We start from the raw sequence: 261,833 nt of genomic DNA, 5'->3' as shown, positions 1-261,833 counted from the left end.
GTTATATATTGGTATCTAACGGTACCTCCCAATCATAACACACACTAGCTCTGGTATAATTTATTGAAAATAATTCGATTTTTTTTTTCTTTTTGCTACAGACAAAAAAACTGTAGAAACTTGAAAGTACTACTTTAAAAAACAAACAAACAAGTATCACATAAATTCACACGAAAACTTAAAACGTTCAAACTCAACAACTGTCTAACGTGAAGTGATTGGTAAACACTTTGTTTGTGAGGGTTGTCGCATGATAATTTACACGGAAAGACAGTAAACATTTTTGATTGTGCAACGGATGGGAGATTCAAGGTTAGTGGCGAGCGAAAAAACTTTTATATATAGATGGCAGCACTAAACAACAAAAAGGATAATGTGAGATGTGTAAGGTAGTGTATCAGAAATAGATACATCTCGAAAAAATATTTCCAAACTGAAACATTTAGCTCTGAACAAGCTGATGATTATCTCATTCATAAAGTTACAGTCTGAATAAAAAAAAATATTTCATTTACATTTATTTCCAACTAAACAAATATATATATATATATATATCTGCAATACAGAAAATAATCCCATTATAACTATGAAATTTAGTAAGAAAAACAAAGTTTTCGTTAATCATACTTTCTGATCTGTTCAACAAATTATTTTATTTACATCAAAAAGTAAATATATATACCAGGTATATTGATCAGAAATTTTCTAACGGCCCAGCATGGCCAGGTGGATAAAGCACTCGACTCGTAATCTGAGGGTCGCGGGTTCGAATCCACGTCTCACCAAATATATTTCCCTTTCAGCCGTGGGGACGTCATAATGTTATGGTCAATCCCACTCTTCGTTGGTAAAAGAGTAGCCCAGGATTTGGCGGTGGATGGTGATGACTAGCTGCCTTCCCTCTAGTTTTACACTGCAAAATTAGAGACGACTAGTGCAGATAGCCCTCGTGTAGCTTTGCGCGAAATTCAAAACAAACCAAACCAGTTTTCTAATACATTTGTCATCCAGAATGTACAAATGTTTTAGCCCAAAATATATACCATAATTTGTCTTTTAAATGTCACTTTTTTCAAAAATTAATTGTGTAAACTAAGTAATTATTTTCAATATGAAAAGTAAGGTACTGATTAGAATGCTTTCTTCAAAACCACTCACACGTAAAGAAAGTTCTGAAACCGTGGACTGACAATTCCTATGACATCACTGTGTTTTTTCTTATTGTAAAGACACATCAAACTATCTGCTGTGTCCACCAAGGGCAATCGAAACCATGATTTAGCATTCTCAATTCAAAGACTTACCGCTGTCCTATCGGGGAACATCACTGAAAGCATATATTCACGCCCCTCAGTGGCACAACGGTATATCTAAGGACTCGCGCCGCTAGAAACAGTTGAGCAGAGCACAGATAGCTCATTGTGTAACTTTGTGCTTAATTTTAAACAAACAAAGCATACGTTTATAGAAATGTTACAAAGTTACGAAGTGAAATCATCTTATGTATGCCTATTTCTTATTTGGTTAGCTCTTGTTGAAATTCCTTCATCTTCTGCTGTTGACTTTCTACCAAAGCTTTTAGCTCATTGAAAGTTATGACCCTGAAGTAAACAAAAATACTGATGATTTTCATTCTGCAAACACCTGAAAATCAAATAATACTATAAATATGAATAATTTCGAAAGATACATTTTCATAAATTTGATGAAATTAAGGGTTTAAACCAAAGATAATTTCCTACACTATACAATTCTAAAAAACTGAATTGTTTCATATCAGGAGTCAACATCTCTTTCCATTTCTTGTATAAAATTCGAAATAGAAAAGCTGGATATTCTTACCAACACCTAAATTACTAGAAACCATAATGTTTATGAAAATAGGTGTTACCTGTGAAACCAGATTAAAACTCACATACAAGGTTTTCAGTGATATGTACTTTGTACTTAATCAATACTTCCATTGTGAATCCAAATCCTGAACAACACCGTCTGTGGGCACCACATATAATTATATATATATAAATAGATGGATGTATATTATTTCACAGTTGAAAAGTCATACAAAAGCTTTAAAATTAAATATTATATGGACAGTGTTTGTACCAAATAGTGCCATAAAGAAATACGTTTTATTTGTTTGGAACTAAGCTCAAATCTACACAATAGGCTGTCTTGGGTTTGTCCACCACAGGTATCGAAACCTGGTTTATAGCGCTGTGCCAATGGAGGGCTAAAGAAATAAGTCTTGTAACTGATGTTGCAAAAAGAAGCTTACTAAATAAAAATAACCATACATTGAATGCAAAACGTGCACAAGAATAAAAACTTTCAAACTCAAATTTTGCTAATAGTATTACAAGACGAAGATTCCTAAAAATACGTTCAGTAAATTTAAATTCCTTTTTATTTACAATATATCTGTTTACAGATATCTATTGTACATTCCGCATCTGACAGATATGACAATGTAAGACAAATTTTGATCAACCTAAGTGATCATATGAACCAAAAAATCCTTTAGTTTTTAAGTAATTTCATATTATTTTTCGTCTTAGTTGTTGTCTTCTATTCAGCAAGATTACCCATAAAAACAACGAACCCACATTCTTACACATTTAAAATCATGTATACCTTCCCTTAGATGTCTGTCTTGCATCACCACAGTAGTACAACAAAAAGTGAAGTTGTCTTACGTGATTAGAAGTCAAAACAACAAGTTTTGAAGATGTACAGGTAAAGGCTGTAATGGTGTTATAGAGGTTAAGTCAAATAAACACCCTCTGTTGGTGAACAGTTCATTAACAAATGTAAATTTGACATAAAGCCCATTTTTATACTGAGAAGCCTACTACATCTACAGAAAGAAGATAGGTCAAAAACAATTAATCAGTCTCATTTTTAGTGATGACACGAGGTGAACGTGTGTACATTCCTTCAAAGGTACAGTGCTTTTTAAAGTTTGACTGTTTATTTGTACATCATTATTTTTGTGAAACGAACTCTTTTTTTCAGCTTAAATAATTAAAGTACAAGTTTAATTTAACTGCTCTAAAATGTGTAAAATAAAAATGCACTTGGAAAATAAATGTGTGTGTGTTTTCTTATAGCAAAGCCACATTGGGCTGTCTGCTGAGTCCACCGAGGGCAATCGAACCCCCTGATGTTAGCGTTGTAAATCCGTAGACTTATTTAAGTCTTATTTACTTATTTAAGTTGGAATAAATAGAAATATGTGTAACTTATTTCATTCATTCACCATTTGATTCCATCAAGGAACATAGGGCCGCAATCGCTTGCGGATTCTTCAACAGGTATTTAAGTGAGTAGGTTGTTAGCCCACTGCACCGAGCCGTCCCTAATTTAGCAGTGTAAGACGAGAGGGAAGGCAGCTAGTCATCACCACCCACCGCCAACTCTTGGGCTACTCTTTTACCAACGAATAGTGGGATTGACCGTCACATTATAACGCCCCCACGGCTGGGAGGGCGAGCATGTTCGGCGCGACGCGGGCGCGAACCCGCGACCCTCGAATTACGAGTCGCACGCCTTACGCGCTTGGCCATGCCGAGCCCGTAATTTATTTCAAATTCATACAATTGTGTGAATGTTAAAATTTACCTAAAAGTAAGATTTCTAATATAATTCAAAACTGAAAAACGTTTTTATGTGTACCCTATAATATAATTAGTTACAGCAATGAAGCTTTGGAGCTCACGTTTGTCAAGTTTAGAATAACTTTATTCAATTTACACCATTTATTCGAAAACTCCACAGTTTTATAAAAATAACTGTGGCCCGGCATGGCCAAGCGCGTTAAGGCGTGCGACTCATAATCCGAGGGTCGCGGGTTCGCATCCCCGTCGCGCCAAACATGCTCGCCCTTTCAGCCGTGGGGGCGTTATAATGTGACGGTCAATCCCACTATTCGTTCATAAAAGAGTAGCCCAAGAGTTGGCGGTGAGTGGTGATGACTAGCTGCCTTCCCTCTAGTCTTACACTGCTAAATTAGAGACGGCTAGCACAGATAGCCCTCGAGTAGCTTTGTACGAAATTCAAAAACAAGCAAACAAACAAGAATAACTGTTGCTTACTACTATGCACACATATCAATTCTTTACTTAAATATTAAAACTTACCTAACTTACTTAACTATGAAAGCTTGCTTACCAACTTTTTATACTCATATCTCTGTTAAATGACACCTTAGGATAATTAATGTTTATAAAGTTTTTGTTTTGTTGTTGTTGTTGTTGTTGTTGTTGTTTCTTTCGTCCACAACTACACGAGAGCTATCTGTGCTAGCCGTCCCTAATTTAACAACGTAAAACTAGAGGAAAGACAGTTAGTTATCACAGTTACGTGATCCAGAGCAAGAGAAATAGCGAACAATTTGTCAGTAAACATAGAAACTGTATAGGGGATCCTTTTAAGCAACCACCGAGACACAACAAATCATGGCAGAGTTCACAGAGTCACAAATTAGAAGTATCTGCCTTCCTGAGGTCACTCAAAGAAAAGTCACAGGTGAGGACGGTAATAAGCCATGGTGGGATGGGCTGACCGATGGAGACAACAACGTCATTCAAGGACAGACTCAATTCATCCAACTGCCCATGGATACGAAGTTAAAAGAGAAAAATGGCAGGCTGTCTAACCAAGCATAACCCACTGAGGACGAAAGACACAACCACAGATGGAATGGTGTAGTGAGGATCGAAGATTATAGGCACACTGCAAAGAAAATTGTAAACGATGGAGGTTAAGAGGGAGTTTCTATTTGTTCTGTTTACACACCATGAAGCTGTAATCAACACCATAACAAAGCAATAAGTTGCAGCACAATCATTCAGCTGTTTCCAGCCAATCGTATCATGAAGCTCTCAGCTCATATGAATGAAGCAGCTGAAGATGACTCTTGTTAGTCTCGAAAAAGTAAAAAACAACAACTTGTCATTAGACTCTTAATATTATAGATATAATTAGGAAATTGATGGCGTAAAGCAACAGATAAATTTGGTTTATATTTACTCAGGAATGTTCGTTCACAAGTTACTGAAATGCAAGTTGAAAACTTTCAGATCTAATATTTTGAAACTTTACATGAAAATCACTTTGCAATCATAGCACTCAACACTCCAACTACATACATTCACTGACAAATCATTTAAAAACTTGAGTCTTTTGTGAAACAACAACAAAAATTATTGTAATATTAAATGAAAGCTTGCCAAAGTTTGTGAAGATACAGAAATCAAATTATAATATTAAGAGGAGGTTTGTGTACCCTAGTGCACAATCTCTGGATTGGAGAAGTGTGAAAAAGCCCCCACGCATACTCGAAGCTCTATATGGCAAATGGGGTCCAGCATCTTCAAGACCAAGGTCCTAGCAGAATCGTAGATCAAAAACTCATAGTTCAGTATGAATTGAAAGAAGTCATGATATATCTTTAGCATAGAACACTGATACGCTTCCCAAGAGATAGAAGAAAAGATACTGAGGATGTTTAGTGTCCTCATGCACTTGACATAGCTACTTGATGTAAGGAATAAAAGTCAGCTTACTGTCAAAAATAAGCCACAAGAACTTTGCCTCAGTAACCATGGGAACAAAAACGTCACAGAGACGGAGCTTGGAATCAGGGTGTAAACCATATTGGTGACAAAAGTGCATGCAAATGGTTTTGCAGAAAAACAAAAGGTACAAACTGTTTGCTGAGGTCCACTTTAACAAGTGATTGAGGGCAGTATGAAACTGCCACTCGATACATCTCATGTTCAACGACCGATACGAGATGTGAAAGTTGTCGACACAGAGCCCATTGACAACAGTGCGAGGAAGTAGCATAGCGTAATGGCATTCATTTTGATACTGTAAAGTGTGACTCTCAAAACACAGCCCTGAGGGACGCCAAGTTTCCGTATGAAATAAGAGGAATGAGTCTAAAGCCACACAATCTTGGAATCATTTGTCGAATAGAAAATTGTGAAAAATGGGAAAATGACCATACAATCCATATGAATGGAGGTCCCGCAAAAAAACCACGTAGTGTCATAAACCTTCTCAAGAAAAGAGAAGAGAAGAAATAAAATCTTCTCTCTTGAAGAAGGCTTCCTTGGTAGACATTTAAAGTAAAAAAAAGTAGTCTGTGATGGAGTGCTGTCGACAGAACTCATGTTGGATGGGCGAGAGGAGGTGGGTTGATTCAAGAAACCAAACAAGACAAGTATTAACTATTTTCTCTAAAATCTTCAATAGACATATAGTCAAAACTATTGAATGATAATTAGAAGGAATCTTGAGATCCTTCCCAAGCTTGGAAAAAAGGAGGACAATAGTCTAATACCAAGCACCAGGAAAAACATTCCTCTGCCAAATCCAGTTAAAAACAACGAGAAGAGCAAGAAAAGCGGAAGATGAAAGCGGAAGATGAATAGCACAGCACCTCCTAATGAACATCATTATGAATGGCACAGCACCTCCTAATGAACATCATTATGAATGGCACAGCACCTCCTAATGAACATCATTATGTCTAATTAATGTATTCCCAGACCGATAAATGTAAGCTTGAGTTCCACCAGGGACAATTATTGTTATAGAGGCGATAGCTCTAAGCGAGAATTGATGGTCAAGAAAGCAGAAGAAGAGATAGAAGTATTAGTAAGAGAAGCAAAGTTCTCACTGAGAACTATGTTGTTAGTATTATATTGTAAACTGACCAATAGATTTGTTTTTTGTAAATGCACAGCTACTTTCACTACAAAATAAAAACTCATATTTTAACAAATGTTAAAAATTAAATTCAGTCTTTTTATATTTATGCCGTATGTACAAAGCAAAGTGAGGCTATTAGAGGAATTCTAAAACCTCGTTAAACTGATACAAAAACATCTGAGTATAATATATATCTAGTTATTTCCTTTACATAAGACCAAGTTTACGTAATACTTAGCGAGTCGACTGTAATTACAAGAATACGTGGTTTGTGCTCAACACTTTAAAATAGTGGGTGTTTTATAAAAACGAATGTCAAATTCGTTTTTTCTATGGTACATCCAATGGATGCTATTAACTAGCTGCTTTTCTTTCAACTTAACAATTTAAAATCATTGGTGATTAACTGCTCCTAGCACAGGTAGTTCTTTTGCAGCTTTGCATAAATATAAGAACAAAACCCTCTACGGGACAATATATGATATATTAGTGATACGCTTCGGATCAGGTAATTTCAGGTGTATGCCCACGACACTACTGTCTTTTATAATAAAAATAACTTTTCGGACTATACAGAATAAGCTGGGGTAAACCTATACAACAAAGCAAAAACGCGCGAACAAACATATCAGTGTATATATGGCTAAGTCAAGAGGTCAACGTCGCACTAGTTCTCCAAAGTTTTCTTTTTTAGAAAGACAAACAAAATAAAAAAGTAAGAAAAAACTATTTAACTCTTTTGTTTGGATCATTGAGTACTTATCCTCTCTAACACGCTGATATATTTAAACAGCTAACTAATCTATCATATCCTTCAAAAGTTGTGAAGTGATATCCATTTAAATTACCAGTGCTTACTTACATTTATTTCAAGCGCTAAGCCAACTATCTGAACATTTCTGGTATTACTGTGTTGAAAACTGTTTGCTACTTTTCCATTTAATTGTTATTGAATGTCTCTGATACGCGAAGTCGCCTAAAGTGTCCTTAGTTTTATTTATCACTGAAAAACTATTCTCTCACGTAGAGTCACCTCAGAGTTTTGATTAATATCTGAAAAATCAAAATTCAGTTACAATTGTAATAGGACAGAAATTGTAGAAAAAGTTCATTGTCAACCCGTTAGCACAGTGGCATGTCTATGGACTTACAACACTAGAAACTGTATTTCTATACAGGTGGTAAACAGAGTACAGGCAGTCGTTTGTGCATCTTTGTTCTTACCTATCTACAAACAAGATGTCGGTGGCGGTAAACGTGAATAGTGTTCATGTTTTTTATGAATATTTTTATGACAACAAATAAGTGGATTTACGAGAGACTTAAGTTACAAAACGATGATATAATGATATAATGACCATGATATAATGATATAATGAGTTTTCCTAACTGTTAAAAGCGTGAGAGATCTTCTATATAATAAAAATTACTCATGTATAACACAAACCATTTTTCTTTACTTTTCTATTCTTACCTTTCAGAAACATAACAAAACTAAGTGCTTTTGAAAAATCATTTGGTGCCGAAAGATGGCACTACAAGTAATAAACTAATTTATTTTAATAATAATTAAGACTGCAGTGGTTCCATTGGATACTAAAATAACATTACAAGTCTTGAAAACGTTTTGTCTAAAGAAAATGTATAATACACAAATCCAGGCAGCCTTAACCTACTTTCTCCTGGTAACATAGCGGTATGCGGACTTACACCGCTGCAAATAGAGTTCCAATATCCGTGGCAGGCATAGCACAGATAGTCCCTTGTGTAAATTTATGTGTAATTATAATCAAATCGAATCTTACCTGTTTACCAGTAATGTTCGAGCGAAAATGGTCAATGTTATGGAAAGAAAACTAAATAATAATTTCTTGAAGAGGACTGTTCAAACCTCAAACAAGTTTCAAATCAGAAACCGTGTCATTATTTCAGCTTTATTACAAATATAAATAACAGCAAACCTTGCCAATTCTCAATATTTTAAAACAAGCTGGTTTTTCCTGTTGTTCTTTATGTACTATGGAAAGAAAAATTCTAGGAAACAATAGATAAGATAAGATACCGAACTAACTATGATCATTATTAAAATATTTTATGGGAAATTAGCTTTTTATGTGTTTTTTTATTAAGTTTAAACCACATTATTTGTGAATTTCTTTATCAGCGATTTCTTCCTACAATATTAGACGGAGCATGATCAAATCTGGCAGCTGGACTTGGGAATGTGACCTTATTTATATAGCATAGCCTTCCTACCAAGCGGGTACCAACGTGGGCTAACACGCGACCGTGAGTTCACTCAGGCGTGCAGATATAAGAATATGTTTTTAGGCTCACCAAATCCGATTCTGGCGTCTGATTGTGTGGTCGTGGCCCCCTCAGAATTCAAGCGATACACCGTTTAAAACAGTGTTCATACACACTCGCTAACAGGACCAGACGTTGTTAATGTTCAGAGCGGGGGAAAAGAAAGATAGTAAAACCTCATGTAAACCTAACACGTTTTAATATTTTTAGCAATATCAAACATATCCGTTTTTCTCTAAAACTGGTTAAGAAACAAACTACTTGAAATGGTATCTAACTACTGAATCTAAGTTACCAGCTTTAAAGTGACAACTCTGAAATATACAATGTACACGTGGTCCCAAAACAAGTAATAAAAATACGATAGCCATAGTTCTTTCTTTGACTGATTCATATTTAACATATGTGAACGTCAGGGACGGTGATAAAGGGAAGAGGCTTACTGTTGCTGAAACTATCCCGAAATGTGCATTAGTCTTCCCTGTACTCCTCATACCCACCAGAACACAACATTATACGCTCTCACAAGATACGAAATATAGCCTATTATCCCCTCAATCTTATGTCCAGTTTGCTTGGAGTTCCTCACTAGGAAGAGGCTACAAACATGGATAAGGAAACTTCATGCTAAGTTTCATAAAAATTCTAAAGTATCCTAAGCTTCAATAATTACTTACAATAGATTTTCAAAAACACATCATCTGTATATATTTAATTCGTACTGTCATGTCGTTATTTGTTTTAATACGTATTGCGTTTGCATAAGTCAGAAAATGTATAAACTTTCTACTAATAGTGTTGAAGTGTGTTTGTGTGAAGATAAACAATGATCTCCAAACGCCTGTTGAATCCGATTTCTATTTTTTACATTTCTTTTTCTAGGTTCAATTAATTTACATAAAAATTAAAGGCAAAGTATTTCATGAAATTCCATGAAATATATTAAAAAATGTTTATTTTGGAAAAAAATCGTTCTTTATCTATTTATAACGGTTTATATCAGAAACAAGTCGTACATTATCTGCAAGAGACAAAGAGTACCAAAAATATTTATAATACAGAATTATATGGTACTTAAGGGTTTGGTTTGCTTTGAACTTCACGCAAAGCTACACGAGGACCTCTGTGCTAGCCGTCCCTAATTTAGCAGTGTAAGACTAGAGGGAAGGTAGCTAGCCATCACCACCCACCTCCAACTCTTGGGCTACTCTTTTATCAACGAATAGTGGGATTGACCGTCACATTACAACGACCCCACGGCTGAGAGGACAAGAATGTTTGGCGCGACGGGGATGCGAACCCGCGACCCTTGGATTACGAGTCGAGTGCTTCAACCACCTGGCCATGTCGGGTCGGCACTTAAGGGATGTATCTAAAATTACGGAAAGAAAATTTTATTACCAACGTCGTATTCGTGAATCTACTGAAATCCAGAAAAGAGTGTGTACGTGTCAGAAAACTTACTTTTGTATATATATATATAGGTCTAGCATTCTTCTACGGTAAGTGTCTGTAATCTGTTAGCGATAAATTCAAATAATAAGTGAGCAGTACCCACTTCGCTTGTTTTAAAATAATATATATATACTATTCAAAAGAAGATAAACGTACAGTGCTATAGAAAAATGTTAGGAAAAATAATATATTGTCATTCTTTCCATTTTATCCTGACACTTTTGCACAGTACTGTACGTACAAAGCTCCTTACACTATGTAGATTATAGTTGTATTTTAAATATTATCATATTTAAAATATTCATTTATGCTATCGTGTGAGTTATTGTAATTGTATTCCAAATTTCCTACAATCGTCTTCTTTTTGCCACTGCTCACACATGATGATTCAGTCACTTTAAAACGTTTTTAACAAGAACAAATCTTCTTTTCATGTGTTTCAAACTGTAACTCTTACTTTAACGTGTTAACCGTTTGGCCATTCATTCTAATTACAGTTAACTTTATGTTTTCTAACTTTTCTCTGACGAACTTTTCTTTCAGGTGACTTTAATTTTACGTTCTTCCTGTTTCGATAGCCTCTGCATCAGTAAGTTGCAAACACAACGTTTGATAGCCTCGACAGCAGTGAGTTACAAACACAAAATAAATTAATAAATAATATCTGTACTAAACAATCTTTTATATCTAAAACTGTGAATTATGATAGCAGTATTAGGTTTGGAGTTCGTTCGCTTCCTCTCACCCCTTGGTTCAAGATAATCAGCGAAAGGCATATGCATGTCCATGATATGTATTTTTATTCCGTTGCTTTGCTTGTTGTTGTTGTTTTAATTTCGCGCAAAACTACACAAAGACTATCTGCGCCATCCATCCTTAATTTAGCAGTGTAAGACCAGAGAGAAAACAACCAGTCATCACCACCCACCGCCAACTTTTGGACTTCTTTTTTACCAACGAATAATGTGATTGACCGTCACGTTATAACGCTCTCACGGCTGAAAGGGCGACGGGGATTCTAACCCGCGACCCTCAGATTACGAGTCGAACGCCTTAACATTCACCATTGTTTTGCATATGCAAATGTAATACGCGCTTTTTCTTTAGTCACACTGTTCTGATGATGACCAGATGATAGTAGTCCAAACACGTAAACTGTATGCTTTCTTTTTAATATAGTATTTTCTTTGTTTTAAAATTTTTATTCGTGTTTATAATATTTTTGATGTATGAGTTTAAATCATATTTAGCATAAAATTTGTTACAATTTTCATATATTTTGATATTTTCTTTCAAACGGCCATGATATTATAACGTCCCCACGGTTGAAAATGCGAGAACGTTTAGTGGAATGGGCATTCAAATCCGCGACCTTCAGATTGCGAGTCAAGTGCCCTGACCACCTGATCATAATTTGTCGTAACCTAATCCTAGATTTTAATACGCCCCCTAGAATGAAACTTAAATTGAAGTACTTAAAAAGTATGTAGCACAACTACTTAAAATAATAATGATTCATGTTTGTTTATAGTTCATCACAAAACTAGACAATGGGCTATCTGTGCTCTGCCCATCATGAGTAGCGAAACTCGGTTTTTAGCAAAGATTCATGACACAACTCAATATCAAGAAAAAATAATAATATTTGTGACCAGCTGGTTTGTTTTTTGAATTTCGCTCAAAGCTACTCGAGGGCTATCTGTGTCAGCCGTCCCTAATTTAGCAGTGTAAGACTAAAGGGAAGGCAACTAGTCATCACCACCCACCGCCAACTCTTGGGCTACTCTTTTACCAACGAATAGTGGGATTGACCGTCACATTATAACGCCCCCACGGCTTAAAGGGCAAGCATGTTTGGCGCGACAGGGATGCGAAACCGCGTCCCTCAGATTACGATTCGCATGCCTTAACCAGCTGGTGTATGAGTCACTGGAAGGAAGTTATGTAAATTCATGGTTAATGAAAGATGCTTGTTTTTCTTATTGAAAAGCCACACTGGGCTATCTGCTGAGTCCACTGAGGGGAAATAATAAAAGGTTTTCTTAGGACATGAAAAGTTGTCTCAGATCCCTCAAATCTTTAATATCAGAAAGAAGTATAGTTTTCACTGTTAGATTGATAAGATATAAATCATTAAATAATTATTGATGTGACTGACAGTTATAAGTAAAACGTTTTCAACTTCGAAAGATGTTTGAAGATTCACTTCTAGAACTCTCGTAAGAATATTTAGTTTGTTTTTTTATTCAATCAGTTAATTTGAAATGAATGTTTTATACCAATTTCTTCTGCTAGATTTTGGCAAAATTTAAGTTTGGTGTCGATCCAGTTTTGTAGTGCCATTGTTGGGATGAGTCCAGGTGTTTCATATGTTTCACACCTATATTTGTTTACATTTTTCAGAACTTTGCACACGCAACTACAGCCCCAAATTACGAAGCTAGGACGTTTTATTTTATTAACATATATATTTGCGAATGAAGGGCGAATAAGTTCATATTTCGACATGCTAAACACTGGACAACACTTGACCTTTTACTAAAAGGTTACATCAAATACCTAAATCAAACAACTTCGTTTATAACTTGTCATAACGTTCCCTCGCTATTAATTTTGTGGATCAATCGTTGTTTCAGATATTTATTTTTATACCTTTCCAACACCAAAACCATTATACTGAACCATTTTCACACTATTAGTTCCACACTCTGCTCTCGTATCTAATAATTATTTGACTGGCACAAGGAATAAATTTTCTTTTAAAATCCATCTGATTGGAGAGAACGAAAGCAATATATTTTTAATATTTTTCCCAAATACGTAATTTCTGTCGTTGGTGAATTATTAATATCCCCAAAAGCTGTATTTGAAGTTGTGACAAAGGTATGGAATGTAAAGTTTAGTTTGTAGAAATCTTGCCGATATATAAACAACAAATTTACAAACTGTTCATCAACTTCAACGTTCGTGATTTTAATATTGCAGACAAACCGAAGAATGCAAAATATGACATCAACCTTACGATCCAAAATCACAGACTGACCGTTCTATTGTAAGGCATTTTTTTACTTTTTTAGGCTTGTATAAGAAGCTTGGATTTTTCTAATGACTATGATTTTTACATGTGTTTGCTTCACCAAATCAAAGTTTGCTAATAATTAATCTTGTGCTAAAAAAAGGTACCATTGTTAGGACTACACAAGATTTCATTGTTGAACAATACGTTCAAGAACATTTCTCCATCACTTTATTATTGTCTCATATCTTTTATCAGTAGTTGTGTGTGCCCGTAAATATTTTTCTTATCATATCATTTCGACATGTTTTATTAGAGAAGCACTGAACATTCGTGCTTTTCAACTGGGAATCAAATGCTGCTCATTTGTTGACAGTAAGAATATTTTGTTTTAATAAAATTACTAAGAACAATAAATATCCTTTTGTGTGTTCAGCCTATAATCAAAATCTTAAAATTCCTGTAATTGTCTTATACTCACCGAATATTAATAACATAGCAGAATTGTAATCATTATGATTTTACTCTAACGAGTATATTGAATGCAAGTAAAAACCGATCTCTCACAAAAAGCTATTATTACTTTAAACTTCCCCTTTTCCTTCTTTTATCGGTCACTGATGTAAATGGTCCTAAATACCTCTCCCCTTTTAACATATATTTAAGAAATGTAACACAAGCTGGCCACTATGCTTTTGTTTGTTTGTTTGTTTGGAAATTTCGCACAAAGCTACTCGAGAGCTATCGGTGCTAGCCGTCCCTAATTTAGCAGTGTAAAACTAGAGGGAAGGCAGCTAGTCATCACCACCCACCGCCAACTCTTGGGCTACTCTTTACCAACGAATAGTGGGATTGACCGTCACATTATACACCCCCACGGCTGGGAGGGCGAGCATGTTTAGCGCGACGCGGGCGCGAACCCGCGGATTACGAGTCGCACGCCTTACGCGCTAGGCCATGCCGGGCCCCGGCCACTATGCACTAGACACTTAGTCCTTGTTTCTTTTTATTTTTTATAATTATTATTTTCTTTTTTATTCAGTATTATTTTTTTATTATTATTATTATTTTATTATTATTATTTTTTCTTCTCTTTTTGAATTATTATTCAAGTATTGAATAATAATAATTATTATTACTTTCTTTTCTGTGTGAGTGTTTGTGTTACTACAAGTAGTAGTAGCATTCTCTCAATCGAGAAAAAGGAGAACAATACAAAAAAAAATATATATATATATATGAAAATACAAAAAAAAATTAAATGAAAAAAAAAAAACTTCTTGTTCGTCCATGCATGGACTGAGCCCTGAAATGGACCTGAGTATGATGTTATACTTTTACTCTGGCCCAAAGCTTTAAAAAACAAAAAAAAAACCCTAAAGACAGATGCTATAATCGTTCGGGAGGGAGGAAGAGGTCAAATGTACCTGACCCTCCTGGGTATTTAACAACATCAATACCCAAATACCCACACAGTCAAACTTATCGGTCACTGATAATGGTTTGGTGTGCAGTTTACTGGATTGTGAGTTTTCAATTAATAAAATAATATCCTAAGAAAAAAATATTATCCAAGACTCGATTTATTATTAGTTCTTTTTTTAAGTCAAACACAAATCAGTTATTTAGAAAATTTAATTAAAATATTTGTTTGTTTTTAAATTTTCGCGCCAAACGAAACTAGGGCTATCTGCTTAAGCCTAAATTTGAAGTGAAACACTAAAGGAAAGGCAGCTAGTCAGCAGGACTCACCGCCAATTCTTGGGCTACTCTTGACCGAATAGTAGAATTTAACCACCCATCTTATTACGCAATCACAGCCACAAATTAAAAAACATGATTTATCTTTTTATTGAATGAGTTATATACATTTATATGTATTTGCGAATGAAAGAATAAAAAATTCAAATTTCGGCATGCTAACCACTATATTTGTTGGTACTAGATGGCAGCACATACAAAAACATTCCTTTTCTGTTCATTCTTTATAATATTTCCATTTCTTTAGGTATAGATAGGTTCACAATCAAAATATACTTTGAGATGACAGTCATTCTAGCTTTAAGTTATTTGAAAGCAATTCTAAATATATATATATATATGAATCCTATTTTAAATACAGAGTATACAGTTATTATGAAAATCTGTTGAGTTTTTCACATTCAGCCCTATTACACCTAGTCCTCAGTGGGTAAGTGGTGAGTTTGAGGGGCGTATACTATTAAAAGCCAGAGCTCGAGTTTGTAGATAAAGACTGGTAGATAGCCTAGTGAACAATTTTGTGCTTTGTTACGTATTAAGATCTCAAATAGCCTAAAACTGAGTTAAATTGTAATTTAGAAGTTAAATAAATGTTGATATGTATCCAATTTATGATATTTGCTAGCAAAACTGATACTCGCAATTTTCTTTCTTATTACAAATAATCATTTATATACAAAAATTTTACAAACTTATAAACAATATTCAGTCTTCTATCTGGTCCGGAACTTCCTTGACATCCTATCGAGAGTTTACGATGAGTGAGATATTTTCGAGTTGAAATAGGTACAATTCACCTAACATCGAGCGAGCTAATTCTTCGCTAATCACACGTGAGTTTTTCACAGCTGAAGTTGTATGTATCTTCGTAAAAATATTAGCATTTGAAGCTAATCCGCTGAAGTTAAAATTTTTATAATGTTCAAAATCTATAAATGTTTCTGGTTAAATATCTGTAGTTCCCAATTAATAAATGTTAATCATGGTTATAACTTTTGTGGTTTGTAGTATGCCAACTATAGCAAACCAGTAATATATACTGTCTCTTGGTACGTCGTGCTGGTTAATTTTATAAGTGTGAAGCAAGTTTTTAGAAATTTCAGTTTACACAACAATACTTACCATACACTAGCACTTACACATACACATAGTATATTGTTGATGCTCGTACTCGAGAAGCTTCTACATCTTTAGTGAATAGAAAGGAATTTAGCAATACAGTTTTTAACAGTATAAGTTATGTGCATTTCTAAATACAGAATTAATTTAAAGAAACGTCGATATTAAAATAAATATATAATAGTAAATCTGTCACAGCTTCAAGAAAATAACCTTTTCTCTTAAACTGTTCGTGTAATACTTTTCTCACTATTACAATTGATTTGCTGAAAAAATCCCACCGTTAGTAAAATCAATAAATAAAATATGACGTAATTCTGTGAACCCGAAATTAGAGCAATAAATATTTGTTTATTGTTGTTTATTCAACCAAAAGTAAAAGTCTAAAAAAATATCTGTAAATAATAATTGTTTGGTTTCGTCAGGAATACATATTTGTAGTTTATACTTTTAATTATTTGTTTTCCATAAAATAATTTGTGTATTAAATCACTTGAATCGCATATTTTTATCACATAGCTTAAATTAATTTTCAAACAATATATGTAGCTGTTTAGTGCAAGGCTACACAATAGGCAATCTATTCACAGTTTTCTGTAAGCCCGTAGACTCGCTGGAGGCAATAAATCTTATAAAATGAGCATTTCAGTCATAATGAGCCTCGATTCTTGAACTAGATTCTATATCAGTCAAATTAAACAAACAAAACAAATACAGCTTATTAAGTGTATTATGTGTTTTTAGTAAGCAATGAGATGTCAGAATAAGATGTGGGCCTGTTACAACTCTTTTTATTAAACTGTTACTAGTCCCCACAACTAAAATAAATTACAGTGTGATCAGTACTTAGAAATATAATAAAATATACTGGGATTAGTTTTCAGAGCTATACCAAAACATTCCAGGATTTATTCCTTAAAGTTATAGCAAAGTATAATGTGATTAGACCTTAAAATTATAACAAATGTATACACTGTAATTAGTCTTTAGAACGATAACAAATATGTGATTAGCCTTCAGAATAATAAAATGTACATACTGTGATTAGCCTTCATAATGATGAAAATGTACAATGTGATTAGCCTTAAGAAAGATAAAAAATCTACACTGTCATTAGCTTTCAAAACCATAAAAAATATATATTGTGATTAATATTTTAAGAATGATAAAAAATACAACTTGTGATTAGTCTTCAGAATGATAAACTGTATAATATGAAAATTCAACAGAATAATATCAAATGTAGTGTGTTAGTCTTCACAATTATAACAAAATACAAGATGTACTTACGCAAGGTACTCAAAAGTGTTATCTTTCAAAACTAAATAAAGCCAAAATTAAGAGAAACAAATATTTTTATTTCTTGTTTTTCGAGTTCATATATCATGCTGTTTTGTAATCTACAGAGTACACAATTCTCTTCGTGATTGATGGAAGCGCATGTTACACTGGCGTCACGACAGTACAAATTGCAATGCTAAGTGTCTCTTCTGTGACACCATTTTTGTGTCTACTGACTGACTGACTGACAACATTACTGTGGTTAAAACAAGTAACCCTCTAGGCGACCTTTGTGCCCTTTAGGGGAGATAATGTTCTTAGTCTTCACTGTGATTAGGATTTAGGTTTATAACAAAGTATATTGATAATGGTCACTTTGTGACCAAGCTCGAGAATTATAACGAAACACTGAGACTATAAATTAGAACAATTAAAAGTTATGAAAACTTTTAAAGGCAAATGATATGTTTCTCTTGATTTATTTGTTTGCTTTTTCTTTCTCTATATTTTTTGTCGTACGTAATTTCTAATTCCTTTTCAATTTTATTTTACTGGTGCATTAATAACGCATTTCAATATGTTTGTACAGAAGAAATTTATCAAAGATCAAATATACTTCATGATCACTAAACATGTTCGTCCTTTCAACCGTAGGGGCGTTATAATGTGCGGTCAATCCCACTATTAGTTGGTAAAAGAGTACCCCAAGAATTGGCGGTGGAGTGTTATGACTAGCTTCCTTCCCTCTACTCTTAAACTGCTAAATTAAGAACGGCTAGCGCAGATAGCCCTCGAGTAGCTTTGGGTGAAATTCAAAAACACAAAACAAACAAACAAACTATTCGTTGGTAAAAGAGTAGCCCAAGAACTGGCGGTGGGTGGTGATGACTAGTTGCCTTCCCTCTAGTCTTACACTGGTAAATTAGGGACGGGTAGCAAAGATAGCCTTCGTATAACTTAGCGCGAAATTCAAAACAAAGAACAGAGAACACTTTATGATTTGTATTACGACTTGTCTATGTACAGCAAATTCGAGGGCACTTACGACTAACAGATAAGTTTAATTTAAAACCTAAAATCAAGCAATCCCGTTGTAAACTACACAACAACAATGGGAGTTGTTTGATTATAAAAGACTCAGGGTGAGAATTTACAGGCCAGCATATTCAGTTAAAGATGAGTGACCATCTGGAAATTTCTCTCCCCTTTTAAAGGGAAGCGAGGGGTGTAGCGGATGACATCAAAGCACCGTAACCGACCTGGGGTGGATGCTGTCAAGTAATTAAACTTGCCGACCGAAATGCCTGGATTTAGGGATAGCGTGACTAACTACAATGAAAAACAGTGAACGCCAGTTAACAATATACAGAAAACTCTTTGGCCCTGTATGGGGTGGTTAGTAAAATTGTCGTGATGAGTTATACGTAATATTTGTTGTTGGCTGTTTTTTTAACTTCTCAAACTTAAACACATTACATTCATTTTAAACGTATTATTTTTACAGAGGATCACCGATAATGATGTCCTTTTTTTTCCACTTTTAACATTAACAGTACACATTTATATAAATAATAAAAATTATAACTAATAGTATAGTTTATCTGAGAGGTTAACATGATGAATACTGGAAACAGAAATAATTATTTCAGTTTAAACCTTAGTTACGTTTTAACATATTACATGAGATTCTGATTTAAACATACTGGCTTAAACTAACGTAGGTGAATCCATTCCGTTAATTTTATCTTCCGTTAATAGATAATCCTATAACTGTATTTGTTTTCATATTCAGTTGAACCCTTTTTATAACTCATACATGTATATTTTTCTTATAGTAAAGTCACATCCAGCAAGCTGCTGTGTTCACCGAGGGGAATCGAACCTCTAATCTTAGCGTTGTAAATCCGTAGACTTGCTGCTGTTCTAGAGGGAAACCTTCTAGTCATACTTTCTCCAATTTTTCAGCTCTCCCTTACTGGCTTAGCGACAAGCCTGGAAATTTATTATGCTAAAAATCAAGTTTAGATACCCGTCTTGGACACATCACAGAGAGCGCATGTGTAATTTTGAGCCTGTCCCAGTGGAGAATGGTAGGTTTACGGACTTACAATGCTAAAATTCGGAGATCGATTCTGAATCTTTAATATTTCAAAGTATTTTTTCTCGTACAGACCATTACCCCCACCCTACTACGCGTATACGTCTTCAGAGGTCGCTATAATTTAATAATTGTACCAGAAATTCTAAATGTTCTAAATTGTAGACATCGTTGTTCACAGTCTTAGTTCTAAATATCTTATACTGGAACTACAACAATAAATATGTTGACACAATGAAATGTGTTGCTAGTTTCGAGAATAAAGGTTATGTCCAGACATTACTTCCTCACCCATTAATTTTCACGATAGAGTAACGTCTAAAACTGTAACAGATATTTAGTTTTAAAGGAAAGCAAGCTTTTCCATCTGGTGTGTTTAGGGATATTAGTATCTCTCTTCGCCCCACTCGTGAAAATGATTGTCGTACCACGAATTTATTGTTTTTGCTGGGTGTAGTATAAAGCTACTGTGTACCAGTTTTAGAGAAACTTTTGTAGGTGTTTGGTGAGCTAAGACAAAGTCCAGTGCTTGTGGAGATAGTGAGAATAAAAATGAAGCAAGTCGGCATCCATTGGACGAGTTGTTAAATCAACGGTCCTTTCATCGAGACACGTGTTGGCGGGCGTCTGTAAATCCAATCCCTTGGCGAGGAAAGACCAAACAAACCAGGGATTTAGATGGGGAGGATCCCCAAGAAAATCCACTTTCACAGAACAGGACCCGAATAATCTACCTGTTCTGTGCCTATACTTGAAAAGGAAACATACAAAATTATAAAAGTAAGTAATGTAACTTCAATGTGTTTGTGGTGGTAAAAGTTGTATTGGAATGTTGTTTTGTACTGAATGTTCGTTCTTCAAGGTGGCCGTGAGGGGATTTCATTGTTTTTTGTAATATTTTGTTGAAAGAGAGACTAAACTTTTACTGATCGTTTCAATGTTGCATTATTTGTGTAATAAGTAATCGGAGTGTATTTGGGGAGTCTTAAGGTTCACCTGTTATGTTGTAATTGATTCATGTTATTTATACTTTTTTGAGCAGTTATAGGTGATTTGGCGTCGATATTCTATGACTGGTCGAATATGTACTGTGTATATTTTATTTTAATTAGCGTTTCAGAGTTGCAACGCGATTATGTTTAACTGGGCAGTTCGTTTGCTTATGGATTTATTTATGCGTCTGAAAAGTTCAGACTATGTTAGTTGTGTATCAAAGGTAATATCTAGATATTTGAACGTTGGGTTTATTTTTAATTGGCTATTTTTAAGTTGGATTTTAACTTTTTTTAACGTTCTTAAACTGTTTATTTATACTATGGCAGAAAATAACTGATGTTGTTTCACGAGGGTTGAGGGTTACTCTCCAGCTGTCGCACCATTCGAGTATGGTGTCTAGAGATTTTTGAATTCTGTCTGCAGCGATTAGTGGATTTCGTGAGGTGCTCCAGACGGTAATCTCGTCTGCATATTGTGAAAAATAAGTGTAGGGTAAGCTTAGGAAAGGAACATTGCTGGCAAACAAGATCTATAGTAGGGGTGAAAGAACAGGTCAACAAGATGTATAGTTGGGGTGAAGGAACAGGTCAACAAGATGTATAGTAGGGGTAAAAGAACAGGTCAACAAAATGTGTAGTGGGGGTGAAAGAACAGGTCAACAAGATGTATAGTAAGGGTGAAAGAACAAGTCAACAAGAGGTATAGTAGGGGTGAAAGAACAGGTCAACAAGATGTATAGTAAGGGTGGAAGAACAGGTCCCTGTAGGATACCTGCTGTGATATTGAATGTTTTAAAGAATGCGTTGTTGATTTTAACCTTAACTGTTCTGTCTGTGAGAAAGATTCACCTAAGGGTGGTTGTGTTAATTCACTTTTTTGCAGACGATATCTGAGGGCTTTGTGCCACACAGAATCGAATATTTTTGTATGTATAGGAAAATTGCTATAGTCGCTTGTTTGTTATTAAATACTCAATGTATGGATTCAGTAAGTCTTATTCAGTGGTCTACGTTTGTCTTTCCTTGCAGGAGTTTTGTATGTTTGATATGAGATTGTGGTTCTCACAAAACAAGAGTAGTCTATTAGAGATGATTTTGTCCAAGAATTTCTCAAGGCAACTGAGAAGGCTTTATTGGTCTGAAGTTGTCTGGGTTTGGGTTGTTGTTGGTGTCTTTTGGTATAACTGAAATGATTGCTTTTTTCTATGTGTAAGGATAATATCTTCAAAAGAGAGATAAGTTAATTATATTTTGATAGAGTGACTGAACTGAAGAATGTCATTTAAGTTTTTGTGTGTTTGGGGGTGGCGGAAGTGTTTACCTAGGATATTATGTGTCTAATTTTACTGTTTAGCAGTGTACAACATATATAATAACTTATTGTTGATCAAAACAAGTTCCCTTGATCGCAAGTCATCTCTTTCTTTACCATTGTTCTATTTACAGGTTTGGCTTTAAAGTTTTGAATAGATGCGCGTTTGGACATAAAACGACCTTAGTGATGAATCAGCAAGAATTCACAATAATTTTAGTATGAATAATTTATATGTAATTAACTCAAATATATTGATTGAAAGTCTAAGCATGAAACATAGCAAGGGACAAACAGTCCGAAAGTGAGATCTTTGGAAATGTATTTCCGACAATCTGTAACACTGTAAGAACAAATGGTTATCGATACCTCAAAAAATATGTATTGCAACTACCATTCATTCACACACTTTAACTCAAAACTTTCTTATAGCCATACTTAACCAATCAGGAAAATCTACTAGAGTCTTATTCGATAGTATAAGGGAAAACCTATCATTTTGGTATAGGCTCTTCCACCCCCTTAAGAAGACACCCCCACTTGTCAAGAATATTAGCAAGATTTGATTCTGATAATCTGAGAAATCGATCATATAATAAATGTTGTTACACCTTAGGGATGAAGGAGGTAAGTCTTGCCCTTAAGTAAGTAATTATAAGGTATTTTTTAATACACCAAGCCCATTGCAACAACTCCAATAACATTTTACCATGAACCAAATTATATGTATGATACCACTTTGCCCTGTTAATAGTCTATGTTCTTATTAATTATTGTTGGAAAACTACCGATAACTTTATTCATTATGATTCTATATTATTGTAATGTAATTAATAATTGTCGCTGACGGCGGGTAGGCAGGTATGAAGTTCCTATGTTTGTTTTGTTCAGACTTTTCACGCTGAGCTTCACAAAGCATAGCTGTTTGCTAGTTTTGAAACTATTGACAAAAGGGAAAATAGCTAGTTAACAGCAATTAGCGCCAAACCTTTGGACTAATCTTATCTGACCAAATACTGAGATTTGACATCCATTTAATAGCACTCCCAACTGTACTGAAACGGGTTGTGAACTCTAAATCTTAGAATTCATAGTCTGGCACACGTGCCACTTGACTACATCCCACCCTAAAGATTTGACGGTTAAAACTGACAAAGGAAGCAGATTGTGTGTGGGAGACGTTTGCTTGTAAACAGAATGTGTTGTAAAACTCAGTCCAGCCTTTATTCAAGACCCCAGGGCTCAAACAATCGTGTAGTATCACTATTTGCAATCTCCACCAATCAGCAAGCTTTCAACAAAACTTTGAAACCAATGAAAACAAACAGGAAATCCCGTCAGGAAATGATGAGCTTTCCAGATGGAAAGAAACTGCGTTTTATTGTCTTGTTTTTTTCTCTCAAAATTTTGCTAATAGTATTTTATGTTTCACGTTTCTAGAGGAAATCTAGTGCACATCATGATATGAGAAATAGGTCATGCAATAATTTCGTGGCTATGATTCGTGTTACTTCTTGACTTATCTGTACGAGTTAGTGATGGGACCAGAACGTGCGTGTTTCTTCAAGTGATTCTGTAATTCAAAACTCACGGTTAACTTTAGAGAAACGGGAATCGTCACACAGAAGATCAAGTTATCAAACACACTCGTGGCTGTTTTCCCACTTCACTAGCAGTTATGTTAGAAGGATGTTAACCATCTGATACGCCAACATGAATTATGACACTATACCGCATATATTTTCAAGAAATGATAAAATTCTTGTTAGAGCTCAAACATCTTCATAAAGATGAAGATGGAAATAATATAGTTCCCTTTCGTTATAAATATAATTTTATTAATTTTGTAAGGCCACAGTCCATTGTTCTCGAAAAAAATAACACACGTTCAAAGAATGCTATTTGAAACAATTGTTTGACTCAGCGATGTCAAAGACTACATTGGTAGCATTTATAATACTTATTATTCAAGTTTCTATATGAACATAGTCTGAATGTTACCTCTTGTGAAGACAAAAAATAAAAACATGTGAAACACTATACACTTTGAGAAGGAGTGTATCTTTGACGAACGTATTGTTTTAATGACTTTTGGCAGAGCACATAGTAACTAGTGTTGTATCTTTAAGAGGGTTGCATCTGCCTCCAGGTTTGACCTGATAAGAGACCGAAACGTTTGCTTGAACAACACCCCACTTTCTCCAGGTGGAGTTAACCCTCAAAAAGTTTAACGCTAGAATAATATTTTAGATAAGATTATACAACAAACAAGGGGATAGGATGGCTCAAAATAATAGTTTGTTTTTTTACATTAAGCACACAATCTATGTACGATTTTGATAAATCATTTGAACGAATCAATTAAAACTATTTTTAAGTGTTAGTTTTGTTTGCTTATGTGTCAGTAAGAATAAAAAATAACTTAAAATAAAGCGATTCTGACTCCATTTGTCTTTGTGTATAGGGTAATACGATGAAATGGTTCGATCTTCGTTCGCTTGTACTTTATTATGGGAGTAGAATTTAGAAAGAAAAAAACATTTTCGGTTCTGTTTTTATATGTACAATTGTAAAACAAAACTACTTGTATTTATTACGAGAACCAATAAATTAGAATAAGGTTATTTTGGAATAATTAAACATGCCATAACGTTCACATGAAACCAGTAAAACCAGTTTAAATATGGCACAGTGATGATATAAAAAAGTTGACATTTCTTCCATATTAACCTGGATATTTTCTTCTTTTAATAGTGTTTGTTGCACTACCCCCCCCCCCCGCTAGTACAGCGGTATGTCCTCGGATTTAAAACGCTAGAATAAGGGGGTCGATTCCCCTCGGTAGGCTCAGCAGATAGGCTTCTGTGGTTTTGCTATAAGAAAACACACACACTTGTTGCAGTAAAATGAAACGTTTGAAATAATAAAGTTGTTGATGTTTTTTTTTTTTTTGCAGTATTGTTTGTTTGTATTTAAGTGTAAAGCTACGCCAGGGGGCTATCTGTGCTGTGTCCACCGAGAGCACCACTCCATATTTTAAACGTTTTACACAAACAAGCTTACTTATATCTTTAATAAATTGTAAAAAATTTACAATTTACAATATCTGTTTAGTAAACAGATGTTAAGAATAATTACAGACACTGAATCCCTTGTTCCTAATCCGCGGAGTTTTTCATATTTCAGGTAATTAAATAAAAAATTAATAATAAAAATAACACATTTAAACTATTTAAATAACGTGGAACTCGAAAAGTAATACGTAGTTGATTATCAAAAGTCATTTATTACAAAGCGACCTCTATGTGTTTTGTAGCAATGACATTTATATAACACTTAGTATCACCATAACTAACTAGGGGGCCAGAGGATCTTATTCACAAATTGTTTGTTTGTTTGTTTGTTTTGAATTTCGCGCAAAGCTAGTCGAGGGCTATCTGCGCTAGCCGTCCCTAATTTAGCAGTGTAAGACTAGAGGGAAGGCAGCTAGTCATCACCACCCACCGCCAACTCTTGGGCTACTCTGTTACCAACGGATAGTGGGATTGACCGTAACATTATAACGCCCCCACGGCTGAAAGGGCGAGCATGTTTGGTGCGACCGGGATTCGAACCCGCGACACTCGGATTACGAGTCGAACGCCTTAACACGTTTGGCCATGCCGGGCCATATCCACAAATTAAAACCTCTGTTTTGCGCGTGTGTAACTAGGATAATCAACAAAAACGTAATTCAACTGAAGCTAAAATAATTAAATCTGGATGTAATAAGTTTAACGGGAAATCGGTCTTAGGGAGGAAATAAACCTGTGGAGAGCCAAAATTAGAATGTTTAAAGAAGGATTACATAGTACCAAATATTTTATTAGTATAGTTCCAGTAGGAATTTTTTTCTGGTTTCAGTGTTTAAAATGTTCAGGTAATCTAATAATATTGTGTTATCAAAATTATCTGTAATACAAATGCCTGAAGGTATTTAAATCAACTTGGACGAAAATAACTCATTTTTTATGTGTATTTATTTCTTTACTCTATTCTTTCTCTTTCTTTCTTTTACTGACGTTAATTTTAGGTCTGACGTTCCTTTGTATTTTTGTGGAAACAGAATTTAGAATAGCATAATAATTCCAGTTGTGCAAATGAGAAAAATAACATTGGAAGTTGATTTATCAGCTCAGTTCACTATTACTAAACAGCAACTGTATGTGTTGTTTTCAAAACTCACTTTTCGAGTTTCTGTACCTAACCAATAACTAAAGTTAAGTACGCCATCAATATGCGGAAAGTTATCATTCCTACACCATAAATTGTCATTTAATTATATATGAACGATTTCTAACACAAGACAAGTGAAAAAATAGTTAGTGTGTAAGAACATAGGTTTCGACCAAATACCAATTTTTACTTATATATAAATAACGAATATTCTTTCAGTAGAAACAGTTAGTACTTCTAGACAATATCCTGGCTTTTGTTAAGGTGAAACTCTCCACGAGCAAAATATATGTTTTCCAACTACAGGGTTCGCGTCGGCCAGCTTTTGGCACAAGATGATGATAGGTCTGCATTTCTGTCTCTTACATGAATAGTCATTGTGAGTTCTATCCTCAATGCCGCGGGGCTCGAGACAGGACCACGTGCTTTCGCGGCACGTATGGTGAACACATACCTCCTTCTCTGAACCAGCAATTAGGGGTCTCCATTGAGAACTTCAGGGCTAATTGCTTGGTAGATGCGCAGTCATAAAACCTGCTCACAGACCAATCGCTGGCCCCCGTTGAGCGTTAGCGAAGCTGGAACTGTAACTCCGTGGGCCAAGCTGCCATTTAGACTGTGTAGATTTCCGAAAGTGCAGTCCAAATCATATCTTTCGAACTACTTCTGCCGACAGTGGCAGTTAAAGATTCCCTTGTAAGCAAGCAGTCCTTCATTTAGCTCTGACGACTACAGTTATGGAAATAACCTGGGTATTCTGCATATGTGTTCTCGTAGCATCTCGGGTGAGTAAAACTTTAGTCGTCATTTTAGAATATATTAATATTCAGTTCACCCCTAAAGCCTGTATGGTATATTTATAAATACTTAATGTACAGCTTCACAAATCGTTTCAACCTGTTTTATTATATGAAAACTCATTTCTTAAACTGGGGAAATGTATATAAAATTTCTTTTTACCTTAAAAATATCCGTCTTGTTAAACGTAATTCGTTTTATGCAATGGTTTTCTCAATTGGAACTAAGCTTTATCGTTATTTATGAAATTTTGATAAGAGTTGATTGGGTACGATGCATTCAGTAATTCCTGTCTAGTTAAGAAACTAACACTAGATAATCTGTAGCATTAGTAGATTGTTTCGTTTAAATCTTTCGAAAAACCAAAAGACAGTTATACCGTAGCTGAAATCATTACTTTCCGAGTAACTGAAAATCAGTTACCTTGAATTAACTGAGAATTAAAAATGCCAATGGATAAAGATTTATTGGTGTATTGTTGATTTTAATTTTTAAAGTTAAGAAAAAAGGGTTATGAATTAACTTAAAGATACATTTAAATTTCTAAAAACAATAGAAAACACAATAAAAAGTGAAAGTCAATTATATTATTTGAAATACAAAATTAGATAATTGGCTATCTGTGCTTTGCCAACCCAACACCAAGATCCGGTTTTTAGCCCTACTAAGGAGCCAATGAGGGTCAAATAAGGTTTTATAGGCCTATAAAACTTAATACTGGTTTTGATTTTCAAAATAGCAAAATAAAGATTGTAATTAAGTGTTACATTTTAGTGAATACTCGTAAACAAATTAGAAAACCAAAAATTATTTGAAGGATATGTAAGAAACCACGGAAGTTTTTATATTGGAAGCTGCCTCTGACAATACTGACATCACGACTATCTTGAAAGCAAGTAAAAAAAAAAACTTGAAGTGACGATTTTCTCAAAATAAATGCTTTTTGTTGTTGGTTTTTTATCTAAATAAATAATATAGGGCTTTAAAATGACCTTACTGTTATTATATGTTCGAATTCAACTAACACAGCTTGCAATAAACAAGTTATGTATCATTTTTTTATGGCAAGCAAGCTCAAAATCAAAACTATACTTATAAAGTAAAAATATGATTTAAGTATCGGTAGACAGGAAAATTAAATCAGTTTTAACACATTCGTTTATTTAACTACTGCCCGTGTATTATGTCCTCATGAAAACTTAACAATAGAAAGGAATGAAATATTTACAATACTTACGTTTTAACAAATCCGAAACGTTTTATCATGGGGATTTATTTACACAACAAGAATTTTTATTATTATCTGATATTCATTATTAGATATCTTTAATCTTAGCTTTGTGTATAGATTCATATATATATACTGTTACCTGCATGTTATTAGTACTTAATGTCTGTTCCATTAAATGGTGTCTTGTTTATTTTGCAGAGGGTAACAGTAATTTGAAACTTACTGGCCGTTCTTGGGTTTATTAGTGCTTTATTCGGTTAAATTAGTCAATAGTTAATAAACACAAAGGTCCCTTTCTGAAAGAAAAATACGAAGACAAAACACAGAAATCAGACTAGTTCATTTTTTAGCAACCAAATCAGTTTCTCATTAATCGAGTCTTAACGAACAGTATTACTAAAATAAATCGTCCTTATTTTTGGTTGTTGTTTTTTTAACCTGAATTTTTACAAAACTTCGATATATTTTTATACAAACTGTAAACGTTACGTAAACGGAATTTTGAAATTGATGTTCTGAAGGGTTTTCAAGATAAAATTATCAGAGAAAAAAGTTGTTTGATATATATTGATGTAAAAAAAATGTCATGATATATAAAGAAATGAGCTCTCTTTCTGGGGGATCGCTAGCTCAGACGTTTCAAACCAGGATCACTCGGTTCTTAGGACTGACTTAATGATGTCGCTGCACGTGTAGTTATCCATATGCTATGTTTTTGTTTGCCAGAGGCACGAGCGAGTTGGTATCTTGATTCGGCAGGAAACACGTGTACAACGTCATCAGATAAGACAATGGTCTCTTGTCGAGATTTAATGGCGGTACTCTAAGGAGTAAACGAGGAGAGGTTTAAGTGTTTGTTTCACTTTTGCAGGACAAGCTAAACATGTGGATGGTAAAGAAAAATATACAACCCGCCACCAGGAACATAAGTGTGGAACACAAAAAACCTAAATTTTCAACAGCAATAGAATGGTTCGTTAACTGTGGAAGGAATAAAAGAGGTCGTTGAATTATTAAATGTTATCTTAAATTAAAATTACATGGTAAATTAGTCCACTTTTTACTCGCAAGCACTTCTAGGAAAAACGTACTAATTATATTATTGTATGACATGAAAATTCTCAGATTTTCTTCGATCTTATGACAGGTTTAGGAAGTTTCGTTTTATATATTGAATGTGTTTTAAAAGAAGTTGTTCCTTAATGTAATGTTGAAATATTTTTGAAAATAATAAATTGTAAGTATGAGGGCTGCGGGTTCGGATCTCCGTACCACCAAACGTGCTCGCCCTTTCTTTACTCGTTGGGAACTTATAATGTGACGGCTACTCCCACAAATCGTTGGTAAGAGTTGACGGTGGGTGGTGATGACTAGCTCTCTTTCTTCTAGTCTTTTCCTGCTGAATTAGGGATGGTTAATGCAGATAGCCCTCACGGAGCTTTGGGCGAAATTCAAACACTGATCTTCAATTGTGTTTTGTTTCATTAGTTAAAAACATTGCTAAAGTTTATTGCTATGGCTTGGTAGTGAAACTTCATTGTGAATGAAGCCTTCTTTAACTTTGAACTAACATGCTAAGGAAAAGGTCACTAGGCAACAGAATCTGTTGTCAATATTTTGGCTACTCTTAGCTGAATCTCGCTCACCCACAACTCAAAATACGAGGAACGTTTCTGTAACAAAGGAACGCGAACAGTAAATTCTCAGATCCACAGTCCGGACAGTTAAAACTAATAGGACACTTCTGGCCTAAAGTAACATATAAAAAGACAGGGTAGAATTGCATGTTTATTTTATGAAATCACATTGAAGTTAAAACAGGTCATCTTAATTAGTTATATTATGTTACTGATACGAACAAGCGTTTTAGGAAAATATATATTTGTTACCTTCGCATAGTTAGCATAATAACAGCTTTTTTTCTCGTCTTATTCTATGGGTCGCTCGACAGGTGCGGTGATCGATGACCTTATTCTCAAACCGTGTCTAATGAACCCCCCTCTCCAGCTAGCTTATCACGTGATTTCCCATACTTACGATGACATTGGACTGATCATACCTGTTTGCACTTTGCTTGTGTTCCAGCACGCAATCTGAGAGCAAAAAAGGGAAATTTATGAACGATTGTGATAATAATACGGGTACTGCAAACATCTGCATTCTTTATTCACAGAGTTGCTTTTAATGTTAAAAGATTAATTTGTAGCATAAATATAACAAGATGTGTTAGCCTATTTTAGTATGAATGATTTTCATTACGTTAGAATTGACAATTCAAGGTAGTATTTTTCCATAATTATGCCGTCAAAGAAACAAAATGTTTATGAATTTAGGTTTGATTTAGTATAGATTATTTTACATTGTTATCTTAACGTATGGATTGAGGACTAACCGAAATATTTACGATATGCTCACTTCTTGAGAAATTATTGGGTTTAAAACAACAGATTGTTTATAGCGAAGATTCGCAATTGAAACAATGTTTTCCAATCGTTATAAGTATATCCAATTAACTATGATCATACACTTAACGAACTGGTTGTAAATAAACTTGTAATTACTAGTAATTTCTAACTTTGTTGACCAAAATCTAAGCTACTAGTTTGAAACAACTACGACATTAAATTATGTTGGTGTAAGGGAAGAGTTATCTATTAACAGCTTTGAACATTTATGCACTTATACAAAAATGACATTTCGGACAAGGCACAAGACAAGTTAATGTCAACGTACATCATGAGATTTATAGCTCAACTTTCTACTTGAACATTAAAAAATGCTTAATTTGTGAGTTGTAGCTATACATCCATTATACTTAGTTATTTTAAATTGTTACCAATTTCAATATACCAAAGCTTATGATTAATATTTCTAAGTAAAGGATTTTATAATTATGAATGTATTTGGATGTTAATTTCTATATAATATTATTCACAATTAATTTATAAAAACTGCAGAAGTAAATGGTTAGTAAGTACAAATTTATGAAGCAATAAGCAAACGTATCTATTAGTCATTAAGGAAAACTGACGCCTTGATTGTAGGGTTCGTGTTATGATGGCAGTTTAAAAATGTCTATTCTGAGAATCTACAAAAAAAAATAAAGCCAGCAAAGACAGTGAAACTAAAATGCCCAAGACATAAAAAAAATCAAAAATTTCGTGTATAAAATTGGGAAAATTTCTGGCATGCATCAGTGAAATTATCTCATGGTTCAGATCAGGTTATTGGAAATCTTGCACAATGAAAACAAAAAACATTCTTTGCGACATGAATCACTTGAAGCTTGCAATGTGGTTCGCATCCTTTGTGGTCTACCTTATTAAATCGCTCAAGTTATCAGGTGTTTTTTCTCTCCATGGTAAAAATGAAAACCTTTTAACAAGGAATTTAGATTAACTCGTTTATTACCAAGAATGAGGAATAAAAACATTTCACAATAATTTGAATATTTTTTCTTATAAGATATCGTGTAAACATTATTACCAAAGAGAAAACTATTATTGCTTCCATTATAGTATAAAAGTTAAACGTATATTTATTGGAATCTAAAGAGAGGTAATCACGCGACAAGAGTAAAATATATTTACACTTGTTATAAGTTTATATTTTGAATATATGATACTACCAGTTATTCTAAACGTATTTTTATCGCTACACCTGTTGTCAACGTTCTGTGTACAGTAAGTAAAGCTTGTTCTGTCAGTCGATTACATGTTTCTTCTTTTTGTGTATTTATTAATAATTTGATTAACGTTGCTTATATTTTGAAGTAAAAACACTGGCTGGCGTTAGTGGTTTCATTTGCCACTTTAGAAAGGAATCACGACTGTCTAAATAAAATCAAAAGTATATTTCGCGGTATATTGAATACTGTTATTTCTTCAACAGTATAACTTGACTTAGGTTATTTCATTAGATGTATTCGCTTATACCTAATTTTCGGTAAAACTAAACAATACTTAACGTGGATAGTTGAATGTTAGCGGAAAATGTTACAGTAACGATTTTGTTATATGTATTGTCATTTTAAAGATTAAAGAACCTAGCAAAAGTATACGGACTGGTTTATTTTGAATTTCGCCCAAAGCTACACGAGGACTATCTGCGCTAACCGTTCCTAATTCAGCAGTGTAAGACCATAGAAAAATCAGCTAGTCATCACTGCCCATCGCCAACTCTTGGACTAGTCTTTTACTAACAAATAGTGAGATTCACGTCACATTATAACGTCCCCACGGGTGAAAGGGCGAGCATGTTTGGTGTAACGGGGATTCAAACTCGCGACCCTCAGATTATGAGTCGAGTGGCTTAACCACCTGGCCATGCCGGGCCCTATGGATTGGGAAACTAATAAAATCTTGTTCAGACAGTTATCCCACTGTCAAACCACGCTAACGACATTTAGACAAATACTAGTCTTCATCCGATTTTTTAAATACCTCAAAACCTTAAGTTAATCAATGTATTTAACACCTTTTTAATTTATACTAATAAAAGAAATGTAACTGTGAACAAAAAAGTTATTTTACAAAATATTATTTCACTTTAATTTTAGCAAAGTAGGTTTATTTTGTTGTGTGTATAAATACTACATTTCAAAGCTTGTCTAATTCGAATGTTTATTATATCTCTTAGCTTAAAATAAAGCGAACTCTTGAAATTAACGGTTCTGTAACATATTTCTTTAACATCACAGGTTGAACATATTAAAAGTGACGATCAGTTGAGTACAGTGCCATCTACAAACACGACAAAATGTGAGTTTTGTCCACCAGGTTTCAGAGTAGAACAACAGTGCACGGATATAAAGAAAACAACGTGCGTCCCCTGCCGTCCAGGAGAGACATTTTCAGCGACAGCTAACAACGAAGCAGTGTGTAAGAATTGCAGTGAATGTCCAGAACATACTTTACTGCATACAAAGTGCAACGTCACTCATGACACGGAATGCATTTGTGAGAAAGGGTTCTACTGGGACACCGAAACCAGAATGTGTCATCAGTGCGAGCTTTGCTCTCACGGATGGGGAGTAGCCAGACAGTGTTCCCCAACGAGGAATACCGTCTGCCGGAAGTGTCCACCTGGCACCTACTCTGGACTCCTGAGTGGTACCCTGGGGTGTGAGTTATGTACCACGTGCCGTGGTAACCAGGTCATGTTGCAAGAGTGCACGCCTATTCAAGACACCATCTGTATCGGTAATTTTTTCCACCGTGTTATATACAAAATAAAAGTTAAAAGAAGTCTCAGTGAGTGATATGCAAAATTCTATGATATGCATTTTAAAAATTTACCGGGAAGTCATTTTATTTACTTTTATAAACAGTTTCTTGCACGAGTAAGAATTTAAGTGCCTGATTTATTATTATTATTATATCGAAAGATAGCTACTTATAACAACTCTTTAATATATCACAACTGATTTCATTATTGTATATATCAGAGTTAAACCATGGTTTGTTGGATTGGAGTAGAAGTAAGAAACGGGCCCAAATGACAAAATACTCGATATATTGGACACCATCATCAGTTTATTTTTATCTGTAGTTTATGTTTTAAGCTGTTTTTTACTTAAAGACAAAGCAAATCAAGCAAAGTCCATAAGCGGAGTTTATGAAATACCACATGAACCAAGCAACTCTTTGAAGTAAGGAGTTATAGAAAACATGTCAATGAAGCAAATATTTTAACCATGAGTCGTAAAAATACGGAAATCAAGCAAAGCTTGTAATAAACGAAAATAATATAAAGTAACAAATTTTATTAAGTAATGTTTCTTGGTTATACATTTTGAAGTTTATCTGTTTATCACCTTCAATACGGTTCATCATTCCGTTTTGTCCAATGTTGCTAGTACAGCGGTAAGTCTACGGCTTTACAATGCTAAAATCAAGGGTTTGATTCCCCTCGGTGTTCTCAGCAGATAGCCCGATGTGGCTTTGCTATAAGAAAACACAACCCTATGTTGCGCAGTGTTCATGTTTTGCTAAACATATATCATGCTAGAAAAAAGTGAACCGGAGTTGATATCGCATGTACACAAGTTAACTTTAATGTGTATTGTTTTTCCTAATACCTGTTTCATACGTGTATTAGTTACTGTAACAGTTACGTGTTGTTCTACTGCAGAGGCTTGCTCATTTGCGCTCAAGGTCATTATTAAGTCGACTGAGGCAAACCCATTTCGCACCTGGCGGCCTCCACTTCATGACCTCTCACCAAATAATTACATTCTCTATTCAGCCAATGGTTATTCCATTTTTCGATTTTTCCATCCCCCTCCGATTCCTGTACGCTCGTGCTGAGTGTAGTTGTTTCTGGATTAGGTTAATGAATTTTATATGTGTATGGGATATAACATTACCTCGTTCTTAAAAATAAATATAGGACTGAGTGAAAATAAACATAATTGATATGAAGTGTCAAAAATTCCAGTATATTGGATACCAGAAAATATTACATAAGTTAAGTCACGTGTTTTGGGGGAAGGAGGGATATCTTCTCCGAACTGTTTCTCCCCCTCATTTATCAAAAACCTTCGAAGGGTTTAAGATTTTTAAAACGACAAGTTTGTTTTATTTCTAGTTAATTTGTAAAAACTACACAACGGGCTAACTGCTCTGCTCACCACGGGTATCGAAACAAAATGAGGTGAGAATGAACAGAAAGGTGACGATATGTTATTCGTTTTATTAAACTGATATTTTTATCAGTTCATGGGTGCGGCGCGAAAGTTGTTATAATAGAAATTATCCTAAGTAATATTTTCAAATGAAATACAAATTTTTATTTTTATAATCTTCACATTTGTCTTCTCGTTTAACTTTCTTTGTCTTATCGTTTCTGGTTGTTCACATTATGCACATGTGTTAATTACTTGGAGCTGATATAAGTTCATACCAAGCCGAGATGGCACATAGAAACCAATGTTGAACTCTGGCTACAAAAGGTGATGAGACTTATGACATGCATTTCTTGTACCGGATGTTAGTCTTATCTCAGATTAAGTCCAAGTCAACTCCTTGTACCATTGTATGGTTGGGTAGCTTAGTACGATTGGAGTAAGGTGTATTTTTTTTTTCATGACGCTGCAAAACCTCGAATTGACAACTTCCCAACCACGAATCCCGAGCACTAACAACATTGCCCAGTAATTTCTAATAGTCAGATGCCAGTAAAACTCTGTAGATATATTAGAATCGAGAAAGATTTTACGTGAAACCGTCTTCTTTCTTCTGATTAAAATATTCTGCAGTTCGCAGTTCAAGAACGTATAAAGCAGACATAATGATAGGACAAGTCAAAGCGATCCCGAATCGCCTTAAGATGCGCTTGGTAGGGGAGAAGACTCAGGCATCTGTCTGTGTACTATCATTTTGTTACTTGCACGTTAGAAAAACCAAGGAACCCTACATTTTTTACGTCTTAATGCTATAAAAATGTATTTTATGACTTTTCACGTCATCATTTCTCCCAAATTGTAGGATTGCAGGAGTTTTGCTTGTAAACTTCTGATTATTTAGCGACTGTGACACAGAATTCCAACGGGTGTTAAATTCTAGACGATCTAAAATATCAAAATAACAGAGGTGAAAGAACATTCGCAGACGACTATGAGTGTCGTTATTATAGTTTTTGTCCTACTTGAATATTTCATTGTAGTCTTAAGTCTTACCAGTAAAAGCACTATTAGTGAAATGTGTTTAAATTTTGAATGCAGTAAACTTTATAAAATATACATTACTCATTTAAAGAATTTCCATAATAGCTAATGCTGTAGTTGTTGTTTTTTGTTTGCTTTTTCTAATTTAGACTGTAAAATCAGAGGTGACATTGTTAATATATTTATGTGAGCATAACATTCGTGAATAATTTGTAAACTTTGCAGTTCAAACACATTTTCAGGCCAGAATGACACCTACAGTCATTACCTGTCCCTGCACGTAGGTAGACAATAAAGTTTCGGCACTTACGAAAAATACACATATGATTACCTGACCAAAGACCATTACTGTCTGTTTAGAATTTTACTCTTGGTTTCTAGATGAGTTGTTTAAGCAAAGTCACATTAGATTATCTGCTGACTCGAAATGACTTATGCTGTTTCAACCGGTGTTTTAACACAATTTTTCAACTACTTGTCCAAGAAGACAATAACGTATTTTCATGTTTTGCTCGATCCCATCTTATGAAACAGTTGTCTGTAGCTCAAAGATCAAAAGATGTGTGTAACATTAAACAATAAATCAAAGAAACGGGGAGAATAGAAATAATTCGACCTACGTATACAACTGATATTTAAAGATGTGCAAAGCCAGATGTTTAAAAATACCTTGTTCTTTACCTCCTAAAAATCGTTTTGAAGTGTTATTATGAAAGAAGCACACTGTAATCACCTTCAGAGTATAATGAAGCCAGCGATAAACCCTCGAGGCAACCTGGTTCTCAAAGTGTAATTATTAGAACAAAAAACAAAGACAACAAAAGAAGCATAACTGAGTTGAAATATTTTTCGGTTTTTTCTCGTCACGGCTTCAATATTTTTCAGCCATCAACGACAACAGCTGTCAGGCAAATCAGAGCGATATGATCGCAGTGTTAGCAAGTTTCTTCTAAAACCTGCGTAGAACAGCCGAACTGACTGAACAAGTTAAAAAACAAGGGGGGAGGAGGAGCAGAATTTCGCTTTCGATCGGTTGCTTTTTATTTCCGACAATATAAAACCTTGTCTCTCCATGCCCACGGTGAACACTGGCCTTTGTAATATATAAATTCACAAGGGGAAAAGACACAAAAGAAGCTTATTAATTTTTTCTGATGTTGTCATCACAGATTCTATAGCTTAGGTTTAATGGCGCGGAGAGGCCTGCAGGCCAGACCCTGTTCCGAATGATAATAGCTGTACAGTCACGAAAGAAACAACGTGAACTGAAACTGCTTTTATAAGCGCTTTCATAAAAGTTACTTAAGCCTTGGTAATGCGTGACAGAGGGTTATAGAAACATGGAATTTACACAGAAAATTTAAATTTAAATTCTATTTAAATAGAATAACTTACTACAAATGAAATAATTTAAATTTATCTCATGGCGTAACTCATGGGTGTGTTACCTATATTGGTACTTTTATTCTAAAAAAAACATACAGTTAGTCATAAACCGTTATCTGTATTAGTTGTTTGACTCTTATCGAATATTGTTTAGTACTGGATTAAAAACTAGCTTATTTGAAATAAAGATTTAATAGTTAATCTGCGTTTGGTTATTTGCCTAACAGAGAGTAGTAAGAACATTTCCCTTAAATCTAATCAGTGGTCTACAACTATGAACATAAAGAACCATTAGAGCAATTTAGCAACACCAAAGTTTATATAATGAGTAGGTTGCATTAGTTTCTACAATAGCAGAGCTGCTACTGGTTTAAAAACAAATGTGCACGTCATGTGTTCGAAATCACTTCCCTTTTTCTAACCTATGTCAATATTTTCTTCAGTAAATATATTTTTGTTCATACACCTATGTCAAAACAAGCAATTCTAATAGTCTAGCTTTCAATAGCATAGTCTTATTAAATAACATATAGCTGTTGCTTGAAATGTGTGACAGAGGTGATGCCCCATTTTAAAGTAGCGTATAAATAAAAACGAAAAACACTTATGTATTTTTATTTTCTCTATTTCATATCAAAAGATAAAGATCTTCATCAAAGAAGGCTCTTGCCAACAGATTTACCCGGCCAGGTGCCAAATAAAGTAATCAGTTACACTCAATACAACGTGATACCTGTTTACTGCACCATTTTAGTAGCAGTATTGCTGGGTGTTCTGGTGTTCTTAGTGCTTCGATGGAGACTACATCATACCAAGACCACTCACTGTAAGGAACTAGCACCTGGACACAGCCATGAAGAATCCTTAGACTCTAGCAAAAGAATGCTCCTTGCAGAGTCAGACCAGTCATTGAAATTGATCCCTGTACAGTCTTTTCCACAAACAGGTAAGTTTGTGGTTAGTGTTAGAAATGAATTTCGTAATCTACACCTTGATCTAATAGAAACCATGCAGAGTATTATTCCGAAAGCGCGTGTGAGTTTACTGTACGAAGTTCAGAGTTCACTCGTAGTGTTTTGACAATCTGAAGTCCAGGGTCAGAAGAAGTTCTAAGTGTACCAGACAGAGAGGCCAATTAAGTATTCTCGCTTTATCAAGCTAATAAATCAGTTATATTATTGAACGACTCTTCCACTGTACCAAATCCAGATTGGATCTTTGTTTCCTTTATTTTTTATCTTGGATTACAGATAGACTTTCGGATAGAATAAAGTCAGAAGTCCCAAAACAGTGGTAGTTTCATGTCCAAACCCAGCTGTTAATATAAACTAGTGATTAAGAGATTCTGTAAACACATTTTCAACAACAACAGATAAGAAATAATGACATAATGAATAAAACAAATATCGGTACATCCTCGCCACTAATCGGTATATAAGCATTGAATACAGAGCTGAACGGTTATTATTATTTCGTTTGTAACTCTACCGCAAAATGAAAACGTTTCTGCTTTTAAAACGATCATGAAAACTTTTGTTATATGTAAATAAGTATTATTTGTCTGAAATAAGATTTATAGAGGAAATAATATAGCTTTCAAAATGGATAAAAATAACAAGCAGTAATTAACATTTCATCTTTTAATCTCAATAGCAATGTTGAAAAGAAAGCTTAAGGAACTCTCGTCTGAAAAACAAATGGAGCTGGAAGCAAGCTTAAGTACGAAAAGACAAGATGGACGAGACTGGGTAGGATTAGCCAAACAATTAGGTATTTTATTTGTTCCATCTATTATAAAGTTGAAGCTTTCTTTCAGTTTGATAAAGTTAATTCGTTGTATTTTTTGTGAGAAACTATCTAGTACATCTTGAAGTTTCTGACATCAATTTATCACAGTAAATGTGCCCATAAGCCTCGTGTACCAGTTTTATATATAAAAAAAACACATTGTGATACGAGTCTTTAAAAAGTTAAGTATTTCATAGTTTTTAGTGTAGTGGATAGATATATAGTATTTATATAGTGTAAAATCATGTATACAAAGTTACCCAATGCAAGTTTTCCAACTGGTAGCGTTATTGCCGTTCATAATTGTTACAAAAAAACCCAGTTTGGTGAAGACGTAGTTACATTTTGCTTTTCACTAATTTTACCTTGATGTTTGCAGCTTCAAAAACATTATGGGTCTGTAAATGCGTTTTGCTTGGTTTTTAAGGTGCTTACAAGAGTTTTAATAATAAAACGTCATTGTTTTCATTTCTTAACAGGCCCTTCATGGCCAGGTGGTTAACAAAACTCCGTTATATGACTTTACAAGTTTCGACACTAGATGACAGATACGTATAGTATTGTGCATAAGAAGTTACTTGAATGTATCATGTCATTTCTTAAGGCCCAGCATGGCCGGGTGGTTAAGACACTCAACTCGTAATCTGAGGGTTGCGGGTTCGAATTCCCGTCACACCAAAAATGCGTACCCTTTTACCCGTGGGGACGTTATAATGTGACGGTCAATCCCACTATTCTTTGGTAAAAGAGTAGCTCAAGAATTGGCGGTGGGTTGTGATGACTAGCTACCTTCCCTCAAGTCTTACACTGCAAAATTAGTGACAGATAGCGCAGATACTTCTAGTGTAACCTTGCGCGAAAGTACAGCGGTATGTCTCCGGATTTACAACGCTAAAATCAGGGGTTCGATTCCCCTCGGTGGGCTGAGCAGATAGCCCTTTGTGGCTTTGCTATACGAAAAACACACAAAAACACACGTATTTAGTCGTTTTCGTAGAAAGAAAAACATCCTTGAATTTTAAGGAAATATTTGTTACATTGATAAATTCTTTATAAATAGTGAAGAAATCGTACTCAAAAAGAAATTGACAAATGACCTAATAGCAACAACAGAACTAAAGAGTGTGTTTCTTTTTCCTTAAGGTAAAGCCACATCGGGCTATTTTCTATCCAACGAAGGGAATCGAATCCTTGATTTTAGCGTTGTAATTCCGTAGACTTACCGCTGTTTCAGCGGGTGACAGAACTAAAGGAGTGAGATCATTAAACAATTTGTCTATTTGTGTTTGAATTTAAGCACGAAGCTACACAATGGGTTATCTGTGCTCTGCCCACCATGAATATCGACACCAGGTTTCTAGGAGTTGAAGTTCGCAGACATACCGCTGTGGCACTGAAGGGGGGACGAAAACAATTTATGGTAATCCAAAAAGAGCTAAAGAGAATAGCGTAAGAAATCTCTTCAACGGCCTTATATTATTACCACTTAATTTTGATTGTATAATTATCCTAGCTATGAGCTACATAGGCAGAAAATTCCAAGCAAATATAAAGTTTTACTACTAATAGTCAATGATGTGTCGTGTGAATATAAGTAAGCACAATTAACAAAACTATCAGATATAAGAAAAAAAACACGGTACTTTAATAGCGCCTAGATTGCAACTTACGTGTATAGATAGTATTTGTGTAGTGAGAGATATTTTATTAAAGTTTAAGCTGACCATCGTCGAAAAGGTTACGTATTTCTTAATATTAGCATTCGGTTTCTTTTTTGTGAAATGTCAGAACAGAAGTGTTACTAATACAACAAACAGAATAATTAAATGAAAGCAATCTATCTTATAAACAGATAAAACATAATGCCAACGCTGTTAGGCAGTGTTGTTTATTAACACTGTAAAATAATATAGGCTGTTAGGATCATTTAGTAATACATTGAGTCAATGGTTTTCTCTTGCATTTATTATGGTGACTATATTTATAATGGTCTGTATGTAATGATTATTTCCCTTGTCTAATTCTTCTAATATAAAATTAGATGTTACACGATTGCTACTGATACTATTTATATTGTTTTCACTTTTCACTATATATAATCACCTTTTATTCGTAACACTACGATATATTTCGTATTTATATATATATTTCAGCCTAAAGAAATATTTAAATCACTAAATATTTTATTTGATAAGCTTAATGCACTTGTAATTTTTTGTTTATGAGAATGTGTTTTAGAAGGCTCACGTAAATTAAGTAGGGTTTAAGCACTCTTTATATTTAAACTGTTCACTGCTAGAGCAAAATAAGAAAACTTTAACTTTCATATTTAACATTTTGTAAAGATATATTAATACAGATCAGGTACCGAGGCGTTGCTAAATTATTAAAAGGGCTCGGGACTTTGATGCAGGAAGTTTCGGCGTTTTAATATCGATGATAGCATTCGATTAATTTTCGTAACACCAACTAGGGATTTGGAGCACGGGCCCCGCGTGCCAGCACTTAGCAATCCTCCGTTGGCAGCGCTTAAGATGCTTGCAAAACATTTATTGCTAAGCTGATACACTAATACCATCAAAGTAAACAAAATTCTTTTGCAGGCAAATTCATTTAATTTAGCTGATACAAGCAACAATTTTTCTTGATTAATTCTAACTAATGCTAATATTTCTCAGGTTATTCCAAATCTACGATCTCTGCATTTGAAGACTTGGGAAATAACAATAACAAGAAAGGGCCTGCACACGAGTTGCTAATAGACTGGAGTAAATCTGACTATGCCACTATTGAGGTCCTCATCAGAGCCTTAATAGATCTGGGGCGTATGGATGTTGTTACTTTACTTCAACCAACATGTGAAAGAATGTATTCTCCTCTTCATCCAGATTGCATGGTGTGAATTCAACAGAATATACTGGTGTGATGTTAACAGAAGTGGAATGGTGGCAAATTATTTCACTCTTACGTCAATATCCTTGTTTTGAAAATACTCATAACCTTGAGGTGGTTGTTGTGATTAGAAATATTTATTGACTTTTCCACTTGTCATAAAACAGTCGGTTAAGTCTGAAAAGGAAACACAAAACTTGAAAGAATTATGGGAAGCCGCTAATTGCTATTTAACTACAAGCTTTGGAATATGTGAAGTGGTAACTAACAGAAAAATGTTGTAATGAATACCAGTAAAATTATTTTAAAACATTAATGAAATACATACAAAAGTTGCTAATAATTTAAAATCAAGTAACCTACTAAACTAGTTAAGTTCAATCTTTCATCTAAAAACGAGGTAGGTCAATTGTTCGTTGTAAAGTCACAGGGTAAGATCGCTGAATCTTTGACGCTAGTTCTTTGTTAGAAAATCAAGGTTTCTCTTTAAAAATGTCTCATAAGCTCAATTAAAACGTTATCAATATGTTTAGGTAATACTACAAATTACAGTAATAACTATCTTTTGTGAATAGCTATATTGTGCTCAAGAAATATTTGTGTAATAATAAATATAAATTAGATTAACACTAACACATTTTCACAACTAAGTTCCCAACATTTTACATTTCAACTGCAGAGGTAAACCAAAGTTAATATTTTTTATTTGTAATAAAGTTTAATACTTCATTTTTACCAGCAGTTTGTATAACCAGTATTACTAACGTTAGGTTTCAAATAACATTTTCATTTTTAGGGTCATTTGTGAAAATTGTCACGTGTAAGGTGTTTTATATTTGGTTTATTAGAAGAAAAATCTCAAAAAGCTAAATGTATTGGCAAAATAAAACCTGTAAATAGTGTAAATAATGTAAATTTTGGTATTCTTTTGAAATAAAAGTTTGTGTAATAAAAAAAATTCTTTTGTCTGGTGTTAAGGAATGAAATAAAAGACAGGGCAGATAAAATAACTTCAAAGCAGTTCCATTCAAAGAAACTTTTGATAGATAACAGGTTTTTGTGTTTAAGAAACATGCAAAAGCAAAAATGGACATCTTCAAATGTCAAAATATTTTTATTGAACGATTTCATAAACAGTACAGAAAGAGGCCAAACAAAATTCCAACTTTCATTTAGACACTGTCCTTTAACATCTACAGTAAAATACCAAAAGTAGGGTCATGTATCATTATTAAGTTAATATTCTTGTACAAAAGAAAACTGTTGGGGGAATATTAGTACACATTTGCTAACTGAAAAAATAAACACCAAAGTTGGTTTTGTCCAGGCCAGTATATCTGTCTAATACTCACACTGTTCAATATTATTTGACTTGCTACTTCACCTTATTAGTCTTTGGTTTTCTTTCATTCAAGTAAAACAAATTCTATTTCAACTGTATATACAATTGATTCAAATTAACAAACAGTTGCAGCTTCCTCTAGAGCCCCATTATTTTGCATTTAGTTGTCAGATTTATATTCTAAAACTAATTTGTTGGAATTTGCACATAGCTACAAATTTAGCTATCTATAATTTTGAAGTTGTAGACTAGAGAAAAGGCAGCTAATAGACACCAGCCACTGCCAAACTGTTGGGGCTACTCTTGTCAGACTGAAAGTGGGATTCGACCTTTGTTCTTATTCCCACCACCTCAAACTGTGGAATGCAATGTTCCATAATTTTATTCTTTGAGATAACAGGCCATGAACCATGGCAATTTGGCTCCACAATCTGGTATGATAACCACTAGACTACATTCAGCCCAATAAAAATAGTTTTATAAAAATATAACAGGTCAAAATGATTTAACCTGTTCACATGTTTTTCTTGGCATCTTACAAGTCAAACATTTATTTACTGAACTGTCACTTTTTGTCTAAACTGTGTTCATCAATACACAATAAATACTAACACTTGATTTTTATTATATAATGCAAAGCCATTAATTAAAGTCATCACTCAGTATTAATATTTTAAATAAGTTTTAAAATGTAGTTTCATACTGCACTCACTTTAGATAAAACAATTCAAGTTACATTTCTTTCAAACACTCACACAAACTTCATTAAAACCACACAAAATCGAACTGAAGAAAAACAGTTTATAACATAACTAAATTTACACCTCAATTAAGTAGTACACAGCTTTGCAATAAGAATATACATATATATTGCTTAATAAAGGGATATCTTGTAAAAACCAATCCCTGGTTGGTAATATAACCTAGCCTATTTTGTTTTGTGTTTTTTTACACTACCTTTTATCATTAGAATACATTAAAGCTCTTCAACAGATACAACTAAGCTCATAAAAATATACACAAAGTAACTTAAATTTGAGTTTAAGCACAAAGCTACACAATGGGCTATCTGTGCTCTGCCCACTACAGGTATCAAAACCCTGTTTCTTGCATTTTAAATCTGCAGACATGCCAATATGCCACTGGGAGGCAAGTACGTTAAGACTGCAGAGATTTGTGAATTATGTATTTTCTATAGTAAAAACGTTTTCAAGACTTGTCATGTTATTTTTGTAAGCAATGGGACCACTGCAGTCTTAATTATTAACCAATAATAAATACTTTTAGAGGTGTCAGAGGAAATTAACATGGAAATACAAAATTTTGAACAGAAGTCTAATTAAAATGTTCATGAAAGAAAAAAACAGTTTTCCAAGTTACAGATTTACTAATTATTTGTTTTCCAAGTTAATTTTAATTATACTTGCTCAATTTTCTTAATTGTTTTTATTACATAACTATGATAACTTAGTTCTTTTTATTTATTAAATTTGATTATTAAAATGATCAAAAGAATTTTATACAATAAAGGTTGTACAAGTGTCTTCTTACAGAAATAATTATCAAAAATATGGAAATATTCCAAAATAAAGATACTTGAAATGTGATACAAAAAAAATCTGCTTATAATATACACACACCAACAATTATATAACCATATTTAGTTAACATGTAAAAAAAATGAATGATTGTATATTAAGAGATGATAATAGGGAATTTGAGAGTTGCCAAATTCAGTTTTATCTATTTCTAGTTTTTATGCTTAAAAAGATTAACATTGCTTCTGATAATATTACATCTGATACAAAGATATAAATAGTACTCTATCATCACATATAGCTTCAATGAATGTGGAATAAATTTTTTTTAGAGTTATCACAATACGTATTTTATCATTTTTTATGAGAAATGACTGCAATATAAAACATTAACAGTTCTTTATCCAACATTCATCCATTCCACAAGTGAAACATGCAAGTTAATTATACAATAATAACTGAATGCTTGGCTAGAAACTATTATGTTATACAAGTGCCTCAGACTAATGACTTTTTATTTATCTTTCTGTTTCTACCTTGTCTCAAACAGGAAACTTCAGTTTTATACACAGAGAAAGGCAATATTGGAGTAAAAGAGCACACATGAAAAAAGGCTGTCTGGATAACTAAACTATTAATACTTGAGCAATCAGATAATCATCCATACCAAAATAAAATACTCAAATAGGCAAAAAGATTAATAATGTAATTAAATAACACCAAAACAGTTATGTGTAAGAAAATAAGAAGTAACTAAACAGAAACAGTTGGATATGAGATAAGATGCAACTAAGGCAGCACACTTCAGCCTCTCTTAAGTTAAGCATGAAGTAATCAGAGAATTATTTATAAAGAAATACAATATGACAAAATTATATGCAAGAAAGGTAACTAAATTGAAACAACTAGATTAACGTATGAGCAAAACAAAACGAAATAACTACAGCACCTCTCATTTAACACGAACCATGTATCGAATACATTATTCATAAGCCAAAACTTACCAGACACAAGATACCTTAAAACAGTTTTTGCATGCTTTCTCAGTTATAGTCACCTTCTAAAAATAATACAATGATTTGCCTGGATGGCAGACATTGTAGCAATGTCTTAACAGTACATCTTTTACTTAGTTTCAGTGAGGAATTCGCTTTACTTCAATGTAGTAGACGTAGCAACTTGCAGTTAAGACTGAAGAATACTTTACACACTCACTGTGTTTACAAATTTCAACATATAGCCGAGTGCTTCTCAATTGCTTTCATAGTTGTCTTTTCTTACACAGTTCACTCAGTTTTATCACTAGATATAATAGGATCCTCTTTCTTGTCATCAAGAGATAATTTTGAAGATTCTCAATGTGAACAGTCTTTTTCAATGGCCCCTGCTCCACTTCCATTGTTGCTATCATTATCTTTACTCTTGCTTGGCTGATCAAGTGTCTTCAATTTAATCACATCTTTAGGGCTAGTTTCTGATGCATATAATTCAAAACTACATTAGTTAGTTTAAACGTCATTATCACTTAATAATGAATGGATAATTTTATTGATGATGAGAAACCCACTTGAAATAAAAATGTTTCTCACAACAGTTGGTATGGATATTAACACTTACTGATAAGCAGAGAACAATATTTCAACCTTCCAAAGATGTTAACCTGAAGATGACCCAGGAAGGTTGAAAACATTGTCTGGTTATCAGTAAAAGTGTTAATACCCATACCAGCCATTTTGAGAATGAAAAACTTGATGTCATAAAAAGCCCTTCCTAATCCCCAGTATCTGGTACGTGACTCTGGAACATTAAGTGACAACTGAAAAGACAAGAGAATTTCAAGTAATTTTCCATCATGTTTCAAAGTAACTTTATTTTCCTAATCCCTTCCTCCATTTCTTTAACCCTTACAATACAAGACAGAATGGCCAAACAAATTTTGTTTGGCTATGTGGTAATATTTAATAAAACAGCTTTAGAAGAGAGGGAGAGACCAGAGATTTCTTATGTTTGCCTGACAAGAATAATAATCTCACATATGATAAATAAAATATCTGACAACCTAAAACACTAACATCATTTTTTAGAACCTGTTAAAGCTCACTGTCCAACCTTCAAGTATATATGGTTACACTCCACAAAAAGTTGCAAGTTCTACCTCAAAACCCCTTTAAATCAATTCTGAATAGGGTTGTAGGCTTTTTGTATTCTGACTGCCATATACATAACTGAGAATTGTTCATTTTTGGAACCATTTTCCATCACATATTCAAATCTATTTGTTATTCTATCAGCTAATAGTAAAGGCAGGAAGCTACAATAAACTATTAATTTATTAAGGATAATTTAAGAAAGGAATGGAAATAGAAAAAATAAAAAACATTTAGTAATTATTACTTTGTTATAATGGGCTCAAAATATGCTATTACCTCCATCAAGTAAGCAAAAAAACACCTTGTTTTATTTATTAAAAATATAGTTGGTAATTTTATTTTGTCACAAGGTGACTAAAAAGGACGTAGGTTCCTGTAATTATAAAAACAGCTGTCACAGATTACTAAAAGATACAAAGTTAGTTTTTAATTATAAACTGATTTTATTCACTTTCTTCTTTTATGAACTTATCATTAATTCGAGTGTATTCAATAAAAGCAAAAATAACATTAAATTCTTTTAACACCTCACAAAAAATTCATCAACTACAATATATCAAAGTTATGTAATATGTTGGTCACTTAGTTAAGCCACATCTACCTCAGACCATCTTTAAAACCTTTTCTTTACCCATTACTCATTGTTATTATTTTTAGCAGCATTTCTAATATCAATGATCAACACCCTTTAGTAATTTCTTTATCAAAAGTTTTAAATAAAGCATCAAAATGTAAGCCTAACTTGAAACGTTATCAAAGTAATTTAATTCATACTTCCTAGTTAGTACTTTCACTATTCTTTATCACCAGTACCCATTTAACCATTAGGGTTAAATTATCTAGTTGAAATGAACTGGTTACCCACGACATTGCATAAGACCACAATTATCAGGGACTTAAAGCAACCGGAACACTTGTACCTTGGAAATATTCAGTGCTTTCAATACAAAAACTACTTCTGCTACTCACTGTAGAAAATTAATGAAATCAGTATCCTGGGATACAAATAATCAAAGTATTTGTTTTTAAAACAAAACAAATATTTAACTATTACAACTCCATTCCTAGGGCTATATATGTTCCACTAACCTAATATTTTCATTTTTAAGTACATACAATAAAGTTGTGGCAGTTAGGTATCAGTTATTTTAATGTTTGGTAGCCTATACCACGACCAAAAATCTAATTATTAAATAGATCTTTTACTTTTTTATTAATAAACATCAATTACAAATTAGTTCTTATCCTAAGCAGAAATGAATAAAACCATATAACTCGAGCACTCTTGAAAGGTAGATTTTCTTTTTCAGGGAGAAATAGAGAATGGTCAGAAGTGCTGGGTTAATAACAAGAATTACTGTTGGAAGAAGAGTGCTGGGTTAATAACAAGAATTACTGTTGGAAGAAGAGTGCTGGGTTAATAACAAGTCTTACTGTTGGAAGAAGAGTGCTGGGTTAATAACAAGAATTACTGTTGGAAGAAGAGTGCTGGGTTAATAACAAGAATTACTGTTGGAAGAAGAGTGCTGGGTTAATAACAAGAATTACTGTTGAAAGAAGAGTGCTGAGTTAATAACAAGAATTACTGTTGGAAGAAGAGTGCTGAGTTAATAACAAGAATTACTGTTGGAAGAAGAGTGCTGAGTTAATAACAAGAATTACTGTTGGAAGAAGAGTGCTGGGTTAATAACAAGAATTACTGTTGGAAGAAGAGTGCTGGGTTAATAACAAGAATTACTGTTGGAAGAAGAGTGCTGGGTTAATAACAAGAATTACTGTTGAAAGAAGAGTGCTGGGTTAATAACAAGAATTACTGTTGGAAGAAGAGTGCTGGGTTAATAACAAGAATTACTGTTGGAAGAAGAGTGCTGGGTTAATAACAAGAATTACTGTTGGAAGAAGAGTGCTGGGTTAATAACAAGAATTACTGTTGGAAGAAGAGTGCTGGGTTAATAACAAGAATTACTGTTGGAAGAAGAGTGCTGGGTTAATAACAAGAATTACTGTTGGAAGAAGAGTGCTGGGTTAATAACAAGAATTACTGTTGGAAGAAGAGTGCTGGGTTAATAACAAGAATTACTGTTGAAAGAAGAGTGCTGGGTTAATAACAAGAATTACTGTTGGAAGAAGAGTGCTGGGTTAATAACAAGAATTACTGTTGGAAGAAGAGTGCTGGGTTAATAACAAGAATTACTGTTGGAAGAAGAGTGCTGGGTTAATAACAAGAATTACTGTTGGAAGAAGAGTGCTGGGTTAATAACAAGAATTACTGTTGAAAGAAGAGTGCTGGGTTAATAACAAGAATTACTGTTGGAAGAAGAGTGCTGGGTTAATAACAAGAATTACTGTTGGAAGAAGAGTGCTGGGTTAATAACAAGAATTACTGTTGGAAGAAGAGTGCTGGGTTAATAACAAGAATTACTGTTGGAAGAAGAGTGCTGCTGGTTAATAACAAGAATTACTGTTGGAAGAAGAGTGCTGGGTTAATAACAAGAATTACTGTTGGAAGAAGAGTGCTGGGTTAATAACAAGAATTACTGTTGGAAGAAGAGTGCTGGGTTAATAACAAGAATTACTGTTGGAAGAAGAGTGCTGGGTTAATAACAAGAATTACTGGAAGAAGAGTGCTGGAAGAAGAGTGCTGGGTTAATAACAAGAATTACTGTTGGAAGAAGAGTGCTGGGTTAATAACAAGAATTACTGTTGGAAGAAGAGTGCTGGGTTAATAACAAGAATTACTGTTGGAAGAAGAGTGCTGGGTTAATAACAAGAATTACTGTTGGAAGAAGAGTGCTGGGTTAATAACAAGAATTACTGTTGGAAGAAGAGTGCTGGGTTAATATTACTGTTGGAAGAAAGTTAATAACAAGTCTTACTGTTGGAAGAAGAGTGCTGGGTTAATAACAAGAATTACTGTTGGAAGAAGAGTGCTGGGTTAATAACAAGAATTACTGTTGGAAGAAGAGTGCTGGGTTAATAACAAGTCTTACTGTTGGAAGAAGAGTGCTGGGTTAATAACAAGAATTACTGTTGGAAGAAGAGTGCTGGGTTAATAACAAGAATTACTGTGAGTGGTTAATACTGTTGGAAGAAGAGTGCTGGGTTAATAACAAGAATTACTGTTGGAAGAAGAGTGCTGGGTTAATAACAAGAATTACTGTTGGAAGAAGAGTGCTGGGTTAATAACAAGAATTACTGTTGGAAGAAGAGTGCTGGGTTAATAACAAGAATTACTGTTGGAAGAAGAGTGCTGGGTTAATAACAAGAATTACTGTTGGAAGAAGAGTGCTGGGTTAATAACAAGAATTACTGTTGGAAGAAGAGTGCTGGGTTAATAACAAGTCTTACTGTTGGAAGAAGAGTGCTGGGTTAATAACAAGAATTACTGTTGGAAGAAGAGTGCTGGGTTAATAACAAGAATTACTGTTGGAAGAAGAGTGCTGGGTTAATAACAAGAATTACTGTTGGAAGAAGAGTGCTGGGTTAATAACAAGAATTACTGTTGGAAGAAGAGTGCTGGGTTAATAACAAGTTAATAACAATTACTGTTGGAAGAAGAGTGCTGGGTTAATAACAAGAATTACTGTTGGAAGAAGAGTGCTGGGTTAATAACAAGAATTACTGTTGGAAGACTGTTGGAAGAAGAGTGCTGGGTTAATAACAAGAATTACTGTTGGAAGAAGAGTGCTGGGTTAATAACAAGAATTACTGTTGGAAGAAGAGTGCTGGGTTAATAACAAGAATTACTGTTGGAAGAAGAGTGCTGGGTTAATAACAAGAATTACTGTTGGAAGAAGAGTGCTGGGTTAATAACAAGAATTACTGTTGGAAGAAGAGTGCTGGGTTAATAACAAGAATTACTGTTGGAAGAAGAGTGCTGGGTTAATAACAAGAATTACTGTTGGAAGAAGAGTGCTGGGTTAATAACAAGAATTACTGTTGGAAGAAGAGTGCTGGGTTAATAACAAGAATTACTGTTGGAAGAAGAGTGCTGGGTTAATAACAAGAATTACTGTTGGAAGAAGAGTGCTGGGTTAATAACAAGAATTAATTACTGTTGGAAGAAGAGTGCTGGGTTAATAACAAGAATTACTGTTGGAAGAAGAGTGCTGGGTTAATAACAAGAATTACTGTTGGAAGAAGAGTGCTGGGTTAATAACAAGAATTACTGTTGGAAGAAGAGTGCTGGGTTAATAACAAGAATTACTGTTGGAAGAAGAGTGCTGGGTTAATAACAAGAATTACTGTTGGAAGAAGAGTGCTGGGTTAATAACAAGAATTACTGTTGGAAGAAGAGTGCTGGGTTAATAACAAGAATTACTGTTGGAAGAAGAGTGCTGGGTTAATAACAAGAATTACTGTTGGAAGAAGAGTGCTGGGTTAATAACAAGAATTACTGTTGGAAGAAGAGTGCTGGGTTAATAACAAGAATTACTGTTGGAAGAAGAGTGCTGGGTTAATAACAAGTCTTACTGTTGGAAGAAGAGTGCTGGGTTAATAACAAGAATTACTGTTGGAAGAAGAGTGCTGGGTTAATAACAAGAATTACTGTTGGAAGAAGAGTGCTGGGTTAATAACAAGAATTACTGTTGGAAGAAGAGTGCTGGGTTAATAACTGTTGGAAAAAGTGCTGGGTTAATAACAAGAATTACTGTTGGAAGAAGAGTGCTGGGTTAATAACAAGAATTACTGTTGGAAGAAGAGTGCTGGGTTAATAACAAGAATTACTGTTGGAAGAAGAGTGCTGGGTTAATAACAAGAATTACTGTTGGAAGAAGAGTGCTGGGTTAATAAGAAAGTGCTGGGTTAATAACAAGAATTACTGTTGGAAGAAGAGTGCTGGGTTAATAACAAGAATTAACTGTTGGAAGAAGAGTGCTGGGTTAATAACAAGTCTTACTGTTGGAAGAAGAGTGCTGGGTTAATAACAAGAATTACTGTTGGAAGAAGAGTGCTGGGTTAATAACAAGTCTTACTGTTGGAAGAAGAGTGCTGGGTTAATAACAAGTCTTACTGTTGGAAGACGAGTGCTGGGTTAATAACAAGAATTACTGTTGGAAGAAGAGTGCTGGGTTAATAACAAGAATTACTTACTGTTGGAAGAAGAGTGCTGGGTTAATAACAAGAATTACTGTTGGAAGAAGAGTGCTGGGTTAATAACAAGAATTACTGTTGGAAGAAGAGTGCTGGGTTAATAACAAGAATTACTGTTGGAAGAAGAGTGCTGGGTTAATAACAAGAATTACTGTTGGAAGAAGAGTGCTGGGTTAATAACAAGAATTACTGTTGGAAGAAGAGTGCTGGGTTAATAACAAGAATTACTGTTGGAAGAAGAGTGCTGGGTTAATAACAAGAATTACTGTTGGAAGAAGAGTGCTGGGTTAATAACAAGAATTACTGTTGGAAGAAGAGTGCTGGGTTAATAACAAGAATTACTGTTGGAAGAAGAGTGCTGGGTTAATAACAAGAATTACTGTTGGAAGAAGAGTGCTGGGTTAATAACAAGTTAATTACTGTTGGAAGAAGAGTGCTGGGTTAATAACAAGAATTACTGTTGGAAGAAGAGTGCTGGGTTAATAACAAGAATTACTGTTGGAAGAAGAGTGCTGGGTTAATAACAAGAATTACTGTTGGAAGAAGAGTGCTGGGTTAATAACAAGAATTACTGTTGGAAGAAGAGTGCTGGGTTAATAACAAGAATTACTGTTGGAAGAAGAGTGCTGGGTTAATAACAAGAATTACTGTTGGAAGAAGAGTGCTGGGTTAATAACAAGAATTACTGTTGGAAGAAGAGTGCTGGGTTAATAACAAGAATTACTGTTGGAAGAAGAGTGCTGGGTTAATAACAAGAATTACTGTTGGAAGAAGAGTGCTGGGTTAATAACAAGAATTACTGTTGGAAGAAGAGTGCTGGGTTAATAACAAGAATTACTGTTGGAAGAAGTTAATAACAAGTGCTGGGTTAATAACAAGTTAATAACAATTACTGTTGGAAGAAGAGTGCTGGGTTAATAACAAGAATTACTGTTGGAAGAAGAGTGCTGGGTTAATAACAAGAATTACTGTTGGAAGAAGAGTGCTGGGTTAATAACAAGTCTTACTGTTGGAAGAAGAGTGCTGGGTTAATAACAAGAATTACTGTTGGAAGAAGAGTGCTGGGTTAATAATTACAAGACGAGTGCTGGGTTAATAACAAGAATTACTGTTGGAAGAAGAGTGCTGGGTTAATAACAAGAATTACTGTTGGAACTGTTGGAAGAGAGTGCTGGGTTAATAACAAGAATTACTGTTGGAAGAAGAGTGCTGGGTTAATAACAAGAATTACTGTTGGAAGAAGAGTGCTGGGTTAATAACAAGAATTACTGTTGGAAGAAGAGTGCTGGGTTAATAACAAGAATTACTGTTGGAAGAAGAGTGCTGGGTTAATAACAAGAATTACTGTTGGAAGAAGAGTGCTGGGTTAATAACAAGAATTACTGTTGGAAGAAGAGTGCTGGGTTAATAACAAGAATTACTGTTGGAAGAAGAGTGCTGGGTTAATAACAAGAATTACTGTTGGAAGAAGAGTGCTGGGTTAATAACAAGAATTACTGTTGGAAGAAGAGTGCTGGGTTAATAACAAGAATTACTGTTGGAAGAAGAGTGCTGGGTTAATAACAAGAATTACTGTTGGAAGAAGAGTGCTGGGTTAATAACAAGAATTACTGTTGGAAGAAGAGTGCTGGGTTAATAACAAGAATTACTGTTGGAAGAAGAGTGCTGGGTTAATAACAAGAATTACTGTTGGAAGAAGAGTGCTGGGTTAATAACAAGAATTACTGTTGGAAGAAGAGTGCTGGGTTAATAACAAGAATTACTGTTGGAAGAAGAGTGCTGGGTTAATAACAAGAATTACTGTTGGAAGAAGAGTGCTGGGTTAATAACAAGAATTACTGTTGGAAGAAGAGTGCTGGGTTAATAACAAGGGTTAATAAGAAGAGTGCTGGGTTAATAACAAGAATTACTGTTGGAAGAAGAGTGCTGGGTTAATAACAAGAATTACTGTTGGAAGAAGAGTGCTGGGTTAATAACAAGAATTACTGTTGGAAGAAGAGTGCTGGGTTAATAACAAGAATTACTGTTGGAAGAAGAGTGCTGGGTTAATAACAAGAATTACTGTTGGAAGAAGAGTGCTGGGTTAATAACAAGAATTACTGTTGGAAGAAGAGTGCTGGGTTAATAACAAGTTAATAACAATTACTGTTGGAAGAAGAGTGCTGGGTTAATAACAAGAATTACTGTTGGAAGAAGAGTGCTGGGTTAATAACAAGAATTACTGTTGGAAGAAGAGTGCTGGGTTAATAACAAGAATTACTGTTGGAAGAAGAGTGCTGGGTTAATAACAAGAATTACTGTTGGAAGAAGAGTGCTGGGTTAATAACAAGAATTACTGTTGGAAGAAGAGTGCTGGGTTAATAACAAGAATTACTGTTGGAAGAAGAGTGCTGGGTTAATAACAAGAATTACTGTTGGAAGAAGAGTGCTGGGTTAATAACAAGAATTACTGTTGGAAGAAGAGTGCTGGGTTAATAGAATTACTGTTGGAAGAAGAGTGCTGGGTTAATAACAATTACTGTTGGAAGAAGAAGAGTGCTGGGTTAATAACAAGAATTACTGTTGGAAGAAGAGTGCTGGGTTAATAACAAGAATTACTGTTGGAAGAAGAGTGCTGGGTTAATAACAAGTCTGGGTTAATAACAAGAATTACTGTTGGAAGAAGAGTGCTGGGTTAATAACAAGAATTACTGTTGGAAGAAGAGTGCTGGGTTAATAACAAGAATTACTGTTGGAAGAAGAGTGCTGGGTTAATAACAAGAATTACTGTTGGAAGAAGAGTGCTGGGTTAATAACAAGAATTACTGTTGGAAGAAGAGTGCTGGGTTAATAACAGAGTGCTGGGTTAATAACAAGAATTACTGTTGGAAGAAGAGTGCTGGGTTAATAACAAGAATTACTGTTGGAAGAAGAGTGCTGGGTTAATAACAAGAATTACTGTTGGAAGAAGAGTGCTGGGTTAATAACAAGAATTACTGTTGGAAGAAGAGTGCTGGGTTAATAACAAGAATTACTGTTGGAAGAAGAGTGCTGGGTTAATAACAAGAATTACTGTTGGAAGAAGAGTGCTGGGTTAATAACAAGAATTACTGTTGGAAGAAGAGTGCTGGGTTAATAACAAGAATTACTGTTGGAAGAAGAGTGCTGGGTTAATAACAAGAATTACTGTTGGAAGAAGAGTGCTGGGTTAATAACAAGAATTACTGTTGGAAGAAGAGTGCTGGGTTAATAACAAGAATTACTGTTGGAAGAAGAGTGCTGGGTTAATAACAAGAATTACTGTTGGAAGAAGAGTGCTGGGTTAATAACAAGAATTACTGTTGGAAGAAGAGTGCTGGGTTAATAACTGTTGGAAGACGAGTGCTGGGTTAATAACAAGAATTACTGTTGGAAGAAGAGTGCTGGGTTAATAACAAGAATTACTGTTGGAAGAAGAGTGCTGGGTTAATAACAAGAATTACTGTTGGAAGAAGAGTGCTGGGTTAATAACAAGAATTACTGTTGGAAGAAGAGTGCTGGGTTAATAACAAGAATTACTGTTGGAAGAAGAGTGCTGGGTTAATAACAAGAATTACTGTTGGAAGAAGAGTGCTGGGTTAATAACAAGAATTACTGTTGGAAGAAGAGTGCTGGGTTAATAACAAGAATTACTGTTGGAAGAAGAGTGCTGGGTTAATAACAAGAATTACTGTTGGAAGAAGAGTGCTGGGTTAATAACAAGAATTACTGTTGGAAGAAGAGTGCTGGGTTAATAACAAGAATTACTGTTGGAAGAAGAGTGCTGGGTTAATAACAAGAATTACTGTTGGAAGAAGAGTGCTGGGTTAATAACAAGAATTACTGTTGGAAGAAGAGTGCTGGGTTAATAACAAGAATTACTGTTGGAAGAAGAGTGCTGGGTTAATAACAAGAATTACTGTTGGAAGAAGAGTGCTGGGTTAATAACAAGAATTACTGTTGGAAGAAGAGTGCTGGGTTAATAACAAGAATTACTGTTGGAAGAAGAGTGCTGGGTTAATAACAAGAATTACTGTTGGAAGAAGAGTGCTGGGTTAATAACAAGAATTACTGTTGGAAGAAGAGTGCTGGGTTAATAACAAGAATTACTGTTGGAAGAAGAGTGCTGGGTTAATAACAAGAATTACTGTTGGAAGAAGAGTGCTGGGTTAATAACAAGTCTTACTGTTAAGAGTGCTGGGTTAATAACAAGTCTTACTGTTGGAAGAAGAGTGCTGGGTTAATAACAAGAATTACTGTTGGAAGAAGAGTGCTGGGTTAATAACAAGAATTACTGTTGGAAGAAGAGTGCTGGGTTAATAACAAGAATTACTGTTGGAAGAAGAGTGCTGGGTTAATAACAAGAATTACTGTTGGAAGAAGAGTGCTGGGTTAATAACAAGAATTACTGTTGGAAGAAGAGTGCTGGGTTAATAACAAGAATTACTGTTGGAAGAAGAGTGCTGGGTTAATAACAAGAATTACTGTTGGAAGAAGAGTGCTGGGTTAATAACAAGAATTACTGTTGGAAGAAGAGTGCTGGGTTAATAACTGTTGGAAGAAGAGTGCTGGGTTAATAACAATTACTGTTGGAAGAAGAGTGCTGGGTTAATAACAAGAATTACTGTTGGAAGAAGAGTGCTGGGTTAATAACAAGAATTACTGTTGGAAGAAGAGTGCTGGGTTAATAACAAGAATTACTGTTGGAAGAAGAGTGCTGGGTTAATAACAAGAATTACTGTTGGAAGAAGAGTGCTGGGTTAATAACAAGAATTACTGTTGGAAGAAGAGTGCTGGGTTAATAACAAGAATTACTGTTGGAAGAAGAGTGCTGGGTTAATAACAAGAATTACTGTTGGAAGAAGAGTGCTGGGTTAATAACAAGAATTACTGTTGGAAGAAGAGTGCTGGGTTAATAACAAGAATTACTGTTGGAAGAAGAGTGCTGGGTTAATAACAAGAATTACTGTTGGAAGAAGAGTGCTGGGTTAATAACAAGAATTACTGTTGGAAGAAGAGTGCTGGGTTAATAACAAGAATTACTGTTGGAAGAAGAGTGCTGGGTTAATAACAAGAATTACTGTTGGAAGAAGAGTGCTGGGTTAATAACAAGAATTACTGTTGGAAGAAGAGTGCTGGGTTAATAACAAGAATTACTGTTGGAAGAAGAGTGCTGGGTTAATAACAAGAATTACTGTTGGAAGAAGTTAATAACAAGAATTAGTGCTGGGTTAATAACAAGAATTACTGTTGGAAGAAGAGTGCTGGGTTAATAACAAGAATTACTGTTGGAAGAAGAGTGCTGGGTTAATAACAAGAATTACTGTTGGAAGAAGAGTGCTGGGTTAATATTACAAGTTAATAACAAGAATTACTGTTGGAAGAAGAGTGCTGGGTTAATAACAAAATTACTGTTGGAAGAAGAGTGCTGGGTTAATAACAAGAATTACTGTTGGAAGAAGAGTGCTGGGTTAATAACAAGAATTACTGTTGGAAGAAGAGTGCTGGGTTAATAACAAGAATTACTGTTGGAAGAAGAGTGCTGGGTTAATAACAAGAATTACTGTTGGAAGAAGAGTGCTGGGTTAATAACAAGAATTACTGTTGGAAGAAGAGTGCTGGGTTAATAACAAGTCTTACTGTTTACTGTTGGAAGAATTACTGTTGGAGTGCTGTGGTTAATAACAAGAATTACTGTTGGAAGAAGAGTGCTGGGTTAATAACAAGAATTACTGTTGGAAGAAGAGTGCTGGGTTAATAACAAGAATTACTGTTGGAAGAAGAGTGCTGGGTTAATAACAAGAATTACTGTTGGAAGAAGAGTGCTGGGTTAATAACAAGAATTACTGTTGCTGGGTTAATAACAAGAATTACTGTTGGAAGAAGAGTGCTGGGTTAATAACAAGAATTACTGTTGGAAGAAGAGTGCTGGGTTAATAACAAGAATTACTGTTGGAAGAAGAGTGCTGGGTTAATAACAAGAATTACTGTTGGAAGAAGAGTGCTGGGTTAATAACAAGAATTACTGTTGGAAGAAGAGTGCTGGGTTAATAACAAGAATTACTGTTGGAAGAAGAGTGCTGGGTTAATAACAAGAATTACTGTTGGAAGAAGAGTGCTGGGTTAATAACAAGAATTACTGTTGGAAGAAGAGTGCTGGGTTAATAACAAGAATTACTGTTGGAAGAAGAGTGCTGGGTTAATAACAAGAATTACTGTTGGAAGAAGAGTGCTGGGTTAATAACAAGAATTACTGTTGGAAGAAGAGTGCTGGGTTAATAACAAGAATTACTGTTGGAAGAAGAGTGCTGGGTTAATAACAAGAATTACTGTTGGAAGAAGAGTGCTGGGTTAATAACAAGAATTACTGTTGGAAGAAGAGTGCTGGGTTAATAACAAGAATTACTGTTGGAAGAAGAGTGCTGGGTTAATAACAAGAATTACTGTTGGAAGAAGAGTGCTGGGTTAATAACAAGAATTACTGTTGGAAGAAGAGTGCTGGGTTAATAACAAGAATTACTGTTGGAAGAAGAGTGCTGGGTTAATAACAAGAATTACTGTTGGAAGAAGAGTGCTGGGTTAATAACAAGAATTACTGTTGGAAGAAGAGTGCTGGGTTAATAACAAGAATTACTGTTGGAAGAAGAGTGCTGGGTTAATAACAAGAATTACTGTTGGAAGAAGAGTGCTGGGTTAATAACAAGAATTACTGTTGGAAGAAGAGTGCTGGGTTAATAACAAGAATTACTGTTGGAAGAAGAGTGCTGGGTTAATAACAAGAATTACTGTTGGAAGAAGAGTGCTGGGTTAATAACAAGAATTACTGTTGGAAGAAGAGTGCTGGGTTAATAACAAGAATTACTGTTGGAAGAAGAGTGCTGGGTTAATAACAAGAATTACTGTTGGAAGAAGAGTGCTGGGTTAATAACAAGAATTACTGTTGGAAGAAGAGTGCTGGGTTAATAACAAGAATTACTGTTGGAAGAAGAGTGCTGGGTTAATAACAAGAATTACTGTTGGAAGAAGAGTGCTGGGTTAATAACAAGAATTACTGTTGGAAGAAGAGTGCTGGGTTAATAACAAGTTAATTACTGGAAGAAGAGTTGGAAGAAGAGAGTGCTGGGTTAATAACAAGAATTACTGTTGGAAGAAGAGTGCTGGGTTAATAACAAGAATTACTGTTGGAAGAAGAGTGCTGGGTTAATAACAAGAATTACTGTTGGAAGAAGAGTGCTGGGTTAATAACAAGAATTACTGTTGGAAGAAGAGTGCTGGGTTAATAACAAGAATTACTGTTGGAAGAAGAGTGCTGGGTTAATAACAAGAATTACTGTTGGAAGAAGAGTGCTGGGTTAATAACAAGAATTACTGTTGGAAGAAGAGTGCTGGGTTAATAACAAGAATTACTGTTGGAAGAAGAGTGCTGGGTTAATAACAAGAATTACTGTTGGAAGAAGAGTGCTGGGTTAATAACAAGAATTACTGTTGGAAGAAGAGTGCTGGGTTAATAACAAGTCTTACTGTTGGAAGAAGAGTGCTGGGTTAATAACAAGAATTACTGTTGGAAGAAGAGTGCTGGGTTAATAACAAGAATTACTGTTGGAAGAAGAGTGCTGGGTTAATAACAAGAATTACTGTTGGAAGAAGAGTGCTGGGTTAATAACAAGAATTACTGTTGGAAGAAGAGTGCTGGGTTAATAACAAGAATTACTGTTGGAAGAAGAGTGCTGGGTTAATAACAAGAATTACTGTTGGAAGAAGAGTGCTGGGTTAATAACAAGAATTACTGTTGGAAGAAGAGTGCTGGGTTAATAACAAGAATTACTGTTGGAAGAAGAGTGCTGGGTTAATAACAAGAATTACTGTTGGAAGAAGAGTGCTGGGTTAATAACAAGTGCTGGGTTAATTACTGTTGGAAGAAGAGTGCTGGGTTAATAACAAGAATTACTGTTGGAAGAAGAGTGCTGGGTTAATAACAAGAATTACTGTTGGAAGAAGAGTGCTGGGTTAATAACAAGAATTACTGTTGGAAGAAGAGTGCTGGGTTAATAACAAGAATTACTGTTGGAAGAAGAGTGCTGGGTTAATAACAAGAATTACTGTTGGAAGAAGAGTGCTGGGTTAATAACAAGAATTACTGTTGGAAGAAGAGTGCTGGGTTAATAACAAGAATTACTGTTGGAAGAAGAGTGCTGGGTTAATAACAAGAATTACTGTTGGAAGAAGAGTGCTGGGTTAATAACAAGTTAATAACAATTACTGTTGGAAGAAGAGTGCTGGGTTAATAACAAGAATTACTGTTGGAAGAAGAGTGCTGGGTTAATAACAAAATTACTGTTGGAAGAAGAGTGCTGGGTTAATAACAAGAATTACTGTTGGAAGAAGAGTGCTGGGTTAATAACAAGAATTACTGTTGGAAGAAGAGTGCTGGGTTAATAACAAGAATTACTGTTGGAAGAAGAGTGCTGGGTTAATAACAAGAATTACTGTTGGAAGAAGAGTGCTGGGTTAATAACAAGAATTACTGTTGGAAGAAGAGTGCTGGGTTAATAACAAGAATTACTGTTGGAAGAAGAGTGCTGGGTTAATAACAAGAATTACTGTTGGAAGAAGAGTGCTGGGTTAATAACAAGAATTACTGTTGGAAGAAGAGTGCTGGGTTAATAACAAGAATTACTGTTGGAAGAAGAGTGCTGGGTTAATAACAAGAATTACTGTTGGAAGAAGAGTGCTGGGTTAATAACAAGAATTACTGTTGGAAGAAGAGTGCTGGGTTAATAACAAGTCTTACTGTTGGAAGAAGAGTGCTGGGTTAATAACAAGAATTACTGTTGGAAGAAGAGTGCTGGGTTAATAACAAGAATTACTGTTGGAAGAAGAGTGCTGGGTTAATAACAAGAATTACTGTTGGAAGAAGAGTGCTGGGTTAATAACAAAATTACTGTTGGAAGAAGAGTGCTGGGTTAATAACAAGAATTACTGTTGGAAGAAGAGTGCTGGGTTAATAACAAGAATTACTGTTGGAAGAAGAGTGCTGGGTTAATAACAAGAATTACTGTTGGAAGAAGAGTGCTGGGTTAATAACAAGAATTACTGTTGGAAGAAGAGTGCTGGGTTAATAACAAGAATTACTGTTGGAAGAAGAGTGCTGGGTTAATAACAAGAATTACTGTTGGAAGAAGAGTGCTGGGTTAATAACAAGAATTACTGTTGGAAGAAGAGTGCTGGGTTAATAACAAGAATTACTGTTGGAAGAAGAGTGCTGGGTTAATAACAATTACTGTTGGAAGAAGAGTGCTGGGTTAATAACAAGAATTACTGTTGGAAGAAGAGTGCTGGGTTAATAACAAGAATTACTGTTGGAAGAAGAGTGCTGGGTTAATAACAAGTCTTACTGTTGGAAGAAGAGTGCTGGGTTAATAACAAGAATTACTGTTGGAAGAAGAGTGCTGGGTTAATAACAAGAATTACTGTTGGAAGAAGAGTGCTGGGTTAATAACAAGATAACAAGAAGTACTGTTGGAAGAAGAGTGCTGGGTTAATAACAAGAATTACTGTTGGAAGAAGAGTGCTGGGTTAATAACAAGAATTACTGTTGGAAGAAGAGAGTGCTGGGTTAATAACAAGAATTACTGTTGGAAGAAGAGTGCTGGGTTAATAACAAGAATTACTGTTGGAAGAAGAGTGCTGGGTTAATAACAAGAATTACTGTTGGAAGAAGAGTGCTGGGTTAATAACAAGAATTACTGTTGGAAGAGTGCTGGGTTAATAACAAGAATTACTGTTGGAAGAAGAGTGCTGGGTTAATAACAAGAATTACTGTTGGAAGAAGAGTGCTGGGTTAATAACAAGAATTACTGTTGGAAGAAGAGTGCTGGGTTAATAACAAGAATTACTGTTGGAAGAAGAGTGCTGGGTTAATAACAAGAATTACTGTTGGAAGAAGAGTGCTGGGTTAATAACAAGAATTACTGTTGGAAGAAGAGTGCTGGGTTAATAACAAGAATTACTGTTGGAAGAAGAGTGCTGGGTTAATAACAAGAATTACTGTTGGAAGAAGAGTGCTGGGTTAATAACAAGAATTACTGTTGGAAGAAGAGTGCTGGGTTAATAACAAGAATTACTGTTGGAAGAAGAGTGCTGGGAGTGCTGGGTTAATAACAAGAATTACTGTTGGAAGACGAGTGCTGGGTTAATAACAAGAATTACTGTTGGAAGAAGAGTGCTGGGTTAATATTACTGTTGGAAGAAGAGTGCTGGGTTAATAACAAGAATTACTGTTGGAAGAAGAGTGCTGGGTTAATAACAAGAATTACTGTTGGAAGAAGAGTGCTGGGTTAATAACAAGAATTACTGTTGGAAGAAGAGTGCTGGGTTAATAACAAGAATTACTGTTGGAAGACGAGTGCTGGGTTAATAACAAGAATTACTGTTGGAAGAAGAGTGCTGGGTTAATAACAAGAATTACTGTTGGAAGAAGAGTGCTGGGTTAATAACAAGAATTACTGTTGGAAGAAGAGTGCTGGGTTAATAACAAGAATTACTGTTGGAAGAAGAGTGCTGGGTTAATAACAAGAATTACTGTTGGAAGAAGAGTGCTGGGTTAATAACAAGAATTACTGTTGGAAGAAGAGTGCTGGGTTAATAACAAGAATTACTGTTGGAAGAAGAGTGCTGGGTTAATAACAAGAATTACTGTTGGAAGAAGAGTGCTGGGTTAATAACAAGAATTACTGTTGGAAGAAGAGTGCTGGGTTAATAACAAGAATTACTGTTGGAAGAAGAGTGCTGGGTTAATAACAAGAATTACTGTTGGAAGAAGAGTGCTGGGTTAATAACAAGAAATTAGTGCTGTTGGAAGAAGAGTGCTGGGTTAATAACAAGAATTACTGTTGGAAGAAGAGTGCTGGGTTAATAACAAGAATTACTGTTGGAAGAAGAGTGCTGGGTTAATAACAAGAATTACTGTTGGAAGACGAGTGCTGGGTTAATAACAAGAATTACTGTTGGAAGAAGAGTGCTGGGTTAATAACAAGAATTACTGTTGGAAGAAGAGTGCTGGGTTAATAACAAGAATTACTGTTGGAAGAAGAGTGCTGGGTTAATAACAAGAATTACTGTTGGAAGAAGAGTGCTGGGTTAATAACAAGAATTACTGTTGGAAGAAGAGTGCTGGGTTAATAACAAGAATTACTGTTGGAAGAAGAGTGCTGGGTTAATAACAAGAATTACTGTTGGAAGAAGAGTGCTGGGTTAATAACAAGAATTACTGTTGGAAGAAGAGTGCTGGGTTAATAACAAGAATTACTGTTGGAAGACTGTTGGAAGAGTGCTGGGTTAATAACAAGAATTACTGTTGGAAGAAGAGTGCTGGGTTAATAACAAGAATTACTGTTGGAAGAAGAGTGCTGGGTTAATAACAAGAATTACTGTTGGAAGAAGAGTGCTGGGTTAATAACAAGAATTACTGTTGGAAGAAGAGTGCTGGGTTAATAACAAGAATTACTGTTGGAAGAAGAGTGCTGGGTTAATAACAAAATTACTGTTGGAAGAAGAGTGCTGGGTTAATAACAATTAATTACTGTTGGAAGAAGAGTGCTGGGTTAATAACAAGAATTACTGTTGGAAGAAGAGTGCTGGGTTAATAACAAGAATTACTGTTGGCTGGAGTGCTAATAACAACAAATTACTGTTGGAAGAAGAGTGCTGGGTTAATAACAAAATTACTGTTGGAAGAAGAGTGCTGGGTTAATAACAAGAATTACTGTTGGAAGAAGAGTGCTGGGTTAATAACAAGAATTACTGTTGGAAGAAGAGTGCTGGGTTAATAACAACAAATTACTGTTGGAAGAAGAGTGCTGGGTTAATAACAAGAATTACTGTTGGAAGAAGAGTGCTGGGTTAATAACAAGAATTACTGTTGGAAGAAGAGTGCTGGGTTAATAACAAGAATTACTGTTGGAAGAAGAGTGCTGGGTTAATAACAAGAATTACTGTTGGAAGAAGAGTGCTGGGTTAATAACAAGAATTACTGTTGGAAGAAGAGTGCTGGGTTAATAACAAGAATTACTGTTGGAAGAAGAGTGCTGGGTTAATAACAAGAATTACTGTTGGAAGAAGAGTGCTGGGTTAATAACAAGAATTACTGTTGGAAGAAGAGTGCTGGGTTAATAACAAAATTACTGTTGGAAGAAGAGTGCTGGGTTAATAACAAAATTACTGTTGGAAGAAGAGTGCTGGGTTAATAACAAGAATTACTGTTGGAAGAAGAGTGCTGGGTTAATAACAAGAATTACTGTTGGAAGAATTACTGTTGGAAGAAGAGTGCTGGGTTAATAACAAGAATTACTGTTGGAAGAAGAGTGCTGGGTTAATAACAAGAATTACTGTTGGAAGAAGAGTGCTGGGTTAATAACAAGAATTACTGTTGGAAGAAGAGTGCTGGGTTAATAACAAGAATTACTGTTGGAAGAAGAGTGCTGGGTTAATAACAAGAATTACTGTTGGAAGAAGAGTGCTGGGTTAATAACAAGAATTACTGTTGGAAGAAGAGTGCTGGGTTAATAACAAGAATTACTGTTGGAAGAAGAGTGCTGGGTTAATAACAAGAATTACTGTTGGAAGACGAGTGCTGGGTTAATAACAAGAATTACTGTTGGAAGAAGAGTGCTGGGTTAATAACAAGAATTACTGTTGGAAGAAGAGTGCTGGGTTAATAACAAGAATTACTGTTGGAAGAAGAGTGCTGGGTTAATAACAAGAATTACTGTTGGAAGAAGAGTGCTGGGTTAATAACAAGAATTACTGTTGGAAGAAGAGTGCTGGGTTAATAACAATTACTGTTGGAAGAAGAGTGCTGGGTTAATAACAAGAATTACTGTTGGAAGAAGAGTGCTGGGTTAATAACAAGAATTACTGTTGGAAGAAGAGTGCTGGGTTAATAACAAGAATTACTGTTGGAAGAAGAGTGCTGGGTTAATAACAAGAATTACTGGAAGAAGAGTTGGAAGAAGAGAGTGCTGGGTTAATAACAAGAATTACTGTTGGAAGAAGAGTGCTGGGTTAATAACAAGAATTACTGTTGGAAGAAGAGTGCTGGGTTAATAACAAGAATTACTGTTGGAAGAAGAGTGCTGGGTTAATAACAAGAATTACTGTTGGAAGAAGAGTGCTGGGTTAATAACAAGAATTACTGTTGGAAGACGAGTGCTGGGTTAATAACAAGAATTACTGTTGGAAGAAGAGTGCTGGGTTAATAACAAGAATTACTGTTGGAAGAAGAGTGCTGGGTTAATAACAAGAATTACTGTTGGAAGAAGAGTGCTGGGTTAATAACAAGAATTACTGTTGGAAGAAGAGTGCTGGGTTAATAACAAGAATTACTGTTGGAAGAAGAGTGCTGGGTTAATAACAAGAATTACTGTTGGAAGAAGAGTGCTGGGTTAATAACAAGAATTACTGTTGGAAGAAGAGTGCTGGGTTAATAACAAGAATTACTGTTGGAAGAAGAGTGCTGGGTTAATAACAAGAATTACTGTTGGAAGAAGAGTGCTGGGTTAATAACAAGAATTACTGTTGGAAGAAGAGTGCTGGGTTAATAACAAGAATTACTGTTGGAAGAAGAGTGCTGGGTTAATAACAAGAATTACTGTTGGAAGAAGAGTGCTGGGTTAATAACAAGAATTACTGTTGGAAGAAGAGTGCTGGGTTAATAACAAGAATTACTGTTGGAAGAAGAGTGCTGGGTTAATAACAAGAATTACTGTTGGAAGAAGAGTGCTGGGTTAATAACAAGAATTACTGTTGGAAGAAGAGTGCTGGGTTAATAACAAGAATTACTGTTGGAAGAAGAGTGCTGGGTTAATAACAAGAATTACTGTTGGAAGAAGAGTGCTGGGTTAATAACAAAAATTACTGTTGGAAGAAGAGTGCTGGGTTAATAACAAAATTACTGTTGGAAGAAGAGTGCTGGGTTAATAACAAAATTACTGTTGGAAGAAGAGTGCTGGGTTAATAACAAGAATTACTGTTGGAAGAAGAGTGCTGGGTTAATAACAAAAATTACTGTTGGAAGAAGAGTGCTGGGTTAATAACAAAAATTACTGTTGGAAGAAGAGTGCTGGGTTAATAACAAAAATTACTGTTGGAAGAAGAGTGCTGGGTTAATAACAAAATTACTGTTGGAAGAAGAGTGCTGGGTTAATAACAAAATTACTGTTGGAAGAAGAGTGCTGGGTTAATAACAAAAATTAGATGGAAGAAGAGTTCTGGGTTAATAACAAAAATTACTGTTGGAAGAAGAGTGCTGGGTTAATAACAAAATTACTGTTGGAAGAAGAGTGCTGGGTTAATAACAAAATTACTGTTGGAAGAAGAGTGCTGGGTTAATAACAAAAATTACTGTTGGAAGAAGAGTGCTGGGTTAATAACAAAATTACTGTTGGAAGAAGAGTGCTGGGTTAATAACAAGAATTACTGTTGGAAGAAGAGTGCTGGGTTAATAACAAAAATTACTGTTGGAAGAAGAGTGCTGGGTTAATAACAAAATTACTGTTGGAAGAAGAGTGCTGGGTTAATAACAAAATTACTGTTGGAAGAAGAGTGCTGGGTTAATAACAAGAATTACTGTTGGAAGAAGAGTGCTGGGTTAATAACAAGAATTACTGTTGGAAGAAGAGTGCTGGGTTAATAACAAGAATTACTGTTGGAAGAAGAGTGCTGGGTTAATAACAAGAATTACTGTTGGAAGAAGAGTGCTGGGTTAATAACAAAATTACTGTTGGAAGAAGAGTGCTGGGTAATAATTACTGTTGGAAGAAGAGTTCTGGGTTAATAACAAAATTACTGTTGGAAGAAGAGTTCTGGGTTAATAACAAAATTACTGTTGGAAGAAGAGTTCTGGGTTAATAACAAAATTACTGTTGGAAGAAGAGTTCTGGGTTAATAACAAGAATTACTGTTGGAAGAAGAGTTCTGGGTTAATAACAAAAATTACTGTTGGAAGAAGAGTTCTGGGTTAATAACAAAAATTACTGTTGGAAGAAGAGTTCTAGTATAATAACAAAATTACTGTAGGAAGAAGAGTTCTAGTATAATAACAAAATTACTGTTGGAAGAAGAGTTCTAGTATAATAACAAAATTACTGTTGGAAGAAGAGTTCTAGTATAATAACAAAAATTACTGTAGGAAGAAGAGTTCTAGTATAATAATAAAAAATTACTGTAGGAAGAAGAGTTCTAGTATAATAACAAAATTACTGTAGGAAGAAGAGTTCTAGTATAATAACAAAATTACTGTAGGAAGAAGAGTTCTAGTATAATAACAAAAATTACTGTAGGAAGAAGAGTTCTAGTATAATAACAAAATTACTGTAGGAAGAAGAGTTCTAGTATAATAACAAAATTACTGTAGGAAGAAGAGTTCTAGTATAATAACAAAATTACTGTAGGAAGAAGAGTTCTAGTATAATAACAAAATTACTGTAGGAAGAAGAGTTCTAGTATAATAACAAAATTACTGTAGGAAGAAGAGTTCTAGTATAATAACAAAATTACTGTAGGAAGAAGAGTTCTAGTATAATAACAAAATTACTGTAGGAAGAAGAGTTCTAGTATAATAACAAAATTACTGTAGGAAGAAGAGTTCTAGTATAATAACAAAATTACTGTAGGAAGAAGAGTTCTAGTATAATAACAAAATTACTGTAGGAAGAAGAGTTCTAGTATAATAACAAAAATTACTGTAGGAAGAAGAGTTCTAGTATAATAACAAAATTACTGTAGGAAGAAGAGTTCTAGTATAATAACAAAAATTACTGTAGGAAGAAGAGTTCTAGTATAATAACAAAATTACTGTAGGAAGAAGAGTTCTAGTATAATAACAAAATTACTGTAGGAAGAAGAGTTCTAGTATAATAACAAAATTACTGTAGGAAGAAGAGTTCTAGTATAATAACAAAATTACTGTAGGAAGAAGAGTTCTAGTATAATAACAAAATTACTGTAGGAAGAAGAGTTCTAGTATAATAACAAGAATTACTGTAGGAAGAAGAGTTCTAGTATAATAACAAAAATTACTGTAGGAAGAAGAGTTCTAGTATAATAACAAAAATTACTGTAGGAAGAAGAGTTCTAGTATAATAACAAGAATTACTGTAGGAAGAAGAGTTCTAGTATAATAACAAGAATTACTGTAGGAAGAAGAGTTCTAGTATAATAACAAAATTACTGTAGGAAGAAGAGTTCTAGTATAATAACAAAATTACTGTAGGAAGAAGAGTTCTAGTATAATAACAAAATTACTGTAGGAAGAAGAGTTCTAGTATAATAACAAAAATTACTGTAGGAAGAAGAGTTCTAGTATAATAACAAAATTACTGTAGGAAGAAGAGTTCTAGTATAATAACAAAAATTACTGTAGGAAGAAGAGTTCTAGTATAATAACAAGAATTACTGTAGGAAGAAGAGTTCTAGTATAATAACAAAATTACTGTAGGAAGAAGAGTTCTAGTATAATAACAAAATTACTGTAGGAAGAAGAGTTCTAGTATAATAACAAAATTACTGTAGGAAGAAGAGTTCTAGTATAATAACAAAAATTACTGTAGGAAGAAGAGTTCTAGTATAATAACAAAAATTACTGTAGGAAGAAGAGTTCTAGTATAATAACAAAAATTACTGTAGGAAGAAGAGTTCTAGTATAATAACAAAAATTACTGTAGGAAGAAGAGTTCTAGTATAATAACAAGAATTACTGTAGGAAGAAGAGTTCTAGTATAATAACAAAAATGTAGTTCTAGTATAATAACAAAATTACTGTAGGAAGAAGAGTTCTAGTATAATAACAAAATTACTGTAGGAAGAAGAGTTCTAGTATAATAACAAAATTACTGTAGGAAGAAGAGTTCTAGTATAATAACAAGAATTACTGTAGGAAGAAGAGTTCTAGTATAATAACAAGAATTACTGTAGGAAGAAGAGTTCTAGTATAATAACAAAAATTACTGTAGGAAGAAGAGTTCTAGTATAATAACAAAAATTACTGTAGGAAGAAGAGTTCTAGTATAATAACAAGAATTACTGTAGGAAGAAGAGTTCTAGTATAATAACAAAAATTACTGTAGGAAGAAGAGTTCTAGTATAATAACAAAAATTACTGTAGGAAGAAGAGTTCTAGTATAATAACAAAAATTACTGTAGGAAGAAGAGTGCTACGTTAATAACAAGACTTACTGTGTGTTGTAACCTGGTGCTTAGTAGAAGTAACATCTGAATGACGTTGCAGCTTTGCTGCCATCTCTTGTTGTTCTTTTATTTTAATTTCTGTGGCCAGTTTTTCCACTGATTCTTTTGCTTTTTGTGCCACTTCTGAATAGGTCAGCTTCCTTCTCTTATCATCAGAGCTTATCTATTATCAAGAAGATAATGATAATAAAGTGAAAATTTTCATCCTGCATTGTTTTACAACATAAAAACCCTGATTTCAGCACAGTGCTTCACTATACAACTCTATAACTCCTTTAAAATCATATAATAATTCATACAAGGAACCATGTACTTCAAATAACAACTAAAAATATCACGAGACAAATATGCACTCTTAGAAAGAAAACCAAAACTTATTATTGTAGTTACATAAAAATACTAGGCAACTAAAGTTAAGTAATGGTATTATAGTTAGAAAGCAAAACTGCTTGAACTAAAACTAACTACATATTTATGAAGATAGAGTTATAATACAAGCAAAATTAAATAATATCCTATTAAAGTTACAGATAGAATCACTACTGCAATCAGAAATATTAGCACAACCCAAGGTTTTCATCAGGTGCTGGATAAAGCAAATTCCTATTCTGGCTAATTCTAGCTCACCTTCCCAGTTTCTTTAATACTATATAAGCCCTTTCTACTAGTTTTCTTTATGTTATTCACCAAAGTCAATTTCACTGAGCCATTTTTGAATATCCATTTGCCCTATGGAAGTTATTATGAAATACATTTATTTTCTAATGCTTTTCAGCAAGTGAGAAAAATATAATGCACATCATATGACTGTTCCCACTATATGATTCAACATATAGAATTAGTTTCCACTGCTGGGAAAGCAGATGTAATGAAATATGATCATACTGTTACAAATTAAGTCAATACAACAACAGACATCAAGAAGAAAACATCCTCAAATTTACTGATAAATTCTACCTACTTCAGATGAAGCATCATTGTGGCAGCAGGAACAAAGTTTTAAAAATTGTAAATGCAATGCAAATTCAAACCTTTTCCTTTTAATGTTTCCATTTTTGTTAAATTTTTTCCCCCTCAAATGAGGTCAGAAAAGAGAGGAAATGATGTTTCTCATAGTTCTTATTCTCAAAACTTCCAGAGGAGCATACCCCCAAACATACAAGGGAATGGATGTTGATCCTTAGGTACAAGTTTTGCTTCATACCAACAGGGTTACCCTACTTTAGTAGTATCATCCACTTACTCTTAAAGATAATGAATACCCTGAATACAACCAAACCCAAGTAATAGTATCATAGTTACACAGAGAACCACTAATGCACCCAAAAACTGTGAAACCCTATTACAAAGTTACAACACAAAATAACCAAATGGCCAGATATTTTTTTTCTACACTCTCCTTCATTTGTTCATTTGATTTAAAATAAGAGACATGTCAAAATGGCATTTTATATATATCTTTTACCTTCCACTGGCAAAGAGGTCTTTTATTCAGTTGAGTTGGACAAAGAGACAAAAGATTCTTTGAAACACGTTTAAATGAAGAAAGCCAATAAAGCATTTGAAACTGAAAGATCCAACATTTGTGATAAAATTACAAACTAAAGTTTTCTGTATTCCTTTTAAAAATCAGAAACTGACATGTTCTGGTATCTAAAAAAACAATTTTTAAAGTTTTCAAAATCTCAAATTACTCTTGTACCTTTTGGACACTTATTCACATGAATATTGACCTACAAGCAAACTATTTCTTAACTGTACACAAAAGATGGCTTACAATGCAAACCAGAGGAATCCTTCTGCAGTTAAGTATCTAATTAGCTCTCTCTCTTTACACACACACACAGGAAGATATGATATTAAATCAAACTTTCTACTGCAATGAAAAAGTTTGAAATATTAGAGTTAGTTTTGTGCCACTGACAACTGATAACTTTTGAAAAAGGTCTACAAAAATATTCATACACTTAGATTGAGGATTTAAAATTTCCAATGTGTAGATATCTCTTATATGTAATAAAATTTGAAGATCAAAGGAATTTGGATCATCATGAAGTAACTTGTTGTACTGCAACTATTGCTAGCACAGTGTAAGAATCCACCAATACAAAGGTCAGTAGCAAATGTTGTTCAGACATACTGGGCAACAATATGAAACTTAGTTCTTATCATAAACAGAAATGAGTAAAACCATATAACTTGAGCACTCTTGTAAGGTAGATCTTTCTTCAGGAAGAAATAGGGAATTGTCAGAAGAAGAGTGCTAGGTTAATAACAAGACTAACTGCTGGAAGAAGAGTGCTGGGTCAATAACAAGACTAACTGCTGGAAGAAGAGTGCTGGGTCAATAACAAGAATTACTGTTGGAAGAAGAGTGCTGGGTTAATAACAAGATTGACTGCTGGAAGAAGAGTGCTGGGTCAATAACAAGAATTACTGTTGGAAGAAGAGTGCTGGGTTAATAAGAAACTGACTGCTGGAAGAAGAGTGCTGGGTCAATAACAAGAATTACTGTTGGAAGAAGAGTGCTGGGTTAATAACAAACTGACTACTGGAAGAAGAGTGCTGGGTCAATAACAAGAATTACTGTTGGAAGAAGAGTGCTGGGTTAATAACAAGATTGACTGCTGGAAGAAGAGTGCTGGGTCAATAACAAGAATTACTGTTGGAAGAAGAGTGCTGGGTTAATAACAAACTGACTGCTGGAAGAAGAGTGCTGGGTCAATAACAAGAATTACTGTTGGAAGAAGAGTGCTGGGTTAATAACAAGATTGACTGCTGGAAGAAGAGTGCTGGGTTAATAACAAGAATTACTGTTGGAAGAAGAGTGCTGGGTTAATAACAAGAATTACTGTTGGAAGAAGGGTGCTGGGTTAATAACAAACTGACTGCTGGAAGAAGAGTGCTGGGTCAATAACAAGAATTACTGTTGGAAGAAGAGTGCTAAAAGATCAACATCTAGAAACAAGGCCAACAGCATATAGGTTCCTCGAGGTAAGGTTTATAGCCATACTTCCCATTAAACCACCACACACCTCAAGCAGCTGGAGAATGAAATGAGCATTTATGCTATTCCATATGAACAGAACAGTTAAATCATTGGTCACAGCACCTATGAATTCTCATGAAATCTGACTGTTTAAATGGCTATTGTAATATCACTATCTTTGTACACAATGAATTACAGAAAGCATGTGTAGAAGAGTGGTGTGCTTTGGACGTGACATTACTATGATGAAGCCTTCAGCAATGAAAACTATGCTGTAGGGCTGTTTTCGTGCCCGATTTGGTCAACAGGCAGAATCTGACCAAATGCTATGAAATGGACTATAACGAAGTGATGAGGCTTCAAATTAATTTTACTGTACTATAATCAATCTTCTGTATAAAAATTAAACTTTTAATAATTCAGTGTTGGCTTAAAAAATTGTAGGAAATAGTTTTTGTTTTACTCTTCTTGAAAATATTGTGTAAAATGCAAAATTACAAATTATCCATTGTAAAAAAGCATTCAAATATATTCTCAGTAAAATATTGGAATTTGTTGCTGATGAATTCATATTCCCTCTGAATTTTCAATGCAACTTTATAACAATTGGAACATGATATATAACATACTTTCAGAATTGAAGTTCATGGGGGCATTAATTTTCAATGTTTTTCTCAATTTATGGAGAACTTGCTTTCTTCGTTATAGATAATTGCAAGTATCATGTTCTTTGTCACTGGAAATTTTCATTTTTACTTCTAAACGTTGTACAAGTTAAAATGTTTAAATGACTGTTGCCTCTGACTGTGTATTATGCTTCTCCCAGTTATACAATTCTTCAGATTTTAGCATTTGTTTTAACATTTTAAAATTTGTGTGGATTACAAGAAATGTGCTGAAATCAATTGAACTGTATTTGTGGCAATAAAAATGATCTTCCTTTGTTCACTTTCCATATTTTTTATTTTTGTTCCCATAATTCTGATTGTGGAATTTTCTTGACTTTATAATTTTCAATATGCATTAAGTTTGTAGAATAATATGTTTTAGTAAAAAATGTTAAGAGTTCATCTAGTCTTTTCTTTGATATTATTGTCAAGAACATATATTTGTTTATTTTGAATTTTTGTGCAAAGCTGCACAAGGGATATTTGCAATAGCCATTACTAATTTAGCAGTGTAAAATTAGAGGGAAGGCAGCTAGTCATCACCAACCACTGCCAACTCTTGAGCTACTCTTTTACCAACTAATAGTGGGATTGACCATCACAATGTAATGTCCCCACAGCTGAAAAGAAAAACATGTTTGGTGTGATGAGGATTTGAATCCACAACCCCCAGATATATTAGTCAAGCACCCTAATTACCTGGCTATGCCAGGCCAGTCAGAAACATGTATGAAACTCTTTGCAACAAATTGTATGGGATTGCTTACTAGCATGAATAAAAGTTCAAATGCCAATAAGAGTTTTGATAATAGATGTTTATACTTACATTTACGTGTATAAATGTGAATATATTTCTTCTTCTAAACATACTTTACTGCACTATATATAAGATACATACTTTAAAACACAAACACAAAATGTATAAATTGTTTTTCTCATGTTTAATGCACTCAATATAAATAAAAACAGTACAAAAGGCTTACATTTATAGTGCTCATCAAGCCCATGTTTCCATTAACAAGGAAGCTCTCATTATCCTTCTGTGAAGGTTTTGAAACAGGACGTGGCTGAACAGCCAAGTTCTTTGTGGAAACACAGGAGAGATCATCAGGTTGTGGTGAGGAACATGTAGTTGAAATCGAACTAAGAGGGCTTCCCATAAGGTTTGAGGATATTGTATGGTCATTGCTCATTACAGATACACCACTATTGCTTGTAGACATCACAGTGCCAATCTTATCTGTACTACTACTGTGAGCATTTGTTGACTGCAGTTTAATTTGTGGTTCAACTTGAATGCTGAGTGGATCTAATGATGACTGCTTTGGTTCAACATAAGAACTCACACCATTGGCCAAGTTACTACTGTTAAACAGCCCCTTGTCTCTACAAACATAAATTAACACAATTATACAAATTCTCTGAAGGTCTTAATTTGTAGCAAAAGATGTATAAAAGACTCAAATTTAAAACTTAATATTTTAATGTACTTTTTGTGATGATTTTAATAATATATCTTTTGTCAACTTATTCACCAAAAAAAAAAACTGTTACAAAAATTTTGATACAAATATAGACAAGAAAATTATGATTTGCTTTTATTTTTTTTAAAACAGAAATGGTCATAGAAACAAGTTTTTGCATGGTTATCTCTAATTCAGAGAAATAGTAAGCACTGAAAGAAACAAAGAAAAACCAACAGAAAAGTATGTGAAACTTTCTCTGGTAGAAAGAAATATTCTTGAAAAATGCTTTGCAACTGATATCTATAAAAATATTTAACAATTATATTAACTGATTCATTTTTTGAAGAAATGGACCAGGTTTCAAACAAACACAGACTTTGCACACAGGATGAGCACTGTATTCTCTGCATCACACTTATATTTATTGAAATAACAAAAAACTGTAGTATTTACATGATGGATGACACTGGTTTGGCCTGACTAATTTCCTGAATTTTATGGTCAGATGATACCTCAGCTTCAAATCTATTACCATCATCAGAGAACTCTGACACTGCTTGAACTGGATCTGTAAGTTGGCTTTCAAACAAATCAGTGTCTACTGCATCCTGAAAAATAAAAAAAAACAGTGTTTACATACTTAAGATGGTAAATATAAGCATTCTCTAGGTATTTCAAGAAAACATTTAAGATGAAATGATACAAATAACTAACAGTTTGAATGTTCTACTCATGAAAAATAATTTACAGTACTTTTGACTGGCTTTTAATAAAACCTTCCAAAAATACATATAATTAATTATATTCACAAAAATCTTGAGTTCAGAAATAACTTCTGTTGGGCCTTAGCCAAGGTTCCCTCTTCAATTCAATTAATTATTAGTTTGTGAATTAATGTTGCAATTTAGATAAATAACTTAAAATATTACAATAAAGACAATGAGAAATGAAAATAAGTCTACGTAATTAAAGAAACAGGTCATAACTCTTCTTTCCAGTATACAAGGGAAACAGAAAAATAGTGTTTCAGTTTTTCATAAATATAACATGTGTAAACTCTGGTTCTATCACAACATCCAACTGGAATTGAAAAACCTATACTCAATAGTATAAAACATAATACGATCACAATTTTGAAAATAAACACCCCCATAAGCACACAGTTTCTAGTATTCTGCTAATTAAAGTCTGTAACATGAAAGAGAAAAAAGCTAAACAGTTTTCAGGACACTACATATTATAGACAAATAATGTATCTGAATCAACTGCTATTCAAGACAATATTTGTACCAGTTTTATATCACGCATGAAAATAATCAGTGTTAATCCAGGGATGGTCTTAGTCATTGGAGCCCCGGGAAGAATTCAGTAAATGGGGACCCCATAATGACAAGCAAACTCAAAAGTAAATTAAAATGGATAGCACTAGGGGCCCTTTCATGTGTGAGGGCCCAGGCCATTGCCTAATAGGTAATACTGCCTTTAGGTTAATCACACTTAAAAATGATGCTCTAGGACCATAGTAACCTTCATACCACTTCCACCATTATCAAGCATGCTAAATCTGATGACCACATATACATACTAAAGTTTAATAGAACTATATCCATTGTAACAAGATCCTGGAAAAAATAAAGATCAATCTTCATCACAGACCTTGACAATCTTTCCACAGACCCAACACTACAAGGAATATCAGCTTCCTTGACCACTTTTAATCACAGTACAGGCACAAAACTCAGAGGTAGACAAAACTGTGACCCAAGTTTCTCTGGCTGCTGTTCTCATAAAAATAGCCACTGTTTTTAAATTGTGACAAGAAACTTCTGAATATCTATCAAATCTTTGTTATCTTGTTAATAGTACTAGAACATTTACCCAGCTACATCATACTATCTTTGGGGTTAAAAGGTTTTTTTCTTACTCACAACCTTCACTACACAGATAAGGACATTGCAATGGATTACCCAAAGGTATGATTTCTAGGCTCAATACTTTCCTAAACACTTAGCCAAACAAAGCTCTCCATATTCATGGAGAACTTAGACTTCCTTTTTATTTAAAGTGCAGTGTCCACAACTATCATTTAATAGTCTCATTATGAGTATCCTCCTTGAGAAAGGTTTGTGACTTATTTTTAAAGCCAAAACTACACGATGCAGTATAACAGTATCACATGGTCAGGAAGAGTTTACTGTAAATCAAACACAAGTTCTAAACACATCACTTAAGACATTTACATCTTCTGCAAACACAGTACTGTATTAACATATGAAATAAGATTAACTTTCTAAACAAAATAAAAATAAATATCCTAGGAATATACATTCTGGAGAATTAGTTGAAATCCTAGGCACTATTCATGATTTCTACATAACATTTATGAAATTAAGTACGAAAAGAATGCCATGACTTTTCAACAATTTAATTATCATGAGAAATGGATGAAGTTATATTGTGCTCAATACACAGTGACACACAAGACATGAATCAGTCATAAGAAGTTAGACTGGATTTTATTTTAAATGCTAACACAATTCCTTTTTATACACCAGTCCCATTCATTTCCTTGACTCATTGGCTGAGATGCTGAACTTGTTGTGCATATCTGTATCCAGGTAAGATAAATGGTGCTTACTACAGGTTTCTTAACTTGTAAGCCTGGTAAAGGAGGAAATGAAGTCGGTTCCAGATCAAATTTGGATGAATCAAGCTTGACATCTCTATTATCTAAACCTTTCACGTCATTGTCCTGCTTTGAGAAACATATCAATCAATTAACTTTACACAAGCTATAAGTACATAATGAAGCTCACAATAATAAACTGAAAACAAAATTATGTATGAAAATTTTCTCAATTTCTAACAAATACAATAATATTAAATTCAGGCTTTGAATTCATATGAATTATCAGAAAGGTTAAGTTTCCAGTCAGAATACATTTAGTGTGAAAAAAAAAGTGACAACTAATTATTAAAAATCAAATATTTAGGTTTTCAACACAATCCAGATAAGCTGTCTAAACTGCTGTTACATGTACAAATGTAGCATACTTTTAATTGTTTCTTTTGTTAAATTTTCCACAAAAATACTTTAGAGCTAGTCATTTCTAATTTAGAAGTGGCAGACTAGAGATAAGACAGCTAGACACCACAAGCCATAGCCAACCCTTGGACTACTCTTTTACCAACAAAATTGAGGATGGTCATATTACAATGCCCCCATGGTTGAAACAACAAGCATGTTCTGTGATGGTATTCAAATCTGCTATCCTTAGATTGCAAGTTGAGCACCTTGACCACCAGTCCTACCTTTCAGTGATATGAAATTTGGATAGAAATATTCCATCTTATAAAACACTAACAATGACAAAAAAGCTTTAAATTTTGAACCTACAGTGGTAACCTCAAACCCCATGAAAAATTAAACATTTTCTTTAGAAAAACACAAGTGCTGCAGTGGCTCACATACTTCATAATTCAAACACAAATCTCATCTCCATTTTACTATAGTATAATACTTACAAACTACCCATTTATGATCTTACAGTCCACAGACTGTTTACAATATGGAATTAAAATGTATTTGGTGTTTCACACCAATAAAAGTAACAGATATATTGTGTTTGTAACAGATATGTGTTTGGACCAGTAATTTCTTGATGCATTATTATTAAAAACTCTACTTAGTTTGACAAATCAATTTTCTTGAACTACAGATCCTGGACAAACATGGAAAAGTTTGTAGTTTTACTTGTTAAACAAAACCTTTCCTGGCAAACAATAAATAGCTATGGATGTATAGTACACACTGAATAACACAAAAGAAGGAATTAAAATAAAAGTACCATGATGGAATCATATAGAAATAAGAAAATGTATATGTATATTTATTTTTAAACATAGCACTACAATAATTATATAATATTATTACATAAGAATTTTATATTTCAAAAGCTGCTAGAAATACTGGTTTGTTTTTTTACAGCATTTTAACCTCTTTAATATGAAGTACAAGTAATTGAGCTCTGGTATTTATTAACCCAAAATAATCTGAAAAATTCAGGAACTTGGAAAAGCTTAACTGCAAATTAGTAAGTAAGATAATCTCACTTTCATTTATAAGTGTAGATAATAATGTAAATTTCTAACATACTTAAGTGAGAAAACAATATCAAAAACTAACTCAGGTACTTAATCCATATTCCAAGATCAGCTCAAGTATCACTATATAAATAAACACAAGACAAAATAACATTAATGGTTTAAGTCTAAAGATAACACAGATTACAGAGATGCCAACTATTTCAAATGACTGAACGTAATGATTGTAGACAGAGCCCTTTCACAGTTTTAGTCCTTTTAAATTTGTCAGAAACAAGACAATTTGGTGAACAAGGCCTCTTTTTTTCCCATCTTGTGAACTATCGCATTGGTGTTTCTATGCCGCTTAGAAAATGAGATATACCCATCGACACGAGCGCTGATTGGCTGACAAGCACTGATGACATAACTATGGATTCCCCCACGAACCCAGTAGGAGAAGCACTGCACTCAAACTATCGGTAGATGTTGGAGATATAAATTTTTTATTTCAAGCAAACATGATTATCGCAAGTAGCCATTTGGACTATGTTTTATATTTATTATCAATATTTATTTGTATCTCATGAGAAATTTTCTTTTCACCCCTTTCAAGCCCTGGGGGAACAATTTATCACTTTATTGTATAGGCCTATATAATATATAATAATTTGGGAGTTGCAACAAGTAATATTTGTCTGTATGAGCATACAGTCATAATGTACCCACCAAAATCATAATGATTATGCTCAAATCGTAATGGTTGGCATCTCTGTAAATATGAATGACAATTATAAACAATGTTAAAAGTGACCCCCGTTGGCATCAATAAAGGCTTGGATCCTCTTATTTTGTTTCTAAACACTGCTATCAGTTGCTGGCTTGAAATAAACTGAATAGACATATGATTACAAAACTGCACAGTGACTTTCCGAACAACCTGTATAATATACACAAGCAAGACTTATCATTTTGTACCATAGTAAACTGCAGAGATTCAAAGCTAAGTGAAACACCCTCATATGTTACAAATTCTATCCACTTTGTACAGATTATAAAAGAAAGATAACCTCACAAAACACAATGATTGGTTTATTTGTTTCCAACCTTTCTGCTAATGTACCAGTCCTTGAAACACTAAACACACTATGTCAACAGTTTGAAAACCATAATAATAAAACTTCAATTTTTCTATATCTGCACAGCATATTTTAAAGATGAAGATAAGTGCAACCAACAACAAGAAGACTTAGCCACAGGTTCATCCTGATCACCAGTAACTCCTCAACCTCTATATCAAATGTTCTGAAGATAATGCTTTGAAACAAACATTCAAAGACTCAGAGAATTAGGTTCATATATATTAACAATACATAAAATTCCAAATTTCACAAACCAAATTTCATAAACATACACCATCTTCTAACACAATTCAAATTAGAATGAAATAACACTCCCACTTTTAAAGATGATAAATATCAAATATCATAACTTGCATATCACAAGAGTTTATACATGAGACATACTAGTAAGCAGAGATCAAATTATCCTATAATTTTGTAATGTAAGGATGAGAATCACAGAATGTTAGACCCCAAAATGGACAAGATGGCAACACAGATGATGCTAGGAAGAAAAAAACATCATAACCCTCCTTGACTAGAGATCCCATGAAAATATTAGAGACATTAAAAAAAAAAAGATTAATAATAATAAACAAGAAAATTATAGAGATACAGTCATACTACCTATATACACCTAAGTTCTCTATCTACTGAGGTGTCAGCAAACTTTCACAGGCCACTCAAATCAGAAGATCCACTCATTTACCTTTAACTTTTAAAGCAGTTTTAAAAACCATGAATTCTTAACTGATGCACATGTTTATAACAAAAGAAAAAGCCTTTTTTCTATGTCAAGCTTATAACTATCATTTAGAATGTGGTAGCATCAGACATTACTTTTACAGGAAGTGACTGATGTGTGTATGCACACGTGTGTTTGAATGTCATGACAGTTTTAGCACTAATGATTTTTTAAACCTCTTTGTAGCGTAGTTATACAAAGCCAGTTAAAATGTGCTTGTTTTTTTGGACATTCTAATTTACAAAGTAAGATATTTATTTTCTAAAATACATATATGAAAGGCATATAATTCTCGTTTTGACAACAAACTTAAGAGAAAAATTACGTCTAGTCAGCAAAACATTCAAGTGTAAAACATCGTCACACAGTACACTGGTGTACAAGAATAATCTAATGTAATCCTCTGTGATGTGTTGTTTTTCAGGGATATATAAAATGTGCATGATACAAGTCAGGTCATAAAACCATAAAAATTAAAATATGTGAAAAAGTAGGTTTAAAATTGTAAATAAAAAAAAAATATCAAAATCTCCCATTTTGTTTGAAATTATAGTATCAAAAAAAGAAAAAAGGTATTGTTCACTTTATTTTATAACTTTCAAAATTTCATTTTAATGTAAGTTAAAGATTCAGCTATAGTAAGCATAATAATAGAGACAAAATAACAGATAAAAGTAAACTTTGATACTCATTTAAGTTAGAGGTTATGCTTTTGCTGAATCCCACTGATATTCACAGATACATTTTCACGATAAATACCTTATTGAAAATGAGATTTTCTGCAACTAACAAATTTTCAATGCTTGCTAAAAGTTTTAAAATTTGTGAAGAAACATTTGGTAAGTTCACTTATAATACATGGAGTTTCATGATTTAAGCTAGAACAAAATGATCAACCCATCAAATAATGGCTAGTGTTATGAAAATATGTTATGTTTCTGATTATTCGAACTATCCTGTGATCAAAATTATAATTAAAATTGAATAACATCCCTAAAATAATCAACTAATCAAAATTAATGTTCTGGTTATTACCATTTTGATTTATACAGACTATCAAATAGCATACAATTTTAATAATATAAAAGTACTAATAATAAAAAATTAAGTTATTGAAATATTGTCACCATGTTTGTTTACAACTTCCTCATAAATGTAGACAAATATACTGAAAAAACAGAATGGCCAACAAAAGTCAGAAATCAGGAGTACAAAAATACAGAATCTATAATACAAACTAAACAAAATTATGAAATGTGAACTACACAAAAAAATATATCAGACTTTTACATTCATTTCACTGATAACACAGCCAATCTAACAGAGAAAACCTGCACACCCTCTCAAAACCAAAAAAGTAATTAATGGATTTGAATCTGAATTGGGAAGACAGAGAATGAAGGCACAATAACCTTTGTAACATATCCCGATCACCACCACCATACAAACTGTTTCTATAGAAAAAACAGAAGATTAGCAGATATACATTTATCAAAACATGGGATATACATTTATCAAAATATAGGATATATATTAAGCAATAGCTGAGTTAAAAAAAGGGAAATAGTGAACAGACTTACGCTACTAACCATGACAGTAATACATATTTCACTGCCGCTCTCTTATTACAAGTACTTAACACTAAAGATTATTTTCGTACGAGTAAATACATCAATTCTATTAAGAAATTCACGACATGCTTGATTTTGATTCAACTTTTGAGTTCATACTTTACAGACTGGGTATCAGTGACACTTCCTGCAATTTCTTCTGCACATGGGTGCAGCAGTGAATGTTATGTTATCAGTGTACAGATCTGCCAACTTCAACTGTTCATAAGATTCTTTGGTCAACTTTGAAATGTTTCATCACAAGCTGCATCATGTTTAGACAATAAAGTAGGTCAACAACACCAATCCTGTTAGTTTTGTACTACAGTTCTTGACAGGACTGAAATTTCATTGATGGCTAATGACGTGCTAATATCTAATGGAACAACAAAACATCACTTTTTCCAGCACTGTCAACACATACAACTGCACTATCTGGTCAGGATCTAGTTTACATGTATCATATGATAGTTGAGTCAATTTAGTGTGGTTTGACGGAATTGTTTTCAGACCACACTTTTCTTGATAAACCTTCAGGACATCTATTACACAGCTGTAAGGTACCACGAATGGTGTTATTATGTATTACAGTGCTCTTCCACATAATGATAAACAAGCAACACTTTTGTAGGAGCACTCATGAACAGCTACATTGTTCACCAAACTTATCACCAAATGATTTCTGGTTGTAAGGGTACCTGATATCATGTATACTGTAGGAAGCCTTGCACAATTCCAGACTGAGCAGACCAACATATGAAATGAGATAAACATTGTTGCCATGTCTTCTGCCACATGGATGCAACACATTCTACACACTACAGGATCACATTTTGCTCAGTTGCTGCAATTTATCAGGCTTTGAATCAAAGTAACACCACTGGTGGAAAAATGTGACAACTGTAGCATTTGCACCCACATACTTGCTACCCTTGAAACAATATCCCTGAGCAATTTCACCTTTCTGTATCATACAACTTGTGAGATATGGTACAATAAATTGTAAAATTTTGTCATTATAAACATGTATGTAAACAGAAAATTTTAATTATAAACAAATGTTTCATTTTCACTTTATGGTAGTCTTAACTGACAACAAACTAAGAATTAGTGTGCCAGACCTTGATTTTACAACAGGAAATGAATAGTTATCAAACACACATTTATAGTATATATAAAAACTTGTATATGAAGAGTATTTGAAAACATGCATTACAAAATGCTAGTAGTCCTATAAAAGTTAAATTTTCTTGTTTACAACTTAACACATCCCAATTTATTTCTAGTTCATTAAACCATATTTGACAAGTCCAAATACAAAGCCTACAAGAAGCAAGAGGACCAACTTCTCTCAAATTATAGTAGGAAATACCATTTTTCATTAATTGTAAATATTACACCACCACAAAGAGCAACTTAAAAGCTTACCAACTAATAATTACTTACAGCTTTTGTGTTTGTTTCATCTTTTCTCTTCCTTCTGGGGCAGTTTCTGCAAGTCAATTAATAAAACAGTAAATTAAAAGATTACAACAGAAATGACTAGTATATATCTTTTCTTAAATAAACAAATGTTCAAACAGAGTCAAAATAACTAAAACCCACAACATGAAACATGTAAACCTATATTATAAAAAACCTTCAGTTAAAAGCATCTTTATTTAATAAAATAAGGCTAATAAACTAAAGGATCCAAGCCTTGAAAATAGGACCATAGTCCATGTACAGAATAGGCACAGTGATGATAGTGCCTGAGCAGATAGATTTAGCTGCCATGTCTGCAAATGCATTCCCGCAAATACCAACGTGGCCTGGTATCCAGAAGTAGACGCTAACGAGAAACGGGCCAGTCAGTTTTGAATATCAGCGAGAACAGGGTGTGAGCCAATGTGAAGTGATTCCAAGGTCAGCAGAGAACTAAGGAAGTCAGTATAAATAGTGCAGTAGGAGTACTGCTCAGCTTCAATATGATCCAGGGCAAAAGATATGGTGTACAGTTCAGCAGTGAACACAGAAGCTGTAGAGGGGATTCTGTGCACAACCACTGAACCGCAACAAACCATGGCAGAGCCCACAGAGTCACCTGATTTTGAACCACCTGTATAAATTGGAATAGAAAGGTTGTTCGAAAGATGTTCAGTAAATAAAAGACAGTACTTCCAATCGGGAGTATCTGCCTTTTTCAGATGACTTAAAGGTCACATTTGGGGGCTGTAATAAGCCATGAGGAGATGGGCTTGACCAGTGGATTCTGCAATGTTTTCCAAGGACAGACCCAATTCATCCAATTGCACCTGGATGTGAAGGCCAAAAGGAGCAATGGCAGATCATCTGTTTTGAAAAAGTAAGGCCCACTGAGGAAGGAAAACATCCCCAGGTGGGATGCTTTGGTAAAAAGTGAATTTTCAAAGAATACAGTAAAGACAGTTGCAAGCGGAGAAGGTGCAGAGAAGGTTCGTACTTTAATTCAAAGGAAACTTTACAAAAAAAAACACTTAAACTGCAGTTTTCATATTATGGCAAGTAGATCACATGACAAATCTCAAGTTCAGCAGTGATTCAATCTTACCCACATAAGCTGGCAATGTACAAAAGTATCTAGATGCTTATGCATGCATGTTTAAACTACTAAGATGCAAGAGCCTGCTGTTGCAATCACTTGGAAACAGATATAAATTTTCCCAACCTTTGATGGGTTCCAGGCTCACCTTCTATACTTTGCCTTTAGAACTATAACATAAACATAGTTAGTTGACAAAAGTGTATACAGTTGTTAGAAAGAGTTCAGCTTACACTATACTGCACTAATGGCTAATTTGAAATTAGCTTGCAGTTTTCCACACAGTGTACACGTGCCATTAATATTGTTGTCTGCTTGATCAACTATAGCACTTATGGTGGCTTATTACCTAAATATGCTACAGCTAGAGACAGTTATACTGTATTTAGATTTTATTATTTTAGTTACTTATGTATTATGTGTGTGTTTTAAAAAATCACATTTGAACAGTTTAATGGTTTTTATAAGTTTAACTTGCTGCCTTGATTGTAAGATGGCTCTTACACATGCCATCCTGTTTAGGCAACAGATTTCTGCAATGAGTCTGACAAAATAACTTCATAAAGCCCTGCAGGCAACATCTGATGTACTGGCATAAACAAAGAATTTCAAGGAAAATTAAAAATAAATTATAAACAAAAACTACAGATGTGAAATTATGCATATAAAAAATTAAGACAACTGTAATGAGTTTCTACAAACAGTTAAAAGGTACGTACATACCTGTTTGTTAATTTTAACAAGTTCACTACGCTGTATATTGAAGATAACATACTTATTGATACAACAGAGAAAACTGAAAATAAAATCTAAACATCTGCCTTATAACAAAAACTTTTGACATTCAACAAGTTCTGGGGAGTATGTAAATAAAATGTAAAACTAAGATTAAAAATATTTTTATGTATTATATATTCAGAATGTGAGTGCTTATGTGGATTTGAATAACAAATTAATTAGAAACAGAAGATAATTTTTTTAACTACATATTTTTAGAAATGTTCTTGACAAATTTTAAACAACTTGATCCACTAGTTTTATTTTTGTAACAAAATATGAGAAGAGTGACATTACCTTCTCTTACAGAGAATATGGAGATTATATTTATGTTAACAAATGTACACAGAAATAATATATAATACATATAGCATATCAAAGTATTTAAATAAAAATGTAAAACTACTATTTAAACCTTTGTTGTTTTGACAAATCTCTTCCTTGGAGTTCATTCACTGACATAGTTTGGTTGGCTACTTTGTTATCAATGGCTTCTTTGGTTCTGCTGAAAGACCTAGAGACTGACTTTACACCATAACTTGAAGGTGATGGGCTCGAGCCCCACTGTCCTTGTTTGTGTTGAAAGGAGTACCGTTTTGAATAGGAAAATACATCTTGCATGTCCATTCCCATGTTGTAGGGGCTGCAATATGGATATGGTAAATAACCAAAGCCACTCATTCCTTGGTTAATCATGGGTGCAGCACCATGAGGATTTGGTGCAAGTAACGTGGATTCTTTTTGTTCTAAGTTTAGTGAAGTATGTTTGTGTTGGTGTTGATATATTTGAGGCTTGTGACTTCTGAAACAGGAAATATTAGGCATACAAAAGTATTCTTATATTGTTGAAAAAACATACTTAAAAAACAATTTTTTAAAAATTACAATAATATCCCACTCTAAAACAATCTAACAGAATTTGTGGCCATCTTTCGAAACTCCTTACGAGAAACAAAATATCTGTAACTTAAAGGCAGTTTTTAATTTCTTTTTTACTTCTTTTGTCTTTAAAAATAAAACAAAAGCATTTATAGATATTCTACTAGAAAAGACTAGACTGATAATTGTAACGTAAAAATAAAACAACCATTATTAAACACTACTACTATTAATTGTAAGGGTTGATTTTCCAACAAAAGGAGGTTGAACTTTTTGAACTTTTTAAACTTAAGTTCTTTAAACTATAATTTTGGCTTACTTGATAGTTAAGTAACAAATAATACGAAAATTAATAATATAAATTATATATGTATCTACGCTTATGGCCTAAACATTAAAAACAATGTGATGCCATCTACTGAATGACACCAAAAACCAAAATCCACAATGAGATTTCACATTTTGAGTATTCAATATTCAGACCATTAGAAAAAGAATTACTGTAGATACAACAAACGTCTTTATCACAGATCACAAGTTAACATTTTCATCAACTGAAAATGTATTTCCAATAATATTTATCTTTTCTGACACCAACTATTTCTCTACTGACATGGTTTCCATTCCATTCCACCTGAGCATTTGAAAACACTTGCTCCAGTCTTTTATACCTCATTTGAATGCCTTAGACAAATTCTAATTTGCATATTTCTCCACCAATTTCAATGTGCCTTCTATACAGATGCTACACATAAGCATCTTATCATTCAATAATGAGAAACATTTTTACTACAACATGTGTAAGCCCCAATTTTGCAAAACTCATGATTTTGCCATTTCACGTCAGTTTACAGTCATGGAGAACTTTATTTTTCTCCATTCAAATGAACAAAAAAAAAATTAGGCAGCTGAATTTAATTGGATCCCAACCTGTAGCCACAATGTGATATGTTTCATGCCACCAGAACAATGAGAAGTAAGCAAGCAACATCTAAGTGAACAACCATTCTTTTTCCACCTGAAGAAGTTCAAAAGTCAACAACTCAGGCTCAAAAGGACAAGATCATGTATGTCATACTCAACCAAAGGAGCAGAACACATCCAGTCTGGAATAATTAACATCCATCCTCACTCCCCAACCAAGTGAGAAAGGAGTATTCCACTTGCTCCTGGAAGAGGATGTGGAACTTATGCTCAAGCAAGGATCTAGAATGGGAACACTTTTCATTCATAATTATGAAAAGATAGTGGACCACCTTCCATGTATTATATACGAAACTGATATTTATCAATGAAAATGGCCATGCACTCCCAAACTACATAGCTTTGCATCAATTCTGAATAAGAATTACAAGTAGGCAGGCCCTCAGAGAGGCTAGTGCCACTCATAGTGACATCTGGGAAAAGCATCCAGGGACCCTAGTAAGAAGGCATGTGTGTGTGTTCTTATAGCAAAGCCACATCAGGCTGTCCGAGTCTCATAGCTGGGAAAAAGCCACATGAGGCTATAGCAAAGCCACATGAGGCTATCTGCCGAGTTCACCGAGGGAAATCAAACCCCTGATTTTAACACTGTAAATCTGTAGACTTACCACTGTACTAGCAGGAAAGAGTAAGAAGACCCCCAACTTTGTCCTCTTCCCCATGAGTGGAGGAACACACTTGAACACTTAGAATACCTAAAAATAGTAGATAAGGATGCCTGATATAAATCCACTATAGATGAAACAAAACCCTTTCCAAATACCAAAGTTAGAAAATAGGATATGATAGATACTTCTGGATAAAGAGTGTTTAAATTCTTTTTAATACACCAATGATGATAAATATTCCATTTCTGTTAATAAACAATTGCAGTTAACCTACAGAGAGATTTAGTGAATAACAGAGAAACTTTAGAAATTAAACCATTATGTCAAGCAAAAGACCACAGAACTTCCAAGAACAAAGACTGAATTTTCTGAACATCTGAGCAGAAAAAGTCTGATCAAGGTTCTCTCAATAGATTTCCAATGTGGAAGAGATGGACATTTCTGTAGACACTGAAAAAGCAGAATCCAAACTGAGCTGGTCAATAATGTGCAACTAAAAGAACTTGACAATCAGAACTCGTGGAAATAGCCAAAAATAGGAGAAAAGCATGCAGATGTAAGCCTTTCCAGTCCTGACTGTACACATTTACTGTCAACACTTGAGGATAAGGTATTGGACACCAAAACAACTGCAGCTAAGAATTCCAATTAGTCAAAAAAGCATCAATCACTGGAGACCTGAAATAAGAGCAAATCCACTCATAACATTGAACTGGTCATTCAGAGTCCTGGTGCAAAGTATCATCATAAGTTGAGAAAGTTTCCATTGTGAAGCAAGGGAGATCTAAAAAAATTGGTTGAGTCAAAATAGATCCATGATTAGATGCCAATCTCCTGTCTTCTTGGGTACCATGAATAAATGGGAAATTATTGCCAGGAAATGGAACTCCACTTGCTGTTGATCTATTGAAGGTGAAAAAATAACTGGTAGAGCAAACAATTGTGGAGGTGATGTAAGCTGAATGACTTACCCTGAAGCCAGAACATGAAGCACCATGGGTTCCTGATTAAAGATCTAAAGATGTCCAGAAAGTGATGTAATTATACTTCTGCTCCCCTGCCTCCAGGATAGTCACCAACATCTCTCAGAATGGATGGTATGGGTATTAACAATTTTACTACTACGGAGAGAACAATGTTTTGAAATATTATTCTCCCCTTATCAATAAAAGTGTTAATACTCATACCAGCCTTTCTGAGACATTTTTATTTCAAGTGGGTTTCTCGTCATCAAGAGTCACTAATGTCATTGTCATTGATCCATCTGAGTCAAAGATCATCAATCATATGGATGGACTCTATTATGGGAACCAAAGGAGGGGGTCAGAAAACACTATGGACTAATACTCCCAAATGAGAGCCAGAAAGACAAGAAGTTAATGATAATAAAGAATGTAAGCAAGCAGTATAAATTCAGATTCCAAGATCTCTGGAACTCCAGAAAATCATCTGGGATAGATAAAAGGAGATTTCTGTACCTCCCTAAGGGAAAAAGATGGTAAGTGTGTCTACCCAAAAAATCCCAACAGCAAACTAGTTATGAAATAAAAAAAAAAATCAGCAAAATCCCCATTTTGTCCTTAAATTGCTAAGGAAAATATTGATAAGATTCAGATAAAAGTTGGATTGAAGATAAATGCCTCAAGACAGTTGTGAGAGTAAGGCAAATCCAAGAAAACTGATCTATTTAAAGTGATCACAGGTCCCAATCTAGATGTCATAAGTCAAAAAGATGGTCCCCATCTGCTGAGAATCTAAATAGACCTCCTGCTGGCAGTGATAAGTCAAAGTATACTGATCAGATAAACGTGAGGAACAAGGCATAGCTATCCCATCATGCAAGAGAATGAAAATTCTTCCAGCATGGGAAGCAACATCAGAAGGAGGAGGAAAAACCAAGTGGTCACTTGCCATCCTTTCTGCTAATAAAGGAGTAGAGTTAAATGCAATAGGAGAAACCTTTAAAACCTTACAAATTTGAGTAACCAACTAAATAAAAGGGGTTAGAGGTAGATCAACAAAATTATCCTCTGTTGAAACTGACCTAGTAAAAAAGGAGCCTGAAAAATAGTCTAAATTCTCTCCAGATGCTTCAGAAACCTTCCTCCCAAGAGACATCATCAGTCTGCATCTCCATCTTGCAATGGATCATATCACGAACATCTTCAAGTGCGAGTAACCCCTCCCTAGGTTGCTGACGAACATCAGACAGAAGATGTAGAAGAAAAGATGTCTGACTGACCTTTGAGGTAGAAACATTAACTCAGGAATTCATATCCATTAGTAAGTTTCTTTTTGTTAAATAATGTCTCAATACAAACAAAAGGATAAATACAGAAACATCAAAACAATCAAATTCACAATGTAACTAATCACAACAATCCCGTTGATCAAAACCAGTGCATAATCATTATTGAGAAAAAAGTAATTAAATAATCAGAAAGAAGTACTTATATACAGTACCTAGACAGAGGACATATTGAATTTCATGGATAAATTTGCAAATTAGAATTTGCCTAAAACATTTAAGTGAGGTATAAAAACTGCAGCAAACATTCTCAATGCTTAGATTGGCAACAAGTGGAAACCATGCAGTACAAGAAATAGCTACAATGTCAGCAGATGAAAAGTATGCTTTGTAATTTTAAATAAAATACTTTCCTTGTAATAAGAACATGGCTCTCATTATGGCTGTACATGAAAGTTTGATTACATCTTCACTGACAATTTGTAAATATAATACTAAAAATAAATGAGTTCTTAAGAAAACATTTTTTAATAAAGGGTGCCGCTTTTATTATATAAAAAACATTAGTTTATATCAGCACAATCGAAACATTTTTTTCAAGTAGTACTCACAAAATCAATCTCCTTTTAGAAAATATTCACATTTTTAATTCTTTTTTCAATGAGATATGAATATTAAGATCAGTACTAGCACCAACAGCCACCCATAAAATGGAATTTCTGCTTGTAGTAAATAAATTTTACATAAAAATAAATGTTTCTAAAAAATCAGAATCTAAGAGTTCTTTTTCTTTCCTTTTTTTTTTTTTTTTAAAGAAACATTTATACTTGGAATACTTACACAAAAATTCCATTTTTTTTTTTTTCAGTCAAAGTGAAAAATCATGAAAGATCTTTGTCCAATAAGTTTGGCTTTAATGATTATTTAGTCTCAAATTTGAATTTTGTTTTTCAACCAGATAAAAATGCTTCCAGTTTATAGAATGTTCAGTTTGGGTCGCATCTTATAAAAGTAATCATGTACAAATTAAACAAAGTAATTATTCAATCATTACCCAATATGGTCATTAAGTGCCAAAATGTCTGTTATGAAAAAGCATAACAGCTTTGTACAAAATTTCTTGATAAGGTTATTTGTTGTTTATGGCTAAACTACTAAAGCTATCTGCAACCATCCCTAATTTTGAACTGTCCAACACAGGAAAAACAAATGGCAAGCAGCACTCACTACCAACAGCTGGACCAATCTTTACCAAATAGTGAGACTGACTGTTACATTATAACACACCCATGGTTTAAAGGATAAATTTTTTGTGCAATGATTCTTAGCTCTAACCACCAGGCCCTATTTTATTATGAATAAATTATGAACAAGAAGAGCTGTCACATACAGCAAGGTTTCTCAACCCTTTGCATTCAAGTCCCACAAATGAAGTTGAAGACCCAATAAGTTAAGCAAGTCACAGATCTCCCAATCCCATGCAGCCCACCTTCACAACCCATCTGTTGAGTATCAATGATGTAGAGTAATCACAGTGTGCAAAGTTTTGAAACATTTCAATAATTTTGAAAGACTGGATGCTGATACTATTTAATTTAATGAACAAACATATTCAAAGGTTTTAAATATTCAATATTTTCTGACAACAAAAAAGCAAAAACATGTTTGCCTACCTTCCTGATGAAGCATGGAGCTCATGTCGTCCAGTTCCATTTAACACTGCTTGAGCAGGCAACCCATTCATTAACAAAATCTTTAAAGATAGAGATTTTTTAAAATTGTAATTATATACTTTAACTCAATATTTGACCATTTTACAAATATTTTGTAAAACTAAGAGGATATTCAACTAACATTTTAGATATGATCTATGTTATGTTCAGATAAATTACATTAAAAATTAATTTTCAAAAGTATCCTTTGTTCATCTGTAACATAGATACCTCTATACAAATTACCTAATTCTCTAAATATAACCATGTAGCAATTATACACTCCTCTTTTAACACAACAGCAAACAGTAGCCTATTTATTCTGTATAAAAATCAATTATTTTTTCCAAACCATAATTTCCATAGATATACTGGTATGTTCAAATTTTGCTGTTTACAGAGATGCCAACTATTTCAAATGACTGAGTGTAATAATTGTAGGCAAAGCCCTTTCACAGTTTTAGTCCTTTTAGATTTGCCAAAAACAAGACAATTTGGTGAACAAGGCCTCTTTTTTCCATCTTGTGAACTATCGCATTGGTGTTTCTATGCCGCTTAGAAAACGAGAAATACCCATCTACGCGAGTGCTGATTGGCTGACAAGCACTGATGACATAACTATGGATTTCCCCACGTACCCAGTATGGAGAAGCACTGCACTTAAACTATTGGTAGACGTCAGAGATACAAATATTTTTATTATTTCAAGCAAACATGATTATCGCAAGTAGCCATTTGGACTATGTTTTTTATTTATTATCAAAATTTATTTGTATCTTACTAGAAATTTTCTTTTCACCCCTTTCACGCCCTTGGGGAACAATTTATCACTTCATTGTATAGGCCTATATAATATATAATAATTTGGAAGTTACAACAAGTCATAATATTTGTCTGTATGAGCATATAGTCAATGTATACACCAAAATCATAATGGTTGGCATCTCTGTGTTTAGTGTCAAGTTAGAAGTTGTACTGATGTTAATTTTTGATTGGGCCTACATATTCACTGCTACTACAAATGACTGACTGTACAGTTAATATATTTTGAAAATAAATTTTTTCATCTTGTATTCATTGAACATACAATGCTTACCAATATAATATTTAATAATTTAACATCAAAAAGACTACCTTAATGTTTTACCAGTTGTTCTGAATGATGACTAAAGATAATTCAATGAAGTAATGATGTTTAAAAAAAAAAACAATTCTGATGTGTATTGAAATATAAAATTGATACAAAGTACAGTTTGCCACCAAACAGTTGTTCACCCAGCAACTTATCAGTATATATAAAAAAAGTGTTTTAATCACTACATCTTATCACATTCCAGCCAGGCTGATGAATTGTGGTATTGAATGGAAGGTCTTGTCAGCAACAGATATAACATGTATACTATGGTTAAAATATTATTATATTCTCTTTCACTTTCCTTCTTAAGTTCTTGTAAATATAGTTTATGTTACTTACAGTTCCATATTCAAATGTTGGTGGATTTGCAGGAGCACAATTCTGGATCATAGCAGGTGGATAAAATGGAGGAAAAACCTAGAAGAAAAAATACTGAAATCCAAAGTACTAAACACCTCTTTTATAATGCATTACATTTACAATCCACTAAAATGTAGCTGGAACCTAACCCAACTAGAATACATATATTCTAATGTACAAACCAATAATTTGACCAATTAACTGGCCACACCACTCTTGGTTATTGATTCACCAGGTTTCAGTTGTAGTTAATTTAACTCATTCCATACAAACTTAGTAGCTAATTCACACCATATAGCTTTTAATGTGGTAAATGTATCTTCACAAAATTTGGAAAGTTTTTAGTAAACATTACAAGTCTTTTGTAAAAAAATACAACAGATTTTTAATTGAGTATTCTTACTAAAGATGTTTTTATAAGCATATGTAGCCAGTCTTAGTGCAAGGTGATTTTCATGTTATGACTTACAATGCCATCGTTCATTTTACAGTTTTAATCTCATCTCCGTGTCATATAAACCTCCTAAATATATATCAAACTTTTATTTTCTAGTATTGCTTTAGATTTATCCAAACATTTCTCTACCTTATCTATAGGTCTCAGTCAATTTGAGAAATCTTGCAATTTCTATAAAAAACGTAAAATAATAAGTCTAGATTGCAGTTTTGACATATAAACCTCCTAAATAAATATCAAACTTTTATTTTCTAGTATTGCTTTAGATTTATCCAAACATTTCTCTACCTTAGCTATAGGTCTCAGTCAATTTGAGAAATCTTGCAATTTCTATAAAAAACGTAAAATAATAAGTCTAGATTGCAGTTTTTCTCTTTTCTGCAATGATTGCAGATTGTAACAACAAACTACAATTGTTTATCTCAAATAGCTTAAAGCTCTTGGTAGTCTGTATCTGTTTCTACTTAATTTTATAGTTTTATTACCCTTTAAACTACATCTAACCAATAACACCATAATATAAATTGCAATGCACTGGACAAATCTGTATCTCTAATTACTCTTGAATAGCAATGCATGAGCAACTTGTGAACATACCTCATGAAAAAGTTCTATTATGTTAAATTGTCTTACTTAATATAACCTGACAAGTTTCTAGTTTTTACATTTTAGTTGCTTTATAACAATAACGTAACAAACAAATGTTATAATTCCATTTGACATCTTATTTTTGCTGTTAAACTGCTAGTACATTTTATGCTTCTATATTTTTTGTAATGATGGTATTAGTATATTAATCACACATTAATAACATGCATGAAGCAAGCTGTTCTGTAACTAGTGTTTTAGAATAGCTATGGAAAACTAGCTACAATGATTGCTTTGAAGGTCCAATTTATATGCTGGGATATGTGACTTTAAACCAGAACATTAGTGTTAAAACAATTAATTTCACAAACTAGAGAGACAAGTGTAAAGTTGCAACATTAAAAGAACCCAGTTTCTAACACTGGTATCATATTCAATGTAGAGATTATTATAAAAAAATTATCTTGTTATTAGAAAACTTGTATAAAAATAAAAATTGACATTCCACAGAAAGTCTGCCAGACATTCTGAAACTTCACATTTGCTAACTTAGAATGTTGCTATTTTGTAAATTATAAGCTAAAAAATTGTGGAGAAAATGTATATAAAGTCCTATTATCAATTAATTAAGGGAAAAACGTGCAAGTCATTTTGTGTATCCAACATGACATTTTTCAGCCTATACACTTCAAAATGATTTAGAGCAAGGACCAATGAGATATACACATTGTAAAGTTAAAAAATATGATGCAATTTGGTAAGCAATGTTTACATATAAAACAAACTTGAAGGGCAAACTAACCTGTTGATTAGCATAAGGTGCTGAAGGTTCATTAGTGTATGGTAAACCCTGTTGTGATTGTTCTATCCACTGCTGCTGGAGAGGAGGTGAAGGCTCTTGCTGTCCACTGACAGGAGACATGATAGGCCCTCGATACCTTGAACCATTCTTGTAGTGTGGAATGAAAGGTGCCTGTGTGGCTGGTTTGACTTTAATACGTGCCTGAAAACAAGAGGAAAATATTTCTTTTGTAACTAAAACATCAGCATATTCTTCAAATCCTACAAATTTTATTCCAAAAATCCAACACAGACTTATAACATTTTAACTCAACAGTCAGGATGCTTAGAGAATGTTTCACAATCAATGAAACATTTTTGAATCTTGCCTTGTAGAGTTCAAATTCACAAAATATTTTAAAGAATTAAATGGAACAATGTGGTTTTTCTAAAACTTCACATTCAGGTAAAAAAAAAAGCAGAAAATATAAAAGAAATTACTAGCTTTTGAGCTTCCAATTTAACCCTTTCCAGCTAGACATTCCAGGTTGCACTTCAAGAAAAGGTGCAACATTAAATTTTGAAAAATTTAACATATCCCCTCATTTTCTTCAAAATAAAATTAGAGTTAAAAAATATGTTTAAACTTTCTTTTGATGAAGTTTTATTTGTTTTGAATGAAATAATTTTTTTAAAATCAAATCTTTAACATTAAATGTTGATTTCTAACTTCCTTTAGGAATGTTTATTCATATTATGTATGTAAATGAATTTCCTGTCTGAGTAGAGGCAACTTGTGATGAAACAAATCCAGAAATATGTAAATCTGATTGATAAAAAGTTTTGCTTTTAGCAAAAATAAGTTTAAAAAAGTGAAATTTTGAAGTTATGAAAAACTGTAAAATTCAAGTACCTGTACATTTCTTGTTACAATTTTTTTGTTTTTAAAGTTGTCAAAACCACAGATATGTCATCTGAAACTCTGGAATATTTTCTTACTCACAGTCTATTGTTTATAGGACTCCCCTCTCTTCCTTAGACAGAAGGGAAATTTCCAAACTATTTTCTTCATGCATAATAAGGCTTGTTATCCACTCCATTCAAAATATTGTAAGTTATTTATGGCTTTGTAATGTTTGTATGCTGAGAAAATGTAACAAATTAACACAGGTATTCACATTTGTTTATTTTGCACAAGTAATTTCTTTGTCTGATCATGTGCTGCAAAAAAAACTTTCCAATAATAATTTGACACCTAAAGGAGACAGTAGCTGTTTGTGGTCTACACACAACTAACAGCACATGGAATATGCCTCATTGTGTACTTGACTTCTATTCTTTATTGTTTCAAACATTTGCATATGACAAAGTTTTACATAAAAAATAGAATAGTGTGCAATACGTTAGTTTTAATGCTTTAGGAAATATTTTATTGCACTATTTGTTTTATCAAAACGTGTTAAAATGTGTTACTTGTAACTACTGCTGTCTATTTTATTCCTGTACAATAAGGCCTATGGTGTGTTTGATAGAATAAATCAGATAATCAAATAACAGTAGGTTGCAAAAATACAACTTATCTAAACACTGAATGCGTACCTCTCTTTATTTGACAAAAAATTTTGTGTAATAAACAATTTACACAATGTAAGATGAAGGAGATACTAATGAATCTTGAATAAAATATGTTATAAGCTAACTGTATATGAAACATTGCTTATAGGTAAATGATTATGGGTGTACTGTATAGAAGCACATATGTTAAGTAATGATTTTGTTTCATTATAATTTGTAAAATTATCAAACATAAATTTCAAAAAGTCCAATGGTTATTGTGATGTTAGCATAAAGCATCCATTTGGTCAGATTTAGAGAATTTTTTTATGAGTTACTAATTTTTAATTAATAAAATAAAGATAAAATACTCTGCTATGACAGTAAAAAGTTAGCACACTTAACACATAGAATGTCAAAGACTTTTGACTGATGCAAGACAAAACTAAAAGGCCATAAGCAAGAATACAATGCCCTATAACTCTAACTTTCAAAGAATAAACATTTATTCTTCTGGTGGAAACTGGAAATGGCTTTATAAATTTGATTTATATGGTCATTCTCAATTCCCCTGAAGATAATTTCATTTGGTTTATTTTGAATTTTCATGCAAAGCTATACAAAGACTAACTGCACTAGTTGTCTTTAATTTAGCAGTTATAAGGTATTGAATTAAACTGTTTTCTTGAACCTACTTATGTTTCTGATATCATGAAAGCAATGAGCAAGTATTTGTCAAAAAATATATTCTAGTATGTCAAAACAAATCATGGTTTTACATATGAACAATTTCATAATCTATTAGGCAAAAACTAAGGTCACTTGGACTTCACAAAAACTGAGGTTGAAATTTGTTCTGCATGCAAATATTAAAAATGCAAATCACAGGTACAAGTGGAAAATTAAGTTATCACCTTCAAAATGTAACAAATGCCCTAGTTTTTCTTTCATGAAAGTAAAAGATCTCATAAAACTTGCCAATTTCAATATCTCTTGAAAATATACTATCCAAGAGAATTTAAGAGGTCTATTTATTGTGCTAGAACTCTAAACCATCACTATGAATCTAAAAACTACCAAGATATGGGCCAAAAGCATCTTTAAACTGCTGTATTGGAGCCATGATAACACCATTGTTCTCAAACTTGCCACAATTTGGGCCTAAAAATTCCTCAAACTGTTATGTTGGAACCATAAACTACACCATGGATCTGGAATTTATCATATGAGCCAAGACATCTTCAAATTAAAACCATACAAAATGGTAGAACATTGTATATATAATGTATCATGATACAGTCCCTCAAGTTTTCAAGTGTTGTGCTGGAACTTCCAAACCACATTAGATGGAGTATGTTGCAGTTACAAGGTATCATTATATGAGCCAAGAAAAAAAAAATTGTTAGAAGGTACGTTTTAAATAAAGCTTTGCTTTTCATTGTAATTTACTTGATAAGTACCTATTAAAATATTCTAATGCCAGAATATTGTGTGACCCACCATTATTGGCTTTCCCTGAAAAGTACGAACTTTCTCCCGAAGATAGCGATAAGCCTTCTGTACATCCTCATCTGATTCAAATGTCACATACCAACTGTCATTGTGAGCAAACTCACACTTTGCAGATTTTGGGCAATCATCTCCACTGAACAAAGCCTCAATATCCTGAAATTGATGTGTCAACATTTAAGTATGTTAAAGTTCAAATATAAAAAAATGAGTTATGGGTAGGAATCTAAACCAAACAATTATTCTTCAAGAAGCTCTTGTACCAATATTGGTTCAACCTAACTGTAAATGCTTAGTTTCTTCTACAGTAATAATTAAATTGTGGATCACAACAAACATTATTAAAGATTTTACCAATGAGATTCCAGTTAATAAAAGAACAAAGCTTTACAAGTAATATATTCTTAAAATAAATTGCCCTTGTTAAATACAATAGAAATCTAAAAACTTCCTTAATTGAAAATAAATGAACTATTTTTGTTCTAATTAAATTATATTCAAATGCTTTATGAAAGGTTTTCTTTGATGAGATCAGGACATTCTAATGCTTATAGATTACTGCAGACATGATTATTTTTAGTGATCAAATATCATGAATTTGACAGTAAAATATATGATTACAAACTGATTTACAACCTTATGTCAGGTCTTTATCACAAGATTTTTCAACACATCAAACAGGTTTGAAAATAGATCAAGGAATTATCTATAACAGTATTATACAAATCTTTTTTTCCACATTCTCTCCACACATACCTATTAATACAAAGGTTGATAAATGTATTTTCAGTTTCCTAGATAAGAAACGCAAAACTGTTTAATCTCAATTTAAAGTAATTTTCAACTTTTTTTTAATGCAATATTTGATGCACACCAATTACCTACAGTTACTTCCTAAGTACAAGTTATAAGAAACCAAAATTCACTACTATCTCATTAGATGAAAACTTGTGGCAAACATTTTATTGGGTTTATAAAAGGAATACAAGGTAAAAAAGTAATAATTGCAGCTGTTCCTTATTTAAAATAATTTTGAATCAGACATAAGTATGGTAAGAAAACTGAAGAAAACAATCTAATATGGCTTAGTTATATTAGTATTACATTCACTAATACCTTTACTGCTGTCGTTTCTGGGATTTCACGAAGAATTAAGACGCAGCAATGATGGTTTGGTCGAACCTTTAATCCAGCTTCATCAACTTCCACATTTGGTGATTCTAGAACAAATAAGACACTCACATCTTACAAAGACAAAGCTAAAAGCCATAGTCTACAGACTCAATACAGTTTCAAAAATGAGTTAAACTTTCGACTATTTATATGACAGACCCAAGGACAATGATTCAGTCTTATATTTTATTCCTTCACACATGTATTAAAAAATACTTTCTTCCTGCATTACCAAAATCCATATCACAACAATTTATATATATATAAAATTATACTGATACTAACATCATGGTTAATAGTTTTCAAGAAGAGTAATAGTTTTCAGGTTACTATTACAATGTTAAATGTTTAACATTTTCATTACCTTAATGTGTACTTCCAACAGACTCTTACCTCTTTCACACAATAACTACTACTCACTTGCCAGCCTTTGAATTTTTGTGCATGTCATTTGCCTTGGGTTATATTCCAGTTAAGACAGGGATATAATGTGAACTGCATTAGTGCAAGATGTAACCACTATGTAACAATAGCCCTCTCCCAACAGAAGGGTGAAACATTCTCCATGCATAACAGATCCACAAAAACACTTGCATTCAAATCAACTCTATACTTAGCAAGGCAAGAATCATGTACATCAGTAGTGGGAAGGAATAATCAGAAGGCGTGCAGAGAGGTATCTGTTAGAAATACATTTTTGGATAAAGAAAATAACTTTTAAAACATTATTCTTAAAACTGCATACAACAGTCAGAGCCCCAGAGTGATGTGGTGGAGGAATTAGTGCAATTTCAAAAACCTAAATGAACTCCCTTCACACAAGATGACTGAAGAGAAAAGCCCATACTATGCAACACCTACAGTACAAATGTGACACTTAAGGAGACCACAGCCCTCTCATGCAGGGTATACACTTTGTTTGGATAAAAGTAAGGAAGAAGAAAGGTAAATTGATCAATGTGTTGCAGGGATGAGTGGAAAAAGACATGAATGACCAAGTATTTGCACCTTATATCACTAGGACATGAGGTGTAGCATGGCTAAGCTATGATTATGCCATATGGTTTAGTATAGGTTTTACTGTATAATTTATCCACATTGAATACAGAAACAGGGACTAAGTTCTTACCTGCTGCATGAGAATAGCTATTTACCCAATTTAGCTGGCCAAATCACCAGAAAATTATGAAATATGGGTGACTTACACCACTGCACTGACAGTTACCCCTCTTCAACTTCTCACCACATTGTCTGCTGATGTGGACTTCCTTGAAATGAGCTACATAGCCACCAGTATGGAATTCTCTCAGCTGACCACCTAAATGATCTTAATCACCTAAAGGGAGAACGTGTACCGAGATATCAGAGAAATCTAATTTGAAAAAGTTGGAATGTGTGAGCCAATACAGTCCTTGGAAGGTACTGTATGTAATGGACAATGAAATATATATTTATATAAAAAATACACCACCATAGCAGTCTTGCAGAAAATGCAATCTCAAAAGTGCAGATTTTAGAATCCCAAGTAGATGGGTTTAACACTTTCCACTATACTCGAATTGTTATGGTTTGAGAGAAGTAAGTATATCATCAGAGTCAACACTGAATATTGGAAAGTGAATGGGAGTGCATTACAAATAAGTAAAGAAATTAAACAGGCACTTACTCATTAAAGATTGTAAGTACACTTTAGAATAACAACTGTAGAGATAATGTCACAAGTTAGATGAAACTGCCAGATGATGAAGGTAAAGGGAAACAAAGGTGTTGAGCATTGTTCACATTCTAGCCTGGAGGATCTTTTCCAAGAATTTAGGGTGTAACACAAAAGAATAAGTAAAGTGGCAGATCTGATGTGATTAGACACAATACAATCCTCCATCCACGAGGAACAGATGACATGGATAAGTTAATAAATCCATCCAGCAAACATAGAGGACAAGAGATCTCAAAAGAGGGAGAAACCTCATGGCAAGAAACCCAAAATGGAGTGGTCCATGCTAAGTAACATCTGACTGCCTGAACTAGACACAAAAACAATTAGGGTCAGTTCAACCATGCAGAGTCAAGATCAGTGGAAGAGATACTGGAGAAGAGATATGATCTCCCTCCCAAGTTAGCCAAGTCTTTAAGAAGAAAGAGGTCATTTAATAAAATAAAAAATGATCCATGAGAAAAAGTACATGAACACCCGATAAATAAAAACCATACAATCAACAATCACCAGGGAGGAGGAAAGAAGTCATAAGAGGGAGATGATATAAGAAGCAAATGGCCAGGGGTTCAAACAGTGCCAGGATGAAAGCTTGTAGAACCACAATAAGGTTCTAGTTGGGCAACACAAATTGGATACTAAAAGAGCTATGTGGTCAGAAAAACAAATGCTTCCATGATTTGGTTGAAGACATAAGGAGCTACAGTGATGTAGAAGAAAACTGGTACATCTGACATCAGTGAATGAAACAAAGGAAATGACATAAGCACAGAACAATTGGAATATGTAAAAAGGCATTTGAGGTACCATCATTCATCATCTGTAGCCTTAAAACCACAATTAGCTGGTTAACTAAGTGATAAAGAACACATGATTAACAGAGTAAAAGTGTAAATACAAAGAAAAGAATGATAACTTCTAAACATCTTGGCTCCCTCAGTGTTAGAAACAAATCTCACATGTAATGCCAAACACTACTGTCAAAATCTACATTCTCCCTGTAGTGGACCAATCATAAAAATGTATTACATGTATTCTGAAATTTCTCTGCTCTAAGTGACAGTCATAAGAAAGTTTTTGACACAAAGGGTATTGTAACACCCAACAGAACTCCCCTTGAAACAGTATAGCATCCTTCACAGATAGTACATAATTTGAACTACATTGAACACACGAATTTGGTCTGCGAAAACATTTTGTAAACATAAAATGTATATCAGAGTATTGGGGTACGTGGTATTTGAACACCACACAATCTAATTTACATTCTGTTCTACCTTCCATTAGACACAGTTACATTTGAAATAGTGTAGATGTTAAATGGCTATTTTGTTCCAAGTCTTACCTTTGTATGGATAGAAAATTGAAAAAACTACAATGGACATTTGTGTGTATAAAAGTGTAATGAAGCATATTAATACATAATTAGTTTTCTACTTACACAAATACACACTCAAGATGGACTATTACCTTTAGTAAGCAATCTCCACTAAAACTCAAATTAAATAAAAAAGAACCATTTGTGAAACATTACAGAAACAGATAAAAACATAAGTTTCCAAATAAACTTCAGTGTATAAATTAGTCCAGAAACAAATACAAAAGCAAACTTACTTCTCAGTACTTCCACAATGAGTTTCAAGTCTCTTGTGAGATGCCTCACTTGGTTGAAATTGGCAACTGTTATGATAGGAACAAAGTGATCACTATCCATTTGAGAAACAAGAAAGGTATCATGCGACAGGTTCTCTCTGGAAAAAAAAAGTTTTCTTTTGTGTTACATATTAACAAATTAGCTTTAGTGTGATAGAGAGAATGGATGCAAGTGATATTTGTACATAACATTTGTTTTGTTTTTTTGGGGGGAGGCAAATTTAATTGACAAAAAGATAAACCTGAAAACACAGGATGATATGCATATACTTTACACATATGAGCAAAGGTTTTAACATTAATAACAATTCAACAATGGCTTTAAATAAAAGGACTCTTAAAAAGTTAAACAAAAGAGCAAAGAACATACTACAAACTGCACAAAACACTCATTTACAAAGTATAAAACTCTTGTTAATAATGCAATAATCAATTCAAACTATACAAAACTCACTGATGGTGAATGAAATCTTCAACACACCTATGAAGATCAGTCAAGAGAATGAAGATAAAATTTGGTTTTTAAAAGTATCTATGAGACAGCAAAGTGATTGTAGCCAATAACTCAGGAATTCAATCTAACAAAATGCATATTTATAAAGGAAAGTACAGTGCCACATTAACTCTCTCAATAGAGGGTTGACAACATGACCTATTCATACTCATTTAGTCTTTGTAGATTTGAAACTAGTAACTTTTAATACAGTGTGTATATCTTCACAAAATTTGGCAGTCTCAGTAAACAGAAGTCTTTTACACAGAAAAAAATCACATTTTTAGTAAAATATTTTTAATAAACTAAAAAAGGTTTATCCATGAATATACAGTATTTTAACAGTTTTTAATAGTCTGTGTGCAAAGTGATTTTCATGTTAAGATTAAAAATACTTTTCTTTATACCAAAATCTCAAATTTCTTTTACGTAATCTAAAACCTCCAAAATATATCTCCAATGTTTGTTTTCAGTAAAACTTTATATTCCATATCATTTTCTCTATCCTTAAGCTATACAAGGTTGGTCAATTTGACCAATATCATAATCTCACACACACACACACACACACACACACACACACACACACACAATTCAATACAAATCTAACCATTTTTTTTCCTAGAATGAATTGTAACATTAAACTACATTTATTCACACTGAGTAGCTTTAAACTCATAACAAAATATATCTATTACTAATTAAAGTTTAATGTTTCATTGCCTTTTGAACTGTGTCTAACTACTTTGGCACCATTATAACTTGTAACTTAGAAAAAATGCAGCTTATGCTACATTATTAAATAATGCTACCCATGAGCTGCTTGTATGTGTGCCTTGTGAAACATTTTTATTCCACTTAACTAACCTTAAGCAACTATTTTTATATTTTAGTAATCTTTATAATAGTAAATAAAGAATTAAAAATAAAATCAAGAAATAAAGTACTTACCTATGTATTTTTTTACTGTTGACAACACTTAACCCTTTTTTTAAATTAATGGTAACAATGTACTGAATAATTTTTATTTAATTCAACAATGAATCAGGAAATAGTCAGTGAAGAATGAACAAGTAAAATAAAAATCACCAAAACCTCATTGAAGTTTTAGTGACTTACATAAATTTTCTTCTACTTTTGTTATATGTACAGCACTCAACATTTTAAGTTTATAAGACATAAAATATATGCTCAAGAAACTAATAAATTAAACATAAATTACTCTGTATAAAATTGTTATTGTCCAGACAAACCATAATTTTTATAGCCTTCAATTTTGTTTGGTTATGGAACCATGAAGCAGAAAACCAAACGCTTCCTGCTACACCTACTTTTCACATTCAGGATTTGTTAATAGTTCTCTTACATTTAATTCTGTATTATCTATAACCAACAGAAAGCCACGATTTTCATATACCAAATGACATATTATATTACATTGTTTCAAGAAAAAATAATTGTCAGTTTCTCTGTTAGTACAAGCTTTGTTCTCACAGAGAACTGGTAAATTTGTAATGGTTCTCATTGCATTGTTTAAAAGCCAGAAAAACTGTGATAGTTAGAAAAACTTACCTGCTTTTTGCATATTATTATTTTATGTTTATTGGCTTATTATTCAATCAAATTAAAATTACTTACAGCATCACTACTAGTAGTAAAAAAAGTAGGGTGAAGTGTCCTTGACAATTAACAGCAAGAAAAAAAATATTCAGGCAAGTACTTTATTTCTTGTTTTTCACATTTATTCTTTATTGTTGTAAACATTACTAAAATGTAAAGATAGGATTCTCTTTAGGTTAGTTTGGATTAGGTATTATAAGTATGCTGCACGAGACATGCATGTGAGCAGCTTCTGGACAATGCGGTTTGATAAAGTGAGCTGCATGTTCCTTAGATGATTTATAAATTACAATGGCCAAACAGTTAAACATGGTTCAAAGAGCAATAAACCAAGAAAATTTTAATTAGTGTTTCATGTTACAAATTTAAAGCTACTCAGGATAAATGAAAGTAATCTTATGTTACAATATGAAGTCCTTATAGAAATAAAAAAGGGGTAATTTAGACTTTAAAATTTGGGGGGGAGTATGAGATTGGTCAAATTGACCAACCTTGTATAGAGTTACAGTACAAAAAATAACAGATAAAATATATAGTGTTACTAACCATGCATTTAGAATGTATTAGAGATAACATAAATAAAATCAAAGATATTTTACATTAAGTATTTTTAAGCTTAACATGTAAATCACTTTGCACAGGAACTATTCTAAAGAAATACAAGATATATTTATAGACAAATACTTTTACTTTATTTAAAATACTTAACTAAACAATATATTTTTGTGAAAAACTTATGTTTACTGAAAGCCTACCAAATTTTGTGAAGATATCCACACTACATTAAAAGTTACCAGTAGCATACCTATAAAGACTACATGAGTATACAAGAGAGCATTCAAGATTTAAGGAGTAGCTGAATATTATTATTTCTCTGAAAACAGATATAGAAAAATTATAATACAATTTATATAAAACTTACTTGCATGCCATGTACACACAGTGCACTTAAATTCTTTTACACTAACCTTAAAGTTGTGAATACGTACAGCACAAGACTGATTTTCTAATATATTAGTTTAATGAATTAATCACGACTGCAGTTAAAACACATGAACATGCACCACTGAATAGATTAAGATTTATTTTGGAAACAAACAAAACCTAATTCAATAAATAACAAGGATTTGTTAAACAGATGCCTACTAGAAGCCATGTCTAAGCTTACTCAAACATCCTTGTTGTTAATACACCACTACCACTCCTTAATGAAAAATCTTTTTATCTCCTCCCCCCACCCAAACACACCATATTTTGCAAAAATGAGACATTATGAGTGGTGGAAATGGTGTAGTGAGCCAAAAATCCATAAACGTTCACTATTTATTACTGCTTATATTAATTGTATAATACATTTTTTACAAGCATTAAGTTCAAATGAATCTTGTTTTTGCTAAATAAAAATAAGCAAGCAGTGTACCTCCTAACACATGTAATTGACAATGAGTAAAACGTTCAGAAAGTTAAAGGAGTCTGTGACCAGAAAATTTTAATGATTTTGCAACCTTGAAATTTGCAACAAAGATATTTCAAAATGTAGAATATTATGATACTAATCATACCTTGAAAAGTAGTATTCTAACTGTCTCTGTAGCATAGCTTTCAGCTCTGACAGGCTGGGCTTTCCTTCTCCTGACTGTGAACCTAGAAATTAGTCAAAATAGAATTGTTAAATAGTCTTTTGATGTCTAATAACACTTCTTTTGCAAATATAAAATTTGAGAAAAAAATTTGACTGACTTAATTTTGTTTTTCATCATGAAAATTAATACTGATTTGTCAGCAACACACCTTCTCTGATATGATATTACAATACTGTGTGTGTAAGGTGACTTACAAGTTCCCAGTTTTCATGTCTTGTATACAATATTTTGGGCTTTACACTTAGATAACAGAGCAATTTTTAAAAAATATCAAACTAGTTGTTTTAAGATAAACAAGTCTCAGCTAATTGTATTTGTAACATATTAACTGTTGTACATGAAGTTTGATTTAGCTTAGTAATATGGTTTTATACCACCATATTTTCTTTCATGCATTCATATCAACTGAAGTTTAACTGACTTCAAAATAATATTCTACTGCACTATAGTTTATTCAACAATACCTTTATATTCACTCAAAAAGTATTATATTACTTTTCTTATCTCACTTTTGCAAGTCAAAACACAAGTTGATCAATCTTACTGTTCTTTATTTTAACACTATTTTAACCAGACTCATTACCTAAGACCTAAAGCATCTTTACCAACTACCTGACTATTAATTTCAGTTGTATTTTTTTATATAATGAATCAAAATCAGTAATCCACCAAAAAAGAAATTGTAGTCAAATTTAAAATGATACTATTTCAAACAAATAAAATCATAATATCTACTGAATTGAAAAGGAACCCTTGACAAAATATGAAATATATGGTCCCAGGTCATCAGCTCATATTATAGAGATCAACTTTCAAACTAAATATTATGAATTTTTAAATCTTGGGAAAAGTGAGAGAAGGGGGAATATCAAAGTCAGCATTGGGTCCTTACACAAATGCACCTGTCCTATCCCTTTCACTAACCCATTACTGGCTGTAGCCCTGTTTTTAACACATGGTTAGAGTTCCAAGAGGTAGTCAAAACCTGGAAAGTAGCATTGAAAAACACATAATGATCAACAATTGAATTAACCCAGTTTGTTTGTTTGTTTTTGAATTGTGCAAAGCTACATGAGGGCTGTCCATGCTAGCCATCCCAAAATTAGCAGTGTAAGACTAGAGGGAAGGCAGCTAGTCATCACCACCCACCACCAACTCTTGGGCTACTCTTTTACCAACAAATAGTGGGATTGACCATGACTTTATAATGCCCCCATGGCTGAAAGAGCAAGCATATTTAGTATGATGGAGATTTGAACCTGTGATCTTCAGATTACAAGTTGAGCACCTTAACCACCTGGCCATGCCAGGCCTCATAGTATAAGTCCCTTAGAACTGTAACTTAATTCAATAAAAATTTAAATATTTAATGGATAAAAATTGCTATTTGTATGGTCTCTCAACAGCAGTATTACAGTTAAGCATTGTGCTCATGAGTATTCTCTCTCTCCTGAAATTACACATCCAGATTACAAGTTAACCCTATGTCAGTGAAGTTGGGTCATCTCAACCAAGCCAATACCTATGAAATTATATTGCAATGTTTAAGCAGAATCCTGATACTAGTAATCGCAATTGTCTGCCTATCAAATAAAATATGCAATTTAAATAACTGCCTTGAAAGCTATATAATAAGGTGGAAGGAGCCTGATTTATGGGTTTGACAAATTTACCAATATATCAGCAAATTGAGATGTTTAAATTTTGTGTTTGCATATCATTATTCATAGTGTGTGTTTCCAATTAGTGAGACACCCTGAAGGCCGTATCAGAGAAAACAGAGAATCTAAAGACAAAGAGAACTGGAAGTTAAACACTTATTTCAATATTTTCTTTTGAAATTCATAAATTAGAACTTGGATAATGTATAAACTTAAATTATAAAGTATAATTTAATGTGAGAATTCCCTGGCATACACTGATAATAAAGTTAAGTTTTTAATGTAACTTTTAAAAAGTCAACACATGAACTTCGACCTGGTCCAAGTGCATAGGGCTAAGAAGTTTTCTTGTAAACTACAAACATTTCTAGGACCAAAATACGATATCCAAGAAAATGCATAATTTACTTTTAAATGATGTTCATTCCATGATATGACTTCTATGTGATACAAGGTAAACTCTTACCAGACATGTATGGTGTTTCATACGTCTGTTCTGAGTAAGGATGGTTATCGTCCATTCTGTTCTTCCTTGTACAGTTTGCTACTGATGTTATGCTGCTCAGAGTAAACAAGTTCTACAGAACAGAATTTCCACTTATTTCATCCTCCTAAATTATATTAAATCTTTTATGCTGATTACCATACAAAGATCTTCTGTCTACAAAAAAAACAGTGTATTATACATTAAAATAACTTATGAGGACATACTTGAAAATGTTTAAATATTACTGAATACTAATTAATTTAAGATCCAAGGGAAACTAACACTATGGACAATGTAATCATACACTCAAATCTTGAATGCAGTATGTGCTTCTTTCTAATACTCTACTATTATTATTATTTTCTTATTTCTTTCTCCACACCAGGGATCATTACATAAAGTACTGGGATAGTCTTACAGAAATGAAATAATCCACATTAAAAACAGCTAATCACAAACCTTAGTACTCTATATCAAACTCGTGTTAAAAATACTGATCCAACTATCACAAAATAAGCAATGGACAATCCATGATTCAAGCATTTTGACAGGTTTTAATGGTCTATATCAGTGAATTCTTATGTCATACTCTGTTGATTAATTATGATATGACCATCAACTTTTGTCTTAAATATTACATTTTAGTAGGAAACCTGAACACTACTTACAGTCACAACATGTAGTCTTGTTCCACATACACTGCAACCAAGCCTATCTCATGCTAAGAGTTAAAAAAAACATCACATTTTGTGATATAATTTTTCTATGGTAATACAGCTTTGACTTATATGATATTCACTAGATGATGACATTTTATATTTGTGTTTAATACATATATACATGTTCATGAAACTTATAAATACTCCAGTTCCTAGAACAGCTCTTTCTGAAAAATATAAATTCCAAATTACAATAAATTATATACATGTCAATATTAATGGTAAAATCACATAATAATACAGTTTATTCCCATCACATGAATTGATGCCATGCAAAACTAAATAATACCATGATAAATTATTTTTACTTTTTTAATGGTGTCTTTTTACCATAATTTAGGTAAGTTACATAAAGTAAAAATGTAAACAAACCTGAGGAGTAGATTAGTAATGAGCAACATATTAACTGTTTAGGCTGTCAATAAATAATGTTTTTTGGGTTTTTTTTAACAAGTAAATAAAGCACACCTTTGCTTCTAATGAACAATTCAACAAAGCTGAGTGATAAATCGATTTACTTATAAATCAAAACTGACTAAACAGATACCCATCATGCTCATCACTAGTGCAGGCAATGTAGATAGATCAGCTTACCCTTGTATATGTTCGCTTCTACCACTGTCACTTGCAGATGGCAACAGATAGGGATGTTTGGCAGCCATTTCAAGTTTAGAGGAGATTTGTTTTATTGCAGTGAAAAATATTTTAGCCCTCACGAAGAAGGTTAATTCCCTCACTTAATAAAGGTAGGATTTAAATATTTATGTTTTGCCATCATCCAACACAGTTTAACAGAGAGGAAAGTTTTTGTTTATTAGGTGAATGACAGTAGCTACCTTATAAATTACTTTAAAGACATTGGGTATTGAAACATTATTCATCCATACTGTTAATTAAACAATCAAAGAAATATTTACCTTTAATACTATTTTCAACAAAATACTGAGCAGTGAAGGATACAACAGAACTGTTTTCTGTTGTTTTGGTAACAAAAAAGTTTCTGTATCCGATTTCAGGGTTGGATCAACAATTTTCAGCTGCAACGAAACAACAAGTTAAATAACATGAGCTGACATGCTCCTTACCTGTTGATAGATTTCATACCACAAATTAATCATCAGAAACTAATTCTCAATTCCCTCTACTAGTGTTTTCTCTACCCATACCAGCTGTTTCTAAATATATAATTTTCTTTACAAGTAGGTTTTCTCGTCATCATGGATTATTCCTGGCCTTTCTTCATTACATTAACATTTTAAAGTTGTGCATTTTATATTATAATCAATAACACAAGTTCTTCATTACAAAATTTATTTTCATGTTGTAAAATGCAATCACCACTTTAATGAATGTACTACAAAAAGGCTGTTTCAAATATCTTAGAAGTTAAAAATATGCTACTTATTAAAAAGTTTTAACCAATACTACCTTTACCTTTCTACACTCTACTAATATCAAATTTAGTAGAATGAAATAACATTCAATTAGTACCAAATACAAGTTTAATTTCCTAAAATCCAAACACTATATTATACTTTTCATAATCTCATCAGTATCATATTTACTTTTCCACAACTGAGCAGTGTGTTAAAACTACTACACAACAAAGAACAAAGCAGACCAATGTTATCATCACCAAGGTCACTTCTAATTCAGAGCGATCAAATTTTGAGCCAAAATTTTAATATCCACACACAGCTTGTGATTCAAAAGCTAAAGAAAGTAAAAAAAATGGTTAATGAACTTTTTTTGGCATGAAAAGTATAACAAAGCTGTATATTTAAGACAAATAATAAAATTTTGTTAATTCTACTAACCATATTAAACACACACACACACACACACACAAAGTAAAAATGAATGCACACATCCACACACTACCTGAAATACATTTTATTAATAATCATGTATATTTTTGTCTTCTCTTGAGAAAAGCAGTTGTTACTTTGGTTAGCAATATAATAATCTACATTACTGTTCAAACACTTTACTTCTGATCATCTGTTTTTGGTATTTAATAATAAAACTAAATTTCCTTCATTCACTATGGAAAAACAAATGCTTCATGCTTTCTGACCACTTGGCATTCTTTTCATAACACATACATTCTTACTGGTCAGGTGCACTAACAGTTTGACATGATATTTTACTGCTTGAATAAATAATCAAAAGTTTACACAACAGACTATGATGGTGATAGCAGTAATCATGATTACCTAATTTGTAACTAATCCAAAAATCAGACAATAATTAATGAAAATAATAACAACAAGCCTTTAGAAAATGAAGGGTAGAATTTACAGCAGCTTAATTACACGTTATACATACAGTGACCAATTTTAGTTACTGTAAGACCAGCAATAATAATTAAATAAATATAAAACCATGTTCAAAGTTTAAAAACATAATCTGTTATGTGTTCTCTTTTCAAAAATATTTTTTAATCACCAAAGTAACAGTAATTAGCAGTGCTGACTGTTATGGTAAAATCCAATGATGTACAACAATTTAATGACTGTTGACAAACCAGACAGAAAAAATATGCTTTTTTTAAAATAACTCCATTAAATAGAATAAATCCAATTTAAAATTTCACTATATTAAAATGCCATTATTGAAAGGGAAAAACTTCACTCTGGGTTGATAATTCTTTTCCCAGGGACCACTATATGGGCATATTTTGTAAAGAGGTTTTTTTTTTGTTTTTTTCACATGAAAACCAATCATATATGATTTACAAGTCATTTCTTCAATAAAATATAGAATAAATAAATCCTTGTATATTTATCATATTTTATCCAATTTTGCTAAATTTTACCTGATTTATGAAAATTTAAAATACCTAGTTGTAAAAAGGTAAAGAGATTTGCTATAAACAACTGGACTAAAGGTATAAAAATATGTTAAATTAGTTTTATTAACTCTACATATACAGGCTTAGTCCACTAGTCCTAGCTCATACTGAAGAATTAGCAATTACTATAATTCTGAGTTTACTTTGCACATCTTCATGAAATTTCATAAATATTAAAACTACATTGTACACAATACACAAAAATTATGATTTTTAATACTTCAATTAAATATTTGTTTGAAAAATATCAGGTTAGTGTCCATGACAGGTGAATTTCTTGATAGGAATAAAAACAGTTGCATAGCCTCGTACACTTCCTAAATAAATAACATTTTGTTGTTGTTGTTGTTTTTAAGCAATATTGCAAACTTTATCTAACTTCTCTAAACAAACAGGAATATTTGATTTTAGGGTTCTTAGAGACATCATCTAATATATAAATGCTAAGTACGGGTCTGTCAGTTCTCACCTTCCAGTCCCTATAATAGTAGGCCTATGAAGATACAGAATAAGCGTATTCAGGTTTAAAGTATGTAATGTCCTATTTTTAGCATCAATGAAAACTTTGTGATCTAATTTTTCCACAGAAAATGGATCAAATGTTTGGTTTAAGTTGAAATGGCATCCGAAATATTTGTGTATTTCACAGACATGCTGCTATTTTAGAGTAAGAATAAAAATTCAAACACTGTCACGTCTACTGACAAAGATATTTTTCATAGGATAGGCATGTTCAACCAACAAAACTGAACTGTTATATTCACTTAATTTGAGACGGGAAAGAGAAATTAGATATGATAAACATTTCTAATGCTGATTATGTAGCTCAGAGTAGAATGTCAAGATTGAAAAGAATAACAGAAAAACATGAAATAAATTCATTTAAGATCTTATTCTCAGTATTGGTCATTAAGCTTCAAACTACTTATATTCACAGTTTAAACAATGATTCCTATATTAAACAAATTTCAGTTTTAACTTTGCCATATGGAGCAATAATATACAACAACAAATAAATATTATACATAAACATGATTTTCTGTACTTACAATGTTATAAGATCCACTTTCATTCAGGAATTGGAGACGTAATTGCCAAACCTCGTGCTTAGCCTTGTTGATTCTTTCAAACTGAAGCAAATATGTATAAATTTTTGTAAGTTTTAAATATGTACTCCTGAAAACAAGACAATTATCACTAATAGGACATCACAAAACTACTGTAGTTTATCTAGCTTTATAACTAAGGTACAATTAAATTAAAACAAATTTGTTTGCAACAATAACTTTAGTAACCACATTATATATTAAATTTCAGCTTTCCTTTCCATCAAATTTACATGATTCAGAATTTGTACTTCTTATAGGTTACAAAAATATATATATAAAACAAATACCATGAATCAGTAAGCGGCTTCAAAAAAATGAAAGGATGAGAGTGCCTTCTCTGTTAGGTTTGCTAAATAAGTTATGCCATTTCTCAAGAAATCAAAAAGGTGGTAGGTTATTTTATATTCTAGTTTGTCAATATTTGAGTGTTTAGTTGGTCAGGCATTGTTGACGCTGTGCAATAGAAGTAATAAATTGTAAGCTGAACCATTAATATCATGAATGTGTCACTGCATTAAGGAGTGAGTACTGAGGAAGATTTTTCTTTAATATTTCCTTCTGCACTAAGAAATTCTCATATGATATTAGACTGTCACATGTTAAATGACAAGCAAAGTGATTAAATATTTTATTATTATTATTAATATTTTAATTACATTTTGAAAGTAATGTCATGAAATGCACATTTTGATCCTACATGAATAGTAAAATATAACAGGCCAGAATAAAGGTATTACAGTACATTAAACAATGTGGTACAAAACAATAACACAATAGATTCAGGGTGTGTTACTAGCAACAACAGAAAAGCAATTTCCCTGCTACTAGATCAAATGAAACTGTTTCCAAGATATTGGTTCAAGCTGATCCTAAAAACCATATTCAAAATTACCAATCACCTCTTGTTTAAGTTATGATAGGTTTATTCAAAATATTCTTAATACTGTGAATATTACATTATTTGTTCAATGAGTATTGCATTTAAAATTGTATAATCTGCATGTTTTGACAAGTCTTTTTCATGTATGTTTGCAGCATGAGCAACAGGAATTAGTGACTTAAGTGTTCCCCTTGTGCAGAAGTACAACTTTCAGGCTGACTTTAGATGAGTCAATAAAAAGTCTCCATTCTTGAAGATGATGTTCAGTACCTAATTCTTCTATTAGTGCTTCAAGATTTGTACAGAAACAAAGTATTTTGCAGTGAAGAGCAAGAATCTGATAGTAATATTGGTAATACTGAAATGCTTGTTCCTGGAGCTTATATATATTCCACTACTGTAAACAAGAGCCCAAGAAGTTTTCCATACTGATTTCATAGAGATGAGTCATGAATCAGATCCTTTAGCTCTTGTTTGGAGCTAAACAAGAGCCCAAGAAGTTTTCCATAATGATTTCATAGAGATGAGTCATGAATCAGATCCTTTAGCTCTTCTGTGATCATTTGAAGCAATTTATATCAAGGAATAGAATTACCAGATGAAAAGGCTGATGACAAATTATTGCCTTCTTCACAGGATAATTCTGTTGTGTCCCAGTATACTGGTAGTTATAGTGCTGGAAGATCATCTCCATTAAATGCTGGTTTTATTGTAAATGCAATATCTGGATATTTAATGTACTGTTTAGTTTTGTTTGAATATCTAGAAATATTAGTCATACAGAATTAACAGTCAGTGAGGTGACCTTTGTACTCACACCATACCATGGGAAATGGAAATGGCATACTTGCTCTTTTTATTTAAACAGTGTGTCATGACATATGTCCAAACTGTACAACATATATATGGAACCCAATGCTTTCCTTGGTCACCAATTTGAGACTCAAAATAGCGATAGTGAGCTACTTTTACTTCCGTACTTTACTTGAACTGAATGCAGCCAGCATTTCAAATATTTTCTAAAAAATATTAAACAATTTATGTTTACAGAAACAGTCTAAAAGGCTTTTAAAAAACAAAGTTTGATAAAATTTGATTATACCACATGAGAAGTGACCAAGTTAGTAAGAGGCATCTGACTCCACCCTTTTTATGGTTAATCAAGGGACTACCTAAATGTCCTAGAAACATAACAGTGTATATAGATTTTTTTATTTCTGGGTGGAACAGGCGAGCACAGAAGCAAAGCAAATTTATTACTATTATATCAAGAATGCCAATACCACACAGCCAATGTTTGAAGTTATTAAAAACGTATGCCTTTTGCCCATTAAAATATCCAAGTAAACTTAATTTAACAGCAAAAAATCTAATCTACTGAGTTGATTGTATGGTATTTTACAGTGCTGATAAAATATTGAGATACTACAATAACTCAGAATCTCTAACAAGTTTTCTCCAGTAGAAAATTTTTCGCTACCCAGAGTAAGCTGTCACTGTCTGTATACTTAACAAATGTACCAATCTTAAGGATTTTCCAAAAGCCAATATTCTAATTGATATACATTTCAAATTCAAGTTCTGCTCCTCAAAGGTAATGAGCTGCTGTTTACAATATTTATACCAATTTAGTACTACACATAACACCTGTATGTTTCACTATTTTCATTGTTCAAACAAAGAAAGTCCCTAACTTAATCCTTTTATGACTAGTGATCTTCAAACTAGGACTATTTTTAATCTTTACTTTTTTGCCACTGATCTTAAAACTGAGAATGTTCTTTTTCATTTACTCTGTAATAGTTGCTAGTGATATTGAAAACAGGAACCTTCTTATTATGGACACAAGTCAATAATATATACAACAAAGGAACAGAGGGATAAAATATAAAAAACAAACTACAATGAATTGGCTAAACACACATCTGCATATTGTACTTTGATAAAATTCAAGATGGACTTTGAACAATATCTACATGTATAACTTCAAAAAGATATACATACATATGGAGAGTTTACTAAAATCAATTTATCTAACGTGACACGTCCTGTAAGGTTTACATTTAAATTTTTGATTACATAACATTAGTTTTGTAATTTCATACATGCCAAAGGTAAAAGTGTTCCACCAATAAATCAACAGTGAACTGTGAACCTGATGATATAAAAGCTCAAGTTCATGTTCCTTAATGTTTCTTAGCTACTAAACAAGTATTACATTATTGTTTATAAAGGTTAATCTGACATTAAATTCTTCACATGCCCTCTTCTGCTATTATTCTGAAGGTTTCTTTCACTATTTCAAACAATTAATTTTCCATACTGAATTCACAATTAGTTTTATTTATCCAGTTTTTTCCTCATAACATATTTAATATAGTCTCAAAAAAGATTGGGCCAGCTTACAAACAAATAAGATACTTTATACATAAAGCGTTAAATCAAAAGTTTTGTATCAGTAGCCTTTAAAAGCATTGGTGCAAACTGAAGTTCAATAGAAATATTTCAAAGGAACTTGCCAAAACAAGCTTGCTAAGAGAAATTGTCTTCTAAAACAAAGCTAGACTATAATTTGTGAGGCATAAAAAATTCAGAGAACAGCATTTACTTAAAGAATACAAAATCAAAATATGTTTTTGAAATTACATTTATATGATGAATTCAACAAAATATTTTATTGTTAATTCAGAAAAATGAAAGTACATACATGTTCTTTCCATCCTTGTGAGAAAAGCAACAAATTTAATGTTGCTGTTATAACACTAAACATGGCATTTGAGAAGCTCAAAAAAAAAGAGTAAAACAAGATTCATATCAATGTATTTCTTTTTAACTGTGGCACAGAGGTTCATAAAATATTTCCAAGTTTGTTTTCCAAGTAATAAAAATAATCAAATTAGTACATGTAAGTTCCATGCTTGGTACTGTTGGTGCACAAAAACAGGAAAAAGTCTCAAGATTAATTTCTTCTAATCCTGCCTAAAACTTTGAATTTCAAGCGCTGTAGCTATTGAGGATTCCCTCATTTACTTATACGAAAGCTTTCTAAAGCATCAATTTTACAATAACAAATGCTGCTACTGAAGTACGTTTTTAAACTTCTATACAAAAAGCAATGAAAAATTTACATCACATACAATAATAATGTACATTTATGCCATTATATTGTACATAATGTACATTATATATAATAGTGTCTGAATGAGAGCTTTGGTTCAAGTTAAGCATTTTAGAACTCACATGAAAAGTGTACAGTGTTAATTAAAAAATAAAATCACCAATAATACAGTGAAATAAATTACCCATTTGAAACAAATTTACAATACACAATAAAATTATTGTTTCACTAAAATTTGCATATAACCATTGTGGTTTTACCTAATTTAAATTCTACACTGCATTTGATTTTACATACACACAAAAAGTAAAATTTTTAGTTTCAATGCTAAATAAATACTTGAATAGCTGTTAATCCAAATCAAATTTAGACATTTCTGTCAATTAAACCTTTCCATTTTAATTATACACTTCCACTAGGCTTGATTCTGTTTAAAAATTAAAATATATTTTCAACTTTTCAACAAACTTTGAAGTCTTTCTCCAAAACATTCAAAAACCAATTTCAATGATACTCCTATCTATGCACTAACATTTTCTGTGTACCTGATACTCACAATCAGTTTACTGTATTCTGTTTTCTAGTCAATAAACAATATAACATAAGAGAATGAAGACTAAACTATAAATATATTTTATAATTTTCAAACTGTGTAATAAAAACTCAAAACTAGTAACCTTAATATCTCATGCATAGTTGTTTAACACTTGAATTTGCAAAGATAAAGCCACTGTAATTCTAAAATATCCAGGTTCTTTATTTAAGTTAAAAAAAGCTACTAGATGAATATTTGAAACTTCAACTTTCTATAGATCATGTAGCTTTAAAGGAAAACTTGTGGTTTTTGTGGTACTTGCATGAATTTTCAACCCAGAAACTTAAAATAATTTATTTGTGAAATGTTTCTCAGAAGAAATAATTAAAATGCTTACTTTTGTTGCAGGATTTTAATATCTTCCTACATTGTTGCAAAGTTTGAATATATTTTCAATATAAAACTGCAAATTTTATCCATTTTAATTCAAAAATATTATAACAGTTTCATTGCTTTTACAAACTCAAAGTTTTAGTGACTTGCATTTAGATGATTTCTCAATTTACCAAAATTACATATAAGCAATCTGACTTTAATAATATTACAAGTTTCCATTTATTTTAATTAACTCTTTTATATTAATTTGCTAATATTAACATTCTGGTCATTTTCTTTGACACTGAAGAAGTTACTTAAGGCCAAGAACTAATAAGCATGGCCAAACATAGTCTAGTCAACAATACAAAACCTGATTTGCATGAATCCAAAATGATCTAATTAAACCATACTATCCTCACTCTGGTCCACAAAAGAAATACTTCTATTCCTATCAAACTGAGATCACAATTCAAATAAAGTATATAGTGATTGGGTAAATTTTAAATGAAATAAGATGTTTAATTGTGGCATAAGTGGATCATAAACATATTTCCTTCTAAAACCATATCACCAACCTGAGCTTTATCACTTTGTTCTGATCTTTAAAAGATTCTCCAGAGAACTGAAAGCTACCTTATCTAGTTTAAAATAATGGAAAAAATGTTCATTACTTGTTTAGATCACTAGCTTAAGACTTCTCAAAACTCAACAGGCACCTTACATAACACCATGACAACCAAGACTGAGAAAGTGGGTGGTTGAAATCAATAAAACCACTTGATGTAAAGTTCATAGTGGTGACATTTTATCCCAAACTATTTTAATCTTCCTTCTAGAGAGCTAAAATTGCAGTATTAACTAAAGAAATTCACAAACACTAATGTTTTTCTCTTTGATAGATTGTTTAGGCAGAGTATTCATGATGAAACTTTGCAGAATGGATGGCAAATGCCTGTTGTGTAGACAAGTGTAGAGGACAATGTTTCCAAGCCTTCCACCATTCATATTCAAGTCAGTGTGTATGCAGGTGTGCAGCTTATGTTTTTCCCTTGTGTAACTCCTTTTCTTTAGAAATTCCTCATTAACTTTCAAAACTTCATCCTTTACACTTGTGTCTTCACAACAGGCAGTTGCCATCCATTCTAAAGTTTCATCACTAATGTTTTTGTTCTAAAAAACGAAAATCAAATAGTTTTCTAATTTTAAAAAAATATCCACAATTTAAGGTGGTTCTTCAAAGGAAAATTAGTAAAGTCATGCTCCAAACCATTAACATTTTTGTATTTATGAAAAAACTCTTGTAATGAAATTTTAAGCCATTTAGACTAAATTTAGAGGTTGTACATGGAGTTTGTAATTTCACATATGTGACCACACAAATGTTTGGAGTTGATTATTTATTCTCCACTGTTATACTTGTGATTTTGCCCATTTCAGTTGGCCTTGCTATGTATGGCATATTTTAAAGTTATTTTTAATTGTGTACAGTACAACTGTAATCTGGCGTGTGCAGACCAATGAGAAAAATTTATTTAATTAGTATTATTTATTTATTACTTACTGTTATTTTTTCATTAAATTCTAATCAATTCCATGTACTTTTTTCAGAATAATTGACACCTATCAGTGACTGATTATGACAACTCATTCTAAGGATTACCTTTGAAAACCAGATAATGGATTAAAGGAACAAAACTTCCTTCTAAAGGGCAAGTTCTTTCTTCACTTCATTTTAAGGAGGGGGAAGACAATTACAGAAAGTGCCACAACAGTGATCATGTATGTAACAGAACTCTGGTAGAAAGCAAGAATTCTACTGGGTGGTTTGGCATTTTAGAGCAAAGCAACTAGGCTATCTGTGCCAAACATCCAGTAAAAAGTTAAAATTAAAGTAAAATTATTAAAAATCATAAAAAGGAATCAAGGTAAAACAAAACAAAGTTTAATTTTTGAATTAAAAACATAAATAGCATTAAATCCAATTTTTATATCTAGTTTACAGCATTAAGAGAAACTACAGTAATACACATTGTAAAGGACTTTCTATAGCATAATTTTAATTATCATAACTAATCAGGATGACTAATGGGTAAGTTCAAATATCAGCATTATACACCTGAAGTTTGAGTTTTTAGTCCTGGTTTCAAGTTATTTGATATCATGGCCATTTTCTAATTTCAAATGAAACAAGTAGAACTTCAATTCTCAAAAAAGGAATCACATTAAAAAAAGTTTAAGTTATAATTTAAAAACCTAAATAGCATTAAAAAGATTCATATATTTAAGAAACCAAAAACATTTGTAAGGTGGACAGTGTCACCATTGCCAATGGCACTGTCTAATGTTACAGATAAATCTTGGGAGAAAAATTTTTAAAATGATGCCATCATTGAAAGTAGTAATAATGGCAAGACAATAAAATGTGGCTTATTGTGACCTGAGTGTTGCATAGACAACACACTGGTGCATCAATCCCAGATAAAATTAAAGTAAAAAAGCTGTAACCAATGCATAGTCTAGTTACGACTTCCTCTTTCCAATCCTTACGGAAGCAAGACAGCCAAAGTCCAATAGAGGGTTTTATTTGGAAAAGCTTGTTTTCACATTGCTCACTCCGAGTCGACTGCCAACCGTCATGGAGCCAAGTCTTGAATACTGGACCACAGTCCATGTATGAAACAGACACAGCAGCAATAGTGCAAGAGTAGACAGATTTAGCTGCAGTGTTGGCATGCCAGTTCTCAGGAATACCAATGTGACCTGGTATCCAAACAAACTGTATAGAAGTAGATGTTAAAGAGAAATGGGCCAGTTGGTTTTGAATATCAGCAAAAACAGGGTTAGAACTGACGTGAAACAATTTCAGTGTCGGTAGAGAACTAAGCAAGGTAATACAAAAAGTGATTTTGAGGAGTACTGCTTAGCTCTATCTGGTGCAGGGCAAGAAAAACTGCATACAGTTCAGCAGTAAACACAGACACTGTACAGGGGAGTCTGTGCAATCACCAACCCACAACAAACCATGGCAAAGTCCACAGTCACCTGATTTTGAACCATCCTTGATACGGATGGTTCAAAAGATGTTCAGCAAAAAACACGCAGCACTTCCAATTGGGTATATCTGCTTTTCTTAGATGACTTAAAGATAGATCACATTTGGGGATGGTAATAAGCCATGATGGGATAGGCTAACCAGTGGATACAGCAATGTTTTCCAAGGACAGATCCAAGTCATCCAACTGCATCTGGATACAAAGGCCAAAAGGAATAATGGCAGATCATCCATTCTGAAAAAGCATGGCCCACCGATGAAGGAAAACACAAACTCAGGTGGAATGCTGTGGTAAGGAATGAAGTTTCGAAGCATACAGTAAAGACAGTTGCAAATGGAGGAGGTGCAGATAAGGTTCATGAGACTGTGTATAAAGCTCTGGACTGGAGAAGTGTGGAAAGCCCCAGTGAAGAGCTAAAGTCCCTGATGATGAATGAATTCCAGCACCTTCAAGGCCGAGGTCCTGGCAGAGCCAGAGATCAGTGACCCATAGTCTCATTTTTATTAAATAAGAGCACAATATATCTAACATGGAATATTGATCTGCTTCCCAAGTGGTGGTAGAGAGGACACAAAGGATGTCCAGTGCTCTTGTACATTTGACTCGTAGCTGCTTGATTTATGGTTTCAAGATCAGCTACAGTCAAAGCTCCAAAAACTTTGTCTCAGGGACCACAGGTAGTACAACTTTACTGATAGAGTTCAGGATCACGGTGAATACCCAATTGGTGGCAAAAGTGCAGGCAAACAGTTTCAGAGAGAGAGAAGTTAAAACCATTTGCTGTGGTCCACTTCAGTAAACAACTTAGAGCAATCTGTAGCTACCACTCAACATACCTCACGTTTGACGAATGACATGAGATGTGAAAGTCGTCAACATAGAGCCTGTTTGCAAAAGTAAGGAGGAGTCGTTCTGTGACATACAAAGCACAGCCCTGAGGGACTCCAAGTTCCTGTAGAAAAGAACAGAAAAGTGTTGAATCCACAAACTTAAAACTGCCTGTCCCTTAAAAAATTTTAATAAAAATTGGCAAATGACCACATAACCCATATAAATGGTGGTCTTGCAAAATGTCATACCTCCATGTAGTATCATAAGTCTTCTCAAGGTCAAATAATATTGATACAAGATGTCATTTGAGAAAAGCTTCTCTGACTGATGTTTCAAGTCGAATCAGATGGTCCATGGTGAAGCTCTATTGCAAGAACCCACACCAGGTGGGCAAGAGGAGGTTGTTTAATCCAAGGAACCAAACAAGATAAGCATTGACCATCCTCTCTGAGGTCTCACAGAGATAGCTCATCAAAGCAATTGGACAGTAGTTTGAAGGAATCTTGGGATCCTTCTCAGGCTTAGAGAAAAGTAGGACAATAGCCTGGTGCCAGGCATTAGGAAAAACATTCTTCTGCCAGATTTGGTTAAAAACAATCAGAAGAACAGCAAGAGAAGCAGAAAATAGATAGCACAGCATCTCGCAGTGTACATCATCAGGTCGAACTGATGTACTGTCAGACCAATGAAGGGCCAATTTGAGTTCTACCAATGTAAAGGGACAATTATAGTCAGAGACAATCACCTCAAAAGAGGTGATCACTCTGCCAGAGTCTTGATGGCTAAAAAGATGGAGGATGAAGCAAAAGTGCTAAATACCCAGCAAAAGGTTTCACCTAGGGTATCAGCAATGCTCTGGTATCAGCTACTTTCTGGGCATCAGAGAGCAAAATCGAGAGGAGGACAGAATTATATTGCCCACTGATCTTTTTAATCTTGTCCCATATGATTCTGGAACTGGTGGTAGAAGATATGCTGGTTGTGAACTTAATCCAAGATTCCTTCTAGAAGGCTTTGACATCTTACCTGCCGAGCATGTGCACAGGCCTGCTGGAAAGCGATATGGTTTGAGTGTGCCTTGATGGTGGCATGTGGATGCAATGATGCAAACATTAAAATGAGGATACCGGCATCATAATTCTATCTTTGCAAGTGGAGATATGCCTCACATCAGAAATTCCTTGGGTGAAGAAACCATCAAGAATTTCTGACCCAGGGATGTTCTTCAAATCCCTCTCAACAATAACTCCTTGTGATTAATTTAAAGTAGCATTGGGCATAACCTCAATGGGTATATCTCCAATTGCCTTTGAATGTAAGAGGAGTTCACTGTGTTCAGATGTGGATGTTTCCACCAATATGTCACCAGAGCAAAGTTTTTTTGACTGACTTTGGAGAGCTAGCAAGTCCCTCTAGTCCCTTCTGTATAAAAAGGGGGAGACATCTACCCTAAAGGTTTGTCTGAAAGAGAATGTAATACAAGAAAATGAGGTACAGGTGTTCAAATGTTGAAGATTGCCACTCAGAATCTTAAAGACATGATTGTTTTCCTATGGATTGTTTTTTCACTATTAAAGCCCTACAACAGGATGTACTGCAATGCCAAACAAGGACACTGCAGTGATGCCAGAGTTCACGAGTACTATACCCAAACACCAGCATCAGATACAATGTCCACAACACCTGTTGAGAATATTCAACACTGGTACTTGGTTGACCCTAGCCCAAATGGACCAGCTGATTGGCCCCAGAGTGGCCACCACAAGGCTGCCTGTCTTTAGGATTTCAAGGCCAAAGTGGTGTGTTAAGGTAGGACCCCTTAACCACCAGGAATCTCTCCTCCCCTTCATGGGTCACCATGCATAGCAAACACATGGATGGATGTTTAGATCCCAGAGGAGGTAAACTGAAACAACAGAACCTTCCCTGGGAGGTCCCCCTCACCATATAACAATTCCACTGACCCAAAGATAATGCAATTACTAAAGTAGAGAAACTGTTCACAGTTTATCATAGTTTGAGGAAAGAGGAAAATTGAAGATCAGCTTCACAGATACAAAAGAAAGACTTTGAGGCAGAAATATCCAACTTGTTTGACATAGCTACTTTTGATGACCTCACATAATGACAAATCAAGAAGACTGAGAATTCCAGATTGCTCAATGGGAAGCAGGCTGTAGAGGAACAATGGGAACAACTGATGCCAAACAAGCTGCAAAAGAGAACTAATCTCTGTAGAAGAAGATAATGGAAGAAGAATGAAGAAGTGAATGGAAGAAAGAAGCCACAGCATCCTCAAACAGTACAATTGGAGTCATCTTGCAGAAGCAGCACAGATGAATCTGCAAATGATGAGGAAGTTTCTGCTGTTGCTGTTGAAAGAGCCAGCCTTTCAAATCATCTGAACCAAGAAAAACATATCTCAATCACTGTCTATGGCTCTTAACAGAACAAAGCTGTCAAACAGGGCTGCTACTTATGTTTTAATAGAAATAGCATGCTCAATTGGTAAAAATCCTGAAGAATTCATCAACTGCTCCTCCATCCAATGCATGTATCAGAATCACCAGAAAATGCTCACTGAAACCTTGAAGGCTGAGTTTCAAAATTATGTGCTTTTGATTTCCACTGAAATCAAAAACTCCTCAAAAACTTGACAATCAAGGAACATATTGTTCACATACCAATTCTTATTACTGATAATGGGCTCTCCCATCTGCTAGAGGTTGTCAAGTTAGCAAAGGGTACAAAATCAGAATAAGCAAAGGCTGTAATAGCAGCTCTTAATGAATTGGGTTTGAAGAAGGTTATAGGATCATTAATCAATACTACAGCTGCTAATATTGGGCAAAAGTCAGGTGCATGTGTTCTCATAGAACAGGAGCTGCAGAAGGATCTTCTGCATCATATCTTGGAGCTTCTTGATGTGAGAGCTTTTACCACACTCAGGAGTACAACCAAAGGACCAGATGTTTTGATTTTTAAGAGGTTTCAAGATCAGTGGGAGTTTATTGACAGAAATTCATATGCAACTGCCACTGATAAGGAGATAACAAATTTCATCAGTGACCACAATTAATGGCCTGGGCTGAAAAGTAACTTACAGGGCTAGAGAATCTTTGTGATGGCTACCAGGAATTCATAGAGCTCTCACTGATCTTCATTGAAGTCACTCCTCCACCCACAGGGCATCCACTTTATGGCACCTGGTCCCATGCACTATGCTAGGTGGATGTACAAGGTAATATATTCAACTCAAGATCTGGCTTTTCAATGATCAGTTTAAACTGAAAGACAGGGAGAAGAATGGTCTTCAGCAAATTTGTGTCTTTGCAGTTAAGATCCATCTCAAGGCATAAATTGAAGTCCTTCTCAGTGCATCAACTCCAAACTTCGACATGAATCTTCTCAAGGCTCTCCATGCCTCCGACACTGTCAACACAGCTGTATCAAAAGCTGTTCTAAACAGGTTCTCATTGCACCTCTGGTACCTCACAGGAGCTGGAGGTTCTTGCTTTTTTTGATTCATCTGTGTCCTCTTCTACAAAGAAGCTTATGTCTAGGGCAACAAGAAAATGTGAAGGAACGGATGTTCCTAACCAACAGACAGTCAATCTAACAGCTACAGAGTAGCTTCAGCTCTCTGATCTTGCAACTAGAGGGTTTCTATCCTTCTTTGAAACACTTCATCTGACAACTGACTTCTTAGACCAGGTTCCAGACACTTGAATAGCTAGAGAGGATTAAAATAATCGTGCAAAGAATTGAGTTGCTCTCATTGAAGAGTACAACTGTCTCATGACAAAAGATGGAGAGTAAACCCAGTATCTGTTTCAAGTTGTGACAGAGCATTGCAGGAAGTTTCTCAATTCCAGGAAATTAACAATAATTGGCAACATTGAGTAGCTGGCAACCACGATACTCATACCGTTGAGTGGCTGATACTTCCTTTTCAGGGAGAGAGAACCAAATGCTTGAGTTTTTAGACTACCAGAAGTTTTCCTGTTTATTATTATGAAAGTATCCTGATTCATGATATTTATCAAAACTTTAGTCACTGTGCAACCCCTACACTTCATGTATTCAAAAATTTTCACATGCAGAGAAAAGTGCACTCAGACGCATAGTGTTAAAGACTCCCAATACATGCATATATTTTCCTGAAGTAGTCTTGTTCAAGATATTTGTAAGCTGCGAGGTAAAAAATGCATGCTATTAATTGTTCTATGATGATTTTTTAAAAACTAAAGTCTAACAAAGAAAGCATACACATACAAATTTATGCTTTCTTTATCCATTATAGTACAGGAAAATACATTACTGTATTCAATCTAGAAACCAAAAAAATAAAAAGAATACTCACCTACATTCATTCTTGAAAAGTTTTAGTGCTTTGGTTAAGATTAGCCTAACAATTTTCAAACAAATGATATCACACACAACAGAATCCCATCACAGGTGAAATAAGTCCAATGAGAATATAAACAGTTTTAAAAATTATAAGCATTAACTAACAGGAGATGAAAATCAAAATATTCAGATTGAGAATTAATTTTTGATTGATAAAAATTTTCTTTCAACTGTTTGTAGCAAACACACTCATAGGTTGTCTTAGAACAACAGTGAAAACAAAGCATTTTGTATTTGAGATATGGTATGGGCCAAAACAAGAAGTGCAGTTACATACACTGGGGTGGTTTTGAAGCAAGCATAAGTTAAACTGTGAAGAACAAATGTTAGTTTAGGAAGCGAAAACTTACAAGTTTATGAATTGATAAGTATGTTTTACAATACTTATGTGCAATCTGCAGATTGGTTTCCACAAGTTCAAAAGTGAGAATTTTATTTAAGCCTAATTAACAGACATTTGCAAAATATCCTTAAACTAGGAAATTTGTGACCAACAAATTATGTTGTAAGTATACATATTGTGTGTATATATAAAAAAAATTACAAAAACGTACTAAAAGAAATATGTAAATTTATCTCAAATACCAAATGATAAATTGATTGAAGACACTATCTTATGGTATATATATTTTAATAGATTGAGAACTGAGGTGTTATTGAAAATTAGTTCATCTCAGAAGTCAATTCAACTGCATAATGATTTAACTTTTCAAACCTTTTGTGGTTAAAAGTTAGTGTTTTGTTGTTGTGTCATTAAAACTCATTTTTACCAGAATTACCCAAAGTATTTTTGACCTATTTTAATTTCAGCTATTGCCATTATGCTGTTTTAACACAGCAGTTTACCATATATTTTATAAACTTCTACATCTATATTACTTGTTCAGGAATACATTTAGTCTGCAATATAGCATCCTGTTATTAATGTTTAAGTGTTATTGTAACCAAGTCATCAGAAAACAAACCTTCAGGGCCCAAGATTTGACTCATCATAATTGCACAACATACACACATTACTTTGGCTGTGATCAAGTCTATTTTTATCTTACAGACATTGCTCTTTGAAAAACTACATCCAGTGCTAGATTACTTTATATTAAGTATTATATTTACAAATTTAGTAGTACATGTTTTGAGAAAGAGTAGAATACACTGCAAAAAACTCTAGCTTCAAACTTTAAGTTCTATAAACATTAAGACAAGAAGATGTAACTAAAAACTCAACATGATACTTCCTACACTGTCAAGCTTTTCTGTTCACTTCAATATATGTTAACATTTTTGATTAGACTAATTCAATATACATAATTACAAGTAACTAACTGAAGGATTGGAATATTAGTGGTAATACAAAGGAATATCTACATTTCAGCACTGAGTGATTAGAAAACTAAAACAGAAAAAACCAAAGTTTGAATACATATTTATATATATGCAGGTGTGAAGTGCAAGTTGAATAACCATTTATTAGAAATAAGAAAAACCTGAATGGCCTGATATAACATGAACTTGTAAACTCAGATGTCAAATATGTGATGAAAACAGCATAAACATTTTTTTATTAATGTTTGAATTTAACACTTGATACTATAAACATGTACACATATTTGTCCATGTAAATAGTTTAATTCTTATTACGTAATACAAGTTTTCAGTTAATATCTTAATATAGTCGATACAAGTTTGATACCATTTTTTGATTTAACTGAAAAAAATCTACAAATTATACAGCTAACCTTCACATTATTAATATTTACTGGAAACCAGGTAACATCATGGACAAAAACCTGAAACTGAAACTATGCACTGCCATGCACAAAACTGAGCTTGAATGAGGTACCATCATATACAAATTACACTTGAAACTGCCATGCACAAACCTAAAACTAGGCTTATACACTTGACATTTCCAACCTAAACTTAAAATAGTATGTTTTAGAAATGGCTACTGTTACACATATTTATGCTGATTGACTTAATGACTTTTAAGCTGCATTAATAAACTAGAGTTGAGATTTTTTCCCCTTGACATTGAGATTTTAAATTGCATCTGGACTGAAAAACATATATACATATGCGCACACACAATTTTTATCTGTAAATCCTACACCCACTTTCACATTTACAAGGAATCTATGTTTATGTGATATGCCACACTAGATGTCATAAGCTAATAACTAAGTAGTGTTCAATCAAGTAATATTTAATTTTATTTCAAATTTTACAATATTTTGAAACTTTTAAACATTACTTTTATTCCTATCAGTGAGAAAGTCTACAGTTGTACATTAAAACTTCCATTCATTAACCTACACTGATCATTTCCTGCAGCAAAGTTAACAAATGCCATTTACTAACTTCCTGTTATTATAAATGCAATACTACATCTATTCATCTATAACTAGAAAACAGAACATATGTATGTGGTTGTGTGTGTGTGTCTATATATACACTGAATATATCAGTAGACAGTTTTTTAAATACATGAAAATTCAATATTTCATGGCCAAATAACCAGCATTTAAAGGACAAAAATATACATACACTATTTCATTATTTCATGAATAACTTGATCTCAAATCTAACAAATATTTATTCAAGATATTGGCATTTGTTTTTTACACTCAGTTCATCACTACTGTAGGAATTTACTGCTATTAAGGAATTTTGTTTTGTTTTTATTAGAGGAGCTAACATGCATTTGTTTCAAAATATACTTTCAGACAATTTAATGCCTTGCACACCTTAACTCTTTCTGCAATAGACTGGTAAATATTTCAATAGAATTTAATGATTTGCACAATTTAAATCTTTCTGCAACAGACTGTTAAATATTTCAATACAATTTAATGATTTGCACAATTTAACTTTCTGCAACAGACTGGTAAATATTTCAATACAATTTAATGATTTGCACAATTTAACTTTCTGCAACAGACTGGTAAATATTTATGAAAAAGTGTTTTTGTTAGTATCACCACACACATCTTTTAACTAGCAAGACAAAAGTTTCAAAGCAATGACAAAAATTAACGTTTTCTTTTTACCACAGATTTCAACTCTTAACTGAATGACAAATTATAACATGCTTTCAGGTCTCATGTGGCATTATAGCATTTTTTTTCTTTAATCAAGAATGGTTTATTTTACAATAAAATTACAATGGAAATATTTTAGTTCTTATCATTTTATTAAAATACTTGTACAACAACCTACTGTTTTATAAAACTAATAATTGTGTGATAATCTCACTACTTTTGTTTTTCAGGATACTCAATATTCAGCAAGAATAAACAGATAATTTAAACTTGATAAATTTTCATCAACACTGTTTTATTTAAGTACTGCAGTTCTTAAATTAAAAATCTTGATTGACATTTCTATAGATTGTCTTTTACATTTATATCTCACTTTTTGAAGTTAAAATGTTGCTAAGTACAACTGTAAAAAATTACCTAGAAAAACATTTACATAATTTCATACTAAGCTGTACAAAATAAATAAAATTAACAACTTGTTACAGGTTCAATCACTTAGTAGATTTACATTTAAAATTACAACAGGATTTCTGTTCAAGGTAAACAAGTGAAAACAAGGTACAGACATGGAAAAAAAATTAAGAAAAATATTGCTTTATTACAAACATTGTTATCTTCAATACAGGTTCTATGAATTATGTTACTCAAGGCTTCAAGTTTAGCTGTAACTACCCAAACAAATTAAAAAGTTAAGCTGCTATAGTCATCTTGTCTGTATACAGTTTTATCTTTTTGGTCAATCAACATTGTGAGCTTGCACTTGTATAAAATGGGAATTTCTTCAATTGTAGTTAAACTAATATAAATGTTCACACACGAGGAAACAAAAAAATTAATGTTTCAAACCCACAATAAAATATTAATATTTTCCTCATACTATAAATTTATCTTTTTTATACATGCATTTTTACTTTTTGTAAAGTACATTTCACTCAAAAGACTGAGCTAAAGACGAAGTGAAATCTAACATGTAAACAAAAGTTAAAGGAAAAATACATTAAATATGGAATTAAAGAGTTAAAAATTTACTAAAGAGGAAACTAAATTAATCAGTATGTTACCTTTTAGACTGAAAGCTATTTATAAAAATATATACAATAATTATTTTCTGCAATACTAAATAGGAATCCAATTTTCATTGTAAAGAAATATTTGTGATCACCATATACAGGACAAAGATTAAAATGATGGAGGAACACTTATATAAGTTAACTTAAATACAATCTTAAGAGATATAACAATTTTCTACACTACTTAATTATTTCTAGTTAGAGTTAACTAATGTACACATGATATCCAAATTCACAAATACACCCTTTGAACACAACTTATAAACTGATCTTCATTTTGAGTTTACTTACTGATTAAATGTTTTTAGAAATTGCAAATTTTACAGTAAAATTTGTATTTGTTTTAAATACAGATCTTACTCATTGTAAAAGCAGTAACTTATAATAAAACAGCATTAAAATTTTCTTCAATTTGTAGCACACAAGTCAACTATTTCAAGTATCCTTTATTTCTACCAACACAATTTGATTTGAAAAAGTTATGAAAATAGCCCATAACTATTTACAACACAGAAAAGTAAAATAACCTAGTCACACTTTATATTTGAATAGGTGCATTAATTTATGTTAATGGTGTTTATAGATGCTCTTCTATTACACTTAACTAATACACTCCAAGATGAAAAAATAATTTTACTAATATCAATTAATTACTATATATCCTTTGTAGTAACATGTGTAAGTTTGTTATTTATAAGGGAAAAAAATATTGTATTCTTTTAACCTAGTTCTCTGGATTGAGATGATTTTAATGAATGAGGTCCATCAATACTTGCTTCATTCCACCATTTCATAAGGCTTAATATTTAATTTTACATTAGGTGAGAAAATGATTAGGAATCATATTTCCTATAACTCGGCCACAGATGTTTCACATTTCATTTTTGATGAAAAAAAGGACCTAATCTTGTAGGCAGTAATATTCAGTATAATGCATAACAAAAGAAATCCTCTGATACTGCTAGCATGGAGAAATCCTTTAAATCCAGTTTTTATATTTTTCTACAATAAAAAATTGACTAAATCAGTGTTTAATTAGAAGGTATGAAATACTGTTCAGACTGGAAAGTTCAACTTATGGTTCAAAAGTAGCATTTCAACGTTCAATAAACATCTGTTATAAGAAAGTGCAAGAATCTGCATTTTTACTACTGCTAAAGTACTTTACTTTTCTTGCTTGTAAATGCATGAGATACAATGAATAATGATGAAACTGCAAACTACATCATTAACCAAAATGAGTATCATTTAGTTGGGTCTACATTACAGATTCAATATAGATTAGAAGTAACTTTTATACTATAATAAAATTTAAATCTTGTTTATTGGAGGTTCAAGTTCTCATAACTGCCTAATGTATTACTGTAGAAAAAATTAAACATGAAACTGGAAGACAAACTGCTAAATTAAAAGTTCAACAACACAGGTTTTATTTTTCTCAGAGGATATTTATATTCATATAAATCAAAATGTTTTATCAACTTGAGTTATGTTTGTCTTGTTTGTATTTACAATGAATAATTGTTGTAGAATATTATCAAGGGTACTGTGTCTCCATTAGCCACACTGAACAAATAAACAGTGCACAATTCCTCTCAAACCAAACATTTGGGTTTACTCTGCAGACCATGAAGTTTTGCTCATCACAAATAAAAATAAGTTAAAAATTGTACATATAAACATTATGCTTGTGAATGCATGCATATTATACTTTGATACAATAAATGCACACCATATTACAAAGATTTTCAATGTTCTTTACAAGATGTATGGCTTCTGGTAATTTTAATCCATGTATATGGTGAAGGTCAAAATGTACATCATAACCTTTTTATATTCATACTCTAAATAATTTTACTATCAATGTATACCAATAAACTTAGCAAAAAATGTAGTTTACAAGTCAAAGTTTTAATTTTTTAACTTCAGAAAGAGATATCCAAATACATTTTTAGTGCTAACTTTGGTGACATAACACACATCCCCTTTGATTCTCTTATTTTTAACTTTACATATTCCCTTCTAAGGCTCTCAGAAGCCTTTCAGTCAAAAACTCAAACTAAAGATATTGATAAATCATGACATTAAATCTACACTTCTCACCATTTCAAATTAGCAAGATATAAATAAATCTGTGGCACCCACTAGTGAGGCTCTTCCCATCTTTTTTATGGCTTTGAACACATTTTCTTATAACACATCCATTTAGACTTGTTTGTAACCACACAAGGAGAATTTTGTCCCCTGTGGTTTTGGCATGCATTTCTAGACAGTTTGCTTTAGACTGCTTATGTGTCATGATTACTGCTAAGCTCTAAAATGCTGAAGAATTTTCTATACCAATTCGTAGCTTAGTAAGAAAGCCAGTTAAATCACAATAGTTTCAGGATATTCTGTATTTTGAGCTGGATAATCTTGTGTTCTAAATTTTATATTTGAAATAAACATTTAAAATATTTTGGACCACCAACATTTTCACAAAAAAGTAGACCTACAACATGTCATCTGTCAACAGCAAAAAGTGGGAGTCCAGGTCAATAAGTGCTAAAGTTGATTCTCTTATGCGTGTCTCTTAATTGTTCTAAAAGTGCCTAAAATATAAAAATTGGAAACCTACATTAAACAACAATTCCTCATGATAGTCAATATCATAGCACAATGTATGCACAAGGTGAATGTGCGATTTGTTTATGTCATATTTGTAACTCATTTACACAAAGCTGTCCAGATTTTATAAATGGCTTTCTGCATACTTTGAGAGGGTCTAAGTGCAACTGTAAAGTAATAAAACTGTATGAACCTAGATTGTAAAAGTCTATTAACTATGGTTGTAACAATAAAAAACTAATTGTCATTCTAGCAACAAAAAGGGTAATTCAGATTCATTTACTTGTTTCACAAATTACAGTTTTTATATAGATAATACATATTTCAAAAAGGTATTTTTTATCTTTGGTGCAATCATTTTCATCAGTAATCAAAATATAATAGCTCTTTGAAAATTATTCTTTCTTACTATAAAAGCTGTAGCTTTAAAAAATTAAAAAGTTATAATCAGTTCATAAATGCAAATGAAAACATTAAGATTTACCTTGTACTTCTCAACATTTCATTTTATATTATGTTGCTGATTTCTTTACTATTAGTGTCAAGGTAGATAAAAACATTTACTGACAAAAAGACTGATATTAATTTATGAGGTGAACTATGCAAACTGTAATATTAAAAAAAGTATTTTTATTCTTAACATGAAAATCAGCTTGCACTCAGGCTAGTTGGCATCCGAGCTGGACTGACCAAGTAAGTTCAAGCTATCCTTTGCAAAAATACTTAAAATATCTACCAAAAGCCTACCAAACGTTGAGAAAAACATTTAATAAATTTAGTAAATATTATTATGTACGGTTTCATAAATAATGGACTGGTGCAAAGTAATTCACAAAGGGTTACACTTTAACTGATATGCCATTAGTTTGGATTTCACATATTTAAAATATTATATAGATGTGCAGCAATAAATTATCTATCAGTTATTTTTAGTGAATCTTGTAGTTATTAAACATTTAATATAGTTATTATAGCATTTAAACATCCTTACGGTACTCGAACATTTGTATATAAGTGTGTGTGTGTGTGTGTGTGTGTGTGTGTGTGTGTGTGTGTGTGTGTGTGTGTGTGTGTGTGCGTGCATATACACAGATGCAGTGTACTTGACAACTTACTTGGCCTAGCAAGCACACTTCACTGATAATTGCTACCATCACATAAGTTGATCAATAACACTACATAGATGGGCAAAATTTTTATATGGATTTGAGAGAAGGATTACATGTTGCCAAATATGTGGCACATTGGCAAGCAAAGTGCTATAATTCTGGTTTGAAAAGTACATGTAAACATTACACACTATGGGCTGGAAATGTGTGGCTTGTCAAGTATCAAAGCTAATATTTCATACTGGAAACATTGGAAAACTAGTATGTTTACTATGTCTGATATTTTCCTGATTTAATGCATCACTCTCTTCTGCTGTAACAAACTATATGGAATAAATAACATTTTATTTAGTCTGATGTTTCAAAAACAAACTTTGCTTAAACAGTATTTTTAAAGATAAAAAATAAATACTGAATAAATAAATATTTGGCTTACAGTGCTGTTTGTTCAGATTCACTGACAATTCTTTGTTTCCAACAAGGTCACAGGTCATGGAGTATATTTAGCTACAGTAGGAAAAAAAAAAAAAAGAGTACATTTGACACACAGAATAGCAAAGTGTAAAATGTTTTAAACTTACTAAATTTAAAGAAGTTACTATGCCATAAATAAATTTTATTACTTTCTTTATATTAAACTTTCATACTATACCTAATGAGCTGAAATTAACATAAAACAGTCCCAGCTTCAAAACATTACATTAAAGGTATATTGCATTAGATCAAACACAAAAATACTGAAGTAAAAAAAACTAATTTGTATTATTATATATTATAAATCACACTGAAGAGAAGACTGGGCTGACACAACGAAAGTAAGAAATTCTCCACAGTGAAATAAATCAGTGTTAATTACTAGAGCAATTAAATCAAATCAGTCAATACATAGTAAATCATTATTATAATTTTCTTCAGGTGACAACAATCACATCAAAATTTTATCATCAAAAGCAGTTAAAAGTGACATCATGCTTTATGATAATGAAGTAATGGTTCTTGTTAATAAAATATAAGCAGTTGAATGCCATCTCTATTACAAAAACCTGCATAATAGAACTAAAGGACTCTTAGAAGAATTTATGAAACCTTTCTCTCTCTCCCTCTCCCTCTTTAGTTCATGTTTCAACCCATTCTTCATAAGTCCACAACTGGTTTACAAACAAGTTACAACACTTTATGAAAGTGCAGTTGATAATGTAAATATATATACATACACACAAAAAAAAAACAACACAAGTTATTTATCTATACAACAAATACAAAACACTGGGATTTCAAATGTTAATTTAAAATATACATTAACCTTTACAGACTTTCTCCCTTGTGTGGCATATTGTTAGTCTTTCAAACCTACGGTCTAACACAGTGTAAAACAACCAAGGTATAAAACTGTATATACATTTTTTATTCTTATACAAGGTGGATTAAATTATTTTTAGTTTTTGTTGAAATTCCAACAAAATAAATTTCAAACTTCAACTTAACCTTATGTAAATATAAGCCATTTTATTTACATATATTTTTAAAGTATGAAATTATCTACTATACAAGAAAATATTATTGAAAAGTGTAACACTGACAAAAAAATACGTGTTCATTCAGGATGTCGTGTCTTTCTCCAAAACTTGATGTCATATAACCTCATTAAATTTAAGAAAATTTTAAATCAAAACATGATTAATCATTATGCTACCAGTTTAGTCAGAATGTTATAATTCTCTATCCTAAATAAAAACTTATGTTTATTTAACACTGTATATCTTTCATCCACACTAGGTTAATTTTATAGGCAGCTACTTATTACCTCCAAGTTAAGTTTCCAAAACTGAAAATTCAAGTTAAGTTTCCAGAACTGAAAATTCAAGTTAAGTTTCCAAAACTGAAAATTCCAGAACTTTTTAATTTGCAAAGTGCTTATGCAATTACATTTTCTTATATGATAAAAAATTATTACTTTTACTTAATAAAAACTTTAACATACCAATATTTCAACTGACATCTATAATATCCTCTGATACCTTGATAATTATTTGTAGCCATAATTCTCTATATGGCAACTCTTTGAATGTCTGTTTTTTAATGTATAGATGATACATAGTTAACATTTTTTACCAATTCTTTGAATGTCTGTTTTTTTTAATGTATAGATGATACATAGTTAACATTCTTTACCAATTCTTTATAGAGTTACGGGCTGAATGTTCCAGTTGTAATCAGGCATTCATGAAATTATTCATGTATACTGGATAAAAATAACGGCACAACAATACTTATGCTAACTAGTCAAACTAGAACATTAGACACAAATGCATTGAAAGCCTTTCAATTGCTGGTTAAGTTAACCTAAATTATATGAAGGCAAATTTTCTTTCCATTAAAAATATTAATGTAGCTCTGAATTTGTGTGCGTTAATATGTATTCTAACTAACTAATAGTTGCTGGATGGAAAAAAATTACAACAAAAACAGTAACATGCTAGTTCATAAATTTTTATAACCATAACAAAAATCTACTGAAAAATGAACCCAACAAAATCCATTCTGAAAAATAAATTTATGGGACTACTGCTTAATATTTTAAAATATGGTTTACACTGTGCTCAATCTCTTAATTATGAATAAACATTTGATACTGAAAAAGATTAGCATGAAGTTGGTCTTCTGTTTAGTGTTATACTATCACACAATATAAATACTGATTACTGACATTACTTCAGAAATAAACATGAAAATCTGTGTAAATAATGTATAGATTGATTTCCAACATTTAATTTTATTAGCACTGAAATTTTACATTAGTGTTAAGAACATACATCAAAATCTTTATGCATACATTTACTTATTTTTAGAAAGTCTACCATACATTCACAAGCATACAGCAAATAAAATGGAAATGCACACTAAGTCATTTCTGGTAATAAAGTATCATGTGGAAAATTTTCTTTTACTTGTATAGTTACAGTTTAAAGAACTAAAGGTCCAAGTTCAAAGCACAGTGCACTTAACATCCAGAAAGTACTGGTGTACCAGCATTACTTTAAACATTCAGATGTCCAGCAGAAGTAACATTATAATGTGTAAAAGTTTGCACAGTCTTGTTGATTTAATAACAAGATGTATAAAATCCATTGAGTTTATTAAGTGCATATGGAGTGAAATAAAAATGATTAAACAGTAAAACTGGGAGAGTTCTGAGATTTGATAATTGATTAATTGCAGGCTTATTAATTAATTATCATAATATGTCAGCAGTTAGTACATTTTAAAATAATAATAAAGAGGACTAATTTTCATTACCAATTATTTTCTGAAGTCGTAACACTCGTAAGATAAACATCCCAGAAATAACCTAAAATCACAAAAAATCATAATTCCAGTAATTTAGCTCCACAATATAAAACAAACTGCCTGTATACAGCTTGACATTAAAAAAAAATCAGTAAACAGATATCAACTAAAAAGTTCCCTAGAAACACATGCTTATTATTACTGATAAGAATTTGGCATATTAATAGCTTATTTTATTTTTCTTATGCCAAATATAGATTTGGTACAGAAATAAGCAGCTGCCAATCTCTGACAGCAGGAAAAAACATTAAAATGGCTTGAATAAACTAAAATAATGTGTCTAGTTACCCATTTTTCACCATTAACATGTTTAGTATAAAAAGAAAATGAATACAGCAACTAATTCCTATGCCATAAAGATTGATATATGCATCTTATTACACCATTTCTATATCAAAGCTTTATAAAAAAAAAATCCCATTTCCACTACAAACAAAACCACGAAACCAAGAAAAAATTAAAGATATTTAGTTTTGCTGGCCAGTTCCTTATTTACTAGTTCTATAAACATTTCTCTCCTATACATTAAGTTTATTACTTGAAATAATGCAAGTATCTTGGTGTCCTCTTTCATTAAGTCTGGTCTAATATTAAGGTGAACACAAAATGTGACTTTTTTTTATATATCTGATCTCTAAGAATGTTCACAATATACACAAAATGTACATTTCAAAGGACAACCAATAAAATGAATCATAAAATAAATCTGGATTTTTAAGAATGCTCATAATATACACATAAAATGTACATTTCAAAGAACAACCAATAAAATGAATCATAAAATAAAAGAAAAAATTATAATGCCCACAATCAAGCTTACTTTCCATATATGTTCCACATCAGAAACTTGGTTATACATACTGTTTAACATTACCTCCTTTTTATACAAACAACACGCTAAAAGTATGGAATTGGTTCACCACAGCTATGAAAATAATAAAATTATACTTTGCACTGAGTATATCTGGCATCTATTTTCATGTTACTATTATATGCATAATGTTTTCATACACCTACTGTACAAAGGAGGTAAATAGTGCAAGATAGATATTCAAATGGTCTTACTCATCTGGCTGGTTTTTATGCTACTGAATTCACAGAAGTGTGAACGTTTTCTAGTCACTACAAACATCACAACAAGGTTTGAATCCTGTTCTTTTGCTTTCTATGTAGGGGTTTGAATAGCTACAGTAGCAGAGTATACCACTTAAATACTCAAGCTATTTCAACTACTAAAGGTTTTAAAGAGGATAATTTTAAACATTTGTTTTTAGGTTTATGGGGAATGTAAAAAAGTTTTTGGCAAATATGTATATTTTCAGAGAATATTAACACTGATAGAATTAAGTAAATTAAAACAAAATCCAAAGAATAACTGCATTAAAAACAGCAAATCTAAACCTCTGATTAATTATATTTGTTTGTTATAAAAAAAAGGCAAACCAAAATAAAAAATACTGCAATAAATGAAAGGTCTTAGAGTACAAGCTATAATGTAGAATATAAAATGTACCCTATGTTTTGAAGTTGACTGAAGTAGGATCCACATTGTAATGTGGGTACACCACCAGTCTTAACCTCCATTCACCAGTCTCACATAAAGAAATAAAATAAAGTAATATTAAAATAATAGATATAGAAATAGAGATTAGGAGAGCAAGATGTGGGTGCTTAAGCTCACAACATCCCACATCTATACTACCTTTATGAATAGCCTTTCTACCATAATGGGGGCTAGAATGCTAACTTCAAGAGGTAAGTTTATTTAACTTACTTACCCCCAAAATGGTAGTAGCTTACTTTTATTTTTCTTCTTCCTCTTCTTTACTTTGGAGAGCAGTCACCTTCCCACAACTGTACGCAGACAGTGAAGGGTGACACAGATGTCTGTTATATATCCATATCTATTATTTTAATTTTACTTTGTTTTCTTTACATGAGACAGTGTATCCGTACCAGAATGTGGGTCCTACATCTTCAGTCACCTCCAAAATACAGGATATAATTTACATCCCACATTATAGCTTGTACCCTGGGATCACTTTCAATCAGTGCAGCATTTTTTTGTTTCAGCTTGTTTTTAGTTATAAGAAATTAATATATGTATACTAACAATATTTGTGAAATGAACCAAAAATGTTAAGATTTTATTTACTGTCAAATGTAAACTTTGACTTTCAACAAAAAACTTAAATTTTAAAAATTCCTACCTGAAAACAAATTTCTTTAGTAACAGTTCATACTAATAAGCATGAAAAATATTTGTAATTGCATCAGTAGTAATAATCACCTGGCACAAAAAGGATTAATATCATTAAAACTGGCAAACAGGAACACGCATCACTTAGAGATTAAACAGGTATGTTTTGATACCTTTTGGATAAATTTGAAATACTCATCCATCACCAATTCCATTTAGTTTACTGCTAGAGAAAACTGCCACATAACTATAAACTAAAACAAATGTTAACATAAGAACTGCTGTGGTGGAAATGCCAAAAAATGAATAAAAAAACAGAAAAATTAAAAGTGAAAAATATTTTATCAACTAGATGGAAATTTTGAAAATGTATATTAAATTATAGGAAGTGCTTCCAAAATACTAATGTTACTCTTGTTCTACACAGTTTAAATGACCAAAAAAAAGATTAAAGCAGATTACAATTTAATATTAACTTTCACTCAGAACAAATTAGTTACTTACAAAAACCTAAAAAGTAACCCAATGATGAGTACAGCTTATTTAATACATTTTTCTTATATTTTTCACTTCATAAAAATTATAATGCACTGGTTCATTACCTTTGTTCTAAAAACTGAAATAAAAAACAATTAAAGGCAAATGATATTTGACACACCACAATTTATATTTGTGTGCGTGTGTGGAATTATAGGAAAACTTGCAAATAATAAATATCAATTTTAATCACTTTTATTGTGCATAAAAGAAATTGGTCTTCATATGTAATTAAACTGACCAAAAGTTCTTAATACAATAGTATTAATTCAGAATTTACTATAAATGTTTCCTTACAACTGTTGTTTTAAACTAGCTTACATGTGGATACTTTTGTTAACTTCTATCATCCTTGTACATGCAAGCATTCAAGTTGCACTGTTTAAGAATGCACAGAGCTATGAGAACAAGAAAGATAAACAAGTATCAGCTTTATGCTGACAAGCATGAATGATTAGATTTCAAAATATCAGAGTTACAATAACAGTATTTAAATGTTATTTATGCTATTTTTAACACACTTGTCTTGTATAAAATACATAATTTAGAAATTTAAGTGAATCATATACATGTATTCCCACTCAAAATCACAGAAAAAGAGACTTGATTATACTTAAGTATATAGTTTAGTCTTTGAGGGTAACACTAAATTTTTGATAAAACTGCAAACAAAAATAGAATTTACAGAAGTATGAAAAGTCCCTTAGATTACAAATTTACATGTACAAATACATATAAACGTGAATTTGTAAACTTTTTTTATTAACAAAAAATGTAAAGAATAAATGGTTGAATTTACTGTGAAAATAAAATGTTCTGACTGCAAAAACATGAAATCCCTAACCTACAAAAATACTTATATAACAAGAACAAAATGTATCCAAATGACTCAAAGATTTTTATAATTATGTTCCATTTAAAACCAACAAACAATGGTCTCTCATATTATCACGGAAATTAAATGTTTTTATTTTAGCTTATACCTACTTACAAAGAGCATATGTCAAAGTGCAAAGTCAAACATGCATAATAAGTAGCTGTTGTACACTAGAATAGAGAAACCACAGTATAATGGTAATACTTGTGAAACACTTTAAATAAAAATGTCTGTATTCAAATGAAGTTAGTTTCAAAATCTTTCAAGTATATACACAATTTTTGCACATGCACACTTCAACAATACAAACTCTAACCCTAGCCTTTCAACATGTTGATACAGAGAAAAAAATTAGAAACTTGAAGGTTATACACTCAATCTTGTCAAAAAGTGGTTTGACAAAAAAATGATTGGATCAGATAGGATTAATAATCTGTGAAGAAGATAGTCCTTGTAAATTTAGTAAGTTACCACATTATCATTCATATACAATATAATCAGTAAAGTTTGTGTATTTACACCATAAAACATAAAAGATAACACATGGCTTCAAATTACACAACTTAAGATCTATGTAAAATATGAAACTTCAATCCACCCAATAAGAAAATACAGAATTTTTATTGTTTCAGCTATCAACAAATTTACCAATCGTTTACTGCATTAAAGAATTCAGTTGGAAAACTAGTGTATGAGAGTATTTTATTCATAAAAGACAAGACTGCATTTTAACATTTAATACTAGAAATAATCTAGAGATACAGTAGGTACTAAAGTCAATGAGTTATTTTAAATACACTGCAAACTTAGAGAAAAAAAAGAGTACAAGGATCTAAGTTACGTGGCAGACAATTTGAATACGTAAATAAAACATGTATATGAGAAAACAATTGTTGGTTTATTTAAGATGTTTACCATCTGTTGAGCATATACATATACATACATATTCAGAATAATCGTGTGTGTGTAAGTCCTGAAACTCAATGACAGATACCAAAACAAAAATCAGTTCTAAAACCTCATAATAAGTTATTACTAACTTAATCACAAATTCTCTTAAAAACAATAAACTATGTCTGTAGGAGTTAAGTACAGGTATCACAAAGAAGAAATCAAAATATTGTTTGCTAAATCAGGAAACTCGCATTACAACACCATAACTATGTACATAAAATCAAAACCACTAGAATTTCCCCTCAGGCCTAAGGCAATAAGTAGGAATGTCCCCTTTTTCTTTTTTATTAAAGGAAATAATATTTTAATGACCTAAATATACAGGTCCATATTACAAGTAAAATGCAGAATTGAAGTTACTTTACACACTAATTATGCCACACAAAAGGATTTCCAAGTTAATGGCAAACAGTTAATGTACAAGCAGCTATCTCAAATTAAGAGTGACTACACACAAATTACTAAAGGCACAAAACCTTTACTTTGTAGCCTAAACCTGTTTTTTAATGTTTATGTAGCATACACATTTTATAGATTTACTCTCAAATCATATAAAAAAACATGAGAATGCTTTAATATACTGTACATAATGTTCTCATTTCTTTATATATACAAAACAGCATATACAAACTATTTTTACTAATATTATACTGTTAATATCAGATATATATAAAATGTAAATTTTTATATATACAAGTGATGGTATATCAAACAAATTGTTTTCTTAATGTAAATACAGCAAAACACCCCATTCCACAATAATGGCAATTTAAATAATGTAGACAATAATGTTAAGATTATTAAAACTTTAAAAGAAATATAGTAGATTGTTTTTTTTTTATTTTACTAAAACAGTTTTCCACATTTATCACAAAATGTTAGAAAACAATTTGATTTTATTCCACTCAAAATTTGTATTACATAGTATGTTTTGAACAATATGTATGAAATTATAATTTAATATTTAGAACTTATAAATAAAAACCCTTATGGCTTCATGAAGCCATTGAATTTTGATAAAGAAAATATTTTCTAATCCTGTGGTTGTTCATCCCTCACTTAAAAGAGAAAACATTACCTATCTCAATAACTGCAAAGATACAGCACATGGGAAAAGTTAACATATTTCTAAATTTAAATAGTCTATAATAATAAAGGTTGTTTAACCAAGCCTCTTTGTAGTATTATATTAATTTAGTGTTACTGAATAAATGCTGGCTAAACACAAGGAAAACATTTACATAAAATGTTTTATTCTATCAGATGTTGGACAACTGCATATATATTATAATCTACATGAGTTATTTAATATCTAATGATGTAAGGAAGGTCTCAAATTTCGAACACCAGGTCCCCATGATGACTAAAACATTTCATCATGGAAGCTAGTATTTTCTCCCATTTTATTTGTGCTTAGGTCTACACTAAATGCAACTCAAACTTAGGACAGTCCACAATTATTTTTGCATTCTTTAAGTCCTAAATCAAACTTTTGTTTCTATGATTTTAATGTCAGATTCAGAATTTTATGTTTTCTCAGAAATGAAGTGTTACGTTACACAACATATTACTAATTTTGTGCCACTTTGTTTTCTTCCTTTCTCTCAATTCAATCAATCAGTGCACATGTTTAGGCAGTTTGTTCTGGAAATATTATCAAATGGTTGTTGATATAATGTAATAACTATCATACACTTGTTGCTGTAAAAGTAAATAAATACAATTAACCCCCATTTTATGGTACAAACACCAATGAAATTAGGTCAGAAAAAAACACCAGGCTCCGGAGGTTTTGGGCAAACTCCTAGATCTGAAAATTTATAATGACCTGACTCAAGGCCAGATACATTTAGCATGATGCCACCTTTCTTCTTCATAGGTCAAAATTTCTACACTGATGAAAAACAACTTAACGATGGTCTTGTCAACATTAAATTGAAATTAAATCATGAGTAATTCTGTAACAAACAGAAAAACTGATCAAGCATTTTTAAAACTGAACAAAAGAACAAAAGAATTTAACAAAGTCAAAACCAGTATGGTTGAAGTTTACAAAACTAGCCTTTTATATAACAAAAGATTTATATATCATGAAAAGATCAATCAGATGTATTAGAACTGCTCACTGCAACCATTCTTAATATATAGTTCTCTCAGTCCATAGAGGTATAAAATACAATGCTATTGATATATAATGTTTCAACAAAACAGGTCATTTAGACTATATAAATATTGTATGAATCTGTGTAACTGACTTCACTGTTAACCTCCTGTAACGAAACAGCCTCATACTGCTAATGGTAGCTTATTGGATGAGCCAATCACCCAGTTTTGAAAATACACCAATTTAAACTGAAGATTAGCCTTATTATAAAGATAGTTGGTATAGGTATTAAAACTAAAAATACAGTACAGAAAAGTGTTTCAACCTTCTTAGCAAGATGACCTTAAAAAGTTGAAACACTGTTCTGTACTTTATTTTATTAAACGTTTTAAGACCCACACTAACCATCTTTGGAATACATTTTCACTTCAAGTGGGTTTCTTGTCATCATGAAGCCTACCCAGTCTTTTCCAAATCTTAAAACTTGTATCCTATAATCCCATTGTCTTCAAGACAGCACATACACACAAAAAAGCATGGGCCTTTATCCTATGAAATTACCAGATAGCATTATAAATTTCAATACAAAAGCTCCTCTCACAGAACAACAACAAAGAAAAGAAATGTCTTTTTGAAATTAACAAATTCCAAGTATTCAAGTACACGCTTCAGGCTAAGCAGTTAGCAACAAGATATATTTACCTACAGTATATTATTATTAACCAATAATGATTTATTGGAACATAAGATTTATCGATTTCTTGATGATCCTAACATTCTCAGAAATATGTAAAAGTTGATAATTTTTCTCTAAGAAAACTTTTGTAACTAAACCATTACCAAGAACTTCTAACAACATGTAATTAAATGTGTATTTTCTGAGTTAGCAAAAGAAGAAAGGCCAGCATTTATCACTCAAATATTTATCAAGCTTTCCATTACACACTATTAATCCACATTTGAAGGCAACTCACCACATTAAAAAATAAAGCTGTCTTAGCTGACAATTACTTTTTGCCTGCCAAATTTTATACCAGTGTCCCTTAATCTTACATATTTCACCTTTAAATATGAAAAAAGTTGATGCATCAACACTAACAATTCTTTAACAATCTTAAACAACTGAATCAGATCCCCTGTAACTCTTCTTTTATCAACAGAAAATAAGTTAAGTCTTCATATAACCTTTCCATACCAAAAGCTCTCCTCAATACTAAGGATCCTAAGTACAATACTCCAAATACAGCCTAACCAGCAGCACATAATGAAATTACAGCTTCTTTACTTTTGTATTCGATATTACTGTAGATATAAACTAAAATCCTATTTGCACTTCCACTAACAACAGCACACTGCTTGATGGCTTAAGAGACAAACCAACCAGAACACTTAGGCCTTTTTCCTTCCCTAACGCTCAGTTGCTTTCAACAAAATTATATAATCCAAACTGTGATATCCCACATGCATTACCTTTCATTTATTACAATTAAAAGCCATCTGCTATTTATCTGTCCAACTTACCAAATACTACAAGTTATTTTTTAATGCAGTAGCATCCTCCTCACAGTCAGTAATGCCCAAACTTTAATGTCATCAGAAAATTTAGATAATCCATTGACCATTCTTTCATTTATATCATTGAAGTAAATCAAAAAAAGCAAATAATCAGTGATGTCAAGAAAACCCACTTGTAGAGAAATAAATATGCAAAAATGGCTTGTTTTACATAGATAAAATATTTTCTCAACCCAAACAAGCCGTTTTTGCATATACAAAAAAAGCAAAGGTCCAAACAACAAGCCCTGATGTACCCCATTAATAACATTAATTCAGTGATGAGGCTCCATTTATAACACCCCTTTGCTTTCTTTCATCTAACAAGTTTTCTATTAAATTAATTTATTCCCCAAACCTACAGAGATAATTTATTTTACAAGCTTTTCATGTGACACCTTGTCAAATGCTTCTGAAAGACCCAGATACACCAAATCCACACTCAAACATTCATCTACATTAGCAATAACCTCTTCAAAAAAACAAACCCTTATCTTGATTGAAAAAGGGGCAAAGTAGAGTTCAGTTGAAGGGACACATTTGCACACAGAAGCTAAAAAATTTCAGCTTTTATCTTACCTCAGGATTAGGAAATTCTATACCTTTTTATTAACCTTCAAAAGGACCCTCATGCTATTAACTTTGGTACTGTTACCAGGTGAATATCCTATGCAGTAACTAAAATAAATATATGCAATTTGAAAGAGAAATGTCCTCCATTATTTATTGTTTTGTAAGTTCTTAATTTTATGTCCATATATCTACATTACTACTAACCCAAAGAAGTATCTAATCTGAAAATCTCATTTAACAACACATTTATTCCTTCACTTAACTGATGAAAAGTTACATCTTGAATCCAGTTTTACAAGCATTTTAGTATTGTTTCTTCAAAGATAAATAAAATCTTATCACTTAAATCCAAATGTTTGTACAAGGCATCTAGTTCCTGTGACACCTTGTCCATCTTATAGTGGTCATGACAATGCATGATGACAGTTTCTAGGGCTTCTTACACCTGTACTACTGGTCTTTCCTGCAAAGCCTGATGCCCCATCTGATGTAATATCAATGCACTTTGTCATTGACAGGTGCTTTACTTCTAAAACTTTAAAGGTTGCCTCTCTTATCATTTGTCTTCATGTCTCTGACCATTTCTTGGATTGCTAAAAACTTCATTTATGACTGTCCTACTTCATAATGATCCAAGTTATTTATGGTGTCTAGACATTACATTAATTCAGAATCGAAAGCGAGTCTCAGTGAAGTAGAGTTTGAAGTAATCCAAGGGTACTATAAACAAAAAAGTCTAGGCTCATAATTATAATATATCCTGGTCAAGGCCTATCAAACTGTCTTAGGACTAATGTCAGTAGACTTGTTTCTAAATCATAAGAATCTACCATTCAGCAAATTAAAAATTAAAAGGGAAAATTTCACACATATTCAGAAGTAATTCCAGCTGTGTATAAGCTATTCTAATCATCCTGCATAACAAAGGTTAAATTGCCAACCCTTTGGCTAGCTCATGACTGTGAAACACTTCAAGTTTTAGTGAAACTGGTGTATGTACATTATACATGATGGATAACAGTTATGGCAACAAACAGGCTAACACAAGAAGTTACAACCATAATGTCTTTGCTTGGGATCAAAACAAAAAGCTAGTACTTAAAACTAGCAACTGCTCACAAATTCACTTTGAAATTTCTCTAGAACAAATTACCAGATGAATTTCTCCAAATGAATTAAGTTACTAACCTTCAACACTTTTTGCAGTGTCTTAATGGACAAAAAGAATTTGAAAATGATAGGTAATTCATCCACTTAAGCCTATTATGATTTAAACTTATATTTAGAATGTTTTTCTTTATTTTAACCTTCGTACCTTTTATGAGCCAACATGCAGCCATTCTTTTATGTTTATAAGAAACATGCCTATTTTGAATATTAAAAAATTATTCTTAAAAACTTTCCACATCTGATCACTATTCAATTGCCCAATTCACAACACACAATTCTTGTATCATCTTTACAAAAATTTGCTGTTTTGAAACTTGGAACCAGAATCTAACCATTCAATACCTCTACATGCAACAAAATAAACCTAACTGCACAATAATCACTTACAGCCAAATGTTCCTACTTTACCATATCAACCACTTTCTTATAATTATTATTTTATTATTAAATAAAACTAAAATACCATTATTCCAATTAAGTTCCCTAACTAATTGTTTAACAAAAACACCATCCCAAACAGTTTTTAAAAGTCTGAAATTAAAATATTCCACAATTAAAACCTCATTCTCCCTTTATAAGCACTAAAAGAAACCCAAACAGATTCAAGCTCACTGGTATTAACTTTGATATCCTTAACTTGAACAGACTAATTCACTTTACATATAAAGCCAATCCTCCCAATCTTTTTTTTTAATAATCTATCCCTAATAAATAATCTATAAACCTGTATTTAGAGGACATTCTGTTCACCATAAATGTATACATTTAGCCAGGTTTCAACTAATCCTATTATATCAAAAACCTCTTTATAACTCAGTCTTCCATTTTACTTACATTTAGCCAGGTTTTAACTAATCCTATTATATCAAAAACCTCTTTATAACCCAGTCTTCCATTTTACTTACTACTAGCATAAAAGCCCATCAAGAAATGATGGCAAAACAGTAAAAATCAAAACTATTCCATGTAAAACTTGGAATATACAAAAAAGAAAGAGAAGTAAATATAAAATATTTCTATGCTAAAGAACATGCTACATATTAGCACCATTAGGTAAAAAATTGAAACATATGATGACCATGTGATTGCATATACCCATTTCAACTTAAAATGAAATGAGCAATTAAAAGAGAAAGTATTACAGGAGAAGTGGAAATAAATTTGTGTAACTCATAAAATTTTGAAAAATCAAATACGAGCAAGTGAATGACATTGATGCTTGGCTTATACATATATGTACATTTATACTGCTAGTATTACAACAATAACAATTCAGTCTACCATAACACTTTAAAATTACACTTACAGCTGAGTTAATAGTCCTTGCAAACAAGACAGCCCCTACTGGATTTAAATACAAGCATCCATCCCAAAAAGTTTCCTTTTCCCATTAAACTGATCCCATAAATTAACCAGCCAAACTACTCTTCCTTTCATATTAACCTATGGCTAGATTTGACCCCTGTGATCTACTTATATTTCCAAAACTAAATTTAGGCAATATACCTGACAGATTATAGCCCTTTTCTTTTAACGCCTTTTATTGCCTTGTACTTAACAATTAGCTCCTCTGGTCTACCCTTCCCAATATCATTAACCCCTAAGTGCATCAAAAAGGCTATATAACTACTAGCACACTTTACTGTACCACTTGCCCTGTCAGTTATATCCTCCACTCCTGCTCCTAAGTGGCACAATCTAACTTATCATATTTATCCCTCAAACTATCTTATATATGTGCTGTAATAAAACATCTGTTCTAACAACAAGATCCTTATGTTTTAAATTCCCATCCATATAGTTTCTTTTATTTATTCTACCCTGTTCAAATTAATCAATTACACAAGATAAAAGATGAAATCTGTTCTTTACCAGAGTCTGCCCTTCATAATTCAATCTACCACCACTAGCTTTATTATTATTGTTACTTAGTTTTCAATCTCCTGTACCCATCACATACAAAAGCTAAATTTCCTCTCTACATTATGCTGCCAACACCCACTGTTTATCATTCTCCTTTTCTACAGCAACCACACTGTTAAGGTACTCAGTATCTATTAGTTCACTGGATAGGAGGGCCTTGTACTGAGAAAGATTAGGAACCATGTTGATAAAATTTATAACAGTTTTTATATATTATACAAAAACAATTATAAATTTTATTAACAGTACACAATTTTATGAATCAACAAAAGCACTTTCCTTCAATATAAATCCTGTTCTTAACTCTGAATATAATTAATTCAGAGCAGGGCAATTAACTTTATCAAAATTAGGACTAAATAAATTAATGACAAAAATAATCAGTTAGTGTTTATAATTATTACAACAATTCAGTAACCAAAATTACAACCATTTAGTTTCATGAAAGTTATGAACTAATAAAAAGTAAGTTTCCAATTATTACTGTTTGATGATTCCAACTATCCAGTGTTTGAAACAGTCATTATGACTTTTTATTAAATTTGTTCATATTAATTAACTGGCATCACAATTCACAAAAGTAACCACCTGAGTGAAATTAGAGTTTGTAACTAGCATTGTTGATTATTCCAATCATCCAAATAAACAAAATATTGTCATTAGGTAACTGATTTATCTATTACAAATAACATTCATAGAAAACCACATGGAAAGGCACCTTACAGAGCTGAACAAAGTTTAACATATTGGAGCTAGAATGTATCAATAAAGTGATCAGAATTAGTCCTCCTATACTGTTCACCTATACTTGAGACCCCCTCCATAAGTATGTGTTAGTGAGCTAAGAAACAAAGCTGGAAAATACGTCTGAACAAAAGTCTGAACTTAATCATTCGCTAGTTTGTGATCTCTTCACTTGGAAACCACTTACTTTATCTTAACCCGATGAATTTTAGATCAATATTTCTATATTGATAAATAGCAAATATTATCATTATTACTTTTATCTCTACTTAGTGAAATATATTTATTAAAAACAAAGGACCTAACATATTAAAGCTTTCAACTTAAAGATACCATTTTTTTCAGGAAGCTGAATATATCTGAAAACACAGGTGCAAAATAAATATATCCAGAGCATTGAATATCAAGTGACATGACTTCATCCTTCTCCATGTTGTTCAAACATTAAAGTTCTTTCTAAAGATTAGTGCTGCAAAATTACCATTTTCCTTTCAGTCATTGTGACATTATTATATTTTCACATGCTGTAGTTGAAACTACATTAAACAACTAGAGAAAGTTCAAAGCTTTTCATTTACAATTTACATTACCTTCACTACCAATTCAGAATCATATGCAATTATGTCTATATATCATCATACATTGCCTTTTAACAGTGTTAAAGCTACTGAACATAGCCCAGGACCTCCATATTGTATTCTACACCAACCTTTGATGTATAATTTCTAATTTGTGTACAACTTTTTCATAATTTAACATTCAAACTTTATTCCCTATATGATCCTTCTTGTTGTTTCCTTGTAACCTTTAGGACAGTAGTGTGAATCGTTAACTTTGCTAATTACAATGTTCTTAAGCATTAATATAGTATTTAAACACATTAAGCATTATTTATAATAAACATTATTTGTATAGTGCAATATGATTATTATATTATCCATGAGAATTTACCTCTCTCATTTTTGTTAGGAAACTAGGAATTGTTAAGCTTGCCACATGAACATTTTTAGGTATTTGCTTTACATTTAAACATAAGCATTTTAACATGGCCCCATTCAAGTAATTATGAAAGCACCAGTACTGTTAAAAAATAAATCAGTTTTTGATATAAAATATATGAAACTGAATAACAGAATTTAACCATACTACCTGTTATAGTTTAAAGAACTACAAATGTTCAATTACCAAAAGAGGTACTGCCATAAGGTGACCAGACATCCCAGTGACCCAGCAGGTCCAGTTTTCATTTTTTAAGTAATCTGTAATGGTGTTTATGCCTCCATTTCAATGCAAAACAGGGCAGACTAGATTTTCCCTGTCTATCTCAATCTTGTGGAAAGAACATTACAATATCAGAAAGACAGGTTTTTGATCAAACTTATACAACAAGTACTACATAAGTTTTAGACCTCATCAACTTTGAAGGTCATGGGTCAAAGTAAGACAAATGTTTAATAAGTTTAATTTATACTTGTATGTAGTACATCAAGTCTCTGACAGCTATAAATAAACTGATTATTTTCTTTTAACAAAATAGAGAAATTACCACATAGCCGAGAATAATTACGCATAGCCTATGTTACTTTTCTAAAGATAAGGTTATGAGGCTGCAGCAGGCAATGCGATGTCACTTTTGCACGTTACCGACCCTGTGATGTTGCACCTGCCACAAGAAAGTTGAATGCACACTGTAATTTTTGAATTTTAAATCATGCATCACTTATTTAAACTAAAATAAGTTTAGGATGAATACTGAACAACAATTATTCAGAAGTTTGCAATAAACTCCTAATAAACGAGTTTACTTGAAACAATTTACTTGTCTCAACGATGAGGTGTAGGTGTAATGCTAGAATAAACATTACACAAACAAAATACCATGTTAATAATAGTGCAAATACTTTTAACAAACTTTTAGTTAAAGCTAATTAATTAAGAAAACACAAAAATACACCATGAATATCTATGAGAATTTGCTTAAATTTACAATTCAAAACAAACAGAAAAAACAAAAACAAAACTTAATTCGTTATGACGTGCAGTTAGTTGCAACTAAAAAGTATATTGTAGATCAAACCACCATGGAGGTAACTATAAATATATATACATCTATAATTAACTAACTGGTGGTTTGACCTACAACATATTTTTTTATCTCTTTCAACCACCACTAACCGTAATTTCTATGCAGTTTTATTACCAGTTACAAATGTTTATCGATGCTGGAAAAGTAGTACTAACACACAAAAATTTGTGTAATATAATAATTGTTCATTTATAACACACATTCTTTTGTCGTTATTCCATGAAATAATTCCACATCAACTATAGAAAACACAAATAAAGCTATAAAGATTTACCAACAGTAAAAAAAATGTTAGAACTTACACTCCCTAGAATCGGAATTCTAACTTCCTGCCCCTTAGTAAGCATGAAATAAGCCTCACGAGTCTCGCTCACTCACTACTACTGTCATTCGCTGGCACCAATTACGCCCTGCTACGAAGCGCTCAGTATCGCCACCTTTACACTGCAAAATCAAATGTTCAAGAATGTTGTTCACTTATTGCGTTAATCAAACATTCTTGAAAAATAATCTTACATGAAGATAACCACAGCCGCATAACATAATACACCACTTGATTTTGTTTTTTGCATTATTAATCAAATATTTTTATATTTTTATCAATTTGTCCTTTTTTTCTGTATAGTGCAAAATTAATATAATTCGTGGTACGGAAAGCCAAGACAGCCATAGATTACAGAAGAAACCTGAGGACATTTAAATATCCATAGCCTTAGGTTGAAGGTAACCATCACAGTGGCCGAGTCGACTGTATATGTCTAGTGCCCATACTGCAGAATCTAATCATCAGTACTCGCCTCAGACCCAACACCTCATAATCCTGGCCCTGCACGAAAAAAACTACTAAGAGCACTTTGTTATTCTGCTGCCGTAGAGCAGAGGCCTACCTTTCATTGGATTGTCATGATTCCTTAGGTTACTCACAATTATGTGCCTATGATGTCGAAGACACATCAATTCCATGATAGCTTGGAAGTCACGAAAGAAATGGTATCACAGTTTCACCTGAACGGGGTAAAGCAGATTAATGTACTAATATTCAATGAAGATTTGTATCATTTTCCGAACTGTTTCAGCAAATAATTGCTCGGAATGATTGAACTATAGAACAGACTGTTTCATAATTGGTTCTGAATTCATACAGTCTGGTCTTAGACTCCATTAACGCACTTGAACGAAAAAAAAATTAAGGCCATAAAACAGTCGTCACTTAATTTCACCAGAGTTTGACTCTATGGAAATAAAGCAATTATCATACCAAATTCAAGGCTCAGAAAAAATGTTTTTCACAGATAGCTTAACCACATATGAAATTATTTGTGCCGTTTGAACAGCAAAGTTTACCCTGCAATGATTTCAGTAGATTGTGGAGATATCCTCGTTGACAATTTGAAAGAAAACTACTCAGTAAGACAATGTAACATTACCTAGGTGGAAGAGATCGTCTTACCCTTACTAAGGTAGATTCTTTTCTTTTTTGACGTTGCATGAAATGTTAAACTTGAACTGGTAACAAGTAAGGGAGATACTTGTAGAAGCAACTGCAATAACTTTACCTTGGACAAACTATTGTACACAGACACTCAAATCACATCAGGTTCAAGCCCAATTGAGGGTTCAACAACTACTCACATATCCTGGCATTGTGATATAACCATACTGGTATCCAGTGAATGACCATGGTTTACGTGTCACAGCCTATGATACCACTCCCTCCACTGGGATGCTATCCTAGAAAGCAGGAGTGAAGAAGCTGCTTTCATGTAGAACATTGGTTCACTTTTGAGAACATTTCTCATATCTTGCTAATCAGAAAGGTAGGTAAAACTACCATTTTCAACTAGTGATGTAGTGGTTGCAGGAGAGCCAACAGCTGGCTGTGAATACTCCTGCTTCAGTTCTAGAAAAGTAGTGGAGCCCAAGTCAAGCTTGATCACTTCAGAGAGTGTAATAAACAATTTGTACCACAAAGCACGGTGGCCAGTCTATCATTCTCAAAACCAGGTGAGTTCTTGCTATGTGTCTATTAAAGTACAAGGACGAGAGACAGAATTTTTGTTTCATGCAGTATTTGTCAAAACATTGGTGTAGTTCACCTTTTGTCAGGCACTCTTAACCAAACCACCAGTCTAGTGAACACAAATGTCAAATAAACAAAAAGTGAATAGAGAGATCATGCTCTGACTATCTACTGGAGGTTTCACTTATATAATAAGTGTAATTATTACCAATCTCAGCATCCTTCGGAAGGATACACTGTGGAGCTTATCAGGCAGATTTGCCTGTGCAACCAATGAACTGATATTACATGCTAGAGCTATTCAATGTCAGCCAGATCGATTCCTGGAACAGCAAAATGCGCAGATGTATGTTTAAAAGAAAGCAGATCCCTTATGTGCATTAGTGGTGATCTGTGGTTCACTACAAATTTTAATGTATCAATGCCATGCAACACAGTTATAGAGCCTATGCATAAAAGAAGCTGTTTGCTGTCCAAAAAGCAAACAGAATTTGCTAGGACAGTTATATATCCGAGAGGGGAATGAAGCCTCAGTGTCCTGTAATTATGAATGATCTGCTATCCAGTTACACAATGGGATAGTTATCAGCATGATCATTAATGTCAAAGTAACCAATGCTAGTGGTAATGTTAGTTATATATGTCATACTCTATCCAAAAGACAATACACAGATAGCAATAAGCCTGAGATAACCAAATGAGGATCATCTGGACAATGTAGACTCAACATAGTAGCAGCAACATGTTGGAATAATATGCTGATATATTTATTAGCTCAGACTGCTATTTGGGTTAAGCAACAGTCATACACTATCATACTGATATAGATAATACATGTCCAATCAAACAACTGTTATACAGTCTTCCTTGGAACATTAGAGATATAGCTAGCACTGGAGATGACAAAGCACTTTTTGTACTGCAACACCTGCTATTTTCACGAACAAATGTTTGAATGCATTGGAAGGAGCCTGTTGGTTCAACGTGATGAACTTAACATCTGGATACTGGTATGTAAAACTGGATGTCTAGAGCAGACAAGAGGTTACTTTCAGCATGAGAGAGGGCTTTCATGTATTTTACATCATGTCATTTGACCTTATAATGTATTTACTATGTTCAAGAAGCTAATGGAGCTTATACAGAAGGGGCTGCAATGGGAAAAGTGGCTGATCTATGTCAATGATGTAATAATGTTTAGTATCATATTTGTAAATGTAGTTGAGAAACTGATACCGGTATTCCTGCAGATAAAAAAAAACAGACTTGAAACTGAAATCAATCAAATGTGCATTAATGGGACAGAGAAATAGAATTTCTAAGTCATATTGTGGATAACAAAGAAATCTTCATGAACTTTGCTAAAATAGCAGAGGTGCAAGACTGACCCCCCTACCTGTGACCAAATAAGAAACTTACAATTTTTTTTGTAGTTTCATGTTATATTATCAGCAGTTTATGACTAACCTCTTTAAGACTACTTCATCATTACTCTCATTAAAGTGAACATGTACTTCAAGTAAAGCAGTTGATGAGCTCTTCATAAGGCTATTTTTGCACTACTTATGTGATGGAAAGTTTACTGTTCAAGTATACCATGTGTCACCGAACTAATTGATGAGCTCTCAAAACCCCAAATAAATGATGAAATGCTGAATAACAACATTGTGGAAGCATTGTAGGAAAACCTACAACATGGGATTGCAGATAGTTTATTTACTTGAATTATTTGTTCATTTAATGCTCTAATCCTGGGTGCTATGTGGAGATTGAAACCATTTCTGCTGTGACAAGAAATATAACAGGAGATTCCACTAGCAAATAGATGTCATAAGTAACATTTGGGAGTACTGTGAAGAGAAGCTGAAGGATCCAGATCTAGTGTGAGTATTTCTTGCCATGCATAAGGTAAAGCATGACCAGCTCAGATTGAGAAACATAACACAGTCCCGCATAACTTATGGCACTGATAAGGGGAAATACTAGTACAGGAAGGTGTATTGTACTGTTGTTATCAACTGTCAATCAGTGGTTGTAAACATATATTACAGTTAGCAATCACCAAAGCTTTTGGGCACGAGATTCTCCAGACATTGCATAATACAAAGACTGGAGGATAGCAGTTTGTTGCATTGTTACATGTACTTATGCTAACTACTTGCTGTATTTGAATCACGATATTCATTGCTGATGTAACACTGTACAATGTGTATCTCCCAGAATAACACTAGACCTAAAGAAAGTAAACACCAGTAAATAAATGGTGATTATTCTGTGCAGAAAATGGACATGGATATTGATGTAGATAGAACAAGATAACCTGAATATGTTCATATCATCGACTACTTAACAAAATGGGCAGAGGCTTATCCACTGGTTAATATATCTGTATACACTGTAAGTGATGCATTGAATAACCTAGTTTGGAACATCTGGACTGATCAACACGAATCAGAGAGCTAAATATAACATACAACCGTTCTCCGAGTTATTTGAAGTATTGATTGTTGTAAAAGATGTCACTTCTGATGGTTTAGTAGAATGGGTGATACAGATTGTCAAATGTATGCTTGTTAGGTCTGTTAATTATGATTGATAAACACGCACTCTTTGACAAACTGGCACATTGCTGAATTCGACGGAGATGAACAGGATGTTCAACACATTTGTGAATGTTTGGATAAGTATATTTACTCCCTACATCTAGAACGGACATTTTACAACATCTAGAAAAATAAGTGGAACTGTTAAGATCTATGTTAGTTGACATGTGTGAGTTTGCATGTCAATAGGCAGGAAAAGCCACAATATAGCATAAGAGATGCTATGATAAAACAGTGAAGGAATGAATGTACCAAAGCGAAAACTGGTAAGATTTTCTTATATACCAGTACCACAAAAATCTCTTACCTCCAGCTGGACCGTACCTTGTTTTGTGCTTCAATAAGTTGGTCCGTTAGCAAACAGTTTACAGTAATTGAATATTGTGAAAGGTTATGTAGTTACGTCAACCAGTTTTTTCTGAACTGTGAGCAATAAACCTTTGTTTAATAAACTTAACCAAGAGTCAGAAAAGGAGGTAGTTGAGTCACACGAGAACGAAAAAACTATTTTATTCCATTTAGACCCTGAAAATAGCTGAGACTACTTATCTTATTGTTTTATGGGTATTCAGAGGCGAAACATATATTTGAGGGTTTACAGATTTGCTTTCACTGATCTCCCAATCAGCATGACTGGTATTAATCCCAAACACAAGAGCTAAGGCCAACACTAACTGTAATATCAATGGCTCGAATGAAGTAGAGGTATTTTCTTTATAAGCTACCAAATGATGTTCATCATAAAATGTGTGCATTATACTGTCAGGTGCTAGTTAAGGTAACGCATGGTGCCTCACAGTTTTGTAAAAGTGTACACATATAGTACAGATTAAGGGACTTTATAACCCTTGATATTCAAGATACTAAGTACTTTTGAGAAATTTAGCAAATATCACTCACCTGACTTATTTGAGTATTGAGAGAGCTATGGGGAATTCGTTAGTTCTTTTCCACTGCACCTGAAAGGTATGTAACTTTTCAAAATGCAGAGTGAAAATTGTATTTCACTGGAGTAGTTATTCATATACATAGTGTAGCAACAGTATTATTATTAATCCTAACTTACAATAATTTTACCTAAACATCTTAACTTGGCTGATTTCTGTTTGTGATTATTTAGTTAGTAATACCTGAAATTCAAAATGTGTTTAGTTTGGCAACACCTTGATTGCAACCACAGAGCGGAGCTTCAGAAGGAAATCCTAACTGGTTGTAAAATAATTTGCGTGAAAGCAGAAGAACGCCTGTTGTAAGTTATTAGTGTATGTGATGAAGATATATGTATATGCCAGCATATATGTATAAATAACTATGTGTATATGGTCCCACATATATGTAGGAAAATTTCGTATTTGAATATACAGTGTTCATGTTATCTTTATTCTCACGTGAGAAGGGTAGGTTCATTTTTACAATGAAATCTTGGAATGAACCCATCATGTTTATAAGCAGATGATACTACAAATAGGTTACGAAATTAACAGGCAGTGGCTTAAATATTAATAAAAAGTATAAACTTGGGGCACCCAGAATTTTACCAGGTGGTAATTGAAATATTTAGTAAAAAATAGGTTTCTAAATATTTTCTTAACGTTGTTTCAATGCGGTATAAGATGTACGGAAGTGTAAAATGTGAGTGTTTCTTGGGGATAACAACTGCGTGATGGAACGAAATTGGTAACACATGTTCATATAATCCTTAATGAATGGAAGTTTGTGGTACAACAACAATATTAGAAAATAACTACAACCTGGACATTTTCTGAAAATGAAAGTGTTTTGTCAGTATGGATGAAGAAGGTGATTTACCTATTTTCTAATCTTAAGTGTATTATAAATATGTGTGTGTGTCTTTCTTATAGCAAAGCCACAAAGGGCTATCTGCTCAGCCCACCGAGGGGAATCGAACCCCTGATTTTAGCGTTGTAAATCCGGAGACATACCGCTGTATTAGCGGGGGCTTATTATAAATAAGATGACATGAAAACTTGATAACAGTTGATTAGTTATTGTCAAGTGTTATTACGAAGTTGTAATGGTAACGCACCTTAAGGCCAGTTTGGTACTTGAGCCGGAGAGCTTCTACCTTTATTTTCGTCGTTCAATTTTTTGTTTTTAAATTTCGCACAAAGCTACTCGAGGGTTATCTGCGCTAGCCGTCCCTAATTTAGTAGTGTAAGACTAGAGGGAAGGCAGCTAGTCATCACCACCCACCGCCAACTCTTGAGCTACTCTTTTACCAACGAATAGTGGGATTGACCGTCACATTATAATGCCCCCACGGCTGAAAGGACGAGCATGTTTGGCGCGACGGGGATGCGAATCCGCGACCCTCAGATTACGAGTCGCACGCCGTAACACACTTGGCCATGCCGGGCCCGCGTCGTTCAAAACTATACAAATGGTTTTCTTCACTCTGTTCACCGTAGGGAAATCAAACCATAGATTTGAACGTTGTAAATCTGCAAACTTATCGCTGTTTCATCAATGTAACTGAATATTTTAAAAACGTGTTTATACATTTAAGGCATTTGTTGACGTGTCTAATATTTGAATCTTGGACTTGAACATTGTTAAATTGCAACTTAAATTATTTCAATTTATCTCCAACTTGCAGAGTCACTCCAGAAACTTATACTTGTCTTACTTTAAAGTCATAGCTATACGATCGATTTTCAAATATTGTGTCACATGACAAACGTTTACGCCTGGCATAGCCTGGTGGGTTAAGGCGTTCGACTCGTAATCCGAGGGTTGCGGGTTCGAATCCCCGTCGCACCAAACATGCTAGCTAGAGTTGGCGATGGGTGATGATGACTAGCTGTCTTCCATCTAGTCTTACACGTCTAAGTTAGGGACGGCTATCGCAGATAGCCCTCGTGTAGCTTTGCGCGAAATTCAGAAACAAACAAATGTTTTGTTTCATGTTATTATCAGTAGACAGACAATGATCTTATTCAACCACGTGCCTGTTAAGTGACTCTCATTTTGCTAATCTCTTCCTTCTTCCCTCTGACTGTCTGTTCGAAAGCGGGAAGATATAAATTAAACATGCTATATTTTTCAGAGAAATGTCTCTGGAGAAACTGAAGTAATAAACATGCATCTCAAAACGGCTGGTATGGGTACTAACACTTTTACTGAAAAGGAAAGAACAATGTTTCGACCCTCCTATTATTGTGTCTTTGGTCTGCTTAAACTTGATCTTGAAATCTGATTTCTGTATACAAAAGAAAATCTGTGGAATATTTGTCAAATTGTGTGATTTAACATAACATCAGGGATAACAAAGGACCTTTTGTTTTATTTAGGCTATTCTATCCACTAAGATAAAATAAGCTCTAAAAAACCCAAAGCCAGCCTTTATCATTCAAATATACATTAAGCTTTCCCTTAAACTCCTGTAAACAAACTGCATTTATTAGATCTGAAGGCTATCAGTTTTAAAGGTCAGCAATCCTGTTAGAAACCTAAATATAAAGCTGAAAATAAACTTGTTGTAGAAGAAGATGATTCTTGCCCTGCTAAAATTTGCAGTTGTGTCCCCTAGTCTTACCATCCATACCATTAAGTACAAGAAAAATGAGGCATTAATACAATAAGTTCCTTAAAAGTTTCTTCTTTTTTTTTTCTCAAGAGAAAACAAGTTGAGGTCTTAATCTATCTTTGTATGACAATCTTTCCCTCCCAAATAACATACCTAGTAGACCTCTTAAGAAACTTTTCAAATAACTTAATATCCTTCCTAAGGTAAAGTTTTGCTTTTTTTTTTTTTTTGAATTAGTCGCGAAATTACGCAATGGACTATTTGTATCCTTCCTACGAGCGGTATCGAAACCGGGTTTTAGCGGTGCGAGTCCACAGACATACCGCTTTGCCATTTTAGGGCTCTAAAGTAAAGAGCTCAAGACTAAATACAGCACTACAGATGTGTCCTAATCGATAACTTATACAACGACACAGCTACATGTTAGAGAAACCATGGTGCTTTGGTGCATTCTATATCAACAGCAAGACCATCATGAATTATCCTTTATGTTTAAACGGTTTGGTTTGAATTGTTTTGAATTTCCCACAAAGCTACACGAGGATTATCTGCGCTAGCCGTCCCTAATATAGAAGTGTAAGACTAGAGGGAAGGCAGCTAGTAATCACCACCCACCGCCAACTCATGGGCTACTCTTTTACCAACGAACAGTGGGATTGACTGTAACATTATAACACACTCACGATTGAAAGGACGAACATGTTTGGTGTGACTGGGATTCGAACATGCGGCCCTCGGATTATAAGTCGAGTGCCTTAACCATCTGGCCATGCCGGGCCTTTTTGAACTGCACTCCCAAATTTGACTTCTGACATCAAAGTTTATTTTTTTTGCTTTTTTATGGTAAATTGCTCGGTAATTTTGTGGCATATATTTAAGCTATTAATTAATACCTCTGTCATTATACCCATGAACTTGCAAAACAGTCTTTAAAACTACTTTTCCATATATTATGAAAATTCTAACATTTTTCAGTTCAGTGACTCCAATATTTTATGTAGTCATGCTGTAACTTTCATGTGGTAAGTGACGAAATTAAAGATGGTGAGACTTTCGTAATTTTTTGTTGATATTATATGTAATATCAGCATCTTTAATATAAATTTGAATGTTTGTTTTTATAGCCCATTTGCTTAGTAGCCTTTCAAACATTGCTTTGTTTGTATGTATATATGTTTATATGTGCATATATAGAATTAGGCTCGGCATGGCTAAGCGTCTTAAGGCGTTCGAGTCGTAATCCGAGGGTCGCTGGTTCGAATCCCAGTTGCACCAAACATGCTCGCCCTTTCAGCCGTGTGGGCGTTATAATGTGACGGTCAATCCCACTATTCGTTGGTAAAAGAGTGGCAGTGGGCGGTCTCACACTGCTAAATTAGGGACGGCTAGCGCAAATAGCCCTCGAGTAGCTTTCCGCAAAATTCAGAACAAACAAATATATAGAATTATTTCTTACAATTCTTGTTTATAGTTTCTGATAAATTATAGTCTAAATTGTCTTTCACTTTTTAATTAAATTGGCCATCAACGTGAACGTATCAGCAGTTAGAAGTGTGCAATAAAAATAAAAAAATCTCTAAAAATAAATATTTATGAAACACTTTGACCACATTTTTATAGAAACAAACAAGAATGTAGTACAACAAATAACATGACATGTACTTCTAATAACATACATTCATTTAACAAATAAATTTTTATTTTGGTTTCTATGAGCATAAAGCTTCACAATGAGCTACCTGTAGTGTTCCCGCAACGGAGATCTAACCTCAAATATTAGTGTTACAAGTCATCAAGTTTACGATAAATCACTGAAAGAGTAAATAACAGCATAAATTTTAGTATGGTGAACAGACAAAATCTGTTACACAAGGATGAATCAACAATTACAGACTTTTTCATTATAAACAAAGGCGTTCTTGTCTTTGAGCACTTCATTACACCTTCGTGACATTCCAAAGTCCTGAATAGATAAGCCACACAGTCACATGACCACTGCAACAGTAAGAGCCTCGTAGAAGCAGAATATATAGGGTATTCAGGTGCAATGATATCCGCCGGAAAATTACTAAGTGTTTACAAAGCACAAGTTCTTGATATATTATCCACAGAATAAAATGGACATGGACAGTAAGAACAAACAAGTAAATCAACTGAACGAATAAAATGTAATCATAATTCTTGTAATTATTAGCCGTCTCTGGTTTGCTTTATAACTCTGACAAAATCACGAAAAAGGTCTGAAGTGATTTAGTTACCAGGATCTAAGTGCAGTGTCCCAAATCCTCATATTACCTACGTCAGTGATAATTTATCATATACGTTTTCAGTGAAGAAGAATTTCCAAAACGTACTGAATTGTACGTTCCACTACTTGAAAGGAACATAAGCACATAAGAATGATGTAAAAACAGGTCGAATCAAAAATAACTCTATTGGGCAAGCGTTTAGTGTAACCTTCATATAAGCTCAGAGTTTGGTGCAAGTTTACGGTCTTAATACATTAAGTTTATAAGACATTCACTAATTAACTGTCCTTCAGTGGATGGTCAGTATGTTAACGGACATACAACGGTAAAATCCAGGGTTCGTAACCCACTGTGAGCACAGCAAATGGTTTAATGTGGCTTAGCGTTAAAACAAATAAACACTAATTATATACAGTGCACTTGTATTTAAGAAAGGGTGAATATGTTATGACGTTTTCTATCAACACATGTCTAAAGACAAGTTTGGTAATGTGTTTAAAGTTACACGAAAGATTTGTTTGTTTGTTTTGGAATTTCGCACAAAGCTACTCAAGGGCTATCTGTGCTAGCCGTCCCTAATTTAGCAGTGTAAGACTAGAGGGAAGACAGCTAGTCATCACCACCCGCCGCCAACTCTTGGGCTACTCTTTTACCAACGAAAAGTGGGATTGACCGTCACATTATAACGCCCCCACGCCTGGGAGGGCGAGCATGTTTGACGCGACTCGGGCGCGAACACGCGACCCTCAGATTACGAAGCGCACGCCTTAACGCGCTAGGCCATGCCAGGCCCTACACGAAAGAGACAGGACATAGAGTAAAGATAAACAAACATTTTACTGACCAAAGGAAAAGGATCACTGAGGCAGCTGACAATCACACAATATGATTATTTTTAAACCAATTGATTAAAAGTAAATTAAAGAAGAATTGTATTGAAATGAAACAAAGTGGATTTTTTAAAATGATTTTAAAATAATGGTTTCATTGAGATATGAAGTAGAACACACGTTCAGCAGGTGAAAGATCACCAGTGTAGAAAAACTGAAATGACAACATTTTACAGTGACAGAACTATTCTCATACTCTCTAAATAGCCGACTATTAATGAAACGAGATGACTTTATATAATGCGAATGTATATCTGCTTTACGTGACACTCGTAAAGCAACCTAGTTTTGGGTGCAATAAAACTATCCCATGAAACAGCCACACACATACAGTGTAGTGTTATATGCTATAAAATTTATCCTGAAATAACCACATACACAATGTAATGTTAGGTGCAATAAAACTATCCCTTGATTGTTTTTGTTTTTTGTTTTAATTTCGTACAAAGCTACACGAGGGCAATCTGCGCTAGCCGTCCCTAATTTAGCAGTGTAAGAGACCAGAGTAAAAGCAACTAATCATCACTACCCACTTGGGCTGCTCTTTTACCAACAAATAGTGAGATCGACTATAATATTATAACGCTCCCACGGTTGAAAGGGCGAACATATTTTGTGTGAAAGGGATTCGAACTCGAAACCTTCATATTGTAAGTCGAGCACACTAATAGCCTGGCCATGTCGGGCCCTATCCCTTGAAATAGCCACATTGTAATAGATCTATCCTTTGAAACAGCAGATAATATATTTGACCGACTCATGCTATATAGAGTAACGCTCAGGGCTGACCTAGTGCTTGACCTACTCAGGATATACCAGTTTCTAAACTAGATCTCTAGAAAAATGTAAACAGTATGTTACCTGTATTAATATATATTATAGGTGAGTGAGCTTACCGAACCCTTGGGTTAAATGGACGAATTGGATTTTATAGGTAAAGACAAGGGGGAAATAATATTAAAAACAGCTAACGTATTATTTACGACCTTCACTACGTAACGCTTTTATTTCGATTTTACGATTTTATTTTCAAAATTAAAATATCAATTTATTTTAATAAAGTCCTGTGACTCTTCCTTTTATATTATTATTTTATGTTTAATTAGTGTTTATGTTATATGTTTTTCTACACATAACTGTCCATTTATATGTCTAAAGTTTAGTACTTCTCTCATTGTACAATTGTTTATCATCAACCCAAGCAAAAGTGACATTGCTAGTAATCTAATTTGCCGGTTTATTGTTCTATCGTGATGAAACTTTTCTGCTTTGATAAATCTATAAGTTGTGCCATTTTTATAGACATACACAATAAAGAAACTCCCATTAATCAGGAATATTTTCACAGCCTGTGGACTCTTAGCTTAAAACAGTGTTTTATCAGGTAAATTATTTTACAAATTGCAAATCTAATATAATTTTGTGTGTAAAACTTTCATCTGTTATTTCGTTAATTGAAGTTATTGCTGTCAAAACATCAGATTACTTTCTTTTCATTCTCCTAACACTTGAGATCATGAAATTAACAAAGGTAAAAACAGTTGTATTACCAGGAATCCAACTTAAACAAGTATCAAGTTGACGCCATGAAAATTTTCTTAAACTAAAAAAAATCATCGTTTGTTTGAAGTCCAGCACAAAGTGACACAATGGGTTATCTGTGCTTTGCCCACCACGGTTACCGTAAGTCCGCAGACATTGTGTCACTGTGGGCGCAGTACAGATAGTACTAAATTCTTACATCATTGTTTACTTTTATATTTGAGCCCCTCGTAGAATTTCCGACGAAAGGATTCGATCTTGCATAAGTTCTTTCGCTAAACGAAAAGTAAATAAACAATTTTCAGAAGAATTCTAATAGGCCATTTACAGGTTAAATATGTTTACAAGGAAACCTTGTAGACCCCAAACCATCTAGATCATGTGAAAATGTACAAAAATTGTTTTAAACACACAGTAATCCAATTTTCCAATAAACTGACTAAGTCAAACCTAAGAACTCCCCTTCCCTTCAAAAAACCTTGACTTCTAGTTTTGGGACTCCCTCGTGGCTCTTTTGTTTCGTTCATATCATATTGGGGTCAAGAGCCTGCATTCAAGAATTCGGGTAAGTTTGTCAAAAGCTGCTTTAGGGGTTCAAAAGTCGAGAAAACATAGATATATGCATTTAAGAATTATACCACTTGTAGAGGAAAAGTACCTGTGAACGTTCATAAAGGGAACAACAACTGTCCAAAATTATTTTATACTCTTCACTTTGATTGGCCATTAACAGTGTTTTTGTAACACCTCAATTTAATTGGGTTAAATATACATTTTAAATTAACGTTTACTGACAGTTTTTATTCAGGTTTAATAATATAACAACAACGTTTGTGTCATTTTGCTTTCTCTATTTTAATTTTTTGAATACGTTTTCGTGTAGAACATTAAACGAACATGCAGTTCGAACCACTTATTGATATTTACAGGTTAATTAGTTTGTTTGTTTGTTTTTGAACTTCACGCAAAGCTACTCGAGAGCTATTGCTATCTGTGCTAGCCGTCCCTAATTTAGCAGTGTAAGACTAGAGGGAAGGCAGCTAGTCATCATCAACCACCGCCAACACTTGGGGTACTCTTTTACCAACGAATAGTGGGATTGACCCTCACATTATAACGCCCCCAATACAGGTTAGTTACAATAACACTCATATCAGTCACAAACGAAGACATGGTTAGGTCAATAAAATATTTCTATCGCTGAATTTGATATTTGTAACAAGTTAAAATTTGTGAATTAAAGTAGTTTTCACGATACTCTCGTTATTACTGTTATTTATTATTTTCTAAATGGTTTATAATGGCTAACGATCCTTAGGCCTTAATGGTTAGTATGCTGGCCTACTTATCGAAAGGTCAAAGCTTGAACTGTGATATCCGGTCAACAAACTCCAAACTCTCAGCGGAGAGGGGAGACAGGGCTTTCTAACTTCAACAATTCTTTAAGGGAAGCCGCTAGATGGCGGATGCTGCTGGGTAGTTAGCAGTTCGAAGTTATGAGTGACTATACCCCTACCAAAAGAATCTTTTGCCTACCGTTTAAATTAATGTGTTATATAAAGTGCTGTTCAGGCTGAAAAGATAAAGTTCCTATTATACGGTTTACGAACTATAATTGCAATGATATCAGTTTTGTTAAACACAGCACGACAATCTACGAAAAGTTGACACGTCTTTAAATTAAAAATATATAACATGGCTGCATTGCTTCTGACACGAGTAGCTTTGTGCGAAATTCAAAACAAACAAGCTTCTGACATAATTTGTCTTGAAGTTAATTCTAAATACAAATGATAACTGTCTCTAATTTAGCAGTGCAAGACTAGAGGGAAGGCAGCTAGTCATCACCGTCCACCGCCAACCCTTGAGCTACGCTTTTACCCACGAACAGTGGATTAACGATAATTTTGTAGCATCGTAACAGCTGAAAGGGTGAGCATGTTTGGTGCGACGGTGATTCGAACCCACGACCCGCAGATTACGAGTCGAGCGCCCTAACCAACTGGTCATGCTGGACCAAATCAAGATGGACTTTCAGGTTACCAGTCCGTAAAGTAACTTTAATTCACAGAACAAAACTGTGATAGGAATAGAGTAACTACCGTAAAAGCTTTAAATATCCTTTAGTTGAAGAAATTGAAAGCTTGTGAAGACGCTCGTTCATATTTAAATAATACACACACATATACGTATATTACCTTTTCTTTAAATTCTTGAATACAATACTGATTTCTTTCTGAATGTTTTACGTGATAATATATATTTGTCTTCTTGAAAAAATTTCAATTTATTTTGGTGCCACAATCTGTTATAAATAAATAATAGTTATGGAACTACAGTTGTGTTTATTTAATAGCCCGATATGGTTAAGTGGTTAAGGTACACGACTAGCAATCCAAGGGTCGTTGGTTCAAATCCCCATCACATCAAACATGCTCGTCCTTTCAGCCGTTAGAGCATCGTAATGTGATGGTCAATCCCACTATTAGTTGATAAAAGAGTAGCCCATAAGTTTGTTGGTTGTAATGATGACTAGCTGCCTTCCCTCTAGTCTTAAACTGCAAAATGAGGGACGGCTAGTGCAGATAGCACTCGTGTAGTTCTGTCCGAAAGCCAAAACAAACAAACTGTTTATTTAAACATAAACTTAATAATAAAAATTATCTACCAACAATTTAACTAACAGTGTAGACTGAAGTGTATGAAAATATAACTAAAGACGAAAATCACTTACCATAACTCTAGCATGTTTCGACCTTTTAAAGAATTATATTATAGTTAGTAAAATAACCTATTATCATAAAATTATATATTCCCTTCTATTAGTACCAATAGATGGCGATAAACATTATTCGCGTGTCTACTTTACAAATTTCACCAAGAGACCGTATACAAGATAAAAGTCGTAAATAGTTCCTAATGGATAAAGTTTTCAAATGGTTGGTTGGTTATAACATACAGAGCAGTAGAGGGACAGTGTGAGCGGTGCGTTCACAGAGGGTACCAAGTTGAAAGAGGCCCCAATTGTCCGAATGACTACATAAGCGATCTTATAGCTGCTTGCGTGAATCAAGGCAGTTATTGCAGATAGAACAAACAGTTACATACTGCCAATTGATTGTGTATTTGCAGATAGTCGGCTGCCTGGAAGTTTATTGACTAATAATTCAGTAATTTAGTGTATTTAAAGCTCAAAATGTTCTGAATAACAAATTGTATGTACCCATGATATTATTTTTTTTTCAATTAACACTTTTGTTTTTTATTCATCTATTTTTTTATCATTATCGAAAAATTTTTACTATAGATATCAGGACCTCAGAGAAAACAAGGTAAAGACTGTGTGTTTTCTTATAGCAAAGCCACATCAGGCTATCTGCTGTGTCCACCGAGGGAAATCAAACCCCTGATTTTAAAGTTGTAAATTCGTAGACTTACCGCTGTCGCAGGGAAGGCCAAACGGAAGATAAAGATGGTAAGTTATCAAGTCAATGGGAGAAATGGTTCTCCAGAACTGTGGAGACAGAGGCAACGGATGCTTCAACATCTCAACAAAAAATATACGATGAGAATGAGAAGAGTTTTGGAGGTAAACTTGTAAGTAACACCTCTGAAGTAGAACAAAATATTCATATTGTAGATCAAATAATACAAACACCATGTTAGCACTACTATGGAACTAAAGTACAAAGTTTTTTAGATAGAGGCACGGCATGGTCAGGTGGGTTAAGGCGTTCGAATCGTAATCTGAGGGTCGCGGGTTCGAATTCCCACCATCTTTAGATAGCTTTAAGGAAAATACACAGGAAATTAAACTTAGTTTGATGATCCTGCTAAATGGCCACTTATTACTGAGTAGATAAGATGTTTGGTAAAACAAGGACCAGAACAAATAAATAACAAACATGTATCATTTACTGCCACATGAAATCATTTCCAAATAGAGAAAAAGTTCAATGAAAATGGATGCTATACAACACTTTTAAAAGACATTATTGTGCTTTCTATGTATGCTGTTTTCGAGAGACAAAAAAGGCAAGCGATTAGATTTTTCAAAAGTTTTTTGTGACTCGAGACAGGCATCTGTGTCCAAAAGTACCAGTCCATGAAAATAGCTCTCGACAAAGAAAGTACAGCGCCGTTAAGCCGCGGTATTTGGGGGTCAACCTGCTTAACCGCGGCTTAAACCTTTGTGACTGAAAAGCCGATGTCGCAACAGCTCCGCCGAGGAGCCTCATCCGGGCCATTGCGTGATCATTATATCGGATTATCGAATTAAAAATAATACTTTAATTATTGATCACTTTTTTCACGGATTTACCGCGGATTAACTTTAATGTATGGAGAGGTGTGATTCGGTAACAATGGCGACCTCCATAACGCTGACATGGAGAGCGATAAGGTAGATTAATGGTGGATTTCTATTGTAATATAATTTATTTATTTCCCAAATTAAAGCAAATCCTTTTAAACATCTCCTTGAAGTTATAAAGCCAGGATTAAATTCGTAAGCCGCGTTTTTACACTGTTTTAAATCAGCGGTGAGCCGCGATAATCCTCACTCACAAGACTTGCTACAGTGGCTTAAGCGATTTCGCGGTTTACTGGCCCGCGGCTTAATGGCGCTCCACTGTATTATATGCTATGAAAAGACCTAAAAAAGCATATGGATAAAGGAATAGCCATCGATGATGAGATTCAAACAGCTATAATGAGAGAAACAGAAAGAAAATGATTTCACAAAATTCTGAAGGTAGTAGTGACTGTCATCATATTCTGTGTTCAGAATAAACTGGCCTCCGAGGTATTTCTGACGTCACTGGAAACCCTAATTGTAGAATATTCTTGATGACAATTGGACTAATCGACCACTGCCATCGTTTCCTCAGAACATATATATCTCGAACATCAAACCAAACAATACGTCATCAACTTGCTTATCTCATCGAATTTAAAATGAGAGTCTTGGAATTCTCAAAAATCATGTAGGTGAAGAGAAATATTATGTAGAATATAGGAAGTAACATTATTCTCATTTGCTTGATGGCGCATCAGACGTATCTTACAATGAAGACATGAGTGAAATCGTTAAGTACGTTAGAATAAAAAATAGCCAATACTCAACTGAAAAAGTGTCGTAAATGTTATCCCAAGTCATCAAAAGATAGGACACAGTCCTGCTATCAAGATTACATACAAACTGAAAGATGATTTATAAGTGGAAGATTGTAGAGAATAAGGATAGGGCACCAGGGCCGATGTAGTTGGTAAATCTGATAGAGTGCAAGCGTGCATAAGCCAAATTAATAAATTGGTTAATTTTTGTTCAATGTTTAACCCGTACGCTTAATCTTGTAGAGGCATATGACACTGAAGTGTTACCAATCGTGGTTACATTCTTTGATATACTTCAAAGGATGTTCACATACTTTTCAAGATGAACATTAAAGATGGGAAAACTCATCTTGGTGTTAAGAACTACCCTGAAACTGCACCATGCAACTCAATGGTCTGCCAAGAGACAGGCAGTGACACCACCTTATCAAGAGATTAGAGAAGTGGTGTCACTTCTAGTCTGAATGCCAGAATCGTATCAGGCGCTATAGACCTTCTCAGGCAAATAGGTGGGCTGTGTGACTTATTTACATCTATTAATAGAGTCAACAGTAGTTTGTAAACTAAACACCTGTCAATCGATGATGCTGCACAATTTACTCACAGGTCTGATGACATGAAGGAATTATAATCGAAACCAGAAAAAAGACGGCAAAACAGCTTGACATCGTACCTGGGAAGAGAAACCGAAATGTAAAGTGTTTGATCTTAGAAACGGTTGGATATTAAATACATCTGCTGATATGTTCGCAAACAAATGTAACACTGTGTTCAGCAGTGTTATAACACAAGAAAAAGAAATGCCAAAGTGTTATCTGATTTTGATTTTCTGACTGGCGATTGTTTGTCGACTGTGCTTGTGAAACACTTCAAAAAGTTGTAATAAATCTTTCGTTGAAACACTCTACAGCTTTTCAATTTTCCTCGTAAGTAGAAAAGCTCAAATATCAATTAAATTCATTGTTGCCCAATTTAACAGGCCCAGCATGGCCAGGTGGGTTAAGGCGTTCGACTCGTAATCTGAGGGTCGCAGATTCGAATCCTGGTCAAACCAAACATGCTCGCCCTTTCAGCCGTGGGGGTGTTATAATGTGCGGTCAATCCCACTATTCGTTGGTAAAAGAGTAGCCCAAGAGTTGGCGGTGGGTGGTGATGAGTAGTTGCCTTTTCTCTTGTCTTACACTGCTAAATTAGAGACGGGTTGCGCAAATAGTTCACGTCTATCTGTGTTCTGCCCACTACTATTATTGAAACCTGGATTTTAGCGTTATAAGCTCGTAGATATGGCGCTGTGCCACTGGGGGGCCTGAAACATGTTTGTTTGTTTTGGAATTTCGCACAAAGCTACTCGAGGGCTATCTGTGCTAGCCGTCCCTAATTTAGCAGTGTAAGACTAGAGGGAAGGCAGCTAGTCATCACCACCCACCGCCAACTCTTGGGCTACTCTTTTACCAACGAAAAGTGGGATTGACCGTCACATTATAACGCCCCCACGGCTGGAAGGGCGAGCATGTTTGGCGCGAACCCGCGACCCTCAGATTACGAAGCGCACGCCTTAACGCGCTAGGCCATGCCAGGCCCCTGAAACATGAAAAAAAATATTTGGTACTGAAACATCAGTGAATCAATTAATTAAAGGCAGATTTGTAATGCGCTCATTTACTGTTAACTTTAACTGAAGTAAATAGTGAAAAAGGTTCTCCTGACGCTCACGTTCCTTAAAAGTTTCATAAATTGTTGAAGCGTTAAACTCTAGAACAAATATAAAACCTACTAAGATATATTTATTTATCTTAAAAAGAAATACAAATAAAATAAGAGGTATTAAAGATATATTTTGAAATCAAAATAGAACTAACTGAAAGTTATCTTGAATTCGTGCATCTATGAGGTTGTGGATAGATCCAGTGAGATGGAAGTTTCTTATTTGTTTATTTTGAATTTTGCACAATGCTACACGAGGGCTATCTGCGCTAGCCGTTTCTAATTTAGCAGTGTAAGACTACAGGAAAGGCAGCTAGTCATCACCACCCACCGCCAAGTGTTGGGGTAATCTTTTACTAGATTATAATGCCTCCACGGCTGAAAGGGCGAGTATGTTTTGTGCGACAGAGTTTCGAACACTCGACCCACGGATTACGAGTCGAGTGCCTTAACCACCTGGCCATGTCGGGCCTGGAAGTTTCTTAGTCCACTTCTAGTTTCCACTAAAACCATAACTACAAATAAAACACAAAGAAGACAACAATTAATGAATCCAAATTATCGAATATAATTTCATTATATCCCAAAGGGCGCGTGATTGTATAACATAAAATTCACAGCATATCTGTCAGATGTTATTTCAGCTACAATAATAACAACACCTCAGATGCATAAAGATCTTTTTCATGAAAAAAGTGGCCATGCCAACAAAAATGATACGTATATTTGCAATAGTGTATAAAATACATTTTAACAATAAAAATAAACAACCTTGTAATACTAAATTATCAATTTTTAAATCGGACACTCCATGTTTTGCTTTAAAGCTTGTTCAAGAGCATTCCACTAAAACATAAACTTTAACTTACGATAAACGTTTCAAATGATTATATATATATATAACTTTAAACTTAAAAGCACTTTCAATTTATGAAACCGACATGGCCGTGTGGTTAGGCAGTCGACTCCTAATCCGAAAGTCGGGGGTTCGAATGCTCGTCATACCAAACATGCTCGCCCTTTCAGCCGTGGAGGCGTTATAATGTGACGGTCAATCCCACTATTCGTTGGTAAAAGAGTAGCCCAACAGTTGGTGGTGGGTAGTGATGAATAGCTGCCTTCCTTCTAGTCTTACCTTGCTAAATAAGGAACGCCTAGCGCAGATAGCCCTCGTGTAGCTTTGCGCGAAATTGAAACCCAAACCCGTTTTTGAAGATGTGTATTTTAAAGCGTCATCTAACGGTAATTATACGGATTAATTTTTTAAATTATTTGAAACTTTGTACTGTCAGTCATGGTTTGTGTTTTAGTGAAATGCTGAGGAAGAAGCTGTAAAGCGAAACGATTAGCGTCTGATTAAATAAAAATAATAGGTTTAGTGTTATAAAGTTGTTTATTTCTGGTATTACAGGTTTAGTGTTATAAAGTTGTTTATTTCTGGTATTACAGGTTTAGTGTTATAAAGTTGTTTATTTCTGGTATTACAGGTTTAGTGTTATAAAGTTGTTTATTTCTGGTATTACAGGTTTAGTGTTATAAAGTTGTTTATTTCTGGTATTACAGGTTTAGTGTTATAAAGTTGTTTATTTCTGGTATTACAGGTTTAGTGTTATAAAGTTGTTTATTTCTGGAATTACAGGTTTAGTGTTATAAAGTTGTTTATTTCTGGAATTGCAGGTTTAGTATTATAAAGTTGTTTATTTCTGGTATTACAGGTTTAGTGTTATAAAGTTGTTTATTTCTGGTATTACAGGTTTAGTGTTATAAAGTTGTTTATTTCTGGTATTACAGGTTTAGTGTTATAAAGTTGTTTATTTCTGGTATTACAGGTTTAGTATTATAAAGTTGTTTATTTCTGGTATTACAGGTTTAGTGTTATAAAGTTGTTTATTTCTGGTATTACAGGTTTAGTGTTATAAAGTTGTTTATTTCTGGTATTACAGGTTTAGTATTATAAAGTTGTTTATTTCTGGTATTACAGGTTTAGTGTTATAAAGTTGTTTATTTCTGGTATTACAGGTTTAGTATTATAAAGTTGTTTATTTCTGGTATTACAGGTTTAGTATTATAAAGTTGTTTATTTCTGGTATTACAGGTTTAGTATTATAAAGTTGTTTATTTCTGGTATTACAGGTTTAGTGTTATAAAGTTGTTTATTTCTGGTATTACAGGTTCAGTTTTATAAAGTTGTTTATTTCTGGTATTACAGGTTTAGTGTTATAAAGTTGTTTATTTCTGGTATTACAGGTTTAGTGTTATAAAGTTGTTTATTTCTGGTATTACAGGTTTAGTGTTATAAAGTTGTTTATTTCTGGTATTACAGGTTTAGTGTTATAAAGTTGTTTATTTCTGGTATTAACATATATTTACTCGTATAACCCTTTATCATGTAGTCCATCATGATATGAAAACGTAACACTAACTGGAAGTTTGATATGATATCCCAACCATCTGGTAATTTTTTTTTACCCTACCAACAACTTTAGTGCTAATGTGGTATTAGTTTAACACCTTATAGCGCTCTGTGCATCCACGTCCAACCATACTGTTAATTTTACATAGCTTATTGGACGTACACAAGTCATCAACAAACACATAGCTAAAACACTTCAAATATAACCATGACTAGATTTGACGTACGTATTGAAATCTTGGTTTTGGTCTTAATTTTCAGCTTATGAACATTTAATATTTAATGCCATCTATTTCAGGCTTAAAGACTGTATGAAAACTCACACCAATACATTTATATCATCGTATCAAAATTGCTCACATTTTTATAATCTTGTGTGAACTGATGAGAACTTTTCTGCTACCTGAAGACATAAAACGCTTCCCATGTTTGGAAGTGTGGATGTTCAAGCGCCATTTGATGGTAACTATACAGATTAACAGCCTTATCAAAAGAAATATGAAATGTCAATATTAAATCACTGCGCTAAACCTATGATTTTCTCCTGGAAATGTGGCCTTTCTATTGTATTTCAATTCTTGCATTAAGTCCGCCAGAGGTCGCATATGTATTGTTAATCTTATTAAAACATACTTAATATCAAGGATGAAATCCTCCTAAAAAGTAAAAGTACTCTTCTGGGTGAAGTGGACGTGTTTTTGAAAAATAAAAAATATATACGTGTGAACATATAAAAAACGACAAAACATCTGAAATAAGTTCCGGTAATCAGTCTAGGGTTAGCACTCAAAACATGTATAGTATATACATAATAGCATAGATCATTTTTAGAGTGTTTATCTAAAAGTGTAACTATTATTACTTTGAAATATTTATTAGAAACCCTTTTCTTTGTTGTTGCTTTTTACTTTGTTTTTCATGGTGGTCAGTTAAAAACACGGTCTGATGGCCGTTACATTGTTATATTGTTTTTAAGTTTGATTAGATTTATGATGGTTCATGCAATGTTTTTAAACTTTTCAGTCCTAAAATCCTTAATAACTTTGACCAGAATGAACTTGTTATATGAACTAATAATTATTAAAAAAGTTGTTGAATTAATTTGAGATTATAAATTTAATTAAAAAACTTGTGGTCACTGTTTCATACGATATAGAAATAATTTTTGCATTATGATAAGTCCTAATGCAGAAATTGCTTACACGGGTTTTATTGAGCAGAACTACTAAACAATGTCTGGAATATATTATCACTTCCTTTGCCACTCCAATCCCACCTGGTAAGCCTGAAGGCTTATAATGCTAAAAATTGGGGTTCAGTATCCTCTGTGGAAAAAGTGAAGACTGTAACCCATTGTGTTGTTTCGCACCTAAAAATATACTTTGTCAAATATCTAAATTATGTTTCAAGACTTACGTTTCTTGATTTCTAAAAGCTTAATATCCTTATTGTAAGTTGGAATGCGAAGATGAAAAAAAAAAATATTAAAGTCCTCTTTGCTTCATGGAATATTTTGGCATTGAATTTCAGTGACACAAGAACGCTGTTTTTGTAGAGCAACTGCCTGCAGTTGACTATGAGAACGTTCCTGATGCTACTTCCATTGAAGGCGTCACTGGACTTGATACAGGCCTGAAAATTCCAAATCTTAATTAAGGATGTTACTGACTCCTCTAATGTTGTCAATGGACGTGATACAGGCTAATAAATTCTTGACTTTGAGAGCATTCCTGACTCCAAAGGTATCAGTGGACCTGAAAATGGCTTGGAGACTTTTGGCCCTAAGAACATTTCTGATTTCACTGACGATGTCATTAACCCTGACAAAGAACTTACTTACAGAAACTACTTCTCAAGGGAATAACAGATTTTGCTGTTATAGAGTGTCTCGGAAGTGTTAAGTGTCTGTGGACATATGCGACTAGAGATTGTTTTTATAACTTTTAATTAATAAAATGTATGTTTTATAATCCCTTACTATCGGCAGGGAATTTTTGTGTACTATTAAACGACAATTAATTCAATTAGAGTGGTATGTTGAAAAACATACTATTATTTTCTCAAACATTTGTTTTCTTTTGTTGACACCAAAACTTACAGAGTTGTTGTATACATATATGGCAAGGTCCAGAATAAATCTATGGTATCTAATACTCTTAAGAAAGCTATTGTTATTATTATTATCACATAATACGATTCATCTAAAGGAATGATTTTATTTTTCACAAAATAATCACGGTTTTATAATACTTTTGTTCGTTATTTCGCCATCTATTGAATTAAAGTTTTATCTCCACATTTTTGAATTACATCGTTATAAAAAAAACGGTGTTCCATTTTTTTTTAGAATGACGATTCGTGAATTAGCTAGACCTGTATGAAATACCTTTCCAGACACTTTTTGAAATTTCTTAAGCCTCGTAGCGTTTATGAACAGAATAAACATAAGAACGTCTTCGCAACAATAAAATAGGTTGAACTTCGTAACATCAATTAATTTAATTTCATTTAGTTTTCCAGTGGATCACACAACTCATGCCGTTTATTTTTAAAGCAAGTTCATGAAGAAGGTTAACAACCCTGTTAAAATTCCAACCTACACCTCGTACAACTTTCGAACTGTTGAACTGATTTCACGGACTGGCATGCTCAAGCCGCAGACCATGAAGATAATTAAATGCTACGTTCGAAATTAGAGGGGTGGGCGTTTATGGGAGGCTTTTTCAATTGAACTGTCTGCCATAATGCACACCAAAGGAGGAGAGCTCCATATGAAACATCAACTTTAAACTACAACTGTCAGGGTAGTACGTGAAGCCCTTCATAAATTTATTCTTTTTATACACTAATGAATGAAAGATCAACTATATTTTTACAATCTTTTCTGAAGCCGACTAGAAATTCCCTAAGGAGGTCAAAATGTTGGAAACAAAGAAACTTTATACACTGAACGAGTAGAAAGAAACAAAACATTATGAAACAATAAGAACTAGACTACAGTCAATGCTCTTGTTTGTCCTTATAATTCAGTGTGAGAGTGTATTTCATTGTTGAGAAAATTCTTTTTAATTTCACCAGTAGATTTGTTAACTAAACATTACCATATAAACACTAGGAGGAAGTGGCAGTTTTTAGAGACAAGGTCAGTTTTAAGAGCAGTATTTTTGATAGTATGCTTTGGCAGTGATCCCTGGTGTCAAAGGATGTAACTATATATATTCATGTGTGTGGTAACATTACTACTGCTACAAATGTATGCGCGTTCATAACTTCATTTTATATGTTTTTAACTGCCGTTCTCTAGCGGTGCTAATGTAAACACAACCCTTAGAAGAAGGTGTTTAGTAAACTGTGAATTTTTCGTTTGCTAAGCTAATTAAAGTCAAAGACGAAGTCCGTCATCGAGTTTCAAAAATCATATCTTATTATTTAATTTAAGACAAAAACTACCAGTGAGTTAGCAAGGTTCTATGGTAAATGTTACTTCCAAGCCTTCATCTACCTTCCAACCCATCTCTCACAGTCACATAATTACAATAATCTTCCTCACTACTTTTTGTTTCGTCTTTTGAAACAGTGTTAACTTATGTGTAAGTGTCTAATATTTAAGTTCTAGCTAATAGAAGCACAGAACAATAAATGTTGCCTGGTTGAAAGTAAACACCACTTTAAGCATGTTTTTAGTTCACAACATCATCTGGTTCATTCATAAATCCCAGCACAATACTACTAAATATTATACATCAAATCTACAACGTGGTTCGATTAATGATAAGAATATAATAGTTGGAACTTTATATTCAAGTTTAATATTTACTGGAGAAGTGTCTAATAGCTCCGTTCAAAGCCAACTTATATGTATATGTATATAAATAACACTGTCGAAAAACCATTATAACTGTTTCTCAGTTGTTGTAATTCTCTATATAATAACATTGTATTTTAGTATTCTACTAATGACATCTGGCGTTTCGTTGTTCTTAACTTGTTATTACGTGCACTCACTGCAGTGTTTGTAAAAATGATCTTAACAAGTATCAGTTAGTTTGAAACAACGTTACCAACGCCACCTATAACCAAGTGAATCACGACCACGCATCCCAGCACACAATGCAAGCTTATTATGTAAACTACAACTCGTGATGTTCTTTTACCATCCACTCCCCAAGACGCAGTGATGTGTCAACGGATTTACAATTCTACAAATCGGGTTTCGATACTCGTGGTGGACAGAAAACAATTAAACTATGTAGCTTCGGGCCTACTAACAACCAACTCTCTGAAACCCAACCAGATATGCTATTCCAAAAGGTCGCTTCTAACACCTAACGCGGTTACTCTAAAATCTACTTCAATTCTAAAACCAATAAAAGCGGTGATGCGTTTCAAGAACAGAACTAACCATTTCCATAGTTAAACTGAACGTATAAAATTTATTTAAAAAATAAATTACAGGATAACATAATTTCTTTCGTTAAGTAGATAGAATTACACGTGCAGCGCGATGTTAGTTTGCTAACGAGAGACGACATATCTGTTGGCATATTTATTCACTTCTGTCAAACGCGGAACAAATTTACAAGACGAATTAGTACTTTTTATATTGCAAACCGAAGTGTCTACATCAGAACAAAGACAAGGAACTGCATCCTGTGGATGAACTTTATGGTTCACTTTTAAATAAATCAGTGATTCCATTCTTGTTTAGCATTCTCGTTCTATGTCGAAGATCACTTCACGTGCATGTTGTAATGCATGGTATATTACATGCACTGACTGCATTAAACGTAACACACTGTACATAGGTGAGACCACACACAAGTTAGGTGTCGAAAATACCTTAGAATTTTGCTCAACGGCAAAATCACTAGCCAATTCGGGACTGAACACATGAAAGTATGTATTTTTACCACAGCACACACACACATAAGCAATACAGTTATATTTACCAGATTACCACGCGACACACGACATAAACGTCGTACTGTAGCACATCCCCACGACAAACAATTAAACTTATAGGACTACCATAAGACTGGTAGTACTACTACAGCATGCCTCCACCACAAACACTTCAACTCCACAGATCATCACAGGACTGACGACAGGAGCTTAAAAGTACTATAGTATCCCTAAACCCTAACCACCACCACCTCTCCGCCGTAACAAATATGAGCGTCAAAGATAGGAACATAGAGTGTCTTTAAACTAAATTGTCTGTCACAGTGTCACCCAATAACATAAATATAAGACTTTTTTTTTGAGAACTTAAGCTTTATTCTGTACTATATATCCATTTCGATCAATCTCCGAGTTGTTTCACATTTTAATTTATATTTATTTTTGTAATTTATACGAGGTCTGTTCAAAAAATACGCGGACTGTTTGAATTGCGCGGCTCCAGTTGGTTCCAGGGGAATCCGTTTGGTGTCGCTAGGTTCGCACAGATCAGCTGATAACGACGCCATTTCCCGATTGCAGATATCTTCATTTGTGTATTAGCTACGCGGTTTTAAGTGAAGTCCGATTTTTTCGTTTGGAGGATTTCAGAATGAATGACCTGAAGGAGCAACGACTTGCTGTAAAATTTTGTGTTAAACTTGGAAAATCTGCGACTGAAACTTTTGCTATGCTTAACACGGCTTACGGTGATGTTGTTATGAAGCGTACGGCATGTTTCAAGTGGCATGAACGTTTTAAAGATGGTCGACAGTCCATTGAAGATGGACGTCCTTCCACGTCAACTGACGACCCACACGTCGACAAAATCAACACCCTGGTGCGAGCAAATCGACGTCTGACTGTCAGGGAGCTTGCTGAAGAGTGTGGGATATCAGTTGAATCTTGTTACGAGATTTTGACCGAAAAAATGAAGATGCACCGCGTTGCTGCGAAATTTGTGCCTCAGAACTAGTGAGTTTTTGGCCAAACACTCGATCACTGTTCTTCCCCACCCCCCTACTCACCTGACCTTGCTCCTTGCGATTTTTTCTTGTTCCCCAAACTCAAAAGACCCTTGAAAGGAAGAAGATTTGAGACGATTCCCGAGATTAAGGCAAATGCGACGAAGGAGCTGGAGGACATTACAAAAGAAGCGTACCAGGACTGTTTCAAAAAGTGAAAACACCGTTGGGATAAGTATGTGCGTTGGGGAGGAGAGTACTTTGAAGGGGTCTCAGACCTGTAACTTCTAAATAAAGTACATTTTGTTTTATGACGTCAGTCCGCGTATTTTTTGAACAGCCCTCGTAGACTAAAGTTTTGTGTAAACACTACCCTTTTCTATTCCAGTCACTACTCAGGTCTGACTGGTTTTGTTCCGTTGATTATAACGTTTGTACAAGTGCCAGCGAAACTGCAAGAATATACAGGGTGTCCCAAAATAACGTTTACACTCTTTGACTGTGTATAGCTAATAAACCGTTTCTTTTGTTTCAGATTTGACTTGTGTCCAAGGATGGCGGATAATCAGCTTACAATCGAGCACAAAATATTCATTCTCAAAACTTTTTGGAAAGTCGAAAACAAAGCTGAAGTGCAAAGACGTTTTACTAGAAATTTCCATATGGATGCGCCATCTCGCCCCAGCATTTCACGCATCATCGCCAAGTTTGATGAACACGGAACTCTCCACCATATGAGAAAGGGTCGCTCCGGTCGAAAAAGATCATCAACAAGCCCAACAAGAGAGCAAAAGGTCATTGATAATGTTCTGAATTCTCCAAGAAAATCAGTGCGCCAACTGTCTCGTGAAACAGGTATGCCTAAATCCAGCGTTCATCGCATTTTGAAGCGTTCCCAATTCAAAAGTTTCATCCCATCGCTTGTTCACGCTCTGAATGAAAATGACCCTGATCGAAGGGTTGAGTTCTGTGAATGGTATCTTGCTAGATGTGCAGGCGATGATGAATTTTCAGTCAAAATTGTTTGGAGTGACGAAGCAACGTTTAAGCTGAATGGCTCAATAAATCGACACAACTGCACCTACTGGGCAACAGAAAATCTACATGTTACAGAGGAACATCACTTGAATTTGCCTGGAGTGACTGTGTGGTGTGGTCTGTCCGCTAGGGGACTCATCGGATCATTCTTTTTCCAAGACACCGTAACAGGATTAAATTATCTCAACATGCTACAAGAGTTTGCCATGCCACGCATCCAAGAACAATTTGGAGAAGAAGAGTGTTTCTTCCAGCAGGATGGCGCTCCTCCCCACTTCCATCGCAACGAAAGAGCTTATCTGGATGCATTTATACCAGACAGATGGATTGGACGAAGAGGAAGTGTAGAATTTCCTGCTAGATCACCAGATTTGACACCCATGGATTTCTTTTTGTGAGGGTTTCTGAAAGACAAAGTTTACAGCACAAAAAGGGCAACAATTGACGAATTGAGAGTTGCAATTGAAGAACAATGTGCTTTAATACCAGATGAGATGGTGTTTGATGTGTGCATTTCCATTTCTTCCCGTTATGAGATGTGTCTGGAGCAGAACGGATTTCAGTTTAAACACCTGAAGTGAAGCAAGCAAATTGTGACATTTTACAATTTCAACTAAGGAGAGTTTTCCTTGGGATGAATTTTATTTGTTATTTTTTCCCTTGATTTCAGTATTAAATATTTAAATAAATCCTTTGGCTATCATATGTATCTTGTTTCATTGTTAAAATCAATAAACAAGGCAAGTTATAATGATCCAAAAAGTGTAAACGTTATTTTGGGACACCCTGTATATGTTTTATTTAATTTTGTGTATACTTGTATGGGCTTGGTGACTAGGGTGCTCGAGTCACAACCCGTAGATCGCTGGTTTGAGTCACAGTCAGCCGTCATGATTGATCTCACTGTGCGTTGATGAAATATAATCCGAAGAGTTGGTGTTTTTTTTGGTTAGTTGCTTCACCTTATCTTTAGCCAAATTAGGGATGGCTGCCTGGAGAGAATATGGGCGCCACCACGTATTTCTGCTCGATAATCACCGATGATGTATCAGCAGCTAAGTTATCTTAACGATCATAAGAGGCCTCGGGACACTGTTTATATTTTTGCATCTTTCCTTACGGTATTTCACGTAACCTGAATATTCTTTACGAAGTGCATGTTTTCTAACTAAACCTAACGAGTGGTATATGTTCGAAACAATTTCAGTAAGTCCTAATAAACTAAGTCGTTAATCTGACGCCTGATTTGTGATAGTTTAGTTAATTGTTTATATAGTTTTCCACATGTGATAGAATACGTAGTAGCTTTACTACGGCTACAAAAATGGAGTTAACAGCTTATCCAGTAAATATACAAATCTCAAAGAAAAAAACTCAAGTGAATTATAATTATTTTTTTTTATCTTTGCTAAATCTTGCTTTATAATAATTACAATTTATTTTGTGTTCGTCCGACATGGCCAGATGGGTTAAGGCGTTCGACTCGTAATCCGAGGGTTGCTGGTTCGAATCGCCGTCATACTACACATGCTCGCCCTTTCAGCCGTGGGGGAATTATAAGGTGATGAGTAATCCCACTATTCGTTAGTAAAAGAGTAGTCGAAGACTTGACGGTAGGTAGTGATGACTAGTTGCTTTTACTCTGGTCTCTTACACTGCTAAAGTAGAAATGGCTAGCGCAGGTAGCCCTCGTGTTGCTTTGCGCTAAATTCATAATACAAACAAACAAATTATTTTGTGTTTAAGCGTTTCGGACTTCCTTGCATGTCTGGATCCTGGAGTAAGTACTACACTTATCCTTATGTTAAATCTCATCTCAAAATTTGGAATTAGATTTCACCTGTTTTTAAAGAGGAAATTGTTTTAAGTGCTAACTTATATATGTATGTTATTAAATCTTAATTCTAGATAATGCTTACTCATACTTACATTTTGTTTATTAAATACTATTAATATTCATAATATGATTATATTTCTAATAACATAAACAATTTTTTTAATTATAATCATATCTTGGCTGTATTTATCTATTTTTATCCTGTTTGTTAATTTTGCAAGTGATTTAGCGTGAAACTGCAATATGAACTATCTGCCCTGTGTAAATTGAGGGACTGAGCCCCGATTTTTAGCGTTACGAGCCATCGAAGCTCTAATTATTAATACCAACAGAGACCCGGCATGGCCAGGTGGTTGAGGCACTCGACTCGTAACCCGATGGTCGCGAGTTCGAATTTCCGTCGCTTCGAACATGTTCGCCCTTTCAGCCGTGGGAGCGTTGTAATGTGACGGTCATTGCCACTATTCTTTGTTAAAAGAGTAACCCAAAGACAGTGTTATTATTTCGAGCGAAAAAATTAGTTACCAGCAACTTTGATTTATATCTGCTTCATCTCCTAATCCACAAATTAATTATTTCATTCACACAAAGTGTACAATAACTTGCCCATCTATGTTGCACACTTGTGTCTTAACTAATACATATACCACTTTCTTCAGTGTTTTATAAAACGTGGTACAAAATCTTCAGGACTGTTCAGAGACGGATTTAAAGTTGTGTAGGCCCAGAGGCTAATAATTTTTGTGGGCACTACATTCCACGTAATTTTACGTAAAATAAAATTATCAATAAGCCCTGGGGCTGAGCCACTCTAGCTCATACCTAAATACGCCACTGGTACCGTTGACGAAATATGTTTTTATCGATTATCTTATACAATGTGTTAAACGACCCATCAACAGCTAAAAAAAAATAAAAATTAGCAGCAGGTTTTGGAAACTACAGCTAAAAGTACGCCAGAGCTCAACATCTCTTCCTGCCAACATGCTAGGGGAAATGATTAATAAGCACGTCGTTTTTACGCTGGTGGCTGTCAGAATGTTGATTACAAATGACTGTGAACTGACCTAAGGCCCTCATCCTAATTACTTCAGCTACGTTCAAAATGTGAGGGAAACGCATATTAAAGATCTAAGCGGTTTCTCGTTTTACATGTTCGTCTATCGAATGCTTCGCATCTCTAAGTCCAATTTCAAGTCGCTTTAAAACATATTTATTCTATCACTTCATAAGCTTATTATTTTTTAGAAATGATATTACAAGGTGTCGTATAACTGAGGCGAAGCTTCTGTAGTCTGATTGTTACGATAGAGCATAAACGTGAATGGGCCCGGCATGACCAGGTGGGTTAAGGCGTTCGACTCGTAATCTGAGGGTCGCGGGTTAGAATCCCGGTCGAACCAAGCATGCTCACCCTTTCAGCCGTGGGGACGTTATAATGTTAGGGTCGATTCCACTATTCGTTTGTAAAAGAGTAGCCCAAGAGTTGACGGTGGGTGGTGATGACTAGCTGCCTTCCCTCTGGTCTTATACTGCTAAATTAGAGACGGCTAGCGCAGATAGCTCTCGTGTACCTTTGCGTGAAATTCAAAAAACAAACAAAACAGATAAACCTGAATTTGAGGTGTTGGATTTTTAACTGAAATTTAGACTCGTCAAGTTTTGAAAACAAATTTATATCTATCAAACGCAAAAACGTAAAGTAAATATAGAGCCATAATTTAATACTCAAAATATTTAATACAGCAAAATTACGCATAACCTGGAATTGTTACGGTTTCTTATTTAGCGTTTATACATAGTTTTAAACGGGGCTGTAGTTGATTCGAGTTATTTTCGCATGTTTTTCTGTTATTTGAATGCACGCTGTTTGTTTGTTTTTGAATTTTGTGCAAAGCTATAACTAGTCGTCTTTAATTTAGCAGTATAAGACTAAAGGGCCAACTCTTGGGCTACTCTTTTACCAATAAATAGTGAGATTGAGCGTCACATTATAACACCCTCACGGCTGAAAGGGCGAGCATGTTTGGAGTAACGAAGATTCGAACCCGTGACCCCAGATTACGAGTCGAACGCTCTAGCCACCTGGATATTTAGAATATATACTAATTTGGTATTTTATTATTATAAGGGCTGCAACTTTTGTACATTTTTACAGATTGTACCTAGTCGTATTGATATGAATATGTTGAAAATTGTAACTAGTCTTCTAGTTTAATGATTTAAAGCAATATAAATAGTGTGTGTGTGTTTTTTTATAGCAAAGCCACGTCGGACTATCTGCTGAGCCCACCGAGGGGAATTGAATCCCTGATTTTAACGTTGTAAATCCGGAGACTTACCGCTGTACTAGCGGAGGCCCTATGTAAATAGAAATAGACATATAAACTAAAGTTTGTCAGTATAAACAAGTAAATATATATATATATTGTAAATAAAAGCCTGAACACATATTTAAATTTGAAAATACTAGCCAGTTTATTTAAATAGCATACATGCTTAAATAAATTCTCCACGTACGCGGGGGAGAGATTCTGAAGAGTTCGGCCCAACCTCCTGTGCTTGTGGTGAAGAAAATTAGGCTTGTACAGTTACAGCTCAACAGCTCATGGTATTTAACGATTTCGATGTTTGTGGGAACAGCTATGCGATTGTTTATCTTTCTTCCAATATTGCTTTTTAAAAAAGGTTTAATTTCATATTAAGCAATATTAGCATGCTTCGCATGTGCTGGCTTTTGATCTCACAAGTTAGAACTTTCCTTTCTGCGTAAGGGCCTGTAAGCATAAGAAAGTACACTTTAAAAAAACGTGAATAAGAACCAGTATCTATATAGTACCGTGCCAAAGTGTTAGCAAAAAGTCAAAGATCAGATTTCAGGCTACTTTCAACGTAAAATGGAAGGTAAATCATGGATGAAACATCAAACTTTATTAACCTTCGTATTTAGTACAACAGAAATTCAATTTGCTTAAGTTCAGTGAACAGTTAATATTTTGTGCGTCTCCCTTTTCCTTTAATTATTGCAGACAGTCTTTCAGGCATTGTTGCAACATGTTTAATCAAAGTTTTCTTTGGGAGTTTGCTCCAAATGTCTCTAATACACTCCCATAAAGTTTCTTTGGACGAAACTTTGGATTTGTAAAGTTTTTGATCTATCAAGTCCCAGATCTGTTCAACTGGGTTGAGATCGGGCCTTTTGGAGGACAACCGTATTACGTGAATGACTCCATCAGCTTCTATCTTAGCTAAGTAGTTTCTGCATAGATTGGATGAGTGTTTGGGGTTATTAGTTTCTTGACAGTAGAATCTTTTACCAGTAATACGCAAGCCACGTAGTGTACCTTAGTGGATTAGTATCTATTGGTACTTGAGCTGGTCGATTATTTAACCTATTTTGTTAATATCTTCTGTTGTTTAAGCAAAAAAACACTCCCAAATCATCACATTACTTCTTCCATGCTTTGTGATGGATGCTATGCATTGAGGTAAGTATCTTTAACCTTTCTTCTGCTTTGAGCCAGATATTTCAAACTTGGACTTATCCGTTCATGAGACCCTTTTCCAATCATCAACAGTCCATTTTTGTACTTTTTAACAAATTTCAGTCTTTTAACAATATTTGGAGATCAAAATAAAGATTTTTAAACTACTACACGACCATATATTCTATTTCCGTTGAGTATTATTGATGCTTTAGACCTGGAAACTTTTCTGTCATTCGGTACGTGGTAATTTATGCTTTGAGATCAGTGGGAGTGTTTCTTCTGTTCTGAAGGCTGCATAAACTAAGATACTTAATATCAGTATCATTGAATGTAGGTGTTCTGTCTCCTCCCTTCCTATTTTCAAATTTACCTGTCTCAGTCTCGTGATTTAAAATGTACTTTATATTGTTTGAGGAGAATTTCAAGTTTGCAGTAATTTGTCAGAGAGTCCAACCAGCATCATGTAAAGGTTTTATGCGAACTTTCCGTTCTACTAACAATTCTTTACGTTTTTGGACCATGGCATGACAACAAAACTTAATATATAGTGCTAAACACTGTTTATATCAAGGTTTGTTTGTGTATTAAATTGATTTCTTCTAGCATATAATGATACCATATGCTAGATCCTTGTTAGCTTCTTTCTGTATAGTTTAAGACACTGCATGAGGACCACCACAGTTATTCAACACTCTAAATTTGATCAGTATGCTTATTCTAGCAGAACTCTAATGACATTCCCTTGATATAAGTATGTCATAATTCTAAAGAATGATAAGTAATTCTACCCTGGCTGACTCATTTGTCAACAGAGATCAGTGGAGCATTTCAATAGTGTTAAAATTTACGTTTTATAATTGCATGGAAGAATTAGCTCCATATAACGAAAATAATTATAAAATATTCCCATTCTCTTGTTCTAGCACTTTTACACAGTACTGTACTAAGTATCAACAAGTATATTTGTGTAAGTAAATGTAAATAAAAAACGACACATTCATACTTACGTACTGTCAGGTTTATGGGGATCGAATTCTTTAAAGTATGTGTCTGTGACTTGTTGGCGGTAAATGTTAACAACGAAGAGACATCACACAACACAAATGTTTTAAAAATAATATATATTCAAATTAAGTCAAACGTATGTACAGAAACTTCGGTACACTATTACTTACCATAACTGAATCTAAAGTTTTAAATGAATCACCATTTCGTCAAAAGATGACACAGCGTGATTCAGTTACTTTAGAACCCAAATGACAAGATGAATTATTCTTCTGTATCTCTGTTGTTACAATACAAACCGTGAAACTTTCACTTTAAAAACCACCCATTACGTTTAAACTAGAAATCACAACGTCTATCTTCACTTATACTTTCACTAACTTACTTTAACTTCTTACTTGCACTTTGTATCTGCATGTATTTATAACACGCGATAACAGTTAAAACGTCGTTTTAACTGCTTAGGGTTTTATTAACCTGTGAGTCATGTTAGGTTATAGTTGGGCATATAAAGTTGAATACTAAAGGGCCAACACAAACTTAGAGTTTAGTTTGTGTTCCGTGAAAAATATTTCAAATACTGAGGTCTTCAAAATACAACCTAAAATACTAATAAGTTTAACCAATTTAAACAAAGTTTATATTTTCTTATTGTGTTTTTTTTTTAATATAATGTCTCATTATTCGTTGGTAAAAGAGTAGCCCAAGTGTTGGCGGTGGCCGGTGATGACTAGCTGCCTTTCCTCTAGTCTTAGAAAAATGGGATTGATCATCATTGTTTGTAGGTGTCTTGAATTTCACGCAAAGCTACACGAGAGCTATCTGCGCTAGCCGTCCCTAATTTAGCAGTGCAAGGCTAGAGGAAAGGCAGCTAATTATCACCACCCACCGCCAACTCTTGGGTTACTCTTTTACCAACGAATAGTGGTATTGACTGTCACATTTTTACGCCCCCATGGCTGAAAGGCCGAGCATGTTTGATGTAACGAGGATTAGAGCCCGCGACCTTCAGATTACGAGTCGAGCGCCCTAACCGCCTATCCATGCTGGGCCAGCATTCCTTATTAATTTCAAGGTAGTGTTACGTCCTCTATTTATTTACGTTGTGTATCAGTTTGTTTTGTTTTTAATTTTCCCCGAATTCCTTCCTCCAGCAGTTTTGGAACTACTAAGTAATTTTTATCTGTAACCCTCCTCTACTTTGAGGGATTATAACTTTTTTTCGGGAGGTCACTCATGCACAGTAGTACTCTAGGTCACTTAACTTGTTGTATTCTGTGTTTCTGGCCCCCTCTGGGGTAATATTCACCTGTCAAGGAGACTAAAACACACCTTGAATGTCACTTAGACATAATTGGAATATAGGAGTAGGTTTCCAAGTTTGCTTAGTGCGAATATAGCCTTATTGTTTGTTTTACTCGTTTCCTTGGGATCTCAGGGGAATCTTGTTTGAAAATGTATCCATACACTCTACTAACAAGCTGACTGAGCCAAGCTTGATATGCGTGCTCAAATGCCACAGTCAAGTGTCCTAATTGTGTTGCTTTAAGAATATAGACCCATCTTCTTTGGAGTAGCTCTGGCCTTCATACCAATGGGACCCGGAAGGTCATCAAGTTATTGTTTAGTCCCAAGAGTAGGTTTTCAGAATCGTTAAACCCGTGTCTGGCAATGATGTTAATAATATTACTGGCCTCTTTCGGTGTCAACCAGACGCCATTTTTGAAACTCTGTCCATATCCCCCCACTCACAAGTTAGTAGAATATGTTCTCATGTACCAGGGAAGGAAGTCCTAACAGGCTTTGTTTCTGAATGCAAAATTCCTTGGGATAGCTATATAAATAATTGGGGATAATAGTAGGACTTTATCAGTACATTGAGGCCTCTGTGAACCTCACATTGAAGCGCATATATCTTATATATATCTTATACTAGTAATAATAAAGAAACGATCTTCCTAGTCGGGAAAAAGATATAGCTCGTGTACATAGATACACGCATACAAATATACTTATATTATACTCTTCATCTGCAGTAACTATGTTATGATTTAGTCACGATTTCAATTGGCTTTATTTACAATTGAGTAAATTTGAATTATTACAACCTTATTAAAGGTTTTCATTATAACACGAAAGGACCCGGGGCTGTAAGTGATTTTGTTTTTTGCTGGTTAAAGATATTAACTTGTGAGGGCTGGAAACTGCTAAATAATCGTGATCTAATCAGTGACAGTTAATGTTATTTGTTGGGGAAAACGTTTAACTTTTGAAATTAACTTCTCGTAAGCCAATGTATAGCGAAGCTTTTACATTGGCCAAATTCTATTTTAAGCCTAAAGATTAATTTAGGTATAGATATTACAATACTCTAAAGTTGCTTTAAGGCTTTAAGGTTCATTTAACATTGTGAAATAAGTACTTCTGCGTAAGAAGACGAAGCTTGGAGGTGTTACGATGGCCAGATTCTATTTTTGTCCCAAAGATTAATTTAGGATATTATAACGTATACCGTAGAGTTACTTAAAAGTTGTTAGGATTCATTCGTTATTATAGAATAAGCCCTGAGTAAAAAAACAAAGTTACATTAAAAATTAATTCGCCACTCGGTGTCGTATCATTATATGTTTATGAAGTAATAAACAACTAGCTAGGTAGGTGGAATATGATTGGTAAAGTAGAGGCCTTAGGGAAGACCTAACACCACACCAATCACTTATCACATGATCCAACTATCTTTCAATAGCGTAGTTTGGTTATGTATAAGAGAAAATAAACATGTAGAAGCACTGATACCACCCCTAATAACTGACTGCTGAACGTGAGGCGATACACCAATACATAATCGTGATACCGTTGTATCGATACATCGTCTGATATGTTGCGATTTATGTATCTTCGCGAAATTTAGCAAGTTTTCAGTAAATATTATAAGTATCTTCTAAAGAAAAAAATCAGAGTTTCTAATAAAGTATTTTGCTGAAAATTAATGATTTAATAAATGAAGATGGGTATTGGGTACCACATGTTGTAATATTTCTTTTATCAAAAACTTTACATACAAAGTAACGTAACAAATCAAACAGATATTAACTGTTTTTTTTTCTTTACTTCTCTTGCCAGCTGCCACTTAATTGATCAAACTTGAGAATTTGAAAGCGTCAAGTACTTAAATAAGACATTGTTAGTAATATAGATAATAAATTACAAACAAGATTGTCAAACTGTGTAAGAAACTGTCGGTAATTTTTTTTTAATGTTTGTATTTAGTTTGTTTTGAATTTCGCGCGAAGCTACTCGAGGGTTATCTGCGCTAACCGTCCCTAATTTAGCAGTGTAAGAGACCATGGTAAAACCAACTAGTCATCACTACCCACTGTCAAGTCTTTGGCTCCTCTTTTACCAACGAATAGTGGGATTACCCATCATCTTATAATTACCCCACGGATGAAAGAGCGAGCATGTTTTGGTGCGACCGGATTACGAATTCCCTCGGATTACGAGTCTAACGCCTTAACACGCTTGGCCATGCCGAGCTGTTTAAACTTACACTCGTATCATATCATGGCATCAATATCTAGATGCGTGTGATATGGATTACAATCATGAGATACGCACCCTTAGTGACTATTATATTCATTATCTGATTTCATTAACACCGATTTTAACATTAGTAATATTAGTACGAAGGTGGTAACAAATATTTATTGTGTATAAAACCTAAGTTATCATCTTCGTTTGTTTTTATTTAAACATATATTTCTATATTTATCACGAACAAACTTATTTTATGAACACGTATAACGAATGAAATAATAAGAAGAAAATTATTTTTTGATTTAAATACCAAAACCTTCCTTACCGTTAAAACTTGTGATCAGAATTTTATATCTGTTTTAAAATATTCATCTGTAAAAACTCTAACTTGCAATAAAACAATACTTATCACAATATTGAAACTTTTTAAATTTAGATTAGATAAATAAGTTCTCCTCCATGTTAAAAGTCCAACTGATGTTTGAGCAATAACATTTATCTATCACGTGAGAGCTATATTTTTATAACGGAATTGTGAAGTGTGAAAGGATACAAAATTAATGAAAAGTTCTTTGGACTAATTTAACTCTTATCATTTCCAAACAACGAACGGGTAAGTAAGGACTCTCAATAAACTCATAACTCGAGTAGATTTGAATCACAAGTCGAAACTCTTATTTTTTGTGTTTTCTTATAGCAAAGCAACATCGGGCTATCTGCTGAATACACCGAGGGAATCGAGCCCCTGATTTTAGCGTTGTAAATCCGTATACTTACTGCTGTACTAGCGGGGGATAAAAATTCGTTGTACGAACCCATTATTTGGATACGTTTAATAATTACAAGTAAAAACTCTTGATATGAACCCATTATATGAATACGCTTAATCACAGAGTTAAAACTAGCAATGTGAACCCATCACTTGCATACATTTGGATCAAAAGTAACAACCCTTTAAAAATTTTCTGTTGATGTATGAATTGCAATAAACCTTCCATTTTTCTTAGAAACTTTGACTTGTTTTATTAGAAAACGTGTTAAGTTTAGTTAACTTGATTCATCCGTTTTATTATGAAATGTTTTTTTTCTATATACTTTGGAGCTGTTAATGAGTGAAAAGAATGATTGTCAAATCCAACTGCTTGATGAGACGAGATAAGATTTGGCGAAGGCTGCTGCTGAATAATTAGTCTATCAACTGTGCTTTTCCTACCACGGGTATCGAAACCCGGCTTCTAGCAGGTGTTTTTCAATTAACAGTTAGGGGCGGCTAGGTGCAATATTCCTGCGTAGCTTTGCTTGAAATTCTGAAACAAACAATTTAATTCCATAGCATTCAGGCTAATAGCTCTGTCACCGAAGAGCAAAAACAAGAGAACTGAGAAAGTATTCGCGTGACAAATGGCTACGGGCCTTGCTACATATTGAGGTATAAAGACGGTCAGTCAGTGACGTTTCGTCTTTTTCTGTCTTTCAGTTTGGTCATGTGTTTTAAGTTAAAAAAATTCATAACGTTTTTTGTCCTATGCGAAACAAATTCATTATTCATCCAGACGAAGAACTAAATCCTTGCTTCAGAACTGGGTGTTTGTAATGACTTAAGCATTAGAGGGCGCGGCGTCTTTCTTCTGTCACTGTCTCGGTGAAATGTGAAACTTCGTATATTTGTTTAAGCAGGTATATCACAAAGGGTGGATGCTGTAAAATCGTTAAGCAGGTTTATTTGAGTCCGCCTTACTGTCAACAGCAAGTTTACTATTACTCTGTAAACAGGAACGTCCCTATCACCAACAGGGTTTCTTTTTGTTTTGTAAACAGAATCGTGTCAGAAAAAAGGGCACAAATATTTTGTTTAAACATTGGGCGCGGAAGAACTGACAAACATAAATTAGTTATGGAGTTACAGAAATTATTATGATTCGTGATTTAACTGATGGTGCACAAGCAATGTCGAAACGTGGCCTGACTGAGAAACATGATTTGTAAATGAAATAAAATAATAATACATGAGGCTCTTGTACTGACCCGAGAAAACAATTTTTCTATTTGTTTTCCGGAATACCATGAAACGTTAAAAAAGGCGAATTCTCGAAAATATGCACACAAAGATATCGATTTACAAATATGAATTAGCCTCAATTTAAAATAATGATAAATGGTGAACAACGAAACGACGGTAGCGAAAACGAACATTTGACACGTTCAGTAACAAATGTTTAATCCTTGAACATTTTCATTTTCAGAAAGCTGTATTGAACAGGGTAGATTATTAAATACAAATATTCGAAAAGTTTAAATATTTTATAATACTAATTAAAATACAGAATAAAAGGGTGAAGTTAATTAAAAGACAACCAAATAACCAATGGATAGAATAATGAAACAACAGAACGAACTCTACTCACGTAAAGTGAAGTTGTGTCATCATTTGAAGTTAGGAGTTCGTTTATAATAGATAAGCTTTCTTCATATAAAAGTTCAATATTGAATGGTCCAGATGAGACGACTTTGAAATTCGTAATAAAAGACAGGATGGTTGGTGTTTTCATTATGAGTTTGAATTGTGGAGTCTGCTGGATTTGATAGTTTTTACCAGTTCTGTTTGATACTTCCATACCTTCGCAGGTGTAATTGTTATATATCATAGTTTTGCCAGTGTAAGTGGCATTCGAGCCATTACATGTATATTTATATCTGATCCCGGAACACACGGGGATAGGTAACAGGTGTTTAAATCTGGATATATTTTGTATTTTGAAAGGTGATTGAAATAAGATTTGTCGTTAAACTTGTGGATAAAACGTTAATTATTTTTACAAATTGTGATTACACTGTGAAGCTCTGCTTACCTAAAAAACAAACGATCGATCTTAATAGGTGGGTGGGTGTATTTTATGTTGGTGGGTTAAATTTATGACAAAGGGCTTGAATAAAATGAAAATGATAGCCGTTGTTTATTAAAATATTCTGTAAGGCGCTGATTTCTGTAGGAAGAGATAATGTGTGTGTTTGCTTATAGTAACTCCACATCGGGCTATCTGCTATGTCTACTGAGAAGAATTGAACTGTTGATTTTAGCGTCGTAAATCCGAAGACTTAGCGCTATCCCGTCAGAGGACGTGAAGAGAGAGGCAGTCAGAATTATTTAGAAGACCGGATGTAAGATTACGTTTAAAAAGTCCTAATAAAACTGTCGAGCTCAGTATGTAAGTCTGTATATGTCTTATCTGTAATAAACAGATGTTGTGGAATCGTTATCTAATCTCCTGATTTGGAAATAAAAAAATTAATTTACCGTTGTTTTTGTTATACATTTTTTTTTTAGTTTTCACAAGTAAAATTAATGTTACAGTGTTTCGAATTTAAATATAAAAATGTTTGATGTGAGCAGAACTTCGAAAAAGCAAAACCGTATCATCAACATACCTTCCATATAGATCCTGTTTAGAATTAAAGGTGTCTAGCCAAGAACTCTCATCTTGACAAAGGAATATATTAGCGAGTATCGACCTTAAAGGTGACCCCATCGCCACGCCATGTATTTGATCATATAGCTTATCTCTGAAAACAAAGTGATTGTCCTTCATGGCAAGGTTAAGTAATTATTGGAACTGTTGGCGATTAAACCTTATTTTACATTTATTTTATAAAATTTTATATTGAAAAATATTTGTCCCCCCGTGACACAGCGGCATGTCTGCGGACTCCACCGCAAAAAAAAAAAACGGGTTTCGATACCCGTGGTTGGCAGGCAGAACACAGGTAGCTCATTTTAATTTTATGTTTAATTAGAAACAAAAAGAAAATAAAACTGTTTATTATGTGTTATATTCATATATGGGACAAAGTCTCAGCTTTAGTTCAACTTAATAACACTATTGCTTTAAATGTCTAAGAATGTTTTTTTAAAACATTTATAACAAAAAAAAAAAGTGTTAAACCGAGATCAAGTCGTTACATTGCAATATGGCGTGACGTATTGTAAAGGTTAGCTAGTGAGTTAGAAAAATAATGCAGAAACATAATAATTACATGAGTTGTTAAAAGTAAGATTATTGAAAATAGATGTATTAAAAACAACTCTAGAAGATGACGTAGAAGGCTTCGAAACATAAAGTCTTTTTAAATGGAAGTGATTATTGGCTTTAATAAAAATCGTTTTAATTATGTAACTATTAACCGCTGTATTTTAATTGTTTGCCAGACTTAGGTATATAATTCTTTACAAAAATCTTTTTGATTGTACGCATATGAAACGTTGTACTTTAATAACGTATTAGATTTAATATGTATAATTCTTCTTAATACCTTCTGTTTCAAAATAATGTGTGACCAGACGTTAACAGTACATAACAGATTGATAGAGATTTATAATACATGAACGAGTTTATAATGTAGCAAACCAAATTCTAATAGACAGAAAACACGTGAGTACAGAAAAAGTAGTTTTTGGAATGGCTTTGTTTGTTTGTTTTGAATTTCGCGCAAAGCTACTCAATTGTTATCTGCGCTAGCCGTCCCTAATTTAGCAGTGTAAGACTAGAGGGAAGACAGCTAGTCATCACCAACCACCGCCAACTCTTGGGCTACTCTTTTACCAACGAATGGTAGGATTGACCGTGACTTATAACGCCCCCACGGCTGAAAGGGTGAGCATGTTTGGTGTGACGGAGATTTGAACCTCAGATTTCGAATCGAGCGCCTTAATCAGTTGCCATGCTGAGCCAATGACTGATTCTCATAACCATTAATTAATTTTTGTTTGTTTTAATTTTAATAATATTTTGTGTTTATATGTGATTTAGCTTTGCACAGATACTAAATTTCTGTTTCTTATAAAGTAACATTGACCTTTGACATTTTAATATCAAAATCATTAGGTTTTTTTTTTTTCATATTTCTGAAGGAGTGTCCTGTAAAGTTTGGTTAAGATCCGTTGTTCAGTTGCTGATGTCTCCAGTTATCGCTATATCACCCTGAACGTTTTCACTCAAGGAAATAATAAAAGTGAAGATATATCCGCATGATCTTTTCTTCTTTCTTCCTTTTTTGTTTCTCGCTTCTTCGATATTACTGAAGTTTTAATATTTTTCTCTTTCACTTTCGTATTAAAATCCATAAACATTAAGCCTAATTCTCTACCTTACTCTTTGTTTCTTGAGATATTAAAATTACTTTTTAACAGACGTCACTGAGACATGGAAGAATGTACTTTTGTTTCCTGACGTGCTTTTCTACTGTCGTTTTCTTATGCTAGCTGAAGCTATGATTAATAACTTTAAAGTCTTTAGGTAACATGACAAATTCCTTGTCTTTAACCCTTTGAGCACCAAACTCATATAAACTGTTGATGCTCAGCAGGAGTAAATAACTTGTACAAAAGGTGTATTAACCTTCTTTAGCCAGGACGTAGCACATGGTTAAACTACATGGGAAACGGAAAATTTAGTTTTCTTTCTTTCATTTTTTTTTTTATGTTACCCCCTTAACATCATATGCCACCTCGATAGAACCTTATATTCTCATACTCATTGTGACACGGTTTTCCACTAAGAAAACAGGTCGGTTCACTTGTTTTTATAGAACTGGTTCACGTAGCTGCGAGGGAGGGTTATTTCTCCTGGTGATCCTGGTCTGTCATGCCTAGTACCAGGAACAGGATAGACGGTGGGAACGAGTGATAAGAGGGTACCGACATAACCTTTAGCATAGCCACGAATTTAGAACGGTCAAGTATAGGGTCACTGAGGTTAAAATAAACAAGGCGTTCAGAAATTACACGTTACATTTTTTCTCTAATAACTATATATCGTCAATCAAGGGTAGTCAGACAGATTCTAAGCCTAAATATTTCGTTATTTTAATGAGGCTAAACGAAGCTTGAGCTCTCGCATTAAATAAACCTTAACCACGTTTCAAGACGTGGTCTCTGGTGTTAAGGGAACATCATCGTATACTATATCAGTCTATTTAATTCTAAGAAGTCCTTGGAAAGATTTGAACTGCTGCACCAATGAAAACTGGAACGCAGCTTTCTTTAACTGTGGCATTATCATAATCATGTTATTTAGGTTAATCAAAATAATCATGTCGTATTTTTAATGGTTTGAATCGAGTATTCTACCTACAAGATCGTTAAACTTAATCAGCTGTATTTCTTGATCAAAGGAAAATTGTAGCTGCCCAGATCGTAAATAATAATCATTGAAAGTTTCTGGAATCAAATCGAGCTATTTTCTGGTTCACAAGTAATAATTTTCAGATTGTATAAGCCTAAAGCCAGGAAGTTATTACAGGGACTGTAAAATTTCGTAAATGTTTAAATTTTGGGATCGTAAATATTTGTCTAGAAGTGAAAGCAAGATAACAGGTTTTGATCTTTCAATAAAAGTTGTCCAAATCAATGACTTTCAGGAGTAAAAAACTATCTGAGATACATATTTATTTAAATATATGTGAGGTAGTGTGTTACAAGTAAACTGGTGGTGTACCATAACATTTTCGAGTTTTCAGTAACCATTTTAAAAATATGCGAACGTTTGTAATAAAATAGTCAGTGATGTGACACACTTATTTCCCCTTTTTCTATAACTGTTTTAAAAGAAAATAAGTAAGATAAAAATCAGTGTGATAATCAAGCCAAAATACAATCGCAGCCTCTGTTTGATTTTTTTTTTCTTTCACATTGTTGGCCCGGCATGGCCAAGCGTGTTAAGGCGAACGACTCATAATCTGAGGGTCGCGGATTCGCATCCCCGTCGCGCCAAACATGCTCGCCCTTTCAGCCGTGGGGGCGTTATAATGTTACTGTCAATCCCACTATTCGTTGGTAAAAGAGTAGCCCAAGAGTTGGCGGTGGGTGGTGATGAGTAGTTGCCTTCCCTCTAGTCATACACTGCTAAATTAGGGACAGCCAGCGCAGATAGCCCTCGAGTAGCTTTGTGCAAAAAACAAACAAACAAACACACTGTTTAATAATAATAGCCCATGGGTTAGTAGTAGGTACCGTTGACCAGTTGGTTTCTTTCGAAATCTGTTCAATTCATCTTTTTTTTTTTTTTTATCTTTGCGGAATATTTGAAATAAACAAAACAGCAAATATTTATCATTCTAATAAAATTTAAGGACACTAAAAGCAAATGTCTGTGAGAAATGTGTCATGCATTTATTACTTTTAATTAAATAACGCGCAATGATAAACAAGAAGGAATCATCAACAACCGCGGCACTTGAAATTCTTAGGATTAGAATATATTTATCTAAGATAATTTTTTTTTTACTTTTTATTAGCTATATTTTTTAAGAGTCAGCAAGCGTGGGACGTGCGTATACATAATTCGATTTTAGTGCTCACCAAGCGCTCGCTAGTACAGCGGAAGGCTACGAATTTACAACGGCCAAATCAGGGGTTCGAGTCCTCGCCGTGGGATCAGCAGAGAGCTTCAGGTGGCTTTGTTATAAGAATAATCAACAAACAAATTACTCACCAAGATTTCAAATTGAAATTATTTTACACAGAATTAAAGTAAATTAATCTATGACACCTTGGACGTGGCCAAGTACACCAGGTTTGACCTCTCGAGTCCAAAAGTGTAATCAGGTCTAAAATCTGTCAAGAAATGACGGAGCGATAGGCTAAAAGGTCGTACTTAAAAACTTCAGAACCATTCTACAAGCCTCTATGCCGCGGCTAAAACTTTTAGAAATTTCTCATAAAATAGAAAATGACTATTAAAGGTTGAAATTCAAGAATACACCCTATACCAAAATTATTAAAAATAAATAAGTTTTAGAAATAATAGAAAAAGGAATGGTCATCCTATTGCTGAGAACATGTACGAAGATTGCATCGAGAAAGATCTACCACCTTTAAATCAAATTGTTTCACATTAGTTGTTGGCAGTTAAAGAGCTCAGAATGACAGATTAATTAGAGACAAGAAGTGATCGTTACTCGAATACAAATCATTATTCATTAATACCAAAGAAAAACTGAATTGTAATACAATTTTGAAGGCTTATGAATACAGGAATATTGTTATTGGACTTGGAATTTTGTCACTTTACTGTTGACTCAGAACAAATCCGCCAAACGAATTAAAACAGTAATAACAGTTTGTTTGTTGCTAAGGCTAAGCTTGTTTGTTTGTTGCTAAGTCTGTCTTGTTGTTGGCAGATGCGATCTTTTTAATCTTACATACAGGTTCTCCTCTATTATGTTTGCGCTTAAATGTTTTCTTTAACGTCTTGTATCGTGATTGTAATATTTTTTATCGCTCTTTCATTTGAAGTCCAATCACTTTTCATGGTGAGAGAAGTAGTTTTGGTTTTTAGTTCTGAGAACTTAATGTTCGTTCATTCCACAGATAAAGTTTTTAGTTTTATAGTACAACAACCTCCTAATACCAGAGAGGATAGTTATCATTTCACGCTTCTCAGGGCTTCTTAAGTTTAACTCTTCACTAAGAATCTTATGGTTTATAAGATGTAGAAGAGATTTGAGACCCGTCGAGCACCTCTGAAACGCTTCCATTTCAGTTGTATGAGTAAATTTAGCCCAACCATTGTATCTTATTATACGACTTAAGCAGATGAGCTTTTTAACATCTTAAGTCTTTATATAAAGATAACACGTACCAGTCGTTGTACTTAAGGACTCTTTAATTCATTGCATAGCAGATCCAATGATGGCTCAAGTTTTTATCTACGTGTACTGTGTTGTGTTCCAACGGGTTTTATCTACAATATAAACAATACTGTTGTCAACATTTGAGTTCAGCAGTAGCCTAATAATTAAGATTCACGGTTTGCGACTCGTTGCCAATTTCCTCACATCGAAGTTTATAAAAACCACTTTTATGTCGTTCATAACCCAAACACGCTTAGGGTAAATTATTTCGCAACAAACATTTAAACTGTTTACTTGGATCGGAAGTTGATTTACAGAAACATGCAAGAATATGGATACCACTTTCCAAACATTAAACGTGTCTGTTGTGCCATGTCTTTCTCCGCAGTAGCAATAGGCAACAGTTATTCGCTACATAAATATTATCAAGATATAATTAATTGCACCTCTACTATAATGCCTCGTAAGTTGTGCATTGAAGAGGCTTAATCAATTTCTATTTATTTCTGTTTAACTTTCGCTATAGTTTTAAATCACCAACTTTTTTTCTTTTAACAAAGTTCATTCTAGTAAATGACCAATAAGATCACAACATCCTTCAAAGAATTTGCAAGTTTCAACATGACTAACCCTAACATACATAAGAAACATAATTTAAAAATAAGCTGCGAAAAATGAGCAAAAATAGAATATTATTAAAAAATCAAAACTAAGAGTCTCAGAGTTTACAGTTTCAGGACCTGAATGTTTTAGTGCAACTGGAAGTTTAAAGTCTAGTTATGAAATAGCAGCTGAAGAAAAACCCATGCATGGTGTTATTCGAATAATTTTACCATGAAAATAATTTAATTTATCTCAAGAAGTATAGGGCATGCTTGTAATTAGAATCATACAATCAATAATAGAAATATCGAAAGTGATCACAAGAAAATGGTCTACTTAGAAAAAGATGAAGTCAAACAACCTAATATTCAACATGAAATACACGATCAAGTGTTTAAGCTTTGGAAAAGGATTGCAGATTCTGGTAAAACGAATGGGAGTGTGAACTATAGACCTACGAAGTAAAGACTGAACTTTTCGTGTGAACAGTGTGTGTAGGAGATATTCGCCAACACTGACGGTGTTCCGGAGACTGGTCCTAACTTTTATTTGCACGTGATAGCGACTGAAGATACCTTGTTCCCCGTGTGAGTCAGCGGTAAGTTCACGATAAAATCTTGGGTCGATTCTCCGCAATGAATAGAGCGCAAATAGCCCATTGAGTAACTCTGCGCTCAGAACGGTTGGTATGGGTACAACTAGATAATACAGGTTAAGAAATAGGGCTTTAACAATGGCGTAAGGTAGGTTGATGACACTTGTCGTAAACCCACTTGAAATAAAAATGTATCTCAGAACGGCTGGTATGGGTATTAACACTTCTATTGATAAGGAGAGAACCACGAAACAAGGAAGATCGGAACGTTGTTCTCTCCTTACCAATAGTGTTAATACCCATACCAGCCGTTCTGGGATACAGTTAATGCGCATTGCTTTGCTGAATAAGAGGTATTTTTGTTTGTTTGTTGTAAAGCACAAAGAAACAGGATGGGCTATCTCTGCCATGCCCACCGCAGGTATCGAACTCCAGTTTTTAGCGTTATAAGCCAGCTGGTTTATCACTGAGCTTCTAGGGGGTTATTTGGAAGAAAAAGGGGAAATGAAACGTAGAGAAATTGAAGTGATAAAATGGCCAGCTCCAGATTACCATTTCAAATGAAGATCAGTAGCATCAGCTAAAACGTATTGTTGAATCAACTGAAATGTATTGTTGCAAAACGAGAAGCAAAAAGTAATGTGCAGCCATTGTCAAAATATATGCAGTCAAAATGGAACGAAAGTACTAGTCTAAAAGACGAACAACTGTCAACATCCGCCTCTTGTTGATGTCGTTATAAAATAAGGGTAAAAGAATAATTGCTAAGCATTCATTTTGTCCTATTACAAAAAAAACAACAAAAACTTATGCTTTACCCTATTCCAAGTGGATCAGTGGTAAGTCTAAACGTTTAGCACAAATAGCACAAATTTCGATTGCTCAGACTCAGATGTTTGATCGCTACTATTTAGCGCTTTACAGAACTTTGTCTCTTTCGTGCATATGGTTGGGTTTTTATTATAGAAAGGAACAGTTATTTCAAGTATAAAGTGAAAGTAACGAAGTTTATTGTGAGAACGGTAGCTTCAGGTTTCCATTATAGTATGAGTAACTATCTAGTACTGTATCTCCATCTATCCATTTCACACTGTCCTGGTAGATGTCGATCGAATTGTGATTTCTACTCAATATTCTCCTGTTCGTTTATTTATTTTGCGTTATTAAAAATATATATATAGTTTTGATGAATCACGAACTATTTGTTTCAAGTTTATTATTATTACTTTTATTTAACTACAAAGTTTATAAGAACATGTGTTTAGCCATTAATCCTGGCCATCAAAAGGACCATCCAACATGGCATTTTCCAAAGTGGTTGAAAGAAGTGTTAGGTAGAAAATACAACAAGTTCAGCCGAAACATGTAAGAACTGGAAAATTTAAATAGTGAATAAACGATTTCTTCAACATTATATACTCTTCAAAAAAAGAAACGCAAAAGGCAAAATTTGAGACAAATTGTTAACAAGTTTATTCCGGGTATTTCTGTATGACATGTGTGAAACTTTGCACATTCACTGCTGAACATCCAAAGTCTGCAAAGGCGAAGTCCACGCTCACTAGGTGAAGTTTAACGTCACTCAACGTCAATAACGAGTATGCCCCCCGTGAGCATCAATAACTGCTTGGCATCTCCTGCCCATGGAAGCGATGAGATGACGAATCACATCCTGTGGAATGGCTGTCCACTCAGCCTGCAAAGCTGCTGCAAGCTGAGGTAGAGTCTGCGGTTGAGGTTGTCGCCGTCCCAGACGTCGGTCCAACTCGTCCCAAAGATGTTCGATGGGGTTTAAATCTGGTGATCTGGAGGGCCAGGGAAGAACGTGGATGTTGTGGTGTCTCAAGAAGACAGTGGTGAGTCGGGCTGTGTGAGGACGGGCGTTGTCATGTTGAAAAACGTCGTTGACGTTCACCATGATGGGTTGCACATGGGGCCTAAGAATCTCGTCGACGGTTGCGTACGGTCTGATCGGAAATCCCACGCAGCCCTGGTATGGTTGAGGCAGTAGACGTCGCAGTGGTGGTCCTATCCCGATGGTGACGTAACCGGATGTTGCGATCTTGTGCGGGCGTGGTCACACGAGGTCTGCCAGATCGTGGACGGTCACGAGTTGATCCATGTTGTTGGTGACGATTCCATAGCCTTGTGATGGTGCTTGGGTGGACATTCACAGCTCTGGCAACATCTGATTGAGATTCGCCTGCTTTAAATCAACCAATGGCGTTGTTGCGTTGTGCTTCAGTCAGTTTTGGCATAACTGTATTGCGTGTCGGTGGCTTAACACTGAGTTATGGAAACCGAGAACCCGTCACTTTTATAGGGATTTTGCACATGTTGCACTTGCAGAACATGCAGATCTCTCAAACAAATTTATTAGGCACGCATGCGTTTTGGCAAAAAATCCGACGTTTTCCTCCGTTTTCAAAGTGCACAACTTTTATTGTCATTTTGGTCTGACAATCAGTGCCTTAACACATGTAACATCACATACTCTGAGCTTGTAACGTTATTACTTATATTTCTCTTTAACATAGCAAAAATATCCCTTTTGCGTTTCTTGTTTTGAAGAGTATATGTTGGCCAAGATGTTTGTTTTCAAAGAACAAAAGAGAGTTGTACTTCTCATAAAAAACTATAATGTCTGCTTCACACGGTATCTCACCTGAACAAATTAAGTCTAGTTCACATGGTATCACTAAATTGTATCTGCTTCACGTGGTGTACCGCCCGAAAAAGAAACGTCTGTTTCATACATTATTGCTCTATAGTATCTGTTTCACGTGGTATCCCACGAGAATAAGAAAAGTCTGCTTAACACAACATCGTTCAATTGTATATGTTTCATGTGATATCCTACAAATAGTGTTTGTTTCACAAGCAGCCATTTGTATTCTACCTGAACAAGTAGTGTCTACTTCACGTGATATCGTAACTAAACAAGTAAAGTCTGTTTATTGTAGTATCTCACTTGAACAAGTAAGTTTGTTTCACCTGATAGCCTGCCTAACTGATTTATAAGTTATCCCAACTGTGGAAATATTGCCTGTATCATATGGTATCCAATACTTAAACGGTAGGTGCTTCGTGCAGTCTATGCTAAATACAAATACTGTATTACTTAGAATTTAAGACGCCTTCTAATTTAACACACGCCCCGCTTTTAAAAAGGGATTTTCAAGAAAAAAATTTGGATGATAATTATAAAGGAATAAATATGTTTTAAAAGAGTTTATTAATGAATCAAACATGTTAATAATATATTCGAAATTAAATACAATAAAAATATATAAAAATGCAAGTCAATTTAAAATTTTCATTACAATAATGGTACTTCCTGCTTTCTTTATTTAAACAGAATGCTTCTTTGAAGTTTCTCTTACTGTTATATTTTGAAGTTAAAGTATCTTCATTGCTTGATTCACTATTGTCCCAAAGAATGTCATCTTGCGTTTCATCTTCCGCATCAGATAAACAACAATTTAAAACTATTTTCTAATAATATTGTCCAACATTTCTTTCCAAGCTTTTGAAATCCTCTCCACTATTGTTGATACCCTTTTAATTTTGCCACTCGGTGTCAGCATGATTGTCTTTATTGAGTCAAGCATCATAATGATTACCGATACGATCTTTGAATGACTTGTTAATGGACACATCAAGAGGTTATAACTGACCTGTCATTCAACCAGTAATTACCACCAGACCACTGTTTTTATTCCCTAATGTGCCCCTGATTTTATCGGAGAGATGACCACGAAATCCATCCATTACAAGCATGCTCCGTTACTTTAATAATGTACCAGACCGACGTTCTCATACACATCCTGACCACTCTTCCATTAACTCTGATGTCATCCTTGTATTTTTTGTGCACGAACTATTACATCTTTGTGAGAATTTTCTTTTGGCAATGATTTTCTGTTTAATATGAAATACGGTGGTAATTTATTTCCATCTGCAGTAACACATAACATGACACTAACTCTTAACTGTTCATAACCAGTGATTTTGATTGTCGCCAGTTTTACTCCCTTGGTATTTCCAGTGTAGTTGCGCGGCATGTCGAAAAAAATTGCCGTTTCATCTGCGCTGCCCATTTGGTTTAGGGAATATTGATTCCTTTGACATAGACCAATAGCATAATGTTGATATTCAATAAGTTTTGTTTCAAAATCTGACGGCAGTTTTTGACTACTTGTTGTTTTTCACCGTAATGATAAACCTTCTCTTTTCATAAATTTCTCACACCAGCCACGAGTAGCCTTGAAAGAAATACCACTATTTCCTGCACATTAATTCTCTCATTACAGACAGTTCTTTACTTCGTAACTCTCTGAAACACCTTAAAACGACGGCATCAGTTTTAGGATGTCTTCCTTTTCTTGGGCCAGAAAATGACATTGTACTTTTCTTGAAAAAAACAAACAAACAAACTTGGTTTCATGTCACGCCAACGACGTACATTTTCCTGACTCACTGAAAACTTTTTACTGGCTGCACGATTCCCGTCGGTTTGGTGCACAAAATAACTTTTCTTTTAATTTCTTTTAAAACGCTTTTATACGAGTAAAAAACACATTAAAAATAAAACACACAATAAAATAGCGCCTGAACAACAGGAAAGTCAGACAAAAACTGAAATCGGTGATATCCAACAACACCACTAGAGGCGCTGGCATCGGCAAATTTCGTCTTTCTAAGCTAAGTTTTTCTTAACATAAAAGTACAATGTGTTTCTTACTGCAGGATTTTTTGAAAAGTCTTTGCTATTCGAGGAAAATCATGTTTTCTAGAGTTTCGAAGAGTGAAAAATAATATCTCGAATTTAAGACGCATTCTGATTTTCAGTTCGGAAAAAATGTGAAAAAGTGCGTCTTAAATTCGAAGTAATACGGTATATTATTGATTTTATAAGCTGAAGAGCTTATGTTTACAGATATAAAAGCAAACTATTACCATTTTGGTGTTAAACCAATAGCTCTATCTTTAATCCAACAAAAACATAGAATTTAATTTATCTATTTCGATGAACCATGGGTCGTTAGGATGAAAATGTTTGTTAAAGCCAGTTAATTCAGTGCTGATCTAACCAGATAACGACTTCTCAAAAAATACCGGCATGACCAGGTGGTTAAGGCACTCGACTCGTAATCCGACGGTCGAGGGTTCGAATCCTGGTCACACTAAACATGCTCGCCCTTTCAGCTGTGAGGGCATTATAATGTGATGGTCAATCTTACTATTCTTTGGTAAAAGATTAGCCTCAGAGGTGGCGGTAGGTGGTGATGACTAGCTGCGTTCCTTCTAGTCTTGGACTGCTAAATTAGGGACGGCTAGTGCAGATATCCCTCGTGTAGCTTTGCGCGAAATACGAAGTCCTTCAAAACATTCGGACTAAATTTCTCCATCCGATGAATCAATACATACGGAATTGTATATTTGTTACGGCCTTCTTGACATCATCCTATGACCTTGGGGGTTTCACGGACCTCAGTTCAAAAACCCTTGGCCAATAACCTAAAATCAAATAGGATGAACAGATTCAATTATCTGATAATAATATTTAGTTGCTATCTGGAGTTAACTGAACGCTACATATGATAGTTTTGTTCATACTTTTTACACTACTTTTACTGTAAAGTGCATTAGTTATTAAGAACATGATATCATACACTGAAGCATTACAAACAAACAAAAATTAAGCTTACAACAACTTTCTGAAAATTCTCAGTTGATAGTCCTACTGACCTACATGAGTTTCACTAAATTATCACTTCAGAATGTCTCAGCTCAAACAGATTTTCCATATTCAATTATTAGTACTAATACAAAATACAAAACGTAAAAATAAAGTTGTCTACATTCAACAAATGTTTACCAATGTTTGTCTTTACGGTTAGAAACAGTACTCTGTATATTCAAGGATTTATATTTTACTGTTGCCCCTATAAAAATTAGAAATGTGTTTCAGCTAGTTCACTTCAGCCATAAAATATCTTCGGAATCAAGCTCCCTCTATTCTAATAATGTGGTCTTTTTATTTTTCTCTCTCTAAGTAGGCCCAGCATGGCCAGGTGGTTACGGCATTTATTTCGTAATTCGAGAATCGCGAGTTCGAATCCCAATCACACCAAACATGCTCACCCTTTTAGCCGTTAGAGTGTTATAATGTGACGGTCAGTCCCACTATTCGTTGGTAAATGACTAGCCCAAGAGCTGGCGGAGGGTGATGATGACTAGCTGCTAAATTAGGACGTCTAGCGCAGATAGCAAACAAACTCTGAGTATATATACAGCGCCCCTCCTATACCAATGATATTGTTGTAATTATTAAATAAAATAAATAATTTTCTGTTATTGAACGTAAGGCTAGTTTTATATCACGTTCGAAGTCTTCAGCTGATTTGTGGAGAAATCAAATAGATTCTCCGTTGTATCATAACTGCAACACTGTTGTATCAGTTGATTTAAAGTTTTTATTGTGCCTTTTGTAGGTTTAGTTTGTTTTTTTAAATGGATTGACGTTAAGAAACACTTGCAAGTAATCATTGATAAATAGAATCAGCCACTTATTTGTAGTTGCATTCCCGATAACACACAAGTGTTAACAAAATATATTTGCTTTAGTGTTTGGTACAAAGATTCTAGATCCTCTGACTCACTTTGTTAAGTATTTTTGAAGATGTGTTGGCAGAATTTGTGTTAAACAAAGTACATTGAGAAAAACTGTAGTAAAACATCTTTCATTCCTTTTTAATGCATCTAAACTTTAATTTAAAAGATCTTAAATTCACAGATTTCGGAGTAGTTTACCTATAACAGTCCATATATCGATCTTGTATATATACTGCAAAAGACCTTTTTATGACTAATTGTTTGTTTTGAATTTCGCACAAAGCTACACGAGGGTTATCTGCGCTAGCCGTCTCTAATTTAGTAGTGTAAGACTAGAGGGAAGGCAGCTAGTCATCACCACTCACCGCCAACGCTTGGGCTACTCTTAACAGCGAACAGTAGGATTAACCGTCATATCATAACGCCTCCACGGCTGAAAGGGCGAGCATATTTAGTGCGACCGGGATTCGAACTCGCGACCCTCGGATTACGAGTCGAACGCCTTAACCCACCAGACCATGCCGGGCTTTTTTATGACTAAAGACATTTTATATAGTAATTTTTACAAAATAAACGACAGCATTTTCATAAGAAAGATTCTAAAATAAGCCGGAACCACAACTGTTAAGTCCCAGACACACCTTCAATGGACTTAGGTGTTTTTGGTGTACTTATGAAACAACCGCAGACAGTAAAATCTTTGTAGAAGGTTTGTCAACATTTGTGGAAAAAAATTAATATTGTAGTATTCGGCAACAATGTGTAATAATTAACATGAGAATAACCACGATCAACAAAAGATAAAGCAGTTTGAAAGACAACATTAGACTAACAGCATCCTGACGAAGTGTAAACAACCTCGGTAGTATACGACTCTCACAGTTATCGGTGGGACAGGATTCCAATAAAGTACAATTAACATCAGTAATGTACAACTCTCACAGTTATTGAGTATTCCTCTAAAGCACGAAATATGGATATTACTTTCACTCAATGAAACATTTAGAGGTGTAAATAGTAATTTCCCGAAATTCTGTTTTGTTTGTTGTTGTTTTCAATTTGTATCCCAAACCGTCTCATCAATAAATTACTTGTGTATGCTAAAATTTAATAGTTGGCAAACAACGATTCATAAACATAATGAAGTGGTTTTATTTTGTCCATCATACTGTATATTTCAACAGAAAACTGGTATATTTTCTTCAATAGATACTCATTACCATAGCAACAGAGACCATTTTGATGATTCCAGTACCTTTTAGTGGTTTGGTTTGTTAGCCGTCCCTAATTTAGCAGCTTAGGGCTACAGGGAAGGAAGTTAGTCATCACCAACCACCGCCAACTCTTTGGGTACTCTTCTGCCAACGAATAGTGGGATTGACCATCACATTATAACGTCTTCACGGCTGAGAGGGCGACTTAGATTCAAACCCGCGATCCTTACTTATGTTGGAGAGTTTTCAATATTTTCAAGATGTCTCCTATCTTGCTTATTTAGAATTGAACACAAAGGTAATCAATGGGCTATCTGTGCTAAGCCCACCATAGTTATCGAAACCCTGTTCTTGTGGTGTAAGTTTGCAGATATATCGTTTTACAATAAGAGGGCAATGTCTTTTATAGTCAGATTATAAAGATTGTTAATGCCTGGGGGCATTATTATGTGACGGTCAATCCCACTTTTCGTTTGTAAAAAAGTAACCGAAGAGTTAACGGTAAGTAATGACAAGGTACGGCTAGCGTGCCTGTACCGCTGTGTGAAATTCAAACAAAATGTGACGAAGAATAATTATTATTTTATAATAATTTAATTTGTAAGATTTTATTTTATAATACTAAACTATATATTAACAGAATAAATAATCAGCACTGTTTCTGTTTGAACTTTTCAGTAAATCTGCAAATCAGTTTCGGAGTGTACTGGTGAAAATAGACGAGCGATAAGATGTTATTATGATTCTTACTTATGTTAATCGACTTTGATGACATCTACTTTCCAAACGTACGTTAATTTCTAAAATGTAGTTCAAACTAAATAAATAGTTAATTTTCAATATTTTTTGCTTTCCTTGTGTGGGACTTCCGGACATTTCTAAATGACCCCAGCACAGAATATCGATATCTTATTCGCACGTTACTCCAACCGGATCTCACTCCTGGTTTTCAATAACGTTAATCGATCTCACGTTTCGCAGCTTGACCTTTGATACAAAAAAACTTCATGACACACGTCTCTCCGAAGGCACGATTATAGGTATATTTTTCGATTATTGAATCATGAGAAAAGGGCGTTACTTTTGCCAACGAGAGGGTGGCACCGAAGTGTTCTATGAAAGGCCTCTGACACTTACTATTGGTTGGTTTGAAGATAAGTCAGTGTTTTCGTATTCATACACGATAAAAGAAGTCTAAGAGCAGAAGTTTAAGAGAAATCACGAATTTATTGAGTACGTGCAGGTAGTGTAAGGGGGGGGCTCGAAAGGTGAAACGTGAGAAAACAATAAATTCATGTTTGGCAGTATTTCAGCTATAAGGTAACCTGAAAAGCTCACGTTAGTTAAATTTACATTTCATTTCTTCAATCAAGTCTTTTTTTTTAACAATACATTAAAAACAACTCATATTGAACTATATTGTGAAAATATTGATAGGAATTTTGTCACATTTATTAATTTTCTGTTATTTGTCAACATTGAATGAAACAGAAAAACATCTTTTTTTCCAAAATTACATTGATACTTTGTTTCTGCATAATTCCAGTAAACAAATAAGAATTATTATATATTTTTTAATAGGAATAGTTATCACAGCTGTTATTTTTCGTCATTTTGTTTTATTGTCTAGACAGGGGTTAGAGGTTAAAGTGTAGGCCACAAGTTCGCAAAACGTGGATGTACCTTAATCAAATTAGATAGGAATGGTAAGTTTTGAAATGAAAATACGAATTATTAAAACAGCAAATCCCAAATTTTGTCCACAAAATATTAAGTTGTTTACTCAATGACTGTTTCTTACGCAGTATTATTCTTCGTGCCTTGTTTTGGAAAATATCCTATTTATCCAAATGTTTGTTGTTTTACAGCCTTTCACCTTCTGTATCTCCTTTGATGGTAGAAACAGCTTCTGGTTAACTCTTCAAATCTGAAGAAAACCATCATGAACTGGTTAAATTACAAAACTAAAAAAACGGCTTGATGTTAAACCAAACTGGACAAATTGATTTATAAGTAGACAGGTCTTTGGCCTCCTTTTAATGGGTTGTTTCATTTCTTTCGATTTTTTTTAAAGAAGGTAACCTCATCAAAAGCTAAATATAAGTAATTGTTTTACGTTTTATGATTTAAATAACAAAAGTATTGAATAAATCGATGATAAATTGAAATTATTGTATTTCGTTGCATAAGGCGTAAAATACACAAGTTTATGAAATTAGCTAGTGACATGAACAGTATAGTAAAAGTAATGTGCATGTGTAACAGCTCAGTGCATAAGAGTTATTAAACTTGTGCAAGTTCCTTTCATATCACACTTAAAGATTACATTTTCGTAGAAAATGTATAGCCGCTTTATATTTACGTTTAATGAATGGTGATGAACTCGTAGCAAGTGAAACATTATTAGCCTAAATAAACTACTTAATGTCGTTTCTTCAAGAGAAACATGTTTTTTAATACTTTGAAATATAACTTCATATGTGCAAATAACAAGGTAAGAAAACGCCTTCTTGATGAAAGAAGACAACCTCTTTATGATTATTTCCTAGGTTTAACTGCTGCAGAAAACAACCGGAGAAAATCGCTTTTGTCCATTTTTGTTGCCAGGAGCTGGATCCACTTTTCGCAGTTTCAACCCCCACACCCTCCTGTTGTCTCTTGACCTCACCTATGCTCTCTTGACCTCACCTCTTTGAGGGATAGGCTTGTTACACTTTTCTTTTAAACACTAGTCAGGCTTCTCATCGTTCCTGAAATACAAGCGTGGAATACATAATGTGCTTCTATCTGACCCTACGACCTGAACGTGCAGTACCAACTAAACGCTATCACATTTAGTACGTGTGATCTTATCTATCCATCCATATATTGATTTACCGAATTAAAAACGAAAGAAAAAATCCCAATAATAATAAGGTAAACGCTTGTAAAAGACTAGTGACATGTTATTACCATTTTTCTTGCCTTGGCTTTTTTTTTCAGAAAATTAAAAAATATGTTTGTCTTCAACGTTTTTTTTCATATTTAACCTATATTTAAGTAATGTAATATACAATCAAGAGATGGCAGGACGATCGTATAATGTGTACTTTTATTATTTTCGACACGTTGTCATGTCATAGTCACTTTCATTAAATTTCTCAGAATAGATACTCTTTTCCTTTGCTATTAAGTAAGAGAGCGTGTTGAAACCTTAACAGTCTAAATTAAGAACGATCCATAAATAATAAATGCATGTAAAGCTAAAAACTTCAAAGCTAGAACGTACTGTCAAAGGTAAGACAATAAATCCTCCGTCTTATGAGTGATAAAGATAACCATTATATTTATTAAAACTCTAAATAGAATGTTCTTCATTCATCAGAATCCTGTAAAAAAGTACACATGTAAGACATGTGTATTTAAAAACTTGAAATAATATGGTTTACACGCAGATTGCTATGTCTCAATTTTACTTTTTTATAGACAGATAGTAAAAGTAGACGGAAAAATTACAACCCGTTAAAGTAATCTAAATATACATAAGCTTTGCGTGCAGTACTAAAAGAAGAAAAAGACAGAAAAATTCAATATTTTAACAATTGTTTAAAATGGCTGAAATAATTCGCATTTCCTTTGTTTAAAAGAATTTATTGTGGATTACATTTTTTAAACTTCATGTTGTTGTTTTTTTACTCATACGTATTGAAAGGCCCAGCATGACCAGATGGTTAAGGTACTCGACTCACAATCCGAGGGTCTCGGTTTCGAATCCCCGTCACACCAAACATGTTTGTTCTTTCAGCTATGGGGGCGTTATAATGTAGCGGTCAATCCCACTATTCGTTAGTAAAATAGTAGCCCAAGAGTTGGCGGTGAGTGGTGATGACTAGCTGCCTTTCCTCTATTCTTACACTGCAAAATCAGAGACGGATAGCGCTGATAGCCCTCGAGTAGCTTTGCGCGAAATTCAAACCAAACCTATACGCACTGAACATTTTTTTAAATTATATTTATACACTGTATTTCATCTAAAACGAAAAACGTGTTTGAAAGGTGTCACAATTTTGTGATTTGTGGGTGAAAATTTCGGATGAATCTCCACAAAGAAAGCTACATGCGCTTAGCCTTACCTAATTTTGAACCGATAGACTAAAAGAAACGCACTAACTCAACAGCACCCACCGCCAGTTCGTGGAGTATACTTTTCTGACTGAACAGTGAAATTTGACTTTTATAGTTTTGTCGTAAAAAATCGCAAACCGTGAATTCTTGGGTTCATAGTCTGGGCAAACTAACCTTTAAGCCTAGATCAACGAACAGTTTTCACAATCATTAATTAATTAATATACATTAAGTACTCTGAAACATTTGGTTTAATTTTACTCTGTTTAAGTTGCGTTTAATTTCAGAAAAATATTTAAGAAAACGTTTTTCACTCAAAATATTGAACCTGGCATAGTCTGACAGGCAGAGCGCTGGACTTGCAATCTATGGATCCTGACATCAAAAACTCGCCGCTTAACATAGTCGCCTTTTAACCGTGTGGGCATTATAATATGTCAGTCAATTACACAATTTGCTTGTAAAGAGTTAGGGACGGCGGCCAATAACCTTCGTAAATCTACCTTTAAAAACTCATAATATTTCCCTTGTAATTATGTTTTATAATTTATTCAAAATTGTGTACGTGAGTAGACATGCGAATAGTAAAAACGTCACTCTAGACACAAAGAACTGTTTCTTCTTTAAAATTTACGATTTATATACGTGTATTTATATAAGTACATACACAATTAAAGTATTCCATCTCAAGCTATCAAATAAACTTTATGTCGTTATAATTTACTGTTTTACTCAAATATATACGTCCGTAAGCCTGTGATTTTAAACAAGTGAATTAGGTTATCTTTGCTTTCGTCCTCATATAACATACGCAAGAAACAACTGTAAGACTGAACAGTATTTTGAGTGTTTTATCTTTTGAGTGCGTGTGTGTGTATGTTTTCTTACAGCACAGGTACATCGGGTTATTTGTTGTGTCCACGGAGGAGAATCGAAATCCTGATTTTATGAATATAAACCCCAAGACTTACTTTTGTTTCACCGGTGGAATCGTCTTGTGAAATTGATTAAATCAAGGAAGTATTGTTCCAGTTGTTTTTATTGTTCGACTGCATTACTTCAGTATCAACGAACCGCTGAACACGTGAAAACAGGAAAGACAGTGAAATGAAAATGAATGATTATGTATTTAAAACAGAAACAAGTAATTTCATATCTCGAATGTTACACAACGGACCTGATCGGTACAAAGGGCTTGAAACTCTGCTGTTGAATACAAAGTCCAAAATATGATACTCTTGTATGACGCTTAGAACATGGCCTAGTGATTAGTGTGCTTGAATTATGAATTAGAATGTTCATGGTTCGGTTCGTTGCTGATAAAATGATAAGGGTTACGGTCACATCCCACTATTTTGTTAGGCGGTGAGTACTGTTGACTTGCTGCCTTTTCTCTAGCCCATAATTCAAAAATTAGGGCTATTCACACATAGCATCGTGTACTTTTTTACTTAAAATTCTAAAGAAAACAAACATACACAACACTTATTAATAAAAAAAGGATTTTAAAACAATTATGTCACATTAAAGCGTTTCGAAAAATCTAAGACAATATAATGTGAAACAAATACATTAGACATGTATTCACGTAGTTGTGCCCGCATGGCCAGGTGGTTAAGGCGCTGGACTCGTAATTCGAGGGTGGCGGGTTCGAATTCCCGTCACACCCAACATCCTTGCCCTATCAGACGTGGATGTATTATAATGTGAGAGTCAATCTCATTATTCGTTTGTAAATGAGTTGGCGGTGGGTGGTAATGACAAACTGCCTTCCCTCTAGTCTTACACTGCTAAATTAGAGACGGCTAACGCAGATAGCCCTCGTGTAGCTTTGCGCGAAATTCAAAAACAAACAATCATAAAATACTTTATTATCGTTTATATTATTTCATTTCAAGTGAAAATTGGGAAATTACGAATATTAGAAATTACACTGTTCTTTTATTTTACAAAATATATTCAAATAGAATGAAACTATCACAAGAGTGCCAAAATTCACGTTCTTTTTTGTTGGAATACTGATAACATTCTAATAACCATATTATTACAAGTTATATTTTTTACAGTAACGAAGAATATTTTTTAAAACAGGTACGACGACCGTTTAAAAGCAAACATGTTTTAACGATATTGAAGATTTTAGTAATTAAATAAACATTCAATGATCGCATCAGTGATCGAAACGTTGTACGTGTTTTAAAAACATTATTTCATTACTGTAAAGGCTGTAACTTGCAATAAGATAATACTCAAAATGAAACTGTTCTAGTTAACACTTCACTGAACAACTTCTTAACTTGTAACTTCTCTTCGAAAGAGAGAAATGGATCGAAACACAATTCTATTCTATAATCATTTCGACTGTTACAGAGATAATATAAGGAGTTGTTATGTTTCGTCCATTTCTCTGTATACATGTTATAAATACACACAACTAGTGTGTTTTTAAAGTTTTTTTAGAGATAAGACATTGTTTTTCTGTTTTGAAGTTAAGCAATGACCACCATGGGTATCGAAATCCAGTTTGCAGCGTTGTGAGTCCACAGAAATACCGCTGTGCCACTTGTGGGGGGCAATATTTCACTGGGCAATGTAACCAATATGGAACTTTCACTGGGTAATGTGACAAATATAGAACTTTCATTTGCTTTATGAAGTACAATTCTTTCTTGTTTTTCCTTCTTGGAGTTCACACAAAGCTACACGTGGGCTACCTGCACTAGCCGTCCCTAATTTAGCAGTATAAGACAAGAGGGAAGGCAGCTAGTCAACACCATCCACCGCTAACTCTTGGGCTATTGTTTTACGAACGAACAGTGGTATTGATCGTCACATTATAACGCCCACTCGGCTGAAAGGACGAGTATGTTTGTTGTGACTGGGATTCGACCCTCACATTGCGAGTCGAGCACTCTAACCACCTGGCCATGCCGGGTCACTTTGATGAAGTGCAATTCGATTATTTAAAGAAAAAAGAAAGCAGAAGAGAAAGGAGAATGAAATTCGAAGAAAATACCAAAAGTTTAGAGAAGATGTATTTTACAACTTAGTAACGTTTTTGCCCTTCAGAATCAAAGGTCATAGATCACTAAATTTAATTCTTAAAAGAGCGGAACATTATTCATATCTGTAGCTGTTAAATTGACCAAAATCAATATCTCAGTCCTTCGTATTCAATAAGAAATTTAAGTAAATTCACTTTTAATCTCTGGGGATGTGTGTGTGTGTGTGCGTGGACTTTCAATCCGAAGATTAATGGGTCGTTACTCGTTGCTCAAAAATACCTTGTTCGTGTTATACGAGTGGCAATTAAGTCTCACTGTTTGAGCAGAAATTGTGAAACGAACAAATAGCAAACAAAGCCTTGGGTTCAGAAAGAGAACGAATCAGTACATATTTAAACTTTTTTTCAAAGTTCGTCACATCAGGAATTTAGTTTAACCGGAGTGTACGTTGATAACTGGAGTTTAGTTTAACAAGAGTGTACGTGAATAACTGGAGTTTAGTTTAACCAGAGTGTACGTGGATAACTGGAGTTTAGTTTAACCAGAGTGTACGTTGATAACTGGAATTTAGTTTAACCAGAGTGTACGTGGATAACTGGAGTTTAGTTTAACAAGAGTGTACGTGAATAACTGGAGTTTAGTTTAACCAGAGTGTACGTGGATAACTGGAGTTTAGTTTAACTAGAGTGTAAGTAAGTTGTCCAGAAGTTTCTTATTTAGTTGAAAGGTTGTTGTTGCTTTAGAGTAAAGCTACACAATGGGAATCGAATCCTGTAATTTATTATTGTTAGAGCGCTAATTTATCTCTGACATCACAGGGAAACACCTTTTTTCTTTCTTTTTTTTTTACAAATTTGTCCCTACTCTGTTTTGTTCGTAAAAGGTAAGAGCGAGTGTTTACTAAATTTAATGAAAACTATTGAGCTGTTAACATCGTCAAGTTTCACAACACAAATGTTAGTTTAACTAGTTGTTCGGACTCTTTTCTCTGGCAATGTGAAGGACAACAAAATGTTTGTCTTGTCGAACTACTACCCAACTGTAGCGAATTTTTACTTCCACTTGCTTCAAGGTAGGCCTGTTTTGCGTGCAGGCCAGGCCTGACCTCTGGAATGCTAACCGTTCATCTGGGGCCATTTTTACCAGGGAGGACATCACGACTTGTGGCTGTAGGAGCAAAGGGGATGAATCTTCAATTCGAGCACTGTAACGCACGTGCTTCATATTGAAAACACATCACCTCGGGCTACAACGATGCGTGTCGCGCATATGATGAAATCGAAATCAGTTTATTAATAACAGACTACAGTACCCTGATATTAAGGATGCACCAAGAGAGATCCAGATGTCGGTGAGATCACAACCTCCGACCTCAACGTGAGACGCAAAATACTTGCCTATCATTCTCGACCTTATGGTGACCTCTGGCGGATAGAAAGAAACGTTTGATTCAAGTCACTTCTTTCATTTTTTTCAGCACTTCTATTATCTCGAATGAATTCGTGTGCCGTTTTGAATTTGAATTCAAACCGCTTATGGAAAAATATTTAGATTCCTATACACACTATGAACATTTCTTCGGTTGCTGCTTCTAGTTTTTACCGTTAAAATACTGTTAATATAAGAGAAAGGTAGCCTGATTAGCACATATTATATATATAAAGTTTATTTTATAAGTTTCGAAATCATTAATAAGTTAAATAACTAGTAAACATTTAGTTCTATATGTTTAACATTAACATTCAACTATGGCCTATAATTATTTGAATAAATATGGAACAAAATCCGTGGGCACGGCATGACCATGTTTTTAGGACGCTCGACTCGCAATTTAAGGGTTGCGGGTCGAATTCCCGAAGCACCGAACATGCTCGCCCATTCAGCTATGGGGGCGTTATTATGTGACAGGCAATCCCACTATTCGTTGGTAAAATAGTAGCCCAGTTGTTAACGGTGATGACAAGCTGCTTTCCCTCCAGTCTTACATTGCTAAATTTGGGACAGGTAGCACAGACAGTCCTCGTGTAGCTTTGGGCGAAAATTAAAACAAACAAAGAAGTTTACAGCTTTACACCCTACGTGTAAACAACCGGGACTTATTTTGATAAAACAAATTCAAACATTTGGTTACGAAGTGTACATTCAAAGCGGTGCAGAAATTATCATACGTAAACACACAGTTTTACCAGACGTTGGTGTAGTGTCTGTTAAATCTGATAATGTGATACCTAAATTATTTTGGATTGTTTGTTTGTTTGTTTGTTTTGGAATTTTGCACAAAGCTACTCGAGGGCTATCTGTGCTAGCCGTCCCTAATTTAGCAGAGTAAGACTAGATGGAAGGCAGCAAGTTATCATCACCCACCGCCAACTCTTGGGCTACTCTTTTTACCAACGAATAGTGGGATTGACCGTCACATTATAACGCCCCCACAGCTGAAAGGGCGAGCATGTTTGGCGCGACGGGGATGAGAACCCGCAACCCTCAGATTACGAGTCGCACGCCTAAACACGCTTGGCCATGCCGGGCCATTATTTTGGATTCTCGAATTACTAAAACATTATATAAAAACAAGTGTATTGCCTAGATCAAAACAACAACGACTAAGAATAATCGAACACTCAAGTTCAAAATTTTAATAGAACAGACACTTTCTTCTTTAAAGTTATAAGGTTTCCATCTACAAATACGAAAATTCCAAATACATTATATAGTAGTATCTATTGCTCACAGGTTATTAGACACCGTGGAACTTGGTTCAACATTACAAGACTTTTACGACTGTTCACAAACAAGGTTTCTTCACAAAATCCATTATGTTCTGTGTGAAACTGAAAAATAATTACGCCATTGAAAACGAGACTGGAAGTTTTACAGAATATTCCAAATTCTTAAACATTTCACTTCAACATTTTAATTCCAGTATAAAATGTTTCGGATAATAATGAACTACTTGATTTTCCCGTTAGCTTAAGCCCTTATTATATATGTACAATTACTGGGTACAACAGTTAACAGTTCCAGACAAAGTATGAATTTGCTTCATTAAACAAATTACACCACTCTGTGCTAATTATTTTATTAGTTATATATGCGATTGTTCTAACTTTCACTTCCGAGTTTTGTTAATATTATTGTATTTCATTGAGGCTTACTGTTTACACCAAACATGTGCGGCCTTTCACTTTTGAATTTCGAGTAAAGCTACACGAGGGCTACATGCGCTAGCTGACCCCAATTCTGCAGTGTAAGACTAGAGGGAAGGCAGCTAGTCATCACTACCCATCGCTAACTCTTGAGTTACTCTTTTACCAACGAATAGTGGGATTGACCGTAACATTATATCGCTCTAACGGCTGAAAGGGCGAACATGTTTGGTGTGACGGAGATTTGGGCCTGCGACCCTCAGATTACGAGAGTTGAGGGCCTTCCTTAACCACCTGGCCAGCTGTGTTAGACACACCTCACAGTGTGTTTAACGTAGTTTTCCTAGCATTATATTTAAATATAACGTTAACGTTGTCATATTTTTATTACGGAAACAATGTTCACGCTATTTATTGTACGATTATGTAATTTGTTACTCTATTCTAAAGTTTTATTGCTAAAACTGTTTGATAGGTTTTGTTAGTCATAAAACACTTTTAAGTAGGGTTGCGGAAAGTTTACCTTAAAAGCAGTTATACTGATGTAACGTAAGTTAAGACTGCGATTGTATTTGATTTGTTTGTTTGTACTTTTCATTTCGCGCAAAGCTACACGAAGGTTATCTGCGCTAGCCGTCCCTAATTTAGCAGTATAAGACTAGAGGAAAGGTAGCTAGTCATCACCACCTACCACTAACTCTTGGAATACTCTTTTACCAAAGAATAGTGGGATTGACCATCACATTATAGTGTCCCCACGGTTGAAAGAGCGAGCATAATTTAGTATGACAAGGATTCAAACCCGCGATCCTCAAATTACGAGTCTTGCGCTCTAACTACTTGGTCATGCCGTGCGGCTGAAGTACTTGAAATCGACGGAGTTGTACTCTATTAATTTTTATTGTTATTTTCATTAACAGTGCTGAATAACTGTTCAATGTATCGAAGTTTATTATTCTTTAACAATTGTTTCTATGACAGACATTGTTTTGCATTATTAGTTTAATACGTGTGTTTGGGACTAGCCTAAATCTTTCAAGTTGGACTGCCCTTACATGGCCACGAGGTTAAGGAGCTCGATTAGAAATCTGACGATCGCAGGTTCGTATTCTCGTCTCATGAAATATGCTTGACCCTCCAGCCGTGAGGACGTTATGATTTGCAGTTAATTCCACTATTCGTTGATAAAGGAGTATCCCAAGAGTTGGCGGTGGGTAGTGATAACTAGTTTCCATCTCTCTAGTCTTACACTGCTAAATTATGGACGGCTAGCGCAGATAGCCCTCGTGTAGCTTTGTGCGAAATTCAAAAGACAAACAGACAAACTTCCTTGATTCTTCCAAGTTGCATATTTTCATATCTGTCTATTATTTTGGAATTTCTAGATTATAAAACTAAAGAAAGAAAAACTGTTTTTTTCTTTAGACCTAGAATTATATATACTTTTTTCTCCTACATTTTCAGTAATACACTACGTCATTGTGTCCATCTTAGGCATGCACACCTCACTGTCATTTCCATTGTTATGTATTGTAAATTATTACCGAAATCGTACTTTATGATAAGCAAAAGTAAATTAGATGTTTTGTTACCTTCTGCATAATCTCCCTAAAATAAATCTCGAAAACAGATTATCTGTGTACAGTTTTTGAAATATTTGTAAATAAAACTACCACTGATATTAAATATGAGACACGATACTTTTATCATTTAAACTCAAACTTGGAGGAATATATTTAAACTGAAACTCAGGGAGCTAGCTATATTTAAACTCAAGTTTAGAGGACTATATTTAAACCGAAACTCAGGGAGCTAGCTATATTTAAACTCAAACTTGGAGGAATATATTTAAACCGAAACTCAGGGAGCTAGCTATATTTAAACTCAAGTTTAGAGGACTATATTTAAACTGAAACTCAGGGAGCTAGCTATATTTAAACTCAAGTTTAGAGGACTATATTTAAACTGAAACTCAGGGAGCTAGCTATATTTAAACTCAAGTTAAGCGGACTATATTTAAACTCAAACATAAATGACTATATTTGAACTCAGAGGACTAATTTGCCTTTTTACTTGTTTCAGTTACAAACAAATTCCTATAAGAGATGAGTACTGAATATCAGTGAATGCAATGCATTTAGGTTGGTCTGTAGCATTGCGTTATCCACATTGCTAGACTGAACATGATACCAGGTAGGACTGCTAAAACCTGTACAGTTTAAAGTTCAAGATCCATTACGTTATAAGTGATGAAGTATGGTCAAAATGTGCGTGTTTAAATGTATTCAGAACAGTGAGAACGTCATTTTAAATGGGTTTTTCGTGCTTTTTGTTTGTTTGACTATTTTACAAATCATGACGCAATGACCAAAGAAGTAGAAAATATGCTGCTTGCAAACATAAAATATTGTTAGTTTTATTATTTTAATTTAAGCGGTTATATTGTTTTGACAAGAAATTTCTATGTCTGACATTATGTCCAAAATTTTCTAGAGACGAACAGCTTGATGAATTAGTTAGTGAATCTGTAACAGTATCGACCGATTACTGAGATAGCTCTTTAGTTTGTTAGTTTCTTAGCTAGTTCCGCAAGTTAATTTCTAACCATTATTTCAATAAAGTGGTAGAGATACATGTGTGACTGTTTAATTTTAACTACGAGTTAGGCTTAGTTTCGTAATTTCTGTTTAAAAATGTGAAGTAAGGCCTAACTAGTAAAACTTGTACGCTGCTCTTAAAGTAATAAAAAAAAACTTTTTTATCATTAAATGGAATGGACTTTGTGCTTCTTTTACCAAATATTCTGTATAACACCTGCCAACAAGACTGTAATATACTGACCAGATTCAAAGCCTAATCTAACCTTCAAAACTTGTTGAGTCAGTACTTTATGACCTTGTTGGCTACCTATCTACGTGGCCATAACGTATTGATGAAGTGCGTTATCAAAATCTTGAAGTGATAACTGAATTATGATAGAGTTGTCTAGCCACGTGCTGGATCAATAAGTTATGGTTCTGATGGTTTGAAACCGTCACAAAATACCGCACACAGAGGAATGAAAATACAAGTTGAGTAGTTCATTGCTGAGACATTAGAAAACTAAAACATTGCCGTAAAGATACAGATAGGGTAGTTTGAGAACAAAATACAAAAAAAAGTTTAGTTTTAGCCAGTTATCAAAAAGCACCGACTTTACAGCGTGTGTTTGATTAAATGAATTTACACTCTGATTTGTTCATCATAATGCCACACTAGCAGTATAAGCTTGTCTAATAAATGAATCGTTCTGTTCAGTTCATTCAAAAGACTTATGTGAAAATAAATTAATGCACGGTTGGCTCTAGGTGAGATTTACAAACACACTTTGAAAAATATAGTTTCATATTCCTGTCTAAACCAATAGGCATCTTAAAACATAATCACGTGTGTTGAATCAATTATGGGTGCGTAAAGTATTGTAAAACTAGTTTAATTGTTAACAGGAAATATCAGAAAATGAAAATTTAAACGTGCACTGAAATTTCCGAGAATAAACATGTAAAAATCATGCTTTTTTTTAACTTGCACTGACTGAAGAACTGAACTTATATCGATAATCAACTTTAATTGTTCTAGATTACGGAATCAGTTTTAAATAAAAACTTTAACTTGAGAAACAATGCTGCAATTGCTGTTTTTTGGGTTTTTTTGTTTTTTTTTTTTTTTTACAAATGACTGGCTCTCGGTCACGATTAAAGTTTCTTCGCATAATGACAAGAGACACGTATAGAGAAGAACTAAAGTTCCAAGTTATATACAACTATAAAGAGTTTCCAATATGCTATCACTTATTTCTTTCAATGCACACAAGATTAAAATACCGGTAATGACATCTTTCAGTCACATAAACTTGTGTCTAACTTTGTTTTAAAATATACTCTATATTCTTTTTCTTGTGGTATCAGCTTAGAGAGTTCAAAATATTCCAAGTAAAATAGAGAAAGAAAACAAATTGTCACTAAGAAAACATTCTTAGTATGATCATCTGTTTATTTAGCTTTTATTTTTGTGTTAAAATAACACACGTATAATTGTATATTCATCCTTTTGTCGAAAATCTCCAACTCTATTATTACCTTGACGTATTCTAAATCCATACTTCTGTTCCTATCTTGATGTATTCAAAATCGATTTCTGTTGTTAATTTGACGTATTGTAAATCCTTTCTTCTGATCCTATTTTGACTTATTCGAAATTAACTTCTGTTATCAATTTATAACCGTGCTTTTATTCCTATCTTGATATAACTAAACTTTCGTTTTACTAGCTAGTTTTATGTAGTTCACCAGTGGCACGCGGTATGTCTGCGGATTAAACGTTAGAAACCGGGTTTGGGTTACCGTAGTGCACGGAGCACGGATAGCCTTTCGTACAACTTTGTGAGTTTAAACAAACAAACAAATTTTAATATATTCTAAATCCCCGCTACTATTCTTTTGTTAACTCAGATTATAAATAATTTGCCCTTATTATCTTAGTATAATTCTTTCTTATTACTTAAGACGGCTCGGCATGGCCTTGACGTTTCCTAATCTGAGGGTCGCGGGTTTGAATCCCGGTCGCACCAAACATGCTCGCCCTATCAGCCGTGTGGGCGTTATAATGTGACGGTCAATCCCATTATTCGTTGGTAAAAGAGTAGTACAGAGAAGCTGCCTTCCTTTTAGTCTTACACTGCTAAATTAAGGACGACTAGAGCTACTATAGCCCTTGAGTAGCTTTGCGCGAAATTCAAAAAACAAACAAACGAAAACAGTTATTTGAGACACATTTTAATTTGAGATTTTCCAATACTTGTCATTTTTCATGTTTTTGCACTTTTGTTGAGCCGACGTATATTAATCAATATAATCCTATTTATTTTATGTTTATTTTCACGGAGAAACTCTTAAAAGCACATATTAATATTAAAATGTGTTATTCTCATACGCATGTAGAGAAAAACATACCCAGCTTCATTTATGAATACTTATTACGGCTATGAATCAGCATTTATAGTTATATTAGCGTGGGCTTCTACGAAAGTCGTGCATGGAAGATCTGGAATGATTTGTGTCATTAGAGTAAAGACCGTCTTTTGCTTATCAAAAAGCCACGAAAACATGAAGGTTTTTCGCATTTGACCCATAGTTGAACAGTGAAATTTGATTTGTTGACGTCGTGTAGTAGTCAATGAAGCTGAGATTCATTGTGTTTATAATAGATTTGACCTTCTTAATGACAAACTAGCTACTACTGACCTACTGAGTTCCCTGCTTTAAACATGAACAAATAAAGGAAAACAAACTTCTTTTGTTCTTCTTTTCAAGGTCTTCACTCTAAACGAGATCATACAACATAAAATATTTTTCTCTCGAAAGGACTGACACAAATTTAAACGGTTAGGAAAAACCATCCCAACTGTTTATTCTCTGATAGTATATTTCCGTGACTTATGCCCCCCGCTAGTACAGCGGTATGTCTCCGGATTTACAACGCTAAAATCAGGGGTTCAATTCCCCTCGGTGGGTTGAGCAGATAGCCCTTTGTGGCTTTGCTATACGAAAAACACACCCGTGACTTATATTTTGCCAACACTCGTCTTATATATTACGTATCATGACAAAAGTTCTGGTTCACAGTGACGCCACACCATACCCGTACATCGAATATCATTAACTGTGGTCTGCAATGATGCTACACCATTATTCAGGTCCTGTTACATGACCAAATACTACTCTACTTTGACTGTAAAATTACCGTTAATCTCATTTAACCAGAAAATCATCTTACGTAGAAGAAGTCACGAATAAGGAGGACACTCTCCACCAGGAGACAGGTCACTAATGGTGCTAGCACGATCAGACGATTTTTAACAACGTTAAACAAGCTGACTACCTACAAACAACGACATAAATTTATTAGTCAGGACAACCTAGGGAGAGGAAATAAACCACAAGAACAAGTGGCATACTTGTTTCGTAACAGAAAAGTCTACCTGTCTTAAATCAGTTAGGTATTCAAGGAAAATGTAAAGAAACTATACACAATAAAACACGATGGAAAACACTTTTGAAACTGTCGTAAAATAAACGGTAAAGATAAAATGTAATATTAATTCGAGGAAATAGTAAATAGACAACTATAATGAATGTGGTGTTATATATATATATCCCCAACTAAATTCTGATTGGTAAATGAGTTATACAACTGATATTAATTGCAACTTTCCTAACTTATTCTAGCTTAAACAATAGCATTTGTTATTCATGCAATTTAATATTGTAAACTGTTTCGAATACTACCACGTCTGTATCTCAGCAAGTCTGATGAGGCATGATGTTGAGAAAAGGATCTCGTCAGTACTGGATGTATCGTGGTATAGGTCCCCCAGTGGCACAGTCTGCGGACTTACACACTAAAAACCGGGTTTCGATACCTGTGGTGGGCAGAGCACAGATAGCCCTTGTGTAGCTTTGTGCTTAATTCAAAACGAACAAACAATCAGATACAGTGAGTTTGGCATATTGTTATATGTTTTTAGACTTGCTAAGATCATCCATTGCTGACATTTTCTGAAATCTTACTAGGAAAGAAAAATAGTTCTGGCAGTAAAGAAACATCATAAAGTAGTTACCCTAAATATCCAGCTTGGAATTGTCTGTTGATTAGGGCGCTCGACTCGTAATCCGAATGTCGCGGGTTCGAATCCCCGTCGCATCAAACATGCTCGCCCTTTTAGCCGTTGAGGCGTTATAATGTTACGGTCAATCCCACTATTCGTTGATAAACGAGTAGCCCAAGAGTTGGCAGTGGATGGTGATGACTAGTCTTACACTGCTAAATTAGGGACGGCTAGCGCAGATAGCCCTAGTGTAGTTTTGCGCCAAATTCAAGACACCTACATACAATGATGATCAATCCCATTTTTCTAAGACTAGAGAGAAGGCAGCTCGTCGTCACCGCCCATCTGGTCAGAATTGTTTGATAGTAAGTGTAATTATTATTATTATATAACTGGCAGGCAATTGTTCTTTCTTCAACAAACACCATTAGTAAACAAGTTTTGAATTGAAAAGTAATGAAAAAGTACATATTATAAAAATATTAACAATACAATTCATATTCTAAGAAACATGGCGGTAAGCCAGTGAATTTATAACGCTAAAAATCTGGTTCAGTACCCATGGTGGAAAGAGCACAGGTAGCTCATTGTATAGGTTGGTGCTTTCCAATAAACAAATTTATTGTTTAATTACAAAGCATTGACTTGTTGTCTCTTTAAGAATTTTTGGCTTCTTTTATCAAGAAATACTGGCTTCTTGTTTTATTAACAAACATTTAGTTCAACAATTAAGACATACTGACTTTTTGTTTTATTAAAAGATATTGACTTTCATTATTAACACATACTGACTTGTCGAAGTTTAGGGAAATAATAAACGTTTCGAAAAACTCTTTACAGTGAAGAATGTTGATAAATATTTATAGTACGTAATGTCTACGTTGACAAGCATATTTAGTATAATAATTCATATCTTATAAGTTACTGATATATAAATGAAGCATTATGCATTGTGATATAATAATACAAGCTACCAATTTACCGATTATTGATAAATAATCTGACTTCAGTCAGAGCAGGTCTTTCTGGTTTCCACGACTCAGTAGGTCTTACTTCAAGTCTTTCTGGATTCCACTACGTAGGCTTTGCTTCTTGTCTTTCTGGCTTCCGCTACTTAGTAGGTCTTACTTCAAGTCTTTCTGATTTCCTCTACTTAGGCCTTCCCTCGGGTTTTTCTGGCTTCTACTACTTACTTACTTCAAGTCTTTCTGGTTTCCACTACTTAGGCCTTGCTTCAGGTCCTTCTGGCTTCCACTACTTAGTAGATCTTACTTCAAGTCTTTCTGGTTTCGACTACTTGGGCCTTGCTTCAGGTCCTTCTGGCTTCCACTACTTAATAGGTCTTACTTCAACTTGTTCTGGTTTTCTCTGCTTAGGTCTTGCTTCTTTACAAGTAGTTTCATAAGTGACAATGAATTTCTCGTAATGTCGTTCAGAATATACCTAAACCTGCTGTAGGTGCAACACTTATACTATGAAACTTCTAACTGCATTTAAACAATATCAGTATATTATATAAAATAAAAATAAATGGGCCGTAGTTACATTTTTAAAGAGTTTATGAAAAATAGCTTTTTTAATTTAAAAGCTGAGAGCTCGTGAGTTCAGAATACCTGCCTACTTATTAGAAATGTTGTTCGAATCTTGCTATCTGTTAATTTTTAACTGTTCACAGAATGTATCAGTTGAGGCTCTTTTGGTTGGTCTCAGACATCACCAGAGTTAACAACAGAAGTTAATGTCTGGAATATCCTTTGCATGTACTTTGTACTTTATGTACTTTGTCAAAACTTTCTTATACAGAGCCTCGACTAACACAATCTAGACTCGTGGTTTAACATTTTCTTAACTGTTATACCAGAATTATTCTTATGTGCTACACCCATATTATCTTGATAAAAGTGTATAGCTAAAACATTACGACAGAACAATATCTTTTTTTTATAATAAAAAAATCGTCCCTTATATATATATATATATACACACATTTAAACGTCTACCATCGGTTCATCGTTCTTTGAAAAATAAAAATATTAGACTAGTGATCTCTATTTTTAAGAATAAGTCTGATTACATAATTCGAATGGAAGAAAAAATAAGAAAAAAATCAAAAAGTCTCATCATGACTAGTAAAACTCACTAATCGTTCTCTGATCGGGTAGAAAAAGTCACGACTTACTAAAGACTGAAGTTTCAGGAATCTAAGATCTTCGTATGATGACCACTAACAGAGATATTTGATACATATAACACCTATAAGGGTCGTAAAAGAAAACACTGAACACTGCCCCTTCTCCAATGGAAATATATCCTATAATTACAAAGTTACTTGACGTAACTGTATAGAAATTATCATTTCACTCACCTGCTAAACCTGAACAGCGTTTTACTTAATTAAAGATATCATCCTAATAACCTCTATATGGCTAAAGGCAACCACGCCGATTGAAAATAGTGCATAACTCTTATTAGAATCTTATAACTGAACCAATTCTTCAAATTTTCACTCTGTTATAAGAGACAATTCAGGCTATGAAGCAGGATGAGGCTGCTTAGAGTTGATTATAAATAAACGCCCATCTGAAACATTCTTCATATTGAGCAAATATTTGAGACTGAACATATTTTAGTCTTTTAAAAAAAACTCAAATTTTTTTGAAATGTTAAAAAGTAGGTTAATGCACTTAAGCTTGCTTTTTGTGTGACCATTAACAAATGATAATTGTCATTGATAAAACAAGTTATTCGATCATTAATATCATTATAAAGTTTAGATGCACTATTGGTAAACGGTGAATTTTTATGAATGCTAGTTTTGAAACTTTCATGTGTCCTCATCAGTCCAACATTTGGTGAAGTTCATTAGAATACATTTTACATATCTATGTCCATGAATTCCGACATCATTTTATTTTCTACATCCCGTTCCTTGTGAATTCAGTATCCTCACTTGAAATATGATTAAACTAATAATCCATTTTTCAGCTACTTTTTTCAATTTTATGTTTTCACTCAGTTTTCTTTACTTTTTTTATTTTTGGTTTGAAAATAGTATTTTACACTTTGGCATTATTATGTTATCCATTACTTCTCCCCATGGTTATGTGACATCGACGTTTTACTTCATTTATATAAACATGAAATAATATCTCAGCCCCATTGAAATGAATGATGCTGGATGCTCCAACTTGAAGAATATTTGTATATGGATGATGCTAGATGCTCCAATTTGAAGAGCAATCGTAGATGGATGATGCTAGATGTTCCAACTTCAAGAATGGTTGTAGATGAATGAAGTTGGATGCTTCAATTTGAAGAATGTTTGTAGATGAATGATGCTGGATGCTCCAACTTAAAAAATGGTTGTAGATGAATGATGTTGATGCCCCAACTTGAAGAATGTTCGTAGATGGATGATGCTGGATGCCAAAGTGCTGGTTTTGAAGATAAAAGTAGGCAACTTAGCACTTCAGAAAGAAAGAAACGTGGCATTTTATAAAGTAATACATCTATATACAGCAAAAGCAGATAAATGAAACTGTAATTCAATTTCAATTTCACATTTCGACAATCCCGTAGATTCAACACTCAAAATATGTTTACTAGATTCAAACAGGCTAGCATCTCGTTTAAATTTGTTTGTTAAGCACAAAGCCACATAACTGGCTCTTGTGTTCTGCTCACTGTGGTATTGAAACAAGAGTTTTAGCGTTTTAAGCTCGCAGACTTACAACTGAGCTATCGGGGAAGGGAGCATTGTTTAAGAATTGAGCTTATCTTAAACTCTTCGTTTGGCTTATGTAAATATGTATACCACCCGATGCGTAAAGATTGGCGAATTTTTGTAGCGTGCCATTCAATACATTGCGTACAAAGTGTTTGCATCAAATGATGTTAATCGCAGTCGCTTATGCAAATATCATATGACGTCAACTACAGTTAAAGGCTTAACCTACCTTATCAGCTACTGTAAGAGATCAAATATTTTATACACTGTCCTTGGTAAACTAAAACAACAATTTTATGGACCTCAGCTTATGTCCGAACTCATAAAAAGTAAGTAACTAACAAATAAGTTCAAAGACGATAATACAAGTCACTAGGTGTAAACTCATAACTGTTTCTAATGCAAAATCTCTATTTTATGTTCCAGTTAATCTTGGAATGTATGGGATCCAACAGAAATCTACAACACTCTGAAATACGCCTGTACTTTACGTGTTTCAATATTTCAAGGCCTGTATTTACTCCCTAAAGATTTCGATTTAATCTTCCTTCCTTGTGTTGCCAACATTTAGAACTAAAATACAAGTTGACCTCTTGGACACGTTCATGCTGACCAAGAAATGATCAGAATGTGTTTCTTGAAAATTCCATACATTGAAGCTCGAAGTAAGCAGCTGAACCCTGCAACACAAAACAAACATGGTGAAATTAAGTACAAAAATATGATACACACAATTAAATCTTAACATCCAGGTACACATTCTCTTTGTTAAATGTAATTAAAAATCTCAGATCTCTTAATATTGGAAAATAGGTGTATGTACTAAATGTTCAGATCCTTATCCTTGTTATGGATTCCTTTTATTTTAAACATAATTTTAGGTACCTTTCTTTTAAACACAACTAAATTGCTATCTTAAGTCATTAGTGCATGCAAATTGTTCAACTGACAATGATTTTATTTTTCTAAACCTAACATTACGAGGCTCATGTGCAACCTAGTGTTCAGCTATCAAACTGGAGATCCAATGAGCTTGGATTCCAGAAGTAGTGCTTCTAAAAACGCTTTGTACTTTCAGCTGTAGGTATGTGATAAGCGTGAAAATTAATTTCCCTATTCCGTTAAACGGTAGCAACTTTACGCAGCAAATACCGTATGCCGCCTATCTTTCCTCTGGTCTGCAGTTCAAAGTTAGGGACTGTTATATCTTAAACTCAGGGATCTTTCACAGGGTTGTTTCGTACTTGACAAAGAACAAAATAAAATCATAAAGTCATCCATCACCTTCAGTAACTTCTGCCGATTGTTTGTATGAGTGAATTTGTTTTGTTCGTCCTCGTGCAATGACCATTTTGACATTTTGACAAGTTAAAATTAATATTTACGGACTAATTGGATAATAATCACACAGTTGGATGTGGATTGACATATTGATTTGATAATATTATAATTTAATGAATACATGTCGAAACATTTCAAAGGTTAAACTTTACATTTTTGCTTTTGCAAATTTAAGGAATGAATTATCTCAAAATATAATTAACCCTAGAGTTTATTTTAAGCACTTCGTGTCACAAATTGTAATATTTTTAGGCAACTATTCCATTAAAAAACTTCAAATACTATGTCTTAATAAATATTTCAGGAAGCCGAAGTGCTTGTAAAAAAATAGAGAAGAAACTGAGGTTTTTTGCTCCAGTTTATTGATGACCACACACTGGTTGAGTAGCAAGTCTGGGGCTTCTGACGTCAAAATACCTGTGGTGAGCACGAAACAAATAACCCATAGTATAGCTTCGTGCTTAAATGAAAAAATGAATAAACAAAAATACTTGATTTAAAGTGGGCGAGATGTTATTTTTTTCCAGCACACATTCTCACAGCATCTTAAGACATTTTCATACAATATTCACACAATGGATACACAATATTGAGATGTTCTTCGTATGCATTCATTTACATAATAAATTTGTTTCTTTGTTTGTAGTTAGGAAAAAATATGCACAATAGGCTATCTGTGCTCTGCCCACCACGGATATAGAAACCCAATTTCTATCGTTGTAAGTCTGCAAACGTATCACTGCGCCACTATGGGGCAACATAATAAGATAAATTGTGCAATGATAGAATATTTTGAGACAATGATCATGCAATATACAAATCTGAATTTAAATTTAAATCTTCTCAGAATTTTTAATGCATTCACCATATTCTAAAATAATTAACGAAACTTTCATACATCTCAAATTTTCGTAAGAACTGCGGTAGCTACCAAATACAGTGTTCAGGCATAATGAAACAGGCCTTGCCATGGAGTTGACATTGATGATATCAACCTGCAATGCAACACCAAGATGATGAAACAGGCCTTGCCGTGGAGTTGACATTGGTGATATCAAGCTGCAATGCAACACCAAGATGATGAAACAGGCCTTGCCGTGGAGTTGATATTGGTAATATCAACCTGCAATGCAACACCAAGATGATGAAACAGGCCTTGCCGTGGAGTTGGCATTGGTGATATCAACCTGCAGTGAAACACCAGCATACAACGGGGTAAAAACAAACCCATCAATACCGGGTAACTTCCCCTTTTCTATGTCTGAAAGGATTCATATTCACTAGAATTATGTTCCTCACGTGTGTGGTAGTATTTTAGGTATTCCGCACAATATCATTGTTTCTGCTCGGAGGTGCACATATTCCTATGTCAGGGCACTTTATATCCAAGTAGCATTCAAAATTAAACAGTTAAACCAGAAATCACTTTTGTTTCTTCCAAAGTCACGTCATCACATAAACTTTAGAAGTTCATAACCCTCGTCTAAACCCCTAGTGATGCATGACGTGATGTCACACAGTATTCTATTTTTCCCTGTGAAAATATTCATGCACTCGGTATAAACCCTGCATAATGGTGTTTATACAGAGTTTTCTACTCCCGTCGTGTGGCCTCTAGCCTTTGACCCCTCGACCCCCAGTACTGCTCCACATCTAAACATTTGCATGGAATTTAGATTGCTAAATAACGGGGCTGCACCTTCTTGGAGAGGAAAGCATAAGTTGACCTAATTCTCGATACTGTGTGCACGAAGTGGTACTGATGGAACAACCTGAAATGATGAGTGGCACGTTTGTAGGTTATCCTCAGCTAGCGTTATTTTACTTTTCTCTTCTTATCTTGTCTATATAGATAAGATGAGTAGAGATAGGCTATGCTTTTATCCTATGTTGAAGTAAATAACTTTCAATGGAACGTTGTAAATATACATGTTAACTTTTGCCTTTGAAGAGCATAAAAGACGTAGAAATTCGAGTCGATGTTTGCAATTATACTCTTTAAGGTTCAATATCTCTTTTTACTATCTTTTCACAGAGAAAGGTCGCTCTTTAGCTCACAGTTCTCCAATTTTGAAAGAGAACGCTTACATTACACCAAGTATTGTTTTTAACGTTAAAGAGTATGTAAACCTGAAATGTTAAACTTTACAGTGTGCGTAGGAAAGTTCTGTTGTTAAGATTCTTAAATAAGGTGCACTAGGGAGCGAAGTAATTAGACTTCTTGTACAAGATATGTAGGAGAGAGCATTTGTTAAGCTTTAAGCTTATTGAAGAGGATCTATAAGAGAAAAGAGTTGATAACTCATGAAGGAGATGTGTGAGACTTTAAATGTTAGGCTTTTTGAACTAAATTTGTAAGAGAGCTTACGTTTCTCGAACAGTGTATATGTATGTACAGAGAAGAAGAAACTACATATCAATATTTCAAACATTTTAAAAAATAAATATGTAAGAAAGTACAGGATTAAAACTGAAAAACGAATTGTTTGTAGCTAATATAAAAACCGCTGTTTGAGATCTTTTTTTCATAGTCTCAAGATAGCTAGATTCGTAGAGTATGAGTGAACACCAGCTGCGTCGTGAACTGAACATGGAATGTCTGCTAGCACTATGATGGTTTTACAGAAGAAGAAAAAGTGGAAATTGTTTTCATTCATAGTTTCTCATTCTGTTTGAGTGAATTATCTGTTTTAACTAAAAACTGAGCTATTTAATATAATAATTCACGCAAAACTTACACTGATTTATTTTTAAGAATTTGATATTTAATGTTAACTCAGAAAGACACGTTTAGTTTTCGGAAAATACGGTAAACTATTTGATGTCTTCCAACCAAAACGAGGGGCGTTTTTCTTGACAAATAATATTTGGGTTTAACTTTAGTATTCATATTTTCCACAGTAATCGTTCGCCGTATGTTAACATTTCATGAATACTTAATGCTATTAGAAATGTAATAGATGAAATATTACTATACAATTTTATTTCATTAGTTTGGAGATAAATATCTAACAAGACCCTTATGTCGTATTATTTTAATTATCTTATGACTCGGTAACAATTAATAATTTCTTTCAGTTAAAATGGGCCTGGCATGGCCAAGCACGTAAGGCGTGCGAGTCGTAATCCGAGGGTCGCGGGTTCGCGCCCGCGTCGCGCTAAACATGCTCGCCTTCCCAGCCGTGGGGTGTATAATGTGACGGTCAATCCCACTATTCGTTGGTAAAAGAGTAGCCCAAGAGTTGGCGGTGGGTGGTGATGACTAGCTGCCTTCCCTCTAGTCTCACACTGCTAAATTAGGGACGGCTAGCACAGATAGCCCTCGTGTAGCTTTGTGCGAAATTCCAAAACAAACAAACAGTTAAAATGTTTACTTCACGTGAATGTGTTTTTTTTAACACGCATAATAAGAATATAAGATGTTCATAATTTATTTTAAACCGTAGAAAATTGCCTATTACGTATGTGTCTTGGTGGTAATTATCCATGAGATCAGTTCACTCCATGAATTACTTTATTCAACTCATTCAAAGAGATGATTATAAAGTAATTTCAGCTAGGTGGCAAAAAGTAGTCCAACAACGATTAAAGCAAATTCGACTCATTAACTGCTAAACAAGAGACGAAACAATACTAAGCTGATTAAAACACGCCTCCGCTTATTGTCCGCCAGGGGGCAGCTAGTAATTCTACATGTCGAGATGTGATTATTAAAAATTTTCTCACGTTACGTGACGGTGATTGCGTGGTAGTTTCAGAACCAATCATAAACCCTCACGAAATCTCTTCTGTCAGTAAGTCTCTTTCATGTATTTATTTGTTGTCGATTTTAGTAAGTATATATACTTTTGTCGTTCTTGTTATGGAAGAATTTTCAAGGAAAATAAATCCGAGACATTATATTAAAAAAAAAAAACAGTAAGAAAATATGAACTTTGCTTAAATTGGTTAAACTGATTAGTATTTTAGGTTGTATTTTGAAGATCTCAGTATTTGAAATATGTTTCACGGAACACAAACTAAACTCTAAGTTGGTGTTGGTCCTTTAGTATTCATCTTCATATGCCCAACTATAACCTACCATGACTCATAGGTTAATAAAAACTTAACCAGTTGAAACAACGTACCCGACACAGCCAGGTGGTTAAGGAACTCGACTCGTAATCCGCGTCAACCCTCCCCTCCTCTTCCTGCGCTAGCCGTCCATAATTTAGCAGAGTAAGACTAGATGGAAGGAAGCCAATTCTTGGGCTACTCTTTTACCAACGAATAGTGGGATTGACCGTACATTATATCGCCCCCACGGCTGAAAGGGCGAGCATGTTTGGTGCGACGGGGATTCGAACCTGTGACCCTCAGATTATGAGTCGAGTACCTTAACCATCTGGCCATGCCGGGCCTTAGGGCTCAGGTTGCACATAGAAACATGGCTAAATTAAGGGCTTTGGAGGTGGCAAGTTTTATGGAAGGGCACTCGGAAATTAATTTAATAAATAAATCAGATACAGTACAGTTCAATTATATTTATTGATTATAGTTTAAGCAATACACAAACACGATACTAGTATTTATAATAAAAGTAAATGTAATGACAACAAATGTTTGTTAAATGGCACAGCAGTGAAAGCATGTTAATGGAAAACTATAAAATAATAAAGTTATATGAAACCTCTAAACTCACTGTTGTCGTAGTGACACAGTTTCTTAACATTTTTTTAAAATTATTTTTCTCTTAGTTTGGGAACACCTTCGATCTGAAGGGTTTGGAGCAATTGCATTTATTTGGCTTCCTCTTAATTTGGCCTTGCACACACCTACACGCTCGTTTGCAGAACACTCGTTAATTAGAATATTCAAGACAGGTTTAGAATGGATCACATTGTGTGACACATGACAATTTAATTTCTATAAATGCAAACACTTATCTTGACCATAGTCAGTCTACATGAAAAATGATAAGAGCAATGATATATTTGACTTTCAAAAAGTCGTGATTATCGTCTGTCGTTTCCTTAATCAGTTGTTAAGAGACATTTGCCACCAAAATAAGATATGTCTACCACTAAAAAAACTATTACCAATCACTGGTAACTGACTGAAGAGGAACACGTTTTAATAGGGTTGTAAAATGCAACAGATGACATCGTGCAAAGGATCTTAGAAAACAAACTGTTCTCTGAAAGCAAGTAACCAATTCGAAAAAAAGCTTTTCTCATATGCTAAACGAAATACGTAAGTTCAGTGATTCATGAACAGTAAATATATAAAAGCATGTGAGGTGCTCTAAAGAGTTGGTCTAATCCTTCTTTCTCTGCTTATAGCAGTAGTAGAGTTAAAATACGAAGAAAACCATTTGAGGCGCTTAATAGTGTTTGTGCTATTCAATCAGTGCAAGTTGTTAGAACTTGATAAGTGGTTTAGACAAGTGGAGAACGTTATTGTGACAGCGATTAGGTTCATTAATGCACTTAGAAAAGAAAATATCGAATAAAATACACACACGAATGTCCATATCGAATGGAAAATTGCCTATTACGTATTTTAGTGGTATTTATCCATTAGATTAGTTCAGTACAATGCTCTGTTTTCATTCTTGTTGAAAGAGCTCTTCCAAGACAATACTACGACAATTCGCCATGTCCGTGGAGCTGGAGTTACAGTTATTGTAGGTTACCCCTGAAGAAATAAACGTGGACACTGATATATAACTACTGGTGGGTATCCCTAAAGGTAATGAATGTGGAGCCGGAGTTACAATTACTAGTAAAGAAATGTCTTTCTTATTTGATCCTTTTATTTAAACGACCATTCATTTTTACATCAACCAATACATCATTCTATTCACTAGTCCTTAACTTGTTATTCATTTACACACCTGTTCACATGACAATTGAATTTGCCCATTTACTAACCCATTTATTCTTACATTAACTTACCCATGTATCCATCACATACCTATCAATTCATCTTGTAAACTCTGATTCAACTCCATGTTAATGATGCTTACAATGTTTGCACCATTGTAGAAACTTGTTTCTATCAATATCAGTTGAGATACATCTTAGTCGAGATTCTGTTCAAGATTAGAAACGAAATGATCACAACATCAAGAGATAAACCTGTGAAATCGCCCAGTGGCATAACGGTGTGTCTGCGGACTTACAACACGAGAAAAAGGGTTTCGATACTCGTGGTGGGCAGAGCACAGATAGCTCATTGTGCAGTTTTATACTTAACTACAAACATACAAACATCTGTGAAACTGGTTGTACCATATAGGAAATTTCCACGGTATTGTCTTTCATTAAAAAATAATAATAACAGATGTGTGTGTTTTCTTCCCTATGTGCAAAATTAAAGAAAACCAACAGCTATGAAGACTATCACATGATTCCTGCTGCTATATTTATAGCTTTTGCATTCAGTAATCTGTTTTTAAGGTTTGTTTGTTTTAAGCACAAAGCTACAAAACGGGTTACCACAGTTCTCACAGCTGTGGGAATGTTATAAGCCCTTTAGTTACCGTTGAGCCAGTTAAAACAACACTGTCTTTAAGACAAACCATAAAACATGGCGATTCTTATTTAATAAATCTTAAAGTGCGTCTTTTGTTGATGTTGAAGTTTGTTATGTAAGTACACGACAGGAATGTGGAAATTCCAGTCGTGATGGTGGTTAAAAAATGTATGGCAATGTTCATAATTCATATTACTAGAAAAATAAGAGATGCTATCACACTTGAAGCAATACCGGTAACACAGTTTAATTTTAGTTTTAATCTTGTGCTACTATTTTACCAATGAATAGTGGGATTGACTGTCACATTAAAATGCCCCCACGGTTGAAATGGTGAGCATGTTTAGTGTGACGGAGATTCGAACCAGCGATCCTTGGATTACGAGTCGAGTATCTTACTCACCCGGCCATGCCGGGCCGTATTTCAAAGCAATTTCTGTCATCAAAATCATCTACACTTAAACATGTTTCAATTATTTTCATTATATCAAAATCCTCCATTCTTACCAGCTGTTGCCCAATAGAATATGTTTGTTGCAATTAATAGATGTTAATATTTAAGTAATTTAAAAAAAAACTCAGAAAATATACCGACTAATTTTGGAATAGAACAAAAAGGAAAGACAAATATATTAATTAGAAACAAGGGTGCAAATAATGATACGCAAGGAAAATGCTCAGATAGCGAAAATATTGATACTGATTATGTACCATCTACATATTCATTTCAGAGAAAAATAAAGCAGAAATTCTTATTTAAAGTTCCTTTTGATAAGTGAAAAATTGCACAATAAAAACTGGCAAAATAAGAGATAGAAAGTTACCAGGTTATTGAATTAATATGTTTGTGCATAAAATAGCTTCAAAGGACCCAATTCGCTCTTTATCCTTCAAGAAAAACTGTATTGTATAAGAAATTATGGAGAAAACTATTGCTCTTTCTTCTCTCGAAAAGCCATTTCTGTGTTTTCATGATGCGTACAATATGTTTAAAAAATCAAGAAAAAAACCACAACAGGAAAAGTCACTGAGAATCATTGTATCAAAGATGAGTCCACACGTTGTTATCAGACACGAAATAAAATTATCAAAAGCACGCCAATAAGACAGGTATATCGTAGAGTGGCAGTTACTGAAGTAATTCAGATTGGTTCATCAAATGTTTATTACCTCCGTTTAGCTGAAGTTCCTGAGATTCCTATGAGGCTGACAATATTTTAAGACTTGGAATCAAAGACGTAGTGCAGAAAAATTCCTCGGAGAACAGTATATCAGAAAGATTATTTAAAGATATCATTCTCGAAGTTGCGTTGTTTAAGAAAATGTATGAGGACTTGAATGATAATTATTGTGCAATTAAAGGTTGAATCCACTAGCTTTTATGTATTTTGATGTTATACGGTTATAGCTAAGATTCACGAACAAAAATGAGAGTTATGTATTATTCAGTACTGCTCAAATGACAAAAGAAAGATAACCCACCACCACCAGTAGTGGAAATAACCAGCAACAGTCACAACATTGCTCATGCTAACAACTTCCTTATGCATGTGAATCGAGACTCACATCAAATAGATCACTTGAGCATGTAAAGGTTGATTACAGTTGGGGTTTCCATCATGTCACTTTCTTAACATTGATTATGGAGCACATCTCCAATTAACTTGACCATTTCATGGGAAGTGTTATACAAGGAACATGGATACAGAAGGAAGGTGATCATTCAACATGCTTTACACACTTGCTAAATAAAATATCTGGATGTCTTCATTGCTATGAAGTAATTACAAGGTCAGTCATCCTTTCAGCCGTGGAGTCGTTATAATGTCTTTCACTACTAAATTAGGGAGAAATAGATTGTTTGTTTTTGAACTTCGCGCAAAGCTACTCGAGAGCTATTGCTATCTGCGCTAGCCGTCCCTAATTTAGCAGTGTAAGACTAGAGGGAAGGCAACTAGTCATCACCACCCATCGCCAACTCTTAAGCTACTCTTTTACCAGCGAATGGTGGGATTGACCGTCACATTATAACGCCCCCACGGCTGAAAGGGCGAGCATGTTTGGTGCGACGGGGATTCGAACCCGCGACCCTCAGATTACGAGTCGAACGCCTTAACACGCTTGGCCATGCCGGGCCAGATCAAAGGCACACCAGGTCATAAGATGGTCGTTATGTGGATCAGGGGTCGTCATACGTTTTCGAGGCGGACCGGATTAGAAATGTTTTTATGCCTGGACAGATAGAATATATAGTCTTAGTGTAGCTTTGCACGAAATTCGTAAACAAACAAACAAGATCAGTTGCATACATTATAATTAATACATTAGTTCTGAAAGAGTTTGATTCAGAATTTCGCTTCCTGAGCATCTTTTACCATTATTTTGCTAAGGCAAATCATTCCGTATGCGATTATGCATTGCCTTATCCGAACAATAGCATTGAATCGTAAGAAATCCATTTGGAACATGATTCATTACCACATGATGATGAATTTGACAAAAAATTGTAATATAGTGCCAAGGAAAAAGAATTCTGAAAGGCATTTTCAACAACCCAAAGAACACGTACATTCTGAGTTGGTTGATACTGGTGTTACTGTTGAAGCCAGTAAATTCCACAATCCTGCAGCATTCAAATACCTAATAACAGTAAACAAATGTTAACAATTTTGGTCTTGCAAAATGGGCATAAGCATGGTACCAGTTCATCAGCAGAATACTGAATAAAAATTCTAAACAAAGATATGATGCAGTAGAAAACACAAATGTATCCTGGGAAATTTATCATTAGGTTACATAGCAATCTCGAGGCAATTTATGTAACCAATGTTAAATAAAAGCCTTTCTAACAAAGAAATCACTGCCATTCACATATAAAATACAAAATCTGCCAATGCATCAAAAGAAATTAGAATCATCCGTGGAACAGTCTTCTTCAATGAATAAAATACAAGCCATTCCACATGTCTGAAGAACAATGTCACAAGACGAAAAAGATAAAAACTATGTACTTTGATCCTACACATGCAATACCTACATCCAACAGAAAGCATGCCATCAAGAACCCTAAACAAAAGAAAGTCCAAAATATAGAAAAAGTATACTAAACACACATTAAATTGGGGAATGCAAATCTATCTACCTCAAGAAATTATCCACATCTCCAATACATGTCCAGTTGAAAACTTATTTACATTTCTGTATTTACTTTATGCATCAAACATTAGAGCATGGTTTGAAAACCATGCAGATGACACAGAAGTAATTCAACTTCTTCCGGACATTGCCAATTTTTTTATGCCAGCTTACTAGCAGAAAGAGAGCAGAACATTATGGCTTGAGGAATATTACAGGTATGCTTCAGTAAATTTGAGGTCTGGAATAGCCAGGTGATTAGAACGCTCGACTCATAATCTGAGAGTCGCGGGGTCGAATCCTCATCACACTAAACACGCTTGCTTTTTCAACTGTAGGGGTGTAATAATGTAATGGTCAATCACACGTGTTCAAGTCTCGGCTCCACACCAGTTGTCAGTCGACTTGTATTGAGCAATGCGATACCAAGATTTTCCAAATAACACCTTCTGATGGACTTTGGCCGTATTGTTTCCATAAAGATCAGAAGGAGGAAGCTGTCCTAACTAGACTACGGATTGGTCACAGTTTTTAACTCATCGTTTTCTTTTATCTGGGACTGATGCACAAATGTGTGGTCTATGTGATACTCAAGTTATAATATTTCACATTTTACTGTCGTGCCTTCGTTACGACCCTGAACGATGGCACCATTTTAGGCTTTTTTCTCCACAGGTTTTCCACTGACGCTGGACAGTGTCATCGGCGAGAGTAACACCGTCCACCTTGCAAATGTTTTCAATTTTACTAAGGACCATTGGCCTTTTTAATACTATTTATGTTTTTAATTCAAAGACTTTGTTTTGTTTTAACATGATTCCTTTTCACAAATTTTAATAATTGTATTTTTTTAATTTTTTTTTTACCTAGTTGCTTTGTGCCATAAAACGCCAAACAATCAACAAAGCTATTAACAGTCCTTGGCAAAGTTACTGCTTATGTAGATGAATATAAGAGTGTACATTTCGTGCATGTAGAGTTCAAGAAAAGTTTTGACACATAAAAGGCTTGTGGGTGTAGAGGATAAGTTAGTTAATTGGACAGAAGAGTAGGTGGATGGGAGAAAGCAAAGAGTTGTTATAAATGGAGTTCAGTCAAATTGCATTAATGTCACAAGTGAAGTACCTCATGGCTCAGTCTAAGGACTTTTCTTTTTTATTGACATTAATAATACAGATAAAGAAATGGTTAATAAATTACTTATTTTTTATGATATTAAGATCTTGGGTGTAGTTGAGAGGATGCTGCTGCTGCGTTACAAAAAAAAAATTAGATCATTTAGTGAGTTGGACAAATAAATGGCAAATGTATTTTAGTTATAATAAATGCAAGATAATGCACGTGGGTTATCATAATTTGAATTATAACTTGGGTGAGAATAACCGTAACAGAGTCATGAAAGAAAAGGACAATGATAATGTTGTTCAGTCTCTTAAGCTATCCAAGCAGTGTGCTGTTGCTAGTAATAAGCCAAATAGTAATTTAGGTTGTATATTCAAGTCTAAGTAGGTTATAATTTCATTGTATAGGTCACTGGTTAGGCCACATATAGAGTATTGTGTTCAGTTTTGGACTTCTCATCTTAGAAAATTCATTGAATTGTTGAAAGGGACTCTGAGAAGGGTTACTAAAATGGCGCCTTGAAGGAGGGCTTGTTACATGAGGAGATATTAAGATCTTTGAAATTGTTTTCTTTTCAAACAAGAAGAATTAGACGTTATCTGATTCGGGTGTTTCAGATTATTAAGGGAAATGATATCTTTTTTCATACTTACTGGTGAGAATGGTAACACTAAAGGACATAAAGATTTGTACTAGCTGTTCCTAAGTTAAAACTGATACTCTAGGGAAAAGGTAGCTAGTCAATACGACCTTACTTTTCTATTAACAAAAAATGGGACTAACCGTGACTTTATAACTTCCTCACGTTACTTTCCGAAACTTCCTGAATAAATTATTTTACAATATTTATTCTGCAAATAATAAAAGAAAATCATTTAAGTTGTTCTCCCAGTGGGACAGCGGTAAATATACAGATTAACAACGCTAAAATGCGGGGTTCGATTCCCCGTGTTGGACATAGTAGCTAGATCAATGTGGTTTTGCTCTGACAAAAAGAAACGAAAAAGCATTTAATTTATGCTATGCTCACATGTAATTTAATTAGATGTTTTTACTTTTTCAAAATTTCCCAAGAATGCACTTCAAATAAATAGAAACAAAGAGTTATAACCGTACATATGTTGTCCCCCGCTGGTCTACGGATTTACAACGCTAAAATCAGGGATTTGATTCCTCTCGGTGGACTCAGCAGATAGCCCGATGTGGTTTTGCTATACCAAAACACACATATATATTCGTGTTTGTGTGTATAGGTAGAACTATCAAAAAATTAAACCAAAAAATTAGTACACTTTTTAACATTATGATGGCATCCAAAAAAAAAAAACTTATAATGTCATGACCTCAGTTGCGACCACTCAACAATTATGTGTGAGAAGGAAGAGTAAAGGGCTGTATGATTATGCACAAACCATCTTTAAAAGAATGATTTTTATACTTTTAGACATCTAGTCAAAACTTTTATCTATATATCATCTCGTGGAGTACAACAATGTGAAATAACTACGAAATATTTAAATGTAACACACAGAACTTCACAAATAAATATATAATCAGTCAACCTTTAAAAAGGAGATTTCATTTTTCAGGAAAAAACACACGCAAGATTCTAATGTTAAAATCTCTCGTTTCTCTCTTGTATTTATTGTTTATTTCACTTCTATAAAATTATCCAACGTATATTCTCAGAATCAGAAATCGTATACATCGATGATTGAAAATGTCTAATGTGTTATGTATTGTTAGGAATTTCTTAACAATAGCTTTAGTAGTAAGTCTAATAAACAACTTAACTTATATCAAATATTGTTATAAACACTGAATAATTTGTTTTTGTGAGAGGGGGTGAGTTACTTAAGAAAATCGTATAATTTGCGTAACTCCTTCGAATTGTGCATAACTGCTTGAAATTTGAAAACATATATCGATTTTGCATAACGAGACAATTATGCTTAAGAAGTCAATTCTGTATAAAGAGTTAAAGTAAGGGTGTATTTACAAATTAAGGTTGTTCTTCACAACAGATTGACTGTGTTTATCAGATTATTTCCTTATAGGAATTAACCTAATTACGAATCTACGTATTAAGTCAATTTTCATAACGAATTACAGAAGTGGCCGAATCTATATAAGGGCAACCAATTCTGAACACCGTATATTCTGTACAACACATGAAAAAGAACGCACGTGTAAAGTCGTTTCACATTGTTATCTTAAATACTCGTGCACTTCTTTCCACTAACTGATTTACTGATCACTAACAGGATTTGAGTTTTATTCTCCTTTTATTTAAATTATTCAACTTTTTATTTATATTGTCCAACATTGATTTATTGGAAATAACTTCCACCTTCACTTCTTTAGTTTCCACCCAATCTCACACTAGTCTAAAACTTATTAACACAAAATAATGTACAATCTCACACTAGTCTAAAACTTATTAACACAAAATAATGTACAATCTCACACTAGTCTAAAACTTATTAACACAAAATAATGTACAATCTCACACTAGTCTAAAACTTATTAACACAAAATAATGTACAATCTCACACTAGTATAAAACTTATTAACACAAAATAATGTACAATCTCACACTAGTATAAAACTTATTAACACAAAATATTGAAAGAAATAAAATATTATGTTTTTACTCTTAACATACAATACCATATGCTGCTATTAGATATTTGTTGTAAAATTTGTTTTACCTTTTAAAGTGCCCTCCCAGTGATACATGTGGTGGGCAGAGCACAGACAGTACATTGTGTAGCTTTGTGTTTAACTACAAAAAACAGATAAAACCTTTAAACTGAATTGAAAAGATATATTGGCAAAATGCTACTTGCGTTAACTTGGAAGAAAATAAAAATGGAAAGATAAGTGAATTATCCCTCAAAATGAGAGTGACGAAAAAGCTATTTTATTTGCAATTTTTTTTGTGCAAATCAGTTTGAGAACTTTGATTGAACACTATGGAAGATTAAGATTTTTATACATCTCAGTTCTCCAGGGGAAAAGTTTTACCTTTAAATCATATATATCAATAACAACTAACGAAATATTAAACTAAGAGTCAAGCAAATGCCGGGTTCCTTTTTCACTTAGTAAAAGTACGGTTCTCCCGGTGGGACAGCAGTAAGTTTGCGGACTTACAACACTACAATCCGGAGCTCAGTTTCTCTAGGGTGACACAATAGACAGACCAATGTAGTTTTGCTTAAAAATAAAAATATTAAGAATATTATGTCGTTTTTTATTTGAAGTTTAAGTAAATCTTAAGATGCCTTAATACAATACAGTAAAAATTATTATAACTTGTAAGGGATAAAAGTGTTGAATTTTAATAATTTTAAAAGTTAAAACATCTTCCTCGCGGTATTAGGTTGAATACCACCTGACAATGTGAAGTGCCATGTCGCGTTGTGTGTACGCGTACTGAAAGACAAATCACAAGGTGAATAAACTGTTTGTTGCTCTTCTGGACCACTGTGTGCATCTGTCCGTGGTATTGTCATAGTGATTACACTCGACGCACGTTGTTTTCGTAGTAGCGTTCCATCTTGTTTCCTACTGCTTTCTTTCCGTGAGGGTAGCTATCCCAGAACACATCAGTCTCGAAGAGGGCGACAATGTCAAACATGACAAACGGGTCAAAGAAAACTAAAGTTTTAGTTAAAACGAAAATAACACATAAGTCCAGGACAAGGAGAAATAGTCCAACATGTACGAAAAATAGTTAAGATATTTCAGTTGACAAAACTAGAGACCTACGCGGCGATGGCCTGGCATGGCAAGGTGGTTAAGGCGTTTGTTTCGTAATTTGAGGGTCACGGGTTCGAATCACCTTCACACTAACCATGCTCGCCCTTTCAGCCGTGAGGGCATTATAAATGTGACTGTCAATCTCACTATTCGTGGATAAAAAAGTAGCCCAAGATTTGGCGGTGAGTAGTGATGACTAGCTGCCTTCCATCTACTCTTACACTGCTAAATTAGGGACGGCTAACGCAGATAGTCCTCGTGTAGTTTTGCGCGAAATTCAAAAACAAACAAATAAACCTTCGTAGCGAATGAATGAACAACACATCAGCATTTAAACAAAAGATGCTCTGATTCGAAGTCTATATTTGTCACATACAGTTCTTGCGATGGTAATATATTAGCTTTAACGTAACATACAAAACATTCACTAATAAAAATAAATGTAGTTAAGTACTTGAACCATTACAACGAATCATTACGTTGAATAAAAAAATTGGTGTTACGCTAAGGATGGAGGTTACAGTTATGTTCTCTGAAGTGAAAAGTTTTCCTGCTAGTGCTGGTTATAGTTTCACAAATACAGTTATTCAAAGTTTTCAACAACCTTATTTCCTCTTTGCACTGAAAGCACGTATGTGTTTGTTTGTTTCTACTTAAGCACAAAGCTACAAATGGGCTATCTGTACTGGGCCCACCATGGGTATGCGTCATGAATCCGCAATTTTTTGTGCTACGCTACTGAAGGGGTGGATAAATACGTATTTTTTTAATATTCCATTGAATGAACCCATTAGCCATCACCACCCATCGCCAACTCTTTGGCTACTCTTTCACCAATGAATAATGTAATTGATTGTCATTTATAACGCCCCCACGGCTAAAAGGGTGTGTTTTTTGTGTGACGAGAATTCGAACCCGCGACCCTAGGATTACGTCTCGAGTGCCTTAACTACCTGGCCATGCCGGGGCCCTACTTTATGTCTGGCTGCAAAATAAAATATCCTTTTAATTTATTTCGATAGGAATCGCCTTCTCCATGCCATGCAACAGATAAAGCTATCAGCGTATGGATGTGTTCCTATAGATATTACAACAGATAAAGCTATCAGCGTATGGATGTGTTCCTATAGATATTATTTCATAATTAGACCTAGCAACGACAAATTATTTTATTGAATTATATATTCACCCTATCCACCGTAAATTTACCTTATAAATCTGTAAACTCACCAGGGGACAGTGGTGATTAAACGATTGCACAGTTGAAAGGACTTGTACCTTCGCTTTTTGAAATAGCATCAGTCCGATTGAGCTCTCAGTGTCTCAGCAGCGCAGTGAGATTGGAGGCTTACAATACAAAAATCTGGCTTTGATACCCACAATAAACACATAGACCTTTGTACTTTACTACAAGTAAACCAAACCAATTAAAAGATGAATGTCTTAATGGTAATAACTAGTCTTTATTTATGGGTCTTTTCTAGACACGTTGTTATAGGTATGAAACAACAATTAATATTTGATGACTCGACACTTTCGATAAACAATAATTACTGATCGAAGACTGCTTCAAGAAATAGTTGACCGGTCTGGCGTACATCACAAGGTAGTGACGTTCATCGTTGTTGTTCAGGATGGAAGAGTTGGCGGTCCAAAAAATTTAAAGTTAAACACGTTTTTTTGTTGTTGTTTTTTTACAGTATAGCATGAAAGAAGACGTGTCCAATTGTTGTGAAATATAGTTTTGACTAGAATTAGAAATTTCACTGGTTATGTGTGACTTTTATATTATAAGCACCGAGTTCAAACCAGATATCACTTTACTACCAGAAATTATATATCACATGTAAAACAAGTCTTTCAGAAATAAACGTACGTTGAAAACAGGTACCTTGACTTATTAATTAGACTTTCTGAGCCCAAAGAGCAGTACCACACAGACATATTCCTACTTACAGTTCAATATAAACATGTTACAGAGGGTATTAAATCACTGACGATGAAAGTGTTACGATCTCTGCCATTAGTTATTTAATTTGTTGGCTTGTTTTAGCGGAAATATACACAATAGGTTATCTGCACTATGTCCAATACGGGAAACCAATATTTGTTACAAGCTTACAGCTAGCCCACGTAGAGAGGGGTGGGAAATGACTATTATCGAATGATCGTAAAGCGTTTGTTTAAATGAATTGTGACAAAACTATAGGGTAATTACAGTAAGGTAAATAAAATTTATGTAGTCGGAGGTTAAATCTGTGTTCTTAACACAGTTATCAATGTCTGTCACATTAATAAAACAGCCAAAATAAATTAAGAGGTTTTCTCCAAGTGCACTTTTTTTATCAATCAATAAGTGTATGTTTATCTATACATTAACAATTAGAGAGTAAAGAGGTGCCAGGTAACTGCCGTTTATTTTAATGTGGCGGCTGGTAATATAATTAATATTCGGTTACTGTTACCGGAAGTGCTTTTTATTTATCTCTTAAAAGAAAAGCTTGGAGTAACATAAACGTGTTTATCTAATCTACTTATAAAATATTCTGTAGCAATAGTAGGTTAGGTGGTCAACGTCGATGTCGACTACAGTTTCAGTAATTTTGACGTCGAAGAACTCATAACGTTAAAATCTGGGGTTCTATTAATCTCGGTGAACACAGCTGATAGTTAAATGTGACTTTAAAACAAGACAAATGATTTCAACGCAAGTATTTTTACGAACCTTGATTTCGTTTAAACCTATACTATACAGAACAACTTAGTGACAGCCGGATCTCTTCTCCAAAACTAATGTAATTGCGATACAGTTCAGTATATAAGGTAGTTTTACTTAAAGTAAAGCTTTCACACTTCTTCTTTGGTTTCAAAAGCGCCCAAGTGGTTATCTGATACAACTGAAACCTGGCGTGAAAGCAAGTGAATCAATTACATGACATTCACCAGGAAGTTGTCCCGACTTCTTTTTGCGCAGGATTAAAATGGCAACTATGAAACACATGGTGTTTCTTTTATCTAAATAACGATAACATGGTGCATGCGCAACGGGAGTTTCAGAGACTTCCAGTAAAACAGCTGCTACTGATCAGAAGATTATGCGATAACATCTTTAAATTTAAGAACTTAAGTCAGATTTTTTCCTATGACTGTGGTGGATCTAAAGTGTTTTTATAGCTACAACATAATAGGGTACGTTTCTATTTTAAATATTCAGATGAAAGTTCACGACCTTTAGTATCTAACCTATTTATCCTATAAGTTCACAATCAACAGGAAGCTAAGGAACATATTTAGGATCCAAAGGTAATAACTTTAAACCAGTTTTATGGTATGGAATTCTATCTCGAAGTACCTTATCCGTTCATTTTTTTCTGCATGATTATAAGCATTACTATTATTTACCTTGAAATTATGATATTAAACATCATTTTGAGAGTAACATCAGTCTAGGCTTTTCAGTTATTCTAGTTAGTACAATGAAGTTTCTCCACTGACCCAGCTTCCCGGACTATTTATTACAGTGTCTTTATTGCACGTCATTCGTTGTTTAGTGCTACATCCCATTTAACGTTTGGTGTAAAATAATTACCTGGTTATGTTTACATAAATAAAATTTAGGGACCACATATATATTTTGGAAATCGATAGTTAAAAGTAAAATAAATAAATTACATATTTTCCTTAGATGGAAAATATAAACAATTGGTACTTTTTAACCTGAAAGGCACCTAATGTACACATGGGCTAATCTGTTAGATCAGAGATCCCCCAAAATTCAAGCATAATTATCGCATACATAGAACTGCTTATCAAAGAAAGAAGGAAGGCAACACGCCCCGCAACTGAGGAGGAGCGTGTTCAGCGGCATATTGAATTTTCTGATCCACAGCCCGAGAAGCTAGCAATAAAACAACAACTTATTAATTATTTAACGTACAACATTAAATTATGTAATGTGTCACATACAAATACGTAAAACCAACATGAAACATTCACAAAACATGAGGGTCTCGGACTTATACTTACTTAAAAGTCTGTTTTGAATCCTTTTGTAGAATCTCATTAGTAACAAATGTTCGTTTTTATGTTTCTTTTTTATTTCCTACAGTATCGTAAAATATGCGTAACTTTATGCTTTGTCGCTTCAATGACTTCTCAAAGAAAGGTACAAGGTTACCCACAAAATAGAGCAACGTGCACGCCAAGTTTCAATTATTTTTTCACGGTTTTTGGTGAGTTGCCTGAACGATAAAAACTTTTAGTAAAAGGTGATTAAAGTAATTAAACTATTTTCCATCATAATTTTCCCGAAGTTAAGTGAAAATGTATAAATTACGAGTTTTTATGTCACAGTTTCCTCGTATTCCAAGAACAAAACAGATTTTACTCAGTTTTATTGAACTGCAAAGCGCATAGAAACAAGTTCTTCGCCTTACAGAGGCATCATGCTCACTTATTATCACCGCTGATAAAACATACATAAAGTGGTAACTACTAGCCTAAAAAGAACACATTGAAAATCAAACGTATATCTAGGGCAACACTTAACCTTAGAGCATATATATTCTGACGGTTGCAAAATGTGGTACGCTCATTATTTATATTATTCTATGATTAAAAACACCGGGGAACTTTATTATTTTCGCTGTTGACTGTTTAATTTCTTGATAAGCATTATTACCTAACGCTGACAAGAGCTAGCCTGAAAACATTCATTGAAAATCAAACGCATATTTAAGGATGCAATTAACAATAATTATGTTATAATTATCCTTGATGTTAAAGCATATACTGAGTTATATAAATTGACCTAGAAAAAACTTTAAAAGTCAAACGTGCGGAGATATGAAATACCCTAATTACCACTGTTGTTTATTAACTTGTTTTTTTCTTGTCTTGTGAACAAAGCTGCATCGAGCCGTGTGTGTTGTGTCCGCCACGAGGATTCGAACCCTGGATTTTAGCGTTGTAATTCCATAAAATTTCTTATGTTTATTTACATGCGGTAAGAGCAACACTGGAAAAGAAAATCGAGCTTATTTTGAAGACAATTTTACCTTAATTATTACTAATGACAACAAGTGACAACAATTAAAATCACGGCGGTTTGTAAGTCTGTTTCATGGGGAAGTGGGGAAGGGGCCTAAGGCTTAGTATTAATTAAACTACCAAATTGTGGCTCGTATCCGTGACTCGTCAGTGACTTACAATATAATTTATAAATACATAAAAGAAGAAATAAAATGGCACACCTTAAAAGTAAAATATAGTATAATAGTAATATGTTAAAATAAAATTTAAATATTTACTTACCAGTTTGTGAGAAACTTACTCTCCCTTGAAGTTATGGAAGACAGAAGATAAACTACTATACCGTTAAACTTTCAGGTTCTTACAGTTGTTACTAAAGACAATATTACTAAGACAACTGAAATCATAAAATATTGTTTATTTAAAAGCGTATTAGTAATTAAACTATGTCTAAGCGAAAGAAGTGTACAGTCATTTATGTCTCGCTCTATATGTAATTCATCCAAACGGAAAATGACGTATTACTGATTTCACCTCCAGGGATCACCATATCTTCCACTTTCTGTTATGTTAAAATAGCTTAAACGTCTTGTTTATGTACTTCAGATACTATTTTGGAAGTTTATGCGGCCCATTACTAAGATTAGGAGGACCCAGTCGTTAAAAAAATTAATCTAGGCCCATGGGAGCTCGTGAAACTAAGTTTTCACTCTTTAAACATGGATGTATCAAAATATTTTGCAAATTCCAGCTCATAATGACTAACAAGCATCGAATATAAGATAGAACAAGTCTAAAAATCACACTTACAAGAAAGTATGTGTCTAAATGAAACGACTGTTTTAAGCCTATTTGATGTTTTTGAATGAAACACATCGAGTGGCAAAAACGAAATGTTTCTAGGGTACATCACTAGTCTTAATGGGTAAAGTAATATCGCACATGTTCAAAAGAACTCACTAAACCTATTTATTGGTGATGATGATTGACATGTATCGAGTGGCTAAAATACTCTGAAATACTTGTGCAGCACACAAATATAAAGTTAGATTTCTACATTAGTCAGGAGCAAACATTTGGTTAAATTAGTCTGAGAAATCTAAGTTAACACCTGCCACACGAGCCAGCCTGGCATCTTGAATAAAGAAAAAAAACAAAAACTAGCCATTCTAAAAAAGGCTTGGGTTGTTTCGATTAGATAAAAAGAAAATATTTAACGATATTTTTGAGTCTAGGTCGCTGAACTAGACCCATTCAGAGCCAACATAGAGAAGTTAACTTTTCAATGCAAAGTAAAACAATATAGCAATGAAACATGCTTGAAATGTTGTAGAGGTAATTGTTTATGTGATAGTTTAAGTGTAACGATCAAGTTAAGCCGTGGGTCCAGGTCAGATGAGGGAAGAGCTTATTCGAATATATTCCAACTGATTCGACACACCAGCTGACTTGGAGATTCGTAAATTAACGACTAATTTGACAGCGAAAACATAAAAAACAACCTTCACAATATTAACTTCAAAATGGGAGATTGGAATCATACATAAGAAATCATTAGTTTTAATACTTTGTGAAATGAACGATTAAAGTTGCAGTGTTAAAGTTGAAGGAAAGACAAGACGTATTACAAGATGATTTCCCTAGCGATTCTCAAATTAAAAATGTCATTTCTGTAATGAAGAAGGATAGTGTAACGGCCAGTATGGTACCACAATAGTATAATAAACATAGCTTTTATCACGTCATGTTTTCTTTAATATTTAGTTTATTTTCGATTTAAAACTTATACCAAACTTCAATGATTGAGATCTATTGGAATAACGCTAAATCACCGGTTTCCATAATGATTGGTTTGGTTTGGTTTGAATTTCGCGCAAAGCTACACGAGGGTTATATGCGCTAGCTATCCCTAAGTTAGCAGTGTAAGATTAGACGGAAGGCAGCTAGTCAACACCACCTACCGCCAACTCTTGGACTACTCTTTTACCAACGAATAGTGGAATTGACCGTCACATTATAATGCCCCTACGGCAGAAATGGCGAGCATGCTTGTTGTGACGGGAATTCGAACCAGCAACCCTCGGATTAGGAGAGACGAATGCCTTTACCACTTGACCATACCAGGCTTTCCATAATGACCTTCCTTATAACCGTCCTAGGACCAGTACTAAAATATGTTGGACTGGCTTGTGTGGCAGGTCTTAATATGAAAAATAAATAAATGTTTCGGGTATCTCACTAACCCTAGGTCTCTGTTGTGATGGTTTGCATCCATGATAAGAGACAGTTTTAAAAATTATACATACAATGAAACGAATCTTTAATGTATCAAGTTAGCTTTGCTGTATCGTTCATCAGCTAGCTAAAAGAACCGAAACTTTCCTATTCTGAAAGTACTAAAAATAAAGTTACTTTCTCTATGTTGTTTTGAAACAGAAGTTAAATTATGGAGTAACAAGGTTCTTCGGGTAAAAAGCTAAAAGTTCCAGAACGAACAACGTTAGAAATTTACAGTTTCTTTGTTTTTTGGTTGTTTTTTGTCAACAAGCACTTTTCCGTAATTAACTGACCATAGAGCCCAAGTAGTAAGTAATTCAGTCCCAAATCACGTATTTCAGAACATAAAACTATTACAACTGTGATTATTCAGTTAGTTTTTTAAAATTGTTATTATCTTTAGTAAAGAGAATAGTTTTTTGTTTTTTTTTCAGCAGGTCAGAAGCTGCTGATGTGGACATTTTAAGATAAGCAACAATCAAACAACGGAATGCTAATTCTCACGTCAGTCTGTTGAGGACCAGGTTACATGCGTTAAAAATGTACTTTACAAAAACATATACTTTACTGTCCAACTATTTAAAACCACGCCTCCAACAAATACTAAAGTTAATATTAAAAACTGTTTTCTCTTCATTTCAGTACTTTTTCTTCTGCAAAAACCCCAGGAAGAAACATCCATGTTAATTATTTATTCATACACGTGTATATACGCATTAAGAAATAAATCTCAGACAGATGGTAAATAACATTCTTTAGACAGACGAGAAAATTCCAGGTGTAAGTGTTTAACACCAGTAACACCTACATGATTGGTTAATAATGGCTTTAGGCAAGGGTTAAGCGTCCTAAAAGGGTGGGATTCCTCGAGTTCTAAGTCTTTGACACTGATAACTTTGAATATTTACCTTTCTTATTACTTTTCATAGCTGTCTGATTATTGCTTCCTTTCAAGGCTAGTGCGTCATTACAGAGCGATTTGAATAAGTGTGTGACGTCAACAGGCTTTCATCTTATGCTAACGAGACGCAAAGCAGAATGGGAACTACATCCTTTACTTTATGAGGCACCAATCATCTTTATCCTATCATTAGAATAATAAGTGATGAATAACTAGCATACTATTCACAGAAAAATAAATTTTTTGTTGATATTTTTGTTGTTTCCTTTTAATCACAAAGTTACATAAAGAACTAACTATCTGTGCTTTGCCTGCCGCAGGTATCGAAACTTGATTTTTAGATTTATAATTCTTATTGAAGGAAACGTGCTTAAATTCGATTCAATGAAAAAACATTCCCGAAAATAGTGTTCCGTCCAAAGTAATTAAACTGTAAAATTGTTCTTACTGGTAGAAACGTTTTTTAAATCTGGTTTACAGCAAAATCATATCTAGCAGCTGTGATTTGTATAAACTCGATTTACTGTGAAGCAGCGTCTAGCTGTGAGACTTGTCTACAATCATATTCTTCAAAATCAGTTCTTCCAGTTAAGATTATTTCCACTAGTTTCGTTAGTAAAAGAGAAGTCCAAGAGTTTGTGGTGGGTGGTGATGACTAGTTGCCTTCTCTCTAGTCTTATACTGCTAAATTCCGGACGGTTAGCGCAAATAGCCCTCGTGTAGCTTTTGCGAAAAATTCAAAAACAAATCGTTCAAATTATGTAGAGCTGATAAAGAATTCAATAAACTTACCTTTCAAACATTTTATACAGGTAATCAAGTCCTGGACACCAACTAATGTTGATTGTGTAAGGCTGCATATCGAAGATTCCAGGTTCGTGTCTGAGATATAATGCAGAGCATGATTTGCACTTTGGAAGGTGAAAGTTAATACAGATGTTCGTAATCAAGTGGTCACGTAGGCGGTGGATGCAGTTAGTTGCCCTTCCTATGGTCAGCAGATCAAAATTAAGGATGGTCACGCCTTGTGAACTCGCCGTTTTAGTCCATGTGCTGGATAAGTTGGTGGTATTCAGGTTGAGAATAGCAATTAATGATATTATTTATTCTACTATTCATTCACTTTTTAACGTCATCCGCTTAATTAAAAACTACAGAATTTTAGATTTTGAACAAGCAACTAAAAATTAAGATTTGATAGAAATTTACTGTTTTAATTTCAAAACTTTCTCAGTTCGCGAGATTAGTTATGTGTCAAACAAGTAAAAGCTGATGGTATAAAATTTATCCGTACAATCAAAAATCGCTTTAACTGATACAAATACTTATCAACCAGATGCTACACATGCTGGCATAGGAATGAGTTTTTCAAAAACATATCTATTAGAATTGTACTTTCAAAAGTCGTCACAATGACATACGGTATATTGTATAAAAGTATTAAGACAAGGGAATATTTTGTTGTTTTTTCATTTTCTGAGGCTAATTCTTCCATGCCATTACAGAATGTAAATTTGAACACTATGGTAATGCTTCAATGATCCCTGTTGACAATTAAATAAGCCATGGTTAAAATACTTATCATTCTTCAGAATTCCCATATACTTGTGCCAAGGACATGTCATAAGGGTTCTGTTTGAATGAACATATTGATAACATTTGGTTTTAAAATAATTGTCATGATATTCCATGCAGTGTCTTATCTATATAGAAAGAATCCAGTATATGGTACCAGTATATACTAGAAGAAATCAATTTAATAGCACTCCACAAACAAACCTTGATATAAACAGTGTTTATAACTATATATTAAGTTTTGTTGTCATGCCATGGTCCAAAACTTGTAGAGAATTATCAGTAGAACAGAGAGTTCACATAATAGCTTTACATGATGCTGGTTGGACTCTCTGACAAATTGCTGCAGACTTGAAATGCTCCCAAAACACTATTAATATTAAATACACTCTAGATCGTGAGACCGAGACAAGTAAATTTGAAAATAGGAAAGGAAGAGACAGAACATCTGAACTAAATGATGCTGATGTTAATTATTTTCGTCTGTGCAACCTTCAGGACAGAATGGAGATAGCCACTGATCTCAAGAATGAGATAAATGACAAGGTACCAAATGACAGAAAAGTGTCCACATCGTCAAGAAGACTCAACGAGATGGGATATTTGGTCATGTAGCAGTTATAAAACCTTTACTTCGATCTCCAAATACTGTCAGAAAACTGAATTTTGCTAAAAAAATACAAAAAGTAGACTGTTACTGATTCCAAAATGTTTGAAATATTTGTTTCAAAAACGTAGATTTTACGTCCGTGGAAGAAATATAAAATATACTTACCTCATATCACAGCATCTATCATGAAGCATGGACATGGAGGAGACTGTGTGATGGTTTGAGGTGTTTTTCTGCTGAGGTAACAGGAAATATTTGCAAAATAGATGGAATAATGAACCAGTGCAAGTACCACCAAATACTGATCCGTCATTATTGGTAAAGGATTATACTACCAAGAAGATAATGACCCCAAACACTCATGTAACGCATACATAAATCACTTAAACATAGAAGGAAGCTGCTAGAGTCATTCAACTGATGCAATGGCCCTCACAGAGTTCCGATCTAAACCCAATTAAGTAGATCTGAGTTTTGATATATCAAAAACTTAACAAATCGAAAGTTACTTTAAAATACTCTTTTGGAATGTATTAGAGACATGTGAAGTAAAATTCCAAAAGATGCTTTGATTAAACATGTTGCAACAATGCCTAAAATGTTGTCTGCAGTTATTAAAACAAAAGATTGATAAACAAAATATTAACTGTTTGTTGAAGTCGATCACTTCCATGGAGTTTCTGTTGTACTAAATATGAAGATTAATAAAATTTTGATGTTTCACCTGTAATTTACCTTACATTGTTCTTTATAAGTAACCTGAAATCTAATTTTTTACTTTGTCCTAACACTTTTGCACAGTACTGTACACATTCACCACAGAAGTTTAAGAACTAGCAGACTCAATCAGTTTTGCTATAGATAGTTTTCTTATGAGGTTACGAACATGTACTCCTCTGCCAGAGGCGTAGCCGGCGGTGTGTGTGAAAAATCTAGGCATATTGATCACATATGTTTCACATTCTTTACATACAATAAAGTCGTTTTGTGTCATTTAATAAAAATAAAACCTCTATAAATACTATTACATTTAATTTATTTTGTTTTCATTACCACTGTATTAAAATTTAGATTAATTTCAATTTATTAATTTATTGCCCCCCTAAATTTTCTGCCCCCCCTCCCCAACTGGAAAACCTGGATACGCCATTGCCTATTGCTCATTCGCCACCTCTAGGTTCAAACAACATATTGTTAGTAGTTCAATAGGCATAGATGTCTTGTGTGTCAAACAACAAGCTTAGCTGTCTTATGGATCAAACAACAGGCCTAGCTGTATTGTGGCGGTTAAACAATAAATCTAACTATGTTGTGGATTAAACAACAGGCATGGCTGCCTTATGGATCGAGCAATAGACCTCTCTGTCTTGTGGTTTAAATAATTGCTTCAGATGAAAATGATTCAAACTTCTGTAAAATATGGCTGTCATAATAGGACAGATAGTAAATACGAATACCTCATGACAGAGTTTTATGCACTTCAGGTCGTACTATATGAATTAAAGTAAAATGAGGATCTTAACCCTCGCAGAAGTGAGGCCTGGACATAAACTATCTCCAGAAAAATATTTCAAACATTCGTCATACAGAAAAGTCAGTACACAAGTCTGTGACTAAACAGATTTTTTATTGGTGTGTTTATTTTTAGGTCAAAGGTACATAATAGCTTACCTGCGCTGCGTTCAACGTGGAGAATCGAAGCCTGTATTTTAGCGTTATCGGTCCGTGAACTTACGTTGACCCAACGGAAGACAGCATGTAGGTGGGGATTTAATTGTCTATGTTATTTGGTATACAATGTAAAAATAGTGTGTATAAAAAGAATCTTATAGAAGAACAACGTCCTAAAATATCCTTCATAAATTATAATAAAAAGCCATTGCCAAAATTTTGTACTTTTTATACAGAATTGCACACTGTTGCACTGGAATTTATTACAAAATAGTTTGAGTATTTTGACAGGATGATATAGCTCATAATAGAAAAAACTACATAAATAGATGTTTATAGCCATGAATTTTGAAACTGGTAAAATACTGAATTATAAAAACTGTCATTTTTTCTATAAATTGAAAATTGTAATTGAAAGTTATATCAGTAAATCAATTTATTTCAATTCTTAGTTTTTAATATTTATATGCATTAGATTTACCGAATTAAATACACTGGAAATAATTATTTATATTCATATTTACTAAACTCATCAAATTACTATAAGAAATACAGTACTCAATACCGATATGATGGGTTCGTGGGTTTGAATCCCCCGTCGCACCAAATATGCTCGCACTTTCAGCCGTGGGGATATTATAATTTGACGGTCAATCCCACTATTCGTTGGTAAAAGAGTAGCCTAAGAGTTGGCGGTAGGTGGTGATGAATAGCTATATTCTCTCCAGACTTACACTGCTAAATTAAGGAGATCTAGCGCAGATGGCCCTCGTGTAGCTTTGGGCAAAATTAAAAAACAAACAAACAAATCTATAATAATTATTAATTTTGATAAATAATAAAATGTATACCCACCTCTCGTATGCTGTTGTATTAGGCCTGGTATGGCCAAATAGTTAAGGCACTCGACTCGTAATTTGAGGGTCGCTTGATCGAATCTCCGTTACACCAAACATTCTCGTCCTTTCGGGCGCGGGAGCATATAAAGTGACGATCAATCTCTCTATAGTCGTTGGTAGAAGAATGTCCCAAAAGTTGGCGGTGGATGGTTATGACAAGCTGGCTTCCCTCTTGTCTTACACTGCTAAATTAGGTGCAGATAGCGCTAGTGTAGCCTTGCGCGAAGTTTTGAACAAGCATATGTTGTATTAAACAAACAACGAATATGCTAACGATGTAGTGGTCTGGAAAAGTGTCCCTACTCCTTCAATAGCAGCAACAAACCTCCAGTCAGTCCTGAATAATTTAGAAGAATACTACCATAAATATAGAATAAAAATAAATATTCCGAAAACCCAAGTAATACTATTCACCAGATTAAAAAACTAAAAAAAAATCCACCAAAGTTATACATGAATGGATCACTTTTACAGACTGCTACTTCAGCTAAATTGTTAGGATTAACTTACGATACCAAATTAATGAGGATACAGCATACTAACAATATCCTGATTAGAATCTGGAAAAGTGCAAATTATGCAAGAAGTCTTTCAGGTACAAATCAAGGTACATCCCATGATAATATAATAAAAATCTACAAAACATACATTAAACCTATAACAGAATTCGCATCTCCTGTCTGGATAAACATTACACAAAAACAATTACACAAACTACAAAAAATACAAAATTCAATCTTAGCTTTAGCTTGCAAAGTACCCCGCAGTACTTCATCCACATTTATGCACAAGCATGCAAACTTAGAGACAGTATCCGATAGACTCTTGCATAATGCACTAAGTTACTTTAATAAAAGTAGGCATAAAAATGATTTGTTGTGTGATCTCGATAGATAGTACATACCTCTCTCTTATAAGTATATATTTAAGAAATATAAATCAAGTTGGCCACCTAGCACTAGACGTTTAAAACTAGTATTATTTCTTTTTTCTATGTTTTATTTTATTATTATTATTATTTTATTTTTCCGATAAATATATATGGAAAAAGGATATATATACACACGCACGAATAAAAGTGAAAAAAATGGAATCAAAGAGGAAAAAAATAAATGGATAAAGGAAAATAAAAAAGGGCAAATAAAAACAATACATGGGCATTGTATTACATGGGTTACTTTGGTCCAAAAGCACTACAACAACAACATAATAGTAGCTGACATGAAAGCTAGGGATAGAGGAAAAAGTCTTGTGCACCTGACACCCTGGGTATTTAAAAATTCAACATACCCAAATACCCACATAGAAGAAACGAAGCGAACATACAACGATTTTATTTTTATATTTTTAAAGAAATTATAAATGTATATAGAAATTGTTGTTGTTTGAAGTTAAGCAGGAAACTTCATAATGAGTTATTTGTGTTATTGAAACCCGGTTTATAGTAGGAAAATTCCGCAGACAAACCTCTGTACCATTGGGGGACTATATAAAAATTTACAGAAATCCACACAGTTCAAGTTTTATGATGTCAGAATATGCATCTGATTCGCGTCCTGTTACCGAAAACGAAGGTGTTTTGCACTTTGGAACCACCATGGATGCATTATAAGCGTGACCGTGAAACTCAAAGAGCTCGTGGTAGATGCTGTTGAGTATATGATTTCCATCTTCTTTATTTGTTCAATATTATATTTTTATAACAATATTAAATATTTGACAGTAATAAAAATGATTAGCTCCGTAGATAAAAATAGAAGTTTACAATTAATGACATTGTATAACTTAAGATATTCAAATACGCAAAACAGTGGTATTATTTCTTCCCTATATTACCAACAGTTTTAGTAATGTTTATGTTGTAGTTCATGTAACCTCTTTAACCTGGTTGTATAAGTACTTCTCCACACCTCATAACAAAACGATATAACTTTATGCGTTTTTTTGTAGAGCAAAGATACATTTGGCTATCTGCCGTGTCACCGCAAGGAATCTAACTCCAAATTTTAGCACTGTAAGTCCATAAACTTAGAGATGTCCCACCGATAGACAATATTAGTGTGTAATATATATGAAAAATCAAAATTCGTTCGCCTCTTTTATTGCGCAAGTTGCACTTCCCTCACATGAAGGTGCGCGAAAACGCCATTTTGTCGTTAATATACGCGTCTATTGTCTGGTAACAGAAGCGATACTACAGGGTGTTCGGAAAGTCACTATGCATTTATATATTTATTAACAGACAAAACTGCACATTGACTTTCCGAACACCCTGTATTATCGTTAGCATATATAATGCAAGAATAACACTTAGATATTTTTATAAGATAGGATTAACATTTAATTTATAATATAGTGTTATAGACCTATTTAGTTATAGATCATTAACTACACATATACTAATATATCATATATCTGACCTCACACAGAGAAAAAATATATGCAAAATTAGAATGATGTGCGTGAAAAACAACCAATATGGCTAGCATATAAAATAAAATTATGCCATCTGCTGTAAAATATGTACGTGAAAATAATAAGTAATACGTGATAATACTTATTGTGTAAAATGTGACTAAAGTCAAGTCAGTAAATATATTTTATTTTATTCATTGTATTATCCAGGTGATTTGATGTTCGATATCCGAAAGTGGATTTTTTTTCTTTTGACACATAACAAATTACATTATTGCATTTTGTTTGTAGTATATTTCATACATAGGTGTTATAATGTGAAAACGGTATCACATTCGTAAGAATATATTAAATGTACATTAAAGCAAATCCAAAATAATATTACATACTTATTTACATGTTTAGAATTTTAATATTTGAGAATGGATAATGGGAGGTAGGGAGAATATAGTTAGGTTTCTCCTGTTCAGCAGAACTTGTATTCGTACGTGTATAAAATAATCCAACTATTCTCCATAAGAACCTATTTATCCATACCAGTGAAGGAAAAAAAAAAATTTAAAACAGGTTCGTAGTTTATTTACAAAAATCAAACCTAAGGTTGTTTGTATGTTTTAATAAATTCACAAAATATTTTTTTTTATCTATCGAAATATGAACGGGGTAGCATAGCGAGTATATTTATACCCAAACAGCGCTACAATCTCTTCCCTCTTTTCTTTATTATTATCATTCCTAATCATTTGTACCTTTGGTTATTTTCGAATGTTTAACCTGGAAATGTAAAATATATGAGTTGGTACTTCAGGGTGATAAAAATAATGTATAGATCTATATGGAATCTCGTCAATAATGTATATGTCTATATCTCGTCGATAATGTATAGATCTATATGGAATCTCGTCAATAATGTATATGTCTATATCTCGTCGATA

The 261,833-nt window shown here is 33.7% G+C and overlaps 2 protein-coding genes across 18 annotated transcripts; one reads left to right on the top strand and one right to left on the bottom strand.

The window, feature by feature from the left end:
- The first annotated feature begins 26,746 nt into the window (after nt 1-26,746).
- LOC143226200 (tumor necrosis factor receptor superfamily member 16-like) lies at nt 26,747-45,263 on the top strand. Its single transcript, XM_076456867.1, has 5 exons — nt 26,747-27,064; nt 33,008-33,509; nt 38,001-38,306; nt 39,014-39,130; nt 41,827-45,263. The coding sequence occupies exons 1-5, from the start codon at nt 27,017-27,019 to the stop codon at nt 42,048-42,050; spliced, it is 1,197 nt and encodes a 398-aa protein (XP_076312982.1). The 5' UTR covers nt 26,747-27,016; the 3' UTR covers nt 42,051-45,263.
- LOC143226198 (uncharacterized) lies at nt 42,080-152,904 on the bottom strand. Of its 17 annotated transcripts, none has more exons than XM_076456854.1 (22): nt 152,766-152,889; nt 151,563-151,706; nt 134,830-134,900; nt 133,173-133,268; nt 113,305-113,385; nt 110,319-110,438; nt 109,351-109,403; nt 108,662-108,856; nt 106,454-106,535; nt 102,740-102,876; nt 99,355-99,458; nt 98,230-98,394; nt 95,198-95,398; nt 93,330-93,407; nt 91,817-91,896; nt 85,840-86,226; nt 83,534-83,579; nt 77,062-77,283; nt 74,982-75,136; nt 74,046-74,448; nt 69,394-69,568; nt 43,136-46,394 (listed from the first exon to the last, which is right to left on the bottom strand). In XM_076456854.1, the coding sequence occupies exons 8-22, from the start codon at nt 108,714-108,716 to the stop codon at nt 46,276-46,278; spliced, it is 2,409 nt and encodes an 802-aa protein (XP_076312969.1). In that variant the 5' UTR covers nt 108,717-108,856; nt 109,351-109,403; nt 110,319-110,438; nt 113,305-113,385; nt 133,173-133,268; nt 134,830-134,900; nt 151,563-151,706; nt 152,766-152,889; the 3' UTR covers nt 43,136-46,275. The 17 variants fall into 17 exon arrangements, with proteins under 17 accessions (XP_076312972.1, XP_076312969.1, XP_076312970.1 ...); XM_076456855.1 differs by lacking the exon at nt 151,563-151,706 and adding an exon at nt 137,691-137,742 and having other exon boundaries at nt 152,766-152,852; XM_076456853.1 differs by lacking the exon at nt 151,563-151,706 and having other exon boundaries at nt 152,766-152,904.
- Nucleotides 152,905-261,833: the final 108,929 nt, after the last annotated feature.

Source organism: Tachypleus tridentatus, chromosome 9 (genome assembly GCF_004210375.1).
Source record: "Tachypleus tridentatus isolate NWPU-2018 chromosome 9, ASM421037v1, whole genome shotgun sequence".
Taxonomy (NCBI): domain Eukaryota; kingdom Metazoa; phylum Arthropoda; class Merostomata; order Xiphosura; family Limulidae; genus Tachypleus; species Tachypleus tridentatus.
The sequence above is the reverse complement of the archived record's forward strand: the minus strand, read 5'-3'. Positions and strand labels throughout refer to the sequence as shown.

Coding starts and splice junctions, on each gene's coding strand:
- LOC143226200 (XM_076456867.1), top strand. CDS start 27,017: ATGGAAATAACCTGGGTATTCTGCATATGTGTTCTCGTAGCATCTCGG. Junction 27,065..33,007: donor GTGTTCTCGTAGCATCTCGG/GTGAGTAAAACT, acceptor TTAACATCACAG/GTTGAACATATTAAAAGTGA. Junction 38,307..39,013: donor ACAGTCTTTTCCACAAACAG/GTAAGTTTGTGG, acceptor TAATCTCAATAG/CAATGTTGAAAAGAAAGCTT.
- LOC143226198 (XM_076456853.1), bottom strand. CDS start 108,716: ATGGACGATAACCATCCTTACTCAGAACAGACGTATGAAACACCATAC. Junction 106,536..108,661: donor TGAAACACCATACATGTCTG/GTAAGAGTTTAC, acceptor ACTAATTTCTAG/GTTCACAGTCAGGAGAAGGA. Junction 95,399..98,229: donor TTCAGGGAAAGCCAATAATG/GTGGGTCACACA, acceptor TCTTGTTTTCAG/GCACGTATTAAAGTCAAACC.